This window comes from Vidua chalybeata, chromosome 21, assembly GCF_026979565.1.
Source record: "Vidua chalybeata isolate OUT-0048 chromosome 21, bVidCha1 merged haplotype, whole genome shotgun sequence".
NCBI classification, from domain to species: Eukaryota; Metazoa; Chordata; class Aves; order Passeriformes; family Viduidae; genus Vidua; species Vidua chalybeata.
Window position 1 is genome coordinate 2307696 of NC_071550.1, and position 244774 is coordinate 2552469.

Sequence of the window (244774 nt, forward strand, 5' to 3'; positions counted from 1 at the left end):
CTGTGCATTACAGCAAACCTGAGTTAGGGCCTGACACCACAATCATCTGCACTTAACACCACCACATTTACCAACGTGATCTGAACAAGCAGCATTTTGATGTCTCACACTCTAATCCTCCATCTCTCATGGGTCACAATGAAAATCACTCTGAACTCCTCACAGTTGCTGTAACTGCTAAATAAACAGGCTGCTGACAGGTTCCTTGCCCTGAACATGGAACAAAATGCCAATTAATTAAACAACCCAACCGCCAAAAAACCCCAAATGAACTCTACAGATTCTCTCTCCTTTACAGAAATAAATCCACACATTTACACCACCATCAGCTGCCTCCAAGGTAGCCACAGAGGGGGCCAAGGCTTGGAAGTGCTTCCCAATCTCCCACAGCAGCTCTGGCACCACGACAGCCAGATGGGAATTTTGGTTACGTCACGTGCAAGTTGCTGCATCCCACCAGCTGCTGCTTGCTGGAGCTGTTTTCCTTAATGAGGGTTCCCTTGTTGGGAAAGAAAAGACTTCAATTTGTCAGTCAACAACTGTCAAGATAAATCCATCCTCAGTGGCATCGCAACATCCCAGGGGATCACCAGATCGTGTTTAACAAAGCCCTTGCAATCAAATCTCCCCAAGTGCAACTTTTCTTGAAAAATAGAGAAATACCTTCCAGGTGCAGGAACAGCTGCTGAACCAGGATTTCCTGCACAAACTCTGTATGACCAGCTCTCATCCCCCACTTTCTGAGAAACCATTCCAGCAACCTGCAGGTACAGGGAACGCTGAACAACCTGGATCCACAAACCTTTGCTGCTCCTGCAAATGATGGTTCCGAACACTTTGTAATAAATCAAAAAACTTTATTTTGAAGATATATTATAAATGTACAGCACACACAACATCAGTGTCTGGGGTTATGTGTGAGCAGGTTTAAAGCCTCAGCATTCATTCCAGCCCCGGCCGTGGGTTCCACGTCTCCACACAAAACAATTCTGGGCTGAACAGGTCTGGCTTTGCCAACACCTCCCTGACTTCCAGGAATATATTTCAGAACAGCAACTGCTTAAAATGTTCACAATTTAGCAGCATTCCTTGCTTTTGGCCTGGAGGATTTCTGCAGGGAGCAAATCCTGCTGGTTTTCCTGCTCAGGGAGAGGTCAGCGACCCACGCGAGCCTGGCCAGAATGAATCCCGAATTCCACAGGCTCAGGGACGTCTGCCCTAGTTTAAGCTTCAGAAAAGTAATGTCACACCTTAGGAAGAGCTGTGCATGCCACACACCGGCATCAGAGCCAGATCAAAGTTATCCTATGCGGTACCTAATTGCTGTATACACAGGTGAAATGAGAAAATGTGAAGTCAGTACCTTGCAATGTAATTTTACTGGTGCTGCCTCGTGGGAAGTGCTGGGTAGCAAATCACATTCGTGTACAGTTCATTAAGCCATGATAAAAATATGCAAATTAAAAATCTCTACAGGCCTCTGTTACCTGCTGCAACAGAGACACTTGGGTTTGTGGGGCTTCGTTTAAAACGTGATCCAATTTCCTCCCTCTCCCCAGAGCACGATATAAAACTATACCCAAATTCAGTAAGAATTTAATGCATTTACATTTACTGAAGTTCACATGCTGCAAACAGGATCTGCATTGAAGATCTTCAAATCTAGGGCAAGAGGTGCTTAAAAAAACCCTTTTGCTACACTGGATGTGGGGAAGGAGGAGAGAACCACCGTGAGAACATTCACGTGGACCTAACACCCCGTGCAGGGAGGTGGGGATTGCCCCCACTGCCCTGCCACAGCCAGCACACATCCTTCCAAGGAGGAGCTGTCCCAGAGAGGGGGATCCAGGCAGGATCTCCAGCCCCAAAGCTCCAGGACTCTCAGTGGGATGGAAATACCAGTTGGAAGCGCCGCTGTTCTGTTGGTTAATAAAAATGGCATTTATTATTAAAAGTAGAAAACCAGGATGGTTCCTTTGGATGAAACATTGGCTATCCTGTGCACAAGCCTTTGGGAAAACTGCCACAGGAGCAGAGCTCACTGTAACCTGTGCCCCTTCCACAGGCAATGCTTGCTGACAGTGTCACTATACATTCGTTTGGTGCGATGCTTGTTTTGGTGTGAACGCCTAAAAAAAGTAATTGTAACAGTCCTAACTAAAAAGGATTTCAATAACCACTAAAGAGTTGCCTGGATATGAAAATCAACCTCTGAAATGCAAGTTTGGTTCCAGGAGAGGAGGAAAGGAAGGGGAAGAGGGGTCAAGCCTTGGGTCAGGTCTGTGACAGGAGCTGCCAAGAAGCAGCCAGGAGCTGGAGGCCTTGGAACTCGTGCAGGAGAGAACCTCACACCTTCCCAGAGGAGGAATGCCCTGATGGCTGCTTTGGGAACTGAGCAAGTCAATTTTGCAGCTGCATGGAGAACACAAACGTCCTTGAAATGGTGCCGAGCCCAGCGGGGCGATCCCGTGTGACCATTCCCGTGGAGGGATGCAGCAATCCTAAAGGAAGACTCATGGCCCTGCTCACCAGGAGAGGAGGAATGGCAGATTCTTTGGGCTGGAGCAGGGAGAGAGGTTCAGCAGGAGAGTTACACTAGCTCGGGCTCGCAGGTCAGGACAATCAAGGTCCAAGCTGTAAAGTGGCCTATTTTCCAAACACATCCCTTCAAATGCATCCCCCTAAAAAGAGAGTATAAATACGAAGCCCTGAGAACAAACTTCCATGTAGTACATTGCCATTAAAAATATCAGTGTTTTGATGACACAATTATAAGTTAGATATATTTCAATAAATAGCTGGCTACTTGCAAGAGGCCTGCAACATCAAAAGGTACAAGATTGTCTGGCTACCAGTGGGGCAAAGAGCAGGAACTGTAAGAATCACACTATTAGTCACCCACCACCCATCCCTTTCCTGCTCCATCTCACAGGCTTCCAAATATTCCCTTGACCATGTTAAGAGAAAATTAACTCTGACATGTCTGTGCTAGTTTGTACTTGAACACCCGAGGTGCAAGCACAGGACCTGAGCCTGTAAATCCTCACTGCTGGGAGCAGTTCCTCCTCACAAAACCTGCTGGTTTTATTTAATAAAAATCTTTCCTGTGTGTTCAGGGCTCTCTCACTGGCCCTCAGACACCCTGCACACAAGGACAGCACAGTTCCTCACCAGGCAAAGCCACACACATTCCTTGTGCCCCATGGCTGCACGTTCCAGCTCCAGAGTGGTGACACCTCAGCTTCTGCAGGTTTTCTAAAAACTGGGCCAATCTGTGCCTTTCCAAGCACAGTGGACTCAACTCCCCTCTGCATTTTCTGGGATGAAGCAGCAATCCCAGCCCCGGGGTGATGGGACACAGGCCCTGGTGTAATTCACACCCCAGCACCACTGATGTCTTGATCAATCCCTTCAGCCTCAGGGGAGTTTTTGCTGGGTTTGAATCAACTCCTGTGCCTTGCTGCAAACACCACACCTCCTAAATTCTGGTCTCCTTCAGCTTTTGGCCACTGCAAACTTCAGTTCTCACAAGCCAAGCAGGGCTCTGTTAAAGCCATCCCAAACAACACCTCAGCTGTGGAAGTGTTGAGCTCTGGAATAACAAAATCCAGAAATAACCACATCTTCTCAAGCCTCCCAGCACCCTAAAATGCAGAATTCCTTTATCCCTGCAGTCTCCCAGCTGCTGCTGCTGAACCTGGGCATTCTCACCTTCTATCCCATAGGATAATCTGTTTTACTGATGCTCTTCCCCACACTTTATAACCAGCTCAGTGGCACTGAGGGGTGCTGGCATTCCAAGGGAGGCAGCTCTGAGCACTTTTATCCCTCTGAGCTCCACAGTCCAACCATGGACTCCTGAAATCCAACCCAGCATTTCCCAAGCTGGGAATTTTACATTCTTCAAGGGCCACAACTGCACCAAAGGATCTGTTTGCTAAGTCTGAACCTCTCCTTATCCATTCAGAAGCCAAAAAACCTCTCACCAAACTACAGGGTAGTTTTTTCCAACTTTGCCTTCTAAAAACACTCATTGAAAGGAATATTAACCACAATCCTGACTGTAGAGAAGGACATTTCTCTCTAACATTAAGAGCTTCAAGTAAAGAGTCTTCTGGTATTGTTACAGGCAAAAAGCTTCAGGAGTAAGCAAAAAAAAAAAAAAAAACTGGATTAAATAATCAAAACCTTTCATAAGACCACAATATTCAGTCACAGCAACTCATGAGTAGCTGTGCTGAGCTCACTGGGGTGCAGGATCAGGCTCCAGGACAAGGTTATAATTTCATGTCATGTTGTCAGTCTATTCTTAGCAAGAGCCCACAAAAATGGTTTTACTGTCCAATTTGGACAGAAGAAACATCTCTATAAAGCTTGGAATTTCTAAATGTAGAAGTAAATATTTCAGCAGTCATCAACTGTAAAGCTTAATATGAAATCACAAAATTAAAAAAAAAATAAAAGAATCCTGGGATAGTAAGACAAGATAAAATCTTAGGCTGTTTTGATTTCCCCACCCTTCATATTAATTATGAGAAATTGGCAACTTCAGTGCCTCAGCTGCATAACAGCACAGAGCAGATGCCAAGTTCAGGCCAAAACTTGTTGTAGGGTTTCGGGTTGCATCTTGCTGCATTTTTCTTTAAAAAAAACCCCAACTGCACACAAACCCCTCCCACACCTCGGAGGTGACTTGCAGAGCTGCTCAGGATCTCCCTGTCTGACAGGACACTTTTGTGCTGTTCAAGCACAGGGTCTCCACCTGGTTCCTCTGTAAGATTTGCCTCTTCTGCCTTTCCTGCAGGGCTGTGAAGCACAAGGCATGGCAGGGATGATGACAGATGTCAATCATCTTTCACTAAGTTGAAAATAAACCCCTTTTTTTTTTAGCAGACTGCTAAAAAAGTAACACCTGCAGAGCCCAGTCATAAACACCAGCTGGATATTCACAGTGAGTTCTGTTCTTAATAGCTCAGAATTCCTCTCTGAAATCTCAAGTCAGTCTTCTGGCAAATTAGGAAAGACCCAGCCTGACATTCTTGGTATGACCATGGTAAAAATAAGTATAAAGAAAAACCCACTTCTAACTCAAAGATAGCAATTTCAAGCGTGCTTTAAATACCTTAAACAAGATAAAAACCTGTGTGGTTCTGCTGCTTTACAGACCACCAGCAACCCCCCCATGCAATTCAGCTGCTTTTTTTTTTTTTTTTTTTTTTCTTTTTTTTGTAAACAGAATAAAACCCCCACAAGCCCCTTGCCAAAACTGTGCACATAAAAATGGGAAAAAAAAAAAAACCCACTGTGTGAACATATCCCTCCTTGCAATGGGATATGGCATAGTGTGAGCTTAGGAATTGCAGCCACTTGGGAATCCAAGTGTTGATGTGGTGAATTCTGTGGTGAAAGAGATCCTGCACCTTTATGGCACCTGACAGAAACCTCCTGTAAGTACAACCCCAGTGGGACTGCAACAACACTAACGCAGCAAATAAATAGGAAAAAGTAATGCTATTTATTAGAATTCCATCTCTGAATGATTCTGCTTAAATTAGAATGCCAGATAAACAAGCTTGGATAGAAATGCGCTTGCTCTCCCAAGATTTGGGCTCTTAAAAAACATTTCCTAAGAATCAAATTTTTTTTTTTTTTTTTTGTAAAAAGCAGGTTTGCAATTTGATAAGAGCTATAAATTAATACTGTATGGAGATTATTAATATCCTATGCTAGTGGTCAGTGACCTTTTGTAAACACCAGCCAGATCCTAGCAAAACTGGCCAGAAAACTGCCACAGGCCTTTTGAACGAGCAGTATTTCTTTCCAACAATCAGATTCTTAAGTGTTTTCATAAAACCTTTTTCCTATTTTTTTTTTTTTTTAATATATATACTTTATTTTAAACCTAATACCTGAAAACATAAACAAATCCTCAAACCTCTTCCACTAACACTAAATCCACAAGGCAACTCACTCCTGTTGGCCGTAACTACGAAAGCTCTCGTGCGAGAGACCCCTCCAGCCAGGATCTCCCCCTTTCCCTCCCTTCCATCCACCCCTTCCCAGCCATCCAGGCAGCCTCCCGTGGAGGTGGAGGGGGAGTGAGGGGCAGGGGGAAGTGGCACAGTGCACTGGCAGCTCCCTCTACGTGCGATTCAGTGTCTGGAAGATCCGGGAGATCTGTAACATCACCGGCCCCGTTTCGGGATCGTTCATCCACTGAGTGCTGTTCAAGGGGTTTTCAAGCATATCCTCGAAGGCTGCCAAGAAACAGGGATTGCAACAGTTAGTCCTGCAATGTTTGGGAGGTTTCAACAGCAGGGCACTGAGAAACAGCCACAGCTCGGAGGCAGTGCCCAGAAATGGTGGGGATACACGTCGTGCATTCCCGAGGGTCCACAGCCTGGGATGATGCTGCAGGATTTGTGCTTTCCTCCCTTCTCAGCACTAAATTCACTGCAGACAGTGATTAAATACTCAGCCTGGATTACAGGCCAGCCCACAAAATCTCAAGGACACGAGGTTGAAAAGGTAAAGCCTTAACAAATGTGTCCAGTCTCGGTGTCCAGGATCATGCCATGAAATTTATCCCTTCCTGAACACTCTCCTGGAGCTCCACTCCTCTGACCAAAGCTTTTCCCACATCCCAGCCTGGATTTCTTGCACCAATATCCTTTTCCTCCCTGGTAGTTAAGCAAGATAGTTCATGGAAAGCACAGTCATCCCTTGCCTGTTCCCTGTGCTAAGTGATCCAAATATTTAACAAGTCTGTCTTTACAATAAGCTTTGCTGTTTGTTTGCCTTTCTGCTGTTTTCTTGTACTGTTTCTAGTTTTGACTCTTTTACTCATGCTGAAGGAACCAGACAGCCACTGCAAGAGCTGAGCTGCCAATCTGGCAGAGGAATGGGCCAGGCACAGATTTAAGCCCTTTGACAACCACTGAGCTGGGCTCCTGGACATGTGGAGCCAGTAATCACAGAATGGGACAAAAAAAAGCAGCTGCACAGTCACCAAAATGTCAGTGTTGTAAGAGCCTGGCCCAAGGTCAGGGTTAATTTTCCCAGGAGTGTCAGTGCACAAAGCTCAAGTGCCATTAGTGGGAGCTGGAAGTGCCCAGCACCTCTGAAAAGCTCCTCATTAATACCTTCCTCAAGGTCATGCAACTTGCCTCCAGGAAAGCCCAAAATAAAATCCAGATCTGGCCTTTCAGCACTTGAACTATTTTCTTTTACACAGACTCACAAGCTTAAAACTAAAGATTTATCGATATCCTGTAAGGAACTCATTAAATGCAAACCCTCCTTATTAAAACCTGTGACATAAGCAATTTGCAGATGTATCATCAGGAATACATTCTCTGATGTTCATCCAAGCTCCACGAGCTCCTATAATGGCATTTCATTTTCTATTTATATTCTGAGCTGCAGTGTGGAACCCCTGTTGGAAATGAAGAGACCATTTGTTCAGAAATCAAGAGTGGGAAGGTTCTGCTCTTGAATTATTTAAAGGCTTGCAAACTCTCCTGATTACATTTAAAGGAGTATTTTTAAAGGCTCTCTTGAATGAGCTGTGCACACAGCCTTTATTTAAAAGCATTGCTTCAAATAAGTTTTGAAGCTAAAGATTAAATGCAAAACTTTTTATATCTACATGGCAGAGCCAGTCATTGTTCTGTGCTGTCAAAAAGAGCAATTCCTCAGGGATTTGAGGCTCTGTCAGGCTCCTCAGCTGGGCACACACTGCCCACAGCCTGACCCTGAGCACACAGATTTTATCACAGAGCTCAAACTCAAGCAAGGGGAAGGATGTTTTCCCATTTTATCCCCATTTTGATAGGCAAAGCCTTAGCTCAACCTTCTTGTTTGGATATTTTTCCACAAGTTCCCTTCTGTCTCAGTGATCAGGGAGCTGCACAGCTAGAGACAGCCTTGTTTTTTCTGTGAAATAATCAGAGTTCTAGACAGACATTCCTGATTTTTCCCCTCGTGGCCAAAGGGAGCACACAAAAGGTCTCCTAAATCCACAAAAGCATTGCAGCCAGCAGCTATTAAAGTTCTGAGTGCAGCAAGTGTAATCCTGGGGAATTACAACCATTTCTGGGACAGCCCCAAGGCCTGCTCTGGGTTCAGGAGGAAGCAAACAAACAGCAGAGCTCATGCAAGTGAGGAACAGGCTCCAGAGCTGCCCCTGTCCCCCAGAGGGGGCTGTCATCATCATCTCTGCTTGGATTTCCTGGCAAAGGAGCCCACACAGGACTTACCTAGTAGAGTTTTAGGGTTGGTGAGCCCTAATTGTACCACTGGGTTTTCTAAGATGGCTTGGAAGAGAGGGCTGTTGGTGTCAATGCCCTTATCTAAGTCCTCTGGAGAAGGTTTTCTGTCTCCCAGCAGCCACTCACACTGAAAGAAATCAGCAGGCACATCAGATTTCATTAGAACCCAAGTGTCTCTACTCTAAAGTTTTGCTAATGTGGCATTTTAAAAATACTTTTCCCTCTCCCAGTTAAAGCCTGAGCTGTACATTTTTTTTCACACGTTCATTTGTACCATCCAACACAATATCCTCTCTCCAACAGTAGCCAGTACTGGATACTGAAGAGAGGCTTTCCTGGCTGTCAGCTGTGTCCACAAAATTTTCCTTAATATATAGCAGGGTACTAATCAATCTTGGAAAAACTTCCTGTTTTCTGATTCCAGAAACTGTGGAAGCATTGCTGCCAAATGGTAATTTACACACTGCATGGCTTGAATAATTTATCCCTGTCCTAAACCAGTTATTCTTGGGAATACCTTCTCCTTTCTCATGGCAGCACAATCTCTTTTGCAGACTGAGGTGAGGGAGTTTCTCAAAAGCTTTTTGAAAACCCAGCCCCACAGACCCTGAGCTCCTCTGAGGAGTCCAAAGCCTCTGCAGTCATTCCAGCTGTGCATCCAATTTCAAGGAGGCACAGAATCCGTGCTCCTCAATCTCCAGTAGGAGTTGACTTTCTGACAGATCAAAACACGATCCAGTTCAAGGATGAGAAGCATCAGTGGGACAGACCCTTGGAGCAGGAAGGAGCAGCAAGGATGTTGTACTCACAGCTGCATTTTGCTGGTTGTTGTTCACTCTGAGTGCATCCACCACTTCCTTTTCATCAAATCCCATCTCCATCAGGGCAATGACAGCCTAGAGCAGAACCCCACAGTTTAATAAATCTCACATTTAGATCAGAAATGAGAGCAATTGTATCCCTTCACCTTCTGTGCACAGCTTTATGTGAGGTAAAACCCCCTCATTATTTCCACATGCAGAGCATTAAGTAATTTTATTAACAAAGTTTTCAAATACTCTATATCAAAAGTGTCTTTATTATGGAAGAACAAAAAAACCTTAGGAGTGTAGGTAGTTCCTACCCTCAACACTGGAAGCTGAATGCAAGGCAAAGAGCAAGTATACCTGGGGTAGAAAAGAGAAGGAAAATGAGGAAAAATCCCTCATTTTGGAAATCCTCTTCTGTCACAAAGCTCTTGTTCACATCTCACTGACAGATCAGCCTTGATGTGCATTTGTGGTTCTATTCACCCCATTTAATTTCACTTCCCAGATTATCATGCTGGTGAGTGTGATGTGTTCAGACAAACATTCCCAGACAATGGTACCAGAATGTTTCATTGTTTAGAAATTGCACCCAGGCCATCAAACACATTTGCAGCTCTTAACCCAAATGTCAGAGCAGCCAGCTGTAAACCCAAGGTGCCAGATGTCACTGCCCCTCCTGGTATGTTCCCAGTGGGAGAACAACACATTCCCACTGTGGGTAATGCTGTGTTCTGAAGAAAGGGAAACTTCTGTCCTTGCTGCAAGACTTCAACCTGCTGGTGGTACTTTGCCTTGTTCCCTAAAACAATAATGTTCTTCTGTCCTTTCCACAGAATCATGGAATGGTTTGGGTTGGAAGGGACCTTAGAGATCATCCAGCCCCAGCTCCCTGCCAGGAGCAGGGACAATTTGCACTAGTCCAAGGTTTCCTGAGCTCCATCCAGCCTTTTCTACAGCCAAAGGATCTACTCCTGTCCTGCCACTCTTCCTTCCCAGGCTGCAGTGAAAACAGCAATGCCAGGGGTCTGAAGCTCATGTCAGTCCCCTCAGAGAGTTTCCAGGTGCAGAAGTAACAGTGCCTTTCATGTAGATCCTGCTATCCCAGACAGTAATGCATTCCTGAGGTAAAATCCCTGAATTTAAACATTCCCTGCACACCTCCACTGAAGTACTGCCAAGCCAGCACAACACCCATCTACCCAGAGGGCCCATTTCATTTATGAACTAAACATTGGGAGTTTATGGTGCCCATGAAATCCCTCCCAGTCCCACAAGTCCCACAGGGGATAAGCAGCACCCACCCGTGGGTCTGGACGAAACTCTCTTTTCCTCCGGATCTTCTTGAAGATTTCCGTCAGCTCATCCTTGGCCTCCTCCCCGCCCTCCTCCGAGCTGGGACCCGCAGCTGCCTCAGCAGAGGAGGCAGCACCTTCAGCTGGGGCTTCTGCAGGAGCAGAACCTGGCAGAGGAGCATCCACAGAAGGGTCATCAGCGTGTTCTATCAACCACTCCATGGCCTGGGTGACGGACATGCTGGAAAACACACGGGAACAGCGCTGAGGAACGCTCCGGATGTGACAGCCACGCTCCACGTGCATCCATTTACTCCCATGCTGGATGCACCTGCAGGTTAATTAGGACCTGAAAACTCATAAAGGAAGTTTTGGAGCAAATCTCAGAACACCTCAGTTCTCTGAGCATCCACAATTGTCTCCAAATTCAGGAAGAGAGAGGCTCCAAGTCCAGCTTGGACCTGCAACCCAAATTTTGAAAGGCATTTCTGAGGGAGTCACCTCACTCTCTGCAGCATCTGCTTTGTTTCCCAAAGAAGAACTGGCTGTATGCAGCTCTGGACAGAACTGCCAACAAAGCACATTCCAAATTTGCACTGGAGCCACATCTCAGGTGCCAAGGGCTCTGTTCCTCAGGGAGAGGGAGTAGAACACCATGGTGTGAGACCATCACTTGCTGTGCAGTGTAACTGCTCCAGCTAGGGGATCCTCAGAGCTCCCAAACACCTCTCCCCAACAGGTAGAAAGGAAAAAGCCAAGATAACAATAGTGCAAGGAATGTGACATTCCATTTGACACACAGGAATTATTGCACATTCATGGAAGGGAAAGTCTTTGTCTATTTGGCTTTTCTGTTACAACATGAAAGCTGCAGGACAGCAGGGGAGAAAGTCTTCCTGAGATACTGGAAAAATGTGATTGGAATATGTTGTGGACTCTATCACCAAAATTTTTCAAGAATGGCCTAACAAACCCCTCTGAGGAGTGAGCAGTACAGCTGGCTGATCTTGGGGCATGAGAAGAACTACATAACCTCCTATTTTACTGCAGCTGCTCTCTGGACTTCACAATATTCTTGGAATTTTTTAAAGATCAGCAGAAAGCATATTTCTACAGCTGAAAGGCCAGTGTGGACGGGCTAAGTTTGCCCTTTCCTCTGTACAATCTGACTTTGAAAGCTGAAGAAAATGTGAGTATGATACTTGGAAACAGTTCCAGCCTGGCAGCCCTGTGACCCACAGACCTTGCAGAGCACATCCAGCCCCGATCCCCCTTCCTGTGCCACCTGCGCTGTGCCTGAGGCAGCACTTCTTGGAGTTAAAGGCTTTCTCCAACCTCCACCGAGGTGACCCATATAAGGAGACAAAAAAGATGCAAATGTGTGTGAAAGTAGACCTGTGTTAAAGTGCCAGGCAGTGCTGCACACTCACTGGTTCAGGCGGAGGGCTTTGACAGCTCTGCTCTCCGGGAAGCCCATCTCGGTGAGCTGGCGCAGCGCGATCTCGTCCACCCTGTCCTCCTCGTCCTCATCCAGCATGGCTGCACACACACAAACAAAACAGAGCTCAGATTCATTCCAGCCTCACATAAACCCCTGTGTCAATGGAAAGGCATGTGTTAAGTTCAAGTCCCATTCTCTCTCCCATCCCTTCTTTTGTTTCGGCCTCCAGTTTGCTACCTCATCATGTAATTCGCTGCACTCAGCTCGCCCCGGCTCAGATTGATTCTTCCAGGACAAAGACTTTGTCCAGATGTGTTCAAGATATCAAACAAAAGGCCACTAACTCCCACATGACCATGGGATTTCCACACAATTAAATATATGAGACTCACTGAAGACCATTAAGCATTTCTCTAGAAATTAAGTTGGATCTGGCTGTAGCAGATCTCAAGGATGAGCATTTCCTGCCAACCCCATCAACATTTCTCCTCATTTCACTACATCCTTGTCAATTTTCAACTGTTCTTTACCATCCTAACTAACACTTTTTAAATGGAACTTCTCACCCATCCCAAAGGCACCTTTTATATCCATGATTTTTATCCGCAAGGTGAAACTTTTGCCACAAAGTTTTCAGCAGCTTTGCTGCCACATCAGTGTTTGAACTTCACTCTGAGCCCATTCCTATGCTCCAAAACCAAATTCCCAGTATTGAACCAACAACTCTAAAGATAAGTTCATACCATTTGCCTTCTTAAACAGTTCAACTGCATCAGGGTTCAGTGCTAGCAATTTCTGTGCGACTTCTATGAGAGACACTAAAATCTTCCGGAGCTCTGTCTGGAACTGCAAGAAAGGAAACTGTCAAAGCATTTAGACAGGAAGTTACCAGTGAATCTTAATGTATCTATTGTTAGTAACACAGCAGCAGCCTGGCCCTCTGTACACAAAGTTGCTTCATTAGGGCTTTATTTTCATTGTTCAGTCTCTCAGGAGGTCTGGGACCTTCCTGTGAAGTGTTACATGGAAGCAAAAGCTCCTGGGCAGAAAGGTCCTTTTATTTCTACCACACCCCATGGGCAGTGGTCAAGGAAGGGAAATAAACCACAGGAAACCCCTGAATTATTTAAGACTGAAGAAATAAAACCCCATAACTCCACATTTTCCAGATCTTGAATATTCTCTGAGGCTTTTCCCAAGCACAAACAGAACATTTTAAATCATAATTTAGGATGGCATTTTATTACCATGTGTCTAAACCTTAAGCTATTTAATACACATTACAGACATCCAAATTTCTCTTATAGAAAGAGGAGAACTATATTAAATAAAAAATTAATAAATAAATAGAAACCAGCCTGTTTGGCTGTGGGTGTGTGAGTTCAAACAGATGCAGTACTTACATCCCTCATGTTGTGGTGGCTCACGCTGCGGTCCACGCTGCGGGCGGGCAGGTTGGCAGTGGCTTTGAGGATGGCATCCTTGTCAGGAGCCTTCTGCTCCTGCTTCCTCTGCAGGGAAGGGAACAGGAGCAGGTTTCATAACCCATTAGGCACAGCACAGAGTTTCATGTTCCTCCCCAAGACACCAAGCAGTGCTGTGTCACTTGTAATGCCATGGACTAACAGTGCCAGTGTCATCCTGCAATTGCAGAGCTCAGCTGGGCCTGTTGGGCTGCCCCACTCTCAGTCCTTACACCTCAACATGCAGGGAAATTCCAGCACAAAGAGGGACAGTGATGTGTCCCAGAGAACTTGGAGGCCTCTGAGTTTATGTGATACATCAACGCCATCTTGACCCTCAGGAATAATTCCAATAAAACAAAATAAAACAGAGAAGGGCAACATTCCAGCTCCAGAGGCTGGTTAGAGGTGACAAGCCACACAGAGCTAAAGGAAGAAGACAACTTGACAGCAAGCCAACATATTTATTTGGGTTTTCTAACAAACTGAGGCACTTGTTGAACTGCATTTTAGCTATTAGACATTTGTTCAAAGATCAAATCTGTAACACTTTAACAGAGTGTATCTGTATGTCTGATTTTAAGGCAAATGTTCTCAGCATGACAGTTAAAAATGCAACATCAACTTCCTCTCAGTTTGGAAGAAATAAGAAGCAGTTCCTGTAGAATTTAACTGGCAGCATCTGCCTCTACAAGGAGAGTACATCACAGTAATCCCTCCACACATCATCAATAAAGCAGTTAATTTAAAGTGCTCCAGACTCACTTTCTCCTCTGCAACCACATCTGACATCTTGGGGAGCAGCGTCGGCGCGCGCTTCTTGACCAGCAGCAACACATCTGTGAGAGAGGGAAGGACACTGCCACGGGTTAGAGGGTCTGGGAGAGCAGCTCCTGCAAGATATCCCTCAAATTCAACTGCTCCTGGAGATGAATTTTGTATTAGTTCCATTTATTTAGCTCCCTATGCCAGAGCAGAGAGAAAACCTTAAAAACGTTTGGAATTTGCCATACGAAACCCAAGCTCCTCCTTCCAGACTGATAAAATTCAAACCCAGACAATCTCACCTCTGTCCTGAATGTTCTCCTCCAACACTGTTTTTGTGTCTGTCAGCACCTTCTCAGAAGTAGCGTGGATCAGCTTATGATGTGTCACAGTTTTGGGATCCTCCAAGCTCCCAGGAAGACACTGCAGGAGGCAATAAATACTGCAGATCAGAGGGCAGAAATGGGGCTCCTTGTGAACCATCTGGCACTCAGGATTCTCCACATACAAAACTCTGCATCATTTCCTGGCTTCTCAAGAGCTTAAGCCAGAGGTCAGTGCACATAAAGCATTTTATTAAAGAAAATGAGGTTTGATTTGTGCCTGTGTGGGTGGATTTGTGCTTTCTCAGGACATCTCTCTCATACTAAACTCTGGAAGTGCTGGAGATTTGGAGCAAAGCAAGGCTGCTCCAGGACCCACTGCTACGTTAATTCTGATCACTGAGGTCCCTCAGAAACTGGTTTCACAAAGTAAAAATGCAGATCTACCAAGAGCAGCAGTGTTTTACAGGAGGGAAGGCTGGAATGATGCATGTCCTCATTTGGAGTGTCCAAACAGGACAGACTGCCTGCTTCACCTCATAATTATTATTTACTCTCTGAGTAAACAGGGCACTGCCAGCAGTGATTTTGGTTTCTCTGACCTTAAGCTGGGCAGTTTCTGCACCCTGTTTCAAGCTGAAATCAAGAGATTTGGCTGCTAGAGCTCTAACCTGGGTTCCTGCTGAAAGGGCTGAACTGAAGTTCCATTCACAGCTCTTCCTCCCAACCATAAATAATCAGAATACAATGGAATTTTTTTTTTGTGCTCATTCCTTTATTGCAATTCTAAATGGCATGTCAATTAATTCACCAGGAAATCAGTTCAAATCCTTAGAAAAGAGTGCTCACACAGGCCTTGAGCTGCCTCCTCCTCACACCAGAGTGGCTCCAGATGCACAGTGAAAGATTTCAGGAACATTATTCCATCAGTGCATCTAGAGGCTTCCAATTTATTTGAGTGCAAAAAAAAGAAAGCAAAGTGCTTGCAATTCCAGAAAGGCAAAAATTAGAAATAACAACCTGAAATTGCTGCTGCTGTTCTCACCACAAAACAGGACACTTCACACTGACCTTGCCTGCTCTGCCCACAGCAAACAGCTTTTAATGACACTTCCAAACGTTTCTACCAAGCCACTTCCACCCTGTCTGCAGGAGAGAGTGTTCACCTTTTGTGCAGCACAGCCATTCCCAGAAATCCCACTGGAAATCCTAATTTTGGTGGAGCATTTAGTGCTGTTCATCACCAGCCTCCTGCAAAGGAGCCTTTGAACTCCATCACCACCTTTCCTGCTGCCTGCAACTGATGGAAAACTCAGCTCCCTGCTGCTTGTCCAACTCTTGTTCCCAACACAGATTCCACAGATTCTCACCTGAACCTGGCTTTGCTTCTGGTGCCTCAGTGAGACTGAGGTGAGAATATCTTCTCAGGGAGCCTCCAGCCCATGAAGTGCTGAACCAAGGCCAAAGAACACATTAGAGCTCCTCCTGTAATGGATCTGATAAGGTGCCCAAAATGCCTGGGGACATCAGTGGAACATCTCTGCAAACCAGCTCAGAATATTCCCCATACAGATCCTGAGGTAAGAGGAGCTGAAAAGGGCAGCTGGGAGGTGTTTTTGGGGTGGACACACAGACCTACTTCCATATCCCCCAGCACATATAAAAAAAATATGTGGGGAGAATCACATAGTAAACGTGGGCAGTAATTAATCATAAAAGTAATCAGGTAAAAGTTTAAGCAAAAAAAAAAAAATTAAAGTGCTGTGGCCACCAATTCTTATTTCCTGTTCTTCCAACCTCTTTAGTAACAGAGAATAACAGGGCAGATATGGGCACTAGAGACACCAAAGAGGCTGCTGAGTGAAACACTTGGCTTATCTTCACATTGTAAATGCCCTGGAAATAGATAAAAACACCTGGCCAGCAGTGCCTTTACTCATTCTCACCTTTGCTTTTTAATTTTGGAGTTCCCAGCAGGCTGCTCTGCCTGGCAGGGGACAAACATTTGTCACAGGTGCCCGAGCAACTGCTGAAATCCTAAGCCCTGGTGATGCCAAACACCTCTTGCAAAGCTTGGAATCCTGGTAAACCACAAGGCTTTGTTTGTTTTAAAATACAAAAAAGCTTTTTTTTTTTTTTTTTGGCTTGCTTTTAATAACAGAAACATTTGAAATTAGCCCTGACACTCCTTCCCATTAAACTTGGGTGGTTTAAACCATCTGTTTAATCAAATGTTACAGGTAAGGGGAAAAACCAGTGGGAGAGGTTTATTTCTTTGCCTAACTAAAGAGCCCAAAACATCAAATTTGGGGGGAGATAAAGACATCAAGAGTGGCACTTCAGAGATCAGCCAGCACTGGAAGGTTATGGAGGGAAAAGTGGCCACTTCTCCAGCTGCAATCTGTTACAAACATCTCCCTCTGGTTCCTGAAAGATTTCAAATTTCAGAGACATTCAGGAACACAATCATCAGTCTCCTGGAAGAGGTGGCTGCAGAAATTATCTCAAGGTCCATGTGCAGGAGCCATGATTTCTCCAGGTCTATCTTCCCCCTCCATAAAACTATTTATTATCCATTATGGTTATGGAAATCCACCCCAGGATGGATTTTTTGCACAGAGCAGCAGAGATTGAAATCAAATATCACCCTGAGTTATCAAATTGTGCCTAAACCTGCTCTGTGGCAGTGTGAGGCCATTCCTCCTGGTCCTGTAAAACTCCATCCCTCTCTCCCTGTTTCCTTCAGGTACTGGAAGGATTCCTGGGCACCAGGAAATAAAACTTTTAACCCTTCAAACAGGAGTTAAGTGGTTACAAATCACAGGATTTTCTCCTGTTGCACAGGTTTTATGTAAAAAAAAAAAAAATTCTTTGCAAGGCTCTAAATGCAAACCCCCCCAGCACTAAATGTGATTTAGTGAATCAGAGGGAAGGGCTGAGGCTCCAGCTCTTGCCAGCTCCACGTCCCTCAGGAAGAAAGGCAGCAGGGCAGGAGTGCAGCTGCCAGGCCAGGCTGTGCTGGCCCCGGGCTCACGCTGCTGCTGTCAGTCAGGAGAGCAAACCCACCGCGGCCGAGCTTCCAGGGGCTCCGAGAGCACCAGCCCTGCTGCTGCCTGTGCCCCCCGGCCCTGCTGCCACAGCCTGGCCCCTGCGGGCACCTCCTCCCTTCCTCGCCGTCACCCCCTGGCCACCTCCAGCGAGATCTCCTTGTTTAAAGCACGGGGAGAGCGTCAGAAGAGCTTGGATCTCCCCCCCCAAAAAAAAAAAACCACCTCAGCTGTCCCAGTGCCAGCACAGGGGGAGGCTGCGCTCGGATTTTAACAGAGCCGGCAATCTGTCCTCCTCACTTCCCACCCTCCTTCTTTGTCCAGAAACAAACCAGGCTGGAGTCCAGCTCACACAGCGCGGGCACCTCTGCCACCGCTGCAAAACACACCCCAAACTCTGGAGCCAGGCACTCCCAGGGGATCTCTGCCCAAATCCTCCTCTGCCAACGCACAGAACTCTCCAAAAGGCGGCTTTATTCCCACGTGGAACAGCTCCAGGCGATTCGTGGGGGAAGCCAGGACACAAAGCCACCTGCTCACCTGGGCTGATTTTCCCACCCTTTTTAAAGCCATTTACAGGGCGTTGGAAAAAAAAAAAAATCAGTTTTCCTCACGGCACAGTGTTCCTTTCCCCCGGACTGTTAAGCCCGGTCGTCCCCTGATGATTTGCAGCCCCGCAGAGCTCCGGGCGCTCCCGGTGCCTCAGCCCGCTCCCCGCTCCTTACGTGCTTCAGGCACCGCTCCTTGAGCTTCTCCACCGTGGTGTCCTCGGGCACCTCCTCCAGCCACTCGGCGCCCTCCATGGTGCACACGTGGAGCCTCAGCACCTTCCCCGCGAAGATCTTCTCCTCCTGCACGAACATCGCTGCCGCTCCCGCCGCTCCCGCCGCTCCGCCGCCGCCTCAGCAGGCCCCGGGCAGCGCCGCGCGCTCCCGCCCGCCCATGAAGGTGACCCCGCCCGGCCCGGGGGAGCGGCGGCCCGGCCCGGGCGGCGCGGGGAGCGCGGCGGTGGCTGAGCCCAGCCCGGCCCGGCCCTGCCCGGTGTCACCGCCGGTGTCACCGCCCGGGCCCCGCCGTCCCTCCGGGGACACGGCGGCGCTCCCGCCGCGGCCGGAAACGGAAATGCTGGGCGCCGCCGGGGTATGCTGGGAGATGTAGTTCTACCAGGGTGGGCTTCTCCGGAAGTGAAGGCGTAGAACCCCCCCTCCCCTTCACGCCCCTGAGGCTTTCAATCTCTAATTAACCTTTAATAAACCTTCAATAAGCGATTAATGACACTGAATGACGTTTAATGGCGTTTAAGGCCGTTCATCAACGGCTCCCCCGCGCCGCAGTTGACATGGAATTGCCCCGATGCATTGTGGGATCGCGGTTTCTCCCCGCGTCCCGGTACGCGCTGGGAACTGCGGCGCTGCCCGGTGCATGCCGGGAGTTGTAGTTCCGCCCTGTGGGGCTCGGGGGTCCCCGCGGCGGCCCGGGCAGGGCTGAGGGGTCGCGGGGACACCGGGAGGCACCGGGAGGCTCCGGGGCGATGCTGCTGGCCCGAGCGGGGCGGGACGGAGCGGCCGGGGGCAGCGGGCGTTCCCCGGCGGGCCGTTAGAGGGGGCCCGCGGGCCGCCGGTTCCCGGCCCGCTCCCGTCCTTCCCCGTGGGATCCGGCGCCCGGCCAGCGGGAGCGATTTCTTTTTATATTTTTATTATTAAAACCTCCGTGTGTTGTTAAATCCGTGTTGTTTCCTACGGCTCGTCCCCCGAGCTGCGCTGGGTTCGGGTTTAGCAGGAGTTGGAGAGCAAAGTTTTTTCACTTTGTTTAAAGTACCTTCCTATTTAAAATGAAAGCCACAAATTCGCTCCAGAAGTGGCTCTGCTGCTTTCCAGCTGCAGGAGTGGACAGGCTGGGCTTGTGGCCGAGGCATTTTGGGGCTTGGAGAGTCCCAAAACACATCTGTCCCCCTTGTGCCACATCTGTCCCCCTTGTGCCACATCTGTCCCAGCTGTGTTGGACGGGGAATTCTGCCAAGGATCCGTCTGTGCCTGGCCACAACCCCAAAAAAAACCCCTCAGAAAGGGGCTGGCCACGCTCTCTGTGCACACCACACATGCTCTGACTTGTTTTCCCACTCCTTCCTGCACCTGACGCGCCGTGGGGTTTTTTTTTGGTGTGAAATACACCATTAAAGGGGGCTCAAAATGAAAAAAAAAGGGCACTGGGGTTTCGTGGATTTATGGAGCTGTCCTTGTTCCGAAAATTAGAGGAATCTCTGGTAAATCCACCCCTGAGAGTGAGCCCTGCAACGTCCATGTGTGGAGCTGGTTAAACAGCAGCTGGAACAGAAATAAATCCCAGTGGAATTAGGCCCAGAGACAATAAAGAAAATAAAGTGCTGTGTGAGGAGGAGCTGAGAGCTTTGGAGAGCCAGAACTCGACCCCATGGAGAAGCAGAGTTCATCTGGGGCTGCCGGGGCCGCCTGTCCCGGGGGGTTTGCCCTTGTTCCGGGACATTTCCCATCCCGTTTTCCAACGTGCCAAGGAATCCCAGCCCTTCCTGCTGTGCTGAGCTCAGCCTCCAGCCCCAGAGCCCACGAGAGGGAGCAAATTCCTGCTCTGCAAACTCTCCTCCAGCAGCAGCAGCAGCTCCCGCTGGGAATAATCCCGCGAGTTTCCCCAAAAAACGCAGCCCTGGAAATCCTGGGAGCCCAGCACACCCCTCTGGCTGCCCTGGCTGGCTCCAGACCCTGGCAGGGGGCTCAGGGACCTTGGCACGAAGTCAAAAACACCTGTGGCTTCCATTTTAGCCCGTGGAAAAAAACTGCCAGCTCTGGATGAGGAATTACAAGCCACAAGGGTTTGAGTGGTGTGATAGGGGAATTGACACAGGGTGAAAAAGTAGAATTTTGGGGTTTTTAGAATGGGGTTCAGGGGTACAAGATGGAGGGATTTGGGCATGTCCTGACCTTCTTCTCCTTCTCCTTGCCCTCCATGTCTCGCTGTGCTGGTGACACTTTTCTGTTGGTTTCAGGCACAGACACACTGTCCAACATCAGTGACAGACATTGGCACGTTATTGTAACCACGGCACACGGAGTTTTTGGTATAAAATGTGAACACTGCCCTGAGGGCAGACAGAATGCCATGGCCGAGCTGCTGGGCAGAGCTCAGCAGGGCAGAGAGAGAATGTTCTAGAGAAGGGAAAATAAACACCCTTGAGAAGCCGACCCTGCACATTCAGACTCCTTCTCTGGCTGCATGGGCTGGGAAATGAGGAATTTTACACTCTCGGGGTCACCTCAACACCCGGACCCCGAGACTGGCTCCTTGTGATGGGCTGAGCACCATCTGCCCGACACCAAATCCACCCTGAAAACTTCTCTTTCCCGCTGACCCCCGGTGGTTTTGCTGCTTCCAACCTTTCCCTGCCCCAGGGAGGGAGCTGAAGTCTGGGAGTGGCTCGGGAGGTGCCACTCAGAGCCCCTGGAGCTGGGGACAGCCAGGGTGAGGCTCTGCTGGGAGTTCTTCTAGAGCAGCCAGGGAGCAGGGAGTGATCTCCCAGCAGGAGAAATCCAGAGGTGTGGAGCTCTCGGTGTGCACGGGACCTTCCACAGCCATAAAGGGGCTCTCAGCAGTCGCTGCTGCAAAGGAGAAGCAATATCTGGAGATGAATCTGGAGCAGAGGCAGGGGAAATAAAAAGAGATTTCTGCTTTCTGGCCATCTCTTTCATCGAAGCAGCTCTTGCCTAACAAAAGTGGAATACTTTATTTCCGTGCTTTGAATGCAGCTCCAGTGTGCTTGATAAAATGAACCCATAAAATTGCAAATATGAGGCAATTTGACTACTGATGGCTAATGCATCATAAGGGCCCAGGGAATGGGAGCATTTAAAAATACCCCATCGAAACACTGGGCACTGCCTCCTTGCCTTGCTCTACAGCAGAATAAATAAACAATATGTGTCTGTTACGCTGGTATTGTCCAAAGCCAAAAGAATGAGTGCACAGTGTGTTACTTGCTTCTTATGGCTGATCCATTATGCCCAGAGACCAACGTGGGGATGAGGAAGGGGGGGGATCAACAGCTCTTTCCCTTGGAGGAAAGGCTCCTCTTGTTTCACATCCCCAGGGGAATTATTTTCCCTGGCTGCATCCAGCAGCAGGATCCTCCCCTGTTCCCCAGCCTTGGCCCGGCTCTACTCCAGTTTTGGGGGGGACAGAGCCCACAGCTCTCCAACACCCCCTGAAGTGCAGGGGAATAGTGGGGGAGCAGCTCAATATTCGTGCGGATTCCTGCAGGAAACCAAAATACCAGGCAGCTGGCAAGGAACACAAAAAGAGGCTTTTCACAGGGGTGGAGAGCCAGGACAAGGGGGCATGGCTTCAGACTGACAGAGAGCAGGGTTAGATGGGATCTGAGGAGGGAATCCTTCCCTGTGAGGGTGGGGAGGCCCTGGCACAGGTTGCCCAATCCCTGGAAGTGTCCAAGGTCAGGTTGGACGGGGCTTGGAGCACCCTGGGACTGTGGGTGTGGAACGGGATGAGCTTTAAGGTCCCTCCCTTCCCAAGGAGCAGAGGTGTGGGAGCAGGACCTCAGTGCCCTCCCCAGTCCCATTCCTGGGCTCGTTTCTTCTCTTGCAAGGACTCCAAGGAGCTGATTCCAAACCCGGCAGTGCTGGCAGAGTGGGAACATCCAGCCCGGGGGAATCCACACCAGCAAACCCCGTAATCTCTTTTAAATTGTCTGAGAGTGGGAGGAATAAAAGAGACTGAAAATTACACACCTTCCCCCCCACCCCCCTCAGCTTTTCCTGGGCAATCTCAGAATTTATCGAGACAACTCCTGTGGGATGCTCCATCATGTCATCCAAGACTTGTGTATCCACTCTTCTCCTGCTGCTGCCGAGGGAAGAAATATGATAACGGGCGGGATAATGAAGCAGACATGTTTTCTCCAAATCAAGCCCCTTCTCTCTTCAGCCAGGAGAAAAGGGTGAAGAACTTCCCCTTCACGATATTTTTCTCAGTAATGTGTTTTGACAATTTAATTTAGAAGTCATAGAGTAGCGAAGACAAAGTCACCCGGTGGGTGGACATCGGCGAGTTCAGTTGCCTTTGTGATGAATTGGTGATAGTACAGAGATGACAAAACAACACAGGGGGACAAGAAGGAGGCTGGCAGCACTGTCGGCAGCATGCACGGGATAAATTGAATGCTACACTTCATCCAGGAGCTTCAACATTGCCAGGCATCCCGACGTAATTTATGAATTGCAATTAGCATTTTATTACGGCTCGTGCCCGAGCTGTGCCTATCGCTTGGGCTCAGGTTTTGCAAGAGTTGCAGAGCAAAGTTTTCCTAAGTTTAAAGCACCTATTTATTGAAATTAAAGTGATAAGTATGCTCATGAGTTGGCTTTGCTGCTCTCCAGCTGCAGGGGTGGACAGTGTGGGTTTCTCGTGGGGAGGGTTTGGGGCTCTGGCAGTTCTGCTGGTGTTGGAAAGGCAGTCCCAGGAATGCTGTGGGCTTGGTGGAGGATCATCAGCAAAGCAGCCCTGGGGAGCAGCAGGACCAGTCTGTGCCCCACAGCCCCAGTTTGGGCTCTGAGCTCTGCCCCTGCTCCCCACTGGGCTCTGAGTCTTCTCTGTGCAGCTCTTGCAGAGCCCCATCCTGCTCTTTTGGGTCTGATGGCTCCCAGATTTATTTATCTTTTTCCTGAGACCTGGAAACTTCCGTCTCTTGCCCTTTGGTCACTTCTCCAGTCGGCCAGCAGAGGAGCAGCCACTCCTCCTGCTCCCTTTTCCATCCCAGGTGGGAAGCAGAGCCCTTCTGCTTCCCTTGCCCTGCAAACAGAAAATCATCCCAAAAACCTTTCTGAAAAGGGTTTTTTTAAGCTGGAAACTGGAGGACTTTGTGGGCAGTAACCACCACATTGGCAGCCCTGCTTCAGGACCCCCAGCACCCCAGGAGGGTGCCTGGTCAGGGTCAGGGGTCCCTCTGCCCATCCAGCTTTGCCTGGAGCTGCTATCCCCGTGCAGGGACACAGATCTATTGTACAATTTAACTCCAGAGTCACTCTGAAAGGCCCCTGACTGTGTTCAAAACGACTCTGCAGGTTGTTATAAATATACAAAGCTTTTTGTGGGGATATTCATGAAATTCTATCACCACTTACCCTGGCTGGTAATGGCCTTGTTTATGTATGGGCTCTCTACCTGGCTTTGCAGCCTCTCCAAACACAATTCCATTACAGTGTTTAACTGCTCTATCAGTGTAGTACTTAGCTCTCTCTGCTTCCCAGCACAGCTCCTTAATGGCCAGGGAAGGTATTAGGCACTGCAGTTTGTGAGTATTCAAAAGAAAGTTCAAATCTCACGATTTCTTTATTTTAAAATTCATGGAATTTCTAAGTACCAACTTGTAAGCCATGACCAAACAGTCATTTCTTTCTTAAACAGCTTTTTTTTTTTTTCCCTTCCTCTTTCTCCTCCACCAGTTAATGTGATCTCACCACAGCTCTGCCAGTCCCTCCTTGTCCCACTGGAGTGTCCCCAGCACCCTCGGGGTCCCCACTGGCTCTTTCCTGCCCAAGAGCAGCCACAGCCCACCCCAAGCAGGGGGGGCATCACTCTGAGGGCACTGTGGGCTCACTTCGGGGGTTTGCAGGGGCTGTGGGGCAGGGAACCAGCTGTGCCCTCCCCGAGCAGTGCTGGGGGGAGCAGAGCGAGGGGGGGGAAGAGGATTAGAGCTCAGGAGAATGTTTAAAAGGATGTGCAGATCCTGTGTGAGAAGGGCGGCAGGATCAGGCCACTGGTGGTGCTGGGGACACAGCAGGGCTGGGAATTGTCCCTCAAGTCCTTCCTCAGCAGCAGCTGTGGTGGGGGGGCCCCAGCTGGGCTCCAGCTGCCACCAAAGCTGCTCCATCACTGCCACCCTCGTAACCCTCCACCCCCAAACCCCTGCCACACAAACCCAGTACATCAGCCTTCTCCTTTTTGGCACTGCATGGATCCAGTTCCCAAATTCCTCCCCTGGACCGGGAAGAAAAACCTTTCCCCTTCACCCAAAATCCCCCTTCCCACTGAGAAGGATGAATCCCCACCTCCACCAGCCACTGCCTCATCCATCAGCTGCTGCTTAACCTGTGACTGTCACCGTGGCACCTGGGTGCCAGGAGGCAGCTGGGAGGATTTGCCTTCTCTCCCCAGCTGATCATTTTCTCGTTTCCTTGTATGTTTGGCAGAATGTCACAATTTAATTGTTGGAAACAAGAGCAGGAAATATTAGCGGCACTGGCACAATAGGATTTTAATTTAGCTTCAGGACAGAAATGGGTCTCTAGCAGAGTGCCAGGCTCCAGGATTGCCTGCGAGGACGAGGAGCCTGGAGTTTGCCTAATAGTTTGCACAACTGGGGTAATTCTGTAGGGATGCGAGGGACTTAATTGGGCTCATGCTTAAACACCCTCGTAATGCGAGGCACACTGCGTGCTCCCAGCATCGTTATTAAACAGCCCATTTCCCTTTTTAATGATCATCTTGGATCACTCTAACAGTGATCAGCGAATAATCCCGGACAAATAAACAGCTGTCTTCAGTGCTCCCACAGCTGGGGCTGCTGCTGGCCTCCGAGGGAGGCTGGGACAGAGGGACAGCACTGCCCCCAGCCCCAAGGGACCCCAAATAATCCCTCTCTGCCCGGGTGGGGGGCTTAGAAGTTGGGGTGGGCTCTCAACACCACCCCTTGGGCCACCACTGTCTGCTCAGGCAGGAGGGGTCTCCCCGCCCGCCCTGACATTGAGGTAAAATATGGGGCACCACTAAATTATTCAGTTGGCGAGAGGGGCTCTCAGGATGGCGTGTTGCTCTTCTGCAGTGTAATTAATAGTCTTTAGATTAAATATGAAATCATTCCTGCTCATTAATAATTCAGAGGCAGCGTGGCGATCTTTGGAGAGCGGCAGCACTTCACATTCCTCTCAAGTCTGGTGCCTGGATCGCTTTGGGGGGAGGCAGCTGCCCTTTCATCCGTCTCAATTACAGCTGCTGGCTGCTCATTTCCTTCTCGGAGGGGGTTTTGCAAAGGTGTGAAACTTCCCAGCCTCTCCGGGCTCGGTGCCGAGCGGTGTCAGCGCGTCCTGGGAGGGGCCGGCGCTCTGCGCCCACTCAGGTGCCAGCTTCTGGTGCTTCCCAAGCTGTCCGTGGGCAGTGCCAGGAGTTTTTGGGTTGTATGGAGCTCAGACACACCTTCACCCTCCTCTCCGTGGGCCCTGAGTGGGCAGCCCACGTTCCAGAGGGAGGTGGAGGGACGGGAGAGAGCTCCCGGTGGCCGAGGCGCCGGCACTGCCACTGCTGCCATCGTGCTGGTGGCAAAATCACCAGCGCCAGTCCCGGCTCCAGAAACCCCTGCAATTCCCAGCTCCAGCTCCAGAAACCCCTGCAATTCCCAGCTCCAGCTCCAGAAATCCCTGTAATTCCCAGCTCCAGCTCCACAATCCCTGCAATTCCCAGTCCCGGCTCCACAAACCCCTGCAATTCCCAGCTCCAGCTCCACAAACCCCTGCAATTCCCAGTCCCAGCTCCACAAACCCCTGCAATTCCCAGCTCCAGCTCCACAAACCCCTGCAATTCCCAGCTCCAGCTCCACAAACCCCCGCAATTCCCAGAAAACAGGAGCTGCCCCACCTCTCCTCCATCTCTGCCGGCCCCAGGCCCCGCTGCTGTGCTTTGCAGGCAGGGTGGGGATGGCGGGTTTTGCTAATGCTGACAACGACCGTAATTTAGCTTTACACCAGCACTAAAACCGGAGGAAAAAAATTCATGTCCTGGGACATCTGTGCCACAGTTGCTGCTGAGGGCGGATTTATGGGCAGCCCCAGCAGCTCCCAGCAAGGAGAGGTGAAGCAGCCCGGATTGACTCCAGCCCGTTCCTGTGGGGACAAAGCCCTGCTCCACTTTATTCCAGCGCGGTCGGTGGGATGGGGGAGGGAGGGAAGGAAGGCAAATCCGTGTCCTGGCGCTGCTGGCGGGCTCATTCCCGAGAGCTGCGCCCGTCGGGCACCCACGGCCCTGCTGGAGCGCTCCAGGGCAGGCACAAGCAGCAGATGGATGGCTAAATCCCCCTGAAGATGGCAGGAATATTTTGGGATGCCAGGCTGCGCCAGCAGCAGCTCCGGAGGGTCCCTGCTTTTCGCCGAGCGCCGTAATTCCTGTTCCCAAACAGCAAACAAATGTTAGACAGCTGCTGCAGGAAAATCTGAAAGCAAAGCCGGAGCCCGGGGTGCAGCAGGAGGGAGGGGAGGAGGGCAGGGTGAGGCTGGTCCCAGCACAGGGCAGGGATCGCAGCCCTGGGCTCGGCCGGCTGAAGGCAGCAGCTCCGGGGGTCCCGGCGGGTCCCAAAGGCCGGCGCTGAATGTCGCCTCTCCCGGGGAGCCCCAAAACATCCACGTAACCTTTGTGGAGCCCTCCCGATTCCCCGCGAGCCGCTGCGAGAGGATGAGCTTGTTTGCACACCTGGCTGGGTTTTAAATTGGGTTTAATTCCTCGCCGCAGCTTCCCCCCCGGTGCCCGAACGAGGCGGCTCCGGGCTGCCCCCGCCGGGAGCAGCCCCGGCAGGGCTGGCAGCTGCCTGGGCACCTTTTGGGGGCAAAAAAGGGCGGTGCTGCAGCCAAATGCTGCGTTCTGTGGGGCGAGAGGATGTGGGGTCACGGGAGAGGAGGGGTAGCAGGAGGCCAGGGACGCCTGAGGGGGTCAAAAAGCCTCCGGAGGAGTCCCGTGGTATGAGGCGTCCTTGCAGGAGGGGCTGGTCCATAAATCCCCCTCTGGGGCATAATGGGATCCCCGCACCCTGTGGGAGAGTGGCTGGGGTGATGCGGGACAGTTCTGGCACTGGGTCCATCCCCAAATCACCCCAAAGGTGCTGATGTCCACAAACCGGGTGTGAGGGGAGCCAAAGCTGGAGACACCCCGAGCATCCTGAGGTACACAAGAGGTGATTCCTCACTAGGAAACCAGGCAGGGATCACAGAGCAGATTTCCAAGACCTGCTTCTTTTGGAGACCCTTCTGCGTGGCCCAGTGGGATGAAAAACCAGAACCATGAGGGAGCACGTTAATGAATATGGAAACCTTCTTTTCGGGTAGTGCACGCTCATAAATGAATCCACTTTATAGAGCCATAGCAGAGAGGAAATGACTATTCGGAGCCTGATTTATCTGCTCAAATGCTTTGTAGTACTTCAGATTAATAAAAATATTTAATAAAGAATCAAGTTGGTTTATGCAAAGAGAATCACATCCCCTGTATTTTTATTACTGAAAAATTGGAAGCGGGAAGGAATAATGATATAAGCTACTGTATAAATGACAAAAATACCCATTCTAGTTATATGCATTGCTGTACAATCTTTTTCTATCCTATAAACATAATATATTCTTATGCCTATTTCAACTGATTCAGTAGTCATATGCTGCATTGTGCAGTTTAATACCATCCCGTCCTCAACAGCTCTGGCAAGTGATTAAATAAGAAATAAATTTTGCTGTCATTGCATTTAAAATCAAATCAAGGATCATTTGTTACCCCAAACGAACCAGTTATCCTGCTCTGCTCATAAGGAGGCTGCTGTTTGCTGAAGCATTTAGAAATGTATATATAGTAAACTCTTTGCATAATGGCTTATACTGTAATATGATCTTTATGAGCCTCCCGCTCCGGAGACACTCGGCAGCGCCAATAAACAGCACATTGCTTTTTTAATTTAAAGTTATAGGTATGAGACACTCCATATTCTCCTTGTGCTCCTCCGAGCCTTGCTGGCTTTGCCCACGGAGCTGGGGGGAAAGCTCTGTGCCCCCCAGTGTCCCCCAGTGTCCCCCAGTGTCCCCCAGTGTCCCCCAGTGTCCCCCAGTGTCCCCCGTGTGGCACCTCAGTGACACCCCCCGGTGCTGGCGGCTCCTCCTCAGCCTCTCCAGCATCTCCCACGGAGAAATCCAGCAGTGCCAGGCCCCCAAACATCCAGGGAACACACCCAGGAGGGAGAGACAAACTGTCCCCCTCACCAAGTACATTAAATTTAATGTCACCGCCTCGTTAATGGCCCCTGGCGTTGTAATGTGTAATATAAACTCACAAATTAATTGCCAGACCTCCGAAAGCTTCTTTAACTGCTGCCGGAATGAAACCTGGCTAATAACCATCATTTCAAAGTCCATTCTTCTTAGAAGATTGTGTCTGACCAAGCTCCTTTTGTTGGCTCATTATTTTAATTCCTCTCCTCCCCAGGAATTGCCATTTTTTGGCCATCTCCACACCCTCACTGGGATTTACCTGAGAGCAGCTGCTCTTTCCTCTGGGATTTCATCCACAGGTGAGCCCTACACCTGCCTCGTGCTCCAGCTGTGAGCAAAAGTCCGTGGAGGGAACCTTTTTCCTTTGAAAGAAAAAAAAAAAAACCCAAAGAATTTTCATTAAAAAATGACCATTGGAAGGAAAAGGAGGCTCCCCGGGGTGCCCTGTGGGGGTTTGGGCATCACCAGTGGCTCCCAGCCCCTCACCAACAGCCACAGACCCACCACGGACCCCGCCAAACCCACCGGGCAAATTATTTGTTGCAAATTATTTGCTCAGCTTTAATTATCAAGTTTTGGCACCCATTAGTTAAACCGGTTAATTTTATTACGGAGAAAACAACAAATCACACGGCTGACAATAATGAGGATGAACAGGCATTTAATTATCCTTGTTCTAGACAGAACAATTATTAATTTTAAATTGCAGAAACTCATTTGAAAAGTTTGGAGTCTGGAGAATTCTGGTGGGGAGCGGGATATTGCTGTGGGAGATCTGCGGTCAGCGGCTTCATTAATACCAGGAACTCCAGGAAATCAATTCCTGCACCAGCCTCTCCCTCCCCCTTGGAAAGGGCAGGAGTAAAACCAATAAACTTGTGTGTGTGTGTAGGGGGTTGTTAAAAGAGATTTGGAGTCGCTCTGCTGGATCTGGAAGGGTTTGGGGTCCCTCTGCACTCAGCAGGACACAGCGAGGAGGATCCTCCTGAATTTGGGACAACACAGCTCCCTCCCCTCAGATCCTTCCTCGAGGCATCCTGGAGGCTGAAGGAGAAGCAAAACCACCCAATAATAAAATCTGGGGGAAATGAACCTGCAGAGGGGAGGGACCAGCTGGAATCTCATCATTTATCCCCAGTGGTCAGTGGCACAGATAACATTTTTCAAAGTGTAATTGCAGTCAATTGTACTTTCCCCCCAGTGCCCGTCAGCTCAGCTGGGGTGATAAATGTTGGCTTTTAAGCAAGAATGGATTGATTATTAATAGCTTAGATACCAGTTACAGGAACTGCAATAAAGCTAGATTTTAATTTCCCTCTCTATTAAGGGATCTCATGTTTCATTCAACGTAGAGAGAAAATAGGGGGTTTTGCAAAGATATTAGATTTACTGCCACTGTAAAAGATCATCGATGCACCCAACTCTGGGCTATATTTGACTGATTTTTCAACAAAAGGCAGCTCAGTGGGTCGCTGAGTCTCCCTGTGCCCAGCCCTGAACCTCCCTGGCAGGAGGGAGAAGAGGATTTCATGGAAACCCAGAATGGTTTGGGTAGAAGGGACCTTAAAGTCCATCCAGTGCCACCCCTGCCACGGGCAGGGAAACCTTCCACTGTCCCAGGCTGCTCCAAACCCTGTCCAACCCAACCTTAGACCCTCCCTGGGGCAGCCACAGCTTCTCTGGGCAACAATTCCACATCTCCAGAGTTCCTGATCTCCCAACCTCCCTCCTGTGCACTCCTGCTCCCCATTAAACCCCAAATCCCAGCAGAAAATCACTTAATCGGGGCAGGGATGTTTCGGCTGTGATTTGTGTCTAAGTCAGGAGCAAAAGCATAAAAGCTGCCTTGACTGAAGAACAGAGTTGTGCATTTTAATCTCTTATAACTTACTTTTATGATGTAATTCTGAATTATGTTATTGCATTTGTATTTAGAGAGCACACCAGATGGTGCATGCAGTAACACTTTAAATTAGGGTTTCCCAAATACACATTAAATTTAGATTTAATAAGACAGTTATCACATGGGAATTAAATACCAATTGATTATTTGGAAGGTACCACAGCTCGGCAAAGCGTGCAGCTCCTTGCACTGCAGCTGGCACAGGGAGAGGACGTGGAGGGGGCACCCAGGGGTCCTGCCAGGCACCCATGGCCTCCCTGGCTCTTTGTCACCTCAGTGGTGACACTGGCAGCGGAGGGTGACACGAAGGGAGGGACGTGGTGGGATCCCAGTGCCAGTGGTTTGTCCAGACCAGCGTCACCCCTGGGTAAATCAAATCCCCCCACTCTGAGGGCACCTCCAGCCACACAAACCCGTTTACAGCCCTTTGTGCCCGGCCATGCCCAGCTCCTGCTGCCCACCCTGTCACTCTGGGGCTCGTCCCCTCCAGAGGCTCCTGGTGGCACAGGGCCCCTGGGGACATGGGACAGCTCTGCCTGGCAGTGTCCCAGCACAAGGAGTGGGGGATCCAGCCCTATTTCCATGTGGGAAACAGCTGGATCACAGCTCACTCACTGCCAGGTCTGTAAAAATATTTAAGATCCTTTGCTGCCACTGATTTATTTTTTTATTATTTTTATTATTATTATTATTATTATTATTATTCTGAGCCACAATGTGCTGCTCATAGACTGTGGGTAATTTACTTTTCTAATCAAATTGATTTCCATTCAAATGAATTCTCTTGTCCATCTCCATTCCAGTAATGTTATTGTAAGCGTGAGCTCTGTCTTGGTACAAATGTCTAATCAAATGGGGGGATGCAGAGGGCAGCCTGCTGCGTCCTGGTGAATCACTCACAAGTGAAATTAGGGATGCTTTTAGGTGCAATAATTTATGGATTGTAACTTCTGGTGAGGCCCAGTGAGTGAGATTACATTGCCCTCCTGCATTTATCTGCCTTGGTTTGTGGCTTGGCATTTCTGCCTTTTTTTTTCCCCCCCTCTTTTTGCCCTGTCCCTGAACTGGACTGATCTAATTCCTCTCCCAGAGCCCCAGAGGGATCAGGTTTGGTCCCACAGGACCCTGCTCGGACCTGGCAAGGACCAGACCCACCGTGAGGGATTTGGGTACCAAAACACCAAACACCAACCCTGCCTCATCCCAGCCCCAGCACAGCCAGCCAGAAATCAAGTTCCTGCCTCACCTGAGCACCCCCTCATCACCCCCACGCCGGTGGCAGCTTTCCTGCCCGGGTGGCTGCATTGTCACCGCGCCACTGCTGTCCCCACCCCAAGGACGTGGCCGTCGCTCCAACCCCTCCCTTCACCACGGAATTATCATTCCTGTCGTTATTACCCTTAAGCTACCCTCCAATAACCCCCCCAAAGTTCTCCCTGCAGCCCTGCCCGCGGCTGATGAATGCGCTGCTGGCACCGTGAATCCTGCGGAGCGGCCCCGGAGCGCGGCGGGCACGGCAGGAATGATGCACTTCCCACTGCTCACCCTTTATTTGTATTTTGTGTCCTGCACGATCCATCTGAGCCGTCGCCGGCGCTGGAGTGCCGCTGCACAGTCGATTATAAAAGGCTCGGTGCAGAAGATGCATATCAATAAGAGCAGCCCTGGAGCGGGGCTGTGATTTATGGCAGCTGCTCCCGGGCCCGGCTGGCATCAATCTCCCACCTCCCTCACACGGACGGGGCAGGAGGGGAAGCGGCGGCACCCCCAGAGCCCCCGGGCTCACACCCTGCGGGGCAGCAGCCCTGGGAAGGGGGATGAGGGGGATGGAGCCGGCCCTGCACGGGGGCTCGGCTCTTGTTCCCTTTGCCGGGGCTGCAGGAGCAGGGACCAACAGCTCCTGCAGTGGCCAGTGGCAGCCACCAACCCCTGAAATGGCCATCATCTGCAATGGTCAGCTCCTGACATGGCCAACACCCGCAATAGCCAGCTCCTGAAAGGACCAACTCCTGAAATAGCCAGCTCCTGAAAGGACCAACTCCTGAAATGGCCAGCTCCTGAAAGGACCAACTCCTGAAATAGCCAGCTCCTGAAAGGACCAACCCTGAAATGGCCAGCTCCTGAAAGGACCAACCCTGAAAGAGCCAGCTCCTGAAAGGACCAACTCCTGAAAGAGCCAGCTCCTGAAAGGACCAACCCTGAAAGAGCCAGCTCCTGAAAGGACCAACCCTGAAATGACCAGAGCCCCCTGAAATGGCCAACTCGTGAAATAACCAACTCCTGAAATAACCAACTCCTGAAATAACCAACTCCTGAAATGGCCAGCTCCTGAAAGGACCAGAGCCCCCTGCAATGGCCAACTCCTGCAATGGCCAACTCCTGCAATGGCCAACTCCTGCAATGGCCAACTCCTGAAATGGCCAACTCCTGAAATGGCCAGCTCTTGAAATGGCCAACTCCTGAAATAACCAACTCCTGAAATAACCAACTCCTGAAATGACCAGAGCCCCCTGCAATGGCCAACTCCTGAAATGGCCAACTCCTGAAATGGCCAACTCCTGAAATGGCCAACTCCTGAAATGGCCAGCTCTTGAAATGGCCAATGTCTGCAATGCCCAGCCCCTGCAATGCCCAGCCCCTGCAATGCCCAGCCTCTTCTGTCCCTGGGCTGGTGACCCCTGATCCCAGGATCCCTCCGATTTTCTCACCGTGGGGACAATCTGCACCTGTAGCAGCCAGCTGTGGGGGTGTGAATAAAGAGCCAGACTCAAAGAGTCCGAGCAGGTGCAGTGCTCCAACATCTCTCCCTCTGGAGCAGATCCCAAGGCAATTAAGACAGGTTAAGTCCTAAGAACACACCAATAAAGAGCCGTTTTTAATGCCCTGGGGAGGAGCGCACCCATGGCTGCCCCATCGCCTCTCTCAGCCACCTCCCTCTCATTTTGGCACTGCCAAAATCACAGCCCCACCCCAGGCAGGGGGGGGAACACCTATTTTACAACAATAGCAATAAAAATAGTAACATTAATGCAAAGAAAGATCCCTTTCCATCCCCCCCACGCCTGCTCCAGCAGCTCCCCTCGCGTCGCTGCCGCAATCCCGGGGCCCAGCCGGCGTGAGCCAACCCCCCCCGCGCATTTTCCCTCAGCACATTTCTACAGCAACGTCGTTTACTTGGTTAAATAACTCATTTATCTTTTTATACTCTCTGCAGATCATAATACACCCACTCTGACAATACCGCACACCAAAGACCTAATTTTAGCGCTGGTGTTTAGAAGTAATCAGTTTGAAATATTGGAGCGGGCGTACGATGGGCTTGGGGTTGGGTTTTTTTATTTTTTTTTTTCCCCCCTGAAATACTGACGTTTGCAAGAAAGCTGCTCATAAGGAAAATTCTGATTATAACAACTCATTTAGAATAAATCAGTTTGAAATGGTTTATATAACGCGGCGGAATGCGCCGCACGCGAAGCATCCAAGTTTCTGTGTTTTCCCCTTTTCAGTGAGATGAGATTAAATGAAACCCCAAATGCAAGTGGTTTTGGGCACTTCTACTTTGCTAAGCTGAGGAAATGCAGCTTCTCAGCAATTTTATGGCCAGTTGGGTTGGGGGGGAAAAAATGGGCAGAAATTAGAGAGAGGAGAATTACCAACACCCCCAGCCCTCTGCGGGACCCTGCTCCAGCTCAGCCTCTCTGCTTTGAAACTTTTCCCCTGTCCTCATCCTAAAGACAACAACAACCCCATGACATCCCCATCCCAGGCAGAGTCGGGGGTCCTGGGGTGCTGCTTGGAGCTCCTGGTGCTCCATCTCCCCTGTTGGTGCCTGGCTCCCACCCCCTGGAGCAGGGGTGGCAGCACATCCCCTGGAACATCCCCTGGAACATCCCCAGGAGCATCCCCAGAACATCCCCAGGGCATCCCCTGGAACATCCCCTGGAACGTCCCCAGAGCATCCCCAGGGCATCCCCTGAACATCCCCAGAACATCCCCAGAACATCCCCTGGAACATCCCCAGAGCATCCCCTGGAGCATCCCCAGAACATCCCCAGAACATCCCCAGAGCATCCCCTGGAACATCCCCAGGAACATCCCCAGAACATCCCCTGGAACATCCCCAGAGCATCCCCAGAACATCCCCAGAGCATCCCCAGGGCATCCCCTGGAACATCCCCTGAAACATCCCCAGAACATCCCCAGAACATCCCCAGAGCATCCCCTGGAACATCCCCAGGAACATCCCCAGAACATCCCCTGGAACATCCCCGGAGCATCCCCAGAGCATCCCCAGAACATCCCCAGAGCATCCCCTGGAACATCCCCAGAACATCCCCAGGGCATCCCCAGAACATCCCCAGGGCATCCCCAGGGCATGCCCACTCTGCCCAGGGCCCTGAGATGCCCTCTGAGGCCTGGCAAACTCGTCACTCGTGTCCCTGGGTGGGTGGCAGGAGCCCTCCTGCCCGTTCTCGGAGCCTGGGTAAGGTTTTTCCCCGGTGGAGAGGTGGGGAGCTCCCAGCAGAGAGGGGACAGGGGGATTTCAGCTGCTGCTGCACCCTCCAGTCTCGGCCCCACTCTCTGGCAAAGCCCCAGATCAATCTGGGAGTGCTGCAAATTCAATTTAAAACAATGATAATAGTAACAACAAATATTAGTGTTTATAAGTGGAGGGAGGAAGGGAGGGTGTGATGTGTCCAGGTAAAAAAGCCAAAAGATGCCCAAACCACATCAGGTGAAGTGGGGGGAGAGCCCAGGGCAGTGCAGGGAACTCCAAAATCCCAAAATTTGGGCAAACCCCTTCAACTGGCCAAAGCTGGAGGTTGTTTCATACCTTGAAGTGGAGCCTGAGCCATCAAAGCCCCTTCAGCATCTATTAACAACCCCCTGCTTAACACTGCCCACCAGCCAGAAAGACAGAAGACAGAGCAAAGGAAACCTTTTAATTGTAATTTACTTTATTATTTTGTAAATGTGAATTTTACAAAGCGTTTTACAATTAATGATCACATTGGGTTGGTTTTTTTTTTTTTTTTTTTTTTTTTTAATGGATTTTTTTTCATCATATGAAAACAGCTATGAGCACAGTTCCAGCTTGGGGCAGGGTGGGGGCGGGGGGTTCTTCATGTTTTCTCTCTCTCTTTTTTTTTTTTTTTTGTTACTGATATATCGTGTCAGCCATGGCTACAAAATAACAGTCTGAACTATACAGAGTAAGAGCACATAAATACTAGTGAATAATGCACGATAAAAAATAAAATAAAATTAAAAAAAAGAAAAAAAAGAAGCTAGCATCGTTCGTGGCTGAGACAGTTGAGGAACATAATTCAGTGGTACTGTGAGATTTCCTTACAGCACAGAAAGTATTTTTAACAGTCATGAATTACAGTACTACTTAATACCCTATGAAGACGCTTTAAAAACAACCTTGTACTTTAAGTCCTTTTTTTTTTCCCCAAACATTCTGTCCAAAGGATTAATGTTCTATTTGAATCAAGTGCCATCCAAATGTTCAAGTCAAAAATATGTATACATTTATACTCAGTTGTTTTTTATTATCTATTAATTATTTTATTTACTTCTTTTTTTTTTTCTTTATTCTTGTCTGCTAAAAATAGTATTGCAAGTTTTGGCTTTTTATTTTTTTATTTTATTTTAATAACCTTGACATAAAAATCACGAGATTTTTTTTTTTTTAATTTTTTTTTTTTTTTTTTTTTTACTTTTGTGTGTGTGCAAAACGCTTTTAAACAGTGGAAGAAACTCGAGGAGGAGTGGAGGGGTTTCCAACGCGAGTGTGTCCCACTCGCCCCCTCGCTCGCTCCCAGCACGGTTTGGAGAGCAGGAACACTTGGAACAGCAGTTGAATCCCGGGATGGCTGCGGACTGGCCATGGGGGGCTGCGGGGACACCTGGGGACACTCTGGGGACACTCCGGGGCTCATCCCGGCTTCCCACGGCTCCTCCTCCATTCGCAGCGAGCGATTTCCAGGAAAAAACGAGGGATCAGAGCACGGCCCCGGGGGACAAGGGCTGGGGACACACAGAGGGGGCTCTGCTCCCCAAACACCGCGGGACAAGGGGGACAAGGGCTGGGGACACACAGAGGGGCTCTGCTCCCCAAACACCGCGGGACAAGGGCTGGGGACACACAGAGGGGCTCTGCTCCCCAAACACCGCGGGACAAGGGCTGGGGACACACAGAGGGGCTCTGCTCCCCAAACACCGCGGGACAAGGGCTGGGGACACACAGAGGGGGCTCTGCTCCCCAAACACCGCGGGACAAGGGCTGGGGACACCCAGAGGGGGCTCTGCTCCCCAAACACCGCGGGACAAGGGGGACAAGGGCTGGGGACACCCAGAGGGGCTCTGCTCCCCAAACACCGCGGGACAAGGGCTGGGGACACCCAGAGGGGTTCTGCTCCCCAAACACCGCGGGACAAGGGGTGGGGACACCCAGAGGGGGCTCTGCTCCCCGGACACCGCGGGCAGTTCCAGTTTTGGGGCGCTGCGGGGGCTCGGAGCCCTCGGTTCCCAGCCCGCATCCTCGGGGCAATCTGCAGAGGGAAATCACAGCTCCAAGGATCCAAGCACGAGGAGCCGCTCCCAGCTCCTGCCCTCACCGCCGGGAAAGGTCGGGAATGTCACCGTGTCACCGGCCCGGGGGACAGCGGGGGTGGCGGAGGGTCATGCAGCCCCTCGGCAAAGCGGTGTTTAATTAGCGCTAACGAGGAGGACAGGAGCTGGCCCTAGGCTACGGCAGCTGCGGGGAACTCGGGTGCTTTTACACTCTGCGCTCGTTAAAGGTGCTTGGTATAACTTTAGATATAGAATATACAGGTAATATTGCTAATAGTCAAGCATAAGAATAAAGGTGCAGACATACCATAAATACTGATGCTCTGATTTTACACTGTCAGACCTAGATGAATGCAGTTTCCTATTCACATTATAAAGCAGCCCCAAAATTCTAGAATTTAAAATAGTGTCGTAAACAAAGAGGAGGAAGGAGTCGGTTATGATCTGATCTTCTTAATCTGTTTTCCTTGGAAAAAAAATGATCAAAAAATTCTAAGGCACTCAGGAAAGCCGCATACAATCGATGGACTGCTCTGTTCTCACCTTACATTCAGTTTTAAGGGGTTATTTTTTTTTTTTTTGCTTTTTTTGTTGGTTTTTTTTTTCTCGGAAGAATACAATCATTACCATATAACATTTTCAAACATATCATTAATCCTCCACACACAGGAAACATTAGTGCAAAATGCTTGCCCTCATCTACCAGATAAGGAAAAACCCAACGCCCTTCACATTTTAGAAGTTTGCCTTCCTAATAATAATAATAATAATAATAATTAACAAAACAAACCCAAACCAGGAAAAAAAAAAAAAAAAAAGGAAATGAAAGAAAAAAAAAAAAAAAAAAGAAAAAAAACCCCAAAATATACAGGAAGTTGTGCTAGGTATAAAAATATATATTTTCACTGTGCAACTTGACTCTCTCCAGCCTCTCTGTCCTAAGCCATTCAAGTACTTCGCTGCTGCCCCCGCGGTGGCCCCGCCGGCTGTCTGGGAACAGGTTTGGTCCAGAATGAATCCCTCCAGCCAAGTGCAGCCCCCAGCCGGGGGGCTCAGCCTGCTCCCCACCCCCAGCAAGTGCCAAAAAGGAGGAGGAATCCTCTGCAATATCTTCTCTCTATATATTTATATTTATATATATGCACACAGACACACACACAACACAAGGGACGACTTTTGATCTCCGGCACCCGGAGCCGCTCCCGGCTTTGCCTCAAAGTTTTGGCAAACCCAAAGGTTTGGGGATCGGGAGGGTCCTCAGCCAAACCTGAGCCCCACCAAGCTGGCTGAGCTGCCCTCCAGCAGCTGTCCCCAGGGCACGGGGACACCCCAGGGCCAGGGAATTGCTCTGTGTCCCCAGGGATGGCAGGGGACAAAGCCCCCCCCCCCCCCCCCCCCGAGCTCAGCCCGTGGTCCCCGGGTTTGTTTAGTGACGTGGGTAAAGTGCAAATAGAGCCGTGCCCATTCCCACTTCTCCAAAGCATCCCACACCTCTGCACCTGCACCAGCCCCCAAAACCTGGTCTGGGGCGTCACAGTCCCCCCAAAAAAGCTGTGCCAAAACCCAACGTGGGGCAGGACCCCCCCCCCCCCCAATCACTGATCTGTTGTGCCAGGAGCAGCGGCACAGGCTGGGCAGCCTCGTTAGTTATGATGCAAAAAAACTGCTTCAAGTATCACAGAAAACAAAACAAATGGCCAGAAGTTGGGTTATCCTCTCCCCACTCCCCCTTTCCCAATGGAAATACAAAGAAGGAAGAAAACCCTGAGCAAAGCGCTGTCTGGATTAGGGAATCAAAGCAGGAAAGAAAAGAGGAGCACAGCCACAGCAGCCAAAAAGTGACTCTTTCTTTGTGCACCTTGTTCCTAGTCCCCAACGTGTTAGAGAACAAGCTGCAAGTGTCATTAAAGCAGGTCGTTAAGTCACAGTAAAAAACAACCATCATTAAAAAAGGAAAGGAAAATAAGGAAAAAGCCAAAGTTGGCTTTAATGTCACTGTCCCCATCCCCTGGGGGCACCCCTGCAGTGCCACCCCCCGTGGGACCCCCCAGCCCCCGGGGGAGGCTGCAGGGTCCCGCTGGAGCCGGCTCTGCGGGACAGACTCCACTCACTTTGGGGTTTGTAAAGGCCAGGGACAGAGCAGGTACCTGCTGCCCATCACGCTCCAGGGACACCCACAAGTCCCATCCCGAGGCCACCAAAGCCACCACAGCCCGGGGACATCAGCCTGCAACAACAAAAATAAAGACAAATAACTCCACATTGGGTTTTCCCCAGAAGGGGCTGCGGGAGGGTGAGCAGGAGGCAAAGCGCTTCCTCCTCCCCAAAACCTCTTCACAAAAGGGCTCAAAGCTCATTTTTTTTCTTTTAACTTTTGCATCCAGTACACTCCAAATGATTAAAATTTGGTTGGCCTGGAGAGGAGGGAGGGGGCAGAGGGTGAGCTCTGCATGCACTGAGCTCTGCCTCTGGATGTTACCAGGAGCCAACACCAAGAGCTCCTGACTCCACGCCCTTTGGAGCAAGAACAACGCGCTCTCCATGCTCAGATTCCTCCCTAAATCCCTTCCCGGGCTGAGGGGGGGCTCCTCCCCTCCCAGTGGGTGCCCCTGCACGCCCTGGGGTGCAGAGGGGTGACAGAGCCCGGCCCCACAGGAGTGGGGACGTGAAGGTGCAAACACGGAGAAGCAAAGGGAAAGGAGTGGCTGGGAGGGAGGAAGGGAGGGAGGGAGAGAGAAACCAAACCCAAACCCAGCTGTATTGGGCAAAAAGCAGACCACAACCACAAGGGCAGCCAGGCTCTCCACCTGCATCCCACGCAGTCCTCCCGACACGTGCCAGCCTGAACTCCCGCGGAACCATCCCTGCTCCAGGGAGCCGCAGGAACCTCCCCGGGACAACAGCACCCACGGCCAGGGCTCCCCCCCTGCCTCCAGAGGGGTCTGGCCACGATCACTGCCACGATTTCCCCCAGCCCACCCCACTTGGCTCGAGCCCTTCCCGAGACAAACGCGGCCAGTCACAGCACCTGCACCCGAACACACCTCGCTTTCCTGGTCACTGACAAAACTCTCCTTAGAGGACAAGGTTAACGATGGCTTTACTTCTGAGCTGAGTGATGGATGGGGTGATGACAGGGTGGTGGTGGGTGGGGGGTGGCTAGCTTTTCTCCTCCCCTTCTTAAAACAAACGAACAAAAAAAAAAAAAACAAAACACAAAAAAAAAAAAAAAAGAAAGGAAAGGAAAGGAAAAAAAAAAAAAAGAAAAAGCTACAATCTTATAGACTAACCTCAGGAATATCAAAAAAGGAGCCCAATATTTTTTTAAGTAGGTCGCCACAGACCTAGTCGTTTACAGTATAACGAATGCGATTATTTCCTTCATAAATTTTAAATACAAGCAGAATAAAAGTCACATTTTTTTCAGGCAACAGTAGCAGTTCAGTAGGTAAGTGGCTTGATCACATTTTTTTTGTTTTGTATTAGTAATGCATGCAAGCAGCTTTAGTATTACAGATCCCTTATAGGTCATGAAATGTTTGCTCTCTTTATAAAGTCCCTCCATAAGTACCATCTTGTCTTCTCACGGGGGTTTCGGGCCGGCTGGAGGAGCCCGAACCTTGTTCAAAAGGTTGCGGAGTGCTTTGGGTTTCCGATGCCATGGCATCTGTGGCAGCTGCCTCCTGGATCACGGAGCCGGCGCCTTCGGCATCCTCGCTCTGCTCGAAGGACTGGTTGGATCCATTGCTCAGCTCTACATTCACTGTGTTAGTTCTCAAGGCTACTATAGTCCCCGCCTCGCTCCTCCTCTCTGCATAGATGCGCTGCTCGAAGACCTGAGCAGCGTTGGGCTGGAAGTCGGGCTCCAGGGGGACAGTGTTTGTGGAGGAGCCCATGACGGTGCGGTACATCTCCATCCCCTCGGGCAGCATGGATTTGATCTTGGGCAGCCAGCGCTTGCGCACGCGCCGCGCGTTGGTGCACATGTCGGCCGCGATCACGTTCATCTCGCTCTCCTTAAAGCTCGGGGCAAAATTCTGACAATACACTGCAAAGACAGGGAGACACAGAGCTCAGGCTCCGGGGGGAGTGGCACAAAGGTGAGCCCGGACTCCCAGGTGGCAGCGGAGCTTCCCCCACGGACCTGAGCTCTCCACGCACACAGAGCTCCTCAGCTGGAGACAACCAGGAAGGGATAAGAGCTGAACACCCCGCGTGGCACAGGGAGGGGGGTGCAGAAGGGCCCCTCACTCCATGGGGAGCCCCACAGCCACAGCATGTGGGGATGGCCAGACCAGAGACGGACAAGAAAAGATCCCACAAACTCCCCAGCAGCAGCTCCGTTAATGGCTCCTAAAGCCACAGCGCTGCAGGAAATGTCAGAGGAAATGTCCTCTGCCTGTGCCTCTCCTTACGCCACCCCTTTGTGGCCCAGCAGCCTGGCTGCTCCAGCATCCCTCTGCTGGCACATCCACTGGGAGCCAGCAGGAGTGGGAGCTGCAGGAGCCCTGCAATCCCTCGTGTCCTGCTCCTCTGCGGGAGCCAAGCACCTGATGTTATGGAGCAGCATCCAAGGAACTGCCACGGTGAATAAGCGTCAGCTAAAGCTCATGCACAGGGACAAATCCAGGCAGTAGGAACCCATCCCATATCCTGGCACACAACAGCAATGCCCTTCCAGCCCCCCTCAGGATGGACCATGGCTGGAAAGTCCAGAGCTGGGACTCTCCAGGATAAAACTGCTAACAGGGAGCTGACTCCACCATGTTCAACCACGTTACTGAGCATCTGTCCTCTTATCCCTTTTCCCCAGATGCCACAGATCTCCCAGGGCAGCTGGAAGGCCCCTGGACTTTACAATTAGGGAGGGGAAAGATTTCTCTTCCAAATCTTAAAACCTAAATTTTAAAAATCGCTTAGAGTTTTGTTTTCCAGCACAGTAATATTTACATATAGATTTACTCCCCAGAATTCAGCCAAGGTGAGAGAACACAGTAATTTCCACTGCATATGGAGCCCATGGTGAAGAGATTTTTCTGCACCCCTCAGGGTTTCCTCCAGCCCTCAGCTCCTCCCTCTCCAGCACCTCCTGTCCCAAAACACTCCAGGTATCCACAGGTGACTGAGGGGGAAGTGGCTGATGGAGAGCAGATCCCACCCACAGCTTCTCTGGGCAATCAAAAAGCGATGCAAACTAAAAAATAAATTGATTTTCCTACAACTCAATTCCACCATTATCACACAACAGGGTGACCTTCCCTGCCCAGGCCCGGGCCATGCTGTCCCACCCCAGCAGCAGAACACCCCTCTCCTTACATTTGACTGCATTAAGGACCCTGCTGTCCAAGGGCTTCCTGCTGGGATCGCTCGTGGAGGACCTGATTCCAGTCCCGCAGCTGTTGGCAAGTGTGTTCCTGTGGGGAAGGCAAAGGGAGATCCTGGGAGAGGGGACCAGGGGACAGCCACTGCCCTGCCCTCCTCCCTTCAGCTCCTGCTGGGGGCATCACCCGGATTTTAAGGTGAGGAATGGGAAACGTGCATGGAAATGGAATAAAGTTCTCAAGCATCACGAAGAAAATGCACAGAGCTGAGTGCAGAGGATGGAGCACTCAGGGTTAAACCCCTGGGAGGTGAAGGCAAAGAATTCCCTGGGAGAGCACGAGGAGCAGCGGGACGGGACCTACCGATCGAAGAAGGTGGCCAGGAGACGTCTCAGCAGCACCTTGTGTTTGACACCAGCACATAAATGGCAATTCATCAGCTGCCCCCGGGTGATGTAAACGCCTGAGCCTGCAAGGGTGCAGAGGGACAGCCCAAAATGAACCCCTGACACAGCCACAGAGCCACCCCTGAGCCACCCACGGCTCCTCCTCGCTGGTGGGAACCTCTTCTTCACCTGCTGCAACAAGGACAGAGGGATTTCTGGAAAATCCTGGCAAATCCTTGGGGCCTTGGCAAGACCCAGGCAATAACGACCCCTAATTTTATCTGAACAGACAGGAAGTCTATGGGAATCCAATGAAAGGATTCTTATTTTCTCACCAATGCACACAGTGAAAAGCTTACACTGTGATTTGATATGTACAGATCACATTATTTATTCTTTCTGAAGTGAGAAAACCCCAATCCATTTGGCTTTTTTTTTTTTCTTTTTTTTTTTTTCCAGTGCAGGACTGTAGAACACAGAGCTGGAAAGGAAAGAAAAAGCCCATCTAGCACAGAAAGAGGTACTTGGTCACAGATCTAACTGCTTCCAAAACCCCAGCCCATCTTGATACCTCTGGAGAGCAGGGAATTTTCCTTCTAATGCACAGCAACTGCTGCCTTTGAACCTGCTGCCTTTAAGGATGTTTTCTGGAAGAAAAAGGAGCCCTGTGCAAAGCAGCTGGAAATGTCCAGAGGTCTGGCAGTACTTTACAGCAGGTTTTATATCAAACCTTTTTCACTCTGCTCACAGACCAACCTGCTCCTGCCTTGGCATTGCTTCCAGGGAGAGGTTATCCCATTTTTCAAGCATTCTGTTATATGAGAGGGTTTGGTATTTGCTTTTAATTAAGATTAAATAATGGGTCATTGCTGGATCCAGAACACACTCTGTTCTCGAGATACAAAAGCATCTGCTGGAGAAGTCATATCTCCTCCTGGATTTCCAGGGAAGATGATTGTCCCTGACCTTCTGGATGGAGCTGGAGCTCAGGGCAGCCCCTGAGCCTGACCCTCTGCACCTCCCCTGGCACCAGAGGCACCCCAGGACTCTCATCCTGCCCCAGGATCCAGCTTCTGGACCTCTGAGCCATGCCACGTCTCACCAGGAATTTTCCTTGTATTCTCTTCCATCTAATGAATTTTTTTGTATTTTTTTAAAGTAACAGCCTCAGTCCCTCCCTCAGCTGTGGTAACTGCAAGCCTTGTTAAAGACCCTTTTTCAGAGAGGGCTGCTCAAGTTTGCTGAATCAATTGTAGCATGAAAAACCAGAAACAAAAGGAAAACACTCCCACTTGGAGAGTTGAGGAAAACTTTCACAGCAGGATCAAGGCCCCCCTCCAGGTCTGAGACAGGAATTAGGGGAGTTTATTTTGTATTTTAAGAGATAAGGCATCAGAGTGAACACCAGCCACCAGCAAGGGGAACTTCACTTTAATAAATGAAAAATAACCAGGCAGCACTATCGGTTAGTGATATTAATCTACTTTTTTTCCAGATTGAAAAATGTAAATCAAGCAGAGTTGCCTCAAACCAATTTGCAGCTCTCACTGTGAAAATAACCTGCACCACTTGATGGTTTTAAGAAGTCTCACATTAAATGGAAATGGGTACAAAATGAATATTCCAGATACAAAATAAATTCTTGTGGCTGTACGCTGCGCTTTGCCCTCCATCAAAGTCCCGTCCTCCATCAGCTGCAAACCTTTGTGGGCATCCCCAGAAATCCTGACTCCTTCTCCAGAATGGAAATGAAATCATGCTACTCACCAAGGGAGAAGGGAAGAAGAACTGATTTGGATGGACTGTGCTGCCACGTGTCCTTTTTGGACCAAGGGCTTTGCAGGGATTAATTAAACCTCCCCACCTGGGGCAGGTCTGGCATGTCCTGCCCAGTCATCCCCACACAGCTACATCCAAGGGGAAAACCCACAGCCAGGCCACTGCAAAGAAAAGCTGGGGGGAACTTCTAAAAGCAGAACATGATTATTTCCACTGGAATTTAACCTGGTCACTCCAGTTAAACACTTTCTGTGCAGTGCTGGGTGTGCCTGGGCTGGCACAGCCACCTGGTTTCACTCCTCCTGCTCTACACTCTCTAAACAGCACCATCTTCCACCTCACACTGGCCAGAAATCTTTTATAGAGGAGTAAATTCTCCCAATATTGTAAATTTCCCCCAAAATGAAAATAAAGGCAGAAGAAAGGGCCAATTCTTCTCCTGCTGCAGCGTTTGACCACTTAGTAAATTTAAAAAGAAACTTCTACAGGTTTTTCAAAGCTTGTTCACTGACACACAAATTTTATCTCCTTTGCTTTGTAAATCTTATAATGTGGTAATTTTTGAGGGGGGTTTGTTGGGTTTTTAGATCTGTGATTCTAAATGGAAACATGCTCGCTGCAGCCACACCGAGCAGGAAGAACACAAGCTGCAGAATTCAATTAAAATGCTAAATTAATTCAATTGAATAAATCCTGTTAATGACACATTTCTCCGTCAGCAAATTAAAGGAAACTCGGAACTTTTCAAAAAGACAACTGGTGACGAATAATCCAGAAAGACACAGCAAGGGCACACAAGATGCAGCAAGATGGAGAGCACAAGTCCAGAAGGAGAACAGCAGCAATCCAAAGGTATTCTGCAGAAAAGCTACCTGCAACAAGCTCGAGTTTTTCTCCAGGGTCTCCCTCCGAGTAGAGCTTTGGGTGGCAGCGGTATCCGATCTGGCTGATGAGGCTGGCAGGGAGAGCCACCAGATCCCGTCGGATCAGGACACAGGAGCGGTTCTCCAGCGGGATCTGCTCCGGCTTCTCTTGGGCAACTTCGAAATGAAAAGGGAAAACAGTTAAAATAACTTCTCACAAGGCTGACAGAAGGTCAGACTTCGACTTCTTCACGCAGCAGTTGGAAATATTCCCCCCTCCAGATGTCCAACCATGGGGCAGATGTCACCTAAAAGCTTGGAAAAATCCCCTGGTCTCCCCCTCCATGGCAGCCTCAGGTTCTGCAAAAGGGATTCTTAGAATCTAATTATGCTTTAACTTCTCCTGAGTTGGTCATTTGTGAAAATGGACAGCTCTGCCCAGCTGGCATCGCTCTGCAAGCGCAGCACACGGAGCTGCTGCCCCAAACACCCCAGGAGGGTGGCAGGAATTCCACCAGGAGGTTCTAACAGGCAGTAAATTGCCCCAGTTTGATGAACACCTGCAGCAGTTCCATCTTGATGGTTTTTCCTGCTGAAGTTAAAATCCAGACCCTGCAGGTGCCTCTGCTCTGAGAAAGGTCAGCAGAGCCTCTCCTGAGATGCACCCACCAGCCACCTCCAGCCCACCTTCTCTTCCCCTGCCTTCTGCAGGCCAACTTTTCCTCTCAGTAACAAAAGAAGCCCCCATCAACAAGTCAAAAAATGTTATTAACATGTAGCTTGAAAACCAAAATACCAGATTTTCCCAGCTCGCTCTGATGCACCATCTCCAGATCCCACCACTGCCCAGGAGCAACCAGTAACATGGAAAAGCTGGAAACACTGGGCTGTCCTGCCAGCACCTCCAAATCTGGGTATTGTGGGCACACAGAGGATTGGTTTCTAAAGCACATTTACAGTCCAAGACCACCGGATTGTTTAAAATGACAATTTCTGACAGCAACGAGAGCTGACCATGCGCATCAACTTCAGCACATGGTGGGAACAGTTCCAGGGCTGAACTGCAGCCCAGCTCTGCCATGATCCACCTTTTTCCCCCAAAACTGTTTGATAACATGGCAAGTGCCACGTACAAACCCAAACCCAGCTCTGTGCTCGAATCTCTGTGAACACCCAGAGAAGCACAAACCCCAGCAACGAGCGTTTCTGAACTCAAAGCGTCCCCTGCTCCAGAGGTGTCTTTTCCTGCCATTATCCCCGAGTTCTGGGGGCCACTTTTCCTCTCTGCAGATAAAATAACAAGTTCTGCAGACTTGTTGCTGCAGTAACCGAGGGCGATGGCTTGGGGACAAAGGGAGCAGTGTTCTAAGTAGGACATGCCCGCGGTGCCGTGCTGGGTCGTGGCATCCTATCGCAGGCTCCGGGAGCATCCCCACCCTCAGGGCTCCCTCTGCCCCTGAGGAACTGCCAGGAGGGATTCTGGAATAGCAGGAGGATGGCTCGTGCTAAGGGAGACAGCGCCCAACAGCAGCAGAGCAAATCACAGGGTGTTTTTGAACCCTTTGTGCCATCACAGCCTCATCATCAGAGTGAAACCTGTGCCACTGACATTCCCAGCTGCAATATTCCCAGCATTCCAGTCCAAGATCCCGTTGGAGATGGGGGTCAGCTCCCACTGAGGGAGAATCTCAAAGACCAGCTCTATTTTGAGGCTTTTAAAGGGTGATAAGCAAACCATATCCCATTAAATACTGATATTTTTCAGCTTAAATAAACCAAAAGCAAAGGGACCGTGGGTATGGAGGAACCAGTCCTGCTCTGCTGTCCTTCCCTGGCAAGGCAGGGCCACCAGGGCAGCTTGAGGGGAGGAAGGGACACCTCAGTCATCTCCCAGAGGTAACATTTTACTCAGAGGTAAAATTAAAAATACAACCCCTAGGAGCTGTATATGTGACCTACACAATCCCACCCCAGCACAGGGCTCTGCCCAGGTTATTAAAACTGAATTTTTAATACTTCATTTTTACTTTAACCAATGAGTCAGGTCAAAAGCACCCACAACATCCATCAGCACCATACTCCAAAAACCAAACTAAAATTCAGCTAAAAGGACCAAGTGCAACTCAACCCACTGCTGGATTTTGGTCACATCTGTCCTGCTGGTTCACTGTAAATCTCTTATTAAACACGGCCATGAATCATTCTGGGGGAGTTTGTTTCCATTCAAGCATTAGCACAAAATCAACGACACCAAACCAAAAAGAGGTTTGGGGCTTTCAGTGGCACCTCAGTTGAGCAGATAGCAATCAGTTATGTAAAGGAGCAGGGCACAAGAGCCACTTTGGTCCCATGTTTCCACAGAAAGCCACTCTGTTTGGCCTTTCTGCTCTGCAGAACAGGAGAGTATTTGCTTCTAATTAATTTGTATCTTCAGAGGGCAGCGGCTCCTTCCCTTTGAATGAAAGGGCAAACAATGGGAAGTATTGTTAAATACAGTTTTGTTCCTGAACAAGAAAAGAGCTCCCAGTCAGCAGAGAGGGGCAGGAAATCATTACAGAGGAAGCCACGAGAGCTGCCAGCCAAACACTGGAATATTTTATTTATTTGGATATTTGCTTTTATCCCAAACTTAGCTGGATGCTGCAGCTTCAACAGGTGGTGCAGAGTGGAAAATATCCATTTTCCTGGATTTTTTTTTTTTTTGGCAGAAGAAACAGCCTCAAACTAACTCCATGCTCCATGGCTCCAGGCTCTGCACGATGCTGGGGCACGTGTCCTCCTCATCCCTAAAACACACTCCAGAGATCCCCCACAGCACCTCAGAGCTGAGCCCATGATGGTTTGGTGACACTGGGATTTCTGCATGTCCCACCTGAGGTGTTTTGGGGCTGCATTTGCTGAGGATGGGCTGCTCAGGTGAGTGCCTGGGAATTGCTGGACACACACCTGGCCCCAGCACTCACTTATCTCCTTCCTTCCTGACAATCCAAACAGCAGGGCTTCAAAATGAGTCATGAAGCCCCAGTTCCCACCAGTTTGGCTTCTCCAAACTGCACACAAACATCAAGGTGCTCCTGTGGGTAAGAAACAACCGTTTCTCATTTAGGAATGGGATTGGAGATACAGAAAGATCAGAGCGATGGAGCCTCACCCAAAAATTGATGTTTACAGAATCCCAACATATAACCACACTTCTCAAGCCCTGAAGAAAAGACTGGAGAACCCATCTCCACCTGCTCCAGCACAGATACAAGCACGTGGATGATCCTCCCCTGTTCCCTACATAGCCAGAAGTCTCTTTTCAAACAGCAATATTTTAACATTTCTCTCCCATCAGCCTATTTTCCACTGGCAGTGGGACCACCTCAAAAATATCTTCCCTCCATAGCCTCAGCATCACCAGCATCTGCTGCAGATGTAAACCTGTAGCAGAGGACACACGCAAGCACCACGGGATAGATCCATCACAGAGTCCCAACGGGGAGAGTTTACATTTCCCAAATAGTACATTTATACCAACGTGCTGAAATGCAGCCGTTTGATTTGTGACCTATTTATACAGGGAGGTAATCTGGAATTAGTATAGGAAAAATATTACTGGTTTATAAATACCCCTATCTTGCCTTCGCCTCAGATCTCAGCCAGGAGTGAAACATCTGCCAGCCTAAAATTAAACATCTGTGGTTCAGAGGGAGGAAAATGGGGCTGGAAGTTTAATGCCAAAAAAGGCCAGAGGCTGAGTGCCCCCGGCGTGGGGCTCAGCCTTCCCCTGCTCGGCTCCGACCGTGCCGGGGTCGGGATGGGGCAGTGCCACCACAGAGCCACTCAGGCTGGAAAAGACCTCCAAGGCCATCAAGTCCAACCTGTGACCAGTCCCCACCTTGTCACATGAAGACACACAGCCTGGCTTCCAGCAGTTTCCAGGTGTTTGAATCCCTCTGCTAAAAGCCAAAGCGCTCTGGTGGATAACCGGCGCAGCCCTCGACCGCTTCATTTCCTAAAAATCCACGAGCCCTTTGCTGCTGAGCGTCCTCCCTGTGCACAGCCTGGCCACCACAGGGACCAGTGGGACGTGGCAGGATCAGGTGCCTGTCCCTGCAGTGGCAGCCAGCTGCTCCATCCCGCTGCAATTCCCGGCGTGGCTGCCGTGATTTACGTCGCTGCGGCGCGTCGCGCCCGGCTCCGCTCGGGATGCTGCACGGGCTGCATCATTTGGGATTCTGGGCTGTTCCTTGCCCTCTTTCCTCACTGTCAGGAATCAGAGGCCAGGAGAGAAAACTATTCTCTCAGCTAATTACCACAACTATTCTATAATGGCTATTTTAGATGAATTTTTAATGAAGTGTGCTCTTGTCAGTTCAGGATTTCATAACTTTCAAGTCCAGCCTTTACATTCCAGCCATTTGCTGCATAAAGATTTTCCCTTTTCCCTGCAAACCGGTGCAGCAGGAGCAGGGGAGGAGGACGGACCCTCGCACAACTTCGCTGGTGCCTGTCAAAATTAAATTAACTGCATCTGCTCAGCAGAGAGCTGACTGACAAGAACGTGGCTCAGTGCAGAAAAGCGCCGAGCATCTGCAAGTCCTGCTGAAACCCACTTCAGCTCAGGCCCACGACGCTGTAATTAACAGGGATAAAAATACTTTGCTTTTGTTTAATATTTTCTGGAGTTGTGCGTTCCTCAGATCAGATGCTGGAAACCTCATTAAGTCTCGCTCGTGTCCTCGAGGCCCACATGTTCTCCACAACCAGACCTAGTTATGGAGTGAGGAGCCATTTTACCGCAGTGCTGCCAGCCTGGCGCGGCACCGGCGACGCCGCGGCCACCGAACGTGGGGGGAAACTGAGGCAGCTTTTCCTACACCCAGCTGCCACCCTGTCTGCCAACACCTAAGCCTGACCCTCCTGTGTTTAATCCTGGCCTCATCCTGCTGTTCCTTCTGCAGGTCCAACACTTGTCCTGGTCCCTCACACCAGTGCCACCACTGCAGGTGGCACCGGCCTCTTCTCCCAGAAGAGGAAAACAGCCTCAAGCTGAGCCAGAGAAGGCTCAAGTTGGACATCAGGAGGAATTTCTTAATGGAAAAGGTGTTCAGGCTGCCCAGGGAGGTGTTGAAGTCCCCATCCCTGGAGGTGCCCAAGGAATGACTGGACGTGGCACTCAGTGCTCTTGGTAGTGTTTGGTCAAAGTTTGATCTTGGAGGCCTTTTCCAACCTTAATGATCCTGTGATGTGGAGATGTGGATCTGATCCAGCTTTGGAAATTCAGAATGGCTCTGACTACAAAAAGGGGTGAAGAAAATAAATTAAAAACCCCCCAGCCTTGGGGCAAGAAGAGGATTGGTGACCCCTCCAAGGGTGGTGGGTGGTGCTGAAGGCAGGTGAGGAGCATCAGCCACTAGTGTCCCACCACACCCTCACCGGCACCAACGCTTCAGATGGGGAACAAAAATGCATAGAAAAAGAAGGGAAAAAAATCCAGCAACCCTCTCTGAAATTCAGAGCTTCGTCTGCTCTGCTCCTCTTTGGCTTTGTTTTTGTTTTCACAAGCAGGGCTCTTGGAAACCTTGGCAATCCCTATTTTAAAGGGCTCCCCCTCCCCCAGGCCTTTGTGAGGCTGTCGGGATCTCCATGCCAGGAGCAGGATTAGCTGCCTTCTCTCTTCCATCTTATGGTTTCATTATTCTGCACCTTTTGAGAGGGTACAGTTTATCCCGAGTAATTAAAACACAGTTAGCTCTACAAGTCCAAACCATAAAGGAACAGCTTAGGTTTTACTTTCTGTAATCTCTTTTTTTGTGTGCCCCCTTTTCCAGGAAGCCTGATACCTATAGCTGCCTTATTCCAAACAGGAAACTCCCCTGAAAGGTGCGGGTGTGGAAGAGGAATTTCAGCAGAAATGTGGGATATTTAGAGCCTTACAACCTGCCTCTTCCCTGCATGGCCCCGGCATCACCACCTGGTTCTCCCTACAGAAAACAAGCAGGAAAACTTGGCTGGGCACAGCATCTCCCAGTGACAAAGTGAGAAAGCTGCTGGGATTTTCAGTTTTCCAGCTGGGATGATTCCTGCCCGACATGGGTTAGGGACAGCCTCAGAGCTGCTGCCTGCACCATCCCCGGGCTGCTCCTGTCCTTGCCTTCTGAATTGGTTTTGTTCTGTTCCTGCAGGAACTGGCCCCGTGACAGGGATGGAAAACACAGCCCAAGGGCATAACCCCACTGCTCCAAGGAGGCAAACCCACATTACTCTCCACAGGCTCTACAGCGGGGAAAAAGCAAAATAAACTCAAAACAAGTGGGCAACAGCACAATTCCTGTTCAGCCTGGCTCCAACAACAGCCGTGGAGGAGACCCTGACCTTGTCCCACCCCTGATCCCACTCCTCTCCTGCCCCATCCCAACCACTGGGACCTGAAGCAGGACAGGGAGAGTACTCAGGCTTTTGAGGCTCATTTCCTACAACTGCTTGTCCACTTCTCCTGACAAATATTTCTAATATTAAAACAGTAAATTCGCTGTATTTTCCCCCTTTTTCACATGGCTTAATGAAAAAACACCTTGGAAAATACTGCTTGTCTGCTTGCTGTCTGGCAGGGGAATGTGGCAAGAGGATGCTGAGCCCCTGTTCCTGGGATGGGATGGGATGGGATGGGATGGGATGGGATGGGATGGGACAGTGTGTGGGGGTGAGACCATTCTCAGGAATGAGATCATTCTTTAAGGAATCCTACCTGTTTTATGTAACCAAAATTGTCCTACTTGCCAAATCTTGTTCCTTGGTGAAGACTAAAATCAAATGTCTTTGAGGCAAGCCCATCAATGAACCAGAGTTCAAATATTTGCAACATTAGTGCAGCAATTCCAGGAGCCAGAGCAGGGGAAGCAGCTCCAGGCCAGGGGATGCTGCGTGCAGCCGGAGCCGGTGGGAAGATGTCCCTCCCTGGGGAGCTCCTGAGGATCAAAGCTGCTGCCACAAACACCTGCAGCTCCCACGAGGAGGCCACTGCGGGGCTGAGCTTCCATGTGGGACACTGCCAGCTCCATCTGTGGGAGCTGCTTCCATGGGGGATGCACCCAGGAACTGAGCCCCTGCACCTGCACCCCACCTGTCCTGGCTCCTCAGGAGGGTCTGAGCCCTGCAAGGTGCCAGGGAAAGGGGCTGTGTGCCCAAGGAAGTGAGAGGGAAAGGACCCCTCGTGTCCCTGTGCCCACCTTGGGGCTGAGCAGCAGCTCCCAGACAAGCACTGCCAAAGTGAAGCTGCCTCCTCTGTCTGAGGCCCATCGAGGGATTCGCACTCGTCCCTTAATCCCAAATTCTGGAAGGGCAGCAGAGGGATTTTACTTAGGGCATTGGGCATTGTGTTTCTAATGGGGAAATAAAAGAACATCAAGCACCAAAAATGCTTTTCCCTTTCTGACAGTGATGTGTGGGACAAGGCTGGCAAAGGAGAGAGGGGCACTTCAGGCAGTGGGGAGAAAAGTCCATCTTTCCTTCCTGTTGCAGATATTCCTAGTTAACTTCAATAAAAATTATTTAGTTGATGTTCTCCCTTCCTCCAAATATCCCATCACTTTTTTGGGAACTCTTATTCTAAAAAGCCAGGACAGAAGACAGCTCCCAGAGTGAGCACCTCGCCCTGGGCCGAAAGGGCTGGTGCTTCCCTTGCCATAGATGACCCACGGCAGGTGAGCTCAGCCATCACCTTGGGATGGATGTCACCACCACAGGGCTCCTCGCTGGCAGCCTCAGCCGAAAAGCAAAGGCTCATCTGACCCTGGTGGATGATGCAGCCTCTCATCTAAAGAGTCTCCCAGCTGGGGAGCGATGGCACGGTGGGGAACCTGCCCATGCCACACCTGGACATCAGCACCAAGCCCCAAAAAAACCAACCAGTGAAACCCCCAAAGACAAAAGCCTGGTGAACAACCCAGATCTGCCCACGGTGGCTGGACGAGGACCACACAACCACTGCGAGGGGGCAGAAACCCCGAGGGGGGAGAGAGAGAGAGAGAGAGAGACACATCCATTACCAGAGTAACCTCCCGAGGACTTGATGTACATCTGCCCGTACTGCTCCTCCACCATGGTGTCGTAGGCCTCGTCGTCCTCCTCGTCCTCCTCGTTGTGGTAGGAGGTGGGGCTGTCGGTGGTGGGGATGCTGCTGGCGCCGGGGCTGGTGCGCTCCCCCTGCGAGTACTGCACCTGCTGCACGTTGGGGATCAGCGTGGCCAGGTTGGGCACGCCGTAGTAGGAGACGCGCGACAGCTTCAGGGGCCCCGCGTTGGCGCCGCCGGCGCCGCCGGGCCCGTCCCGGGCGCCGGGCTCGAGGGGCCGCTTGCCGGGCAGGCCGGGCAGGGCCTGCAGCTCCAGGTTCTCGTGTTTGACGCGCGTGAGGAGCGGGATGGGCATGGAGGGGGACATGACGTAGGGCGCCGAGGCCGACTGCAGCTGGTTGCAGGGGCTCTGCGGCTCCGAGCTGGGGTCTTCGATCATGGTGGTCTGAGAGTCACAGTGGGGAGAGCTGACCTTGAACATCAAGTCCGTCCCTTTCTCCACGATGTGCTGGATCTGCAGGAAGCCCGCCGTGTACATCACCACCAGCTGCTCGCTCGCCGCCATGGTCAGCTTGCCGGTGTAGCAGAAGGACAGGATCTGCTGGAAGCAAGCGGGGGGCACGGTCCCCGGCAGCTCAAAGGCGTTTTTGCTGTTCCCACTGAACAAGTCTCGGAAGTAGAGGCTGCTGGCGGCCAGCACCGCCCGGTGAGCCTTGAAGGCTTGGCCCTTCACCACGATGGAGACATCGCAGTACAGCCCCAGCAGCCGCTGCTCGTTCAGGCAGCCCAGAACGGTGTTCCCAAAGTTGGGAATCTCTATGTGCAACATCTGCGACATGGCTCAGGATCGGCCGGAGCTCCTCAGACATTCAATGCAGGAATATCCAAAGTAGGGCACATCTGAAAAACGGAGAAGGCAGGGAAGAGAGGAACAAGGTTTTTAGACAGTTCACCAAAGCAGGCAGGAGCACAGGAACCCACCTCACCCGACATCAAAGGCTCCAAGCCGAGCTCCGAGAGCCAACGCGGAAAAGCAATCGCTTACAAAAATTACTTATCGATGGTTTCGAGCGGCGTTGGGAATGCCATTGGTGGATGGCAAAGGATATTCCAAAAAAGCAAGTATTTCCTTCAAGTTGTGGTCTGTTTAAATAAGCACCACTGATTTATTCCCCCTGGGGGTTTTTACTTTATGCAGGAAAATCTGAACGATAATGGGAGAGAACAGTAAAGCACAGGAAAGGCAGTCAGACAGATCTCGGTAGCATTATATAAGAAACACAACAACCAGCAGCTATGTTGAAACTACAGAAAAGATATTTATAAAACAATGTGCCATTCTGCCCGAAATAAATACAGGATTCTGCCGGAGCGAGAGCTCCCAGGAAAAAGCACTTTGAAAAGCAATCTTGCATTTGCACCAGAAAGAGGGAGCATTTCAACAGTTAAACCCCTTCTCAACAGATTTATCCTCCAACAAAACGAGGCTTATCTCCAAATTAAGCCAGATATTTGAGCCCCAATAAAACAAACCAACGTGCCTGCCGCAGCGAGCCGCCTACCAAGTTGTCTTCTTATTTTCCTCCCCCAGATCCCGAGCGGGGCAGGGGGAGCCCCAGCCCAGCCCCTGGTGCAGGCAGAGCCCCCAGCCCCAGCCCGGTGCCCCCGGGTACCGGCAGCGAGGACCCTCCGAGCGACCCCGGGCCGGAGGCGGCGGCTCCGGCTCCGCATCCCGCCACGGCCGCTCTTCAGGGCCAGCTGTACCTTTTGGCCACGGGCAGAATTCCTGCTTCCCACCTCCCAGAAAAAGAGCCCGGCGTTGGAAGGGAGCCGGTGCGCAAAGCCGGAGCAGGTAGCGCTGGTGCAGCCTGGGCGCTGAAACTCCAGCGGAGCAAATCACTGCGGATGCACCGAGCCCAGACCCCCCCGTGCTCCCTCCCCAAAGAGTCCAGGAGATTTAAAATCCTGCCTGCCTGTGATACTACTGAAGAAAAACTTGCGTTTAACTAATAGTGAAAGCTCAGAAGAATGATTTTAAAAAAGAAAAAAAAAGGAAAAAAAAATTAGAAGTTTATCTGAGAAAGATTTAAAAAAAAAAAAATCTCTGGAAAGAAAATAATAACCCACAAAGAGCTGCTCTGTTCCCATTGCCGAGGGGAAAAAAAAAAAAAAAAAAAAGTCCTATCTGCAAGGCCACGGGGTAACAGGAAGAAAAGGGAACACACTCGGAGCCAATTTAATTGTATCTGCATGGTTAAAAAAAAAAAAAAAAAAAAAGAATTCTTCCAAGCGAGGAAGTTCGCGGTGCCTTCGCCTGGCCGGGAGCGAACGTACCTTGAGCAGCGTCCCCGGCGCGGCCGCTGCCGAGGGGCTCCCGTCCCCCGACCGCCGAGTGCTCGGGGGAGGGGGAAAATAAAATATAGTATCAAGCGCTAGGTTTGTATCTGCTGGAGCTCAAGCTTTTACCAAGTCAAATCTCCCCGGCAGCGCACAGCATCTAAATGAATAGGCCGGATGCAGATTAACATTCAGGCTGCTCTCTGCAATGAATAGAGCCCTTTGATTAGGGACCTGAAGTAAATGCCAGTTTCAAACCGAAGCTTTAAAAACAGAGAAATATCAGTGCCAGAGGAATGCTCTCAGTGTTGGTACAAGACAGACTTTTGATGAGTCACTGCAATGCAAACAAAGATGGCAGAAATACTGTACTGTATGCTGATGAAATGCTTAGTGGTGCCACGGCAACTGAGACAGGTTTTAAATTTATAGTGCAGTTTTGCATATGAATTACGCTGTAAACTGCCTCCCCTGCCATCTAGTACATCCAGAGTGTCAAAGCATTTAAACTATTCCAAACAGTCTGCAGAGCTGGCACTGCTGCTGGTTAACTCCTGCGGCCAGGGGAAGGCACGGAGCAGGGGTGGTGAGCATCCCCTGCATCCCCCCAGCATCCTCCTGTACCCCCAGCATCCCCCCAGCATCCTCCTGCATCCCTGAGCATCCCCTGCATCCCCCCAGCATCCTCCTGTACCCCCAGCATCCCCCCAGCATCCTCCTGTACTCCCTGCATCCCCCCAGCATCCTCCTGCATCCCTGAGCATCCCCTGCATCCCCCCAGCATCCTCCTGTACCCCCAGCATCCCCCCAGCATCCTCCTGTACTCCCTGCATCCCCCCAGCATCCCCTGCATCCCCCCAGCATCCTCCTGTACCCCCAGCATCCCCCCAGCATCTTCCTGCATCCCCGAGCATCCCCCTGCATCCTGAGCATCCTCCTGCATCCCTGAGCATCCCCCTGCATCCCTCCAGCATCCTCCTGTACCCCCTGCATCCCCCCAGCATCTTCCTGCATCCCCGAGCATCCCCCTGCATCCTGAGCATCCTCCTGCATCCCTGAGCATCCCCCTGCATCCCTCCAGCACCTTCCTGCATCACCCCTGCATGGCCTCAACATTCTCCTGCACTCCCCCCCCATGCCCCCAGCATCGTCCTGCATCCCTCCAGCATCCTCTGCGTCCCCTGAACAACCCCTGCACCCCCCCCAGCATCCTCCTGCCTGATCCAGCATCCTCCCCCCTGGCCCAGCATCCCACCCCAAGAGCTCCCCAAAAGCACAGCTTTGGGAACGCCCAAATCTGCCCAAAATAAAGGTGCTCCTTGGGCAGCCACAGTCCTGCTTCCTGCCCCCCCGGATCATCCCCCCCTCCCCAATACAAGAAAGCCTTTCAAATGCAGGAAAAATGTTTACCCCTTGGGGAAAGCTTCTTTCAGTCTGTGGCTGAATCCACTAAAAGCAAATCCATTTGCTTAAGTAATGAAATCCCAGTCACATTGTCTCCTGGATTCAGATTTTAAATTACCTTCGCATTTATTGAGCATGTTTGGTGCTTTTTTCTGGGAAAGAGGGTGGGGCCTCCCTTTGCTTATTTCTCCCTTGCCCAGAGCGTTTTCCCTTGTGCCACTGGCCTCGGGTTTGGTTCAATTGCTGCGCTCCGATGGTCACACAGAGTTAAAATTCCAGGGATGAGAGGTGAGGCCATCCCCAGAGCAGGATAACTGCAGGGAGCACAGGGCTGGTGATGCTCCAGCCTGACCCTTCCCTCCTGATCCCGCTCACAGCTCCACTTCCACATCCTAAGGGATGTTTGGTGCATTAAGTTCAAGCCCAGGGCAGGGAAGTGCTGTGCTCCCAGCAAACCCCCGTGACACGGCTGCCCCGAATCCCACAGGACCTGCAGAGCCACGGAGCTCCCTGCCTCGGGAATGCTCAACACACTCACCCAAACCCCTCAGGAGGTCACTGGGGTCCCTGCCTAGTGCTGCTGAGTTGAAGGTGCTGAGAGGGGACCAAGGTGACATCCCGTGAGGAGATCAGAGGTGACACCAAAACGAGCAAGGCTGAGAGCACAAAACCTCTCCCAGCCGTGACACCACCCACCTCTGCTGGAGAAAGGATGGAATCTGCCCTGGCAAACAAAGATCCACTCTGGATCTGTGAAAATTACTGAGAAAAAAACTGAGTTGCAGAAAAAACATCACTGCTCAGGCACCTAAGGAAGCCTCATCCATGGGTGGAGAAGGATTTCCTCCTCTTCTCTTCCAGGAAGGGCTTCCTCAGAGCTGGAGAAGACACCAGGGAGGCTTTGGATGGACCCAGCAGGGCAGGATGTGTGGGACCAGCCAAGGACAGCTCAGTAGCACAGAACAAGCCAAACTTAAAATAAATATCAATTATTAATATTACTTAGAATTTGCTCTATAAACAAACAGGCTTGTCAGGAGCAACCCCTGTCTCTCCCTAAAAACACCACATTGGGCTGGTTCAGGGTATGTTTAAGCCAGAGAGAAGCCACAAAGTGCCCCAGCATCCCAAATCTTTGGCAAACCTCAGATAAAACCTCCCAGGAGAGTTTGAACCAAGATGCTGCACACAACTGGTCCCTCCCAAAATGCAGCTCTCAGGGAAATGGGGGGGAAGTAACAGTGTTTGGTTTAGAAAGAGCATCAAGGAACACGAGCAAAGACACACAAGGAAGCTGCAAAAGCCCAAACCACCCCAATAAACCATCAGCCAGGATCTGCTGGAATTTTTCATTCCTCCTTTCCTTCCTCCTCCCTCTGCCCCTTCCTTTTTATGACCAGAATATATAAAAAAGCCTCCCAAAACCCCAACCCAAAACCACCAACAACCCCAAATCATGAAGAAATAAAATAAAACAAGTCTTGAAAGCCCAGGAGAACCTGCTCACCACCAAACCTCACATTCCCTAAAAACAACAGCAACAAAAAGCTACTGTGATTAGACAGCAAATGCAATAAAGCTTGGTAATTTCTAACTTTAACATTCTTCTATTAAATATGATAATTTTTCTTTTAAATAGAGCACCAAATGACTTTTGAAGGGTTTGAAATGGCTTCAGCCCATCTGACACAGGAAGAGCTGTGCTGCAGGAGAAATGACCTCTGCAATTACAGATGTAAACTGTATTTTTCCAGTCTCATCTCCCAAGCTGAGTGTGTCCCAAGGTGCAGGAGGAGCCCCCAGCATGACCCTCACCCCAAAAAATCCAGCCCCTTTTGGGCTGGAGCATCCTACAGGTGACAGACCATCAACAGGACATATCCAAATGGGAAAACTTGGATAAAACTGGATTAAAACCAGAGAAACATCCCCCACCTTGATCATTTTACGTATGTGACCATTCAAGCAAAACATCATTTTGTTTTCTGATGGCAGCCTCTTTCTCCAGCTCGTGGATCCAGGAGGATAATTTGTACATCTCTGCCTGATTTTTGTAAAGTCATAGCCTTTGTCACAAGATGTTCATAAAAAATGCAGCTGTTATTTGAGACAACTTCCAGGAGAGTTTGGGAATTCTCAGTTTCTGCATTCATCTGCTCTGGGGGAAAAGAAAAAAGCAGGTTTGCTCTTTTCCAAACTAATTCCCTGCTCCGAGGCCTGAAAGGTCAGGGCGAGGCAACAGCAACAAAGGAAAAAAGCAACGACCTAGAATAAGATGCTGCCATCAGAGCTCCCCCAGGAGTAATCAGAAATAATTAGATAATGTATTTAAATTGTCCTTTTTCTTAGCCAAACAACAGAGAGACTCGGTGGAGAATCATTCCCCCAAAACCCCCCAAATATCCCCCAAGTCCTGCAGCTCCCCAGGAAGGTGAGCTGGGCAGCAGCTGGGACAGGGACAAAGGGACAGGGACCCTCCGGGGGGTGGGACACAAAGCAGCCAAAGGCTTTCACCCCCCCAGCCAGAGCCCCGGGAAAGAAAAGAGCTGAAAAGTCCTGCCCTTGAAGGCCCCAAAGGGTCAAAGGAAACTTCCCTTTCTTCTGTAAATGAGGAGAGAGGGGGGAAAAAAATCCCACCCTTGGATTTGAGGCTGGCAGGGGGATGTCACCCAACTGGGCAGGGGGTGCCCAAAGCCACCCAATCCCCCCAGGCACAGGGGTGGCACCTGCCCTGCTCTCACTGCAGGGTTTGGGGGTTATTTCCCCATTTTTTAATGCAAAGGAAATGTTTGGGCAAAATATGCAACAGCTCACTGCAAACTCAGTGGCCAAGTGTCATTCCCTGAGCCCGGAGGTGCTGTAATGCCTCAAATAAAATAAAGAGTTAAATAAAACAGACTTCAGTAAACTAAAGAGTTAAATAAAATAAATAGCTAAATAAAGCCAAATGAAATGCACTTCAGGTCTAGGCTGAGCATATTGCCCCCACCCCTGCATCACAGGCTGTGCCAGGGAGCCCAGGAGCCAAAATGCAAAGTCTTTGCACCCCCACCCCAACAACTGAGCATCCCCTCTTCCAGGTGAGAAAATCCAGGAGGGGAAGGGAGAGGGATTGGGGCACAGGTTTGGATTCCTGCACAGTGCTTGGCAGGGGGGAGAAAACAAGGTTAAGTTCAGTAATCAAATGGCAATGAGCCTCCTCTCCTGCAGCACTGGTATCTGCAGCTCCAAAGTATTTATTTTTGAAATGCTGCAAGTGGCAAGCGGCGCGGACGGACCCTATTTTTAGTGTAGCAGCCAGTGGCAATGGGTGAAAGAAGATTATTTCTGCCTTATTAAGAGCAGAAAGTGAATTTGCAAATATTACTCAGTAACACACGGGCAGCCCACACGCAGCAGACATGCAGCACGGAGCCACCGCGGCTCCAGAGCCCTCCGAGCTCCTAAGGAAAGCACAGCCCCGGAGGCTGGGCAGGGAATGGGGGGAAAAGATGGAAAAGTGAATTAAAATCATGCTGATGGTGCAGCTCAGGAGGTGTGGGCAGCCCCACGGCCAGGGGATGGGTACTGGGTGCTCAGTTTGGGACCCTGGCACTGCCCTGGGGGCTCTCCCTGGGGACCAAGCTCCAAACATCTCTTCTGTGCCAGGTTCTGGGGACCTGGCACAGACCCGAGGGGTCTCTCTGAAGAGCCTGGCACAGCCACAGGGATGCCAGGACAGCCCTGAGGGGTCTCTGCCCAGGGACCCTGGCACAGGACTGGCGCCACTTTTTGGGGACCCTGGCACAGCCCTGGGGTCTCTGCCCAGGGACCCTTGCACAGCCCCAAGCATCTCTCCTTGGGGACCCTGGCACAGCCCTTAGGGGTCTCTCCTTGGGGACCCTGGGACAGTCCTGGGGACTCTTTCTGGAGACCCCAGAACAGCCCCAGGGTCCCTCCCTGGTGCCTGGCACAGCCCCGAGGGTCTCTCCTGGTCGTTCTGCACAGCTCCAAGGGGTCTCTTTATGGGGATCCCAGCACAGTTCCCAGGGACCCCAGCACAGCTTTGAGGGTCTCTCCCCAATCCCCTGGCACAGCCCTGAGGGTCTCACCCCAATCCCTGGCACAGCCACGAGGGATTTCACCCCAATCCCTGGCACAGCCACGAGGGTCTCACCCTGATCCCTGGCACAGCCCTGAGGGTCTCACCCCAATCCCTGGCACAGTCCCCAGGGGTTTCACCACAATCCCTGGCATAGCCCGGAGGGATTTCACCCCAATCCCTGGCACAGTCCCGAGGGTCTCTCCCCAATCCCTGGCACAGCCCCGAGGGATTTCACCCCAATCCCTGGCACAGTCCCAAGGGTCTCACCCTGATCCCTGGCACAGCCCCGAGGGTCTCTTTGTGGAGACCCCTGCACAGTCCCAGGGACCCTGGCACAGCCCGGAGGGATTTCACCCCAATCCCTGGCACAGCCCCAAGGGGTTTCACCCCAATCCCTGGCACAGTCCCGAGGGTCTCACCCCAATCCCTGGCACAGCCCCGAGGGTCTCACCACAATCCCTGGCACAGCCACGAGGGTCCCTCCCCACTCCCTGGCACAGTCCCGAGGGTCTCACCCCAATCCCTGGCACAGTCCCGAGGGTCTCTTTGTGGGGACCCCTGCACAGTCCCAGGGACCCTGGCACAGCCCCGAGGGTCTCACCCCAATCCCTGGCACAGTCCCGAGGGATTTCACCCCAATCCCTGGCACAGCCCCGAGGGTCTCTCCCCAATCCCTGGCACAGCCCCAAGGGTCTCTTTGTGGGGACCCCTGCACAGTCCCAGGGACCCTGGCACAGTCCCGAGGGTCTCACCCCAGTCCCTGGCACAGTCCCGAGGGTCTCTCCCCAATCCCTGGCACAGCCCTGAGGGTCTCTCCCCAATCCCTGGCACAGCCCCGAGGGTCTCTCCCCAATCCCTGGCACAGTCCCGAGGGTCTCTTTGTGGGGACCCCTGCACAGTCCCAGGGACCCTGGCACAGTCCCGAGGGTCTCACTCCAATCCCTGGCACAGTCCCGAGGGTCTCACCCCAGTCCCTGGCACAGCCCTGAGGGTCTCACCCCAATCCCTGGCACAGCCCTGAGGGTCTCTCCCCAATCCCTGGCACAGCCCTGAGGGTCTCTCCCCAATCCCTGGCACAGCCCTGAGGGTCTCACCCCAATCCCTGGCACAGCCCTGAGGGTCTCTCCCCAATCCCTGGCACAGCCCTGAGGGTCTCTCCCCAATCCCTGGCACAGTCCCGAGGGTCTCTCCCCAATCCCTGGCACAGCCCTGAGGGTCTCACCCCAGTCCCTGGCACAGTCCCGAGGGTCTCTCCCCAATCCCTGGCACAGCCCTGAGGGTCTCTCCCCAATCCCTGGCACAGTCCCGAGGGTCTCACCCCAATCCCTGGCACAGCCCCGAGGGTCTCTTTGCAGGGACCCCAGCCCAGCCCCGTGTGCCCCCCGGTGCCAGCCCAGCCCCGGGCTCTGTGCTGCTGCAAGGTGAGTCACTGTCACCGGCAGCCCGGGTGCACCGCGGCTCCTCGAGGTCACAGCTCCAAAAAGTGCCGTCATTCAGCCAAGGCAAAGCGTGGTTTTGCCATTATTATTTAATTAGGCTTTGGTTTTTTTTCTTTCTTTCTTTCTTTCTTCCCCCCTTCCCTAACACTGATCTTAAGAGCTCTCAAAGCACAGAGAAGCAAAAATAGAAAATGCAACATTTTAATTTTTTTTTTTTTTCCCCCTCTCAGATTGCTGCAAGGGGAAGGGAGAGACATGGCTAGAAAATACAATTATTCTGCAGAACGGAGTATTTTGCCATCTAATAAAAAGTCAAGACCCCGAGTAAGTTACGGCCACAGGAAAGCACAGAGCACCCCATCACCCTGCCTGCAGCATCCCATCACAAGCACTAATTCCCATCCGTAACACATCAAAAAAGACAAGTGCCATGCTGAATCCTATTCTCCTCACTCCTAGTGCACAACAGCAGAGCTAGCAATATATAACATGCATGACTCAGTCCTAGCACCGTGCCACTACGGAACAGAAAGCTTTAAAATAAAGTAAATATCTTAAAAGGTCAATTAAAAAAAGCTTACAAAACATCAGACGCTGCTTCTCGCTAGAGCTCATTACCTAGTATGGTGGAGCTGCCTGTGTGTTTTTTTTTCTTGTGCAAGTTAGTCTGTGAGTCAGCATTAACACACATGAGAACATCAGGAATACTGCCTAGTTCTGATGCAATGGAGGTTGTAAAAAAAAAAAAAAAAAGAAGAAGAAGAAGAAATCGCACTCGGTTTGGACAGGAGCCTGTAATTCAATTGCCTTTACTTTTCAATTACTGCATAGCCTACCCTGACCAACCTGCAGAGGGGAAGGAAACTTTGCTTACATCTCTGTCTTAAAATTAATGACTTTTACTTTTGGCTACAGCTTATTCTCCCTGCTTAAAAAAAAAAAAAAGACATAGCATAATTAACCCTTCAAGGGCAGCTGAGCCCGTGCAGCAATTGGGATCTTTGTGGTTTTTGTAGGAATTTCAGGGCTGCCAAAAAGTTCTGGTGAAGGGAGACATTTATACATTAAACTTTTAATACTCAATAAAGCAAAGCTACAATTGCATCTGAGCTTGATCCTTAATGGAAATAGAAGCTCGCAGACAAGGGAAGTTAGAGACTGCAGAAATTTAACTCTGCACTTCTGGGTTCAGACAGGCAAATACGAGACTGCACAGGAGCTCCTTCAAAAATGAGGGGCTTGGTCATCCAGCAAAAACCCTGAGAAATCCAAAATTGGGGACATGAGGCGGCCACCCCAGCCTGACACCCACTTAGCCCAGGCAGATGGAGGCAAAGCTGAAAACCTCGTTTTTTTATATATTGCATTTACAGCTTGTACTCCAGCAAAGAATTCCCTGTCTCCCCTTTCCCTGGGGGGGAAACCCCTCCAGACTGATCCCTGCTCCCAGGAGCATCGAGTACAGGAGCCTCAACACTGACTTTTCATTTCTGCCTCCTCTCCTCCTGCAACAAAACCCCTCACAGGGGGCAACAAATTGTGCCCAAAGCTTCAGAATGTGACTATTTCTGTATCACACCCTAAAACACCCCCAGACAACACTGCAGCCCAGAAGATTTTATTATATATACACTGCTGATGATTATCTATATGAAATATAATAATACAGATGATGTATGATCAATATATTGGGTTTTTATATATATATTATATGCTAAACTACGTCCACCAACATCTGACAAGTTCTGAGCTGCTGGGAGAGCCCCCTAAAATCTGGGTTTTTTTTTAATCTCTGCAGCAGAGAGAGGTCAGAGTTTGGAGTGAGAAAATCTCCCCAGTGCTCACGACCTGAGCTGGTCCCACACCAGCAAACACTGACCAACCCCCCCAAAAACATAAATAGGTCTATCTAATTCATATGGACTCATGATGCAGTGGATCACAAGAAATGCCAAACCCCAGTTTAATTTGCTGGTTGTTTGCATGAGGAGACACAAACACTGCGAAACTCTTTCTTCTTTCCAAGTATAAATACTTATTAATGCTGATTAACCAACACAGAACCCTCTAATATTAGAGATCAATCACTTCTGCAGCCTCTCCTGCAGGCAAGGGTCTGTCTCAAACCAGTATGAGCCTGGTGGGGTTATTCTTTCTTAAGCATGTGGGATACTTGAATACAGATGAATTGAGTTTTAGAGGAAAAAAACCCAAGCAGCAACTTCTGGGCCAAGTTCTTGTGTGCCAAACTTTTCAACTGCCACAGCACAGCTCGACAGTGTTTCAAAAGAATTTAAGCACTGTTTTGAATACTGCTGACAATCTTCCTCATCAAAATTTGTAATTTAAATACCTCAAATCTAAAAAGCACGCTCCCTGGGGCATGCTTCATTCTCCCTCCCCACCACCCACCCTCCCCAAGCCCCATTTGGAATAAAATCCGTTGTTTTCTGTATCTGGCAGGGTTTTCCCCCGTTCCTGCAGCCCCCCAGCATCTGCTGCATCCCACAGGGATCCCAGCAGAGCTGGGTCTGCAGGGCAGCCCTGGATGGAGCCTCTGTGTGCACCCCAAAACACAGCCCCCTTCCTCTTTCACAGCTCTTGAGGCTGGTTTAGAGATGAAACCAGTCACTGGTTTAAAGATAAGATCAGTCACTGGTTTGGAGATAAAATCACTGATTTAGAGCGAAGTCCAATTGGTGATTTAGGGCTAAAACCAGTTAGTGATTTAGAGTTAAAACCAGTTAGTGATTTAGAGTTAAAACCAGTAACTGACTGAAAGCTAAAACCAGTGACTGATTTAGGGCTAAAACCAGTGACTGATTTAGGGCTAAAACCAGTTAGTGGTTTAGAGTTAAAACCAGTGACCAATTTAAAGCTAAAACCAGTGACTGATTTAGGGCTAAAACCAGTTGCTGATTTAGAATTAAAGCCAGTTACTGATTTAAAGCTAAAACCAGGCAGTGATTCAGAGCTAAAACCAGGCTGTCCTGACTCCTACCCCGAGAAGGGGTTAATCCAAGGAGCCCCATTCCCACCTCTCTGCTCTCCAGTGGATAGGATGTTCCTTCAGACGTGTCAGTGACCCCCCAAACAATTCCCTGCCACCGAGCCTAATCCTCGAGGAGCAGCTGGAAGAATTTCTTGGGGTGGCTGTGCCGGGGGAGCAGCAGCTCCATTTTGGCAGGAGCGTGTTTAAGATTCCCTCCCAGCGCTGCAAAGCACCTTGAAAGGTCGGCGAGCGCTTTCATATTCTCAGATCCATCTCCGACGCTGCCGCAGACGAAGCGGATTGACCTAGACAAGAACTGCACCAGCCTCCGTGAAATAATCCATCAGCAGCCCTGAGCTGCAGCCGCCTTTGTCATGGGAACGCTGGGGAATCTCACCTACCCACTGCAGCCCGGCAGGGGCTGGAGAGGCTTTAAATCCCAGCCCTGCTCTCCTGGGATGCAACCAGAGCCGGAGCTGCGGAGCGCCGAGCCGGCACACAACAGCCAACACCTCCATATTCCAAAGGCTGTGCCCATTACCCAACTCATTAAAGACAGTGATACTTTGTAACACGCTCTAATCTTTAATATTCATAGCTTGCTTCATTTGCATATCATGCCATAAATAGTTGGAGCAGAGGTAAAACACAAAGCGCTCCACTTGCATTTCTAATTACGCCTAAAATCAAATGTAAATCACAACACAGCCAAGACACAAAAAATAATAAATTTGCTGGCTCTCAGTTAAAAATCTTTTAAACCCCCCCCCCCCCAAATCGTGCTTACAAACCCAATTATTTTTAAAAAGAAAAATCAAAGGGGCTCACGCTGTCTGTTTTTAAAGAGGAGCTGACACATCCCAGCCCCAGCCCTGGTGAGGGAACCAGCAGCATTCCCAGCTGTGACCCCCCAGTGCCAGCCCATCTCCCCAAAGCCATCCCTAAAAACCTGCCCTTCCCACGGGGCTGGGCTGCAGCTGCCCATTTAACCTTGGTCTTTGGAGGAACATCAGGAGCCTTTTGCTCCGGGGTGCCTGGGAAAGCTGATCTCAGGCAAAGGAGGTAAATTTGAAACATCAGCTCAAATCTGAACTTGTGCTAATTGGGCTGGCTGGAGGTCGGGGCTTTGGATTTGGGAGAGGGAAGGAGAAAAGCCCTGGGGCTGGGAGCTGCTCAGTCCCAAGGTTTAATGAGGAAGTTTTGGGGTGCTGGCACTCAGCAGCTCCGTGTCCAGAAGGAAACAAACAATTCCTGCTCACAATGTACCAAAAGCATGCAGAGGCAGCACAGGGTGCTCTTCTCTGCTGTGCCTTCTCCTGGAACATGGAAGAGCCTTCAGAGGCAGGAGCTGCCCCTCAGTGGGGCACCAGTCCTGTGGAAAAGGCTCAAGACCCCATTCCACCCCTGCTGATGCTCTGCCATGGAAAGGTTTGGCACCAGTGAGCCCCGAGCTCTCTCCAGACACATCCCAAATATCAGCCCTTTTTATGGGAGCTGCAGCAAATTCACCTGCCTCCCTCAGAAAGGATCCTGGGGAAATAAATGTCTGGTGCTGGCAGATCTCAGTCCCCAGCCACCACAATCCTGGAGGATTGCTCCACAACAACACTCAATTTATCAGCTTGTAGTGGAAAGCCTGGCATCAGCCGAGGCTGCACCCTTGGGGCAAACAAACACCTTGAGGTGTTTTTACCTGCACAGATGAACTGACCCCACCTCCCCCAGCTCACAGAGGCACCAGAAGACTTTATATCTGCAAATCACCTCGATATCCTTGGATAAAAAGTGTTATTAGTACATTCCTGACGGTGGCTCAAATAATTTCCCTGATGCTTCTGCATCAGGCACCGTAAAATTCTCTTCATTTTATGGAAAGTGGTAATGGAAATTCTCTTGATTTTACAGAAGTCCATCACCACCATCATGTGAAAATGCACATTTTTAGTTCAAGAGCACTGCAACCTCAACCCAATCCTGCTCCTTGCCCACCACACTGATCCCCACACTGTTCCTGATCTTCATCCATCTCCCCACTCCTCCTCTTCACCTCCAAAGAAACTACTCACAACAGAGAGACACAGCATCCACAAGACTCAGAGCTTTACAGACTTATGCCCAAAGACTGAATTAAAATAAAATGAACTGAATTTTACAAAAGCAGGACAAAAATCTCACTCTTTGGGAAGGCACGAGGTGCCCTGGCCTGGCAGAGGACCTTGGAGTGAGGAAGGCTGGATGCCACAGGGATCTTTTTCCCCACTTCCCTTTCCCACTGGGGCTCCAGCTGCATAAACCCACCACACCTGAATGGAAGGCTGTCCCCAGGGGAAAAAGCATTTTTAAGTCACTTGAACACAGATTCATTTTGAAGGAATCAGTTAAATACCACCACAGTGAGCTGGGCACCTCTCCCTCCTGAGATTTCTCCCACTTAACAAAAGGCTGAAAGAGACTTCTGAGAATGAAAAGTGGAAAGAAGGAAAAGAACTCCCATATTATCACTGCCATATTCTGCTCCTACTTGTACACTGGTTTTCCAGGGTCCCTAAATCCCATCAGTGAATGGGTCCAGAGGTCCCCAATTCTTGCCCTACTCTGGTGCTGCAGCCCATCCTGCCCCTTTCCAGACTCGACTCCAGCTCAGCAACTACACTGCATCAGTTCTAAGAAAGAGTTAAAAGGTTTTTTTCCCCGCCATTATCGACTTCCAAAGAATTCCAGAGACATCATTAAATTTAACCCCAAAAGGTGAGCAACCGCCCCGTGCCCCAGCCCGCACCCAGGGAGAAGTGAAAGCTCACAGCTCACAGCCTGCAAAGCTTTTCTGCTCTCCTTATGTACCCTGGCATCTTGCCCAGACCTATTTTTAAGCCCATTTACTAGAAATCCCACAAATTAAAGGAAATACGGATAATGTTGTAAGAATCCTTTGGGCCAAATAAAAGCTACACATAATTTTCCTTGTGCATCAAGAGTAAGATCCTTAACCACAAAAACCAGATTTCCCCAAAGCTCTTTTGCAACAGTGAGAGAGAATCTTGTTTTGTAAAAAAGTTGCTTTGATTCACTCCTGGATTACAGGGAGCGCGGCAGCTCCGCTGCCTCCCGGCCAAACCCAGGAGTGATTCCTGTTATGAAACAGAGAGGTGTCAGGAGAACACAAATAAAATTCAACATCTCCAGCTCTGGAACGGGCACTGCAATGACAGCAAGGCACAGAGTGCAGCGGGGAGAAGCTGCAGGATGGTTATTGGGGTTTTTCCCTCCGCAGAGGAGATTTGGGTGGGTTTATCTCCCAGCTTCTACCCACTGTGTGCTCATGGTCAGTGTGCTGGAAAATCTCCAGCCTGGCCTGCTGCAGGCAGGACAGTCAGCACAGACTCCCTCCTCCATCCCCAGTCCCCATTCCAGCGCCACCTGCAGCCCCAGGATGGGGACAGGGTGGTGCCAATGTGAGCTGTGCATCACCCCAGCCCCAGGGAAGGGTCTCCTCAGCATCTCCTCTGAGATTTTCTGAGAAACAGGGATTTTGCACAAAAATAAATCTACCTCTGCATCTCTGTTTGAATAATTACAGTGGGGTCTCTCATGGGGTGAGCAGGAAATAAAGGAGCATCCACCTGCTGCAGGGCTTTGGGAAGGAGGGAAGAGCTGAGTTTTATGCAGCATCCACGATCTTAACTTTAAATAAACTCCACTAACAGCTCTTGTACTGGGGTAGGATTAAAAAGAAACCAACAACCAGATCCACGTTTCACTAAAACTCATCAGACAAGCAGAAACAGCCCCAAAACACAGCAAGCAGCATTTGTGGTTAGTCCTGGCAGGGAGGGAATGAGGGGAAGGTGCTTCCTTTCCTCATCCAACCTCGCTCTCCCCTGACTCTCCTTCATCCCCACTACTGGCTTAAAATGCCTTCCTCACAAACATTCCAGCTTCCTTTTAAAGAAGGAAAATAATTATGCTGGGGAATAACCACTTCTCTCCTACAAGCACACAGATATGAACAGTTAAACACACAACTTTGGGAACTTTTCCAAGATTTATATGTTTTGCATGGAAAGCAAATGTTGGTGTTTTTTTTTTTTTTTTTCACCCTGCCTGGGAAAATATTTAAGTGCTAAGTTTATGGAGCCAAGTCCATTTATTCCTGATTTAGGCTGCTGCTCAGACAGAACTGGATCAGTGATTTAAGCAGCATTGGGGGATGCAGTGCTGGCCCATGCCCCAGCCCCCAGCCTGGAGCTGTGCTGGCACGTGGCTCTGGGAATTCAGACAGAGGTTTTATCCATGGCACAGGATGGCAGGAGTGGCCACCCTTCCCTGGAGCATCCCAAAGCTCCCAGGAGAGCCCCCCAGGTCCCTCCCAGCCCCACCAGTTTACCACCCTGGTGCTTTTTGATGCAGTAAAAGTCTTTTCGTGGTGATACCCTTAAAAACAGCAACACTTGATTTGCATCTTCCTGGCCCAATTTACCAAATCCCTGCCTTCAGACGGAAACTCCTCCCTGTGATCCCAGCTCAGAGCAGCTCCCAGCTCCATCAGTGTGCTGGGACCAGTCCCATGAGCCAAGGCAGCAGCCCTGTGTCCCATCCCTGGAAGTGTTCAAGGCCAGGTTGGACAGGGCTTGGAGCAACCTGGAGCAGTGGAAAGTGTCCCTGCCATGGCAGGGGATGGAATGGGATGAGCTTTAAGGTCCCTTCCAATAAAAATCATTCTGGGATTCTATTAAACCCTGAGATCCACTCAGTCCCAAGCTTCAGCCACTTGCTCACACCTGGAGACCTCTTCACAAGGCCCTCCAGCTTTTTGCAGCAAGCCAGCCAGTGATTCTTGCCTCTATATTTCGATTTATTTGTGTATTTTTGCAAATCTTTCTGGCCAGTTAAACCAGAGCCGTGGCGATTGCGAAATCCAGGAAATTTGCTGCAACACTCTGTAACTCTTGCCAGGCAATTAGCCAAAACCTCACACAAATAAGCTTTTTTGCCACACGGTTCTAACCACCAAGCATTAACCCATTTTCTTAGGAAACAACATCTGCTGAAACAACTTCCTAATCTAGCAGCAGGCATGGAAAAAACCCACTGCAGTATCTCTAGTGCATGGTAAAGAGAATTAGCAGGCAGGTCTGTCCTGCTCAGAGGGTGCTGGCCAGGCCCAGTCTCCTCTCACAGACCCTCTCCCTGGAATATTTATTCCCTGGGGCAGGAAAAGTGTTAAGGTCAAAGGTTTTCCTGCAGCATTTCCATGTTTTAAAGACAGAGATGATGGAGCAGCCTGGGGGCTTTGGAGCAGGATTTGCATCCCTGAACCTGACTGTTGTGGGGTCTGAAATCCTTGGAGCTGTAGGAGCTGCACCCTACAGCTGCAGGGATAAATCAAAGCACAGCAGGATGGCACAGGTGTCATTTGTAAGAATAACCAAACTACTGGGCAATAAAGCAACGATTTCCATTTCCTACCCTGGCCTTTACACAGCTTTTTTTTCCTGGGAAAATGGGAATGTAGAGCCAAAATCAGGCTCCATGATTTGCCCTAGGAAAGACAGAAACCACACTGCATCCTTCTCCTTAGTCCAGACTGAAACAGCAGCTACCCTTCTGTGCCATTTGTTAGAACTCATTTCCTCCCTGACTCTCTGCCCTTGCTTTCTCCACCAACCCGAAAAACCAATAAAATAAAATAAAATAAAAAGCTTCCTTTTGGGAACACAGTGGTAATAATATTACCCCCATCTGTTGATAAGTCCGAGGACCTGCACAGGGAGCAAAGAGGCTGGAAAGCTGAAAGGGAGTCAAGTGTTTGCATGGTTTTACTAAGAAATGAAATCCAGCTTTAAACACCGTAAATCGGAGACTATTCTGAATCACCTCTTGAATTTTTTAATGCTACTCCTGGGAGCACTGAAGGTAAATATGTTAATTTGACTTCAATCATGGTGCAGGGAAAAAAAAAAACAGCACACTGTATTAGTTTAGGGTACCAAGTCTTAAAACTATTCATGCATTTCTGCATATTTTATACTCAGCAAATAAAGTTCCAAGGTTCTATAAGGAGGCTGCAAAATTATTCTGAGTAAGCAATAATGAGCTGTGCATTATATAAGGCTGATACTAATGGTAATCTATTATTAAAATTTGAGAGTTATAGCAGAGTCTGAGAGCAGGTTTTCCTCCCTAGGAAGGGAGAGCAGCATCTGGAGCAGGGAGGTTGGCCAGCCAGGTTTTAGGGGACCCAAGCTGCACCCCAGGTCTTTGGGAAAAATCTGTGCCATGTCTAATGACCTCTTCCACAGGTTCATTTCATCATTCCCTGTCCCACTGCACCACCCCGAGTCCCAGCACCTTCACAGGCTCGCTCTCTGCCTGAGCGTAACACGTCTCCCAAAAAGCATTAAAGAATTAAGAGGGTGCCAGGTTTGTGTGTCTCAGCTATCCCCAGAGCCAGCCTGACCCTTGGTCCCTGCTGAGATGCCCCACCAGGGCCTCCAAAGAGCACCAGACATCCAGGGTGGGAGCATGGACTCAAATCTCAATGGAAGAGGGCACAGCCCAGCACCCCGGTCCAGTGGAAGGTTCCCTGTCCTTGGAACAGGGTTGGAAAAAGACAGGCTTTAAGGTCTCTTCCAAACCAAACCATTCCATGGTTTTATAATGCTCAGCAAGTTCAAGCCAAGCTTTGCTTGGTGCTGGTTTCAGCTGGACTGGTTCTGCCCCTCTCCCAGCCCCATTCCTCCCTGGAGATGGATGCTTTCCTGGGGACTGCTGCTTCAGGATCCATCCCAGCCAGCGCTGTGCATTTTAAGGACAAATCATCATCTCTTGGAACAGCACCTCTCTGCATTGCTGTGAGAGAAACAAACAGCAAAAAGCCCAGAATTTGGCTCATTTTCCTCCTTCCTACATCTTCTGGTGAGAATCGAAGCAGTCTCTGGAGGCTGTGAATCTGGATCTGGAGAGCTCACACAGAAATAGGCCCACCAGTGAGGGACCAGGACATCTCCATGCTTAGCCTGCACACCTCCATCCCACAGGCTCGTGGATCCTGAACACACCTGGGAACGTGGTGGTCTCACCTCATCACCTGCCCCTCGGAGGAAATTCCTCCCTTGGTTTTGCATGAAATGCAAAATCACATTTTCCCTGCATTTCAGAGCGTGTTGCAGTGAGCAGCCAAGCTCCTTTTCCCCCAGTGAAATTCTGCAGTAAGTGCAGATCCCAAAGGCAAGGTTCTGCCCAAACCAGAGGACAATGAAGCATAATAATTCCAGGGGAAACAAACTTAGTCTGAGACCCTTCTGCACAGAGAAGGATCTTAAAAAGCGACGAGCTCTTTGCTCTCTCCACGCTGCAAAAGGCACTGGGGAAGAAACCAAACAGAGCAGGTCAGATTTGCTGGGTGTTTATGGCATCCACCTGCTCTGTGCCCGTTGCCTGCTGTACTCCCTACCTGGGCTGAAGGAGTTAACAGCTCCTCTGGGATGTAACAGGAGCTGGAGTTAGTCACCCAGGCATGTCCGGATGGCACCAACCCCGAGCTGCCTGTGAATGAAGTTGCCTTGGAGATGCAGCCAAAACCAATGACCAGATATTAACTTTTCACCAGGGGCTGCCAAGGCAGGCAGAACTTGTGAAACCAGCAGGACACAGCTTCCAGCCAAGCTGGAACATTTGGATGCAACGTGAGGGACCCCTGATTCCCCCCGGAGGAGTAAAACTTTGTGTCTTTGCTCAAGGAACAGGAGAAATTTCCCCTTGCAAAGCCAAGCAGGCCAAGGACTGGCAATAAAACCCAGCTCTGGGACCTTCTGGAGTGGGCAATTAATGTCCATAAGCAAGATGATGCCTTCCCTTGGTTTAATTTTAAAGTTGATATTAAAGATAGCAGCTCATTGCTATTAAAGATAGCAAGCTCCTTAATTCTTTCTGTAATCAGCTTCATAAGCAGAAAAAGCAGCATGGGCACCTTACCCAATGCAGCTGAAATGAGACATCATGAAACAAAACCATTAAGAAAGAGTTCAGGGGCTGGGCTGGTGCAGGATCACACATCTGCCTAAGCCAGCACTTCCTCTCCCCTTCCAAGGGCAGGTTTGGAAGTGGGTGAGCAGGAAGGTGAGGCTGCTGAGCCTCCCAGGGCAGCCACGCAGAAAGAAACTCAACTTCAGGCAGAGCTTTCTCAAATCTCAGCTCAGAGCTTCCTTTTGTGCCGCCCTGGAGGTGCTCAGCCACTCCACTGTGCGAGGAGGACAGCGGGTGCCCAAAAAGGTGGCAGCAGGTAGCACCAGGAGGAAGAGCATCCACTCAATTCCAGGCATGAAACCAACCTCACCTGCACCTCTCCTCCTTCCAATCTCACTGACCCAAGGAAATAAAGAGCTTTCAACCACAACAAGGCTCGTTCTGCACGAGATAAATCAGAGCAGCACACGCCACGCCTGCCCTGGGGAGCATGCAGCGCCACTGGACACACCTCAAGCCCTGATTTCCAACCCAAAATCCTGCCCCTGCAGGGGATGATGCTCTCCAGGCCCTGCAGTGAGCTCCAGTGCAGCTCACACAGGGGATGACTTGCAGGGCTGTGCCCCACCAGCAGCACCAGCAGAGATGAGCGGGCGGTGAAGCCACACTTGGGGCTGTCAGGGACATCACAGACCCATGAAGATGAAATGAAATGGACATCTTCCCATCAGAGCAAACCCTTCCTTCCCATCTGCACGCCAGCCCCTTGATATTTTTTCCCTGAAGGAAAAACAGAAGATGCTTTCCATAAGCAGACGATTTCAGCAGCTAATTTTACCATCACTTATGGTCGACTTTATGACTAAGATTTCATGCTGACTATATTAATCCTGTCAAATTTCAGAGTGAGAGAGAAATGATACTGTATATTTTATGGCTGCAATAACTTCTAAGCCATTAGACATGCATGCTGACATGAAAGTAATCAAATTGATTTTTTCCTATTACAATGAAGAACTTTGTATGAGCAAATAGTCTTTCTGGCACAGGAATGAAACGCCAAGAAGCCTGTGCTCACTCAGGAAATTAGGAAATTGCCACGAGCCATCGTTCAGAAATTTGAGTTTTCTGCTTACTCACATTTTATTGTCACCAAAGCTGAAAGGGACATGTTAGTCAACCAAAGGATCGACAAAAGCCAACGCCAGGGATAATCAGAGGGGTTTGAAGCCCTGTTAAATACTGCAGAAGCTGCAGTTAATTGTTTTCCCAGCATTAAAGGCTCCCCTGTGCCTTTTTTAACCTCATCAGACACGTTTTTCCCCCTCACAGCTCACTGGCCACTCCTCCAGGTGCTGGGTGGGCAAGGCAGAGTGGACCAGAGTAAGTTGCTCAGAGGGTTTTTGGCAAGTCCTGGAGCCCTGGAAGTGTTAATGGATATCCCACAGCCAATGAGAAAGCCTGTGGGCCAGAAGGTCAACTGAAATGATTTTTAAATGCAAATAGGTCGTTAATTGTAAATTCCACCTGCTTAGTGCTCTGCTGAGCGTTTCAACACCAACTCATCTCTACAGTTCAGCTCTGCCACCCCAAAATTCCAATTTAAAACCCCTTAATCCAACCCGTGTGCCAAGCTCTAGAGCAAGTCAGGCGGAAACAGCCCCACGGTGGGCAGACAAGTGGCAGGGCAGAGGTGCCAGCCCGGGGTGTCCTGTGGGGACAGGGGCACACCCGGGCAGGGCAGGGGCTCTGCAAGCCAGGCCTTGCAGGGATGGGCCAACAGGGCACACCTGCCAGGTGAAAAACCCTGTGGAAACCTGTTTGCTTCCCCTGCTGCGTGAGAACACGTTGGGTGTGAGAGGACAAGATCAGAGAGGCTCAACATCTCCAAACACTCAGCAACTAGAAGCAATTAAGAGCAGATAACACAAATAATGCAAGAGGCTCACCTGACACCCTGCGGGCACAGCCAGGGCTCCTCTACAGCCAGTAAAGTGCAAGGTTTTCTTCTCATTTTCAGTGGTTTTGTACAATATAGGTATCAATCATTAAATAATGTCAGATCTTTCAGACTAAGCGAGCTGCACGAAAAAAAAACTGGCACAGGGACGTGCTAAAGCTGTCTGAAGGCTCAAAGAGATAGGGGTGTGTATGTACATATTTATTTATATACATATATGTATCTATGTCTTGGGTTAGCAAAATAATTAGAGTTTTAACATGGATTTAGTTGCAAATTAAAATGCTTTGATGTCTGTCTATCAAAACCACTTATTTTTGGTTATGTTTTCTTTTGGGTTTTTTTTTTTTCAAACAAAAAGAATTTAGAAATACAAAACCATAAAACCACAACTACATGGATCGCCTCAACCAAGACTTGCAAAAGACCAATTTTAGTGAATTCCAATTTCAGTGAATTCCAATTTCAGTGATTTCCTTTGTCCTTCCACACCAGAAATTTGTAAAATCATCCGAGCTGCCGTGCACAGGGAATCTTCCACTAGACCAGGTTGCTCCACCCAACATGGTCTTAAACAAAATCAAAGTTGGGTATTTTGTCGTTGTTCTGGGGCTTGTTATTATTTGGGGTTTGTTTGGTTTGTTTTTTTTTTTTTAAAGTCGCAAAGCTCTCCCAACAAAACCCAAGCCAAAGCCCATCCCAGCACACTGAGCCCCATTAACCAGCACCAACCCCAGGCCCCTTCCGCTGCCCCTGGGATTCAGGAGGATCCCACACTCCAGAACATTCCAGAACAAGCCTGGTCCTGTCCTGACTTGGGATGCGGTGCCCAGAGGAGGACGAGCAGCGAGCCTCGAGCCCCCCACCACCCTGCCCTGAACCCCCAGCAGGAAACATCAAATCCTGCCAACCAAACCCCGGCAAGGTCGCGCTTCAAAGTTATTCCCCAAACCCAGAGTCTTGCAAAGGTAGGAGAAGGCTCCCAGGAGAGGAAGTGAACAATATCCATGAGTTTCTCATGACCTTACGGAGATTGCCATGACAACACCGCCTCGATCCTCCAAACATGGATATATTCATTTGCACTGGTGTGATTGAGAATAATTAGAGTGAGATTCCCTGAGCCGGGGAGTCACAGCCGTGCACGGCTCCGGCAGCAGAGCCCAAGTTTCAAGGGAAGCAGCCTCAAATTTAAATGTAAAAAAGAAAACCGACAACACTCTTCGGAGCCGCGTGACCTAATTCATTACAAAGAATGTCAGTTAGCAAACCTTTTAAATAAAACATTAAGCTAGAGGTAATTTGAAGCCTTGTGGATTTTGTTTTACTCAATTATTTTCTAATGCTTCAACTTCAAGAATAAATATGCAGGAATCAAAAAAAAAAAAAAAAAAAAGGAATACTAAGGGTTTCATTTAATTCTTTTTTCAAAAGAAATGAAGACATTCATACTAAACCAAAATACCCTCTCAACCAAGCTGGATTTTTAATTAAAACTTTTATGTCCTACAAGATTCTTCAAGGTTATAATATCTGCTCCCACATCGTGAGGCAGCATCACGCTCGCACAAGGGCGAGCCCGACATCCACGTTAGAACAACCTGTGCTGTGCATTGCTATACCTTATTTCCAGGACATCCACTCACAAATTAAACCAGGCTGGAATGCTATTTCTTCCCTGCCCCATAATTTCCACAACCACTGGCAATTTTCACTCTGTTGGGAAGAGTTTCCCTGCAGCAGACTGAGGCGGGGGATGATCACGCTGGCCTCTGCTTGGGTTTTATTAAAGCCTGGTGGTAAGAGCACGGCTGGAGGGAGGCAGGTGGGGATGTGACACCTCTGCAGAAGGGCAGCAGAGGGTAAAAGCCACTGCTGATGCTCACAGCCTAGAATTAATTGGGAAAATGGGGAAAAGAAAGGGAGAAACAGAATCCCGGAGTAGTTTGGGTTGGAAGGGACATCAAAGCTCACCCAGTCCCACCCCTGCCATGGGCAGGGACACCTTCCACTGGCCCAGGCTGCTCCAAGCCCTGTCCAGCCTGGCCTTGGGCATTTCCAGGGATGGGGCAGCCGCAGCTTCTCTGGAAGGAGCTCGGTGAACACTGCAAATGCTCTTCTAAGAAATACAACAAAACTAAGAAAAAAAAAAATAGTCATAAAGAGGCATCCTCTGAAGCAAAAAAAAAAAAAAGAAAAAAAGAGTTTAGAGCTAAATATTTGATTTGATTTTGGCAGCATCGCCCTTTTCCAGAGGCTACCAGAAAGAGATTTGCAGGAATGTGCTTAACACCGCTCTGCTACAAGTCCGTGCTACAAAACATTCCGGAAACAAAGAAACCCAGAAGATAAAAAGATTCCTTTCCGCCACACTGTTCAGAATAAAACACCTCCCCTGCTTTGATTCGGCCTTCCTTGCAATGTTTAAAAAATAAAAAAAGTCAGCCTTTCCCTGTAACCGACCCAGTGGGGTCCAGCAGGGATCCCCAGCACTCCCATCCCGACCCCGGGAGATGCCAGGGAAGCAGAGCCAACTCATGCAACCCCTCACTGCTCCCATTTTCACCTCACAACCGCACCCTGGGGCCACTTTCGGGGTGTTAAAAGTTCCCTGTGTCACCCAAAGGAAGGATTTGGCGTTGGTGGAAGGTGTGAAGGGTGGAACTCTTCAACTCTTCAACCCAACCCCGCTGCACCCAGGGCTCCTTTTCAGGGCAGAAAACTCCGGATAAAGCCACTTCTCTGCAGCAGGGAATAAACAAGGATTAGAATTCACCCGTTCATAACAGGGAAACCCTGCAGCTAGAGGTGGAGTCAGGCAGTGCCGGAACATCCAGCCTAAGTTGCTTGACGAATGCTAACTATGACTTCCAGCTTATTTATCTAATTTGGGTTGATTTTTAAATATTGAGTTATCTAACCAGACACGAAAAGAGAGCCTGAAAATTTCCCGTGTTAGTGAGAACTCTCCCTGCCACCGTAATTCAATCTACATGTCTGAATATTACTGACTTTTCTCAATCACATTTGTATTGAGAAATCAGGACCTCGTTTTCTCAAATGGTGTTAAGTGCCTGGAAAACGGGGTTCTACAGCAAACGAGCCTCTCCAAAGCTGCAAGTGATGCACAGCTTGCAAGTATTTTAGTAATTTACAATATTTATCAGGCTCTATTTTTGCCAATCAATCCATAAGAAGAGCAGAACAGGCAATACCTGTAAAACAATCCGCTCGATTTCAGCGCGGCCGCCTTTCCGTGTGAGAAAGGGGCAGCCCTGAACTGACACAACCAGTTTGCAACACGCACCAAAAAAATACACGCAGGAGGGATGAAGTCAGTGGCAAAATCCTCAATGGCTTCAGCCGGGCCAGGATCGCCTCCAGGAACGTGCTGATGCTTGGAGAAACATCAGGGAGATGCCAAGGCTGGAGAAAAGGAGGCTCTTATGGCTCTCCACAACTGCTGACAGGAGGGAGCAGCCAGGGCTGGGCAGGCTCTGCTCCCAGGGAACAGGGACAGGAGGAGAGGGAACAGCCTCCAGCTGGGCCAGGGGAGGGGCAGCTTGGACACCAGCAGGAATTTCTCCATGGACAGGGTGGCCAGGCACTGCCCATCCCTGGAGGTGTCCAAGGAAGGCCTGGACGTGGCACTCGGTGCTCTGGGCTGGGGACAAGGTTGGCGTGGGTCACAGGTTGGACTCGATGATCCCAGAGGATTTTTCCAGCCTCGGTGATCCTGTGAAGGCTGCATGGGGCAGGACCCATCCCACTTCCAGTGTCCAACCTCCCAGCACCCCCGCAGTGCCCCCATCCAGGTAGTCTGACTGGTCCCAGTGATCCAGAGGCTGAAACTGGTGGCCCTGGACGCCCGGGGAGTCTGTCCCTGTGGAATCTATCCCAGTCCTGCTCCTTGGAAGTGCTGCTCGTGCCGAGGGTGGTGCTGAGCATCCCCACCCCACGGAACACGAGGCACCAGCAGGTAATTTCAGGGAGCACCAAACAGCTGAGAATATCAGAGGCTGTAATCACCATCAGGGCGGATTTGAAACAACAATCCAAGCACAAAAACCCTCCCTGACCATCCCTGAACCCATGAGGTACCACGCACTCCCCCCAGCCCCAGCCCTGCTTTTAAAATTCAGCCTTTATCAGCTTGAGTTGAGCAAATCCAGTCAAAAGGCAGAAACGGATTGTGCTAGTAAGCAGAAAAACTGTTACATCTTCTGAATGTAATTTTGCCAAAAGCCTCTGCACAATTTTTTTTGTCACGCTTTGCATTATGAAGGAAATTTCTTTTTAGAAGAACAGGAGAATGATTTGCATAATATTCTTTGCAAGTTAATATCAGCCTCTGATAATGATCTCTGCATAATGCAAAAACGTTTGAGAAGACTGTTACAACACTAAGTAATCATATTTTAAATTATGTTTCCCTTTATAGAAAGGTGTTGCAAAAACACACAGACATGAAATCTGTCTGTTGAAGTCCCAAGAACCACCTGACCATCTTCCCACTATTCTACTGTTACAGATTGCAACACTGCCTTTCAAAATCTTACAAAACAAATTACGCTGCAACAGTCTGGCTTCACAGAAGGCAGAGCTTTTTCCTGTGCTGCTGCTCCAGCACATTACATTTCACAAGAGCCTCTGATGTGCTGCACGGGTTAAGCAAGGGCCCAGAAATGAAGCTGTAACAGCACCAGACGTGGCCATTCAGGCAGATTCTCCCATCTCACACTGCCAGCAGGCGCAGGTGGCAGCACCAGGGCATGCCCTGCCTGCCACCAGCTGCAGGGGACACTGGTTTAGCTGGGTGATTCCTGCTTTGGCCCAGCTGCCTCACAGATGGAGCAGTGGCAATTCAGCCTGTGACAACCCCACGGGGCCGGGTGTCCCTCCCAGCAGGCAGGGGTGCCCCCGAAATCCCCGCGAGGGACGAGGCGCTGGGCGCAGCCACGAGATCGCCGCTCACGCCGTCGCTCGTGGCTAATCGGGGCAGGAACTAAAGAGAAAAGCAGAGGTCCAGGAGGAAGCCATTTGTACAGCTCTGCTCTTATACATCCTGCCAGATGTGGGCGATTTCCCTCAGCCCATCTCCAAAGGGGGATGTGGGTGGGAAGCTAATGCACTTGGATGTTAAATACTTCATATGTCACTACGACTTAACGGCCACAGGCAAGTGGTTTAAACCTGAGCTAACCTTCCCTGAGCTACAAGGAACAGAGGGAGGTTCCCGGGACAGGAGCCAGGAGTGGGACAAGGAGCAAAGAGACACTTTGGGACCAGTCGTAGCTCAGATTTGGGGTGAAGCACGGAGCAGGATCCACGGGGTGGGCTGTGCTCCCAAGGGCAGTGCCAACAGCAGAGTGTGTCCCAGAGAGCCACCGTGCCCATGGCAGCCTCAGGAGCACAGTGGGCAGCACGCACAGCACAGTGCCACCCACGCCTGTGACACACACAACAGGGCATCATTCAGCCTGCACGGTGGGTGGTTCCTGTCCCACCTACAAAGCGAAGACTAAAATTCAAATACCAGATCTGAGCAGCCAAGGCAAGGAGAAAAGAGCCTCTGGGATGTCAGTCTGAGCTCGCCGGGGCAGCTCAAGCGCTGCCCTGGGTATGAAACCATCCCAGGCTCATGAGGTCATTCCTTGGTAACTTGGAGGGTTTGTCCAACTACATCCAGTGGTGGGCAGGAGAACAACCCTTCACCCCATCCCATCTCCCCTTTTCATACCTTCTGAAACAAGTTCCAAGCAGCTCCTTGCTACACCTCATCCCAGGCTTCCTCAAATGGCTTTGCAAGCACTGCGAGGTTGGGTTTTTCCTTCAAAAACTGCCAGCAAATCTCTCCCTTTTTTCCCCAAACTGGCATATCCATCCATACAGGTGGGTGGTACCACCAAGACACAACTCCTAAGCTCCCAACCCACCTCCTGTCACCTGGACAGCCATCACCTGGACAGCAGGAGGGAAAACTTCTCCCAGCAAACACCGCAGCCGCCGGCACGTGCGCCGGGGCGGGCACCAGGGTGTGGCAACCGCCTGCACCAAATATTTCCATTGCTAATGCTGCACCCTGGGTCTTGGACAACATTCCTGAGGCACACAGGAGAGGTCAGGAGCAGGCTGCAGGGCGGGGAGTGGACACCAAAGCACCCAAACAGCACAAATCCCTCAGGCACAGCCAGGGGAGGCTGCAGGAGCACGGCTCCCCTGGGGCTGCCACTTGTGATGCTTCATGAATGCCTTGCAACTGAACTGCACCTACAGTGCTTCCAGGATTTTGGGGGGAAAAACCACTTGGGAGGTGTGAAAAAGAACCAAGGAATCATGACTGTCACTCTATAGAACCTTACAGAAGAGTGGTAAAAGCCACTGGAATGTTTTTGTTTAAAATCACTGGCAACACTTTGCACACTGTGGACATCACCAAGGTGCCACCAGAGTTCTCTGTGTTTTGATGATGGCCAAGAGAAAAAATTAAGCTCAATGCTCTGCCCAGCTGTGCTGGGGTGACAGCCTGGACCAGACACACACAGGCTGCAGGTTCTCTTGGTTCCTCCACCCCCTCCAAGTTGTGCTGCCCTCCTGTCCCCCTGCAAAAGAGTTAAGTCCTCCCTCCTGCATAATTTCTCCTGCCAAATGCAGATTAGTCAGCAACTACTGCAGGATACACCTCTCCTAAGGCACTCATGAACAAAGCAACAGCCAGTTTGGGATCTTAAAGGGAAGGTAAATGAGGAAACTTCCTAAACTTGATTGCAAAAATATTCATGAAGGTACCCCGTGGCTCAGGTACCTCCAGCTGCTCTGCTGAAGCTCCCACTGGCTCCCAAGGGAATGCAGAGGTGTGATGGGCACTAAATCAGTGCTGCAAGCTGGAATTAGAATCCACCAGTGGATCTGAACACCACCAAACCAAACCCCCAGTCTGGTGACACAGTCCCAGCCCTCACTGCCTGAGCCCAGAGCAAACCTTGGGATGGAGGCTCCCACTGCCCAACCAGAGCACTGCAAGCACCCTGGGCTCCCTCTACATGTTTACAGTCGCACAAAGAAACCAAACACCCAGCAGTCATCTCAAAGGCCAGTTATTAGATCACTTGAAATGAGCTGAAATGAAATTCCCACAGGTTTTATTGGACTACTGAGATATTGATTCTGGTGTGCCTCTCACTCAGCCTGCAGCACAGAAATTCACCCTGCTGGAAATCCCACCCGTGTGCCAGGCCAGAAAATTCACTGGCAATGTCCAGGGCTGCTTTTCCTTGCTCCCTCTTCCTGGGCCTAGAACTTTCCCTTCCCCTAAGGGGGGGATGGGAAAGCTTGACTGGCACAAATGCTGCTGGTTTCACCCAAAGGCACAAACCACCCCCTGTGCCAGAACACACCTCCAGTTCACCTGGCCAGCTGAGCTGGGGCAAGGATGGGTCCCACTCTGGCAAGGCCTCCCCCACCCCTGCCACTATTTCACAATTTTGGATCCCCATCCCCGATTCTCTCAGGTTATAAATTCACGCGATGCCTCGACAACAAAACAACACCACTATAAATTATTCTATTTTTTTTTTTTTTTTAACCCACATAAAAAGGGAGCAAAACAATTAAACCCCAGGCTCTGCTGCGTGTGCAGAGGCACTCCAGAGCTCCAAGGAAGCACTTCCCCAGCCCGGGCTGCCCTGTGATGCGGTGCCAGCGGCACGCTCTGTGCTTCATGCCTCACTGCCCACGGCATGAACCCAGCCCCGGGCACTGCCAGCCCAGTGTTCCCTGCTCTCCCCAGCCCTGCAGATGTTTCAGCTCCACTGGGTTCCCTGGCCAGCCCACCAGCAGCCATCCCTCCTCTCCTGCCCGCCTCGGAAGGCCGTGAGCGGCTGGGAGGCGGCAGCTCTGCGGCTTGCACGGGTCTGTTCAGATTTTTGCTTTTGGAAGAAAATATCTAAATGAAAATTCATGCTTGCAGCATAAACACAAGCTGGGCTGGTACTCCACTCCTCCCTCGGCGGGATGTGCTCATCCCTGGACTTGCAGCTCAGCCAGTCCTGAGGTGCATCACTGCCTGGACAGCAGCACACCCACCCTCCCAAAAACCCCAAACCCCGTCCCCATGCTGGCAAGGACAATGCTCATCCCTAAAGGACCTGCCCTTCCCAACTCATCCAACATCCCACAGGAGGTGCAAGGCTCTTGGGCAGCGCAGGCAAAGCTCTGGAGGTGCCCAGGAGCGTGTAAGGCTGGGACTGAGCAGCACAGAGTGTTCTGGATGGGCTGGAGCCTTGGCGAGGCTGGAGTGGCTGAGCACAGCCCACAGCCCTGATGCAGCCATGGCACGGCTCCTGGGAGCTCTGTGGTGAGTCAAGAAGCCCTGATGTTGGATTCACTACACAGCCTGTGAATTAGTCAATCCTCCTCTTTCCCCTGGGGAGGGGGGCTGGTCCCAATTCAAATATTGTGTAAGCTGAAAAAGAGCCTCTTAAAAAAAAAAAAAGAAACAACAACAAACCCAAACAGATAAAATGCAGAAATACTATTTCAGAGGAACTGGGGAAAGCTGAAGCAATAATGACAAACGATTCCTTGCTGTTCTCCCATTCCCTTCCTCCCAGGGCCTTAAAAAGGCTTCTCACCATCCCACTCCGGCCCTGCTCACGTTACACTGGGATCAACCAAAGCAGAGTGTGGTGCTCGTGTCCTGCCCAAGGTCACCGTGACAGCCAGAGCCCAGGAGGAGCCCAGCCTGGAGCTTCTGGAGCTTCCCAGGGCTCTGGCCCAGCCCCTGACCCCGGCATTCCCACATTCCCAGGCATGGCCTGGGGGGAACACGCGACCTGGGGAGTGATGGAGCAACGGGGCTGGGTTTTGTTGGGTTCATTTCCGTGGACACCACGCAGAAAGCCAAGGCAACCTTCCCAACTTGCCCTTTTCTCCAAGGCTTTTCTCTCTCCCTCCTTTTCTTCCCCCCAGTTCTTAAAATCCAATTATAGCACAACTCTCTCAGCAGGGGTCAGTGTGGAATAAGAATCGCCCGAGTTAATGGACATGAGACCAAGAAAGATTAATGCCTAAATGGTTTCAAAAGTTGTATGATGCCGATTTCATTAACATTTTAATTGTAATGTATCTTTTTAATCTTCTTTCACACTAATGGTTTTTATATGCTTCAAAAAAGAGAGAAAAAAAAAAAACTGCTGACAACAAAAATATCAACATACCAAAATTAACAGACGGAACTGAGCGCTGTAATGGGAACTGAATGAAATGCAGAAAACCATGTTAATGATGCATTAAGAGTAGAAACTGTGCTCAGACAAGAGTCAAAAATTCAGCCCTACACTTGCATGCCCTGACTTTGAACAGGGGCACCTTTCCCCAGGTGCTCAGCACAACCCCACGTTGTGTCTTTCAGGGAAAAAAAAAAAAAAAACAACAACCTGTCAAGTTACTTATGCTTAAATGTACATTTCATAATCAATTAGAAGTTGTATGGAAAAAAAAAACCATAAAGCAACAACCCCAGCAGCTTCACCAAACGCACAGGTTTATAAAAAAAAAAAAAAAGCTGGTAATTAATCTAATTTAACCAGGGTGAGAAAGGAGCAGCAGGTTCAGGGGAGGAGGCTGCTGCTGTTGTCCATCCCCTTCTCCATGGAATGGCACTGCTGTGGTTGTCACCACTCCCTGGGCTCAGGCACCTCAAGCACAGCAGAATTCCCAGACAGGAAAGCTGCTGTTGCAACCGCCGTGCAAAATTTTATTTTACTTAATTAGAAGACAATTAAATTTAAGCAATAATGTTTCATTAAGCATGGGCATGTATTGATGATGTTAGCATGGATAAATGGAGGCACAGAAGGAGCAGATAATTGGGGAGCAGACAGATGAAGTTTTAAACAACTTTGGTTTGTAAAATGAGTGAGAGATACGATTCTGCCACCTGCCCTGAGGCCAAGCTGCAGCTGCAAGGGTGATGCAAAAACCACAAAGTTTTCCTTCCCAGACCATGAGAACTTCTTAGAAGGCAGAAGATCCGGTCAGAGGGATTCAAAGCCTCCTTATGCCCATTAGGAAATCATAATCCCTAAGTTTGCCATGAGGATGTGATTCCAGCCACAAGAGAATAACCAAAATGCACATTATCCTACTCAGGTTTGGGCCTTGAAGGTTGCTGCAGCTGGTGAGGTGCTGAGGGAGGTTTCCAGTGAAGGGGCACCTATGGAGAGAGGTTATTCCTGCCAGTGGGAATTTCATCCCACAGGATCTCAGCCATGCCTCTGCCAGGAGGGGTCTGTACTCCCCCAGGGCAGCCAGGCTCAGGCATCCCTCTGGAAGTCTCCCAGCAAGCCCCATCTGCCTCTCCCCTTGGAAATCAAATCCTTTTATCCACCTTCAAATGGATAAATCCCCACTCCCCATCTCCTTTGGGCACCTTGCCATCGCCTTCTGCAGGGCACACCACGAAACACCAACCCCTCCACTGCTGTCTCACGTGAAGCCTCTGTGCAGCACAACCCCATAAAGCTCAGGAGGGCCAAAACATTATCAGCCCTTTGCCCTGCCACCACTGCCCAGCCTGTCCTGCAGCCTCCCTGCAAGCACTGATGTTCTCTCCCGTTTCCATAACGCTTCCTATAATCCAAGTGTAAATGTTTGTCCTATGACAGGGAGAACTGGCATGTAAAACATGTCCCCCCACACAAAATGTATATATATATATTATATATATATATATATCCCAGGCTGCCATATGCTTCCCAGTGGATACCACGGCAGGAATGCTCTGTGGAGAGCAGCCAGGACCCTTCTCCACCTCCACCTCAGCCCCACTGAACCCCCAGCTCCTGGCACAGGCTGTGCTGCTGAAATCCTGCCCCTAAACACCCCACACCTGGCTGCTGTCCCCCAATCCATACACCCCTGATCATCCAGAGGAGCCCTGATCGCTACCCAGAGATGCTGCAGGGGGGAAAAGAGGGATTCTCTCCTGCTGTTTTCATGAATGATGAACAGATCCTGACCGTGGCTTCGTGGGGATGACACCGGGGAGGTGAAGGGTTTAATCTCATCCCAGTGACTATATATGGTCACCCTGATGGAGCCACCTCCCTCTGCTCACGCTCTGCTGCCCTTGGCTCCTGGCACTGGGCTCCGCAGCAAACTGGCAGGGCCTGGGCACGGCGCCGGCGCGCCAGAAGTCAGCAGACTCCCCACGTTCCTGTGCTCTCTCTCCCCCTTTCCCAATTTTTTTCTGGCTTGTAAAAATCTTTTATCAGTTAAAAACCACAGAGAATGCGCAAATGCTCAAGTAAAAAAAAAAAACAAAAAACCCTAAAACATTTTAAGAGAGCTTTATAGAGAATTGTTGCACGGGGGGGAAAAAAAAAAAACCCAAGCTGTCAAGTTACTTATGCTTAAATGTACATTTCATAATCACTTAGATGTTTTATGAAAAAAAAATAAAATCAATCTTTTGGTGAAAAGTGTATCAATTCATTCAGCCCACACGGGCTGGTTTGTTAGTGGAGGGTAGTTTGTGGCTGCAATTCCTGCCCCACCCCCATCCACCCACCTAGGGGGAAAAAACGCACCGAAATACTTGTCTTCATAGGAAATGCAACACCAAAAAATGTACTTGACACGCAAAATTCTGTGAAAACTCTGACGTGAGGACCTCTGAAAAGCCTGAGGCCAAACTGCACCGGCTGCGAGCAGCCCCGGGAACACACACAGCACAAAACCTGTGCCAAGGGCTATTTATCTTCATTTTATCCCATTGAGCCAGGAGCTTTCAGGGGGTCTTGGTCCAGAGACCATAGCAGAGAAGTGCTCTCATCACCACTGTCCCAACAGCATCCCCCATCCCGCCTGCCCAGCCCAGCCTGGATCCGTGGGATCCCTCACAGGGCTGAACCCCCCAGCAGGGAGAAGGAGGAAGCTCCACACGCTGCTTCCATCCTCTGTCCCAGCAGTCTGATTTTTATTACCTCCGTCCCCATTTAGGAGTAACCACATGACAAACCCGAGCGCAATCCTGCCCGGGGAGCTCGCCTGGGATTGCCTCTCCCTCCCCGGGAACACGGCGTTTTAGCAAGTTTTCCCCTCACAGCAGAATTTGTGGCTACAAAGAATGTAAGATTTAATTTTTTTTTTTTTTTTCAGATCCCTGTTCTGCCTCCAAACATTTGCTTAAAAACAAGTTGAACTTAAAAAAAAGAAAAAAAAACCCCAAAAACCCCAACAAAAAATAAACCACTAATGAATCACAGTTCCTAGCAAATGAGCAATTGCAGTTGACACAATGAATTATGCCTGAAGCAAGCTGGGAAACATATTTTGCAAATGATCTCATCCACAGGCAAACCTGGCATGACACTTGATTTGCTAAAAAAGACACAAAGCCTGTCAAAATTCCTGTCACTCCGCAAATAAAGTCAGGTAGAGAAAACCAACAGCCTCACCCTCTTTTAAGCACGCTTCACCTATTTCTCAACTGCTCTACAGGCTTGATTTAATAAAATAAAAAAAAAACCCACACGCCCTCCTGTAGGTGTGCCCATCCCAGCGGGTGCTGAGGGCTATCGGATCCGCTGCCACTTCCCTGGATGAGGAGTAAATGGGCTGGGAAGCTGCTCTTTGGATGCCAAACACAGGCTCAGCTCGATTTGAAGCCTAATTGCAGCAAGATACGATGCTCGATGCTCGCTCTGGCCATTAGGTATGGCAGGGAACTCACAATTCCCTTTAATTTCCTCCAGCTGCACGCCTGGGTTTTATTTCTTTCATTACATTCAAGAAAACTCAAAGGTTAGAAAAGAAGGGGGGGAAAAGCCACTCAAGTGCAGCCCCCCCCTGCTCCTCAGCATCCCCGGAGCTGTCTCAGAGCAGTTCTCTTTGGCCCAGCACATCCCACCCTATTTCCCCACCTGAAAACTGCTGGCTCAGAAAACCTGGAAAAACTCAAAAAGCCATGGCTGAACCCTCCTTCTAACCCCATTTTGTCGAGTATTTTTAAACACGGAGCAAAGCAGGAGGCGAGTCCCAGCACTCCTTCCCGGGCTGTTCCATGGTGTTTGTCCCCAATCCACGCCACCCCCAGCGCTGCTGTGCCAGCAGAGCCAGCTCTGGTCCCATCCCTGCCCACCCCACAGCCCTCCAGGAGGCCGGGCAGGGACCACGGGCCGTGCAACAAAACAGCCTGAAATAAATATTTCCACTCCAAGGTGAGCTGGGCTGTGTCCCCAGCCAGGGAAGCGCAGTCTGGAGGTTTCTCCCAGGCCAGCCCAGAGCTCTCCGGGTGGATCAGGCTCTGGCAGGAGCTCTGTTGGTGTTCCTTCCCTGGCCAGCAATGCTGCAAAGTGGCCTCGCTCCTCCCTGACACCTCCAGCTGGGATCTGAGCCAAAGCCCAGTCCAGAGGGACTCACCTGGATGCTCCAGCCAGGCTCAAGTTCAAGGAGAAGGGATTTTTCTTTTCTGGACTTACAAGCAGAGAGGATGCTCCGTGTCCCCCCCCCCCCCCCCCCGAGCATGGGGATGCTGCCCTGTCACTGGCACCAGCCAGGAGGAGCCAAAATCTGCCTCCAGTTCCAGCAGGCTCCCTCAGGAAAGCACAGTCATGGCTGGGGGAGCTAAAAGGCTTTTATATTGCCAGAGGGCTCCAAAAATATCACTTCCAAAGTGATCCAGCATCAAGGCACGCATCCCGGCTAATGGCACCCATCTCTCAGAACAAAGGGGGGGCTCTGGGGAAAGCTTGGGGAGCCCTGGACAAGGTTTTGGGAACACAGGAACAGCCACAGGCCAACCAACACACAAACCACATCTCTGGCCCCAGTGGGTTCCCTTGCTCCTGCCCTGATGCCTGGCTTTACTCTGCTCTCTGTAATTCCAGCCGCCTTGGGAGGGTTTTTTTTTTTTTTTTTTGACGAATTTTAAGTTTCAGAAATCCATCCCCACCCTACTCTGTCCCAATACGACAGCTTTTACCCAGTGAAGCCTTAATTAAAAGGCCTCTGCAGGAGGAAAAAACCCAAAACACAGCAGTTACAGCCACAGAAGGACATTTACTCTCAGGAGGGAGAAGATGAGACCCCTAATTTTTATTATACTTGCCACTTACTTCAAATCCAAGCATTATCACCTCCATCATCCTCACCTTACTGTCCTCACAGCCTTACTGTCCTCATCCGGGCAAGCCACAGCAAGTCAGCTCCTAAGGAGCAGCTCAGCTTTGCTCTTTTTCTCTAAAAGCTTTCAGAATTTCAGAGCAGGCTGTGCATCCGGCAGGAAATTTGGGGGGAGGCGTGCTGGGATGCTGCACTTTGGAGCAGCCCCGCTTCTCCCAAGGACCCCAGTGGCAGTGTCCCCACGGAGCAGCAGCAGCAGCAGCAGCAATCATCCCGGCTTGTTTACCGATCCCAGCTTCTCCTGCTGTTTAATATTTCAGCTGGAGAAGGTGAGCCGGCACGCCAGCCCCTCAATTACGCAGGGCGAGAGGCAAACACTTGGCAGGCAGCGAGCACATCAAGCTGCCCACAAGCCTCGCAAATGCCTCCGGAAAGGAGGAGGGGGGAGAGAGGAGACAAAAAAAAAAAAAAAAAAAAAAAAAAGGGAATATTCAAATTAATGAGCCGGCGGGTAATGGAGACTTGGCTGGAAGTGATCCTGCACTTCGGGCCGGCGGAGCAGCACGCGATGTACCGCTGGCACTGGGTTTTCCTAGGGCAGGGAAGATGTTTGGAGAAGTCCTTGAGCGCTGGAACCACAGCAGGCTGCGGCGGGCAGGGCAGCGCTCCCCCAGCCCAGCCCAACTCCCGTCCCCACTTTCTGCACCAGCGGAGCGGCTCCAGCCCCCCGCCACAGAGGGGTCCCCGCTGGGATGGGGGCACACCCCGCCCGTCCCCCGTGAGCCCCCCGCCGCCCCACGGCCCGCAGGTCCATCCCCAAACCCCAGTTTCAGGGTTCGGCCGGGTTTTGGATTTCAGTCTCTCCCGTTTCGCAGCGTTTCCCTCCCCGCGGAGCGAAAAGTCCGAGCCCGCGCCCGCATTTATCCCGCGCCCGCGGCCCCCGGCCCGCAGCCCCCCGAGGCGGGGCTCCCACACACCCCAATCCCCGCACTGCCGCAGGACCGCCAGGAACCCCCCCCGAGCCCCCAAACGCCGCTTCCCACGGGGGTACCGGGGCGAGGCTCCGGTCCGCCCCTGCCCTTCCCCTCCCCGCACCCCCGCCCCGCCCGGGACCCCCGGCACCCCCGGGGCTGCGGGTGAAGGGCGCGATGTGCGTGTGCCCCCAGCCCAGCCCGGCCCGGCCCGGCCCGGCCCGGGGGCCATGAGGGCTCGGCGCTGCCCCGGGCGCTGCCGGGGCCGGTCCCGGGGCCGGGCCGGGGGTCGGGGCCGGGCCGGGGTCCCGGGGCTGCGCTCACCTGCGGGGCGCCGGCCCCCGAGGCTGCCCTGGGCCTGACGCGGCGGGGCCGGGCGGCGGCAGGAAGTGATTCCAGCCGCTCCTCACATGGACTTTCCCTGACCTCGCCCAGCAGCGCCGGCAGCCGCCGCACAGACCGGCCCGGCGGGACCGGCACCGGCAGCGGCTCCGCGCCAGGGCCGCCCGCGGGGCGGGGGCGGGCGGGGGGCGGCACCGGCCCGGGGGGACCCGCGGGAGGAGCCGCGGGGGGCGGGACCCGCCGCGGACACCCCGAACCCCCCCGGGCCCGCTCCCCACAGCCCCGGGCCGCGGGAGGGGCGGGCACGGCCCGGAGCGGGGCGGGAACCGCGGGGCTCGGGCTGCTGCCTTCGGCTCGGAATGTGCTCTGAAATCTGCTGTTTTGTTTTATTTTATTTTATTTTATTTTATTTTATTTTATTTTATTTTATTTTATTTTATTTTATTTTATTTTATTTTATTTTATTTTATTTTATTATCATCTTTTAATTTAATTTAATTTAATTTAATTTAATTTCATTTCATTTCATTTCATTTCATTTTAATATAATCTTTTAATTTAATTTAATTTTATTTTATTTTATTTTATTTTATTTTATTTCAATATTATTTTAATATTATTTTATTTATTATTTTATTTATTTTTTATTTTATTTTTTATTTTATTCTATTCTTTTTTAATATTATTTTATTCTATTCTCTTTTAATATTATTTTTAAACTTTATTATTATTTTTATTTTATTATTTTATTATTCTATTTTATTTATTACATTATTTTATTTTTTATTTTATTCTGCTCTATTTTAATATTATTTTCTTCAATTCTGTTCTCTTTTAATATTATTTTTTATTTTATTAATTTTTTATTTTATTATTTTATATTATTCTATTCTACTTTAATATTATTTTATTCTATTCTCTTTTATTTTTTTAAATGTTCTGGTTTATTTTTATTTTATTTTTTGCCTATTTTATTCTATTTTTATTTTAGTCTATTTTATTTTTATTTTATTTTATTGTCGCTTAATATTTCATCTCATTTTAGTCTTTCTTTTATTTAATATTATTACTTTTTTTGCTGTTTGTATTTTTAATTTCCTTTTGCTCCCTCAGTTTTTTAATTCCATTTATTTTGTCTGTTTATATTTTATCTAACTTTACTTTTCTTTTTAATTCATTTCATTATTTCCTCCCTAATTTCCTTTTCATTTCTTTTGTTACATGAATTTTTTTTAATTTTTATTTTTCACTTCATTTAATATATTTTTCATTTAATCTCATGCCTGTTATTTATTTACTTGTGTTTACCTTTATTTCCTTCATTATTTCATTATATAATGAGCTTCCATTCCCAGGAAAACCCAGTGGAGTTTTGGTATTTATCCCAGCCCAGACTGGATGTCACAGGGAGATGCCCCTTCCCAAACCCTCCTCCTGCAGAAAAAGCCTTTAAAGCATCACAAAAAGCAGAGTAATGTGAGGTGGGACTGCTCGAGCCTTGTGGGCACATTTCCATTCCAAATTTCATCCTACAGCCTAAAAAAATTTTAAAAGTCCTTTTGCTTTGTTGCCTCCCTAAGCCCAAAATATGAAAATCAGCAAATTTGCATGATGAAAGGGTGCAGCGTTGGCCCTACGTCTGCTAAAGGAATTTCAAAGGAGTAACAAAAAACCTCTTTAAAGCAGGAGCCTCTTGCTGTCTGCTTTGCATGCGAGATTATGTCAGAACTTCTTTGGATCTGGAAGTTTCTCTCCTCTCACACTCACCAACATTCATCATTTCGAGGCTGCTTTAAAATCTGCTGCAGAATATCCCCATCTTTTAAAAATCAGCATTGAATGCCTAGAACTGCTCAAGGCTGAGGAATTTCATTAGCACTTGACACTTTAAAAAACAGTGTCAGGTCAGGACAAACACATTTGCTTTTCTGCTCAAGATAAATTCGGGGGCTTTTTTTAGAAATGATGCATGAGAAATATGTCCCCAGCCGCTTTCTGAGGCAGAGCAGTCGTAGAACTCTTCCAGGGTGAGATCCCAGCTCCTCTTCCTGGGTTTTCATCGAAGCATCCCCACATCAGTTCACCTGGAAGGAGAGATAGGAAAAGGGGGGGTGGCTTCCAGCTGAGAGAGGGCAGGGTTAGGTGGGATTTTGGGGAGAAATCCTTCCCTGTGAGGGTGGGGATGCCCAGAGAAGCTGTGGCTGCCCCTGGATCCCTGGAAGTGTCCCAGGCCAGGCTGGACAGAGCTTGGAGCCACCTGGCATAGGGAGATGTGAAATGTGAGAAATATCTCCTGCAAGAACTTCCCTGGCCCAGGAGATGCCCCAAGCCATCTCCCGGGGCTACAGCACTGCTCCAGGGGGGCAAAGACCCCTGTGGGGTGACCAGCACTGTCCCCCTGTCCCTCCCTGAGCACCACGGCCACGTCAGCATGTCCCTGTGTCACAGAGGACGTGGGGACACGGCTCAGGGAACTCGTGTGGCCCCAAGGTGCTGCACTGAGCAGTTCCTCCTCCCCGGCTCAGCACAGGGATTTGGGGCTTGGAAGCCCCCAGCAGCTCCCTGAAAACCCAGCCACGTTCCAGCTGCAGAGCTGGAAAACTCCTGCTCCTCCTCCAGTGCTCCGACAGGAGAGGAAATCCGAGCGCTGCGACTCGCCCAGGGCCTCCCCAGCTTTGAGAGACAGCAGAGCCTGCTAATGCTCCAGTCCAGGAGCATCCTCCCTCCCTTCAGCCATGGACATTTTAAAAATGTTCTGTGATGGAGAAAGAAACATTTCTTAAGTACCATTTGATGTCTTGGAATGGCTCCGGGGCTAGAGAAAACATGTTTATTTACTACTCTGCTGATTTTAATGCGAAAGATTGGTTCAGTGAGTAGAGGAAACAAACCAGGCAACATTTTCCATAATGTCTGCAAAGTGTTCTTGGGCTGCGGAAATATTTTCTTTCTCTCTCTCTCGCCTGCGTTTTTTTCAATCTAGCATTTCAAATTGAAGAATGGCTTGAGGGCTGAAGAAATCACTTGATAAAATACCCAACATTTACATTCTTGCAGGAGAACAGCTAACTTTTTTTTTTTTTTTTTCCATCTGAACAGTGGTTTAGTGAAGCAGAAGAAACAATCCTGCAGCATCCCACGTCCCCTTAACCCTTTCTGGCTGCAGCTCTTCAGCTGAACTTTCACTGTTCACTGCAAAGCTTTAGGGATTTTGTTCCTTCTCCAAATTCTGGGCTCTGAGGCCACTGAAGGTGGCGAAAATAGACTTTGCAGCTTGATTTCCAGGTGTTATTTTGGATGCCTGGCTGGGGACCAGCCCATGGCAAAGCATCAATCTCTGCACCAATCTCTGATTTATTTTGTGCAGGGACGTGACTTTCCAGCAAACTTTGGAAAGCAAAAAGATCTTTCTAATCTTCCTGCCCCCAGAGATGCTGGGGTGGGAATGCCCCTGGACCGATTCCCAGCACTTTGTGGTGGTGGGGATCACCCTGAGCACCCACAGGGCTGGAAGGGGTGCTGGAAGACCTGCAAAAATTCAGGAGTCTGCCAGGAGACCCCCTTATCCCGCAGCAATCCTTCAGAGGGCTTTGCAAAGCACCTCAACTGTCGCATTAGGAGGAATTTTTGTCGTTTGCTTTGTAGGTAGAATACATTTTATCTCCCCAGCCCAAGGTGTGACCAATATTTGTGCTGGGCTGTGAACTACAAGGCCTTGTGGAAGGTGGAGAGAATCTCCAGAACCTTCCCTGTGGTGGCCCACTCAGCCACCACTGCAGCACAATTGATATTCACGGAGCAAAATGTATCAGAACCCCTCGTTTCTGTGCCTTATTCATGCCAGAGGGATCTGCCTTTTCCTCACCCGGTGAACTTTGCCAGGTGATGAGTTCTGCTTGTCCTCCTGCAGGAATAGAGACAATCCTCAAAACCAAACGACGGCACCGGAGGTGAGGGGAGAGCACCGTGGGGATTTGTGGCAACCAGCAGGGCAGAGGCTCTGGCCATGGAGAGCAGTGACTCTCCAGGTGCACCCCTGTCAGCCACAAAGCTCAAATCAGGGATTCAGGCGGCTCTTGCACCACCTTTCCTCCTGGAAATTTGAGACTGAGAGGTTTGATGGCACCGTGTGGCCGTGCTGGGACTTCTTCTGCAGCTGGCCCTGCCTCCTGTGTCGTGGTGTCTCCATCTCCTCCCGCTCCAGGATTCCTCTCTGCTCCCATCAGGGAGCCTGGCTGGGGTGCATTTCACTGGGAAAGCTCTCACCCTGCTGCAGTGAATCTCTCCTGGGTCACGGAGGGTCTCATTCCAGCCCAGCAATGTTTTCATGTCAGCCCCCAGAGCTCCCCTGGGAGGCCCTGGGCTCAGAATTGGCATTTTGATGGTGTTTGAGCTCTCTGAACCCGGCCGTGACCCTGCGAGGTCTCTGCCACGCAGCCCTCTGGTGACAAGAGCCATTGCCACTGCAGCTGGGACAGTGGACATCCCCCACAGCCTCCAGTGCCATCCACGAGAGGAGGGATGAGGTGCTAACACCACATTTTGGGACAAGCCCCTGAAATCTTTGCTCAGCCAAAGCCACAGCACCCGGGGGGATGATTCCTTCCCCAAGAAAGCCTTTTGTTTGTTGTCTTTGGTGGCTGTTCAGCTCTGTCATTTTTTTCTCAGTGGGGTTTTCTCCTTCCCGGCTCTGAAAGGGGTGTGATGGCTCCAGCCCTGCCAGCCTTCCATCCACTCCAGCTCCCGAGATGTCAGCCAGGAGAGGGAAGCTCTGCTGCCAGGCTCTGCCACCTCACTGCTCTGGGCAGGGCTTTCCCACATCAGCACGGTGGGGTCACTCGTGGGGCGATGGGATGGAATCAGATGTTCATGGAATCCCAGAAAAAACCATCCCAATCCAAGGCAGTGACACCTTCCACCATCCCAGGCTGCTCCAAGCCCTTTCCAGCCTGGCGTTGGACACTTCCAGGGATGGGGTGAAGTTAAAGTTGTTGTTTTTTGATGAATAATTTAAATAAATCTCTGAGTTTTCTTCACATGAAGCCTCTACACGGGGCTCGAGCACCGCCCTGTGCCACGCAGCTGACACGGTGCAGATGTGGATTACCGTGACTCCAGCCGGGCTTATTTGATTTACATTAAAATGATTAGGAATAAGTTAAAACAAACAGAAATGAGATGTCTCCAAGGCAGCTGCTTTGTCCTGGCTAAACTGGCACAAGGCTGTGTGCAAAAAGGCTTTACTTGTTAGTAAATAGAGAAATCCTTCAGATCCTGCCGGGAGAATTGCTCCAGAAGCGCAAGGCACCGCTTGTTTCCAGCTGGGTCCCCCGAGGTGAGAGCAGGACAACAACAGAAAATCATGTATCACTGGCCTGTTTCAGTAATTATTTATTATATAATGGTGTGGTGCCTGTGCAAACGGGAGAAGAGAAAGCCCAGCCCTGGGAGGCATTTTCTGGCTGTGTTAATTCGTGGCAGGTACTCACAGCCTGGCTCAGCTGAGGCTGCTGGCCTGGGAGCCTCTGACCTCCCTGGACACAGCCTGCAGACTGTTTTCCCAGGAGCAGCATTAAAATAAATTTCCATAAAAGTATCTGCTTTCATCCTAAAGACTCAACGTGCTGGTGGATGGAACCTCGTCTGGTAAATGGTGTTGATATTTAATTGCCTCTAAAGCTCAGAAATAGTATTTAAGTCGAGCTGGTGCAATTCACAGGACACCACCAGCCTTGCTCTGGCTGCCTGCTCTCTCTCTGGGCTCTGCCCATGATTTCTGCTCCCCAGATGAACCATCTGACACTTGGCTGTGGGAGCAGACATCCCATTACTGCCTGATCCCTGGGAGACTCTCTCTCTCCAAGGGACTCGCTCCTGCTGCAGCTCTGCATTGGAGTCAGGGTTTGCTTCAAAGAGTTTGGAGAATTGGGAAGGAGCTTCTCTTTTGGGTCTGGCAGAGGAGGTAAAGCTGCTCCCTGGGCACCCCTGTAATGTGGAGGGGGCCAGCCTGGGGGATTTGGGGACATGGAGCAACACCTCATGACGTATCTCAGCCCAAACTCCCTGCAGACTCTCTCAGGCCTCTCACAGAGTGTGGCTCGTTTCCCTGATCACCTCTTTGATCAAAGTGATCAACCATCACTTTTTCCAAGTCTTTCTTGGTTCATGATTTTAATTCATTTAAAGCTGACCACTCAGTTGACTGCTGAGCCAATAAATGGGGCTCAGGCTCTCCCTACAGATCCTGTCACACCCCTCACTGCTTCTGATGCAGGTGCTCAGGAACACAAGCAAGATGCCTTTAAATCAAGATGCTCAGGTCACCCTTGCAGGGCAAGTAACTCTGGCCGGGTGGAAAGGGGAGGAGGTGGCCACGTGTCTGCTCTGCAGGAGATGATGATAGCCTCGATGAGAGCGTGAAACTGCCAGAGACGGAGTCAGGCGTTTGATTTTTCTAAGCTAAGCATGTAAATGAGACTGGCATAATCGGTCTGTGTTTCCCCTTGCTTTCTGTAGAGGAATATTTTGGGTTGAAGTGTCTGTGATGTGACTGATGCAGCAAGTCAGCGCTGTCAGAGCCTGATTCACGAGTCGGTGCTGCAGTGCTGGGGGTGGGAGCGGGTAACCTTGGCTCCTGCTCCTCCTCCTCCTCCTGCTGCTGCTGCTCTGCTGGGAGCCTGGGATCCGGTGTCACCAGCAGGCGCGGCTCTGTCCCCGCTGGAAAGGGGCAGGCACGCACAGGGAGGGCTCTCCTCACTCACGGCACTGCGTGGACAGCAAAACCAGCAAAGGCTGGGATCCTGTCTCAGTCACTGCCAGTGGACCAGGCAGGGGCATGGAGCAGCCCAGATGTCTCCTGGAGAATTGCTGCTGGACACCAGAGGCTCTGGGTTTTTAGTGCGAGCGACTCTCGGTGCTGAAGTTGAGCCAAATCTCTTCATATTTCCCACAGAACTCGAGCGTGATCTTATCACAGGAGCTGCAGCAGGGCCCGTGCATTGGCACAGCTCCTTTGCTATTGTTGAGAAAGTCTTGGTCTGAGAAAATTTAGAGTAATAATGATCCCCCCTGAAGCATATTGTTCCTCTTTATTCTGTGTTCGCCCTGGTAGCTGCACCTTTAAAGCAGAGAGGGCACCCCAAGAAAAGCCACTGCTTCAGCCCACCCAGGACAACACTCCAAGAGAGGGAGAGAGCTTTGCCAGCCAAAGATCTACTGGAAAGAAGCCTTCAGCTGATTAATTTTCCAGGTTTCCCACAACTATTTTGGGAGCTTTTGTCTCCCATTGTTATAAGACAAATTTCTGAGCCACTCTTCAGGAGGAGCTGGGCAGGGATGTGATGTCCTGCCCAGCCCCCAGCCCCATCCACCCCTGTGGGATGTCTCCCACCTGTTCCAAGGTGCTCCTGCTCCTGCTGGGGCTGGGCTGGGCTCCTGGCACCAGGCAGGAGGAGGAACTGGAGCACCAGTGACTGCACACAAAAGCATGGGAAAAAACCTGCTGTGATTTACCCACATGGGGTTCAATAAACACTAGATCTGATGGCATTCATCGTTTTTTCATAGCATGCTCGATTACTGCTTCAGTTATTGCTCAAATGACATCATTCCTGGCAAAGGAATTGATTGATTTTTTAATGAATATTCATATGGCATTTCAGCCAGGAGTAGGCATTAATATTCTAAGAAAGAAGAATGAAACGTACATCCTAATTTAATGAATGATTGTAAATATGTATCTGATGGATAATGTGACGATGAGCATTTAAAAAGGCATCCATAGTCACCTCGGGGGCTTTTTTTGGGAACAAAGGGGCAGCCAGGGCGCAGGCAAGGCAAAGGGGTGAGGGATGGACTGGGCCACCTGGTCAGATGTCACCACAGATCTCCTGTCACTCGCGCTGGGATTCTGCAATGCTCTGAGATAAATCACATATTGATAACACTCGCTGATCCCAGGCAATGCTGGGGCTGTGACGTGGAAAACAGCGATGAGAGCGAGATGTGACGCTGGACAAAGAGACAGAGGGACAGCAGAGAGCCCCCATTTCCCCCTCTGCCCCTCTGTCCCACCCCAGAGATGCCGGGGGCTGGCTGGAGGCAGGTAAAGCATCGGCTCAATCCCCCCGTGGAGCTCTGTCATGTTCAATTCCCTTCATCAGATTACGGCTGCGAGGCTCGTGGTCCCCGAATGTACATATATTTGTCAGACATTCTTAAGATGTCTCCCCGTTCTGAGAGCTGATCCTTTGCGAAGGCAACAGTTGTAGTGCTTAAACAGCGACAGCAGCCTCGGTTCTCCCCCTCGTGCCATCCCGGCTCTGGAAAACGCTAAAACGCCGGGCTTGGAGTGTCAGTGCTTAGAGCCTCTTAAACAGGCGTTTGATTTAAATGCGCCTTCGGTCCCGGGGGGAAGAGCACGCACCTGGAGCATCCTCTGGACGCAGGGATAAATCAGGGCACCGCCGTTAGAGCCACCGAGGTGACAGGCACCAAAGGCTATTTATACCCAGCGGCGATCCATTGTGCAAGGGAGAGAACGGGCCCTTCTGCTGACAAAGCACAAACCGCCTCGGCCCCGCGTGAGATGCAAAAAAAGCAATCCCCGAAATTCCCTGCCAGCCTGCGGAGCCGCAGCCGGGACCTGCCCTGAGAGCGAGGAATGGGGACCTTGATAGGAACAGAGCTGCTTTTTCTCCCCTTTCCCAAGCAGCCCAGCCGCTGTTGCTCCTGGAGCTGGCAGGGAAGAGGGATAACCTCCGCAGGGCATCTCCGGGCTGCGGGCGGGGCCGGGCTGTGCCCGGTGGTGCCCCGGGAGCAGCCCCGGGAGCAGCCTCGGCTCCCGTTTGCTCATCCCCGCGCGTGGGACCGAGTTTGCCGATAAAAATACAGCCGGAGTTATGCTTGGTATGGAACAAGCAGGCAGTAGCTGCCGAAGACTTCACAACATCCCGCTCCTGGCTCGCCTCCAAAGCACCAAAACAAAACAAAAATTCCGTTGGCATCTCTGCGGATTGAAGCAAGTTTTTCTTTTCGCAGCAATTGCTGAACAAACGTTTCGATACTTGCGCCGCCGCCCCCGTCCCTGCTTTCTCCCCCGAATCATGTGCTGGAAGGAGGGAAAAGATGTTCAAGGTCATGGGCATGCTGTGAACAGAATGCAGAATCCCAGGAAGCACTGAGGCTGGGAAAGCCCTCCCAGACCACCGAGTCCATCCTGTGACCGATCCTCAACTTGTCACCCAGCCCAGAGCACTGAGTGCCACCTCCAGCCCCTCCCTGGACACCTCCAGCCCCTCCCTGGACACCTCCAGCCCTTCCTTGGACACATTCAGCCTTTCCCTGGACACATCCAGCCCCTCCCTGGACACCTCCAGCCCCTCCCTGGACACCTCCAGCCCTTCCTTGGACACCTCCAGCCCTTCCCTGGACACATCCAGCCCTTCCCTGGACACCTCCAGCCTTTCCTTGGACACCTCCAGCCCTTCCCTGGACACCTCCAGCCCTTCCTTGGACACCTCCAGCCTTCCACACCTCCAGCCTGGACACCTCCAGCCCTTGGACACCTCCAGCCCCTTGGACACCTCCAGCCCTTCCCTGGACACCTCCAGCCCTTCCTTGGACACCTCCAGCCTTCCCTGGACACCACCAGCCTTCCCTGGACACCTCCAGCCCCTCCCTGGACACATTCAGCCCTTCCCTGGACACCTCCAGCCCTTCCTTGGACACCTCCAGCCCTTCCCTGGACACCACCAGCCCTTCCCTGGACACCTCCAGCCCTTCCCTGGACACCTCCAGCCCTTCCTTGGACACCTCCAGCCCTTCCCTGGACACCACCAGCCCTTCCCTGGACACCTCCAGCCCTTCCCTGGACACCTCCAGCCCCTCCCTGGACACATTCAGCCCTTCCCTGGACACCTCCAGCCCTTCCCTGGACACCTCCAGCCCTTCCCTGGACACCTCCAGCCCTTCCCTGGACACCTCCAGCCCCTCCCTGGACACCTCCAGCCCTTCCCTGGACACCTGCAGGGGTGGGGACACCTCCACCCCCCTGGGCAGCCTTTTCCAACCCTTTCTGTGAAGAAATTCTTCCTGAATAGACCTGCTCATTGCCCACCTCTGTCCTCAGTGGCCTCGCTGCACTCTGTCACCAGTGTGGAGCTCAAGCCACGGGTGTTGGGGGCCTTGGCCCAGCAGGGCCTGCAGGAGTGGGGTGGTTTCTCCAAACCACTCCCTTATCATGCTGGGGGCTTTTGGACCCCCAGGGAGGTGCAGCTTTTACACCTGGGCTGAATTCAACCCCTCAAATTCACCTTCCTCCCATCCAGGGGCTGCTCCCTTGCACCAGCCAGGAAGGAGCACAACCAGGAATTACAGCAGAGTCAGCCTGGGGAAAATCCCACAGCAGGGGCCTGAAATGAGGGAATCCAGGGTCTGGCCTCATATTTCTTGTGTGACACAGGACACAAACAACGTACATCTTCTGTAGGTTTGAGTGTTGCAACTTGACCTTCCAGGCTTTGCTTTCAACTGGTTTATTTATTTCCCCAAGAAAAAGCAGGTTTGTTTGAGAGGAAACAAGGTGAAACCCTGACCTTGCTGAAAGCACCGAGAGTTTGCCATTGATTGCAGCAGAATTAGACATTTACACAGAGTTATAACCAGAGGTTCAGCTCTTGGTTCTTGTTTCTTTGGTGCTTGATGCTTTAAAGGAAGAGACCAAAAATCCTCCAGCCCTTCCCTGCATGCCCACCATCCATTCTCCCTCCTGCCAGCCCCCTCCTGCCCTCTCTGGAAGCAGCCACAGTCCTTGAAGCATGAAATTCTCCTGTCCTTATTGTAGCACATCGCTATCATGTCGTTACTGATCAGAAAAATGATCCTGTGTTTTCTCTGCATCCAGCCCTTTCCGAGGGCGTTCACAACGTGCGAGCACGGGCACAACTCGAGCAATCAATCTCTGTGGAAACCACCCCCTGCTCTTGCAGAGAGCACTCCCCTGGCTCTGGGCAGCCAGAGTGCAGAAATGCATCAATCTGAGTGATTTTTGACCCGACAGCAGCCCCCCCAAAACGCTGCGATAGCGACTTTGCAACCCAGACTCCCCACGTACCCAGAGGAGCTCTTTGTACAGTGTCTTAATCAGTACATAAAATGCTTTCAGTGAAATGCTGCCTTCTTCTGTCTATTTGTCACAACTGATGCTCTGGTGAACAGTAAATAGGAAATTTGTTGGCAAACCAGCACGACCAGCTCGGTTTGCAAGGAAAAGCTGGAGCACAGAACTCTGGGCAGGTCCCTGTCGTGCCTCGTGCTGGACCCTCAGTCCTTGAGGCTCAGCGAGTCCTGAAGGCACATAAATCTCTCCTCAACAACCCAGCAAAACCCAGACAGCGCGTGGTTATGTAATTGCCAGCACTTCTGATGTTATTAAAAGGGCTGATTAAAGCAATGTATGCACAAGAATCCCCCGTCAGTTTTGCTGGGAAAGCTCCACATTGAAAATTCCGGCCCTTTTCACCGCCTGTGCTGCTCCCCGCCTCCCTCCCCTCCATCCCCATCCCCGTTGCACAACGCCGGTTTCATGTTTGCCACCAGACAGTTTGCAGTCAGCCTCACATGGAAAAGAAGGAAGTAACAGTGCCTACATTGCACAGAACTGCAAAGCAAACGCCTTTCCAAGAAACTATTAAGCAGTGCTCATTTGAAGTTTAAACGAGAGAAAAAAAAAAAAAAAAAAAAAAAAGAAGACAAACTTGGAAGGATTTTTCTTGGCTCGGAGCTTTTTATGAAATTCAGATTTGAACTGAAACGTGGCCAGGCAACACCAGTGGGGCAGCAGAGGCAGAGTGAAGGCAGGGATGCTGTGACAGAGCCGAGCCCTCCCTCGGGGAGTCCCTTCCCTGCACCTTGTCCCCTTCCAGAGGGGCTGCAGTGACCCGCAGCCCCTGGGGCACAGCCTGGCACCCCACACGCTCCCCTCTGCTGACCCTGCCTGGCCTCAGCGCCCAGCTGCCCCCTGCTCCATCACCCCAGCGCTGCCCAGCCCCTGGCACTGCCCGGGCTTTGCCCACAGAGCCCGCGGGGCTGGCCGGGGGCCCGGGGCTGCGTGGGTCCCTGTGCCCAGGGATGCTGGCAGGGCAGCCAGCGGGACACGGCGCTGTGAAACGGCCCCTTTGTGCCGCACACAGCGGCAATTGTTCCTCGGGAGCTTTGCATGGACGAGGCCGCTGTCCCCCCGGCAGCTTCAGACACCCTTGATGTCAGAACAAACGAACAGGCAGCGTTAAAGTAACCGCGTTGGGCTTTTCAAATATGCACCGCTGGGATTTATTTTTTTAAACCGTGGCTCATTTTTCGAGGCAGGGAGATAAGACTCCTTTGGGAAAAAAAAAAAAAAAAAAAAAAAAAAAACTCTTTGCCCATCTAAATTCTCCCCATTACTGAGCAAATGGTTTGCAACAACAAATTTATTCCGCAGCATCTCCTGTGCTCTTTTTTGTTTGAAAAAGGCACAAACAGATTGTGATTTTCTCTAACAGATTCACCATCTGGGAAATTTTTCATGCAACTCCTTTCCTCACTGGGAGCAAGTTACTCAGAGGGGAATTCCCAGCAGAGAGCAGACTCTGAAGGGATGGGTCGTTCATTTAATTAGCATGCATAATCTGGATGTCCTTACTCAGGCAAAACTCTCACCAGGGCCAATGGGAGATTTATTTCTCTTTTTCAAGAACCAGCTAAGGACTTTGGTATTTGTCTCTTGGTGTTACATACAGTGTTTTCCTTGCAGGGAGAAGTTGGCTTTTGGCTGCATTCGAGGCTCTGATTTACTACAGTCTTGTGCATCCAAGGTCGGGATGTGGCCCTTGCAGGCCGTGTCACAAGGCTGAGCCCTGGCAGGAGCAGCTCCCTTTCACACACTTCCCCAGCCCAGGACACGTCCCACGTTTTGGGGTGGAGGTCAGCGGGGGAAGAGGCTCTGCAGAGCCCCACAGGCATCAGCACAGAGAAGTGTCCAGTTCCTACAGCCCTTGTGCAAGGGATGGGGTGTTTTTTTTGTTTTTTCTTCCCCTCAGCAGATGGATTTATCACTTGGGAAGATGCAGGAAGCGCAGGGATGCTCCTTTCATCTGTTACCTTAAAGCTGCTCCTGTGGAACGCCAGCCCTGATTGCACCCCCCGAGAGCAGAGAGCTCAGAGCAGACCCCAGTGCCCGGCTCTGCTCCCACCTCAGCACAGCTCTGAGAGCTGCACAAGGAGATCTCACACTGAACAATTTTCACTGGCTCATTACTGGACAAAACTTTGCTTTGAACTGACGTTTTCTGGGCACGACGAGTGCTTTGAAGCAGGGAGACAAAATTAGTGCAGAGAGTTGGCAGGTGAAGAAATGACAGGGTGGTTTTTTTTTTTTCTTTTCCCCAGCAGCAGGGCTGTCCAGGAGCTATGGAAACCTTGTTTGGCTAAATAAAAACGCAGAAAGATAACAAGGCTTCATATTTTCCAGCAATGTGTTTGCTGGAACAGCGTTCTATCTGTGTGTGCTGGAGGCTCCAGAACAGCCAAAGCTGTTCCTGAAGGGAAATGTGCTGTGCTGTTCTCCACAACTGGAAGTAAAAACTGTCTCCTACCTCCCCAGGAGGGAGGGAAATCAAGCCAATGATGTAGGAGAACCCTGGGAAAAATTGCAGTGAGCCTTTAGGCAGGTGAGGGACTGGTTTCTTCTCCAATCTGTTCCTGGTGACTTTTTGAGACTTGCAGCTATAATCTGGAACAAAACTTGGCCCCAAAGCTCCCTCTAGGAACTGGGCAAACAAGTTCTTCCCCAGGAGATGGCAAAGACTCGATATTCACATATTACTGAAAGTGAAAATACGTCCACCCTTGTCCCAGTTGTCCTCTCAGAAACCCTTCAAGCTCTCCCCTGTGATTCTTCAGCTCTTGGCATAACAGAAAGGAGCATCTCCTACACACCTGGGGATGGGGGGCTGCTCTAGCCACACAGATGTGTCTCCAGTTTGGTCTGTAATGGTCCTGTCCACACCATTGTGGTTCTCCAAAACCTCCAACTTTGCCAGTCACTGGAGCAAAGTCCTGTCCAGCATCTGTTTCAGGGCTCCACTGCAGCACTTTCCACACAAGGACAATAGGAATGTCAGTGTCCACCACAGCAGGAATATTCCTCTGTCCCCATAGGAAGCATCACAACTGTGTCCTGAAACTACAGCTCTGCACAGCAAGCTCAGCTCCACCAGGGAGAGGAGGAAAGGAGGAAAGGCAGCACCTCCCAGGAATTAACTGCTGTGCCCTCATGGGAAGTGGCAGCTCCTTCCATCCCCTCTACCCTGCACTGCCCTGTTTTGGAGAATCACAGTGTCATTCATTTTGGAAAAGACCTCCAAGATCAAGTCCAAGCTTCAGCCTAAATTGTGCTCCCCTCCTGCCATCCCACCACCAGGACATCCCCACATCACAGCCATACCAAACACGAGAGGAGGAAATTCTTCCTTTTTCTTTCCAACCCATCCACCAACATGTTAACAACCCAAGTTTAATGTAGGTGGCATGTTTCATACAGAATCTTACAGGCACCCAAAACACCAGCTGGTGCCATGTTCTGAAGAGTTAACGAGGTGAAACTCCAACACTTCAGTCTCCTTCCAACGTTCCCAGGCTGAACAACGGGCCCAAGGCGGCTTCGCCACCGCACGGCTCCTCAGAGATCCCCAAACATTCCAAAGCTCTGCAGCCAGCAGGGCTCATTCTCCAAAGGGTTTGGAATAGCTCTGCAATGGACACACTCTCCCAAATCAGTATTTCTAATATTTTTTTCCTAATTAGTCTTCAGGGTGTTTTTAACCCACGATGGAGAATAGCGATGTTTAAAGACCAGACATGGAAAGAAAGGAACAATCCAAACAAACCATCTGCTCTCGCTGTTCAAGATGGGATCTGCATGAAGGAATGATGAAATGGAAATTGCAGTAATTTTAAAGTTAAAGCCATTTATATCTTTAATAGACTTAATATATTTTGGAGCCTGATCCATTCCTCCCAACACTGAATTTGGAAAGAGTGAAATATCCAAAAGAACATGAAATTCCCCAACGAGGCACAGTTTGCAAGAACCTGCTCAACATGAAATATTTCTGGCAAATATCATTATAAACCACTCTTGAAAAGCAGAAAGTTCAACTTACCCTGTTTCCTTACTTGTATTCTACAACATTTTGTGTGTCCCTTTATTAACAATGCCAGGTTTTTCAATTAAATTAAAGGCGGGGAAAGCTCAACTTATTCTTTGCATAAACTTCATACAACATTTAGTCTGCCTCTTTCTCCCTCCCTCAGTTGTGGCTTGGCTCCCTTTCAGCTTCTAAGAAAATTTTGGAATCTCAATTCTGCAAGAAAGAAATACTTTGGCAAAATAATCCTGAAAGCTTTTTTTAAAAAAATTAAAACCAATGAATTTACATTCTGAACCATTCCCAAGATCTAACTTACTCTGCAACCTCCTGGGGATGTTGGGAGGTTTAATTAGCTCCAGTTGGAAAAGGCTTTGAAAAGGAAAAGTGCCAAATATTGCTCCACTCAGGTAGAGCTAAAATGTCTAAATTATTGCATCATAAAACAAATAATTTGAAAATTAATTTCTCTTCCTTGCCAGAGTGACTTCACAGGGACTTCACTTCCCCAACGTGCTGGTAGGATCACACCACCAAGGTGTCCAAGTGCTGGTAACGACCAAAAATCAGAGATTTTTGAACATCTTGGTGCATTTGAGGCCACCTCAATCACTTAATTTCGGGGTAGTCTAACTCTGTTTCCCACAGGAGACCTGACCCTCAGGGCATTCTCAGTGCAGGCCACCTTTGGAGAAGATGCTGAGGGAGTCCCTGAGCTAAAGCAGCTCAGCCCCAGGGCCTCTCTGGAGGAACATCTGGGCATTTGGCACGGGTTATTTTTTGTGATCTAACAAGGACACGTCCTTCTTCCTCAGAACACAGGGCCAGTGGAAATCTGAGCGGCCGACGTGGGTTTACTGAAGGAAGGTGTAAAAGCGAGGCACAATCTCCTGCTCACCAAGGACGTGATAATGACCCGAGGCTCCCAAGACGAGATTTTAATGCTCTGTGAACACGAGGTTTTGCTCAGCATCACTCACTTACCCACAGCTGCACTTGGCAAGGGTCTCTCAGCCCCCAGGAGTGACCTTGTGAGGCTCCAGCTCCAGGGCAGATCCCCCCATCCCGGCAGCTGCTCAGCAGGGACAGCTCAAAAACGGCTCACTCAGGCTGTCATATTTATGGAATAAAGCAGTTGGCTCGCAGTCAAATTACAAGTGATGAAAAAGGTTGTGAGACTCCTTGTACCCACGAGCTCCTTTGTTCCTTGACCAAATTAGCGCTGGAAGAACCACCTGCTATTCATGTGTTAATCGCATGATCGCTGCTCCGCTTTACAGGCTCACACACATCAAAGCCGGCCGTGTCACCCTGTTCCTGTGGGGGTTTTCAAAGAACACCGTGAAACCGGAGGAGTTCACGACCTGCCGACAGCGCAGGCCTTTATCTCCTCAAACCACCCCAGGTTTGGCCAAGCACTTGAGTGTGTCCATCACAGAGGACCAGGCAGGCACGGGACCATAAATCACCACAAATCTCCACAAATCACCCTCGTACCCAAGGAGCGCTGAAGTTCAGCCACTCCCAGGTGAAACCAGGTCCCACCACCCAAGGAGGATGCCAGCTGCTCTGCCAGCCCACTCCAGGGCTGTTTGCTGGGGGCTGTGACAGGTTTTCTGCAGGAATTCTGGAGCACAGCCGCCCCGAGAGCCTCCCCAGCCTGCAGTGCTCCGGGCTGGCAGCTGTGCTGGGCAGGGAGGCACCGGGCTGGGGAGCTCTGGGAGCTCTCTCTGCACACAGAGCGAGCTGGAGCTCACACCTACAGGACACTCAGCACCTGGGGTCCACAGAACAATCCCAGAAAAGGCTCTGGGGAGCTCTCTGTTGGGAGGAAAGTTCCAGACACCAGTTTGTGACAGATGCTGATGCTCCATCTTTGCTGCAGAAAGAGCCTTTGGCTCTCTTGGGGCTAATCTAAAGTTCACACCACCGTGGCCATTATTTATTCAGCTCTGCTGTTCAGCTGCATTATCTGTAACACTCCATAATGACAGAATTTCGGGGAGTGCTTCAGCTTTGGGCTCCACACAGAAGCTTCTCTATTTTCTATCCACAAGCCTCCAAACCAAAGTATGTCAGCAGACTGCACCACTCACAAGCTGAAATGGGAAGGATCTTTCCCTGTGTGCAACTGGAACTCACAGCTCTGACCAAGGAGCTGATAAAAAACCAGTTACATAATTTCACTCTTGCTTATTTCCCTATGATTGACCCCAAAGATTTCGTGGAGGGAGGGAAAAAGGTTCTGCATAATTTTTACCAACTTGTTTCCAAACAGTTCCTTAAAGAATGCAGGGGAAAAGGCAATATTCCATCATAAGGCAAAACAAACAAACAAAAGCAGAATAAAAATAAACTTTAGGCCAGCTTCTGGGCTCCATAAATAGAGTTACTTAACTGACTGCACAGTGACATCTTCGATCAAGACCAATAGAACTGAGCTTAAAATTCAACTGCCTTTTTGAGCTGTTGGTAACACTCTGCAGTGACCCTCCCTCTCCTGCTGCAGAGGTAGAACAATTTGTGTCATTTCAGGGAAGAGCTATTGCCAGCTCAGACTGTGCTCTGCTTCCAATCTCTCCTAGGTAAGACAGCCTCACCTCGTTGTGCTCCGTGAGACAGAAAAATCTCTGTGAGAAAGCTGGAACGAATCAATTCAGGGAAAGGTAGAACCAAATGCCAGGATCTCAACACTGAGGATCATTGCAATGGGTCCCCCATAATCACTGCAAAATGAGAACATATTTGCCGTGACTGGGAATTTCAGGAGCACATGATAGCAAGCCCTGCTCCCATCCCTCCCGTGGGTCTGTGCTATCAGGGAAAGACTCAGTTACTCAGCACTAAATGCCTGAAAAGGACAAAGCCACTCAAATCACCTTAAAGTGGATGAAACAGGAGAGTGGGGCAGATGTATGTCTTGCATAAATCTAAAAATAAAAGAGGAAAAAAAACATCCCAAAGCCCTACAGTCTGTTGATTTTTGGGCCCAGATTCTTATTGGGAATATGCCAAAGGAAAACCTACAAGAAAGATACTTATTACATGCCTGAGACATTAAGGAACATTTTTAGGAAAATGGTGAAGATGGATTAAGAGTGTGGAGTGCAAAATTATCTGGCTTCTGTCCTCCAGATAAATCACTGCCTTTTTCATGGCCACATGAATACAGGAACAGCAGAAAAATAAGCTCTTAATTAAAAGAACTAACCTGCACTGTGCAAAGAATAAAACACCCAGTCAAGTGTTGCACTTTGATAATCAAAATGGCACCTCGACCTTCAAATAGATACAAATTCCAGAGACAAGCACGTTAATTTATGTACAAAAATTACCACTGAGAAATAAATTAATTTATATTAGGAAAAAAAAAAAAAGAAAAAAAGAAGAAGAAGAGGATGTTGACACATTTCGGGGCTAGAAGAAAAGTCACCTGCTGATCCCACATGCGCTTGGTTTTATTTACATATCCACAAAGACCATGAAACACCAGCCCAGCCCCCCCACCAGCAGCATGGTCACATGGATCCCGTAGATGAGCAGTTCATTCATGAGGCTGAAGTCCACCCGCCTCCGCCCCAGCAAGAGCAGGATGATGGAGAGTTTGTACTGGAAGCGCAGGAAGATGCGGATGCCGAGGTACTGAAGGCAAAACAAGATCGAGAGAGCCACCCAGAGGATGGAGGTGAAGAGGCTGCAGCTGAAGTAGAGCAGGAAGCGGATGAAGCCGTACATCCATCGCGACTTGAGATAGATGTCGAAGTTGTTGTACTTGGTGCGCACCAGGTGCGCGCTGCGCACGGGGCCGCAGGCGGAGTGCAGGCAGGTGGTGTGCGGGCCGTGGAACGAGCGCACCCGCCGGGGAATGGGGATCACCGGCATCGGGCCCGGCCCCGCGCAGCCCGCCCCAGGCCACCGGCCGCGGGGCACACATCAGATGGCAGCGCCACACAGCCGGCGGCCCGGCACGGCTAAGCCTGCGCTGGATGGCCGCGGAGGGACACACCTGCGGGGAGGCACAGTGAGCAGATTGGTTTGGTGCTGGTAAATAACACAGACAAGAGAAACTTTCTCTAAATATCACAGACAACAGAAAGTTTCGGTTCTCCTGAAGCTGAATAGAGCAACTCATCCCAGCTGATTTCAGTATCAGCGCTCACAACTGCTTCACAAACCTCAACTTCCCTTAAAACATCTTTGTTTTGCTTCTTATTCCCCACATAAATGCACTTAATTTCCATGCCAGGTTCCAAATAAATTCCCCAGCCAGCAGCAGTCTGTTATAAACTTTATCCAGTGTAAATGCAGCAAAGAGGTTTGGTCTGAAATGATCCTGGCTAATTCATAGATCTTTCCTAATCTAACAGCCACCCTCAGAGCCCACCCACCTGAGCAACAATATTCATGTGAGAGCAGTAATATTAATGTATGTGTTTGCATGGGGTCACATTTCCTTTAAAAGCAAAGAAAAAAAAAAAAAAGAGAGTTCTCTGAGTACTTTCGCAAGTGGATTCCAGATTTGTGCTCATTTCCAAACTTGGCAAAGCTTCACCAAATAAACAAACTGAAAATAATGGCAGGTCTTGGAAGAACAATGAGGCAATCATGTTTTTCACACTCCACAGGATGTACCTCCCCTGGCTCAGGCCAGCCTTGTGCTCTCACTGTCACTGCAAGGCAAGGCCAGGCAGCCTTTCAAAGGCACCCAGCAGTTTATTTCTCCCCTTGGGGACCTGCAGAGATAAGTGGAATTATCTTGATCTTCTGCAGTGTTTAGGATTTATAATCTTAACATCCTGCCACACACCCATTGTTGTTGTGTGAGTGATGAGCAGGAGCCTCTGAGCTGCTCTCTGCTTCACCCCAGGCTTCTGATGTGCCAAATTCCGGGAATTATGAAATGACAATGCACTCATCAGATAATGCTGGAAAACAACAGGGACTTCCCCAGACCCCTCACACACCCATGTGTTCAGATCCAGGCAGATCTTTCCTTTGTTGAACCAAAAATCTGACTGTCCTGAAAATTAAAACTAATTCAAGAGTTACTTCAAGAATTCTTTAGTTTCATTACTAACAGAACTAACCACAGAGCAAATGATAAAGCTGCAGGAAATTGTATTTTTGATATCAAAATCCTTCTCTGATTCAATGTGTATCAGTGGGGAAGTCTCTGCCCTGTTTCCTGCTTCAAAATCAATGGAAATGGAAATTCCAGTTCTGATCTCTCTTGCTCAGCTCCATGTTCCAAATCCTTTTTGCCCTTACAGAAATTTTGAGGCAGTGTTGGATCTGCACGGATCAGGGACTACCAAAAAGGAGTGAGGGCTAAATTATGATTTAAGGAATTTAGGAAACCAAGGGTTCTCCTCAAGCACCACAGACACCCTCATAATTTTAGGTGTCTGGAGCCAGGAAATGCCAGTCAGAAACGTGGCTTTTGCAAGGCACAGGAACTGCTCAGACACCAAACCAACACTGCCTAAACCCAACCCAGCTCTGGAGCAGGTGACCCCACACGCTTCATCCATGGCTACGAACTGCTCACAGTTTGCTCTCAGAGATATTTTTGGAGGACTAAAGCAAGACAGGTCAAAAATCCCATGCTGGGGACTCAGGGCATTCCACTCCTGGCGATGCAGCCTCTCCCTGCAACTTTCCTTCACAAAGTTTTCCAGCAAACCCTTGAACAGTTGCTGCGCCCACCACGGGAACAAACAGCCTTTGGTGGGTTCATGCTCTTTGGGTGAACTCAAATATCAGCACTGCAGCACTGGGAGGACAAAATAAACTTGGAATTATTACATTTTAGGGGCGCTGCCATCCAACTCAGCAGGTCGCTGCCGTTCTGGGGTGCCACTGAATTCTTGGAACAAAAGAGTGAGGTTTTCCTGTGACACCTTCTAGGAAGAGTGACAGAAACTGCTGAGGTGCTTCATAAACTCACAACTCTCTGCACAGGAGCTGATCTAAAAGACAAAACGACACAATCATTTTCAATTTCCTCATTTTGTGCATTAAAACGCTCACATTTACCAGGCCTCTCCTCAAGCACGGATTTTTAAGGCCGTGAAGACTCTAAAAAGAGCCCAGCACTCAGCAATATATGGATTCCACCTTCCTGATCCATGCTGGGAACAATCAGGGAGCTGCTACTCAATGCCAGGACAGAAAATCCCAACCCAGCCGTGCTGGTCACCTTCTCCTGCCACAGAGTGTTACATGGAACACGAAGCAGGGAGCACAGACTTTCCAAACTGAATCTGGAATAGCAGATCCTCCCCTGGCAGGGTGGGCAGGCCCTGGCACAGGGTGGGTGCCCCTGGATCCCTGGAAGTGCCCAAAGCCAGGCTGGACAGGGCTTGGAGCAGCCTGGCGCCCCTGCCCATGGAAGGGGTGGGATGGGGTGACTCTTTAAGTCCCTTCCAACGCAAAACTTTCTGTGATTCTGTGATTCTCCCCCATTTTTGGGTCGCATTCTGCGGGTGACGCCCACGGTTTGGACACCCACTCCGTAATTCTGGGTCTTTTGGGGGGCATCATCCCACAGCCGCGAGGATTCCAGCGGGAGGCACCTCCGTGTCCCGCAGGCACGCCCAGCACCAGGGCGTTAAAATCGCCGGTAGCTCTCCGTTTTCACTCGCTCTCCGTTAAAGCGGGGCCGCTCGGCGAGCGAGGAGCGCAAACCCCCGCGCACACCGGGCACCGCGGGCCGGACCGGCCGCGGCTCGGGGCGCTGGCCGCGCCCGGAGGAGCAGCGCCGGCACCTCCGGCCCGCCCGCAGCTGCCGGGACCCTCCGGCGGGCCCCGAGTGCTCCGGGAGGAGCCGCGCCCCGTTGGGGACAATGACAAAGGAAGGGGAGAGCCGAGGGGCGAGCGCCGGGAGGGGCGGAATCGCCAACTCCTCCCACAGCGCACCGGCCCCGAACGGGCCGCGGCCGCTCGGGGAAGGAGCTGCGGGAGGGAGCTCGGCCCGGCCCTCCCCGGCAGCCCCGCACGGCCGCGACTCGCCCCGGGGACGGGGGTGGGGCGGCAGTGACCGAGCGCTGCCGCGCCGCCGGGCCCCGGGGAGGAGCGGCCGCCGCCGCAGGGCGAGGCCCGGGCCCCGCCGCCCGCCGGGCCGCGCCCCGCACTCACCGTGGTGCCCATGGCCGCGCCGGGCCCGGGCGGAGCGAGGCCCGGGCCGCCGGGCGCCCGCTCTGCGCATGTGCGGGGGCGGCTCCGGTTCCTCCGGTTCCGGCGGCGGCGGCGGGCGGGGAGCGGCGGCGCGCGCTGATGGCGTCATCGCGCCGCGCCGGCCCGGCCGGAAGTGGCGGGGACGCGTTGCCCTGGCAACGGCGGGTGGCAGGGCCTGGTCACACCGGGGGTCACACGGAGGAGGTTATACCGGGGGTTACACCGGGGGTTACACAGAGCAGGTTATACCGGGGGTCACACGGAGCAGGTCACACCGGGGGTTACACGGAGGAGGTTATACCGGGGGTTACACCGGGGGTTACACGGAGCAGGTCACACCGGGAGTCACACCGGGGGTCACACGGAGGAGCTTATACCGGGGATTACACGGAGCAGGTCACACCGGGGGTTACACAGAGCAGGTTATACCGGGGATTACACGGAGCAGGTCACACCGGGGGTTACACGGAGGAGGTTATACCGGGGATTACACGGAGCAGGTCACACCGAGGGTCACACCGGGGGTTACAGTGGGGGGGATCACTCTGGGGGTCACACCAGCGGTCACACCGGGGGTTACACCGGGGATTACACAGAGGAGGTCACACCGAGGGTCACACCGGGGGGGGGGGGTCACTCTGTCACTCTGGGGGTCACACCGAGGGTCACACCGGGGGTCACACCGGGGCTGAGGTGCCGTGTCCAGCGTAACCGGAACGGCGGCTAAGAGTTGTCCAGAGAATCCCCCAAAGACCCAAAAAGTTCTTAAAAAACGAACAGGTAGAGAAAAGTTCAAAGGAACATAAAGGGAAGGAAAACAGCTTCCTCCCTGCTGTTTGCCCTTAGATTTAATTAGGAATTCTTCTCCATAATGGAAAGGAGACACAACTTTGGCATTGGCTCCCTGCCCTGCTTTCTGTCTGGGCAGTGCCACGGTGGAAAAAACATTAAATAATAATAACTCAGGCCATCTGTCACCCCTCAGAGCTGCTGCTCCGCACAGACCAAACCTCTCCCGGTGTCCTGCAGCTCCTGCCGGGCCCTTCCCCTGCCCTGCAGAGCAGTTTGATCCTGAAACACCCGAGGGAATTCTGGATCAGGGAATTCTGGGGCGTTCTCCTGGGAAATTGGCATCTCCACGTCCCCCACGCCCCTCCTGTGGGAGGGAGGGAGAAGGGGGCGTGCGGAGCCCCCTCGTGCAGCAGCTCCCTGACTGTTCCCAGCATGGATCAGGAAGGTGGAATCCATATATTGCTGAGTGCTGGGTTCTTTTTGGAGTCTTCACGGGCTTAAAAATCCATGCTTGGGGAGAGGCCTGGTAAATGTGAGCGTTTTAATGCACAAAATGAGGAAATTGAAAATGATTGTGTCGTTTTGTCTTTTAGATCAGCTCCTGTGCAGAGAGTTGTGAGTTTATGAAGCACCTCAGCAGTTTCTGTCACTCTTCCTAGAAGGTGTCACAGGAAAACCTCACTCTTTTGTTCCAAGAATTCAGTGGCACCCCAGAACGGCAGCGACCTGCTGAGTTGGATGGCAGCGCCCCTAAAATGTAATAATTCCAAGTTTATTTTGTCCTCCCAGTGCTGCAGTGCTGATATTTGAGTTCTCCCAAATTTCCCCAGTAGCTTGGAACTGGGAACGGCTGTTTGGTGACTTGGATCAGCAGGAGAGCCTCCCACATTCCACTCCTTTCCCTCTGCCTTTCTTTGGGACTGGAGCCATAACCCAGAGGTGGGAATTTCAGCCCGAGCAACAAAAGGATGAAGGCACTTTGTGTTTCCACTTGCCTCGGGGGGATCACGAGGGTGCTGCTGGATGGAAGTGTGGCACTGGGGGGGTTCCTGGTGTCCTGCAGGAATCCCCTGGCTGGCAAAGGTCTTTCCTCTCAGTGGAACTCCCTGGGGTTTTCTGGAGGGTGGGAAAGACAGATTTGTCACTTTGGCAACAGAACAAAAAAATCTGGAAGATACTGCCTTTAGAAATAAATCATAAATATATGCCTCTTAAAAGGGTTTATTTTGGTCGTTAATAGTTGATGCTCCCTCCCCCACCCGGTGCAGGATTTCAAGTTAAATTATGCAAAATCAAAAACAAACCTTTCCCACCCTCCAGAAAACCCCAGGGAGTTCCACTGAGTGACCCCACAACCCAAACACAGTGTGTGCACCACTGCTACGACCTTGTTAGGTCAGGGTGACCTCCAGCTCAAGGTCTCGTGGGAGGTGTCCCTGCCCCTGGCAAGGGGTGGAAGGAGATGAGGTTTTAATTCCCTTCCAACCCAAACCATTCCCTGATTCTGTGACAAAAATCAGCACAGCCCCGTTCCATTTTCTGCCTGGCACATTTGGACCTCTCTGCTGCTCAAAGGCTCCGTCAGGAAGGAACTGCCCTGGGGTCAGGCAGTGTGAAAAGTGCACATTTTATTATTGGCTCTTCCCAAATATTAAATTGAATCCTGTATGTGTTATGGAGGGTTATTTTGGAATACTGCATTAATCCTTTTTAAGTGGTGTGCAAAATACAGTTTTAGGTGACAACACAATGTTAAAATAGAAATGTAAGATACTTTTTTACTAGCTCAAGGGATAAGATAAACAAGAAACTCTTAGCACAGAGATAACAGCTACAGGAAACCTGAAGAGTTACAGCCTCCTTATCAGAAAAGACAAACGTCCTTCCACCTTCTCTCCAACTTTATAGAACCATCAGGATTAAGGGGAAGAAGTTGACAAAAACCAGAAAAATTCTTAATTTGCAAGGAATTTATGCATCTTGTATGAGATGTATGAATATGCAACAGGCTGTTGCTTTTCAGGGTTATTCCTTTGTTCACAGGGCATGGTTTTGGCAGCTCAGTGCCCAAAAACACCTGGACGTCCCAAATTCTTTGCTTTTTATTGTCTCGTAGTGTCCTGATCCTCATTGTCCAAATTTTTTAATACTCTAATTTTATTACTATTTTTTTTTATAACCATTTTATTACTAATAAACTTTTAAGATGTTAAAAACCCAAGTGATTGGTGTTTTTCACAGGCAGGGAGGGAAGCTTTGACATTCAGAGAGATCAGATCCTGAGGGAGGGCTGCAAGCAGAGCCCGCAGGGAACCCGCCCACAACCCTCGGGGCTGTATTTCTTCCCCGTGCTAATTTTACTAAAGACACAACTCATATTCCTGTTGATTGAACAGTTTTGTGCTGACAGCGTTGAAGATTTGTGATGAAACTCATCATCAGCCCCGGGAGCGGGCCATTAGTCCCCGTCAGCGCGGCCGGCGGGGCCTCGGATGTTTGATGGCCTGCTCTGAAGACAAACATACACATTTATATGTCACTTGTTGCAATATAAATGCTAACTTGTACTTCTTTCAAAACTTTTAATGAATTGTGCACATTTCGCAAGATTTATAGCGAGAAGCGGTCGGCTCAAAATATTGCCTCAAACGTATTTGTCACTTTGGCAACAGAACAAAAAAATCTGGAAGATACTGCCTTTAGAAATAAATCATAAATATATGCCTCTTAAAAGGGTTTATTTTGGTCATTAATAGTTGATGCTCCCTCCCCCACCCGGTGCAGGATTTAAAGTTAAATTATGCAAAATCAAAAACAAACCTTATAATACTTAATCAAACATGCATAAAACTGTCAGGGCCAAATAAATTCTCTCAATTAACTTGCTTCAGATTGTGATTGCATTTACTAATTTAATCAACACTAGAATAATTTGGAGACTGGGTAATGATGAATTGCTGTGGTGCTGCACGTGAAGGGCCGCTAAGGTGGTGTGCTGAGGCAGGAATGCAAGAGATGACTTCGAAGCTGAGGGCAAAAAACTGCAGCTGAGTTGTCACAACCATTTCATAATGGAAACATCTTTTTCTTCCCATTTGGAGGGGAATTTTTGCCAGCAAACGCCCGACTTGTGTGGATGAATGCCCCAGTGTTAGTCCACGGAGTCACTCTCATTTCAGCCCGAGATGAGCAGAGGAATCAAACCTGCAGAGCTGTCCCCTCCCCATTTTTGAGTCATTTTGTGAGTGTGATCTTTCCCTGGGGGCGGTGACCTCCAGCCCTGCTGCCTTCAGCCTGCTCAGGCCGTTTAGGCTGGAGCTGGAGTAACAGCCCTGTAATATCGAGATGTCCTTTAGCTCAGTCCTTTTGCACTTTGAATGGATCTGCACTTACAATAAAATGGGCCTGACCCCTGCCTAGGAAAGCTTTCAATACTATTACTTGTGGAGAGCTAAACATTACACTTCTGCAGGCGTAAGCAAGGTTTTATGGAAGGGTTCTCATTTACAGGTTCGTGTGAAGGAGGCTTTAAGGTGTATTCAACCCTATAAAATACCTGAACCTCAGGAAAATCACACCCAAATTTGGTCTTTAACCTTTCCACACCTGTTTTACAAAAAATAACAATGTCCACCTAGCTGCTGGGGGAATGAACTCATTGCAAGACTCTCCTCTCTCTTTCTCTCTATCTCTGAAAAATATGCTTTCCACAGCCTAACTGACCATTTTGGCCACTTTTTATTTGAAATAGAGATTGTGCTTTATAAATGTCTGGCACTCAGCACCATTTGGTCCCCGGCAGAAATCACTAAATAAAAATCCATATGCTCAAGAAAATATTCAGAAAAACAGTTAACAAGTTTCCTTGGGTGACCCAGAAACAATTACTTCCCCAGCAATTCCATAGCCATGTAGGCATCCATAATTCTTCAGGTTTTAAAGATAATAAAGTGTTAACATGGTGTTTTTCAAGCATTCACTGCTGCCTTCCAGTCATATCCAAAAGCACCATTCAAAACCAGCGGCATCTTAAACTCCCTTGGGTTTTGCTGAGCAAGAAATAAAACAAATGAGGGAATTAACTCTTTCCTTTTCCTTAAAGGAGATTTAGGGTTGAGTCTGGCCCTTAAATTTTAAATTTAATTGATCCTCCCTGTAAATCTAAAGTGCAAAACCTTGTGAAATATTTTTTTCCCTTATTACTTCTTTCCAGATCTCATCTCGTGGCTGGGAATGTCAGCTTTAATCAGTTTGAGGAGATTCGCATGTGGTAAATAATAACGCAGCCTATCAGACTAACCAAATAAAAAGACATTTTTAGCAGAAAGTGGAACTAATTCCCAGTTCTGCAGCCCTGCAAGCCCCGGGTGCAGCCCTGCAGCAGCGCTCTGAGCCCCCGGCTCTCCCAGCTCCCCAGGGCTGCAGAGTTTTGGGGTGTCATTTGGGGTTTGACAGCTTTGCATCCCGAGGGAGTGAGGGATGTGCAGAGCAGCAAGCCCTGCACTGAGCACCCTGCAGGCTGGGGAGCAGCAGTGCCAGCGCAGATGGTCGGGTTGTGGAGCTCAGCCAGGCCAGGCTGCCGTGTCCCTGTGGGAATCCTCCTCCTGGAAGAGTTTTATGGATATATATTTTACAGGTGACTTGCGAAATATAAAACTAGAGCAGTCTGCAGTTTCTAAAGAAATAAATGATTGGTGTGAGGCTCGGTGAGACAGTAATGTTTGATGTATTCCATCTACGTGACACCTCAGGCTGCCTTTGGGCAGAATAATCTGCTGCTGCCAGCCTCTGCTGCTCTAAAAACAAACCAGGGGATGCTCGTGGGGCTGGGGGCTGCCTGCATCCCCTCTGCCCCAGAAAACTGCTCCCTCCCTGCTGCAGGAATCAGGACAGGGAGGGAAAGTCCGGTGTCAGCGTGGGTGGGATCCCAGTGAACCCAAAAAAAGGTTGATGCACGTAAAAAATGTGTGCTGTCCTATAGCAGGGACACTTGACTACCCCAAAAGACAGAGCCTCACTGGGTTGGCTGTTCACCTCTGGAAGATGGGAAGGTGGTTATTTTCAAGATGCTGGAGTCATGGAAAGATTCCTGCTGACCTGCGGGGGCTGGAGCAGGAGCCAGCTGCACACATATGGTGAGTGAGTAACTGTCTCTAAAACAAATGAAAATAGAATCAGATGCTTTGCCAGGGACAGAATTCCTGCCAAAGCTTGTTGCTGCATCATGTTGGCGAGTCCTGATCTGACTGATGTCAGAAACTGCTTATTATGCACAAAACTCTCGAGGAGAAGTGTCATTATTGCCTTCTGTTCCTTTGTAGGCTGGGTCTAATTTAAGCAGGAGGCAGTTAAACCCAATCCACCCCTGCCTTGTGGAGCTGAGCTTTGGTGGGATGGCTGAGAAAGCCTCGCAAACCCTCTGGCTCTGCTAAGTGCTTCTCCAAGGGTGATATTTCAGGTCAAAGAACAGCTTTTCTCTGGGAATCTCAGTTCCCGATTTTCCATTCATCAATACTATATCTCAATCATATCATGTGCAGATGGGTCCTGTTAAACTCATTGCATGATCCCTTCAGGATCCTCCAGTGTGGATGAAATTTGTCTGCTCTGGGGTAATTTTAGCCACAGCAACCTCCTCTTGTGTCACCCACAGTGCTGGGTGACAGGAGAGAGCAGAGACAAACCTTGGCTTGGCAAAGGGGTTTGTGGCCAAGCTCTGAATCAATGAACTCACCTAGCCTGGGCATTGGCCAAGTGTCAGATTTAGGGACAGCATTCAGCTCGATGGGATCAATGGGAAGCCGAGTTTGCCCATGTTTCTTAGGCTTCATTCCAGAGCATCAGTTGGTGTCAAGTCCTCACTGCCTGGGATTAACCATGATTGCTGTCAGCACGAGAGGGTCCTCTGGGCCAGGAACCCAAAACACCCCGTGCTTTTTGATGGGGCGCTCTAAATACATCTCTAATCATCTAATTTTAATGTGCATTACTGTAAGAGCTCTTCTGTAAATTATTATTTTTTTTTCAAAACCAATAGGGAAGAGCAGGTGAGCATCCCTGAACCCCAAACTCCCCGGGCAGCATCTCCCGTGTGGGGCGAGGGTCAGCCCCGATGGCTGGGGCGTGGGCAGCCCCCGAGGGTCCCCGCAGCCCCCGAGGGTCCCCGCAGCCCCCGAGGGTCCCCGCGGCGGGGGCGAGCCGGGGCTGTGCCTGCGGCCGCATCCCACGTGGCGGTGCTCCTGCCCCAGGGATGCTGCGGCTGCCGCGCCGCAGCCGACAGGGAGCGGCGGGGATGGGGGGGGGGGAAAACCAACTCCGAAACCTCGAATTCAGGGCGAAACCTCTCCCGCGAGGCTCTCTCGGTGTGAAGCAGGCATGTCCCCCTCGTCTCGTGCCCTGGCCCCTTTCGCCCTGATACATCAAAGCTGCGGGATGGAGCGGTGCCTGCGGGAAGGACCATCAGAGGGAACCCCCCTGCATCCTCTGGGATGGATCCTCCATCCTCCACTGCGGCCCCTGAGCCTTCTCCACCTCTGTTTTTGGGGGGATAAACCAAACTCTCACGTTTCTGTGGGGCAAACCGCACCCTTTGTCTCTCTTGCTAAGTGGAATGTTGTCCCTGTGTTCCCAGGGCAATGGGCACTGGCAATCCAAGAGGTCTGAGGAGGGGTTTGGCTGCAACCTGGAAAAATGCTTTGCTGACAGTTTGAGAGAAACTTCTGGTGCTCAAAAGCTTTTCAGAGTCTTTTTGGCATTGGTTATGCATAGACTGTGTAGTACAGAGGAGAAAATGGCTTTCCAGCATCAAACAGTAGCAAAATCCATATCAACAAAAATTATCAAGAAAAAGGAACAAAGTGTTTATAAGAGAAAACTGTCTTCAAATTTATCAAGAACGATTTTCAAACTGGGGGAAATCATTGCAAGGCTATAAAACTGATTTTAGTGTAGATCACAGCACTGCCCCTCTCCTTATGTAGCTCTCCATGGCAAAATTGCCCCTCCACCAATAATATGATATAAATATATTATAACCACAGGAAGCACAGGGAGAAGAGCTGAGATAATTTCTTCCAAAAATGCCACACAGAGGGTCACCCAAGGGATGTATTTTGCTGGAGTGTCTCTGCCAGGATGAATCCTGCTCCTTGCTCCCTAACTTTCTGTAATTCACTTCCAGCCTGTAACTTACTGGTGCAACATTTTGCCCGGAAGAACGTGAAGGAGACAAAAAACCCAAAGCCCTCATCAATCACAGCCTGGCTCCTGGTACAATTAGCAAGTCCTATTATCTTAAGAATGACACTTGTAGCACGGAGCAAAGCCAGGCGCACCCAATATTCTAATTCTGCATGGAAAAAAGGGAAGGCTTGAATTGCATTAGCATTGCATTAGATTCCCATGACTTTTTATATCAGCACTTGTGAGTTATTTATGAATTCATTTATTTACAAGGACAGCCCTTTCTGCATTCAGTTGCCATGGTTGCTTTAACTCCTGTATCCTATTAATTCTGGATGTTGTGAAATAGATATAGATCAGACAATCATTGTGTGGTGGTGAGGTTTTTTTTTATTATTCTTATTTTCCTGTTTGATTCCCTGTGTCCTGACCAGAAAGGCTTTGACACCCATCATGTCTCCAGAGTATCCACTGCCAGCTGGCTGGGGAGGAGGTGTTGGGGCAATTCCCAGAGCTCTTCCCCCTGCCAATCCTTCCTGGCACAGAGATGCAGCCTGGGCTGGGGGAAATGTGGCAGCTGATTCCTAGCACAGAGCCACCCGCTTTGGTCTGAGGCAGCAAGTGAAGAGCAGAGCTGGGAGCAAAAAGGGAATTCAGGCAGGCCAATGCCAGCCTGTCTGGGTGGCACAGGGTGGCACGGGGCACCCTCACCTTTGGGAATTGCTGCAAAACCTCTTGTGATGGGGATTAGGTTTTCCTGCCTTCCCCCTGTTTGCAAAAACCACGGTGAATACCAGGGTGCCAAAGCAGGCTCAGCCCTAGGAGAAGCCAGAGGGTTTTCTATCACCTCAGAGAGATCAGACTGTGTTTGAGAGCACAAATCTCACATGCAGTTACTCCTCAACTCCTTCTGGAAGGAGAGATCAGTTTGGCTGCTCTGCCAGCTGAGGGACAGAGAGAAACTCCCCTGACAAGGGAGAGCTTTGAGGTGCTGCCTGTTCCAGCCAGGACCTCACTCCCACACTGAGCAGGAATGTCCCAGGGAACTCTGGGATCTGCTGGGCTAAGGAGCTTGGGATTTGTCCCTTGGAGAGGTGCTGCTCAGGGAGGAGGATGGTACTGGAGATCCCAAAGCCAATGTGCTGGAAGTGTTTTGTAATAGAATTCCACAAGAAAATTAAATCAATTACTGAGTCTAATAAAGCTCTCAAGGTTTTTAATTAAATGAAGTTTTAATTAAGGCAGCATGAGCCCATGCTCTTTTGATATTCTGCTTCAGACCCTGGAGGATTGTGACTCCTTTTTGTAATTTACAGGGGCTGGATCAATCACCAGAGTCACAAAAATGTGAGAACTGTGTCAATTTTATGGGATGGAATACTGTACACGAGCCTGCAAACTCCAACAGCTCCGGCTGGGAGAGGTTTTTAGCTTGGGATCACCTTTCCTGCCCTGGGCAGAGCATCAGCCTGAGCTGGTGTCCTGGGAAAAGTCCTCTCCCAAGCAAAACTCCTGCCATCTAATCCAGGAGGCTGCTGTTAGTGGGAAGTTACATGAACTCAGTAATTCCCTGTTCCACACCGAGCTGGCACTTTTGCCTCCCACAGATTCATCTCATCCCAGAGGGATCCCAGAGCCCATCCCAGGCTGTAACTCTGGTTCAGGAGCCAGGCAGGAAAACTGCAGGCAAACCAGACCCACATCTCCCAACCTGGACATCTGGTAAGTGGCCCCAGAATGTTCTGTCTCTATTTTAGTCTTGTTTTGAACACAATATGCCCAAAACATGCTTTATTTCTTAAGGAGATAAGGATCTTTATGTAACCCATTTTTCCTTAACGCTAAGTCCTTTGTCAGGATTAAAGAATCCTAAAACATCTGTACAGGCTTGGGTGGCAGATGTATAGAACAAACAACCTAAAATAACATGGAATATTAACCTACTAAATGAGGTATTAAAAAAAAATAAAATAAAAGGACCCTCTTGCATCCTTAGCTACAGCCAATTCTCAACCCCGGCTACCATGGTGCAGGTGGATAACAAATGGGAAATGGGGATTTTCATCTGAGGAAGAGAGGGGACAGGGGGGACATTTGCTCACTGTGTGTTTGCAGAGGGGGCAAAGGGAAACCTGACTCCAGTTCTGCCCTGGGAGCCAGGATCCTGGTGCTGTCCCTGGACAATTGTGCACAGCTGGACTCGGAGCCTGGGGCTGAGGGGCTGGCAGGGAGCCCCTCTCCAGTGCTGCTGGTCCTGGAGTCCCAGGGGCAGTGTCTGAGAAAGGCTGGGAGCTGTGGAGAGCACAGGAACTGCCCTCTGCCAGCTCCGTGAGTGCTCCTTAGCTCTGGCAGCTCAGCGTGGATGGATGGACAGGGGTGTGGATGGATGGATGGCTCAGAGCACTCAGTGACCACCCTGTCAATAGCCAAGATCAAACCTGCTGCAGTTCAAAGTCTCCAGAGCAGGTCAGAAATCCCCTGCAGTGCCTTGGCCAGTTAGAGCCCAGTGTTAACAGCCTCTGCCATCCTCATCTCCCATTTCCAACGATCCATACAGGTCCCATCAGTCCTGGCCACAGCCAGCTCCCTCCCAGCCAGCCAGCTAAGGCCATTAGTGTGATTACTGGAGGTCATGAAGTTCAAACCAAAATGTCAATTTTCATTTGGAAGAATGGTCCCATTTTAGGAGCAAAGGGAATTTTTTTCCTCTCTCAAAGAGACCCTGACTGTGGAATCATTGCTCCCCAAAGACTTGCAAATTTCTGGCCAGCGAAAGGTGCCAATAGTTGCTGGAGCCAGTGAAAAGATTAACAAGGGTCACCAGTGCTTTCCTCTTTGCCTGCACTCAAAGGCTCTGGGGCCTATTTGGAAGATATTAACCATTGCCTTTACCTTCTGCACGTTCATCACCGGCTTTGGGGTCTTTATGGATTTATTGACAAGACAGTGCCCATTAATCTTCCCTGCAGCATGCCAGCCTGGGAGTCACTCAGGTTACATCACCCTGCAGACAGGAGCCTGTAGGCAGAGTTTTAAAAGGAAGATGGAAATGAGGTGATGTAGGTGGTGAGTGAAGCCAAGCGCTGCTCTGAGAGGCCCTGGGGTAGGGAGAGCACCCACCCAGCAGCCTCTGCCAGTGTGTGAAGGCCAAACCTGGCCTTGGGGAGGCTGCTGGGCTCTGCTCATCGATTCAGCAGGGTCAGGATGACCCCTCTGTGGTCTGGAATTAATGATCCATGTTTGGGGATGACTCAGGAGAGCCGAGAGATGGCGAGAAGATGGGTGCTGACCCCACTCAGAGTGGTCCTGGGCAGGGCTGGTGGTGTCATTGGAAGTTTTAGATGTCTCCTTTCTGGAGAAACTCAAAACAGCTCTAAAAGGCCTTTGTCACACCAGGCTGCTGCTGGGAACACTGCCTGGGCCATTGGCACTGCGGGGTGGCACATGGCAGGGCAGGGTGGGCTCCTGCCCACCTAGGAGATGTCACACTTTTAAAGTGAGTTTTTTCTTCTATGTCATTGTGCTAAATAATTAAGTCTGTTCCATCTTTACCTAGTGACAATGTGGCACTTAATTAAGTAGTTTAATTAGAAGCTGGCAGCTTTAATTAAGTTTAGGACTGTAGAGGTGATTGGGAGCCTCCAGCCGAGTCGCAGAGCCTTTCCCTGGGGATGAGACGTGGTGGGGGAGAAACCTTTGCTCCCTTGTCCATCGTCCTTAGACAGGCCAGGGAGGGAACCAACACCTGCTGCAGCCCCCCAGCATCTCCCAGCCAGTGAGGGAGGGGTGGTTTGAGCACCCTTTGGGAGAGCTGAGGTCACTGGGCCCATGGAGCAGGAGGGGTTGGCCAGGAGGAGGGAACAGGTGGGACAGCAGGAGGGGCTGGCTCTGCCCAGAGGGTGCCCAAGCCTCCTCACCCTGGCTGAACCTGCTGAACACCTGGGAAAGGTGACTCTGAGCAGGACAGGGTGAAGGCTGTGGTGGGCTCAGAACAGCATCTGCAATTCTACACCATGCCCAGGGCTGTCTAAAAGATGTATTGCTTTTTAATAATGTAAATATGTAAATATTACCGAGGTGCCATTAATCCTCATTGCCTCAACATGATACCACTCTTAAGAACAAATGTAATAAGAGATTATTAATATGCAAAGTAATAGGACATTAACCTGACTAACACCAATAAATTCCCAGCTTAGCACAAAGCCAGGGGCTGTTCACGGAACAGCCTGAACCCCACTTGCCGTGAGCCACCCCCAGCAGCACTCCAGGCTCTGCACCACAGAGGAATCCCAGTTATCCCTGTAGGATCCCTTGCCTGGGGATCCCAAACAGCTGGGGAGGAGCAAGGAGGCCCTGGGAGAGGAGGAGGGTAGGAGCAGGCTGGGCTAGGCAGACCCTGCTCCTTGCTTTGGAGCACCAAATACTGAGGGTCCTTTTCCAAAGCCTCACATTTTCCCTGAGGGATTTCTTCACCCCTTCTGGCAGCAGATTCATTTTAAATTCTAAACACATATTAGGAAGGAGAGTCTTGTTGGTTCCAGAAGCACGGGAGTGAACCCAGGCTTTGTGCCAGAATTCCTGGCTGGACTTGCTCAGACGTGGCCAAGCCTCCATCTCCTTGGTGGCTGGAATTTTCTCCCAAGAAGCTGCACCTCTACTCACAGCCCCAAACCCCAGCTCTGTTAAAGGTTTCCAGCCTCCAAGCTGGGTCCAGTGCAGCTCCTTTCTCACTGCCTGCCTTTGCTGGCATGTTTCCTCTTGGAATACAAGCACATCCAGGGATTACACATGGAAACAAGTGCCCCCATCTGCAGGTTCCTGGCAGGGCAGCCTCTGCCTTGAGCTGTGTGAACGACAAGTGGGATCAGAGCAACACACAGCAGACCAAAAGGAGCAGGGGAAGCCATAAAGTCTGAATTTAGGGCTTGAAAAGGAAATTATTCTGTGCAAATGGCTGCTTCAGTTCAAATCAGCCCTGCCTTGTAAATCCTGCTCATCCCTCTCAGGAGGGAGACCCGGTGAAACAGCCAATATTTCAGGAGCACAGACGCCCAGAGACCTTCACCTCGGAGTGTCCCTGAGCCCCACACCCAGGCACGGACCTGGAGAGCAATTCAGGCACGAACACGGTCATGGTTTATGCAAAAATTAACCTGTTGCCCTTACTTGGGTCAAAGCAATTCCATTTAATTTGGTAATCTGGGCCCTTTATCATTAATGAGTCCTTGGGGGGGTGGGGGTCAGAGCATCTCTTTTTTGGCTGAAGAGAGCAGCAGAGATTACTGTTAATATTCAGGCTGTTCAATAGAGCAGAAAGACCTTTTGCTATTGACAGTACTACTGGTTTTCACCTCATCGGTGAAGGGAAATTGCCAAATTAATCTCTCATTGGATCCGAAATTAATCCTCTATTTTGTGGTTAATGAACCTCAGAACCACAGATTTACCTGGGTAGAGTATATTAAGAAATTGTACACAGTAGTTGTCTGTAAATAATCAAGATAATATTCAAGGAAAAGAATAAAACATAGTTTCCTTTCTGTGGAAGAATTAAGTGGAACACAGTAAAGTCATCAGGCTGAATATTTTTCCCCCCAGAGCATTACAGGACAATGGAACTCACTGCTGGAGGATCTGTATAAGTTTACCCTATGAAGAACCTATGCAAATTTATGCATTATATGTGCATCTACTGCTTTTAACCCAGGAGTCTCTCATCAGCAGTTTGCTGAAGGCTGCAATATCAATTAAACCACTCCAAGCTCACATAGATAAGGGTTGAGGCCAACCAGGAGAGCTCCAGTTTATCTGCCTGAGCTGTTTTTGTCTCTGTCCCTCACCAATGCCCTCCTTGCTTGCTCTGCCAGAGCCCCTGGTGCTCCTTTCTGCCCTTGCTCAGCTCACTGGAGCTGCTGGTTGGAGTTCACTGTGCTCAACTGCACTTCCCTCTCCAGAACGTGAACCTTCCCTTTCCTTCCAGGGTTTCTTTCATGCATCATCATTTTAGCAGGCCCTTTTGTACTGGAAATCTGTTTGCCACATGTTAGCTGGAGCTCATCTGCTAAGATCCCCAGTTAAATATTCATGGGGAGTGAGCAGTTGAACTCAGGTTACACAGCAGAGATGAGAAGGGTGCTCTGGCAGAGGAGACCGACTCCATATCAAGTTAAAAACCCTGTGGAAATGGTTTACCCCACATAAGGCCTGGAGAGGCAGGAAAACATCCCAGGGCCTGGAGAGGTAGGAAAACATCCCAGTCACACTGTGCTGCTGAGGTGTCACCCATAAAGTGGCAGTCTGGAGCCCTAAAGCACAGCTCTGGTGTCAGGTGAAACACTGCCCGAGCTTGTGGCTGTTAGAGAAGCCAGAAGGAACTTCCAAACAGGTCGAGCTTTTAATGGGATAAGGAAAATGAAGTGTCCTTGCATTGCACGTGTCCATGGCCAAACACACATGGAAATAAGGTGGATTGGATGGGGAATAGTGTCAAACCTGCTGTGCCAGTCTGAAAGAGTGATTCACCAACAGGTGATGCTTGAGCAGGGCAAGGTGGAGAGCAGCACTGCCTGTGACAAGGCACTGTGCCTTTGGAGAAGTTTGGGGACAGAAGAGTGGCCTCAGCCTTTGGAAGAATGGCTGGGGACAGGACAGGGCCCTGTGCCTTCAGAAGAGGAGGCTGGGGACAGACCACCCAGCCAGCTCCTCTCCACTGGCTCTTAACTCCCACAACGCGGCGACAGGAACAATAAGGGCAAAAGGACAAGAGAGCAGAAGTCAGTCTGGGGTGTCGGGTGACCGGTTACCTGAGCTCTGCCTAAAGGTAACTTCCTCATGAATAGCCCAGGAGCGCTCATCCGAACGCTCAGCCCAACAGCGACATGCGAGGCTGGTGAATTATGCAGGGCGGGGTGCTGAGCAGATGGCATCGCTGCCGTAACCTGAGCAGGCACACGACACAACACGCAAAGCCCGGCAATTAACCTTTCCCAAGGTTTCCTCTTGTCTCGGGGATTAAACCTCCTTCAACCCCCTGCGCTCCACTCCTGCCCGAGAGAAACGAGTAATCCCCCAAATAAATAAGGGAAATAGATTTCGATCCCTCCGGCAGCCCTGTGAGATTGTCACACGGCTCCCAGCCCTCCACATGAATACCGGCGGGTCTGGAGAGGGAGAGCTCCGGGCTGCCCCTGGCGCTCGCCCTTCCCAGCCCCGGAACAGTCCCACCCCGGTGGGCTAAAGACGGGAAAAAAGTGAATTCTGTTCCTGTCACTCCACCTTGGCAGCAGCTTGGTGACCACACCGTGTGGTGAGGAAGGGAAACACGAATGTGGGCAATGATTTACTACTTAGATGAAAAAAATATTTGCCAAATGTGAGGCGTTCACCTTGGTGCATGACAAAAGCTATTATTTTAACTATGATACTTGATCCTCTTTGTAATTAAACTGATTAATTCACAACAATAGAGTCTATATTGCCTAATACTTTTAATTAACAAAGTGTTGTACATATACTGGCAGAGCATTACTGGCATGCTTCCTAGGCAATACACTTAATTCTGTAATAAATTATTAGGACAAATGACTAAGATACATTGCACCCTGGAAGAGACTGTCAAGGGAGAAGGACTTGAGACTCTTGGGCACTGGTTGGACCATCATGGAGCAGAACAGAGCCTGGGGAAAGTAAATGTGTGCAAGTACAACACTGACAGCTACATCACCTCCAGAACGAGCTGACTGCAGGGCCAGTCCTGCTCCTGCCAGCCCCGGTGACTCAAGACTGGGGTCACTAGCCACTGTAGGGATGCTCTAGGAAGGAAAAGAGTGGAGGTACCAGGGGAAGAAAGCACCAGAATGGAACTAACCAGCAGGACTTGACCCTTGGCACGTGCGGGACTTCAGATCTTAGAGGTGACCAAAGTTTTTAAGATCGGTCATCAGGTGTGAGAAGGAAACCATGTCTTGTAAAGAATATGGAGGTTAGGGGAAGGACCCTATGTTTTTCCAGGTTTATTATGAATCAGTTAAGAGACAACACCGTGGGGATACATGCAAAGCAAAATTCATTCCTGCAACTTTTATTGGATCACAGTTGAAGAAGCTCACGGTCACAGGTCATGTGTGTTACTTTAAGACAGAATCCCTGGGGTCAAGCTAATTAGCACCAGGGATCACATCACATCACATCACATCACAGGCTTTTCCCTTTCCTCTTTGTTTCCGAGTCCTCTCTGACCCCTGGCCAGAACCTCCCAGTCACCATTTGCCTCCAGTTTTCTGGCTGACAGACCTGTGGCTTGGCTCAGACACTCAGCTGAAGAAACATCCAGGTTTCTTCCTCTTTCAGTCCAGTTTGGAAGAACCAGTCAAGAGACAATTAATGGCAAACACACCTTTATCCCTCTATCCAAATTATGGGAGAGACCTACCCATAACTGATACTGATTGTAAGAGCCACACAGCAACCACAGCTGAAGGGTTTTTAGCAGCATCCAGCTGGGGCTGAGCTCATTCCCTCCTGTCCCTGGGTAATGTGGGCCAGCACCACTTCTCTGACTGGCAGCTCCCAGCCCCTTGTGCTTGGTCAGCACATCACAAAGATGAGTTTCATGCAAAAGCTGAGCCTAGCCTCTATCTCATAAATTTGTTATGCATTACATCCAATTAATGTAAATTATTACAGTGACTAAATAATGGTGCTGCATCAGATAAGGGAATAATCATAAGTGAGCCTGAAAAGTCCCAAGGTCCAACTGTGTTAACCCTTTCTCCTTACTCCACTGGACCTGGTGTGAGGATTGGGAACCAGCCCAACTCCTTTGCCTTTGGAAAAGGGGACATGGACACGTAGTCCTGTCTCTGAGGCAGATTTAGTGTGGGCTTGGGGGGGTCTGTGGTCAGAGTGCCCCCGGCAGTGAGTTTATGTTCATCAGAAATGCCTCCAAATGTCTGTGCTGCTGAGACCTGGAGGGACCCTGGTGTGTTTTTCAAGGTAGAAGTGGTCATCAATGTTTGCAATAATTCCTGGGCTCAGATTAAATGGAATAAAGGCATGAGTTCTGAGCAATAAATAAATAGTTCTCTCCCTGCCTCAACGTGCTTCTCATGGATTCATTCTCAAGCTTTCCTGCCTCTTCCTCCTTGCCTTGCTTGTGCCCAGCTCCTCGTGGTACCTGTTTTACCTTGGCAGAGCAGCCCACAAATCATAGTGACACACCAATCAAGAGATCTGGAAATTTTTACACCACTCTGCCTCTTGAAAGATGAGTCACCTTCTGCACCACGTTCCTGGGCATCCGGATAAATCTGTCACAAACTTCTCCTTCCCTCAAGGTGCAAAATTCTCTCCTTTTTTTCAGCAGAGCTGTATTTCCTCCTTTTAAGCTCCTCTTTCTTGTCCCAACACACATTCCCACCCCTCAGCCATCTCAGTATATTTCTCCCTTTGTTCCTGTTTCACTGACAACTTCATCCTAATAGTCTCCTCAAAGGAATGATGAATGCATAAGCTGCATATTGATCACTGCAGTGATTGATTACTGGATCTCTTTGACAGATGAGCCTACTAAGGTAGTTGCCAATATGGAGGTATGGATGGCAGGGCCCCCTTGTACAACAGTCTAATGGTATCTGACCTGATAGGGCAGAAAGGCAACTCCCTCATTTCAGCAGGAAAAAAGGCCTCTTTATACTCTTTATAAAATAATTCATAGGAAACTTAAAACACTCAGACACAGAGAGATTGCAAATGGGGAAATATGATGGATTATGGGTTGAAAGGAGCCGACTTCTGGAAGCTAAATTGATCCCCAGGAAAATGTTTTTGTCTGCTGTGAAAAATGGGCAATATCTCAGCAGCTCTGGAGGGCTATAATCTGGAAAATAATTTGCTTTTGATTTCCTTTAGTTTCATGCAGGTTTTTTTTTTTTTAAGTTGGTTCCTTGCAGGTTTTGTTGCTCAGCTGGGAGAATCAGTGATGAAACAGTCGAGGGATTAGCCATGGACAAATACGAGCTGATCCTTACTTATGGTTATAAAGCCCTCACCCCACCCAGTGTCACTTATTCCACGGGAGATGTTACACCCCCTGCAAACAGCACTCTGCCTAGGAAAAAAAGCAAAGCCAAGCACAGAGCTGGGCATGAGTGTATCTGAAATAAGTCAGAGAATCTGTGTCCGTGATCCTGCAGAGTCCTGCAACCAAATGTGACGAACACACTCCTTTTCTAAATGTCTCCAGATTGCCTCACTAACAAAGAGGAGTAGATTGCACAAGGCTTGCTCAGCCTCCTTACTCAGTCCTTGCTCAGTGAGAAAGCCTCTGCCTGTGATCCTGTGAAATGGGAGGCAGAGTTTTGGGAGCACTGCTGGCACCAGGCAGGCAGGGAGAGAATTCCATGAGCTTATTTACTCCTTCTGCCCCTCACCAGGATGTCCTGCCTCCCTAATTTAGGGGCTGGAAAGAGAGAGAACATAGGGGTGGTCAGTAAAGCACATTTAGAAGCTTCTCTTCAGCAGAGGAGTTTCCTTTGCTCCCATTTTTTATTCAGCTTCCCGCTTCTACTGCTAATAACGAGAAATGTTTTGGCAGCAACTAGAAGAGTTTTGTCCGAGTTCAAAGTGCTAAGAATAAAATTTATAGGAATAGTTACAGCCTCTCAGTGCCTGGAAATTCCTTGGCAGTAGGCTTTTGCTCCAGAGAAATATTGAATCAATGGTGTGCTAACAGCTCAGGAGCCTATTACAATAACACGCATACCTTGAGTCCAGACAATCAATAACTCAGCGGGATGCAGCTACCAGAAAACAACAACAAATTAGTTAGATTTCCATAGACTATACATTTGGTGAGTAATAATCTGTAAGTGGAAATGAACCCAGCCTGGAGAGACCACTGAGCCAAATGGAGATCTTTTATTCATGGCTTCAACTATTCACCGAGCAGGATGTTTGGGGAGGGCTTCAACCTTCTAAATATACATGTGCATGTTTGGCTTTGCACATATTCCTACTGAGCCCAGCCACTTTATTGCTACACTGGAGTTCTGTTTGCAAAGGTTTTCCAGTATAAGTCAGGATAAAGGCCCAGTAGTGAAAGACTGGCAGGCTTAAATTTAATGTATCTTATTATTTGCACGTTCCTATTTTGAGGTATGGCTGAAAATCCCTAAATACAGTCCAGAGGTCAAATCTTTCTCAGGTTACATATTATTGCTGCTGACTTATGGTCTTCTAAGTCAGCCAGGATTGACCTCTGGCTGCATAAAGCACTTGAAGTATAAGAGCTTTCAGAACAGCAGAACCACAAATCACCAGGTCTAAGTACTACAAACAGTTTCAAAGCTATTTCCATGGTTTCTCTACAGGCAAACTCCTGTTTCCTCCGAGATATCCAAGTTCATTTTTCTCCCTCTGGAATAATGAACATTTGAATTAATTTTTAATCATAGGTGCCTATCAAAAGTTGATTAGCCTTTTATTGCTAGAGCTCCTGTTAAGTAAAGTTAAATGATAAAGAAAAGTGTGAAAAAGCACAGATGACATCCACACCTCCCCTACTGATTTGTTCAGGCCACAGCCGTGCCTGTCCTGTTCCTCACAGATCTGGGTCCCAGCTTTTACCCAACACCTGTACAGAAGAAAAGGGGCCACAAAAAATGATTTAAATTACTTGGCTAAATTCAAAGCAGCTCAACTTGCTCATCTAAGCATAAAATTAGATCAGAAAGTAGCCATGGAACATCAAAACACTAAATGTTTCTCACGCTCACCTGGCAGGCAGTTTCTGAGGAGGCAGATCTCACAGGCTGGGAGCTGATTTTATCTGCTCAGGCATTAAACTCTCCTATTCTTGATAGATTTTAAGGAGCCTTTTTCTGAACACCATGTTTTATTTTGCCAGCTGAAACACAAGTACCAAAGAGGATGAGTTACAGAGATATGTTTGCTTATTGCTTTTAGTGAAGTCTAAATGTCTGCTGCAAGCTCTCTGGGGAAAGCACATCTGCATTGAAAGTGGCCTTTCCAACAGGAGAGACCCTTCAAAGCTACTGTTATTAGTCATAAAAGCTTTTAATCACATAGTTCTGACTGGACCTAGTGAGTGGCTACATCTACAGTTAACACCAACCACTTGTCTCTGTATTTCTTTTTGTTTTATTATCATTGTGTAATTATCTTTCAGTTATAAGATACACATTTTTTCAAAGAAAATAAGAATACCTATAATAACCCCAAACTTCTGGATATTTCCAACGCTGCACCACACTCCAATCCAAGCTGAGAAAAGGCAGGAAAGAGTCTCTTAAATGAATATATAAAGATAAGGCTGTGCCTATCACAAGAACACACATTAAGTCGCTCCAGGAACATATGTACCTGTGGGGGTGTCGAGGAGGGTCCAAAATTGTGAATTCCATTTCAGGGAGACATTTTCATATGGATGTGGGGAAGAATTCAGCAGTGTCATGGAGTGATCTATGGCTATTGCCGACACAGGCCAGGCACAAGCACTGCAGTGAACTTCCACACTCATGCACGTGGAACTATTTTTCATGGATCTGATGAATTCTGCAGCGACGTTCATCGCAGTAGGACACATTATTGCTGCAATATACGACTATCAGTAACACCTACAAGCCTTTAATATTCTGCAGCTGAACTGTGGAAACAGAAGAAAGTCACTTGTAAATGCCTAATTCACAGTGTAAGTGGGTTGTCTGTCAAAATAATGCTCAGATGTGAAACTTCAAGTAGGAAGCCTAAAAATCAGAAAAATGCAAGGAACCTCTTGATGAATGTTAAAAGCAGTTTAGAGAAGGAGAAAATGACCGGAATACTTTTCTGCTTTCATCCTCATCACAGAGTTGCAATTAGCTCAGTCTGTACAGGTATCTAATCACAGAAATTCTGCAGTCTTAGCAACCATCATCTGAAGGGTAAAGAGGGTTGTTTCAAGCAACAGGGCTTTGAATATGGCAAAATGGATTCTGCCCTTCATTTTCCCACTACAGGAAACGTCTCCTGCTTATTTCTGTCTCCCAGTTCATTTGTTTCAGTAGAAGTGCTGGTTAAGTGTGCTGTGCTCCAGGATTTGCAGCTGCCCTCCCTGTTCCTCTACAGTTGGAGTCTGTCTCCTTCAGAGCACCCAGTCACTCATGAGAAGAGGTCCTCAACTCTACCCCTCCAAGGACATGAAAGTTAGGTGGTGGCAGGGGAATTCAGACTTGGAGAAAGAATGGACTGAACAGAAGGATTGCAACACAAAAAAACCCTACATTTTAAAAAATGGGCATTTTGTGTTACGTGACAGGGATTGTCCACTCCTACTGCGGGATTTGCAGCCTGTGAGTCCATCAGGCTCTACCTGTTGGTGCTGCACCTACACGGGGCTGGCACGGGGCAAACAACGAGCAATAGCTGCGGAAGCTGCAGCGCAGACAGAGGGCAGCGCCCCTCTCCTGAGCCGCGGCCATCCAGCGGGACAATCCTAGTTGGCATTCCCGTCATTGGAACCCGCCCGACGGCTCTTTGCATGAAACATCGTCCCAGGCTTTGGCAGGAAGTTGTGCTTACCGACAGACTCTCATAGGAGCCACTTGATTATATTAGACAGATAATTATTGATCCAGCTATAGTTTATCCTTGCTGCCTAATTTCAATAAACAACAGCTTGGGGGAATTAGCAAGGGATTCTGTTCCCCCTCCCCCTGCTTCTTCAGGATTTGTCAGAAACAAGATGATTTATGTGTATTCCAGTAAGATTCTCGTTTGTTGGCAGGCTGCAGGGATTGTTTGGGGCTGGAAGTACTAAGCTTTTATATTTAAATGCTTCCATGCAAGTATTCATGGGTCTCACTGCCTTGCATTGTAATATCTGAATAATAACTGTGACTTATGCAAACCAGTTTTCAGCTGTTCATCGGGATCAATTTTTCATTTTAAGCAACTCCCTGCCATCCCAGGAAAAAAAAAATAATCTGATAGGCAAGAAGAGTGAGACCCAAGGAAAGCAGCAATACTTTTCCCTTTTTAAATAATGTACGACTCATTTCTGGAGCACTTTCAAATGTGTTGCTTTCTATTAAATATAGATAATATTTTGAGGATGTTCCCCCCTCCTTTCAGGTGAGGTTTTTGGAAGAGCAAAGGTCCACAAAGCACAGGCAGGATGGCCAAATAACTTCAGTTCCTTCAGGGAACACCTCATTGTCATTTCTCTTTTTTAATAAAAATCTCCCATTTGGACAGTGAAAGAAAATTCTTACTGCTAATAGTTAGATCTCTGCAGGTAAATAAGTTTTTTTTAAAAACCATCTGGTTTTATTTCTATTTCCTGGCTCATTTGGGAGTCCCAGTTGCTAGAATACTGCTCGGGATTTAGTTGTCTCTTACTGGCACAATTTGGAAGCTTGCTGTTCAATAAACACTTCATTAAGCACCAGACTGATGAGTTACAACACGATTTACAGATGAGCACTTGGGAATGATCTGCTCACTTCCAGGCCTGGGCTTCCCAACGGGAACCAGATCCCAGCTGGTGGCTTTCTCAAGGCCAGTTAGATTGGTGCTCAGGTATTTCAGCTCTGTCCAAGAGTCAGAATAGCCAAAATTCTTTCATTAGCTACCAGATACAAAGGTCACACAGGAAATGGCTTATCCATGAAAAATCCCTGATTTGGCAATATCCATGTGCTCACAGTCTGTGCAGTCAGGAGGAGCCTGGGGTTCTTGCAGGCGTCAGCAAGGAATCCTTTTGTCCAGGAAAATAGAAGGTAAACAGATTCTATACAGGGCACACAGTATTTCATACTGTCACTTGATTATTTACTTTACTTTCAAGAAAGGTTTCAGGATAACCTTTAAAAACTGAAAACTAACAAAAAACCCTAAAAAAACCTCAAAAAACTCAACCCAACCTTCTTCATACCTTAGTTCCAAGACCTCCTTACTCCTGAGTCACAGTCCCTATTATAAATTGTAAATTTTGCCCAGAAAAAGGTGAGATAAGGACCTGTTGTATCTGGGAATCCCAAAATAAACTGTAAATCTGGGATGGCACAGCCTGCCCATTTCCTTTGGCCTCCCACAAGAGGAATAAAACCTTTTTCCAGAAGCTTTTGCAGTAGTGGGGCAAGAGAACAACCTTCCAACAGACACCTGGCCTGGTTTTAAAGACTTAGTGGGGAACATCCCCACAGCCCATGGGAAGAGACCCCAGCAGTGAATCACTAGCACAGCTGAGAAAATGTAACAGGTTCAGTCAAGAATTATTGGAGTGGGACAGTTTTCCCAAAATATTGAGGCTTTTTCAGAAGAGACCCTGTGTTATTTTTCACTCTCTTGCAGCACAAGCATCCAGGATCTCCTTTGCTGCATATTTAGTGAACAGCATCTGCAGCATCTTAATTACAGTAGCTGTTCTCATCTTAATCTCTTGCTTCAGAATAAGGTTAAGTGTAATCTGTCCTAGATTCTTATACAGATGGTTCGTTTTCTTAAGTGCTTGAGAAGAGTTTAGTCGATCTTTAATTCCTTAATCTGGGAACCAAGACCAACCAACCTGATTCTGACTGATATTTTAGCAGATTTTACAAGAAAAATATAACACACACAAACATGGGTTGATTCCTTTTCAATATTTTTTTTTTTTTTTGTTCTAATGAAAATCACTGGGAGTGAGAAGATCCACATGACTCTGCCTTCCTCCCATTTAACTCAAAGAACTACACAGCATTATGGACAAAGAGCACCTGAATGTCAGAAGAAGCCAGCAAATATTTTTTTCTTTAGCTGAAATATAGGAGTTTCTAAACAGTTAAATAATATAATCAGTAGATTTTTTTCTTTAATCTATGACCAGATCGTGGGCATTGCCAAAAAATACAAATCCTGATTGGACATAGATTTCCTTTCTGCAAGAAAGCTGTGCTTACCCAATTATGGTCCTGGCAGGGAACAAACTGAGACACACAATGACAGTTTTCAGTCTGGTTTATATTGAAAAACAGCAGTGAAAACTGATGTAAAATTTTAAACCAGAGTTTTTGTTTTTAGTTATTGATCTGAGTCTTGAATCAAACTTCTTGACCTTCACACAACCATGAAGAAAATAAAAGGGTAGATTTTTCACTCAGACTAAAGGAATGAAAACCTCAAGGGTTCACTACACTTTTTCTTGTCTGCTTCAATGTCCCTTTACAAGCTGAGTTGCTCTTTTATTCCCAGTATTGCACCAAGGGAACCCAGCACAGTTTCATCTCTCCACACTTCCAGTGAGAAGCAATGACAGCTCCCAAAAGCAGCCAGAGGAAGTTATGAAATGAGCAATCACCACCCCAAATCCCTGTGGCAGTGGCAGCACAGGATGCTGCATCCCTGGAGTTACAGGCTGTTATCCAGCACAGCCCTTCTTTTCCAGAGGAAATAAGTGTTCACCTCTTTAAGCTAATAGTCACTTCACCGTTTTAATTCCCCAGCTCTTGGCTTGCGCTTATGATTTCAAGCTTTGCATTTAGTAAGACCCTAAAGAAAGCTCAAGAAATGAGCTCCCCAATAGTCACTTCTCTTGGTGGGCTCTTCCAGGTCAGCCCACGCTGACCTCTGGCAAAGCTCCAGGGAAGGCATTTTGATGCCCTTTCCAGCAATTCTGGGAGATCCATGTAAGATAATGGAGATGCTTTATTTCCCCTCAAATGTGGAGTGAGGAATTTTCTGGGAGCATTTTAAAAAATAGCCGCGATGGGTAAAGAATCGTGGAATTGTTAAGGTTGGAAAATACCTCTAAGACCATCCAGTCCAAATGTACATGAAGAAAGCCTACAAGGAAGATGGAGAGGGACTTTTCATAAGAGCATGTAGTGACAGGACAAGAAGGAATGGCTTCAAACTGAAAGAGAACAGGTTTAGATGAGATATTAGAAAGAAATTCTTCCCCGTGAGGGTGGTGAGGCCCTGCACAGGTTGCCCAGAGAAGCTCAGGCTGCCCCATCCCTGGAAGTGACCAGGAACGGTGACTCCACTGCTTCCCTGGGCACCCTGTGCCAACACTTTCCACAGGGAGCTTTTTCCTAATATCCAGCCTAAACCTGCCCTGGTACGACCTGAGGCTGCTCCCCTCACTTGTTACTTGGCAGAAGAGATTTTGTTGCTCCCCTTTGAGACTCCCAGGACTGGAGCCAAACACTGGAGGATATCTGCACCCACCCTGCAGGGCGAATGAACCATCGTATTAAGGCATTGATCCGAGTTAACAATAATCTTTATTTATGTCCTTGATAAATCAGCAGCTCCTCAGGCCCGAGTCTCCCGGCAGGACCCCTCGACAGCCGGGTCTCCTCACACAACCTCTTTGTCACAGCCCCTTCCCCCTGCCCGCACTCAACTTCCCCAAGTTCCTAATGTGCCTCTTGGCGAGCCGCAATTTTTCTCCGGGATTATAAATTTCCGCGGTTGCCCTGAGCCGGCAGCTGCCGGGCTGCCAGCGCGCCGCGATTGCTCCCCGGTGACACGAGCAGATCGATTTCTCGCCTCGCAGCGCGCGGGCGGATTAACACAGTGATAAATGGCCGGGGATTGATTTGCACTTAATTGACAATTTGGTGAACCTGCTCTAAAACCCCGAGGTTTGGCCCCGGGTAATGGAGCGGGATCGATCCGTGAGGGGAGCGCGGCGCGGGCCGACAGGGGGCGCCAGAGGCTGCGGCACCGTTGGCGCGCGGCCCTGAGGGCTGAGGGGAGCTGAGGGGAGTGGGGGGGGGCGGCGGCGCCTTCCCGCCGCTCGCTGCTCCCGCCCGTGGAGTCACATCCCTGACAGGTTAAAAAAAAACATGGATATGGCCCCTGGGGACACGGGATGGTGGTGATCATGGTGGTGGTGCTGGCGTGATCGTAGAGTCACGGAACGGTTTGGGTTGGAAGGACTTTAAAGCTCATCCTCTGCCGTTGGCAGGGACGCCTTCCAGCCTGGTCTAAGGCAGCCACAAATTCTCTGGGAAATCTGTGCCAGGGCCTCACCACATTTTTTTTCTTTGTAATAGCCAATCTAAGTCTACTCTCAGTTTGAAGCCATTCCCCCTCGTCCCATCACTCCAGACAAAAATAAAAGAATCTCTCCATGTTTCGTGTAGGCTCCTTTCACGTACTAGAAAGTCACAATTAGCTCACTCCAAGCCTTCTCTTCTCCAGGCTGAACAACCCCAATTTTCTCAGTCTTCCCTTACCCAGCTGTTCTGGGAGTGGTTCCAAACTCATTACCTCTGGCTTTACCTGTGGCATTATGTTTATCTTAAATGTAACATAAACTCCCCCCAGGATCAGTCACCTGTGACTACAGGGCTTTATGGATAAAGCAGGAATGGGCTTGCTGGCAGGAGTGAAAGTAAAGGGAGGAAGTTAATTAACAAAAACTGTAACCTTCCTTTGCCTTTTCTGTCATCTTTTGTTCTTTCCTTCTGTTGTGCCAAATCCCACAGCTTTTACCCAATAGCCCCACAACACAGTCTGCATTATATGATAAAAGCTCTGTGCAATTCACAAGAGCAGAGCAACATTATCCTCCAGTATTTATCTATTATTTATCACAAAGAACTTTAGAGTTGACAAGAGAAGCACTATGGATTCAACCTGTTGAACAGCACGTTTCATCCCCACCTTGTGTTTGGGTTTTCTGAAGGGCTGTTGTGACTGCACGGCTGTGTCCCCATAGTGAGCACAACTCAGGCACCTCCTGAACATAAAGGATGTCTGAACTGGGAGTTTTTCCAGTGACTTTTAATAAAAAATTCCAACTAACCTGAGCTTCAGTTCCAACAACAGCATCCACAACCACCTCTGCATTTCAGTCTCTAGGTCACAATTGCTACGTCTGGTAAAAAAAAAAAATTGCAAACAAAGATAAATCCTTCCTATTGGAGAATTGCTTTAGGCTTCACACCTCTTCCTGCTCACCCCAGTGCCACCTTCTCCCAGGAAGCTGGCACAACCTGATAATGAGTTTCAGTTTGTGAAACAAACACAGGATTCCAGAAAGGATGAGTCAATGGTTTGACAGAGCACAGCAAATCCTGCATTCCCATGGCCATGTGTGCACATGTGTAGAATCCCTCTCCCTGGAACTGCAGAGCTCCTCCTGAAAACAATCACACAAACTGCAGCACACACTGCCCTCGCAATGGGCTCTGACCCTGCAAGGCAGCCCTTCCTTGAGGAAAATCAGAGTTTTTCCCAACTCCAGGACTTGTCTCCAGCTCTGCTTCAAGCAAGGATGACAGTACTACCAAAAAACTCAATCCACCTTGCCTACAGGGCAGCCTTCTAGACTATTTTGTTATGCTGGTTATATAATGGAAAGGAGATAGAGAAGCAAATTAATTGCATGGGATAAAGAAAAGATCTTTTTAATGTTACCTGTAGCTTTGTGGCATCTTCATACTGATTACAGCAAAGGGAAAATAGATTAGAAGCCAAGTCAGAATGCACCATCAATATGTTATATTGGAAATGAAAGAACAGGTTTACTAGTTAATTAAGAGCCATATCAAAAGGCAGCTAAAATTACATGGAAAGAAAAACTTGAAATTTCTCTGGCCCCATAATGACCTCCACTCCTGCCTGCAGCTCCCTTTGTATGCTGTTTGCCCAAATGTCTGTGTGCTCCTTACCTGGGGATACAGGAAAGTGGCTGAGGGTGCCAGGAAGCAAAATAACAGTGGCTGGCATAATAAATAAATGCAGAGTTATAACTCCTGCCATGAAGAGGGTTTAAATAATTGTATGTTCAATGATTTTATCTCCTCGTGCAAGAATCAGGAGGTAAAATAAAACCTGATACTGCTAGAATGAAATAGCACCTTCTGACAATTCCAGTGTGGTAAAAGCTGGTGACTGCTGAGCATTCGTGTTTTAATTATTGGACACACATAAATCATTTATTACACATTGATTTGTTTTTTTAAGAATGTTTTGGTAGTGTGAAAACAGCTGGTAATTAACTTGTGATCAGATAGATTTAGCCCCTTAGCAAAGCAGGGGGAACATCTGAAGGCTTATGTTTATCAACCATTTCATTTTTAATTCTAAAAACAAGTCCAAAGCTCAGAGGTTCTTGCTGAAGACATTGAAATGATTTTGTGGAAAGTCATTAAAAGTTGTAAGAATTCTTCCTGTCCGGAAGAACCAAAAGTAAAGATTTCAGATTCCCAAGAATTCGGATTGTGCCTGTGTTTTTTATTTGATTCCTAAGCTGTATCCAGAGGAATAGCTAATGGGACCTAGGAGTTTATTAGTTGTTCAGAAAAGCAATATTGGTAGAAATAGCTGAATCCTTGGTACAGCAGAAGTCTGGCCCTTGTCCTCAGTGTCCTTCTGCTGGCTCCAGTGGGTCAGGGTTTCACCCAAAGGCTTGAAAGCTTTTCAGTAGAGAAATTGTTTTATTTTCTGCACTGTTACAATGAAACTCTTAAAAAAAAGAGACTTTCCTCTAAAAGCAAGCAAGGAGGAACGGAAATGAGCTACTTTGTAATCAGCCAAGTCAAAGCAGCAAATGAACCTGGCTGGTTTAGGTTTCTCATTCGGATGCTATTCAATGCCACTGTTATTTCTGAGCACGATGGTGCAGCCAAGTCTGGAAATGGAGGGATTTGGAAAACAACAGGAAGACATTCCATATCCCCTACCTGTCCTGTGAAATGCTACAGGAGAGCCGTGGGTAATTATTGCCCACAGCAATCTGGGTCTGCACCAGGGGACAGAGGGTTAAGCCCAAGTTATTTTGAACAATAGATTTCACTTTATTTTCCCGTTTCCTACTTTGCAGACTTACATTCTGAGGCTTTACTACTTAATCCCCACTGTAGTAATAAAAATTTTTAATCCTGTGTTTAAAATATGAGATTTACTTGTCAAAATCTGGATATACAGCATGGAATTATAATCGCTGTTCAGCAAAAGCAATTCCCCTCAAGTTCAGGCTGCAGTTTGGGACAGCCTGTCAGGTGCTTTGTGTCAGCACTGGAGGAATGTGCAGACTGCAGGGTCACAGCAGCTTTCCCTGCACACTGGGGACACAAGTTTGCACACATTTCATAGGTACCTGCTCAGATTTCCCATTTTTCTCTGATTTTGTGTTTTAATCCCCCTGTTCTTGCTGGGGTGTTAATAGCAAGTTTGGATCCCTCAGCCAACACCTGCCAGGCAATTACTACCTGGCAATTAATGGGTAAAGCATTCATCCAGCACAAAATGAAGAGCAGGTTTTTCACAGCCAACATCACAACCACAGCTGGGCACTGCTCAGCTCCGCACAGACTTGAGTCAGGGAATTTTTGGCACCAGGAAAGCCTTGGAAGCCTCAGCAGGGATCACTGCCCTGCACTGGGCACTCTTAGCAGGCCCAGGATGCCCAGAGCAGCCAGACACTGCCCCAAAGGCTCGAGGTTAAACTCAATTAAAGTTGAGATGCTGACAAGGAGCACGTGTGGGATCTAACACAGATTAACATCCAATTGCCAGCTCTGCCTCTCTGGGAGAGGGAATTCCAGGCTGACCTCACCACTTTATTAATAAACTTGAAATAGATTCCTCACTGGAACAACATTTAGTTTCCTCACACAATATTTATTCAGAGCAGATTTGGAATGTGCCACACCTACCCATCTTGTGTTTCAATAATATTACAAAAAATATTAAACTCCTTATGTCTTAGTGTGGTAAAATTAATGCCAATATCCCTGAGCTGTTTACTGGATTCTTAAAGAGCTCTAAGCTCTCACACAGGTATACAGATATTGGAATAATTCTGTTTCCACAGAAGCATCTCCAGGAAAAAGTTAGATGCCAATTTATCAAAAGTTATTCTGGATTTTCTTTCATTTGATTGGTTTTGAGACAATAAGCTGGGAGCGTTGTATTTATCCCAGTGCCACCTCTCCCAGTGTTAATCTTCTCCCAGCTGGAGAAAAAGAGAAGTTACTGCTTGGACTATTTTTTTTTTTTCCCCTTTAAATTGCACCATTCCCTTTTGCAGCTCATCTTCCTTACTAATTACAAAATTTGGTGCTGGGAAAGGAACATACAATGAGCCAACTTGTGGTAGGCAAGGGTCATTGCTCTGGGATATTTTCAGAGTACTTGGTTATTTCTAACCAACAGCTCTTTATCTCGTTCAATGGCAAGAACACTTTCCCTTCCTGGCTAAAAGAAGGTTTAAATCTCGGTGAGGAACAGGAAACCTAGGAATAGTGATTATTTTTTCTTAATGGAAAATTATAACTATCAACTAAATCATCCTTCATGCTGGATATGACAGACTTAAGCACTTTGAAGTGATTGATTTTTAAATGATATTATGATTTCATGGTTGAAGCAGTAATACTCTTTGCTTTTTCAGACCCTGTGTATCATCCTATTCCTTAGCCAGAGGAGACGCCATTAAGTAGCAATTTGGGGTATTTATTACTCGAGAAGGAGATAAAATTACGTTATTTTACTTGTACAATGGCCACGTGTTTCTGCCATACCAGGTCACGTGCACACCCAGGACATGGTGCTGCCCTGCTTTTCGCCGTTTTCCTGAGAACTGCTCCAGTGCCCTCTTTCTGGCCAGGAAATGAGGACACAGCTGCTGGATGGGCCACCCAAATCCCACCTGCAGCCAGCCCTGCCTTTCACCCCCTTGGTTAAACCACTGCTTCATTCAGGGAAAGAAAATCTTCAAGGAACATGTCAAAAGCACTTAAAATGCAATCAGCCCTCAGCCAAATATCTCACTTGGTTATCCTGACTTGAAAACTTGTGCTGCAGAATCAGAGCTGGGTTCCAGCTCCAGTAGCTGGACAAAATAAAGATATTCTCTCTGCCTTGTTGGACCCAGCACAGACTCCCTTCCCAGCACATCTTTGTCCAAACACTGTGACCTAAACCGCCACAAATGGAGCCAACCTTTCCATCAAGAAAGCCTTAATTTATGGTGAGCAAGGAACAACAAATCACAGCCCCTCAGATTTATGGCCCCCAGGATCTGAATTGACCATACAGCACAGCAGCCTTTCCAGCACTCTAGTCATTTCTTTAATAAAGTTGAAAATATCAAATCTGCATGCATGCAGAGCCACCCCATCTGAATTTTATGTAAAGTGCACAATAAGTTTATGGATGGTAGTAACGTATTACTCCTTGTAATTTCATTATGTAAAAAGACACAGTTGGGATCTCTTAGGCCCCTATTTCAACCTTTATGAATTAAATAACAGAATGTATGCAAGGCTGGAATTGGAGAACAACATTTTCCAACACGCAGAATTGATGAGGAAGGGTTCTCAGTATTTTATGAGGCTGTAACAAACTCTTTGCTGCCTAATTAGAGAGACTCTGACAGAGAAAAAGGAAAAAAAAAAAACTACGAAGGAAAGCAGAAATCTGTCAAGATGAGGATAAAGCAAAATTTTGTGCAAATTTAGAACCTTGAACAAACCCACCCTGAGCTGCAGATCGTTCTAGTATCAGACCTGGGTGCAAACTTTAGGACTTTTGTCTGTCAGCAGGAGAACTGGGAACCCCTTGGTCAATCCAGAAGCCCTAATGGTTACTCCAGCAGCTGTGTGGATAAACCTTTGCTGTATCTTGTCAAACTATAAAAATGTGGCCGTGCCCTGGGTCTATTATTCCTCTCACTCCCAAAAATCTTGACTTTAATTTCCTTAAAAATTCAACAGTTTGGTCACAATGGCTGCACGACCAAGGAAGGAAAAGCCTGGAGTAGATTCTGGGTTTATGGTGTGATGCATGGGGCATCTCATGCCCTGAGTTAAGTAAACTCTAACCTGTTTGGGCAATGCCTTTTGGTCCATAGAAATGCCATTATTTAGACTATCACAATCAATAAATTGGATTTTGCTTTTGCAAGTGAAAGGGCTGTTATTTTTCATACAGTTTGTCAATAGGCTCCAGGTTAGGAGATATATGAAAGATATTCTACACAGACCAGAGAGTTATGAGCTCTCAGGCAGATGAATTATTTAAGTTCTTTTCACTTCTATAAAAAAATAAATACAGAGATGGCCAAAACACATGCCATAAATTGTGGGTTTGATGTAGGATTTCCATCTTTCCTTGTCTGTTCTAAAAAGCCTGGGTTCTTTGTGCTGAAAATCCTTTTACCATTTGCATCTGTGCAGTGAAAGACATTATTATACACTGAAATAGTGTGCTGTGAACTGGACTTAGAGGTGAAGACTTACTACACTCACAGCTGTTGGGTCACCCAGGGAACTGAAGCAGCCAGGGACATTTCATTCCCTCCTGACCATTCCCTCCCTGGTCTGGACCCCAGGAAAAGCCAGGAGGGCACAGTACCTTCCATTTTTTCTGACATCCCTGTAATTCCTGCCTTTCTGCCAGTCTAGCAATTACCTGCCCCTGTGAGCTACTGTAAAGAAATCTCAAAAGAAACTAATTCATTGTAAGAATTATTTGAAAATACAGCAAACTTTGTGTGATCTGCACAGAGGGTTCCTATGTTCCAGTGGTTTGAAATCTATCTTCCAACCTGCCCCTTCTCTTTGCCCCAGTCTCTCTCTAACCCTCACACCCCAACTCAGCAGAATTTCTGCCCTGCCATTCCACTCTGCCATGATCCATTATTTAATCCTAATGTGCTCTATATACCTCATCAGCATGTTCAATGCATATATTTTCATTTACAAGTCTGCTCTCAAGAGCCAGGACAGAGAACAGGGCCTCTTTGCTGCCAGATGCTGCAGGGATGTTAAAGCAGAAGGGGAATTCTTACATCCAATCTCATGTATTAGGATATTGGTTCCTTTTCCCCACCAGCACATACTTGCAGCACTCTAAGCCAGCCAGCTCTGCCCTTGCTGCTTCCTTACCCAATCCACTCTAGTTAAATACCTTTTTCATAAGGAGTTTTAAATTATAAGTCTAAATGAGGCCAATAAATTATACTTCATAAAATCCTGTGCACATCATTTCCTCACAGAAGAGGCTCCAAAGAAATATTTTCCATGCCACCACCTATGTTCCTATCCCTTTGCAATATAACATTTATTCTAATATTAAAATGGCAGCTGCTCTATAAATTGTGAATCATTAGCACTCTTCATTGATTTTTCCCTCGCAGCCTGCAACCCTGGGCAGCGACTGCGTGTGAATATCAGTCTATTGGATTGAGATTCATATCCTATTTGAGGGTCAAAGACCAAGACCTCGTGAGCTTGAACTTCTATCAGCCTAAAGCTGATCAATACCTGGAGATGTATTTGATCCTGGCTGCTAGCACAGATTAAGTGGCCATAAATACAATCAAAAACGTGAGGCTGCTGGGGGAGCAGGAGCCCAGCCGCAGAGATGCCAGCTCCAGTGGGATTTCTGGGAGCAGGGACAAAGCTGCAGGACTGGGTCCTGTAATTTTGGGGAGGCTCAGCCCAGCATGCAGCTGCTGGAGGAAGAAAGGAGGATTTGCAGCAGAGACAGGACCCAGCGGTGTTTTCAATGATGTTCCTGTTGGACATGGGACCTCTTCAAGTTCCCAGACCCCAGGTATCCCAGGATGTGAGGGGACTGCTCCTGACACAGATCAGAGCCAGCTGCACAAGCACTGCTCAGCTTGGCATGGACACCACGGGTGGAAATACCAGGAGGATTAATTGAAAAAACATTAAACAGATCAAATAAGTCCCTTTTTTCCCTGTGTCCCCTCTCCCCCTCTATCTCCAAGTGAAACTTTAAATATATGATTAAAATGACCTATTAAAGAGAAGAGACTCATTCCATTTGAGTATATTAATGGTGATTCTCTGCTGGCTGAGGAAGAAAAAAATCCATAATCATAAGCCTTATTAAAGAACAATATCCTTCGAGAGCTTATTGTTTTCCCCTTTAGAGAGTGAGAAGCCTTGAAAAATAGACCTGGAAACAGAGAGAAATAAAGACACTCTGTTGCACTCCAGACACCACAGCACTCAGGGAAATTACCTCCCTATTTTTAGGCATGTTTACAACAGGCCTATTTGCACTATTACCTTTGATCCTAAACTCTAATTTAAATTATTCTTTTAAACGCTTGGGAGATCAAGAGGGGAAATAATTAGAAGTGGCAGGAAGTCTGAAAAAGCAAGAGGCGCTTCTCTGCAGAAGGTGGCTGTGAGATGGGGTGGAGGATGTGGCTCTGGGCAAGCAGCAAAGGGCACAAACCATCCTTGCTGTGTGTGGGGGCACCAGTGGCACCATCAGGGCACCTGCAGGATGCAGCTCCCTCAGTGCTGATCTTAGGAGAGAAGCCTCTGTCTGGCCATAATCAAATACAAGCTGGTGTTTATATTTACATGGTTTCATGTCCTTGCAGTGTCCTTGGGGGGAAGAGACTTCATTATCATAAAGAATATGTTTTTATTCCACTACATAAGTACTACTTATTATAGTCTCATATATTTTCTGACACTACCAAGGGGTCTTTATTGTTGTACATCAAGGTCACTGACAAGTAATATATTCAATCTATTAAGTTATTAGGGAGATAAATAATTTGGATGCAAGCTGAACTCTGAACTTTTACCTTTTCCCCTGACAGCCGGGTAGTTTCTTGGCATTCATACTAATCTCAGCTCTGCTTGAATAGTAATTCCATTAGGGTTATGGCTGCAGCTATACATATGCAATGACCTCAAGCACAATTTCTTTATGGACATGGGCAATAGGAATATTAAAATTTTAAGCCAAAGAGGATGTAATGTAACTTTGCATTATTTATTGTAGACACAAATCCTTTATAATATTAAAGGATAAAGAATTAATAAAAGAAAGATCCCATAAACAATCCATAAAGTCAAATGTAGTTCTTGATTTAATGCAATTGCTTTTTAGTGTCTTGTGGTTACAGACTTACACTTCATTAAAAAAAATCTAGTCAAGAACCAGGAGCATCCTGGTAACTCAGTGGTCCCTGGGTGCTTTGGAAAGCAGCTTTAACCCTCTGGTTCTGCTTGTGACAATCTACCCAGGGATGGTCATAAGCCAAGGAGGGGGTAAGCTTAATCCAGAGTTATTACAGTTATTTTAGTCCCTCAAACCAGGACTAACTGATTATTTCAGTCCCTGAAACTGGGATCTCTGCACCTGCTAAACAAAGTTTCACTCTCTGTGAGACCACACAAGCCAGGTCTTCTTGCTGCCAGGACACCTTGGGATTGGCAGGGCCCCAGGGCAAGTCTCTAAATTGGGAATTGCTGTTTCTCCCCTCCCAAATACTCCACCAAGTAGTTTTCACTCCTGACAAACCCAGCTGCAGGGACTGTGTGCCTCTGAAGCTGCAGTATGGGAACGTCATGTGCCAGATTATGGGAAAGGAAATCATCCCTGAACACTGGAGCAAGGACCTTGCTTCCTCCAGGCTGATGTCGTGTGGTCCTGGTATCCAGAACTTTAACACATCATATTTGATAGGTGTTGACAACCAATGTGTTAAAGCTGCTTTCATGTAAATTCTCTCTTATTTAGGCCTCTAATGTCAAGAGAATGTAAACCTTGCTGAAAACACCAGTAACCTAAAAAATTAGCTAAACTTTGGAGGGAGCTTTTCTCTAATGAGAACAGAATGAAAGTGGAGGAAATAAACCAATGAGACTTTCCTGCTAAATTTTATATTGCAAATACCTGCTGCTGTAACATTTTGCAAGAGAAAACCTATGATTATTACTCTTTTCCTGTGTTTATTTGGGATTGAAGCTTGGGATACATTACCTCCTGGGCATTCTAGAACTATCCCTGTTAACTAACCTGGATTGTTTTTCCAGAGAGGAATAGCTGTGTGATCCTGCCTCTAACTGTCCAGGGAGATGTTTTATTTTTTTATTCCTGCTGCCGAAGACAGAAGTCAAACCCATCTGGGGTGTAACACTGCCACAGTCAGAGTTCAAGAATTTCTTTTCACATTCTCCATTCTCACTTCTTTTTTTTTTTTTCCTCCCTCATCCATCATCCCCTGCCCACACCCTTTCAGTGTCTTCTTCCGACTGGGAAATCTCTCAGGGGCTCAGAGCAAGTGGTTCCCCAGGCACCTGCAGCCCCCACCCCACTTTCCCTGGGGATCTGCACACAAAACACCCCCCAGCTCCCCAGCCCATACAGATCTGCCCAAATCCTTCCCTCAGCCCCAGGGCAGCAGGAGCTTTGCCCACGGGGAATGTTTGTGTATGATGTTTTCAAATTACAATGTACCAATGAATGGGCTTGATCCAGATTTGATGGTTTTTTTCAGTTTTCAATTTTTTTTTTTGGCTGTACTTGCTGGGAATTTGGGCTGCTCCAGCTCTGCCCCAAGCTTTTGCATTGCAATAAGGAAAATTCACTTTACAGCACCACTTTCAAACCAAATCTCTCATGTGTGCTAGTAATTCAGATTTAATAGAACTATTGCTGATTAAATAATTACCCATTGATTGTAGTAGTGAATTGGGGGTTACTGAACTTGAGAAAAGAGCCTTTAAGCACTTAGATTGCAATAGTGAAGCTGTTCTGCCCAGCAGGGCTGGTGACCTGTCCATGAGTGGGCACAAAGCCAAGCAGAGCGAGGAGCTTTGGAACTCCCCCCCAGCAGCTGGTCCCTTCCCCGAGTCTGCTGTTCAATAAATCAGTGATGGATGGGTCTGTCAGGTGGGCACAGCCCTAAAGAACACCCCTGAGTTCTGCAGAATGGCTCTTGGGATGCTCCCAGGAAGAGAGTTTGGCCCTTCCAAATGAGCATTCCAGCCTGAGGAGGGGTCCCCTGCAGCCAGGGTGGGCTGGGATATTCCTGCAGCGTGCTGGGGAGCACAACCCCCCTCTGCTCGGGGAGGGACACACGAGGGTTTAGCTCTGCTGCTGCAAATCAAACGAATGACATGGATTTGTGGCCTATCATCTTGACAGCCTCCTTTAAACTGCTTATTTTAAAACAGGATAAACAGAGGATTAATAACCTTGCAGAACACAGAGAGCCTGGTTCCTCCCAGGGAAGCCTCTGTAACATCCCTCCCCAGCAGCTGGGCGAGGATCTCCCCCCCTCCTGCCTTGCACCCTGGAAATTGTGTCCCCACGAGTGAGCTGTGTCCCCCTCAGCCTGCAAAAATAATTCAGGATATGCCCCTGACTCAGTCATAGGAATAAGGGGATGCTGAAAGGTGATTTTCCTCTGCACTGCTTGATTTAGGAGGGAAGAGGTCTGTGTAGTAAATCTGAATATTTTCTTAATCATCAAATAAAATTATTTCAAGGCCAACTCATGTTCCCACACTGAGGAACAGTCTGCTCCCCCCACCTCTCACTCAAGTTGGATAGAAATGCCCTTCCAAAACGTTCTTGCAAGTTAAAGCTGTTGAAAAATTCACAGATTCCTTCCAAAGGAATCCTCTATTTACAAGTACACTTGTATTTACAAGTGAGTAACTCCACTGAGCAGCACAGGGGGGATTTTACCCAAGTCCTCCTGTCACTCAGTCATTTCAGGGCAGATTTTCCATCCGTTGCTGCTGGACAGCCCCACAGAGCCTGTGGGTGAGCAGGGAACACCAGCAAGGTCCCTTTCACACTTCTGCCAGACCTTGCTGACTTGAAAATGCCACATTTGCAGCAAAGCAGCAGCACATCTAATAAATCACATCTGTACACTGCTTTATTCACAGGCACTGACAGTTTAGGATTGACGACACCCAGGGCAACCTAATGTCAAGCACTCCTAATGAAAACTATCCCATTTTGCTCCAGTAGCAGCAGCTGCCAACAGACATAATCTACTGGCATATGGAGAAGGCCATGCTAATCCCTGCAAGGTCATTAACAAGAGGGTGAAAATTACATGCAAAGCACCAGCTGTGGCATCCCCGCTGCCTCACACTTGCTGTAGCAGGGGCAACAGAGGTGAAAAATGTGGTTAGGTCTGAGCAGGCCAAGAGTTGTGGTAGAGCAGAGCTATTTCCACCCCTTCCTTCCCCAGAGCAGGGGTCAGTGCTGCTGGGAACTTGTGTTGATCTATTGGAAGGGAGGAGGGCTCTGCAGAGAGACTTAGATCGGTTGGATGGATGGGCAGCGTCTAACAGTATGAAGTTTAATAAGTCTAAGTGTCGAGTTCTACATTTTGACCACAAAAATCCCCTACAGCGTTCCAGGCTGGGGACAGTGTGGCTGGACAGTGCCCAGGCAGAAAGAGACCTGGGGGTGCTGGTCCACAGCTGGTTGGATATGAGCCAGCAGTGTGCCTTGGTGGCCAAGAAGGCCAATGGCATCCTGGCCTGCATTAGGAATTGTGTGACCAGCAGGAGCAGGGAGGTCATTCTCCCCCTGTACTTGGTGCTGGTGAGGGCACATCTTGAGTGCTGTGTCCAGTTCTGGCCCCTCAGTTTAGGAAGGACATTGAGATGCTTGAGCGTGTCCAGAGGAGGGCAACGAGGCTGGTGAGGGGCTTGGAACACAAGCCCTGTGAGGAACGTTTGAAGGAGCTGGGGTTGTTTAGCCTGGAGAAGAGGAGGCTCAGGGGTGACCTCATTGCTCTCTACAACTTCCTGAAGGGAGGTGCAGACAGGTGGGGTCGGTCTCTTCCACCGGGCAGCAAGGACAGAACAAGAGGACACAGCCTCAAGCTACGTCAGGGAAGGTACAGGTTGGATATTAGGAAAAAAAATTTCACTGAAAGAATAATAAAGCACTGGAATTGTCTTCCCTGGGAGGTGGGGGAGTCACCATCTCTGGATGTGTTTAAAAAAAGACTGGACATGGCACTTGGTGCTATAGTCTAGTTGAGGTGTTAAGGCATAGGTTGGACTCGATGATCTTAGAGGTCTCTTCCAACCTCATTATTCTGTGATTCTGTGATTCTGTGAAATTCTTCCTGGAAAAGGAGCCGGGCGACTTTCAGGTGTCACAATCTGCCGTGGCTCAAGGAGAGAAGAGCTGCAGGATGGCTGGAGCTCACAGGAGAACAAGGAGGTCTTGGCTCCCCTCGGCACATGGGCAGGAGCTGCATCCCACCTTCCCGACAGCCTGACGCTGCTGCCCTCAGTGGAACAGTTCCAAAGAGCATCTTCACACCCATCTTTCCAAGCAAATCCATGGAGATATGGTGCCTGGGGAGTGGTTTAGTGGTGAGCCTTGGCTTGATGGTCCTAAAGGGCTTTTTTTTCCCCCCATAAAGCATAGAATTACAAATGTCTTCCCAGCAGTGAGGAGCAGCATTTCACATGGAAGGGAAGCAAAGCCTCCAACCTCTCTTTCCTCCAACCCCTAGTCCACAAATAAGGCCCCTGTCACTCCAGGCTCACCTCAGGTTTGTACATTTTAACATTTATGTGCACATGAGACAGCTTCCATAATCCCAAACTCACTCCCAGAGAATATCCTACCCCCATATTTACATAGGAATTCAGGATCTCAGTTTATCTTTCCATTAAATTGCACAAACATTTTTATAAGGTATAAATCAAAAAGTCTGTTAAAACCCCTCAGCAACGACTACCTAAAACAAATCTTTTCCAATTTAAATCCCAACCTGCATAATGATCAATCCCATAAACCCTCTAATTGTTAGCATTACTTTGGGTAATGTTTAAAAACATTAATTTCAAAAAATGTAATAGGAAAAAAGCTCTTTAAATCGGCAAAAAGATAAATGGTCTCTAGCAGCATGACCTTTCCCCATACCACAGTGACATTGAATCATTTTAAAGTTATTTACATTTTCATTCTTCCCTGGAAAAACGTTGACAAGGCTTTCACCGACCATAATGGATTCACAGTAACATCTGTGGGAAGTGTGACTGCATCAAGAGCCCTTCCTCAATTCCTCGTCACACCAACCAGCTTTAATTAATAGTGGAGAGGTGATTCCAGAGTGAGTTGGGCTGGCTGAGCTGTGGGAGGTGCCACAAGAGGGGTTGAACCAGCAGTGTGTCCCTGCCTGGAGCCCACGTGCCTCCAACTCTGCTTTTGCAAGGTGAATTTGGCTCATCATCCCCATCAGGCTGCAGGATGGGCTGTGACAGCACAAAAATACCTGAGATAAGTCTTGGCTTTTCTGTCCAGTCTGTAGTGGAACATCCCCCTGGCAGCTCCCCGGGCAGAGGCTGTGTCGTGGTGTGCACACACTGTCCCCAACACACCAACAAGTGCTGCTGCAGAGACCTGTGACCTCAGCAGGCAGGATAAAGTTTGGCACCATCCCTGCACAAATTCCCAGCAGGAGCAGGGGATAGGCTTAAGAAAAAATGAAGAGAATTCTGGTTTTCCCTTCCTCCATCCTCTGCTGAGCATTTGGGGCTTTAGAAAGTAAAACATCCATGTGGCAAGCACATTTCTCTGTCTCTCAGGATTTTTTCATAGAGGAGCACAGAAGAAAGAAAGAGAAAGCAATTTCTATTTCTGCTCCTTGTTTGTCCCATGTGGGATGTGTTTGGAGAATTGTTTACCTGGGGTGATTGCTTGGTTGGATTCTGGTGAGGATTGTTTGAGCCTGGTGGCCAATCCAACCCACCTGTGGCTGCACTCTCAGAGAGAGCCACGAGTTGTGAGTTAGTTAGAGATGGGAGTTAGAAAAGGTAGGTTTGTAGTTTTAGTATCTTCCTTTATATAGTATATTAATGTATTATAGCATAGTTATAATAAAGAAATCATTCAGCCTTCTGGACAGGAGTTGGACATCATCATTCCTTCCCATTGGGTTCGCCTGCATTTTACAGTACATCTCCCCTGGTGGAAGCAGGGGGCGTCTCCTGAGTGACTCCTGTCCCCAAAGACACAGCAAGCCAGACTCAGCCCTGACTCATGAGCCTTCAACAGCTTTCCCAGATATTCCAGCAGCCTTCCCTGACATTCCTGCTGCCCATTCCAGCCCTGTCCCTGCAGCCCGCTGGGCACAGCTGTACCAAGGCTCCCCCCCACTGCAACTCGAGCCCTGCTTGGCTCCTTCTAATATTCATGACAAGTAATGTGTCAACCCCCAGAGGCACCAAGGGATCCTATTTCAGCAGTGCTGTGCCCAAAGGGGTGACACAGGCTCACCTGGGCTCCAGGGTCACGCAAGGGACCAGGACAGGTGCCAGGGCTCAGGGACACGTCCTGTGGCTGCACATCATGGACAGACTGCAAATGTCTGAGCTGCTGCTTCGGTGTTGTTTTGGTGACAGCTCCTGCCAACGCTGGCACTGAGGGGTGGCTCAGGACTCGCTGCATCCCTGAGTTTGGTCCAAACACTTCAACTCGCACACAGGACACAACTCTCATGTTGAAGTGGGACAGAAATATCCCACCTGATCAAAGCATGGCAATTAGCGTTCATCTAAGTTGATGAGATGCTTCAACTAACACAAGGGAATTTATTTCAGAACATAATGATTTTTCTGTTGGCAAATGTAGTGATAGAAACCTGCACAAATGTGTATTTCGATGGAGCTGGCTCGGGGTGGTTGTGCTGCCCTGGTGCTGTGGCATGGTAAATATCAACATCCCACAATTAGCGTGCAGCTTATTAATCCCTGCAAATAAATGAGCCTGGTCCTCCAGTCCAGAAAAACACTTGGGGGACCAATTCTTTATTTCTGAGTGTATGATTAGTACAAATTAAAACCAGAATAAGTTTTAATTTTGCCACATCAAGCAGGTTCATCAAAACACCCTTAACCCCCAGAGTCAGATCCCAATAAAGGCATAACAAGGGGATGTTTCAACTAGAATGATTAGGATAGTCCAGGAAAATTAATTTTGAAGTTCATGGCAGCCTCCTGTCAGAAACAGACCACAGTGAGGAGGGGATGTTCAGGAAATGAAAATGAAAAGGCTGTGCTAAGCACTGCTGGTGGCAAGGACCTGGCTCTGCTCCTTCTCAAACACTCTCATAAAAGAATCACATCCTATGAAGCCAATTCAACGTGATACACTCAACAACTGGAGCCCAATTCCCAAATACAGAGCCCTGCTGTCCAAATCCTCCCTCCTTTACTAAGGGCTCCCTGTGGCTCTGGTTTGGGCTGCTCAGAGCCACTGGAGCAGGTGCTGCTGCAGAGGGGCCCGAGGGGCTGCACATTGACCAACAAACCCAGGGCACCGAGGAGAGCACGGGGTGTTCACCTTCACTCTCCAAAAAGCACACTTCAAACCAGTTTCCCTTCAGCACTGCTGCCTTCTGCCACCCTGGCTCTGCCCAGCACACACAGCCTTGCTTTGCTCTGTCAAACCCACAAGGCACCACCTGGGTTGGGGGATTTTTCATCCCAGTGCAGCCAGGGATGGTTCTGGTGCAGGGATCCACAGTGCTCAGCCCTCCCTCAGCCCCAAGGAGAACACCAGTCCTCCTCTTCTGCACACACAGACACAGCTGGGCTTGTGCCTCTGTGTGTCAGGACCCCCCTGTCCCCAGCACAGGGGTCCCCAGAGATGAGGCAGCAGCAGCCCCAGAGCAGGGTTCCCCCCAGGAACAGCAAAGCAGCAATTTCAGCATCTACTCTCCAGACAATAACTCCTTTCAAATTATAATTCACGTTTGAGAAAACAAAACAGAGCCCAACAAATCCTAGTACAGCTTGTAGCATACAGAAAGAAAAGCAGCCACAGCTCACGTGTGGCCTCAGAAAATGGAAACAGCAAACAAGTTCAGCCTCTCAAATCAGGCTGTGATAAAGTGAAGGCTCATTATACAGCAAACTGAGATCATCTAAGCTTTGAGGGTTTTTGTTGGGTTTTTTGGGGTTTGTTCTTTTTTTTTTTTCCATTTGAGAAAGGAATCAGAGGTCCCCCCTTATCTGCCTCATTTATGGTCCACACAAACACCAGGACAAATCCTGGGGAAACACCAAGCACCACATCCTGAGATTAAATCAACCCCACACCTCATGATTTTGCAACCATCTCTCCCAAACACAACCAGCACAACTGATCACTGATCAGCACAATAATCCAGAGGGAAGACTCAATCCCAGATCCTATATGGTCAGAGAGTGACCCCGTGATTGTTGAGGGAAATTAGGAATCAGCAAGGACACAACCCTGGCTAAGGGGAGCCATTAAATAATTCCTCTCTGGCCTCACCTGCGGAGCCCGGGCGGGCCTTGGTGAGGCCCATCCCTTTTTCCAGGCAGATTTGGGGAAATCAGCTGTTTCATGTGGAAATCAGCCTTCCACCCCAAACCCTGCCAGCCCTGTGTGGGTGTCTGTGGGAGGGAGGCCCTGTCCCTGCACTTCCTTTCCCTCCTGTGCTTTGCACTTCTGTTCCCTGCCCTGATTTACCCCAACACGGGCGAGGGGAGCCCAGCCTTGCACCCCATCCCTGCTGGTAATGAGTATTCCAATGGGCTGCTTCCATGGATTGAGAACAACATCCTCCCTGGGCAAAACAGAAGTGATTCCTGAATTAATTTAGATTTCCCGCTGCCTTGTTAGACCAGCTGGATATGGCACGCTTCATCTTCCCTGCAAACAGTGCCGCCGTCCCTGGGGGACACTCAGCACTTTATAAACCTGTCAAGCCCTTAAAGCCGGTGACCGTGAGGCTTCACAACAAAACGTGGGGAGGTTTATGGCCACACACACACACACCAGCCAGCCCCAGAGAGGAGCTGCAGCACGGATGGGTTGGGACTGAGGGGATGTTGTTTTGTGCTGCGCTTTCATTTAAAAGCAAGCAAGCAAAAAAAAAAAAAAAAAAAAAAAAAAAAAAAAAAAAAGCACCGCATGATTTATTTTAAAGCATCCAAGCTGCTGCAGCCTGCGGTGCTTTGAGAGCGTGTGTGTATACATGGGAAATGGGAGATTGTCTCCAAAGTCATTTGCATTCATTCCCCTCTCCCCCTCCTCCATGCAGGGAGTGTTTTTAAAAGGGCCTTTCCTGCACACGGCTGAACACCTCCAACTTCGGGGTGCAGAGCACCTGATCGAGCTGGTTTTTATTTAGGAAACATATTGTTCTGCCAGTTCCCCCTTCAAGTGCTAATTTAGTCCTCTACTCTTAGACAAGCTTCACAAAATATTTTTTTTTTCACACAAACAACATTTTTCAGCACCTCTGTGACCCGGCTCAGGCCGAGCACTCTGGGCGGAGCTGGGTGGGCAATGCCGGGTGATCGCCGGGGATGCTCCCGCTGTCCAGAGCCCAGCCCAGCCCTGCAGCACAGCGGGTTTGGGCTCCAGGCTCGGCTCGGTCCCCGGGGCCGTGCTCAGCTGCCGGACGCTGGCTGTCCCCCAGCTGGAGGGGCCGCCAGCTCCCGGCCGCTCCGCTGTCCCTCGCTGTCCCCTCCCGGCCGCTTGCTCAGCCTGACAAGTCGGCATCTGATGGAGCCGCTGCCGTTTGGGTCCCTCAGGGATTATAAGATGACTGCAGCAGGTCCCAGCTATTCTCTGCAGCCCAGCATGTTGTTGCTTCATTAAACGCCAAATTGTTACATTAATTCTAACTGCCCTGTAGAGATGTAGCTGTCAGGAATGATTTACTCGCCTCCAGCTGACTCGGAGCCTTTTTCCAGGCTCTGCAGAGGCACTGGAAGAGGCCAGGGCCTGGGTGGGAGTGGGGTGCAGGACTTGTGTCCAGCCTGACACTGTCTCTGCCCTCCCTGGAGAGACACGGACACCCTTCAGACCTCAGTGGAAGAAGAAGCAGGGAGCTAAAAAACGTGTGGAATTTGCTTTTGCTGAACTGTGGGTGGCTGGTGAGACAAGTTTCCTGTTGACAGGCAGCATCTTTGCTGGACTCTTTACTGAGACCAAATCTCTGGGACTATCCCTCGTGCTACCCAGCAGCTCTGCCTGTGCTGCAGGAGGAGGACTTGGAGGTTTTCCTGCCTTCTTCCCGAGGAGGGTGATTTGGGCAGGGGGAGGCCAGGTGGGGCATGAGGGCTGTGGGAACACCTCTGGTCAGATGCTCTGATACATCTGGGAGAAGCCACCAGAGGGACCTGAGGATGAGCTGGCTGTGCCCACCTTCCCTGCTCCCTGTGGATGAGGGGTTTCACCTGGCCCACACCCCAAAAGGGGCACTGAGGTCCCCAAGCTCTGTGCCCAAGCTCTTGGTCCCCTTTTGCCACCTCCTCCCCTGGATCAGACTGGGCTGGAGAGGAGGTGTCTGTCCCCTGGGCACGAGGGATTTGGTTTCATTGGCCTCACACAGGAAATCCAAATAAGAAAAAAATAAGCTGCTTCTACTATTTGGCATAAAATCTAAACATTTCTGTAAGGAACACAAGTTTAGGCACAAAGGCGAAAAAAAAATTGATACAGTAGATTTTCCTCATTGAGAAGACAAAAAATTTCCTGCCTCCCATGTCATGCACTGATGGAAATCAGTGGAGGTTGTAAAGCCACCTGCAAATTGAGCAGTGCAAACCTCCTCTTCCTAACTCTGCCTGGGTTTTACAAGCTGTCAGTCAGTCGGACAGTGTTAGTTTTATTTGCCTCTTTCAAATTGGTTTTCTTTTTAATGGGAAGAAAGCATTTATATTAATGGAATCCTTGAGCCTCGGCCCTGAAAGGAGAGGCTGAAATGCAATCCCTGAATTTGAGCTCAGGACACTCGGGGAGCTTTTTCCCCGTTCAGAGCAGCACAAGCGCCGGCAACTTCCAGCCCCGTTCTGCCCTTTCCGAGCAAAGCACAAAGGCAGGGGGACATTTGCATTTCTTCCTTTCTTAAATTCAGCCATCCCCTGGGAATTCCCGAGGGCAGAGGAACAACAGCACCCGTTATTTACTGAGAGGGAAACGATGAGAAAAATATCTGTAAAACACAGGTTCAATTACTACAGTTATTAGACTTTTTTTATAACAGCAGAATTATCCTAAAACCAACTGCATTTCTGTCTTTCTGTTGTTATTTCTTAATTTTTAGGAAATAAGAGTGGTTTTTTTGGTCTTTTATATGAAAATATTATGAATACTTGAACTGCCAAAATATTTTGATGCAAAACACCTTCCCAGATTTGGAGAGGGCATTTCTAGACACAGAATTCTTGAAAATACAAGCTCTTCTTTTCTCTTTCAGTGAAGTTCTGCGATCTGCTTGTTTTAAATCCCACAGTTTTCTATTTACTCCATAAATTTCCATAAGAAGTGTTCCTGTGATGTAACTACAGGCTGGCAGCAACAGTTGTCTCTTTATTATTCACTTCTGGAGAAGGAAGGAGAAGCTGCCGAGCCCAGCTCTGGACTCAGGAGCTCAGAACTGAAGGAAACAAATTTTTGCCTGGGATTTCTCCAGCCCCTGCCATGGCTCTCGGAGTGGATCTCCTGGAGAGAAAAGTGGGAGTGTCTCTGCTGGGTGAGCAATTCTTCCCTAAAGCCGTGACCATGGAGCTGCTCTGCTTTGGGCAGGCTCCTTGTGCTCCCTGAGAGCAGAACCTGGGGTGCCAGGAGGGAAAGGAAGGAGGGGGCGATGAGCATCGTGAGCAGCACAGCCCTCGGACTGCCCAGCAGTGGCCACGTGTCCTTTAGAAAAGGCGAGGAATAAAAGCCGGGATGTTCCAGGTGTCCCCCGGGGCACGGGGGCTGTGCCAGGCGCTAGCAGCCCGCAGGGCACCCGCGGGTACCGGGGCATCGCCCCGGGCCGTGCTGCTGCTCTCATGGGCATGGAAAACCTTTGGGCAAATATTCCCTGACTTCCCAGGGGAGTGGGAAACTCAGAGCCCCACGTGTGTTAAAAAGTGTCTGTCCTCAGATCCTCGAACCGGAGAGCTCAGCACGGAGCTCCCAGCAGTGTGACCACGGACACGTGGATGTGTGTGCTTATCTGGATATGTATTCCTGTGTAAATGCCTGTATATGTTCGGTCAGACTGACTCCCTTAGGAGTTTTTTCCCTTTCTTTCTGATTGAAATATTTCCATATCTGTGTTTCATGTTCGCAGCTTTCTGCAGACAGACAACATCAGACTTTATTTCCTGTTGCTGTATCAGCCACCACCTTTGCCACAAATGCTGAAAAATAATAATGTCCCATCAAAAATATGATCAAAGCCAGAGCAGTCCTGTTCAGATCTCCCAAGGACTGCCAGCCTCCCATGTCCTCATTTTTTTTTTGTTCCAAAGCATTTCCATATCAGTGGGTTTGCTTCTCTATTGAAAGGGAATATTTCAACACTTTGTTCAATCATGGCATCAAGTTTTAAGAGCTTTTAGTTTCAGGTTTTTTATTTACTGATATTGATGCGAATTTAGCAAAAGACTATGTAAAGTTTAGCTGACAAATTTATTTGTAATCTTGAAGTATTTGATCATCAGAGAGAAAGCGAGAATATAAATAAAAGACACTGGACATCCACATAATCTACAGTTAATTCCATAATTTGTACAGATAACAATATACATATTGTCTTGCCTTTCCTCACAATCAGCTTGCACGATATCCGTGGAAATACACAAATGCCTGGAACAGAGACGTGGCCCCAGGGAAGGGGGGGCTCACTCCAGCAGTGCCTGGGGAAGGGCTCATCTTAAACCAGCCCGACCCCCCGAGAAGGTTTTTGGCAACAAGACATCAGGGTGATTTTTGAGACACTTTGCAGTAAAACTGATGGAAAGAAATTTGAAGGAAAAGCATAAGATCCACAACCCAGATCCACCACCGGTGTCCCTGGGTGAAGAAAATTCACCTCTTGACTTCGTGATAAACGTGGAATTACTTGGTAATAAATACATCTATTCACGGTTTAATGCTCATATGGAAGAGTCAACCTAGCAATCTACAAATTAAAGAGGGGAGAAGCAGAATTAACATATTATTTTCATTTTACAAAGGAAAAGGGCTGTTGATAAATGATTGGCATATTAAAGAGCATTTCGTTTTAGAAAAGTTAATGTTAATTCAAAGTAAAACAAAACATACCGCATTGGTGCACTTTTAAAAAATCTGTTGGAAGAACAGAGAAGTTTCCTACCATGGATTTCTGTAGTGATTCACTATGAACATTTCTCCTATAGAAATATAGACATTGTCACACCTTTCACCGTGGATGAGGATTTTATTTGCCCTTAAAAATGTTTCGGTGTGGATGGGCGACGGAGCACGTCCTTGCTTTGGAGAATGCACTGACAGCAAAACGCAAAATACCTCATATCAAATCTGTAAAGCACAAGTCTTGGTGTTTGGTAAAGACACGAGAATCAGTTTGGTTGGGACGCTCCGGGTGCCAATGGTTGCAGTGCCAGGGCCTTTGTCCACCATCATCATCACCACCATCATGCCAGGGTCCTCTCCGAAATCCCCTCTGCTCCCTCCGTGTCACATTCCTGCCCCGCTCGGCACTCACGGCTCGTCCCTCTGTCCTTTCCAAGAGCAGGTGACATTTAACAGCACCGAGTCCTTTCCCTTCCCACTGCCTGGGGGTGGCCCCGGTATCAAAACTGAGCGTGGTCCACCTCATCCAGCCAGGAGGCCGGGCTGGCCGGGAAATCCGGGTACCCCCCGCTGCTGCCGGTGGAGAGGTCGGAGCTTGGTCCATTCCCGGCCAGGACCCTCATGGGCTGGGGCACCCCTGGTCCGCTCTGTCCCATGATGGCCAAGCCGTTGTCTGGGTAAACCAAGCTGGAGATTAAGGGCTGGTGGCCTGGCAGAGCCTGCAGGGACGCCGGGGACGGGGGGATGCCGTAGGGGCTGTTGGAGCGCAGGTCGTGGTACTGGTCCTGAGCCGGGATCCCGCCGTGCTCCAGGGCGAAGCTCCCGTTGGTGCCAGCCTGCCGCCCCAGCGCAGGGGAGGCTTCGCTGAGGTTGCTGTAAATCCCATTGGAATGGCTCATTTCGGACATGGAGGGCTCATCTGAAAGGGAAAAGGACTGGTTTTACTGGAGGAGCAATGGTCAGTGCTGGAGTGCAAGAGCAGCAGTCACCCAGGAACTCCAGCAAACTCCGGGTATAAACAGATTAAAAGGATGGGAGCCGAGCAGTCACGCTCTTCCACTTGTAATTCCTTATTATTCCCATCCTTGTCAATAAATCTTCATAGGCAGCCATGGGATTATTTTTTTTCTGAGTACAAACATCTAATACGTCTTGGATTTTAAAAATATGCATGAAAAGTACATATTAAAATATAAGGCTGTGATTTTAAAATAACTCTTTAAAGGGAAAGTGAATTCGATGTCTTTCCACTTTTTTTTTCTATTTGGTTTTGAGGTTTATCTTGAATTTTGATATCACTTTTAGGAGCTACCTGAACCAATGCAAGATAAATTCCCCATTGCTCAGGAAAGGAGACATTAAATTAAGATATTTGTCTGCTCAGGAACAGGCTAATGAAACCACAGAAACACAAACTGTTTCTGTTTCTGTGTTTTTAAGCCATTTGTATGGCTTAAAAACACTCCTGAAAAATGAGCAATATTTTTTAAGTTCCCAGCAAAAATTGTTTGTATTCGTTAGGGGCTTTATGGACAGTGAGAGCTGCTCTGTTGCCGGGGATACAAACCTGTTTGTGGCATCGAGCTCTCAGTAATTGTTCGACATTTTTTAGTTATTATTTATAGACTATTCATATTTAATGAGCTGATACACAGTGTGTATAAACAGACTCGAAAATCAAGTAGTTTTTAGGAGCACGGGAGAGGAGCTGAGATGAAAAAGTGTTTATAAATACACAGTCTGTGTAAATATATACAGCGGTTTGCATTTCAGTTTCTCTCCCATTCCTGAAAATGATAGAAAAATTTGGGATGGAGCGTTGGGCTGGAGTTGGGACTGTGTCGAACGTGTTTCTGCAAGTGTAACCCAGCCCGGGGCCCTGTCCCTGCCCCTGCGGGTCTGGAGAGTGCGGGGTGAGCTGCTCTTGCTCTGTCCTGGGTTTGTCACCAGAAAGCTCGGCCCCAAAAGGGGACACTCTGCTGCAGAAGCCGCCTAACACGCAACAATTTCCTTTTTGCAGCACCGGAACAGCTCCCGCAGAACTGAAGAGTCCTAGTCTGGGTTTCCCGGTTTTTGTATTTCCAAGAATCCCTTGAAAAGGCCGTGTCTGTGCAGCGGCTCTGACACTGCAGCGCTGCCCGGGGAGCTCTCCCTGCTCTTCCCGCAGCTTTCGGGCCCGGCCGGAGGCAGAGCGGAGCTTCCCCCGCCGTTCCTCGGGCCCGCCTGTCCCTCGCTGCCGCGGCTCCGGTTCCGCCCGCGGTGAATCCCGCGGCTCCTCCCTTCTCCCGCCTCGGCCGCTCGGTTTCACCCGCTGTTTTACTGCCGCAAATTCCGACCGCGGCCCCGAGGGGGTGAAAGCAGCCGGGGCACGGCAGCAGCTTTTGGGGGAGGACACAGCCCGCGCTCGCAAAGCCCGGCTGGGGCTGCGGGGACCGACCTGTGAAGGAAACCTCGGCGTCGCTGTCGGGCCCCTCCTCCTGGATGCTGTCCTTGTCGGACTTGGATGTCCCCCGGGATCGCTTCATGTTCCTGAAGTACTGCCCCCACCGCTGCCTCCCCGCGTCCTTCTTCAGCCTTTTCTCCTTGGCCCTGCGGTTCTGGAACCAGACCTGCGAGCGGGGCACGCCGGGGAGCTCCGTGCCTGCGGGGCCGCTCCCCGCCCGCCGCCCCCGGCCCGGCCCGCCCGGACCCCGCTCTCACCTGCACCACCCGCATGTCCAGCCCCGTCTCCGACGAAAGCTGCTCCCGGACGTGCCGCGCGGGTTTGGGCGAGTTGTTATAAGCGTTTTTGAGGGTCTCCAGCTGCTTGGCCGTGATGGTCGTGCGGGGCCTCTTGGCCGTAGACTCAGCCTCTGCCGACACGGGGCGAGTTAGGGGTGAAGTTACTACGGGGGACGCGGGACCCCCGACCCTCCCCGGTCTCTCCCTCCGCCCTCCCGCCCGGTGTGTGAGCCTGTCCCGGAGGGCAGGAGCGCCCCGGGCCTCCTCCCTGCTGCCCTCGGGGGTGGAAGGGACAGGGCAAGGGGTACCTCTCTGCTTGGCCGTCTCGTAGTCCGCCTTGCAGACCAGCCTGCTGTCCTCCATGAGGTAGAACTCGTCGCCGGTGGCCAGCTGCCGCTTGCAGACGATGCAGGCGAAGCAGTGCAGGTGGTAAACGAAGTCCTGGGCCCGGCGCACCACCTGGGTCGGGGGGATGCCCTGCTGGCAGGCGGCACACTTCGTCCCGAAGCGCCTGAGCATGGGGGACAAGCGGCGGCCGCTGAGCTGGGGGAGGCCGGGCACGGTCCCCGCCGGGCCCGGCGCTGTCCGCGGTGCTGCCCCGGTGCCGCTGTCCCGGTGCTGAACCCCAAACGCGCCCGTGCTGCCCGCGCTGTGACACCCGCCCGTCGCCGGCCGCCCCCCGTCCCTTCCCGGGCCGTCCCCACGCACTTGAAGAAGTCTTCCTTGCAGTAGACGCCGTCCCCGCGGCTGAAGCACTTCTCGGCCAGCTGCGTCTGGCAGTCGGAGCATTTCAGGCACTTGCTGTGCCAGTGCCGGTCCAGGACCTTGAGGATGAACCTGTCCACGATGTGCTGGTTGCAGCCGGCGCACAGCGGGATCTCTGCGGGGAGGCAGCCCCCGTCAGCCCCGATGGCCCCTCCGCCTTCCCGACCGGCCCGGCCCGCCCCGCCGCCCCGGGGCTGCTGGTGACCGACGGTGGACCCGGGGGTGGCCCGAGGAACAGCACGAAAAAAAGCATTATTCGCTCAAATTCGTTGTTGCGGCGTCGTGGAGAGCAGCGAACGCCCGGGCCGAGCACACTCCGGGAGAAGTGCCCGGGAGAACCGGGATAAACAAGAAGGAAAGTGATGGAAACGGAACTAACCCCCCGAGCGAGCCGCCGGCAAATCTATAATTATCCCAGGCTCTTTTTCCTTTTCCTAAACCTCCAAAATTCACCTGCGAACAACGGCGGGGTAGCCCGAACTGGGTGGGGAAAGAAACTACCAAAAATTACGAGAATTGCACTGAAAATGAAAACGCGGCAGTCTTGTCCCGTCCCCCTCTAGATACCGACAGAGATTATACAGAAAGAGATAAGGATACAGTTATGGAGAAACAGAGATATAAAAATAAACAGATACAGCAGATAAGTGTGCAGATATATATAAACATAAATATATAGATTTCAGTATATAGGTATAGATAGAGATAAGTAGGTGAAAATACGAATATGAGGTACATAAATACAGATATATCGGTATAGATAAAGGCGGAGAGATGTATGACACGGCTGTACAGAAACAGATGGGTACGGACACGAGAGCATTTCTATGTAAAGATAATTCTATGTAGATATAGGAGCTGGATCGCCGTGCACAGGGGTAAGAGGTGGAGGTGATAATCGTTATCCTTAACAATTCACCGCGTCCAAACAAACAACCCCAACAGCGGCAGCGCTAAAGGCAGCGGCCCCGGCCAGGACGGAGCTCCGGCACCGGCAGCGGGCACGGTAGCACGGCACAGCCCGGTAAATGTCCCGGTCCAGCCCGGTCCGCGGCTCTTACGCTGCATGGCGATCCGCGGGCCGCGGCGGCTCCGCTCCCTCAGGCGGGCCGCGGGCTCTGGCGCATCTTCCGCGGGGCGAGGGCGCAGCCGCCGCCGGCCCCAGCCCCGCCGGACCGGGCGCGGAGTCGCCGCTCTCCCCCCGCCGGGCCCCCCCAAATCAGCGGCTGCTGTCCCCCGCTCCGAGCGCTGCCACCCCCGCGCCGCCGGGGATTTAATTCGCTAAAGCGGGTTATTTTTAGACGCCGGCCCTCGCCGCCGGTGCCGGTCTGAAGCGCCGGGCAGGGCACCGCGGCGCGCTGTATTTAATCCCCCCCGCCCCCGGGGCCGGCGGCACATCCCCTCCCGCCGCCCCTTCCCGGCTGCGCTCGGCGGGAGGGACGCGGCTCCGGGGAAACGAACCCCGACGGGGCCGGCGGCGGGCGGGGGTCGCGCCGGGGGAGGCAGAGCCGGCCGCTGCCCCGAGCTCGTTGTGAGCCGCAAACCCCGGGATTTGCCCCCGGCCCGGGAAAAGCACCTCACGGTTCGGCCCCCCGGCGGCGCCAACCCCCCCGGGACCGGCCCTCGGCCACGGTAAGCGCCGCCGAGCCCCGCCGAGCCCTTCCCGCTGCCTTCCCGGGCCCCGACGGAGCCCAGGACCGCGAGGCCATGAACGAACGTGGCGTCCTGCGGGAAAAAGGAGTTTGCGCGTCCTTCGTTCTACCGGGGGCTCGATTGCGGCGGTGTCGCCTCCGCCCCCGGAGAGCACAAGCAGCTCCCGGTTGCCGGGTCAAACGCGCAGCTGTCGCGGCCGCGATGTGCGCACCGTGAAGAGCCCACGGGGACAGCCACGGAAAAGAGAACCGGGGGACGACCGGGGGCACCGGCCCGTTCACGGCGGCTGCGGGGCCGCGCGGTCGGGCCCGCTCACGGTGGCACCTCTGTCCCCGCACACCGGCGGGGCCCCCGCCCCGCCTCGTCGTTGATATTTCTTTTTTTTTTAAAAGCCCAATCGAAAGCTTTCGATGTTGGCGAGAACCGGGACGGCCCCGCTCCGGGACCGGACCCGCTGCCCCAAACCCGGCTCAGCCTCCCGCGTGGAGCCCCGGCCACGCTGGGGGAGCGCAGCCCGGTTCTCCCCGCCCCGCCGGGGCTGACCCCGTTCGTTCAACGGGACGAAAGAAGGTTTAAGAGAAGAATTAACGGAGTTTTTCTAAAGTGGGGAAAAAGCCGCGTGGGAGGCGGGCAGGAGGGCGCGGGTGGTCCCCGCAGTCGGAGGGAACCGTCGGGCAGCGGGAAGTCCCCGATTCGTCCCTGTTCTCGTTGAGCGGGGAGCGGGGGGACCCCGGGGCAGGAGCCGCCGTTCCGCCGGGCCGGGCAGAGCTCCCGCGAGCGCGGGGCAGCCGCCGCTTTTCCCCGGGATCGACGGACACCTGGAGCAGCGCACGGGGGGCAGCGAGGGGGGCTCTGGTATCGGGGACGAGGCAGAGGAGAGCGAGAGAGAGCGCGGGACGGGCGGGACGGACCCGCCGATGCCGTCGGGCCGCCCTTCCCCGCAGCCAGCCCCGACCGCGGCCCCGACGGTGCCCCCGGGACACAGACGGAGCACGGCCGGTCCCGCGGCTCCCAGAGCAGCCGCCGCTGCCTCCGCGGGGGGACGCGGAGATCTGCGCGCCTCCGCCTCACCTGGGCTCCGCGGGAAGGGGCAGAGCTCCGCTGCCTTCTCCGAACCGGCGCGGACCCGCTCCAGCAGCATCGCGGCCTCCGTGGGCGCCGTCCGAAGTGCGCGGGTGGCTGCGGAGGAGTGGCGGAGCGGCGCGGAGGGGCGCGCAGGGAGCGGCGCGGGGCTGGGCGGAGCGGGGGGGCGCGGGGGGCGGGCCGGGGGCGGCACCGGGCCGCAGCTGGGCCGCGGTTCAGCGCCGGGCTCTTTAGCATCACAAAAGCGGCCGAGGGAGCGCTGTCCCCGCCGTCCCACGCGTGGCCGCGCCCGACGCGTGGGCTCGGGCTGCAGCCGCCGCCCTCGGGTGCAAAGCGGCCCCGGGGCCCCCGCGAACCCCCCCGGCGGCCGCACGAAGGGGGTCGGGGGAGCCGCCGTCGGGGGGAGCCTCCGCCCGGGCCCGGCTGCCCGCCAGCCGCCCCCGAGCCCGGATTTCGTTTGTCCCCGCAGTGCGGGGCTCCCCTGAAGGCGCTCGTGGGCAGCGGGGGGGTTCTTTCCCCGCCGCTAATTAATTAACGAACGCGGAGAGGTAGCGGGTGCCTGACCCGCCGCCAGCGGCGTGCGGCGGCTGCAGGAGGTTAATTGCGCTAATTGAGGACGGTGCGGAGCCGGACGGAGCGTGTGTGTGCGGAACACGCGGGGCTGTGCGGGGTTTTTGTGAGCGCGGCGGCCCCGGGGCTGTGCGGGAGCGCGGGGGGGGGGGGGGGGTCTGGCCGGGCACACAGGTGTGGGGGCACACAGGTGTGCCCGTGCCCGGAGCCCGTGCCTGTGTTCTGTTCCACGGCACCTCGCGTTCCCGCGTGTGCGGAGCTCTCGGTGCGCTCCCAGGGGCGCGGGGGCCGCGTTTGTCTGCGGAGAGCCCCGTGCGTGTGTGCACCGCTTGCCGCAGGCAGCCGGAGCTGATAATTGTGGTTGTTACTGTGAGCCCGTTAATCCCCCCGAATCCCTTTACCTCCTGCTCGCGGGGGATTACAAATTAATAAAAGCAGCTTAGGGGCGGGAGCCTCCAAACTCACATATGCTCCTGCCGACGGCAGCACCGCGACTTTCGCCCGCCGTGGAGCCCCCAGCGAGCCCCGGACCCCAAGGCACCCAGCCCAGACCACCCAGCCCAGACCACCCTCCCCTCCTCCGCGTCCTGCGGGGCCGAGGGCCGGGTCGGGGCTGTCCCCTGGGATGTTTCATCTGGCAGGGAGCAGGATCCAGTCTGCGGGACTGTGCTCAGCCCTGTGAGGCTGGGAAATGCAGGGATTCACTTTGGGGACCAGGATTGGGGTCCCCAAATAAAACACCCGGGAGCGCCAGGCGGGAGTTGGGGTCCGGGTGTGGCCAGTACCGTGCTGCAGTGACACCGGGTGCCACCAGCACCTGCCCCTCCCCAGGGCCATGAACATCTTCTGGGGGCAGCTGATGACCCACACGGTCCCTCCTAAGCTCGGTTTTTAAGTGGATTTTTAGTCTGAGCCTCTAAGGAAGCACTTTAAGCAAACCCGGGTGTGGTGGTGCCGGTTCCCCCGGGCACGGGACAGGGGTGGGGCAGCTGTGGCCGGGCAGGAGCGAGGGCAGGGGCTGTGTCCCACTCAGGAGTGAGGGCAGGGGCTGTGTCCCACTCAGGACAGAGGGCAGGGGCTGTGTCCCACTCAGGACAGAGGGCAGGGGCTGTGTCCCACTCAGGAGCGAGGGCAGGGGCTGTGTCCCACTCAGGAGTGAGGGCAGGGGCTGTGTCCCACTCAGGACAGAGGGCAGGGGCTGTGTCCCACTCAGGACAGAGGGCAGGGGCTGTGTCCCACTCAGGACAGAGGGCAGGGGCTGTGTCCCACTCAGGACAGAGGGCAGGGGCTGTGTCCCACTCAGGACAGAGGGCAGGGGCTGTGTCCCACTCAGGACAGAGGGCAGGGGCTGTGTCCCACTCAGGACAGGGGGCAGGGGCTGTGTCCCACTCAGGAGCGAGGGCAGGGGCTGTGTCCCACTCAGGACAGAGGGCAGGGGCTGTGTCCCACTCAGGACAGAGGGCAGGGGCTGTGTCCCACTCAGGACAGGGGGCAGGGGCTGTGTCCCACTCAGGAGCGAGGGCAGGGGCTGTGTCCCACTCAGGACAGAGGGCAGGGGCTGTGTCCCACTCAGGACAGAGGGCAGGGGCTGTGTCCCACTCAGGACAGAGGGCAGGGGCTGTGTCCCACTCAGGACAGGGGGCAGGGGCTGTGTCCCACTCAGGACAGAGGGCAGGGGCTGTGTCCCACTCAGGACAGAGAACAGGGGCTGTGTCCCACTCAGGACAGAGGGCAGGGGCTGTGTCCCACTCAGGACCAGCAGTGGCACCCGCCAGCCCCGTGGTCTCTCATGCTGTGATGCCCAGGACCCCACAAAAGGCCTTGTGCTGATCTCTCCCTGCACACCCCCTCCTGTGCCCAGACCTGCCCATGGTCTTCCTCACTTGGGCTTCTGCAATTAATAAAAAACAACCATTAATAAAAACCAACCCACTCAAACGTTTATTTATTCCTGGTTTATTTTTTTTCTTCCCTCATTCAGATTCCTCAGCAGCTCCTGAGAAGTCTGGGCTTAAAAATGCACCTCCCCAAGATGATGGATCTGGTTTGTCATGGACATGTTCATGAGCTGTCCTGGCAATAAAGCTCAGCTCAAAACAATTTGCAAACACAGGTAAAGAGCCAAAACGCATCCACTTTGCCCAAACGTTTGCAGTTTATTTTAAACAAGCACATTAGTTTACAATTTAGTACAAAACAGTCACTTTTCCTTCCAAGAGGGGAATGAGACAGTAAAAACCCAACCCAACCAGAACAGACTTGGAAATGTCAAGTTATTAACGTCAAATAAATAGAACATTTAAATTACTGAAATGGTATTGTCACTATTTTCAACGCCTCATGTGCAACACCACACCTGGGACTTTTGTTCCCATCCAGCTCTGTGCAGGAACAGCAGGGTGGATGCACTGCTTGATACAGAAAATTAGGAGTTCTCACTAATAACTTCATGGGGTTTCTTTAGCACTTGCAGCCTTAGTCTCTCCTGGCACAATCTATTCTTTTTATTTTAATATTTCCTATTTGAAAACATCCTGAGAGCAAAGAAAGCTCCATGAATTACAAAGGGCCAAGTGACTGCCCCCAGCACAGCACGATTCCCACAGGGAAGTGGCATTGCAGGAACCTCTGTGGACAACACACCACACAAATAAACCCTCCAAGGTTCAGGATGTGGGGCTTGGAGACAATTTTCTGAACCAGAAACACTTTCCTGGCAGCATCCCCCATGCCCCAGCACAGACTATTGTTACAGAGACATAAAATGGTACAATTTGTCATTAGAAAGACAAAAATAAACCCAAGCAAACCAAGATTTGCTCAAGTGAATTCAAAGTCAAGAAAACCTTCCCAGATGAGGACATTGAAGTGAAAGCCTTGGCTGGCTCACTGGCAAGAGCTGGAGCACCAACATGGACAAGCAACATCCTAATTTCATTAATTTCATACTTTTATAGTCTGAAGAGACAAAAAAAAAAGCCACTGAAGTTTGAGTATTGATTCATTTTGTTGTGTTTGCAGCAGGGTTGCAGCAATGTGGAAGCTAAATGTGTGTAGCAAAACCCCCAAACTTTATTCCAAACCCACATTTGCTGTTTTTTCATGGCAAAACCATCCCTACAAACCCCCAAGGCCTTTTGCTTTCATGTGCAGATGAAAATGAGCAGAATGAATCAAAGCTTATGAAACCAGGTCTATTCTTGTTAGAATTCTAAACAACTAATGACTGAATTTCAACTTGAGAATGTGCAATACTGACAGCAGGGATGAACTAGCTCAACATTGCTGTGCTGGGTTAGGTTTTCCTGGTGTTTGGATTTTCTTTTAAAGCTAAGTGTCCTTGCTGGAGGGCTGAGAACACCCCAAAGTTACCGGATTTTCAAAAGTCAGTGTGGAATCTCCAGGTTTTCCTCTGAATGAGCCCTGGGATCTCTCACTGGATTCCAGCCCAAACCAAAGGGCCCTGATGAGCCTGGACCCCCTTCCCCACAGCTCACCATCACCCTTGTGCTTGCAGGGGGTTTGAAATCCAAGCCCAGCAGCTCTAAGGATGGGAGTCACAAATTCCTAAAGAGGAAAGACCCAGGATGGTTCCTTCTGCCAGAACTCTGGAATTCTGAGGGTCCTTCAAGGGCACAGACCCAGCCCCTCTGCAGGAATCTTGGACTGACAGGGTCCTGAGAACTGAGATTTCTTCCTCTGACACGTTCACAGCAGCCCCTGAAAGTTGTTCCTCTCTGTGGGTGTTACTGTGATAAATTTCAGCTACAAGGGACAGTGAATCTTTGCAGCTCAGTTCTGTCTTTCCAACTGGATGCTGCACTGACCCGTCAGAAACACTCCATTTTGTGAACAGCCAATATTTGATTATAAAAAAAATAACCCTGTGGAGTTTCTGTGCTTTTTTGTTGCCAGGCTTCAAACTTTCTCTGCTGGGGCTTCTGAGGGAAATTAGAGGAGGACACACCAATGGTATAAATCCAGGGAATTGGGCAGGGACTCCTTATTCCTTCTCATGTAACAGAGGAGCCAGCAAACCTTCAATTAAATTAAAAGTTGCAAATGTAGAATTGAAAGGAAAAGCCTTTTTATATAACATAATTAATCTGGAGAACTCACTGCCACGAGAAAACATTGAGGCCAAAACCTATTAGGATTAACTAAAGATTAGGTAATGGATAACTAGAACATGCTCAATTACATTGGATAGGATTATAAACTTCACTATCCAGGACGTGAATTATCCCCCCCAGCCAGGATCACAGCACCTCCTACTCCCAAGGATGATTTTGTAATGTTTTCAGGATTTCTTCTCACTGCTGCTCCAAGGACCCCACACTGAGCTGTAGAGGGAACTGGACATCCCAGAATGGGGCAGCTCTGTGTGGAAATACCAAGGGAAGTGTTAATTACTCTCTTGTGATGGGGAAATTCAACAGAAGAAACTCAGTATTTCTAGATTTTCCAATCTGTTCTGCCACAATAACACAAATCTTGCTGTCCTTCACTAAAAACATTGTTTTCCTTTCCTAGAGTTCATCAGGATTGGTTTCCACCTGGATAACACCATAATTACTTAGCAATCAGATTCAGGCTGCTAATTGTGCCCCAAAACTCTCATCCTAGTGATGACACACACATATCCTCGTCTGGAACGCACCAGAGAATGGATGAATGATTTGAACATGAAATGCTTCCTACTTTAAATATGTAAATAATATTTCAGAAAGTCACAGAGGTTTAGAATTGATTTAATCAGAAGAGAACTCATGTTTCCTGAAAAGAAACATCAGAATTCCTGCTTCTCCCAGTGAAGCAGCCAAGGTACCATTCAGCACTTGGGAAGGTGAAATCAACTCTGGATGAATTAAAAAAAAAAATAACACCTGACTTGAAAATACACAAAACAATATCCAATTTCCTTCTCCAGCAGGCACAGCAGATTGCATAATGCAATGTTTGCTCTGGAAATGAGTAAAGGATGTTGGTGGGAAGTCATGGAAAAATCTTAACTGCCAAATGCAACGCTCCCGTGCGAGGACATTGACGTGGCCTTGGGCAAAGCCTGGGGATCTCAAGGCCAGCTCCACCTGTTCAGCTGAACACCTGGGAAATGCCTCGGGAAGAAAGGGGCCTGACCCAAGGAATACTGCATATAAAATCCCTGATCATAAATATTAAAGCTGTGTCTGGGACCCAACAGCCACGTGCAGCGAGAACTCCTACACCGAGGAACGGTGAGCCTTCACTTTCCAGCGCTTGGACCTCACCCGGAAAAAAAAGTACATGATCATTAAAAACAAGGATGATGCCACATAGAGGATGACACACAGACTCATGTCTAGGTTGGAAAATCCAATCCCCAGGAAGGACACAGCCTGCCTGGTCCCTTTGAGGTTGACGGATGCAGCTGCGCTTTTGCCGCTACCTTGGACAGCTCCAGGATTTCCCATTGGCTTCTGGAACACCTTGGAGCCCTGATCTCCTGTGTTCTCCTTATCCTGGAGCTTGTTTTCTCCATTTCCCACCGAGTTCTTCAGCAGGTTTTTGTCTTTCACCTCCCTCGTGTCTCCCTGCTCGTTGTCACCGGGGTCAGTCTGGCTCTCGGTGTATTTATAGAGAATATTTTCACTGCTGTAGTGGGACTTCAGGAATTGCAGCACTTGGGCTTCATTCCAGCTGTGCAGCCCTTTGATTTCTTCATGACATGCAGGACAAATGTCTGGAGTTGGCCACTGAACTTTGGGGAATTTTGGATCTTCAGTCAAATCACCTAATTGGGAGGAGAAAAATATAAATGGGAAAAAGTCAGGAAGAAAGAACTGGGAAAGCTGCACCATCAGACACTGCCCAGGGAGTGTTTTCCACTTTCAGTGAGGTTGGCATAAAAAGCCACAGCACAATAATGGAATTAAACAAAGACAATCACAAATTTTGAAACTTTTCTCATCAATCCCGACTCCAAACATGTCAAAATACAAACACTAACTCACAAGTATTTCCCTTTTCTCACAGTAAAAGCTGCAGCATTTCAATCCCAACCCCAAATCCTGCAATTGCTGCTTCCAGAAGGCAGGAACACCCAACAGTCTGGGCCCTGCAGGGTTAACCTGAATTATGGTGCAAAACAAACTGCTCTTTTCACTCCTTAATCCCTGTTTTCTGCCTGGTTTGCAAGAGCAGCTCCAAGGCCAGACACACAGATATTTTCATGTTTCTGGGTTGTGAATCATTCCATCCCAAGCTTGCTTTTCCACAGCTCTGCACCATTACCAGAACAAACATTGGCAGTATTTTAAAAGCCACGTTCAGGTTTAAGACGTATTTTTCAGCTAAAAAATAAGTCTTTAAATACATAACACTGTCTTGGATTAGATCTGATTTCAACATTTCAGATGCTCACAGCTCTGGCCACGTTTCTGAGTTGAACGCTGCAGCTGGTCTCACACTTTGCTCTAAAAACCAATATTTCAAAATGTGAATGGAGATAATTTTTAGAAAAAAATCTTCACCTGGTAAAACCCCTAATTTATTAACCTGATTAGTACACTAGCACTTAAAATACTCTAGAAACAATCATTTTGCATTTTATTCTCATTTTATTATTTTTATTCTTTTTAAAAGCAGGAAACTTCCCCATGATTTTGGGTAAAATAGGGATTCAAAAGTCATTTAAAAATATTTGTCTCCTTGATATTTATGAGCAAAAGAGCAAATTGGCTTTTTTATCCTAAAGATCACCCAGCAATCAATTTGTTTCAATAAAAAATGCAGAAACAAAATGTGTTACAGCAAGGTTACAAAGAGAAAACTCCCTGTACTTTATGTTTTCCTGCCAAAGAGGGAAATGCTGTAAATCCTGTGCATTCCAAAAGAACAGGGAATAATTCAATAGGGCAGAGCCACATCCAGGCACCTCCTGACCCCCACCCCAAGGTGTTTTCATTGACCAAACACCATTTCTCACATAGCACCACAAATACAGACACAGCTTTTAAGGATGAAAATATATCACTGTCCCACAGAGAAATTTTAGCAAACTGAAAAAGCATAATTTAACATTATTATTTATTCCAGTGTGTTTATACTTCTTACTAAAAGGCTATTTTAGCTGGCTGCTGCATCACCTAAATCAATATCCATGTGAGTTTTCCAATACCTTAATGTTCTAAATAAGTGCATTGCTCCACCACTTGGCAACTCCAAGTCCACAGGAGTTGCCTGTTAGAGGAACCAAAATTAGAGAATGTTTTTATTTAATCTCTTATTATTTACTTTTTTTTTTTCTCCTCAGAGAAAGGAGGCAAACTGTTTGTACTCACAACAGTATTTAATTCTTCATAAATCTTGGGAATGCAGCAGGAGCATAATATGAACACAATGTAGCATATTGAAATTGTAACTAATGCTGCATTACCCAGATCCATAACAGCAGACAGGGATTTAGTGCAAAGAGAAACCAATTTTCTTTAGTGCTTTAGTTACTTGATACCTCCATAACAGAATGGATTAAACACAACCAGTATTTTAACAGCACTTTCAACTGAAAACACAGGGATCTGGAGGGGGCACAGATTTCCTTTATACAGTAATTTTATTTTTATTCAGATGCTGATCAGCCAAGAGTTGAGGCTCTTTTATCCTGAGGAAGCCTCTTGCTCAATTGCCATCATTTTCCAAAACAAAACAAAGGCAGGTTTTAACACTAAACTGCTACAGAAAGAAATGTAATTATTTTTTATCCACTGCTAAGCAGCTGAATTGCTCCTTTGATTTGTGCTCCAGGAAGAGCCTCACCAAGCAACAGGTGAAATCTCAGAAGAAACCAGCTGTGAGAATGATGTTTCTCACTCTCTACCAGCTCTGGCTCAGGAGTTTCTCTCCCCTACCTGCCAGCCTGTTGTTCACCACGTTGTGCTTCTCCCAGAGCCACAGAACAGCCTGGTCCAAGCTTTTCACAGAATCCATGGATTCTTTGGCCATCTCCTCAAAGTGCTGAGCACAAGCCTTGCATCCAAAGAAGTGCTGGATGTATCTCCTCATGACCTGCAGCACAATTTGGGGGTTGTCCTCAAGACCTACAAGACAAAGGACAGACACAGCTCCAATAGCAGGAAATTGAAAGGGGGGAGAAGGAAAGGAAAAGTTGCTCCATTCTTGTTCCACAGAATTGACACCTGATCTGAAATGAATCACTTTTGCAATTTACACTGGCTGTTTGTACCAACACACACAACATATTTAGTCTGTACAGCTGTGCCCAAAGCTACCCTGAACACCACAATCAAACAAAAGTCAAGTGGTCTCTACAGCAAAATTTCTCCTTTCAGAGTATCTTAAAAATTGAGGGGAACACCAAACTTAGTTAATGAAAACCAGACATGATTTTTATCAGAGGACATTGTGAAATTGTTAAAATATGCTAAATACACACTTTCTGTATGTCACAACTCCTGGGGAATTAGGGACTTTCTCCAAGCTCTTGCCCACTAACTAAATGAATGTTTATATTATGCATTCACCTCCATATTCATGCCCAGGCACTGAAGTTATGGTGATTTTACTACTGAAAAATCAAGAGTCAAACCCCCTCTGGTGAGTCCTGCACAGGGTGCCTGTGAGGGCTGTTTGTTACTCCACAATTCTGAGGAATTAGAGAGCACCACAATCTCATTAAGAGTTATTAATTCCATGGCTTTTTTGGCAGGCTCTGAATGCACAGAGCAACTGCTGAGCAACACTTTGGAGAATAAATCAGGAATTCCTCCTAAAATAAACACAAACACGTGATTCTTTTTATAACATTCACACTAAATGCAAAAGAATAATGAATTCAGCAGGAAGATGAGGCCTGCACAGGCTGAGAACTTTGTGGCCTTTCTTGTGTCAGCAGGTAGCTCCTTACATCTCTAAGTGCCTTGAAAACCTGATATAATTTGTTGAAATCCTAATGGTTTCATCTCTGTCGCACAGAATTTCTGATTCATGCTTAATTGACCCAGTAAATTATGTCAAAATGTATTTTAAAATGTCCTGTGTGTTACCACGAGCACACACTTGTCAAATTAAACACATTTTATGGTGCAGATTGATCAAATTACAGACTCCTGCTGCTGAACACCATGAGTAATTTACTATTGCTTTGTTTTCTTGGAAAAAAAAAAAAAACAAAACAACAAAACCTGCTCAAACTATCAGAGCAGTCATCTGTTACAGATATGGGAAATACATAAAGATTGTCATCAACACCTTTATTTAGGACAACAACAGGATATTCTTAAACACAGCAGCAAAAAGAAGTCTTTAAAGCCCAAAAGAAATCCTAAAAAACCCCTGATTTCTCCTCAGCCATTCAATATCTGTGATTGAACAGACATGTATAAATAAAAGCTATGAGATTAAAGCAGATTAAATTACTGCATTAAAAGAAAGGCTGGAAAATTATTTTGGAAGTTAAAACGAATTTCAGGCAGAACAGTTTTACCATTTATACTGAAATATGTATTTAGGAAAAACAACAATAACAAACACAACCAGCAAATTATCTCTTTGTGGAGAAACAAGAGATTCACACACAAATTTAATTTTATCTGTTCTCCTGTGCAATGGTACACCCCTGAAAATTCATTTTGTGGGGAAATCTGTCAAATTCAGCAATAGATTTAAAAAATGCCAGATAATTTATTATAAAACCCACAAGCCTGTCTTATTCACACCAGCACATCCTGTTACCTAAAACCACATTTCTTGTCATGACATGTGCTCAGGAAATGATTTCTACGATGATTTTTACACATCCTTGGCTGTGAGCAGCTCTGTCCTGAGTTCCTTTGGATCCCTCCTGCTACTCCCACTGCAGGTTCAGATTTCCCCATTCAGCATGAAAATGCATCAAACATAACCCAATAAAATAATTTTATCAAGAAAGCCACAGGGAGTTCACCCAGAGTGCCAGGCCCTCGAGCAGAGGGGACGAGCAAGAAAAATACATCTGCTTCAGAAAGAACACAATTGCAAAATGGCTCATTTTGTTTGTTTTTCTTTTATCAGCCCCGAGATGAATCTTCTATTAACATCTGCCATGTATCATTGTGTAATCCTCCTTTTCTCTTTCCTCCCAAACTACTGCAATTCAGGGTAACCCTAATCTTTAAAGTGGACAAGAACCATAAAACCCTACCTGTGGTGGGAAGGATTAGGGAGTGCATCATGCTTTTTAGTAGATGGGATTTAAACAAGCAATAAGGAGAGGAAAACCTCCCAAGACATAATCCCACAGTCTCAGACTGACCCAATTCTTTCACCATAAGAAGTGATCATCACATATCTGGCCCGATTTACAGCCAGGGTTAACTGTGCCAAAGAGTTCTCAGGTTCTAAAATGTATTTTTTAACTTCAGGCTCATGCCTGAAATACACAGTTTGAGGGGCAATTTTGTGTAGTTAAATATTAAGAATTTTTTTTTAGATTTAATCAGAACATTTTGGAACTAAGAGGGGAAATTTAAGTTATGCAGGATCGTGCTGAACAGCTCAAAATCATCCAGCACAAACCCCTCAAACTCACTGGGCAGGGAATGCACTAAATTGAAGAAATTCAATCTACTGCCCCATGAACAACAAACAAAACAGAGAAACAAAAGCCAACAACAGAATGACTTGCTATCAAAAAATGCCTGTTCTGCAGGAGAATTGTTCAGATTTGAAGGATTTTCACTCTGACTGCAAATAATGCTTGACAAATGCATGGATGTAATGTGAAATAATAAAATCCTTTTAAACATACAGTCAACAACTGGTAAATTGAAAATTTCTGGGTTTTATGATGTCCATGTAGAATTCCCATATTCCTTGGAAAAGACATTTAAAAGGTTTTAAATGAAAACTAAATAGAACTGTAACCAAACAAAGCACTGTCCTGGCAAGAATAAAAACCCAACTTTTAGCATCAGTGATTCTATTTTCATTGGGGGAGGAGAATAGATTTTATAACCAGCATGTTTCTTAAACAGGAATCACCACTAGAATATTAACACTCAGCTTCACAAGATGCTGCAAGTCTAAAAATGAGCAATTTTACAGAGTGCTGGCAAAGTTGTAAATCACTGCAGGGATTAATGACAGGTACATTCAGCTGAAAAAAAATAAACCAGAAATCGTAACATTCAGTATTTAAGAAATAACATTACAGAAGGATCAGCTAATGGCTCTACATCTTTTACAGCTACTGAGCTGTATGGTAAAACCTCATTTTCCTCAAATTTAATTCCCAGTGCAACCTCAGGTAACCTGAATAATTTTCATCCCTTTTCAGGGAGCTCAAAATTTCTTTGTTTGAAATTCTCTTTTTATTTTTTCCCTTTTTTTTCTGCTTTATTACTTGCAGCTTTAGGGCCACACACTTCATTTAGCACATTTCCAAACCTTCCTGCTGCAGCCAAGCTCTGACCCCTGCTGGTGCAGCCTTGCAGCCACTCTCCTCCACAAAACTGATTCCCTGAGGATTTATACACCAAAAAATATTTGCTGCTCACCTGTGTTTACCAAAGCTTTTGGGCTCAGTGCAGCCTGAACAGTGAGGGTATGGAACAGCTTCCAGAGGGAGCAGCTGTAGCCCCTCAGCTCTGGTCTGCTGCCCTGGCAGCCAACCCACTGGACTTTCCTGGGGAGAAATATCCCAGAAATCTGCAAAAAGAAGAGATGTATTTAAGGTATGTGCTGCTCTGGGGCCTAAATATCCCACTGAGTGTGGCAGCACTGCTGATCCCACATGGAATTGAGGTGATCCAGGGTAAAGAACATTAAATGACTTTCTGCACTTGTTAATCAGTTCATGCTTCAGGCAAACAAAAATCCTCATGTCTCAGATACTCTGAAGCATCATCATAAAACTCATCCCTGTTGGACAAGATACAGATTGTTCAGTCATTGACATCAAACCTACGAAAATCAGTCTGACAGAGCACACAAAGTGTTTAACCTGTGAAGTTTTTTTTTTTTTTTTTTTTTTTTTTGAGAACACAACACACAAAAATATTCCTGTACACTGCCAGAGCTCCAGCTTCTCTGGGCAGATCCAAATTTCCCTACTACTCCACAAGGTTTACATGATTTACAGTGTAAAGCCTTAACTGGCTGTAAAATTCCATATTATTTCTTCTTGGAACAAACCCACTCCTTATTCATTGCACCTGAAATGCAGTGCAAGATTTTAGTTTCTGAGATTTCTCTCTCCTCTTCCTAAAACACACAGGAGGCTTTCAAATTTCAGACAGAAATAGGGAAGAAATTGTGAAGTTCTGAGCAAAGACAACCCTATGACAGGGCTTTGCCAAAGTGGGATAGGATTCCAGCAGGGAAATTAGAGAGTAATTTGGGGAAACTCTTCAGGAATAATGCACATTTCAGTGGGTAAATTTCCCATCACTTAAACTCTAACCTTCAAGAGAATCCTGCTGACAGCAGGCACAGCAAAATCAGAAATATCCTCTGGGCATCTTGCATCCCTGGGGATGACATTAGGGAACAAATATTGCTTGCTCATTATAAAACCCAGCCAGGATTGCGTGTTTCAATTCTCTCATTTCAATTTCTTTGTGGGGATGTGGGTTGTTTTTTCCTGCTAATGATTTCACTTTATTTTCATGTTAACCTTCTTATAACTCCATTATGACTGGGGGAGCAGCAGTAAGTGATGTCTTAGATTGATAGAGAATCTTATCCTTTCCTAATGCCCTGTTTTATGCTGGAACTGGGAACAGCTTACCCGCATTTTGTTGTTGACCAGATCCAGGATAGCATCATAAGGGATTTTGTCTAATGGAAGGCTCACCAGCCACTCCTGCAAGGTCTCTAACAACTTCACCACGGGCTGACGGCCAGGAAAAAGCTGAGAAAAATAAAAAAAAAAAACAAGGAAGAAAACATTTTCAAGCACAGATCTCATTAGCAACAAGACGCTTTTGGTTTTATCCAAACGTCTTTGCCATCTGTAAAATGCTTCATTTTGTTTTTCTGAGGAGCAAATTAATTACTTGTTCTGCTTTCAGTAAAAAGCCACCTCACACCAGCTTTTGCTTACAAAATTCAACAAGTTTTTTTGTGCAAAATGTTAAAAATTAAGCAGGCAGGAATGCTACAGAACAACTTGACATTATCCAGGATTTCACATTAGATAATTCAGTTCAGAATGTTGCTCAAAACAGAGTAAAACACCTCAGTGAAACAGAGAGGCTGAAATCCTTCTCATTTTTGGAAGATCAATCACAAAAATTAGTTCTTTTTATTCAGATTTCTGTAAGTTTAGGAGTTGTTATCCAGAATAACATCTTTATTTCATGTCTAACAGTGATTTCCAAAGTGATCTGGAATCAGGGACTTCCTTAACCCAGAACTTACAGGAGCCACAGCCTGGCAGATGAGTGTGAGGAACTGTAAATCAGTGGTAAGGCCATTATTTTACAGCAGAAATGCTGTTCTGTTTAATAAGGGTTGGAATTATTACAGAATTAAGTCAAGTATCTGCCATTCTTTAGGACCCTTCCAGAGGGAGCAGGATTTCAGTCATGAAAATTCCCCAAGGAATCAGAGATCTCTGTGCCTTTGGATTGACCATCACTATAAACAGGAGAAGAATACAAAAAATTTCCTAACAGAAACACCTGAAAATATGAATGAGAGAAACGAGGAAATTGTTACATGACCAAAAAAAAAAAAAAAAAAAAGCAAATAAAGAATAGCAACCCCTGGTAGCACAGGGGAGGTGGAGATGAGCAGGCACCTAAAAGAGAACATTCCTCATTTATCATCAACAGCCAGGGAATCAAATGACATCAGGAACCATAGGGAAGGACAGAGGATGCTTTAGGGATAATATGATGGAAAGATTACCACCACACTTTCTTAAAGAAATGAGGCCAGCTGGAGATTTCTGACCTCTGATGGCTGCAGGGGGGAGCTGGCTGGGTAAGGAACTGTCTGTCTGATTTTCAGATAAACCCAGATATTTGGGAATGGTTCATATAGGCCTTATTATTCCCTTAAGAGTTATTAATTCACTTGTTAAAAATAAATCATAGTGTTAGCTACACACTGAGTAAAAATAAAAATATATTGGTCATTTCAGGAAGCTGGCATTATAAAGCAAAATAATTTAAAATTTTTTCAAGTCATATCACATTACATGACATGTATTTTCTTTTCATGCAAATGTAACACATAAGCATTTTTAATTTTAAATATTCAATTATATTCAATAGCTCAGTTATTTTGAATACCTATTTAATCAAAATCAGTACCACAATTATATTCAAAATTCAGACAGAAGCTACTAACATCTCTAAAAAGAACAGCATTTGCCAAGTATGCATTAATGAAATCCAAAAGTCAAGAATGAAAAACAAAGGTTGGTTTAATCCCACTGAGTAACAATAGCTACTTATCCTGAAAATCTGATAAATGGACTATATTTACAGTGTTTGTTCAATATGTTGCAGACTACTTAAGCTTTATTTAATTTTGAGCCCCCTAAGGTGAAATTAAATTGCATTTTAACCCTGTAAGTATGTCAGAACAGCAAACAATACCTCAAAAATAGCCTTTAAATAAACCCAGCAAACTCTTTTTTAAGCTACTGAGGATGCACACACTCAAACACTGTGCAAGTCATTTTGAGAGACTTACATCCCACGATAAATTTTCTGGTGGAGTCACTTTATCTTCACAAATAATCACAGCCCAGAAGTGCCTACCTTGGCAGAGATGGTGACAAAGTCCTTGAAGGTTTTTAGCTCAGCTCCCTCGAGTGCCTTGTGCGTGGCCAGCTCCACCCGGAGCAGGAAATGCAATCCTGACTCAAGGTCAGCCATGTAGAGCCGGGACCTGGAACACACATCAATCCTGGGGGGCTCTGGCAGCCTCCTGCCTCTCCTTTCCCCACCACTCTCAGAGGTAAAATTGATGAGAGGAGGTGTCATTAAAGCCCCCTCCCCCAGCACTGGCCACCCCACAGTGATTGCAGAGTCCTGCCCAGCCTGAGTGGCACAGGCAGAGTTTGGACAACTGAGGCACAACCACACACGAGAAAGTTTTTTTTTTTTTTTATATTTGACTGAAATTTTGCCTCCCAGCCAGCTTTACCTTGTAATGAAATTACAGCCCTGGTGTAAGGAAATTACAGCTTCTCTGCTGGGCTGACCACAAACAGAAACAGGACATGCTCTGAACAACAGGAGATTCTGCACAGGGCAGGGGTGCAAACAAGACTGAAAATGTCAGTGTTGGAAAGGACTCAATTAGAAATCCTCTCCCAACTGCAGCAGTTTTGCTGCAGGTCCTTTACCTCCCCAGTTAAAACACAGCAGCTCTTAAGAGTTCTGACACGTACAAGTAAACCATATAAACCAAATAAAACATTCTCCAAGTCCCTTCTCACAACCAAATATCTTCATAACTAAACTTGCTTTACAAAGTACAAATGCATCAGGCACACAGCCCCAGCTTTCAATGCTTTTCAGGCAGTGTGAGACAGAGCAATGGAACTGAACACACACAGGTTCACAGAGTTCATACTTCTTGTAAGAATTCAGCAGCACTATTGTTATTAAAAAACAGAATTAAAAAACAATCATTGAAAAAACTGGCTGCTCCCACCTCATAAATAACATGCAGGAAAGAACATATTAAAAGACAGAATCATCTATAATCATACATACTATATCTATAATTTAATTTAAGCCACAGACTTATTCTGAATTTATCTCCTTAATTAATGAAGTACTCACTTAAGTTATAAAAACCAGCAAAATTCTGCTTCAAGTTTCTTAAATAAAGAGACATCCACATGAATGCAGGAGGTTCTCCAAAAGGATCCTATTTAGAAGATACTTGGAGTGGAGATTCATGTCAACAAGATTTTGCCTTTCTGGAAAGCAGCTCAATTTAACTAAGTTGTTTTGCTAACTGAATGTTCCATATAAAGTATTTTATAATAGTCACTGAAAGAAGATGACACTAATAGTGTCCATGAAAGGAAAATAAGTATTATATTAAAGCACTCAGTCCCACATCTTTTCCATCTAAAGATGCTGAGGGATTATCTCTCTGCAAAGGCTTTGCATCCTTCTCTCAAAGAGGGAAAGAGGGTGAAGATAAACCTCAGAGGATTTGGGGTGATAAACATCTTTTACACTGACTTTATTATTTTCTATTATACTTGCATTTGACAAGCCCTTTTCAGTGGGCACTGTTTCACTGTTGCACAGAGAGAATTTCTTACAGAAATGTTACAGCTTGGTATTTCACCATGTATTTTTTCAGGGACACTGATCACTTCTTTCAGGTAGTGGTTGATAAGTCCTTGATATTTTCAAGGCAATTGAATGTTTCACAACACTTCTGGTAAAACCATTCCTTCCAGAGCAGTGCAGACATTTGCTGCTAAAACCAAAATACCTCAGTAATTTCACCTGTGAATTGTTTGAAAAGCTGCTCACAACTGAACTGAACGGAGTGAAATGAAGTAAAATATGGAACTGCACTAGGATTTTATAATAAATTACAGCACAGCTTCCCACGCAGCAGGAAAAGGCTGCAGGTAATTCTTAATAACTAAATTTATAAAAATCAAGGGCATCACTTACTTATCAAACTCTTTCCACACCTTGATTTCTGTGCTCTCCTCTTTGTTTTCTGGAGCAGGCAGCTGCAGTGGCAAAAGGAGTTTTTTCCTTACACCTGGCAGTGACTTTAAATATGAAGAAAAGAAAGACCGTAGAGGCTTCAAACTGCAAAGGGACAAAGATCACTTTTAATCTCAGACTAAGTGAATGGCCAAAGCAAATAACTGTATTTATAAAATAAGCTATTCACTTTGGTTTATGTTTTACTTCCTAGTGCAGCATGGCCTGTTTTGATAAAAAGTGAAAAGAAATAATGTTCAATTTATGAAAAACAAATCACTTGGATTAGGGGTGTGAAATTCCATTCAAAATAAGAACAAATAATGATTATCCAAATGTCAGTTCATGTTACACAAGAAATGGGTTTTTTTAAGAACTTTGATGCTTTATTTATTTTTTCCACTTTTATTCCAAAGTTTTATTCCTTTCAGAAGTATCATAGTAATAAACTGAAGCTATAAATAGGCAACAGTGATAAGTAAAAGCAGTATTAGGTCTTTTATTGATAATACAGGGAACACACAAGTTCAGGCAGTACAATGTATTGGTGAGGTGTCAGGACATCAAAGACATTTTTATAAGTTAAGTGAACCTCCCCATAACCCTCTGACAGATAATTACTTACTTGTTAATTAATCCATGGCTGCCATTGGGCTGTATCAGGTAGCATGAGGGGACTGAGGTGACCCCCAGTTTCTCCAGGAAAGGTTTATCAAAATTCAACGCTCTCCTCACCACAATGTTTTCATACTGGACCAAGTCTAAGATAACCTGGGTAATGAGAGGATGCCATGAATTATACATTGTTCAAGGAACATCCAATCTTGCAGGACAAGACACATAAACAGGTGAAGTGCATCATTCTTTAAGGGCATCATTAAGCTGTTTGCAGGAAGTGCAGCCATGGCTGCTCTGTGCACACGAACAATTTCACTTAAAGAAGATTTACTCTTCTCCAGAAATTATTACTCCTATCTTCCTTTTTTTAATTTTATTTTTTCTTGGTCTATTCTGGTCTTTTCCTCCTTTTGTTCAGCAGTATGGGAAGGTTTGTCCATTTTGTCATGTGTTGTAAACATGAAAACAATGCTATTTTCTCTTTCACTAAACTATTCTATAAAGCTCAAATACTACATAACACTAACAAACATTTTTTATCCTGAAAGCAGACTCCACTTTGTGTTAATCAAATGTCTTCCCCTCTAACTGTAGATAATAAACAGTGTGATAAAAAGCTGAGGAACTTTATAACCTTCATATTTCTTCAGTAATGCTCACCTGCATCACCACAGCAGCTCCCAGAGAACAAATGCCTGGAAGCATCCTGATCCCAAAGTGATTCCCACTCTTGGCAGCACAACCTCCTCCACTCATGACACTGGGCCACCTCAGCATCAAATCTAATTAGAAACATTTTGCAGACACTGGATGCTTCCACACAGATTATGCTTGGATAATTATGCATTTTTTTTTCTTCACTTATCCTAGATCTTAGCAGGAGAAGTAACAGTTGTCTGAGCTAACAACAGTCTAATTGGGTGGGGAAATGATGCCCAATCAAATATTTTATTGGGAAGCAAAACCTAAAGACTTCCACTTCCTCTGTGTTTCTGAACTGGGTAAATAATTTGATGCTACCATCTTAATTTCCCAAAATTTATATGTGAAGAAAGGGAACTGGAGAATTTAGATTATTACAAACTATTGTCCAGAAGAATGAGTGCTAAAAACGGTTCTCTAATAGTAACAAAACAATAATGTAATCTGGCAATATTTTTGTTGTGATCTTTCAAATTCTTGAAAGAAAATTGTGCTGAGAATTAAATTGATAAATTAACCTTCTACTAAAATAAGAATGGAAGAAGTTAATATGACATTACTTTCTGTTGTAAGCAAGTTCCTCTGCGTGAGTGAACACCACAGCCCTGTCAAATCCCTGGGTTTTATGATCCCCCAAACATGTGTGACCTGCTCTAGTGCTGCATTCAGGGAGCTGTTGCTTGGCTAAATAAGCTCAAACCCAGCTGGTTTATGGTGGCATCCATTCACAGCCCCTCTGTCCCTCACAAGTCCCACGTTACCTCTCGGCCCACGTAGGAGCTGTTGCTCTCAAACACAATGGCTGTGTAGTGGTGGCTGTTCTTGTCAAAAAGAGATGGGAGATCACTGGACCTTTGAGGAAAAGAAAAGCAATTTAGCACAGAATGCAATATTCCACTGTTACTCGTGGAATTTCCTTTTACAATCTCATAGCAGAACCAGTATTAAAAAATCCCCAAACTTTTACAGTATTTTTAATCTTCTGCAGTTTATTTAATTAACTGAGTAAACAGAGAGCAGCTACATTTGAAAACAAGGAACTTACAACACTGGATCCAGTGGTGGGCAAGCAGGAGGTCTCAGCTCCTGGGAATGGTTCTGGAGGAAGTCAATCATCATCTGACGAAGTGTTTGCAGCTCTCGATCTGCTCCTGCTGGGAACAGGTTCCAAAAAGACACAACCTTCAGAAAACTGGGAAAAAATGACTCACATAAAGGTTTGCTGTGCATGCTTTTCTGGGTCAGGTTTTTGCTTTAAGTTCAGACTTAAAACTCAGCATACTATTTGGCTGAAGAAAAGGAACTAAGGATTTTGTTGTAGGATTTCATTTCAATGTTGCTGTGAGATCATATTTAAAAGCTGTCATCCCACCCTAAAATTAATAAAACCTCAAGACTTTTCCAAATGTATCCATCTGCCTGCCTTGCTGATTTTCTCTTCAAACAATGATTGATTCTCAGTGTGAACATTTTCACAGAAGTTGCTGTGGGCAACTTCAGCAGGATAATAACCACAAATTAAAGTCAGCCACGGTATGTAATTCCTACCAAATAGGCCACACAGCCATGGAACAAGAGGAGAAAATAACTGAAGTGTGAGAATATTTTATTTGCTTTAAAAGAACCACATTAAAAAGCAAAAAATACTTGAAATGCCCAAGAGGTAAAACTAAGGTTCTCTTGTACAGGAAGGGTTAATGGTGCAGGTGGTCTCTCCTCTGACCTCTGGCCTTTTAAATGTTCATCCATGGAAAGGGACAACATTACTTTTGTCCCAGACAAACCACCTCAAGCTGTGATCCTGACAAACCCTGGGATAAGCCTATTTTCAGGGAGTCACCATCTGAATAGGGGCTCTCCCAGTGCACCTCAGGATGCCTGGAAAGTGGCTGAGGGATCAAAAGTCAGGGTTGAGCAAATTGGATCTCGTGCTGATGAGGAGTGTGGTGGGGAAAAAGAGGGATTAAAAAATTAACAAGCCATTGTTAATTGCTAAAAATTAACAATTTGTGACAATTAAGAGCTACATTAAAAAAAAAAAAAAAAAGAAATGTTTCTTGGAGAAATGTTTTGCCTGCTTAAAATTCTGATTAACACTTTGTAGAGTACTTGAAATATTCTGTCTTAAAGAGCTATTTAGTGTCCACCCCATCCCTGCCCAAAGGAATTGACAGGCAAGGGGATTTTGCTTGTTGTGTGACACAGCCCTGGCTGACAGGAGAACTGCTCTGGGAATTTCTCACAGTAAAATGTTCTTACCTTGGTAATTCTCTCCAGTTGTGAACTGCTTTGTAAATGCTTTGAAGTACTGTGTGGGAGAAAAGAAAAGTCACTGTATCAGACAAAAAAGCCCAGTTTAAGAACAAAAACTGCTTTCAAGAGTTTTTTACTTTCACAGCTCTAACTACAAAACATTTTTATTTATCTGCTCAGGAGATTGTTTTCCCTCTTAGCTTAAGAGTTCAAAAAACCTGTTTTTTACCTACCTGAGGGCAAGAGGAAAAATACCTTAATGCATAATTCAATGGTGTGTATTGATCCTGCACTGCAAACATTAACCCAAACACAAATGAACTGATCACCAAATCAGTGCTACCAACTGTGTGTGTACTTGGAACACTGTTCACATTTTCCCAACTCCCTCCAGTGGTTAAACAGGAGATCTAAGGGAGCTTGGCTGCCTTCTGCTACCAAAAAAAAAAAAGAAATGGAACAGATTCTGTGTTTAATAAAGAGGATTTACACCTAAAACTTTGGAGAGCAGAAGAAAATAAAAATATTTGTTTTACTATCAGGGTAAAAGATCACAAATCCTACACTGAAATGTTTCCTGTTCCCTCTCCTGCCATCACAAACAGTTTATTCAACGCTCTCCATCCACCACATTCTGCTCACACTTAAAAATGTGATTAATTCAGACTGACTGAGAAGGTAAAAACTGCATTTACACTTAAAAATGAACAATGGCAGATACTTTTGGCTAACACAGCATTCTCTTCAAAAGGCAGTTTAAGCATTCTATTATGAAAAATATGAAATTAACCACAAAAATAGTGAAGGATCTATCAAGGGTAAATTTTTAATTGGTCATGCAATAAGCTGTTTTCATGAGGCAATTTCAATGTGTTCCCTTTACTTTCACACACCAAAAGTAAAATCATTATCCTGTAACATCTAAATTTGAAAAATATTTATACAAATGGTTATTATCTAATAAATCTATTGAAACTAGGGGTTATATACATGTGATAACATGGTACTTTACAGAATATCTTCTTTCAGTAAGAATTTTTCAGATTCAGAACTGAATTACTGCTCAAAACAGCTGCATCAGCTCTTGCATTCAGCAAAACCCCCTCAAATGAATCTTTTATCAACTCTGCAGTTTTCTCAGCAAAGCAAAACTCCAGCTACAGAACAATGAGTTATTGTTAGTTTAGTTACTAGAAAACATGCATCATTTGCCTAAGGCAGGATGTTCTGCACTTACCCTAAGAGTTGGGTAGTAGTGAATCCCATATTCTTTGCACGTCTCATAGTTCCCTTCTTCCCCACAGTCCAGCACTCCAACTCTAATTGCAGATTCCCAGTCTGCAAACAAAGATAGCTTTCAATTTTCAGCAGGAGTGACCACGGATCCCAGCTGATGAATTACCTTGCTTCCCATGGAAAGCAGCAACAGGACTCTGAGATTCCAGTGGCATAAAAATCCAGCCCTGGGTCGATTCTCATTTGCCATTCATTTCCATCCCCCAGTGTAATACAATCTACTGATTTTTAAAATAACTAAAACCTCCCTGTTTTTCTTGGCTGCAGCAGTGTTTTCCATGCACCTGAACAAGAGGAATCTCAGCACACAATGCAGCAGCTCCAGTGGTGAATCCAGCAAGATGAAATCAGGGCCAATCCAACACTTGCAAGGAACTGAATTGAATTCCTCAGCTTTTTCTATTAGCTGTGCTCATAAAATAGAGCATGCAGAATGTATATAACTGCAGAAAATTCATCCAACAATTAGTCATCCACATGGCTGTCAATTACAAACTCATAAATTTATTGTATCTTGTATTACAGCTTTTTTAACAAGCTGCTTTTTCTCCAACTTACAGTTTTCTGAGAGGCCTCAGAATTACACACAACACTAGCTCATGTAGTGTCTGCTGAAAGCTGTGTTTATCTGACAGTATTGTTCAGAAATACATTATTTATACCCCCAAAAATACCTGAGGTTTAAGCAGAGTGTTTAATAGCTGACTTTGACCATCACTCTTTCCTTTATATCAATAATCACGAGAGTTCAAGGATTTCCATAATATGCCTATATAACTTCAATAAAAGCTTTCAACTAACTTACAGCTTTTTCCTTCTTTTTTTTTGCTGGGAATTTATCTTTTTGAGCCAGGCTCTGCTGCAGCAATCACTTTAAGGAAGAACCACTCCAAGACAATCCTTAGACAGTTCCTTTTTAAAGCAAAGTTAAATCAAACCAGCCGTGGGCAGAATTTGAAGGTCCCCCACAATTCCCAATAAAATTTAAAAAGCACTAAAATTAAACCTGCTTTTACAGCAAAGAGCATGAAAGCTTCATCAAGTTCAAGAGCTGGTGGAGAGTTCTGGTCTGTGAAATTTAGCTTGACCTTTACTCGTGTTTGGAGGAGGCCAGGGCAGCTGATGGAGAGGTTTGTGCTGAACATGCCAAGAGCTGAGCGGGCACCAGGAGAGCCCTCAAACACACTGGAGCAGATGGGCACCCATTCACAGCAGCACAAAGGACACAACAGCCCATTTCATCAAATAAAATGCAAAATACAAAAGAAAAGTTTGGCTTCTGGTTATCTCCTTCATTCAACTTTCACCACTCCTCCTCCTTTTTCCACCTGTCTGGATCCTCCTCCACGCCATGAATGGGAGCTCTCTGAACACAATGCAAATAACCCCGCACAACAAAGCAGTCCCAGCCCAGTTAAACACTCGGGTTAAAGAGCACCAGCTGGGATGTGCTGCTTAGCATTCCTGCTGCTGGAAACGGAGCTTTCCCTTTCCAAGGGATGCCAGAGTTGCTGGAGTGCACAGCCGACACTCTGGAGTTACTGCAGCACTGCAGCCTGGGCTGGCTTTTTTTAAAATGCTGATTAATTTTAAATTAGCATAAGTGGTTTTGAAATACTGACTCACAAGCGATGGGAAAGAGGCAGACGAGGGATGCATTAACCAACACAATCTCTGTTTATGCTAAACAAGCTGCAGTGAATGACAGGGCTGTGTTGGACAAACTGGAATCCTGCAGGTGGGTCAAACCTCCCACGTGAGAAATGCCACCAAGCATCGAGCAGTGAATTTCAAGGAATTCACTTCCTTTCCATAAACCTGGGTGTTTTCCATCAGGAAGTTTCAGTCAGGGAGGTAAAAGGCTCATCACAGGCACCTCTCTCTCACAGCTACTTGAGAGTTGTCTGTTTTGACACTTGGCTGTTTCCTGAACAAGGTGACTGCAGTTCCCCACCAAATGTGTTCAAAGAACAGTTTCTAGCAGGAAGTCATTACTGCTGGATTTGAAACAAAACCTGCTAAATCTGGACAGTTACTCCAAATCCTGAGGAGTGAATTGATTCTGTGTATAATTCACAGGTTGTCCTATGTGGGATTTCCAAAGGTTTGTTACTACATGTAATTCCAGCCTGTGGATATTTTGTTGGATGGACTTAATCATCTTTTAGACAGAAAAATGATAATTAACTCTAATGGCCACTTTGGCCACTGCTGTAATAAAATAAAATGTGTGATCAGGAAAGCAGCAGCACTGATTGAGCTCAAAGACTGTTCTGAGAGGGAGTAGCAAAATAAAAACATAAATTACACAAAAGCAAGCACTGATCCTATTTTTCAGGAGGATTATGTTCTGCTGTGAAGTCTGCAATGGTAGTATTGCCAAGATTTAACAAATTAGAAACTAAATTAAAATTAGGTCTATTAGCACGGGCCTTTTTGGACACAGCTGGTGCACCAATTTAACTGGATTTTGTTTGGACACCAAATCAGCAAACATAATCCCAGTGATCTAGGAGTTCCCTAATGTACAATCTGCATCCTCAAGGATGTTCTTTAATATCCAACAGATGAGTATTTTTGGAAAAGAAATGTTGAGACAGATTAAGTGGGCAAAATATTTTGGGTTTGGTTTCTTTGATGAAATTACCAATGAAAAGTGTGACTGTTCTCAGTCTCCTAAAATCCATTCATCCAACTTGAAAATGGAAGCATTTGGCTGACAACACCAAAAGCCAATAGCATTTGCTGGTTGTGCCAATGTCCACAAACATTCAAAATCCACTTTCTAAATGAAAGTTTTCATGAAAACTCAATGGATTAAAGGAGAGAGACCTTTAACTGATTGCAGTGATACAAGTGCATAACAGCATCTGCAGGTGAGAAAGAAAATATGTAATTGAAGAAGTCTTTACAAGTTACAAAGGTATCACTCTGCTGTAATCCTATCTAAATCCTTGTCTTATTTTGACCAAAGCTCTGGCCAGTTTGGGCTCTTCATGCTCTCCACTGCTGTGCTCAAAGACCTCCTTGTTACTTCAAAGAAGGAGAAGATCTAATATTATTTTGGCCACAAGCAGATTAAAGCAGGAGAGAAAATGTTACATAAACTTATGCAAATGAAACAGAAGAAAGTTACTGGTTTATAAACAAACCCTTCATGCAAGTAAGGAGCATTTGAAGTGCTCTGAAAACCATGACAGTTCTGTGTTTCTCTGCTTTTGAGTTTTTGCTCACCAATCACAATTCCTCAGCGTGTGATGGACCTATTTTAGGGTGGGTTTCCATGTCCATAGATCTAAATGTACACCTAATACTTCACCTACATTTCATGTGAGCTGTTAACGCTTCTCAGAGCTCGTCAGTTCCTCTCAAAGTGAAACCATGAGTGCATTAAAACTGCTGTATCCATCCTGGAAACATCTCCTGGGTGAAATGGGAATTAAGAGTAGTTTAAAAGCCTTTTCACTGCTATATTAGGCATAACATTTCCTACAAATCTGATCTCAGATTTCCTCCCCAGCAGAAGTACTGAACTTTAATTGATACCTCAGGGGCCTGTTTGTTTCCTTACATAGCCTCTGCAAATAGTGTAAAACTCTTCAGCACCTGCCAAAAAAACTGAGCAGGCTAAGAGACAGCAAGGCAGGTCCCTCAGCATAAGCTGTAGATGCCAGCATTACTTTTAAAGTCACCAATTGATAAATCTGAAAACCTGGTTCTCACTTTGCTTAATTTTTGTATTTCTGGTGGTCCTTTTCCCCCTTTGAGCCCACCCACGCTACACTGAATTTGCAAGATATACATCAAGTGTTTGCACAGCCTCTCCAGTACCACAGTATTTTTTGTTCATCCTCTGAAACAAGCTGCTCTCTTTATAAAACATTTCGAAGATAAACATCGTGCCTTCAAGAGTTCACAGGGCCACTTACATGCAAACCACACTGCTGTGTGCGTGCAAGGTAATGCTTTACGCCTGGATTCCTTCAAAACCTTTAATTTGGAGATGTGCTTCCACCATCCAACCCTTGCTCTGTCCCATGTGCTATTTTGGCTGTGTGGCAGCACCTGAGCAGGGGATGAGGGTGATGCTCACACTCCAGAGCAGGGGATGAGGGTGATGTGGGTGATGCTCACACACTAAAGCAGGGGATGAGGATGATGTGGGTGATGCTCACACACTAAAGCAGGGGATGAGGGTGATGTGGGTGACGCTCACACACTAAAGCAGGGGATGAGGATGATGTGGGTGATGCTCACACACTAAAGCAGGGGATGTGGGTGATGCTCACACACCAGAGCAGGGGATGAGGATGATGCTCACACACCAGAGCAGGGGATGAGGATGATGCTCACACACCAGAGCAGGTGATGAGGATGATGCTCACACACCAGAGCAGGGGATGAGGATGATGCTCACACACCAGAGCAGGGGATGAGGGTGATGCTCACACACCAAAACACCTCCAGAGCAGGGGATGAGGGTGATGCTCACACACCAAAACACCTCCAGAGCAGGGGATGAGGGTGATGCTCCCACGCCAAGGCACCACGGCTCACACAACCCCCGGGCACACGTGGCATGGCCCACAGGGACACAGTGACCGAGGCCCCGCGGTCCCCCAGCCCAGCGCCCCTCGGGGCACCGCCGCGGCCCTGCACCGGCTCCGGGCACGGCGGGAGGCCGCAAAGGGCCGCGGTACAGCGGCCGGGCCGGCGGGGCCGTGTGCCCTGACCCGCTCCGAGCCTCACCTTTGACGTCCCCCGCCAGCGCTCGCCAGGTGGGCGCGAAGGCGATGCAGTGGCCGCAGGACGAGCTGTAGAACTGCACCACCCAGGCGACCGAGGAGTTGAGCAGCGCCGGCCGCACGGAGCCGGCCGTCAGCACGGTCAGCGGGTCGTGCCCGGGCCGGTACAGCCGCGCCGTGGCGGTGGCCGCCAGCAGCAGCAGGAGCGGCACCGGGAGCGGCACCGGGAGCGGCACCGGGAGCGGGAGCAGCGCCCGCCGGCCCCCGCCCGCCGCCGCCATGTTGGGACGCGCGGAGAGGGGCGGGGCGGGGCCGCGCCATAGCAACGCGCCGGCCATGGCGGCACGGCCTGAGGGCAGTGGGGTCCGGCCCGCGTCCCTGAGCGGAGCGGCGAGCGTCCCGCGTTCCTTGGAGGAGCCGGGATTGTCCGTGCTCCTGAGGGGACCGTCCCGTGTCCTCTGAGGGGATCCGGAACCGTCCCGTGTCCCCTGAGGGGAGCGGGGAATGTCCGTGTCCCTGACGGGACTGTCCGTGTCCCTCAGGGAAGCAGGGACCGTCCGGTGTCCCTGAGGGGAGCAAGGAGTCCCCGTGTGCCCTGAGCGTTGCAAAATACGGAATATATAAAATTTTTATTAAAGAAGAATGTTCTTTGGTGTTTGATTCGATCCGTGAAACAGAGAGCGACAAACGAGCTCCAAGTGTTAGAAAAGCGCTCAAGTGGCCACGCACAGGAACAGGTTGCCCAGGAAGGGTTTGGAGTCTCCCTCACCGGAGATATTCCAGAGCCATCGGGACACGATCCTGTGCCCTGGGATAACCCTGCTGGACCAGGAGTTTGCACTCCCGGACCCACTGTGGTCCCTTCCTGTCTTACCCATTCTGGCCTTCTGTGAGATCACTCGGTGGCCAAATCGATGTGATAATTTATACAGAAGGAGAAGTTTTAGCTTCACGAGTCTTCTCGCTGAGCAGAGATGAAAGCAGGGCAGCCTTTGGGTGGAGAGCTCTTTCATCCCTAAGTACCTCTCAGCAGGGACGAGGCTCTCTCAAACTGAAGCTCTGATAAAAGACTGCGTGTAGGTGGTTTGAGAGAAGCTCCGTCCTTTCCATAAATTCAGGATGAGCACTAGTAATGGATCTTAGCACCTTTTCACTCTGGCCCAGTATGGAAGTCTCCTTTCATTTCTAAATACAGGCTCAAGAATTTTCATTACCTTAATGAGAAGCAGAAACCCAACAACGTCCCCAGAGAAAGGTTTCAGAGGATTTTAAAATTCAGATAATGAAAGACTAAGGTCTCTGAAAAGATAATTCTTGGTTCTGTCGCTCACAAACACTTCTTTTAATCCTTGAGAACAAGTAGGGTTTAAATTCTTACTTCAGGCCCATCGGGGGAGTTCAGGGTTAGAACTTAATTCATCATTGCTTGTGGCCAACAACCCACAAAGAGAACGAGAGTAAAATTCTGCTGCTTTTGCCTTTTCCTGACCCTTTCTTTTATTTGACCATTAAATCTAAAATTGTTCAGACACATATCTTTCGATCCATATCCACAGCTACAACCTAAACGGTTTCTCATATCACATCCCAGTTTTGGGGTTTTCTCTATTTTTTCGGGGTACAGCAAGCACAAAAGAGATGGTTACAATAGCAAAGCCCAACAGCTTCCAAGAATTGAAAAAACTTGTAGCAGCTGCTAATTAGGATTTTAAAAATCTGCAGTGCCTAAGATATTTTAGAGCACATTTTATTTGGAAGAATTGTTAAATGTGTGAAGATGAAAGAGATGGATTACAAGAGAATTAAATGTAGGGTTTAACTGAGAAATAATCATTTTCTATGAAAGATAATGACTCCTCTTGAGGCTAGTATCAAGATTTATTGACCCAGGAGGTTAATATTGATCAAACCCAAGGCAAACAAAATATTAGACCTTGAAGGAGAGTAATCTTGATATTGAAGCCTTGCCACTGAGTGAACAGGTCAATATATCTGGGTGCCAGAATCTCAGCTTTTGAACACAGAATGGTGGGGGATATTAAACATGTCTGACATGTTCTGTGTACACACTTTTTATTCTCATCAGCAGGAGATACTTTATAGCTGTGTCCTTCCCTGAGAGCACCCTGAGAGGGTTCAGGCTTCACTCACAACCCTCACTGCAAATCTGATGGGTCTCTGCCTCAGGTGTAACGTAAGGCTAAAATCAAACAATTCCTTCAGCTATTTATTCATATCTAAGTGATATTTGTAATAGATTTCATTCCAAACACAGGGATCCTGCTGCTGCAAAACCAGAGTGAGAATAAACTGAAAAACCAGAGTGCTGCAATTTATAGATTTGTCATTGTATCCAACACTAAGTCCAGGAAAAAAAAATTGAGTTAAATTCTGCTATAAACTGACAACAAGAAAACAAGTAACTTATGTGGATTAACTAATCAATGAGGATAAAGTCAGAGACAAGGAAATGAACCACTAGAGACATGAAAGTAGTTTATAGGATAAGATCACCAGTTAAGGTGCTGGGGGCAGAAGTTGCCTTTTTATTTCTGTTCATATGGCAACAAGCAGGGGAGGGTTTAATGTGCCCAGTAAAACAAAACAAAAATGCACCCATTCACTGCTGAGAAGAGCAGTGTGTGCAAGACAATCTGTAATTCTAATTGGTTTCAGTGAAAAATAAATAAACAAAATAAACAATGTGTATCATTTTATTCAGAAAACAAGTACAAGAAACTATAAGGCAACAGCATTTAAAATCACAAACAAAATGTCTTTCTATTCCCCCAAGCAGATTTTAAGTACTGTATTTTTAAATCTTAAGTTTTATACATAATTTATCTTTATTGATCCTGATTCTAATTTTATTTGAAAGAATCTCTGAATAGGATTGGAAAAATCTGATCTCTTTACAATCAATTATTCAATAATGAACAGTTTCTGAATTCCAGTAAGAAATATTTGCACAGTATTTATTTTAAAAAGAACAAAAATTTGATTTTCTCAATACAAAATAGGTGGGACTACAGCAATTAGCACAGTGAACAATTACCATGCTGAGGAAATGCTTCTATTTCCTTGTCAAAATCTTGATTTTTCCAGTTTTGCCAATACAAAAGCAGTATTGATTTCCTCTCTTTTGTCTATTAAAGCACTCTCAGCACCCCACATTCAGATATCATAAAAATTCAATGGGCTCCTGTGAATTGCATGATAAATAACCCAATTACAGGCACACATCTAATTGTTAGGAATTGAAGGTGCTGATAGAAAAAATCTCCAATTTGAAGTGCATCACATCGGCATTTGCCTCATTTGCATAAAATTATAGACATTTAACCTGATTGTCTGGCTCCAGGTCCTGCCATTCCCTGTGCCACCTCTCTGAAGCCATCTCCAGGCTCCTTTTAAGCAGTTCCACAGCATACTAAAAGAAAAAAGATGGTGCACAGTCACCTTTCAAACAGGCTTTTTTCAGATAAATCTTGCTAAGAACTCTGATTGTGTCAAGGATCAAGCTATCAAATATGGCTTCAGCCATCCTCATCTTCACTGTTAATTCATCATCACCATAGGAATTCCACTGAGATTCTTCTTTGCGGAGCTCCTGGATCTAAAATATAACATGGAAACTAATTTTTACTTCAAAAAGAAGAGGAGCTTCACAGAAGTACTGAGACACTGCACCTAATCCAACAACTTTACATCTGCATCGTTAATTTATTTAATTCAAACCACTCACAAGAACTGGAAATACTGGATTATTAATTCAATTTTTTAATAAAGGCAGTTATTTGAAGTTCTGAAGTTAATTTAAGTAAATGTGATTCTCACAAAAGGATGAGAATTTCTAGTTTAAATCTAGAGGAAATAAACAAGTCCCCATTGGAAATTCTGCTTACCAGAATAAGGTCCACTCTGTCTCTCTTACAGTTTCCATACTTGGTCATATTTAGGAATTTTCTTTTCATTTCTAAGTCATTCTTTTCCAGGTTCATTATTTTAATAATTTCACCCTGAACAAACGTCTACAAAATAAAGAAGGCTGAAAAGAACTCTCCTCATAAGAATTCTGGTGCTGTGAAGGTTCCAGATGAGTGACAGGTGCCAGTGTGAAGATCCAGCTTTACGTCCAGAAACATCCCAAAGTTTAGGGGACTGATCTAGAGGTAGCTGATCAATACTGGCCAACCAGCAATTTTAATCATAATATTACTTTAGAGGTTACATACAAAATAGGAGAGTTTAAAGGGCCATTCCCATTCTTATCTCCATACATGTGGAACATTTTGACTAATCAGCTCGGTTATTTATGCTGACATTTCAGGGTAATGCTGTTTCTTCTCCCATCACCTCAGTTACACTGCCATAATCCTCCCAAATTTCACATTTCTTTTTGCCATTGCAATCTCTGCTCTTTCCACTCCTGTTCCTGTACTTTACATTGCCAGAACATACCTTGGCATCTCTGATGTCTGTCCTTCTGCAGAGATGCCTGGAACAGGGAGATCCCACTTCTTTTTTCATCCATGGGAACGTATTTGGCTTTGCAGTCACTTGATACTCTTCACGCAGCAACTCATGGCTCAAATCAAATATAACCTGTAACAAACTCAGCATGACACTGAAGTCAGGAAAATGGGATTCCAGTCCCCAGCTTTCCATGGAACTTGGCTTTTCCTGAACAGACCCAACCAGACACTGGGTCAGGTGTACGAGGTCTTATGGTGGAACTCTGGCAAAGGTCTGGACTGTCTGCAAGGACATTTATTCTACTGGAATTATTCTGCAGCAAATTGCAAAATACTCCTGGTAGTACCTTTCAGTGTCCCTTTAGTTATATTTAGTGTTAGCAACTGGAATAACATTAAATATTAGCTAATATGATTCAGCCTCCAGAACACTACAAAAGTTAATTAACAGTTAGTGCTTTAAAAATACCTGATTATACATCCTCTTGCTTTCTGCTTCCAAATCATTCCCCGAGAGATCACTATATTCCAAGTACTTTGGCACGTTGATGTTCCTGAAATTTGATTTTATGTTCTCTGGGGTCCATAATTCTTCTACAGCATATGCAGACAAATTTTTAACATAAGAACTGTTATGTGGTATCACAAGAGGGACTTCCACAGTTTTCTTCCAAGGAGCTGAGTGCCACTGGTCTGATTTGTACAAGTGTTGCTTTTGTGTCTGTCTCACCAGCATGTTTTGGTCAGAATTAGGCTGATCAAAATCTTTAGAGCTTCCAAAAACACCAGCATCAAGGATTTTTAAAAGGAGCTTCAAGAGAGAAAAAGAAAAGACAGATGATATATTCTATATTTTCAGAGGTATTGAGATTATTAGCAACTGATGAAGGTTACGCTTAAAGCCATTTTATTCATGGGCTCAAAGAAAGGCTTACTGATGTATTATTAAAAATTCCAATAAAGAAGTCCTATTTTCTTTGTTTGGACCATACCTGTACTATCCAATGGATACAGAATAACTCCTTAAATAAGGAATGGGTCACATGAAGTGAGCAACCTGGTTCCTAACATTGATATAATTTCTATGGATGATAAACTGGGCCACACAAATTATTGCCTCTATAGACCCAGCTTCAGGGCCAGCACTTGAAATAAAAACTTTCTCACTGTACTTACAGGCAAAGTGGTTGGAGAAGTCTCTGGAGATAAATGAAGTATCTTGTCTGCTTTTGATCTGTGTTTTCTTTTAATCTTCTTATATTCTTTAACTGCATCATCTATAAATTTAGTTACAATTCTGTCTGTTACTGTGTGACAACCATGAATGCAAAGCGTATCAAAATCACCCAGTAAAACATCAGAAACCTTTGCTGATGGTTCAGATAAGGCAGCAACTGAATTTTCTTTGAGGGGAAACGGTTTCTGATTGTCTTCTTGCCTCAGGCCGTTGCCATAATTCATCATGTCTTTTTCAAAGGCATTTTTATATTTGTGTTGAGCTGTTTCAGAAAATGCAATTAAAATGTCAAACAGAAGTTTTTTACTGAGTTCACTTGCAATATCATCAGCAAGTTTAATTCTTTTCTGATCCTCTACCAAGCAACAAATATTTTTGCTTGTGTTTACCTCATCTGTCTTGCTTTTCTCTGGAAGAACATCTGCAAATACAGTTTGTTTTATTTGTGCCTGTTCTGTTTTTTCTTTATCTGATCCTAAGTACATTAAGTTTTTTTGACAGAGGAATTCATTATTGTTACTCTGGTTGGAATAAGGAAACTTTTGCCCTTTTCCAGACAGCAAGGCACTGTGTAACCCAGACTGGTTTTCTTTCACTTCTGAACCTCCTGCACTGTTTGTCTCTTCTGCTTTCTCCTCTGCAAACCCCACTCTCTGCTCATCATCTTCAGAATAGTTGCAGTCTCCTTTGAGGGAGTCATCATCATCATGGAAGGAGTCAGAGTCTTCATTCCCCATGGAACTGGAACTATTTTTGTTAACCCCAAACAGGTGTGAAATCTCATCAGGTCTGACAAAGACCCCACAGTGCTGAGCACACTCAAAATACTTCACCCCTTCGTAAGTTCCAGCATTGTCATCTTCAGCTTTGTCCAGTGCAACATCAGCCCAGTGGCCACTGCCAAAATGAGTCTGGCCTTTGAACATCAGAGTTCCAGGCTGGCTCTGCTTTACCAACACTCTGTCCCCAGTTTCAAATGATGATAATGGGTCATCACTGTCATCCTCAGTGCTGAGCAGCTTTTCATACATTTTGCATTGTTTCATTGGGAATTGAGGACTTTTACTTTCACCAGAAGAATCTGTCTTTGACACAGGCAGAAACTCCAAATGCTGCAAAGGCATATCCTGTTCTCCATGCTGGTTTTCTGATAAACAGCTGGAAAGAGCTGTAAATATAGATTGTTCTGAGAGACAACCATCCTGAGTTGAAAAAGCACCACTTGTCTCTGTACTGAGCAGAGGAAATTCTTCAGGCACAGTGTTATCAGGTAATGGGGGTAATGCATCCATTTCCAGTGATATATCTTCATCCATGCCCTGACTAGGCTCTGAGCCTGTCATTTGTTCTGGTGGAGATGGGAAATCATCCGTGCTGGAGGCAGGATCACCATTTTTCATTGCATCTGTACCTAAAGGGGGAGGAGGAAGATCTTCACTTGGAAATGACAAATCCTTTTTGTTAGAGGATGGCAAGTCAGCACTTCCAGAGGACAATACTTCATCCACAGGACACAGCATTCCCGACAAAGTATCCTCATCAGTTGGAGGGACACCCTTATCACTACTGGAGGTTGCATCAGTGCATGAAGGGCTGGCAGCTGCATCATTCCCCAGTGTTGGGATCTCCTGAGAAGAGGGCTTGTTTCTGCTGCAGCTTTGTGAGGCACCCAGGTGTGCCTCATCCACTCCCTCAGAAGGGTTTTCAGACTGGGAACAATGTGCTGACTCGGTTCTGGAGGCATTTGCTTTGTCTGCTGGCATGAAGGAAAGCAGATGATCAGTGCAGCCATGATCCAACACATCTCCAGGGTATTTCTGGGAGAGAGATGAAGTCTCAGCTCTGTCATCTTCAGGCAGCTCACATTCATTGTGTTTGTCACTAGGTGATGTTTCCTTTCCATTGCTTATTGCTATTGGCATCTCTTTTGAGAGATTAGCAAACACATCACCACTGTCACAGACAAACTCTTCTGGGACACTGACATCTGTGTCCTCTCCATGCTTCAGCTCTAATTCTGGCTCTGAAATGGAACTTTCTGAGAAGCTGATCCAAACTGCAGACACTTTCTGAAATTCTGAGTAAGAAGAGTCTGATTTGGCACTTTCACATTTCAAAAAGAAGTTATTTGACTTGGACAGTGATTCAGTGGAAGTTAATCCCTCAGAAAATGCTTTTAAATTTAGTTCATGAGAAGCTTCATGAGAAATATGGTCCAAATGCTTCAAACACTGACTGGCATCCACCTGATGGATCTCTTCCACTTCTTTAACTGGAACATTTAAAAGAATTTTTTAAAAAATCAGCATTTAAAAGAAAAATATTTTATAGAAGAACTTGCTGATAGATAACTTATAACACTCAAATGTATCATGCTCCTCACTATGATATCTAGGAGTAAATTAGGAGTTGGATTTTATGATCCTTGTGGGTCTCTTCCAAATCAGGATATTCTGTGATTCTATGGAATGCAGAAAGATGGTTCATTAGAAAAATGACAGAAATAGGAAATAGTGCCACAATATGTAAATATTTATATTACAGAAATTATGCATACCCAGAACTATGTAAATTATATAACTGACTCATATATAAACAGACAGTTTTATTTTTCACCTGTCTAAGAAATATGAGCTATGGATAAAACCTGGAAACAAAAATAACTCCAGCATGTCCTGTCCAAGTCTATCTTCAACTGATCTATGTTCTTTTAAAAAGAACAGTCTTAAATTCTTGAAAAACTGTATCAAAAGAGAGCAAATTGTTAATGACACATTCAGAGTAAGTTATGATTTTGTTCTGGGGAAGCAGTATAATCATCTCTCTTAATAAACCTCTGAGAGATCCCCACCATCTTGCCCAGCAGTGATTTATACATTGGTTATAGTGAGCAAGACACTTTGGTAATAAATGAGAAGATTGTCTCTCTTTCTGTCTGGATTAAAATTTGATTGAAGTAGTTGAAACAGATTAGACATAATAGCATTAAATATGATTGACCTGCTCCTTCAAGAGTATTTTTTGCCTGAACCAGGCATAAGTTACTCCAAGTAGGAAGCATCCCCAAGCCTTTCACTGGGTACTTTCTGCCACATGGATTATCTTCATTATCTTTAGGATCAGGGTTTGAAATAAGTGACTTTTCCTCCAGCACAGATTCCTAGAATGTAAATATTTAGGAGACAGAGTTAATATTTTAAGGAAAAAGTGCATGTAATCGATACACTTATTTTTGACTACACGTTCCTAAGTGCCAAATGAGTCTTGTGTTGGCCCTATTTAAAGGCAAATGTAATCTGGGACACCCTTTCTTTAAGCATTAATGGAATTGCAGAGGTGGTCCTTACCAGAAATACACACTTTTGGCCTTTTCTTGTAACAAGTGTGGCTACAGATTCCATTCCAGCTGAATTCTCCTGAGCATTAAGGGACTGCTCCAAACCTGGGAACTCCTCCACCTGTTTCTGGTGTTGTACCAGTGATTCCTTGTTCTTAGTAGAACAGCTGTAAAGAGTTAGACAGGGAATGCTTTGTTCCTGATCAGTATAAAATATGAACAGACCCGTGCAGGTGGATTAATAGCATAATCACCACTCTGCACTCCTGCACAGGACAGAGATCTATGGACAATCAGCCAGAATTTGGGTGCATTTGAGTTCCACCAGCCCTTTGCTGCTCCAGACTGACACCAATATTCACTGTTCTCCTACGAGCAGCCTTGTCAGTAATAAGAAGTGAAAGCACAGCCAAGAAACCTTTTAAAGATTTCTCTGACTTGTAATCAATAACACCATGAATAATAGATCAGTTCCATGCAGGGATTTATTTGAAAGCCTTCCCCTGTGGGGACTTAAGTAAATGCACAAACCTGACTCACCACCCTGCTAAAGCTCTGGGTAACACTGAATGAAAGGGAGGTTTAATTCATATTGATAAATATATGTCTAACTGCTTTTTTTCCCTCTTCCTGAAGCAAACTAGATTTTTGTTCTGAGCAGTGTGGATGCTGTGGGGTTCTCATTCACACTGCTCAGCTCCTCCAGCCCAGCAGGAAGCAGACAGGGATGCTCCTGGGGAACAGCAGGACAGGGATTTCTCAGTCTGACTAAACTCCTGAATTATATCTCACTGTAGGATTTTACATGACACCTCTGTGCTTCAGTTTAAGCCTAAAATTTAGCCCTGTGTATTACAAAATCCTTCTCTGGTTAAATCCTCAGTGAAGCACAGAGCAACTCTGAGGGGCTGAGTGATACAGAGGCTCAGAGCAGAGGGTGACAAAGGAGTGAATTTCCCCAATTAAATCAATACATTTCTACTCATTCCATATTGGTATTGTGAAGGCCCATTAATATATAGTTGCAAAGTGTTTGGGTTTGTAGTTAAAAGCCACCATGAAAGCATAAACTGTCATTAGCAGTTGTGTGGCATCATTAAAGGTGCCCTGAGGAACTCACCATTTGGGACAGAATGATAAGCAGTGATCTTGATTTATCAACTGCTTGAACACAGAAGTTTTAAAAATTTATCATCATACACTTCCTGTTTAGAGTATCTAAAGCTCACACAATTATCTAGGACATACCTGTCTCCATCTTCTCCACTGGATCTGGTCCTACCTACAGCAATCACTGAGAAAGGTTTTACTTACCCCTCACATTTCTTGCTCCTTCTATGCTTTAGCTGGACACAATTGTCTGTACTCCCTGACTTCATAACCTCCTGCTTTCCAGCCAAACTGGGCAGCTTTTCCTCCAGTTGTGCTGTTGAATGCTGCATCATTAAGATTTCTCTCTGCTGCTTTAATAAAAGCTTCCTTTCTTGATGGGCTGCCCTGTAGATGTTTTTCAGGTGCTGGATTTCTGCCTGAACAAAGCAGAGAAAAAAGAGCATAACAGAGTGAAGATAATAAAGAGCTATACTTAAAAATATGTATAATGTTTCTTCACATAGGGCACTATTAATCCCAAAATACCCTGAAAATTCAATACTTTCCTTTTTTATAAAAAAATTGCAGTTTTATTTTTCAACCTGTGAAAACTGATGACAGGTAAAGGGATGTTTTGGTGGCCTGCCAAGTGGTGAGACCTTTAAAAATTGTCTTCAGATCATTCAAAACTACAGGATGCTTGTGGTTTGCACTAGGAATTCCTTTACTTAAATGAGAGGCTCGCACTACGTAAGGAGCAGGACAAATTTTCTGACTACCAAGTGTAATTATGAACCTAGCATAGTGGAATAACCAAGACTATAAAATTAGCTGTCAGATTAATTTAATATGTTTCAACAACACAAGCATAAATCAGTGGAGCCCTACATTATATGACCAGTTTGTTATGGCATAAATAGAAAAATCCACAATAACAGTAAAGTAGAAGAAGAGGAAAAAAAGATGTTTTCTTTTATCCAAGATTTGCAGACTGCTGACTTTGGCACAAAAGCCACCTCACTGTGGGTATGTAGGAAACACGCAGAATAATGGATGCAAAGTGATGATTTTTTTTTTTTTATTTAACACAAACCCCACTTGCTCCAGCAACTCTAGACACCTCTCTGTGCTGCAACCTCCCTGTGGATATGAGATGAATGCCAGCTCCTCTCACTGCAGCATTACCTGCTCCCATTTCAGCTCCATCAGGATTTTGTGCTGCTTTGCTGCCATGGCAGAGGCTCCAGTACTATCCTGCAGATTTTCCAGAACACTGGAAATCACAAGGATGAGAATCAGAGTCAGATCATTAAATGTTGAGGGATGTCCCTCACTGTCCATCCCTGAGGGCTCCTCATCCGTGCTGAGGGATGTCCCTCACCATCCGTCCCTGAGGGCTCCTCATCCATGCTGAAGAACACTTCTCACTGTCCCTGAGAGCTCCTCATACTCATCAGTGCTGAGGGACGCCCCTCACCATCCGTCCCTGAGGGCTCCTCATACTCATCAGTGCTGAGGGACGCCCCTCACCATCCGTCCCTGAGGGCTCCTCATACTCATCAGTGCTGAAGAACACCCCTCACTGTCCCTGAGAGCTCCTCATCCATGTTGAGGGATGTCCCGCACCATCCATCCCTGAGGGCTCCTCATCCTCATCCGTGCTGAGGGATGTCCCTCACCATCCGTCCCTGAGGGCTCCTCATACTCATCAGTGCTGAAGAACACCCCTCATCATCCATCCCTGAGAGCTCCTCATCCGTGCTGAGGGACACCACTCACCATCCATCCCTGAGGGCTCCTCATCAGTCCCTCACTGTCCCTGAGAGCTCCTCATCCTCATCCGTGCTGGGGGACACCACTCACCATCCATCCCTGAGGGCTCCTCATCCTCATCAGTGCTGAAGAACACCCCTCACTGTCCCTGAGAGCTCCTCATCCTCATCAGTGCTGAAGAACACCCCTCACTGTCCCTGAGAGCTCCTCATCCTCATCAGTGCTGAGGGACGCCCCTCACCATCCATCCCTGAGGGCTCCTCAGCACGGTTGGTGCCTCACACCACCACAGAAGAGGCTGCAATAGAACTCCACTCTGGAAACACTGAAACCATGCAGGTTCCTTTCCTCTCCTCATGCTTTACTTGCTACTTGCTTTCTAAGAAGATTTTACATTTATCGTGTTCCCTTGAAAGGAAGAAGAGCAGTCCTGGCCTAACAGGCCTCCCCCGGTGGTGCCCCCGTGCCCCTCACCGTCTCCGGTGGCCCAGCCAGGCCAGCTCGGCCCTGGCCCTCTCCCTCAGAGCCTTTCTCCGGAGCTGCAGGAGCACTGCCTGGTGCCGAGCCCGCAGCTCCTCTGCCCTCAGGCACTGCTCCACCACGGCCAGGCTGGAACCATGGAAGGTGCTGGAGCCTCCGAAGCGTGGAATGGCTGCACTCTGCTGGGGACAGAGCAGAGTATCGGCATCATCAGGTGAACAGTTTGAGAGAGGCACTAAAACCAAAAAACCAACCAACCCAGAGAAAGAAGCACCCCTCAGACTGTTTCGAGAGCTGGTGTTACCTGGCTGTCAGAACTGGCCTGGTCACTGCTCTCCCCAGAGCTCTCCCCGTGGGGCAGATTCACCCAAGGTGACAACAGATTCGAGGTGTGATGGCTGTGCTGTGACTGCCTGGGATCTGCTGGCAGAGATTCCCAAGGCGAAGAGTTAATGTCACCAAAAATAAAAAATCTGAAAGGAAAAGACCCCAAAAAACCAACTCCCCCAGTACAAGTTAACATCCATATCTGAACTCAAGGTGCCTTTGGCAAATACTTGTTGGCCAAGCCCGTGCACTGCCCTCAGCAGGAGCTGGAGGAGTCATCCCTCAGCTGTTCACTTCCAGGAGCAAGGCATGGACATCAACCTCCCTTACAAGTGAAACCATGGCAAACAGGTAAAGATTTTAAAAGGGGCCCATCAATAGGGTAAATAACTCTCAGCTCCCAACATGTTTGTCTTAGCAGGGCCAGGAGTGTAAAGGAAGATGGCCATAGCTTAAATATGCATAATGAACATAAATATTTAGGTCAAAATTTTCAAAAATTAGTTAGAAAATCATGTTCCAGACCAGGTTGAATGGAGCATTTTCCTAATACCACTAAATCCTTTAACACCTTGTTCACCTCCTTGAAGCACTGAGCAATATGAACCTCCTCCTCCTAAAGGTTTTCTTTCTCCCAGTATTTTGGGATCCACTGGACTGGGATCTCTTTCTATCTTCAGTGTAGAGTGCCTCGGTGAACCCATCTCTTGATTACTGAAGGTAAGAAAAAAGAAATATTTTCTTATTGCAGTCAGAGATATTATTTGGATTCCTTGCTTTCACAGCCAGGTCCTCCATGGAGATTGAATCTTTTCAAACCAGAATGCTGCTCATTTTTATGTGATACTGAAAGTTTTACCTGTGCAAAGGTGCCTTTCTTGTAATTGCATCCATAAGACCCTGGAAGCAATTCTCAAGTCTTTATGCCATTTTAAATGAACTTAAAAAATGCACATGCAATGTTCTAATTTACATCAAGGGTATGATAGTAAAGCAAAATGAAGAAAATTATACTTTTCACACAAGTTTCAGAGGGGTTTCTACTTTTTTAAAAGTACAAGATCTCCCACAACGTTGGAAAGGTGTTAATACTGTAGTTTGGGCATAAATCAGAGTGAAAAACGCTATATAACAATACATTAGTGCCCCAAAATAGTAATATAATCAAACCACAGGCCAAATCCTTGGAGTGCCTCGCTGTATCCTACCTCCTGTAGCTGCCAGCAGCAAGGTCACCTTCCAGCCAGTGTCCTCTCTGTGTCTGCCCTGCATGGTAAGGTCTTGTCACAAGAGGATCACTGCCTTTGGAATTCCTGCTGTCCTGCACACACAGAAATTGTCACACGCCTCAATGATCTATTTGAAAAGCAAAACATTTAAGCCTTTTTTCCTCATCCTCTTTGGAAAGCCCCTGGTTGTAGAGAATCCTTTTCCTACACTAACAATTCCTAAAGAGTTGATTAATTAATGGAGTGGGAGAAAACTCTGTGGGCATGTGAGGGTAAGGTACTACAGCAGCTCACAAATTGCTGTGTGTCGGAACTGCTCTCATGAGAGTTGGGGCCTAGAGGTGTTAACCCAGGATCTGAAATCATAACTTACCTCTGAACTGAGCTGCAGCAGGTCCCTCAAAAACCTGTGGCTTTCCTCAACCTCTTGTTTTGCCTTCTCCCTCAGCACCAGGAGCCGATGTTTCTGCTGCTGCTGCTGGAGCTGTGTTAGCAAGTGACACATTTTAAATGCTATCTCTGACCAGGTGACACAACCCCTGAGAGCTGGGGGGCAAAGGGCAGGACAGGAGCTGCACAGCCAGCTCCTGCCACATCCTGCTGCCCCAGGCAAGCAGCACAAAAGCTGCTTTGGCTGCAGTACAGCAACATCCCCTTACCCACAAGAGCTACACTGAGGTCTCCAAAGAGCAAATGAGGGCTGGCACCTCACCTTTATAGTCCATGGGGTTTAAAAACCTGACTCAGGTCAGCTGATGCCAACTGATTATGGCCTAAGCACACCTCAATGTGGGGATAGGGAGCACCTTCTCCCTGGGACAGCAGAACTGGAATTCCCTTTTCTCATTACACAGGTTTCCCACTGACCTTCAGTTTGTGAGCCAGTAGTAAGGAGGTTTGCCTCAAAATGTCCAGGTGACGCCTGTGTTTGTCCTCCAGCTCTGTGCTGCCAAAATCTCCCTCACCTGCAGAAGTTTAGGGGATCATCACAAGGGGAATGTGTACATTGTTCTGACTGCATTTCCCTTTTGAATCCTCCCTGGTCCTATTTTTGGAAGCCTCCCAAATCTGACATCTGCCTTTATTACTGAAATAACTTCTCTGCATACATTTACCTCTTCCACCATAACTGTAGAAGGAAAATGTCAGTACCTACATCCTGTCAAGAAATGTGTGAGCATAAAGTCCTGCAAGTATTGGGAACTGTCAGGACTTAAGGAAAGAGGAATGAGGAACAATTCCTGTTCTAGGCCTGAATTTCAGAGTGTGGGTTATTGTCACTCTTGGTCCCGCTGCTCCTTTGCTGCACCAACAGGATCAGAGCCACTGGGTACAAAAAGAGAAACTTCCCAACCTTGTGACAAGGTTTCCCAAGAGAAAAAAATCCCTTTTTTGGGAACTTGAGCAGCATCCTGCATGTCCCCTTCATCTGTATTGGGATGCAGGCTGCTTCCTCTCTCTTTTGTCACAGAGGGACACAAACCCCTGGAAAAAAGCTTTCATTTTAAGGTGGGGAAGTTCTCCCTCTTGTTCCAGGTGAACCTTTTTCACTGCTACTTCCTTACTGCACCTCCCCTGCCTGTGTGTGACAGTGCAGCTGATATTATGTTTACCAGCAAAATGTTCTTGGCTGCTTGAGCTTCTCAGATGAATTGCTCAGCTTATGCAAACAGGTTATGTGTTTATTCTGTGCTGTGCCACTGTCACAGCACCACAGTCATAAATGATTGGAAGTGTGGGTCATAAATAGAAATAGGTTTGATTGGAAACTTGAGATAAAATCTCTGTCTCTGGCCAGGTCACCTGAATCTAAATTACCCCATGGTGCAGGATAAGCCCATGACATGCAGAGTTTGTTTTTGCTTTACAGATTGAAGGGTCTGTAACACAGAAGGAGCAGAGATGTGGGCTTCTTTGCATGCCAGGATGGGTTTTGTGTTTATGTGGGTGTGAGTGAAATAAAATATTAAATCTTTGAGCCTGGTGCAGATTTTCTATTGGAATGCTGCTCTGTTTTTATAAACAGCTTGATTGCAGATTTCACTTTCCTCCTACAGTGGTACTATACAAGGCTTCTCTTAACTCTCTCCTTTTCAGAGTCAACAGACTGGATGGAAATCTCATCCTTTCTTTTGGTAATGGGCCTTTCCTGGTTTTGGAGGGTGGTTTGGAAAGGCAAAATCATACTAAATTATGTAGACATGCCAAATTAAGAGTTCATCTTTTTAGAAAGAATTTTCGTTTTAGCCAGTCTTTCTAATTTTGAGGACTGAGTCAGACTCTTTAATGCTGATAGTTAACTAGAGATGATTTTGTGCAATGACCTATTTAGGAAAACGGAGTGGATGAAAAAGCTGGGTTTTGTTCAGGGAAGTTTTATTAGTGGTTTTAAGCAATGCAATGGAAAAAAAAGACAAGTGAACAATTCTTCAGTGGGTCCACAGACAGCACTTCCAAAAGCTCCTTCAATATTAATAAATAAGGTCATTCTATATAAAAAAGTTACAAGCTATATTTATTGATGCTAAGTTGTCTGAGTAGCTTTTAATACTAATATCTGGCCAGTCAGAAATATGATCATTTATTAGAATATAATTTAAAACCTGACAAATATTTTCAATTTGTGCCTCAAACTGAACAATGCTTTTGTTATTCTGACCAAAGCCCAACCAGTGGTATTGACCTCAAAGTGATTAAAAAGTTTGCTCTGATCTCTTTTCCCTCCTTTTGAATGTAATTTTCCTAATTGTGGCTATTTCCAGATGCATTTCTTGTGTTGCAACATCCTGCATTAAAGAAAATACCATCTGGTGAAACTTCACGTCCTTTTAGGTGATGATGAATGGCGTTTACTGCCTACCCAGATAGCTTCAATGTGCATACACTCAGCCTTGTGAAAAAAATGCTATTTATTAAATCACTTTCCGCTGCACCTGCAGAATCTCAGCAAAGCCCTGTAGAATCTCCCTGACATATAATTAAAAAAGCCAGGCTAAAAGTCTCATTTTTCTAATCACTTGAAGCAAGGCAGAAGCATTTACTGCTGCTTTACTCAAGGACAGCTTTTTCTCTTTCTGCCCATGTCAGCAATCAGACCAACCCAGTTATTATAAAAAGACATAGTTGCAACTTTAACTGTAAGCACGACTTTGCATTATTGCCTGGAGGTGTAGGAATATGGGGTGTAAAGTGTCCTGAAATGCTGCTGTGGAGTGGAGCAGCAGCTCCAGAAGGAATTTCCCCATTAGCCCCCATTCAGGCAGTCCTTCCTCTCTCCAAAATTACCATGATAGCTCAATTGCTTTATTATTTCAGGGTGCTCTCCAGGTAAGGGGAAATACCACCCAGACTTCAGCACTCTCTGTGCAGGAAAGGAGCTGCAGTGATGACAGGTAAAAGGGGAGGAAGAAAAGAGGTTTGGTAACTCCTGATCACAGCTGAGAAATGCAGCACAGGCAGTTTGGCCCTTTAGCAAGACCTGTGAGCCACGAGCAATCCCCAAGCAAGAGACTCTCAGCGTGACAGCTCTGCCTGTTCCCTCAGGAAATCCATGGGCTGAGCTGTACTCTGGAGTACCTTGGAGAATCTGTATTTCCACAGCTGCTGGATCAGGGCCTTCTCTCCTCTCTAAACACGTCTGGTATCCTGCTTGGCACTGAGGAGTGGCTGCTTAACAAACAAGGGGATTAATGTGGCCTGTGCTGCTCCTGTGCTCTGCATATTTTGTATTTATGTCTAAATCCTCTGGTGTGGAGGGCTGGCCTGAGTTCAGCTCCCAGCCAGATGTTGCAGCACATGGCAGTGGCTCACCCTGCTGCTGCCCCTTGTCACATGGAGCTGCAGGGCAGCTCTTGGCTCAGGATAGCAACAGAGCTGGGCCTGAAGCTGGACCTAACCAGAGTCCTGAATTTCCATGGAATGGTCCTTCTGTTCCTCATCAGTTATTCTAAACTCTCTCAGTCAATGACAACATCATTGCAGACAACTCCAGAGGTGCTGAAGGCAGGACTGGAGCTCACTGGAGCTGTGGGAAATACAAAACACTGCCAGGATTTGGGAGGGAACACAAAGAGCTGCCTCAGCTCAACACTCTCTATCAGAGCACAATTAGCTGAAGCCATGCTGATACATTTCTGTGCTTATTCCACTAATTTAATAATCTCTCCCTCTTCTAGAAGCAAGAAGGCAGCTCCCTCTAGTGATACAAGAAAGTATGTCAATCAGCAATTTAGGGGAAAGATGATACATATAAATACATTTTCCTTATGTTCAGGTTAAAATTCTGCATTTCAAGAACAATGGAAAACATTCCATTTGCTTTCCTAATGCAAATTATTTTAAAGCATTAGCCATGATTAAGTGTCAACATTTAGAAAATACTTTTAAAACAATTCGTTTCAGCTTGAATATTGATATCTCTCAAATACAAAAAAAAAAAAAAAAAAAGGAAAAAACCAGTCTGGTCTGATGAAATGAGATTTCTGGCTCATTCAGTCCAATCTGGCTCAAAGGCCATTCCCTAGACTGTAGGAAGGGGCACAGCTAAAATGTTGGGGTTTTTAAAAATCATATAGTTCTCTTATTTAATAGAGATACAGAAATTTGGATACTGTGGGCTGTATTCAGAGGACATGCTGGAGTAGCAAGGAAAGTATAGCTCATCTCCTCAGCTCCCTATGGGAGAGCCCTGGTGGTCTGGCAGGAATTACAGGAAGATTTTATATAGTAGTGCAATATGCAAAGCCCTTCCTTATCAGCTCATTGCTTATACCAAGTTTTGTGCCTAAACTGATGAGAAATTCATGTAAGTGCAATGTGAAATACTTCCCAGCACTACCTGTGGAGACAATTTTTGCTCACCACAGCATGAGCTTATAGGATTTGAAATTCTGGGTTTTATACTGGCTGTGTTTAAAAAGAAAATTCAACAATCTGGGACAAGTTCACTGTCTTACCCCAGGTAGTAAACAAATATTTTGTGAATATCTTCTTCTCTCTGCTTTAAGATGTTCAAAATGAAATTTATTTTGCCAAATGTGTTTACTACAGAAAATCTTTCTTTGGCTCAGCAGCGGTTGCTCAGGTGACGTGAGTCCCTCTGAAAGGTAAATAAGTGCATTTGGCAGCAGCTGTAGAATTACACCTCATTATGTTGCGTGTGCACGGTGACTTCTGTGTCCCGTGAAAGGACAGAGCCAACTGCTGGGCGATGCCTTGAGCAGACAATGCAGCCTCGAGTCTGAATGCCCCATCCCTGCTCTGGGTGGTGACAGAGCCACTTGTGACCCATATTTCAAACCCACTTTGTGCTGAGCGTACACTTCTGTGCCTCCTGTGCAGCAGCGTGGCCATGGTGGGAGTGCTGCTTCCCCAGTCCAGCCTTGGGCTGGCAGCTCCTGCAAATGCTCAGGGAAGGGGAAGGTTTCTCCTGGCACAGACACGAAGCAGCAGCTCCTATTGTTCCTGTAGTGAATAGTGGATGGCTGGGTCTTGCAGAATTGGGGCCCTCGGTTATTAATAGTAAATAAATAGGTTGTCTTTCGCTTAGGGTAAAACACTTCAGACAACGGCCTTGCTGCCCAATCGTCTCAGATGCCCTCCTGGTCCCTGGGGGGGAGGGAGAAGCACAGTAAACAATGCTGGCTTCTCCACCACCCCAAAATCCAATATGATGTATAAAATGTTGTGAGGAAAACAATGAACAATCCTTAATAAGAGCAAAGGCTTTTTGTAAGTACCGTCTTTGAGGAAAGGTTATCTGATCTTGTTCTTTTGTCTCGGAAAAGCCCTTAAAACAATGCACCATCTGCTCCTGTTTGGTGGGAGCAGGCAGGGATCTCTTCAGACAGAGCGGTCTGCACGCTACTGGTCGGCTTTTAACCCTTTCGGCCACAAACCTTCCCTTGTTTCCGTGTAAACCTCTGCTCCCGGCAGAAGTGGCCGTGCCCCGCACCCCTGGCCAGCCCCGAGCACCCTGCAGCACATCCCTCCATTCCCCCTGCACCCTGCCCATGTCCTGGGCCTTGATGTCTCCTGCTGTCCAAGCAGGACAATATCCCACACTGCTGGGATGGAGTAATTATGAAGAGTTAATTGTGAGGCTCCCAGAGACCTTCAGATGAAGCTAGGAGGTGCTGGAAATGTCTCTGAGCTAAATGGGGTTTGTTCCACCCGTAGCTGTCACTGTGAGCTGAATTCACACCTGTGACAGCACAGCATGGAAAAGGCAAAGAACTTCTGTTGCATTTTATGCAATTTTCATAATAATTCCATATAATCTCTTAGATTGTGCATGAATGTTGAGAGGACAATTTTTCATGCACCTCTTTTTCACCTTTGAAATCTGGAAGACAATCATCAATTTGAAATTCCCCCTCAGCCCAGAAGATTTTTCAGCCCTAGCCAGAACCATCAGCAAGGATTCTGTTGCAATGAGGGACTGTTCATTCTATTGCCACAGCACAAGAAATACTTTGGGAGGGCACCGAGTGACCCTCTGGGAGATGCCACCTTACCCAAGTCCTGCTCAAAGCCACCAGTGCTCAGAGTGGCAGAGGGCTGGAAGCTCAGGCTGTCCCAGATCCTCAGGCTCTCTCCAGGAGATGGGTTGGCCATTTCCTCTTGGTTGTGAACTTTCACAACTGTCTCACATCCACAGTGATCCCTCCGTGCCGTGAGTTCTCCCTGTAGGCTGTGTCAAGGTAACAACAACAATTACTAAGTTTTTGAGATGTGTATAAAGCAATCTTTTGAACTTTAAAAAAAAAAAAAAAGGTTATTTCATTTGAACAGAACTATTACATTTTGTCAAATGGAAACAAAAGGCTCCCTGAGAAGTCATACCTGGCAACGAACAAAAACTCCTGTCTTACCTCCACGCTGTCAGGAAAGCTAACAACACTCAATTTTTACCTACTGAAAGAGCTGGGTATTTTTCAACCTGGTGGCAAATACAAACAACAACACACTTGCAGTGTGGAAGCTTAATTTATGAGGGCTGCATTGTACAATCCATGCCATTGTTGGGATTTGGTTGCACAATCCAGCTCTGAGCCTTGGCAAAAAATCTGTTTAGAAACACAAAGTCCTGAACTCTGAACTAGTGTTCCTGGGACTTGTGCTGAGCATGGCTGTGGCCCAACCAAGATCTGGGAGTGATACATATACTTTAATATTTCAAAACAATGTCAGCACCAAGTCCTGTAGATGAAGACCTCAGCTAACTGGTTTTACTTTGTTTTGGTCTGTAACCATCTGAGCTTAACTAAAAAGATTAAGAAAGAAGGTGTGAAAATGGGCATTTATTGATCAAGCCTCAGCTGAACCACACGCAGGGACACAGACACTGAAATGGTGACAGATGTTTTCTTTTTTATACAGAAAAATGAACGTGGAATTTTTTTTTTTATTGGCAATCAGCTTAGGGAAATCTTATTTCATTTTTCTCATTAATAAGCTTTTTCTTTGTTTTTCATGACCCAGAAACTGCTAAAACGATTAGCACAGCTTCCACTAACGCGTCCTGGATGTAGTCTTCAGAAAGTGGGAGCAAAGGTGGATAAGAGAGGAAGAACAGAGGAAACAGGGATTTCTTACAAAGCAGTTCTAATATTCATTGGTTAAATGTGCTGAGTTTTGTCTCTGCAATTGTGTTGTGATGGTTTTTTAGGCACTGTTTTCTTTGGCTCAAGAGAAATGCCTACTCTGTTTTTGGGGAGGCTGATGCCAAGGTTTGTGTCCTGGGAAGGGCATCAGTGGAAATCAATGCAGATTCTACAGAAAATACTGGGTTTTCACAGGAGTGGCCAGCAACGCCTGTCCTCCAGACACAGCCAGCTCTGCATGAACCACCACAGCTCCCAGATGAGGCTCTTCAGGTTTGTTCTGAAGAGAAAGCATTGCTGAGTCCACAGGAGGAGGCAGAGCTGTGATCTAGCAGGTGACTCTCCAGACACCACCCTCTGTCCCAGCCTCTGAAGCCACCCAGAGCACTTTCAAATCTGAACTTACAGCAAAAACTGGATTATTTTTTTGACTCTCAAGAGTGTAGCCACTTATAGAGGCATCTGAAACAAAATAAGATGGAATTGCCCACACACTTTCTGGCAGTTTGGAGAATTCCCATCAGTGAGTCATTTGCATCAGCAACAAACCTCCTCCAGCCGCCCCTGCGGACGGGGGAGCAGCCGGGCATGAAATGGGAACATTTCTTATGGAAACAGGCACCTGCAGGATTTTGTGCATGAACACGAGCTGCTGTTTTCAGAGCTATAATTAAACATGTAAACAGCAAACTGTGCTGTTGAAACTGGCTGTGGAGAAGGTCATGCTCAAGAGCGCTGGGTTTGGAGTGCTGCATGTTTTGTATTTGTGAATGAGGCCAGCACAGAGTCAGTTTTAACAGGTGGCTTTGTTCAGATGAGCTATTGGAGAGAGGGAAGAACTATTGTCTGTTGTAGCCAAATGTGGACTCCTAACTCCTTAGCAGTGGAAGTCAGAGCACAGACCCAACTCAGCTGCTTTTACCATCACATTTTCTAACCCAGCTCTAGCTACGTCAATGAGAGCTCTATAGAAACAGGTTTACAAAGGCCAAGAACACAGCACAGACCCCTCCTGCTAGCACAGCCTGTGAAGTTTGTGTGCAAGTTAAGAGACAGGCTCCCTTCACTGCCTGCTGACATTCCTCACAGAGAGTTCATGCACTCAGAGTGCAAATGTCCCTGGAGCAGGAGAAATTATGGCCCTGCAAAGTTCCTCAGTCACCTCCTTAGAGCACACTGGTGCTCTTTATCTGGTGGCTTTCTGTCTGGTTTGATCTGTAGTGAATCAGTTGATACCAGATCAGCTTCAGGAATAACTTGATCATGGGAGCCTCACTCTGTGTGCCAAAGGACTCATCCATTTTTGCTTCCCGTGAATGTGCAGACTTGAGGAGAGGTGCAAAATCAGACTCTAGATTATATACAAATAAAAGCTGAGGACAAAAGACAGGCTTGTACTCTGAGCCTTTGTATTAATTATGTACTTTACCAGTAGCTAAGGGTTAGGCATGGGGTGCTCTTTCCTTTATATTGTCCCCTCACTGTCACTGCTGCTGCATCACAGGGAGCCCTCAGCCCACCAGGAGATGAGTCTGGAGTCATTCACAATACAGCCACACTTTCCACTTCTAATCTCTAAATACAGTGCTATTTTATCTGCAAGTAGCTCTCCTCATCTTCTGAAGCAGCACTTGCAAGAGAGTTGTGATTTATTGTTTGAGAGGTTTTAGTGGTGGTTTTTTTTCGGTGATGCTCTGAGGACTTTTTGACTCTGGCTGCTTTGCTTTCTCAGTAATTACATTGTTCAGCAGATTGGTGCAATCTGTCTTATTTCTCCTTGGTTTGATGCTTGTCCCTTACAGCTGGAGTCTGTTCCTGTTGGGCCCAGGGAGTCCTGCACCTACCACCATTCCTGTGAGTTTGGGTGGTGTCAGGACAAGAGTGATGGAGCCCACAGCTGCTGGCTGTGCTCCCCAAGGTGCAGTGCAGACACAGCTCTGACTCTCTCCACTGCACACTCGGAATGCCCACTGCTCGTGTTTTATACATTTGCCATCTTCTGTGACAGAACAGCTCCATAATCCTTGCAACCAAACTCTCAGAGCAGAGATCGGCCCAACCTTTGTGAGTGTGGCGGTTGTGCACAAAGAACAGGGGTTTAACTCTTGGTAATTCCAGCAATTACTCCTCATAACTTTGCTAAGCTCATCTGTCTGGACTTACCTCTCCAATTTTCATTTTCCTCCTGGTTACTTTGCACTGTTAAGCTGTAAACAATCTTCTTGAAAAGAATGCTGGGCCTAATATCCCACCTTCCATTAAAAAGAGAAAAAACACTTTTTCCCACTAGAGAAGTTTAGCTGCAGGTAATTTGGCCCAGCCAGCTCGTTCCCAGGCACCATCAGAGAGCCCATGGAGCAGGTGCAGGCCAATCCTGCCTGGGCAGGATCCCACAGCACCAAGTCCTTGTCCTTGTCTCTGAACGGGACACTGGGGACACACTGGCCAGTTTGCTGCACATATGTCCTTTCTTTGGTAATGCATGTCCAGGTCATATTTAATCTTCCAGGGCTCAGGGGATTTATTCTCTTCTCTGCAGTGCCGTGTGGCCTCTGTGGGAACTCTGGCTTTGTCCCTCTCTGTGGCTGGGCAGGGACACGCTCTGACCTGCAGTTAATAATTGTCCCTTCATGGTGTCCCCTGTCACCAGAGAGGACCCAGTGGGGCAGTTTGCTCTCTAAGACAGGCCAAATTCAAAGGGGTTTCTCTCATCTGCTGTCTACATGAAATGTTTAATTAACGTAGGCTGACAACAACCTACATTAATGTAATCCTTTTTTCTACACTTCCTGCTACCAAACCAATTTTCCACAATAATCACAGGTGTGCTGTCCAAGGAAAGGTGCTGTGTGTGAGCAGGTGTTGCTCCGCACGCACACAACCTACAGAGCTGCACTGCTGGGAATCTTTCACTCACTTTTGCAGCAAAGCGAGTGAAAACAATCACTAGAAATTAATTTTTTAATCAATCCCCGCCCGAAGGAGCCGGGGCAGCTTTACCCAGGGGCTCGCTCCGTCCCGCTCCGCGCCCGCGGCTGCGGCGCCCTCCGGTGGCGAGAGAGCGTCATGGCAGCGCGGCGGGGAACCGGGCGCGGCACCACCGGAGCCACCCGGGATCCACCGACCGAATCCACCCGGGATCCACCGACCGGAGCCACCCGGGATCCACCGACCGAATCCACCCGGGATCCACCGACCGGAGCCACCCGGGATCCACTGACCGAATCCACTCGTGATCTACCGACCGGAGCCACCCGGGATCCACCGACCGAATCCACCCGGGATCCACCGACCGGAGCCACCCGGGATCCACCGACCGAATCCACCCGGGATCCACCGACCGGAGCCACCCGGGATCCACTGACCGAATCCACTCGTGATCTACCGACCGGAGCCACCCGGGATCCACCGACCGGAGCCACCCGGGATCCACCGACCGAATCCACCCGGGATCCACTGACCGGAGCCACCCGGGATCCACCGACCTAATCCACCCGGGATCCACCGACCGAATCCACCCGGGATCCACCGACCGGAGCCACCCGGGATCCACTGACCGAATCCACTCGGGATCCACCGACCGAATCCACCCGGGATCCACTGACCGAATCCACTCGGGATCCACCGACCGGAGCCACCCGGGATCCACTGACCGAATCCACTCGGGATCCACCGACCGGAGCCACCCGGGATCCACCGACCGAATCCACCCGGGATCCACCGACCGGAGCCACCCGGGATCCACTGACCGAATCCACCCGGGATCCACCGACCGGAGCCACCAGGGATCCACTGACCGAATCCACCCGGGATTCCCCGACCAAATCCACTCGGGATCCACCGACTGAATCCACTCAGGATCCACCGACCGGAGCCACCCGGGATCCACCGACCGGAGCCACCCGGGATCCACTGACCAAATCCACTCGGGATCCACCGACCGAATCCACTCGGGATCCACTGACTGGAGCCACTCGGGATCTACGACCGGAGCCACCAGGGATCCACTGACCGAATCCACTCGGGATCCACCGACCAGAGCCACTCTGGATCCACCGACTGGAGCCACCAGGGATCCACTGACCAAATCCACATGGGATCCACCGACCGGAGCCACCCGGGATCCACCGACCGAATCCACTCGGGATCCACCGACCGGATACACCCAGGATCCACCGACCGAATCCACTCGGGATCCACCGACCGGATACACCCGGGATCCACTGACCGGAGCCACCCGGGATCCACCGACCGGATACACCCGGGATCCACCGACCGGAGCCGGGATTCACTGATTCCAGGATCCATTGCTCCTGCAAAAACCACTGGACCCGGATTCACCAACTGCTCCTGGGGATCCACCAGCCCCGCTATTTATTTTAAGTCTGTGTGGCCCATTCAGCAGCGGATAATACATCCAGCTTTGTTATCCCCCAATTTCCAACTACATGAGGCCGGGTTTATATTTCCTTTCTTACTTCTGGGAAAGCCTAGGCAGCAGAAGGGGAAGTGATGTGTCCAAAATCAGTGCTGAAGCCACAGATAAAATGATGAAATGTCATTTCACAGATGCAATGAGAGGAAAGTGAAGTCTGGAAGACCCACTGCCCCGAGTCTGGCTCCATGCTGAATTGGTGCTCCTTATTTTAGATACATGCAAGGCACATTAAGCAGAGAATAAAATATCCAGCTTTGTTTACCTTCTAGTGAGGAATCTATGAGCTGGAGAGACTGGGCTGGTTATTGGCTTTTCATGCAATAGACTTATGTCCACCTTGGAGCTCTTATTCACAGGGAAACCTTTTAAAAAGACAAATGAAGACATTTAATAAATATGCTCTTCATAGAAATGAAATGGCCTAAGCTTTGGCGTCTATTCACTGCCTACTTATGTGTGAGCACTTCATTTCAATACAGCTCTTCTTATCCACAGGTTTTTTAACTACATGGGCTTAGGTTTATAATTCTTTTACTTCTGGGAAAGCCTAGGCACTAGAAAGTGACATGTCCAAAACGGGTGGCAAAGCTACAGATAAAATGATGAGATGCAGTTTCACAGGTGCATGGAGAAGGGGGGAAAGTAAAACCTAGGAGAGCCACTGCTCAGGGATTTTCCAAGGCACAACATTTCCAGTAAATAGCCAAGGGGAGATGAAGCTTAACCCTTGCCTGTAGCTTTGAAAGCCCTGGGCAGTGGCACCTGAGCATCCCTGCTGTGTCATATCGAAAGGATTTACCTTGCAGGGTGTTTCTCAGGTCTCCTGCAGAGCTGAGGTGACTCTGTCCTGCACTGCGAGTGATCCAGGGCAATCCTTCCCTCTCAGCATTCCCACCAGGCAAAGGAGTTGGCATTTCCCTCTGTCTGTCCAGGGCTGTTGCTCCCTCAGTGCTGCCCAGCAGGCCAGTCCTGCCCAGTCCATGACATTCCCTATCGGATGTCACACGAAGCACTTCAGGGTCTGTGGTGTCCAGAAGCATTTCTGCAGTCATTGTCCTCTCTTGCCTGTCCCTGGAAGTCTCAGGTTCTGGGGCAGAAGGAGGATCTCTGTACAGGTCCAGAGCTGTCTCTGTTGATTGTTTGTCAGCTTTAGCCCAGCTGGCTGCACTCAGCCTCTTCCTTGCCACGTCAATCTTTTCTGCAAGTTCCCTGGACAGACTGTGAATGGCTCTCACTTGATCCTGTTTGCTTCTCTGTGGAGAAAGTCCAAAAGATGAGTCCTTGGAGGAAGGTTTTGCATCTTTCTGAGGAACAGAAAAGCTCAGAGGAGGTGAATGCAGAGCTGGGGGAGAGCAGTCCCCCAAGTCTCCACATTTCAGAGGACTGAGAAACCAGCGTTTGGATCCCAGTGATTCTGGAGGACCTGATGCTTCTCCTTTTTTAAGTGACTGAGCTGCTTCCAGGAGTTGATTCCTGTAAAAAAAAAAAAAAACAATAAGAGAGAGATGTCTGCAGTGTGAGCTGAGAAAGTGGCTTTCTAGGATGCCTTTTATGTCTGAGTACCTGCCTCTGTGATCTTCAGGTGATAGAGGAGAGGATGTTTCCTCCACCCAGGCCATGAAACTCCTCTCCAGTACTCCCCCACTGGTTTGCTCCTGAAAGAGAGCCCAGCAGTGTAAGCACTCAACAGCTGGCAACAGAAGGGTAATGTCTGGCTTTTATTCCACCTAATAATTTGCTCATGTAACTAGAAAAATGGCTCACACCACACAGCAAACCTTCTTTTAGGTCAGGCAGTGGAGATTTCCAGGTTTTTGGCCTGAAGTCGAGGATTCCAGCCCTACCAATGAGCCTAGCAGTTTGTGCCATAATTATAAGCTAATTGCTCTGCTTTTCTAGATAAAACTTTTTCTCCCTGGCACATCAAAGCATTTGTATGAAGTGTTTCATGTCCTACACGGTGCTGTGCTGATCAAGATTGGAGGGGTTTCAATCTGCCACTCCTTAGGACTTACTTGCTCCAATTCACACTGAGGATTTCCTTTGGCAGAACCCGTTCTCCCAACGGGTTTGTGCATCTCATCAGGACACAATTTCTTCCCAATAGCTTCTTTTTGTTTCCTGTACACTTCTTGCAACCTCTTCTTCCTCATCTCCGCAGCCTGTGCCAAAGACTTTTTCTCTTTGAGGAGTTTTTTCTTTCTTTCTGCCTTTTTTTGATACATAAATTCCCGAATGCTTTCAGGGCTGTAGGGGTGAGTTTTTTTAAGGTTTGCCCTCCTCTTTGAAGGTTGCTTAAGGTTTTCTTTCTCAGACCCTTTCTGTCTCTGAGGAGATGCACTTCTTCCTCTGCTGCAGCTTCCTGAGGTGCTGGGCTTGGCTCCATCTTTTGTTAATGAAAGTCCAGGGGAAGGAGAATGGATCCCTTGGCACTGGTGTTTCACAGCATCTCTGGGGAGCCTGATATGTCTGTGTTCCTCACAGGACTGCCTCTGCAAGGGAAGGTTCCTGAGTGCTTGGTTTGTATCCTCTGTGGGTGCCTTGCTGCCCCTTTCAGCCTTGCTGGGAGCGACCACAGCGCTTTGGGCTCCAGGGCTCCTCCCCACACGTTCATTTCCCTTCACTCTGGAGCTGTTTTCCATCACTGGCATTGCCCCAAATCCTCGACCTCCTTCCAAAGGTTCTGTGGGAAAGATTTGGAAACAACAGTGATGTAATTATTTCAGAGAGTAACAATTCCTGTATCTATAGTGTGCATCTCCCAGCCTGCTTCCAACTGCAGCTCTGAGGACTATTTGCACTGTCTGCTGTAAAATCTGTGGTATTCAAGGGAGAAGATAAATCTGTAAAGGTGGATTTTGAAGTTGCAGTGGCCAATTTTTATTGCAAGAGCCATTAAAGAAAGGTGCTCAGAAGGATCTGGAAACCTTTTGTTTAAATTAGGTTTAATAAGCCTTTTTTTTTTCTTTTTGGGTGTGCCAAAACAACCAGTGCTGTAGAAGGACAGCTGTACCAAAGGTCTTTGCTGTGCTCTGCTCTCCAGTTCTGCTCCTCAAATGTGGAAGTGGAGGGGGTGGACCCAGCAGCCTTCTAGCCAACTTCTGCCCTTCTCTCCATGCTGAAACACCAGGTAGATTCACACCTGAAACAGAGAGTTTGTATTTAATTATGAAAGCCCCACATGTTCTTTGAAAGACTATTTTAACTCTCTTATTCAAGACTATTTAATGGTGATTTCTGGGAATCATACTCAAGGTGTGGGGAGATCTAAAAGGTTTCAGTCAGAGCAGGTTTAAAATAAATTTTTTTAAAAAATTGGTGTGACTTTGATAACAAAAACTTTTTAAAGCACTCAGACTTCGGAGGCTGCCAGGGTCATGGATCAGATGAATTCAGGAGTATAAAATGTGAAAGTTCAGTGCTTTCCTAAGGCTTTACCATCAGCAATTATATCATTTAACACTTAAAGTGTGTTCTCACAGTCTTACAAGTTTTACTCAGAAATCACTGACTCTCAGAGGTCTCAAGAACACTGAGAAAAGTTCAGGACTTCCTGGGTACCAGCACATTTGAGAACTGAAGGGAAGGGGATAACAAAATTATTGTTTTCCTTCCTTTGAAGTGATTACTTCAAACTCACCAAAGGAAACAAATTCATTTTTAAACTGGTGAGAATCAGCAGGATATGGTGTGGAAGAATCAATGGAGGCTACAGGATGAGGGACAATGTCTAATGCAGAAATAAACTGTGCAGAATGCAGCACAAACAAATTACTCTTGCTTAATAGGTGGTGTCACATAATAGACAACATTTATCACTGTTTTACTTCATAATTTCAGATTGCATTCACCAGCATGCCAATACTGGCACAATTATGTATTTATTGCAAACACTTCTCCAGCACAAGGTACTTAGTTGGGTTTTGCATGGAATTCTACGCCCCAAAATCTCCCCCAGTTAAAATACTCGAGGTTTTTTCAATAGGAAAGATTTTGCTCTGAAATCAGCCTCGGCTCGTGTGGCTCAGTGCTCAGTCAATGGTGCAGCACCTCGGGGTCAGGGGAGCTGCTGGACACAAAGGACTTTCCAAAGCCTCACTGGCCAGTGGGACTGCCCTGACATTCCCCTGTGCTTTGGGAACAGCGTAGGGCAACAGTTTCTCCTCTGTACCACAGCCTCTGACTGAAGGAGTCACAGCCAACAGCTTTTATTCTTCATTTGCAGCAGCCTCTGAGATGCTCTGCAGGCCCCTGTGAACCGTGTCACAGGGAGAATGATGTTTTTCAGACAAGGAGGAGCTGCACTCCCTGTGGGGCTGAAGTCACTTCCTATAATCCCATGGACTTCCTTTGGAAGGAATTATCACCAGATCTGTGCATGGTGTTCACAGCAGGAGCTCAGAGGGAATTGCCAGAATCTCCTGGGCTCAGGAGGGCTGGCATCCATCCATGTCTTTAAGGAAACACCTTGCTGTGTCACTTTGTTTTGTTTTTAGCAGTTTTAAAAATGCATTTATTTTGTACCCTGTCTTAGCTCCTCTGAATGCACCAGACAGATTATTTTGTGGATCTAACAATCTTTGCCTCACCATGTTGTTTATTTAAATTAAATCTTCTTTTTATCTGTATCTTGTTCATTAACTGCAGCAACTATGATGTTAAAGTTCATGAGCAGTCTGCATTCCTGATGAGAACAGTTGATAGAAGAAACTCTTTTGATTTAAATATTCTCCAGGGTTTTTTCCCTACCTACGAACAGATGAATATTTTATAGCTGTGGTGACTTAATTTTTTGTTAACTACAGCAAATTTATAATTCATCAAATTCCTGAGTACTCTGGCTCTGACCCCTGCCCCTCATTCATCTCTTTGTAGCCCTGCCTTGGCTCTTTCAGTGACAGAAACTAATAGCCAATAAAGACACCATGACACTGGCAGTTACAATGATGAATGCTTCACGTGGCATGGTCTTATTATGACCCACTCTCAGAGGAAGAGCAAGCCATTTTTCAAACAATCCATTAAAACAAAAAAAAAAAAAAAAAAGGAGGGAGAAGGAAATTATTACATATTTCATGCATTTTAAATCATACTTAGGGACTACAGCACACTACACTGATAATTCTATCTGGATCAGAGAGCTTGGATTCTTTTATTTCTGCTTCACACAAGTGACTTGGGAACTTGGCAGGTGTAAAGCACAACCCACAGCACTTCCACTTCTTCCCCACATTTGAATGCAACCATTTCTATGCAAAGCCATAGCATTAAATGGGTAAAATGACACCAGGAATTCCAACCTGCCCTTAGAAACACCTGTCAAATAAAACTGAGAACCAGCAATTGAGACCTGGATAATTTATCTGACTTTTCACTGCCTGGATTCAGTCCCTGCTTGGCAGGCCAGGAAATCCCTGCCTGTGGTGGCACCCTTAATTCATTAGGGAAAGATAACTGAATAGGTGACAGACGGCTCTCCCCACTGAGGATGTATGACTTATTTTTCATTTCTGATGAATTTTAATCCTGGCAGGTCTGGAATTCAACTGCTGCAGGCAGTTCTGTTCATCAGTCCTTGTAATTTCTCATGGTTTTCAGCCTTACCTTCCCCTGCCACTGCTCTCTCCAGAACACAGGACTTCGATGAAAGCTGACTCTGGTGTTCTGTTTGAATTCTCCATGCTGAACTTCTCTCTCTTTGATCTTGAATCAGGAGGTGAAAATAAAACACAGAAAATAATTAGTGTATCTAAAATCAAACTTGTTGAACCCAACAATCCAATCCCAGCCCCATTCCCTTGAAATGCAGTTGAAAGGAGTCTTTTAATTGAAACTGGTCACCAAACATGCAGAACTCTTATTTTATTTTTGTTGTATAGATGTCCCAGCAAAGGAAGCAATGGCCAGGATTCATCCCTGAGGTTCTATCCATGACCCTGTCTATCCATACAACACAATAAACAGCCCTGCCCTGACTGCAGCATCCTGTGGGTGCAGTGGGACACCCCCCCTTGGTGTCTCTGGAGATCCAGGCCAACCTTTCCATGCAGAGCAAACACTGAATACTTGGGGAAGTTCCCAATTAGGATACCTCATTGCTAACCTGGGATCTTTTGGCTTTTTTATAATCCCTTCCTTGTCCACGGATGGGAAATCCTTCTCTGCCTGGTATTCTGTGCTCTTCATCAGGCAAGGAGAGAACAGAGTTGGGTTCAGAGCACTAAAACCCAGAAGAAGAAATGTCTGAGAGCCATTAGGCTACAGGGAGCTGTGCAGATGCTGGTATTCAACAGCTGAGCTCCTGCATGTGTGGAAAGCAGCACTGGGCTCCCAGGGCCGGGCTGCAGGTGTCTGCAGGGGGAACACTTGGCAAAGCAGCTGTGGCACACTCCTTTCAGTAGTAGGGTACAGGCAGACAAAGTGAACAAGATGCAGCTGAACTGAGTGTCTGGAGCTGTGGATCCCCAGCCTCAGTCTGGGGTGGAACTGTTTGGAACAGTTTGGAAACTGTGGAACAGTTTGTCTGGCAGTTCCCTCACCCAGTTATGTAAAATGGTCTGGGTTAAAAACAAACTGAACAAGCCTTCCCTTGGGAGTGTCCCAAGGAGGCTCAGCCTGGACTGTGGCTCTGGCTTCTGGCTTTAGGAGGGGTAACATCAGGCACTGGTGACAGAAAGTGCTGCCTGATGCAGCTGGGAAGGGACACGTGGCTGCCACAGACCTGAGGGCAGCACCACAACATCCCTGCAAGCGGTGGCAGGGAGCAAATCCAAGGGAAACGCCCCTGGAAGCTGGCAGGGCGTGCCAGGGATGCCCGTGCCCAGTGAATTAACACTAATGCTATTAGAGCAATGAGATTTATTTCGTGCAGCTTTTCAGCTCCTCCAGTCCCGTATTCCCTCAGTAATCCCCCTTGGCTGAGGCTGCCGGGCTGGCCCCGGGCAGTCCCGACCCCACGCCTTGCTCCCAGCAATCCCAGATCTTGAACCACATTAAACTAAAGTGACAGCTGTACATGGATGGTTCTTCAGCCCCAAATTTAGCAGCAAAGCAGGATAAGAAGGTCTAATAATATTTGCTTTCAGATCCACACCAGTTCCACTGAATGAACTGTTAAATCCCCTGTAATGCCTCTGAACTACACAATTCCTGCATTAAATACCTGTGGTGCCTCTCCTCACTACTGTTCTGCTGGCTCCTGTACCATGTTTTCTATGTGGCAAAAGGAAGGATGTGCGATGAAAGGGAAGAAAAAATAGATTTGCAGCAAATTCTTTACTATTTGAGGAAATTTATGAATTTGCGTGTGCTGGGGAGTAAATCCAGTGGGTGGGATGTACAGCACGGGGAGGTTTGGACCTGCAGAAATAAATGGGTTTATCACAAGAACATGGGTGATGTCCCCCAGATACCACAGGGAGGGGTGGAATCTGTGCTAAGTTATTCAGCACTGCTAGGGAATACCCAGTTCCAGCCTTTCTCCAGAGATTCCAGACCACCACTGACCTCTGTGAGCTGGAGCAGGAGGAGCAGAGGCCACTCTGCAAACCTTTCTTTTCAGGACTCTCTTTGGCAGGGGGTCTTTAGCAAAAATCAGGCGCTCCTGCTCCCAAGGTGCTGCTTGCTGCTTTCTCTTCTGCTCCTGGATCCTCTTCTTAAGTTGCTCTAACTTATTTTGGGGTGATTTTCCCCGCAGCTCTTCCAGCCTCTGATCTCTGGCCTTGCTGGCTGCTGAAAGGGGAAGCAGGAGAGCCGTGGGCACGGGAGTGCTGCTGCCACACGGGACAGAGAAGGAGCTGCTCCCTGCAGGGCAGCGAGGTGGGCCATGCAGGCAGCAGGGAGATTTTTCCTTCTGTGCTGGGAATCCTCTTGAATGCCCCAGCTCCCTGAAATTGTCCCTTCTCGGGCTGTCCAAGCTCTTTGCAGGTGCCCATGTCCCAGCTGAGCCTTTTCCATGCACAGCCCAGTTCTTGGCAGGGCTGCAGCGCCCTGAGGCTGCCCTGGGGGACAGAGGGGACATTCTGGATGGACCAGAGATCACAGCAGGGCTCCCAGGCAAACAGGTCTGTGAGCGAGCAGGGGAGAGAACAGCAGAGCTTCTCTCTCTTCAGAAAAAGAGAAACAAGGGTCAGTATGTAGGATTAAAAATTATTAAAGTGGTCAATACACTGACATGAGTGACTGCTGAGTTTGTTCATGTTCTGATGTGCCCCCAGCATCTCCACAGAATCAGCACTTTGGCAGTCACCGGCAGCCTGGCAAATGAAGATCATTTTAGGGAAGTACAGTGCAACTTGTGATCTGATCTGAGAAATTATGAGCATGGGCAGAGAACTGATATCAGGCACTGCTTTCCTCCACGGCCTTGTTGGTCACAGCTGGTGGAGAAATTGTTTGGTGACTCTTTTGTTCCTTTTTCCCCCTAATAAACAGTAAGGTGCTACACTTTTTCTGAAGTCCTGCATCCCAAATTTTAAATCCCTTTATGTGTGCCTTCACCAGCTCACACCCCAAGTGCTGCACACTCAGGTTATTATTTACCTTTGGGCTAGAGCAATCTCATTGCTCTTTTCCTCACTCAGAGCTGTTTCATCTTTGTTCCTCTCGCCATCTACAGCGCATCAAAACTATGTCAATGTCAAAATGTCAAAAATATTCCTTAACCATTAAATTCAAAGAGCAACTTTGACTGGGGACTATCCCCCCAATAAACCTAGCCCATAAATATTAAATAAATATTAAAGGCTAGCAGCTGAAACTGTTCCCAGCCAAAAAAAACACCTCAGAAACAAAATTTAACAGATGCAAAAATAATAAGTGAAGTCTGTTCTTGTCATTAACTTTTAAGAACATTCTGGAATTGGGTTAAATTTCCTGCTTTTCCTTTCTCCCACTTCATCTTTTAGAAACGATTTTAAACACATTATGTATTTCCTGCCAAAGTTAGCAAACAAAATGCTGCATTTACATCAGTTTATCTCTAGGGAAGGAACCCTCAGAGGAGAAACACAGAGAGCTGTGACTGTGCTGTAGCTGGTGGGTGTTGATGCTGCAGCTTTTGCTTGAGCTCTCCCCAGCAAGATGTGACTTCCTGTGCATTGTGATACTTTGCTGGGAACACACAGAAAGCTGATGAAAATACACACTTGCCTCAAAAAAGAGGGTTTTTCACTATCTCCTGTCATCTTCCCTTCCCTCCAGCACCAAAGCCTTCCCATCTCAGCAGTTTCCCAGTAACTCAGAACTCACCAAAGCTCTTTTTGTGCCAAAGCTTTCTTCTGGCTGCCTGTGATTTGGCACAGCTCCACGTTTGATGACAAAATTTGTTTTCAATCCTTTGTAGCTGTGAAAAAGCAGATTTTTCTTTTGAAGGGAGACATATGTTTTGGGTTTTTTTCTGGAGACGCTTTTTGCTGGCATCCCCTGCTTCTCTGATTAAGTTTTGCAGCTCCTAGTTACTGTGTAAATACTGGCTTGTCTGAGCATGTTCCCAGTGGTATTTCCTACAGTTGGAAAGAATGCAGTTGACTGGGAAGACAAGAGGTGAAATCACCTCTCTCCTTTATTTACTCTTTGCATGTGTGTGTGCCTCAGATTTTTACTGATGTTTTTAAAAACAGCTTAAGCTGGAGGTGACCCCAGCCAAGAGCAACTTCAGCAGTGGGATGCTGCTGTCAGGCTTTGCTGTGCAAGCAACACCCCGTGGATTTGGATAATATTCTGCATTTATCCAAGGAATGTCAGTTATGATGGTAGCTGCTGTGCTCACAACTCCATCATGTTCCCTATTAAGAGGATGATAAGACAGGGAGAATCCAGAGGATGTCCCAGCTGTTGTTCTGCTCAGGGCTTCAAACACGAGCAAGGCAAAGCTTTGTCTGTTCCTGTAATTCACTTTGTGAGTGCTGTGAAATTGGGTAAAATTCCTTGTTTTTCCTCTTATCCTCTCTTTGTTATTTAGCAAATAAGGAGGTGATGTGTTCACTGGGAAAAAACAAACTGAGTGGAAGGTTTACATCGCTGTCAGTTACAACATTTCCATGGAATTCAGCTGTGGAGCTGATGCACAGGCAGCTGACAGAAAGAGATAAAGGTGTGTGACAGCAAGTGCTCCCTGAACTGCACATACCACTGCTTTGGCTTCCTGGAGACTCTTCCAAGCCAAGGCCACAGCTGTGGAATCAAGAGATGAAAGATACTTTAGCATCTCTTCACTATTGACAGTTTTCCCTCATGCCCAAGCCAGAACAGATCACTGAGCTGGTGGCTGAAGCACAGAACTGCTCCTGAAAAACTGTGTCTGGGCTGCTTTTGTACCTCAGTGTGTGCTGAGTTCCATCAGCTCTCTGGGCTATGTTAGTGCTTATTCAGCAAAGTCCTTGCTGATATTAGCACACATTGAAAAAAGACTGAGCTGAATTTCCCAATTCAGTCCTATTTGTAGTAGTTGCTTAAAAAAACCCCCAAAACCATACAGGATTCATCATGAAAGAATGGCTCATGTCTTTTTTATGGAAAAAAAAAAATAAGTGACACATCAGATAGAGAGAAGCTCCTGCTGTGAACTCATTGAACACACTCGACAGAAACTGAGCTGTGATGCTTTCAGGCTGAGGAGGTTCCCAGAGCAGGTTTCTTTAGAAAGCAGCATGAAATGAAGGGTTGGTGTTGCTGTAAGGGCTATGAACAGTTACAAAACTCCCCAGAGCTCTCCAAACTTCAAAATATTTGCTCCATTGTGCCTGAAGTCACACAATCCAGATTAAACTAAGCACTGAAGTCTTTCCACAAGTGATAAATGCCAGGTTTAAAATAAAGTTACCCAAGTCTCTGCTACAACTGTGCAGAGGAAAGTGGAAACTCATCACCCACACACCAGTTAGAGGATCCAGCTCTCCAGAGGCAAAGCTGTTCTCCATCTTTCAGCCCTGCTCCAGCTCTGCTTACTTGGTCTCCATGTCTGAAACAACCATGTAAAAGGACAGGTCACTGCTGCCCTCTGAGACAGCCCAGGGCGTTTAAATGCTGATATAAATATGAATTTACTCATCTTTTATTGCTGACTGCCCATAAAGAGCCTCAGCATTTACATTTTTGTGGTGTTTGCAAATGTTCCATGCTATTATAAATTTGTGAAGGAGTCTTAGGAGAGGTGGGGATATGACAGAGCTGGTAAATGTCCTGCTGTGGGTCAGTGCACTTTGCAGAGCTGCCTGGGAGCTCAGGAATGGTCAGAGAGTTGGGAAAATCAGCTCCATCCATCCATCCATCCATCCATCCATCCATCCATCCATCCATCCATCCATCCATCCATCCATCCATCCATCCCCCTGTTCCTGCCAACTCAACACTTACCTTTTGAAGGCTCAGGCATGCATGGAACAAAATCTCCACTCAGGAGCTGTGCAAAAGCCCTTTGGAGATGATCTGCAGTCCTTCAAGAGTGGCTGATCCCAAAGGCTGCTCCAAAGAGAGGCGTGAGAGCAATCCCAGCACTGAACTTCCCACGTGCTGCTCCATCCACAAGCTCCAGCTCCTGCTACCAGCTGGGAACGCAGGAGAGACACATCCCAGGTCAGTCCCTGCCCTGCCCATGAGTCCCAGGAGGAGTGAGAGGACTGGAGGAGTCCCACCAACCCCTCCAGGGCTCAGCCATCGCCACACATTTGTTTGTGCCCCTCCGTGCAGGGCGACAGCAGGCACAGAGCAGGGAGGGGCTGTTGGGAGCAGAGGAGAAAACAAACAGCAACAAGAGGAGCTGAATGCTGATCTCAGCTTGCAAACACGTGGCAAGGTGCCAGCAGATTTTGTGACAAGCCCTTGTGTCCTTTCCAGGGCATTTGGCATCCTGGTGGTGACCACTGGCAGGGCTGGGTGGCTGCAGAGGGCAGGGCAGGGTGACCAGCCTGGGGCCCAGGTGGGAACAGCTCTGCACTTCTGGGATGCCAGAGCAGGGAGAGGGACCAGATCTCCCCGAGTCCTCATCCCAGGGCATCTTTCCTCATTGCAGAGTGGCTCTTCTCATTCCAGAGCATCTCTCTTCATACCTTCCCCTGTGGGCTCACCCAGTGTTTGATCCTGCTCTCAGTCACACCTGAATCCCTGCTTTCAAGGGAGCAAGGGGCTTCATTTTTGGGTTCTATTTAGGGGAAAAAATTTGTTTTAAGTTTCTGGTCTTTATGATTATAAGCAAAAACTTGATAATATAAAATAAATATATACTAAAGTCTCAGGTGAATCTTTACCCCATTTGTGGGTATCACTTATTTTAAGCATCACAATTTTTTAAGTGTAAGCATTTGAAATCTGAGCTGTAACCATTCAGGCTCTCCAGGTTTTTGGTTATCTGGAGGAAACAGTCTGATAAGCCAACAGCAGAGGGCAAACGCAGCCTGCACACTGGAGCTGCAGCACTCGGTGTTTGGAGCCTCCCGGCCCCACTTTCTGCCAGGACAACCCAGGGGAGGGGCAGGTGCCACCTTGGACAAAGACAGCCTGGACTGGGAAGCAGCAGCAAAACTCTTACAACAGCAACAATTCACTTTCCTTTTCGTTTTCATTATTTTTATGGAGCATCTGATGGACTTCAGTGGGCTGTGATGTCCTGGACTGAGGCCTGACAGTGCATTTCTTACAACTCCTCAAAATTACCTCTGCAAAGCCATAAAACACATTTCTTCTTAATACACTTACTGCTGTTGTGGGTTGAATTTCAGTGAGTACCCCAAGAAAAAGCTCTGTATCCTCTTCTCCCAATCCACTGCAGAGCAGAGCCAACTGCGTGTTCTTCCATCAGCATTTTGCTTTATTTTGAATCTGACTCCTTTTTCTGGTTTATATCTTCAATCATTCTTTATAACTCTACAAGATTTGCTTTTAGCAGCAATGTCAGGATTGTGAGTGGTGTTTTTTTCTGGAAAGCACTCAGAGGTGGGACACTGGCACCACATCCTTCCATGCCCACGGATCCCTGTGGTCTCTGAGAATTCCTCCTGAAGAAACAGACTCAGCCTAATCTAATAAATGTCCCTGCTCAGAGCCTGTGCTCAGACATCCCCAGAATTTCAGCTTTTCAAGCCTAACCAAACAAGGAATTCCAGACTGGAGTTGCAAAGTTCCCTTTTCAAGCTGTTCCAAGCCAACGTTCTGGCCTGATGAGAGGTTTCAGTGCTGGGAATGCAGAGCCTGCCCAGGAGGGAGCCACAGCTATTCCGGGTGCACGAGCGATAAGAGCCCTAATTGCAGTCTCAGGGCTCAGGGGTGGAACCTCAAAGAGGGGAGAGAACACAACGTGCAGCCTCAGCAGTGGGAGGACAACGCTCAGGGAAGATTTGGGAAGCTGTGAGAGCTGCCAGGAAAGCCCAGGGCTGGTCCCAGCCTGCTGGGATGGTGGGAGAGCCACGTGGAGCAGGGATGTCTGTGCTGTGACAGGCAGAGCTCACGGCAGGCGACGCTTCTGGGTCCCTCAGGTCGAACTGGTGCCTATTTTGGCTCAATATTTTCTCAGCAAGCTGTTGGAGCTGACAAGAGCCAGGAGAGTGACAGATTGCCACTGTGTTATGCTGCACATCTTGGAGTGTTAGACCACAAATCTGCTGAGAGATGAAGTGAAACTTATCACTGGACCAAATCCCACTTCTGCAGAGTGTGAAACTCCCAAGTGAGGGAGCCGAGGGTGAGCTGAGGCAAAGAGGAGCAAATGCATTAGGATTTGTATTTTAGATCTGTAGGAGCAACATGAGCCAGTCATGTACAGTTCTGTCCTGCTGACTCCACAGCTCCTGTCTCACGAACCAAAGCAGGAAGAGGCCCTGGGTTTTCACTCCTATGACATTTTAGAGGCACCAGCTCCCAAAACACTGAATTTCCCCTACTGACATATTCCAACTACCACCTACTCATTTTAGCAAATCAGACAACAGGCTACAGCCTATTCAGAGCAGGTTTTACAAAGGAATTTTAGGGTTTTTTCTGGCAAGGATATTGCAGAGTTTCTCTTCTAAGAACCTGCCAAGGGAGGTGCAGCTGACCCCCCACATGGGGTTATCCCATGAGGAGCACATGGTCTGGGTTTGAGTCTTCTTTTTCCCAACCAGCACTTCCCCCTTGCACACACAGTGCTGAATGGGGCAAGAAGTGCCCAGCTCTGCCACACCGTGGCATTCAGAGCTCCAGTGTGGATTTATGGTGATTTTGCAAGGCAAAAGCAAGTGGCTTTGGTACTTACTCAACCATGTATGAGGCTGGAGTCTGAAGGTTTGTTTGATATGGACTCATCTCCCAGAGGCTTCAGTTTCTGCTGCTGTGCACTGTCACTGTTTAGGAAATATTTCACCCAGTAACCCACAAGGTCTAGCAAAATTCAGGAAGTGCAGATGCATGTGAACCAAAACCAGAAATTCCTCCTAAGTCTCGGTGTTTTGAAATTTTTGCACCCTCCAGACGTGCTCCAAGAATCTTACAAACAACCCACAGCTCTGGCAGCCACACTCATTTATTCTCTTGCTGGTTTGCTCCCCATGCCAGGCTTTGTGGGAGTGTTGTAAGTTCCCTCACTTCTGGAAAACACGTCCAGCTAAAAGGAAAGAAAATAGTATTTATTTGTTGATTTTTTTACAGTGCCTGACTAAGCAATTTTCATGGAAAACCATCTTCACAGCAATTCTCAGTTAGCAAACAATCGAAGCCCAAATGTAGACTTCGATTGCAAGCTGGATGTGACACCAGTTTTGGAGTGAGCATATGGAGGGAAGAGGCAGCTGATAAAAAACCAAGTGCACTGCTCTGAAATCTGACAGCCAAGGCCCCAGTCCTGCACCCCCTGGAATCTGTGACAAAACACTCCCTGAAGTTAAAAGGGACAAAGATAAAGACACTTAATAAATTGGGATTTGATTTGAACCTGCAAGGAGCTTATGGGACCACTAAGCTTTGAAGTCATTCTTAGCAGTACTTATCATCTCTCAAATAAGCTGCATAATAAGACTGAGACAAATGGGCTGCCCCATTAATGGTGCCATGTCACAGTTGCTGAGATAAAATACAATTTTTTTTCCTCCACAGGTAATGTTGTGAGATATCAGTGTTCATGTAAAACACCCAGAGACAGGGGAGGAGTCTGATTTTTGTTGGCACCACTGATAACATTTCCTCTTTTTTTGTTTCCAGTCCTAGCAGACGAAATTCCTAATTCCTTCCCACGTTGCTGGGAAGCAGCAGATCCTTTTCCCATGGGCTGTGCCATCCCCTCAGTGGCTGAGTTGCACCGAGTGCTGAGAACAGCTTGGATGCAGGTGGGAGGCTACCACGAGGCTGCCCAAGCTCAGGGAAGGATTTGCTGCAACAGAGACACGCTGCCTTTGCTTGGCTGGCAGCCAGAAACATAAGGGAATATCAAGCTTGTGTTTTCTTATGATGTCCTAAAATAACAGGAGTAATGTGTGTCAGGATAGAACTAGACCTTCAGAATATCTGGATTTTATGCTGCCTGCCAAGTGGTGTCTGGCAAAGGGCAAGTGTTCTCTTGATGTGCTAAAATACAGATCCATCACCCAGTTATTGGGGGAAAGTGTGTTAAGATAGCAAACAGCTATCCATGGCCCATTTGGGTTTTTTTCCTATCAATAGGAGACTGTGTGAATGGAATCTGAAGTGAAAAGGGGGGAGCTGCTTGCACGGTGCAGTGGAATGTGAGAGAGCACAGGATTGCCATGGAAACCTGCTGTAGTAAACGGGGCTCTCCAGCTGCAGGAGAGGATTTATAGTGCCAGGCCGGGAGTGGGCAATTTAAATCACCAATCTACAGGTAAAATGGCACATTTCCTTCCACCTTGTCTCCCCACACTGCCAAGTGAGAAAGGAAGGGTACGTGGGTGGTGAGAATTACTGTACAGAGTGATGAGGTGTCTTAAAGCCTGACCTAAAACACTCAGGATCTAATGCAAATATTCTTGTGGATCTTGATGGGAGCAGGAGCAGCCTCGTGTTCCCTGTGCCCCAAACCAGAGCAGCACAATCCCTGTGTCCAACAGCCTCAGAGGGACGAGAAGCAGGGTCCATTCCCTGCTTGCATAACCCACAGATTGGAGACTCCACAGCTCAGGGATGCTCCCAATTTGTTCTTTTAGTTTGGAGCTGGGGAAGAGTCCATCTGCTAAAGCTCCCAAACCAGCCTGTTACACCTAAAAGTGAGACAAAATTTGCTGTGAGCCTCAAGCACTGCTCTATAACAAGGGATCAGATAAATGGGGAATGATTTACTGTGTTCAGATGCCCCCATTTATTGACACTCAAGCACAGTGATCTATGGAGTGCTGTGAGACAGCAACAACATTATTTTTGCCCTGCTGCCTTCATCACCATGTATTGCCAGGTCCTGAGTGCCTGAGCCCATAATTTCCTGGATCAGACACCACACATCTGTGTGTTCCCATTCCCAGCTAAGGGCAGTGGTTAAATCTGGCTTTTGTGAAACCACTGTGGGGCCTGGGTGGGCTTTAGCTCCTCTGAGTTTAACCAATTTGCCTTTTCGTCCTCTCCTGTAAACCTCAAAAACTCCTGATTAACCATGGCTTACTGTGCAGGCTGCTGCACACCTGGGTATATTTGTGTCACTAAATACAAGAAGAAAAATTCCTTCTGAGCTGGAAAATGCGGAGTGGCAAAGTCTCAAAGCTCTGTGCACTCTGTGAGGGTGTTTTATTGTGCTCCACAGCTTTTTCTTCACATGTTACTTTGTTCTGCTTCAACCTTTCAACAAGGCATCAAACAGCTACCAAGAATGGCAAGGTTTAGCCTGTTCCTTCAACAAGAATGATGTGTTCAAAATCCAAACAGTCCAATCAAAATCTGGGAATTGGGTCCTCCTGAGTCCTGCCCACACAGCAGATGCTGCCAGCCAGAGTTCCACTTCCCTGCTGCATTTATTCCTCTCTGGAGTGCTCTCCTTGGGCCTTCAGCCTTCAAAATCCCTCCTTCCACCTTTCAGCTCTTTCTATCTACTCAGCAATTTGCAGGCCATTAATCTCAGCCCTGGCATCAGAGCTGCTCTGCCCAGTCCCAGCTGGGACACCAGCACGACTAGCAGAGGTTATGAGAGCAGAGGAGCTCTATAAATCCCACTTGCTAAGAACAGCCCCTGGGGTCGCTGACCCTCTGCTCATAAATTCACCTGATTCCCCTTGATTATATTTGTTTCACCACTAAATGCCAATCCAAAGCAGTGTCAGTGGAGAAGCAGCAGGCTAAGCCAACACAACAGGCCATCTCCTGCCTTGTCATGCTCTGTCAAGTCAGGTTGCCCTCAGATTTGCTGGAGTTTCATTCCTGCTATCCCCTGGGATGCCAGGCAGCACAGTCATTTAACCCAAGATCATTTCTGACTGACTGGAATTTGTTTGTCTGGCCTTCTTTTTATTTTTTTTTCTCTCTGTCTCTTCAGATAATCATGCAAACCAACAAAAACATTGCCTTAATATTGACAAAACGAATCTATATGGAGAGAAGTGCAAAGGAAAACAGATACGAGTGCCTGCCATCTCCAATGGAAAATAAACCCTGCTTATGTTGAAGGCTTGATTCCCTGCTGATGTAAAGTGGTGCAGCAACCAGAGCTCTCCCAGTTTATGTAAGCAGGGAAGCTGACCCCGAGGAGTTTCTGTTTGCTTGCAGCTGAGGGTGGGCGTGTTAGAGAAACAGCAGATCCTGGGCACCTGGAAATGATGGTTATTTAGGGGGCAAGGAGTGCCAGCACTATGCAAGAATTTGGTAGGAAAATGTGAGCTTGATTAATTTTTCTGCTAGGAAGGTGTTGAGTTTGTAGAGACCAAGATGAGGCGAGGGAAATGTGCTGTCCTGTCACAGCCTGGACTGGAAGGGCTCCCACATGTCCCTTTTTGGTTTCTATGACAACATCACTTCTGGAGTGAAAGTCAGCAGCAGCAGCCAGGAAGGAGGGACACTGCTCTGAGGATCACTGCTTTTGTTTTTCCAAGGAAAAGAGAAGGGATGGAGATAGACCAACGCTGCTTTGCCAGTCCAAACCTCTCCCTCAGAACAAGGGCTGTTCCTTCCCTGCAAACAGCACAGGACACCTGTGACATTCACATTCTCTGGACAGAGAGACATAATTCCATCTCTCAGGATTTCTTGGAGAAGCACAGAGAGAAGAAGAGAAAACAATCTTTCTCTCTGCTCCTTTGTTTTCCCCATGTGGAATGTGGTGTGGAGATTGTTCACCTGCAGTGATTGCTGGGCTGGATTCTGGTGAAGGTTGTTTGGGGTCAGTGACCAATGGGATCCAGCTGTGGCTCGGGCTCTCAGCAAAGAGTCACAAGTTTGTTAGTTGATAAGTAAGTAAGAAGTAAGTATGTAGACTAGTATATATATTTTTTTTATACATTAATACTTTATACATTAATACTGTATATAGTATTAATGTATAATGTATAGTTATACATACATAGTTATTATCGTTAATGTATAATTCTAGTATTAATACTACATTAATGCTTTATACATTAACACGATATATATTTTATACATTATACTTTATACATTAACATACTTTAAATACTCTATTAATGTAATATAGTACAGTTTGAATAAAGCTATCCTTCAGGTAAACAATCTCCACACCACATTCCACATGGGGAAAACAAAAGAGCAGAGAGAAAGATTGTTTTCTCTTCTTCTCTCTGTGCTTCTCCAAGAAATCCTGAGAGACAGAATTGTGTCTCTCTGTCCAGAGAACGTGAATGCCACAGACAGCCATGTTTGATGGCAGTGGGCACTTGGAGCAAACGTTTCCGTTCATTTCTCCCCTGGGCCGTGCTGTTAATCGCCCACGGGATCGATACACCACAAACACGGTGCTGCGCTTTGCCAAGCCAGGGAGAATCTCAAATATCGGTGGATAACCCTGATCAATGGGTAAAACGAGAAGAGTGTTTTCACAGCTAACAGGGCAGATTGTCTAATTAAAGATCTGGCTTAACACAAACACTGGGTGAACGCTGCATCAGCCCCAGAATTGTGTTTGAACTGCAGCATTTTTAGGCACCGTTCTTCTAGACACCACCTAATGCAGGCTGCACTCTACTCCTGTAAAAAAAAAAAGTTAATTGTGCCACTGTTTAGTTACCCACATTTAAAAATCACCTCTTATTTCCAGGCTGAATTTGCCTCGCTACAAGTTCTGGGTGTGCCACTTTCTCCTGGACTAAAACACTTTCTATTCCTAGAAAATTTCTTGTCGATACAGTTAACTCTCACCTAAGATTAAGTCAGAGTTTAAAAGTCACTTAATCAAAAATAACCAATTCACTTGCAAATTTTGCATCACTCCTGTAGGTGATATTTACAGTCTTGGCTGCAATGGTGCTTTGATAAAAGGTTGGATTGATAAAAGTGTTGGATAACACTGTAGCAAGAGTAAATCCTTTTGGACACACTAGAAATTCCTTTATCAGATAATTACTTTTTGATGCATGTTACTAATTTTTCCATCCATTTAAAATAAGCTATGTTGATTTTTTTTTCTTTTTTGGGGTACTATTTTTAACAGAATGTCATGCAAGATTAAGTCAATTGCTTTGCAGAAGTCTAAATATATTATGTCAGCAGAATTATCTTTATTAACTGAAATGATATGAAAGATTGCTTCTTTGAAGAACAGTTTTCTGGAGCAAGGGATTGACATTCCTCAGCCCTCTTGACTGCCTCCCATGTTAGCATTGCACAGTATTGGATTAATGAGGTACGTGGTAATCCCACTTACTTTTATTCACATATATTTAATAAAATCCCAGAATCACAGATGGGTTTGGGTTGGAAGGGACCTTAAAGCCCATCCAGGGACACCTTCCACTGTCCCAGGTTGCTCCAAGCCCTGTCCAGCCTGGCCTTGGACACTTCCAGGAATGGGGCAGCCACAGCTTCTCTGGGCATCCTGTGCCAGGACCTCCCCACCCTCACAGGGAATAATTTTTCTGGGCCTTTGAAACTTTCCTTGTGTTCTGTTATTTGCTCAAAAATCAGCATTAATGGTGCCTGCCAGGTACCAGTCCTAAAATGAGAATTATTACTTTTACAACTGATAAATATGAATGAGAATTATTACTTTTATGCTGCTCAATGTTGCTAAAATATTATCCTAATATTCGACTAGAATGCTAAGAACAGCCTTACCTTCAAATGCAAGAAATGTAGAAAAATGTGGATAAACTGAGCAGAGCTGAGCTGTAAATGGTGGTATTTTTGCCTTTCATTGCTGATTAGAGAAACCCGATGGGTTCAGACCTGAGCCTGTGGTTTGATGCAGTTTTGGTGATAACCAGAATGTGCTTCCTGCCACCATGTGCTGGTTTGGGGGCTGGAGGGGCTCTGCTGCAGGAGCCTCAGTGACCTTGTGGTTGGTGACAGAGTCACTTGAGCAGCAACTTCTGCTCCGCCTGCCTCTGATTCACAGAATTGTTGGGAGCCACACAGAAACAAGTTCCACCCTGAGTGTTTGGAAAGCACTTGCAGAAGCTTGACTAAATAATGCAATTATACTGCAAATATTGGCAGTCTGTTTAAAAACAAATCCAAACATGCTTGTAATTAATGTCACTACCAACAGTTACAACTTAAAAGGAAATAAAGCCCCCTTCAAAGGTGAAAATGTTTATTTCCCCCTCTGGGCTTTCAATTCTTAACACAATATTACTCTTCATTTCAGTCAATGCCAACACAAGGTTTTCCCAGACTTCCAGCAGAAGAAATCGGGGTTTTGTCTGTTGACTCTTGGAAATTGAAGTTGGTTAAACAAATCCACTGCCAACATTGTAAATAGAAGCTGATCATGACTGAGCTCTGGGATATTTGTCTGAGCAATAGAGCTTTGATAAGGTGCCTCCAAGAAGAGCTCCCTGGTACTGCCATCAAGGCTTCCAAGGCCAGAAAAATCCAGCATATTTCTGGTGAGCCCCAGGAGAGCCTCCCACCACCCCGCTGGGTTCTTGGTTGAAGCTCTCTTGGAACAGGCACCACCAGGCTGTTGAATTCTGCTGCAGGAACAGAAGAGCTGCTCCCAGGCAGTGAGAAGGGATGGGAGAAAGAAGCAGAAGTGCTCCACGAGCAGGTCCAGCTTGCTGCAGGCATCACTGGGTGCCAGGGTGAGCTGCTGCAGTGCCCCTCAGGAAACTGCACCAGAGAGGACGTGCCGGGGCACAGAGGGGGTTGGCACGAGGCAGAACTCTGCCACATCATCAGCTCCTGTGCTTGAACCTTGCCGAGTTCAAAAGCCTTCCCAGGCACTCTGCAGAGTCATTCTGCTCCCAGGCAAAGAGCAGGATTTCAGTGGAAGAGGAGCTGCCAGGTCGTGGATACAAGGGATACATGACATTAGCACAAAGGCATCAGGACAGTCCCTTCTGGCCCTGCCTAAAACATGCCCATCTCCCCAGCAGGCCAGTGCCAGCCCACAGGGTTCCATTTCATCAAACTCTCTATGAGGTTGGGAGCAAGGGCATTTTAAGGGTCTCTTGCTATTTATTTAATGAAGCATTTGCAGCCAAGCTTGAAGGCTGAAGGAAGCGGATGAGCTCTGTCGCTTTGTTTGTCTCCTCTGAGGCCCAGAGGAGCATTAATGAAAAGGAAATTCAGGGACATCAGAGACACAGGATGCATAAATATGCACAAAGCAAAGGCCAGATCCTCAGGTGCACCCAAACACGAGGGGATGGAACTTGTGAGAATCACTGAGGTCTTGATGAGTCTTTTCAATGCTGGACCAGCAGAGAGGGGTGGGCAGGAGGGTGGGGAAAGAAAGGTAAGAGCCCACTGGCTGTGTCCCTGCCCAGGTTCTGGGAAGGGCTTGCATCCAGCTCACCCATCCCCTAACTGGGCACCCGAGCTCTCCTGAGCCCCTCTGTGCTCAGCAGTTGGGGCTGGCTCAGGAGTGCCTGCACACAGCTGAATTATTCAGAGGGGCTCTTTACTCAGAGCTTATTCTGAATGTCTGTGCTCCAAGAGGTTTTTAAAAGAGACAATCACAGTCAGCAAAACAACTCTTCACTCTCAGATGATCCTCTTTATTTCAGGTATGAATAATATTCCTGGCTGTGAGTCTCTATTACAGGTTATCTGCAGATTGTAATAACCTTTTGTGCTTCTACTTTGGAGATAAAATAATGGTTCCTCATTGAATCCTTCCCTCTGATCAGAGGAGTTTTGTTGCTTTAGGATCAGACTCAGTGGAAGGAAGGATTGTAAAAGCCCTTGAAAACTGTAATTTCTTTCCAGCTCCTGAAAAAACAGCTGTGTGGCACAGCAGTTTTATTTAGACCTGTTCAATCTTTCAGCAGCATGGAGGCTTCTGCTCCCTAAGCACAGACATTGAACCTTGTTGTTAATTTGTTGTTTTAACTAAAGGAATAGCTAAGCACTCCTGCTGAAACCCATCCCTGCTCCCTCCTCACTTTCCCGTGTGGCTCTGGGCTGTTCTGAGCAGGATGTTGTTGCAACTCATGTAATTATGTTTTATAAAAACCCCAAAGCCAAGGCAAATGTTCCTGGTTCAGACAGGCCGTGTGTGGCCCCGATTTGCACACCGGCCCTCAGACCCTCCAGGGGCATTTTTATTATTCCTTTTTTCTTTCCCAAAGCCAGCTCCTCTCTTACCCATCTTCACACCGCTGTCAGGCTCATTCAAACTCCTGTGCTCACTGCTCAGTGACACGTGAGAGATCTCCAGCCATTGTTCCTTCCCCAGGAGGGATGGGTAAAAGTTATTTTGTTATCTCCACTTTACAAACTGGCATGAGGCAGCACCGACAGGGATGTTCCACAGGAAAGCAGCCCTGCACATCATCCCCTCCCCTCCAGCTCCGTGTGCTGGATCCCGCTGAAATATCCACTATTGAAATATCCAATATTGAAAAATATCCACTGTGAGCTCTCATCTCCTGCACACAAAGGAAGCTACATCCACTGGGGTATTTTGTTTTTTAAAAGTTGCAAACTTCCTCCAAGATAAGTTTATCTCCATATAAATTCACAGCTGTGAAACTGATATAAGCCAAGACAAAGTTTCTTCAGTTTTGCTGTGTGGTTCTTTTTTAGGCTGGTTTAAACCCAGAACTTTCTTGCAGGCTGTGTTTAGAGGGATTTAGAAAATGGAATGCAGGACAATAGCGAGGTGCTTTTGGAACCTGCCAGCTTGAAAAAAAAAAAAAAAACCAGACACTGCAAAGTCTGGTGATTAATCACAGCTGTTGCCAGAAAGAGAAGACAATTACAGTGCCAGCTCTGTAGTGATTTCAGCTGGGGTCTGTCAGCTTCGGAGCTGAATTGCAGAGCTCTTTTTGCACACAAACCCCAGCAGAGGCCCCCAGCAATCCGTTCCATGAGCTGCAGGAGAGCTGCCGTGCTAATTAAGATAAATCTTTGTGTTCTGGAGGGAGTGCCTGGCTCTGGTGTGTCTGGATGATGAAGACATGGAGGCAGTGGAGGGATGTTCCTATGTCCTGGCAATTCTTAACTAATGGCTAAAATTTACTGTTGACTTCTGCCTCTCTGTCTTCCCTTGAGCTTTCTGTGCCTTCCTGCTCTCAAGGCTGTCTCTTCCAAGTGGAAGGAAATATGGCAATACTTGGAGCTCTTTCATCTTGTGGTAGCTTTGGGTATCAATTTATAAAAGAAATGTTAAAAATTGCCCAAGAAGTCTAAGGATCCTGCAATTCTATTGCTTAGAGCTAGGATTCTGCCTGTTTGTGAGTGAAGATGTAGAGACGCTCAAGAACTGGGAGGAACAAGATTTTGAGCTTTAAGGTTGCAGAAACAAAAGATGTTGGAGGTGCAGGGGTGTGTGAGGTCAAAGGAAAATGAACCCTGCATTGCCTTTGCTGGATTCTGGCCCGGCTGTGTTGTACCCTGCCCTGTTCTTCAGGATCCACTCCTCCTTTTTTTCTGTTCTGCAGCAGCGCTTTTAACGTCTAAAGATTCCAGCTCCACTTCTTGATCTTATCTGCATTGAACAAATCAATTCTCATACCTTTCTCTGGTAGGTCACACTTGTCACATTCATCTGGAGCCTCTCTAATTGCTCTGGGTCCTTCCCAACACATGTGCACACAGTTCACCAGAGGAATTAGTGGCATTTCTGAAGTACTGAGGTTTCTTTCTCTCTGTACTCTTATAATTTTCCTGTTTCATTGCAGCTGAGCAATGGATCTGAGTTGTGGCTGAGGTCCAAGTGCTTGCAGGGAGCTTCTTGGCATGAAGGTGTAGGGTTAACCAAACCCAACCCACAGCAAAGTAATTGAATTATTTCATCTAATGAATTCAAATCTATTGTGACCTATTTGCCACTTGTACGGGAAGAAAGAGAAGCTGAGTTTGTCAGATGATAAATTATCCATTGCAAATTCATGAGTTTGAAGGCCAGAGGGGACCATTAGACTCATCTCAGCCTGACCTCCTGCACAACCCAGGCCCTGGAATGTGACCGGGCGATTCCTGTGTCATTAACGTGGGGGTGACCCGCTT

At 48.0% G+C, this 244774-nt stretch overlaps 6 protein-coding genes and 2 long non-coding RNA genes across 25 annotated transcripts; 1 reads left to right on the forward strand and 7 right to left on the reverse strand.

Annotated features, from left to right (window-relative positions):
- Positions 1-836: 836 nt before the first annotated feature.
- On the reverse strand, positions 837-18385 carry UBAC1 (UBA domain containing 1). Of its 5 annotated transcripts, XM_053962103.1 has the most exons (12): positions 18136-18385; positions 14343-14463; positions 14041-14114; positions 13216-13323; positions 12556-12673; positions 11802-11910; positions 10381-10612; positions 9080-9166; positions 8259-8397; positions 5300-6257; positions 4682-4806; positions 837-2681 (listed from the first exon to the last, which is right to left on the reverse strand). In XM_053962103.1, the coding sequence occupies exons 1-10, from the start codon at positions 18271-18273 to the stop codon at positions 6142-6144; spliced, it is 1242 nt and encodes a 413-aa protein (XP_053818078.1). In that variant the 5' UTR covers positions 18274-18385; the 3' UTR covers positions 837-2681; positions 4682-4806; positions 5300-6141. The 5 variants fall into 5 exon arrangements, with proteins under 5 accessions (XP_053818078.1, XP_053818079.1, XP_053818077.1 ...); XM_053962104.1 differs by lacking the exon at positions 4682-4806 and having other exon boundaries at positions 5304-6257; XM_053962102.1 differs by having other exon boundaries at positions 837-4806; positions 5304-6257.
- An 8047-nt stretch (positions 18386-26432) lies between these two features.
- On the reverse strand, positions 26433-31951 carry LOC128798363 (uncharacterized). Its single transcript, XR_008434408.1, has 3 exons — positions 31916-31951; positions 28727-28829; positions 26433-26607 (listed from the first exon to the last, which is right to left on the reverse strand). It is a non-coding gene; the product is annotated as an uncharacterized LOC128798363 (long non-coding RNA).
- A 6385-nt stretch (positions 31952-38336) lies between these two features.
- NACC2 (NACC family member 2) lies at positions 38337-91117 on the reverse strand. 4 transcript variants are annotated; one of them, XM_053962360.1, is made up of 6 exons: positions 90959-91117; positions 53332-54255; positions 45308-45475; positions 42634-42739; positions 42266-42363; positions 38337-40997 (listed from the first exon to the last, which is right to left on the reverse strand). In XM_053962360.1, the coding sequence occupies exons 2-6, from the start codon at positions 54191-54193 to the stop codon at positions 40498-40500; spliced, it is 1734 nt and encodes a 577-aa protein (XP_053818335.1). In that variant the 5' UTR covers positions 54194-54255; positions 90959-91117; the 3' UTR covers positions 38337-40497. The 4 variants fall into 4 exon arrangements, with proteins under 4 accessions (XP_053818335.1, XP_053818338.1, XP_053818337.1 ...); XM_053962363.1 differs by lacking the exon at positions 90959-91117 and adding an exon at positions 89693-89742; XM_053962362.1 differs by lacking the exon at positions 90959-91117 and adding an exon at positions 55690-55897.
- An 18484-nt stretch (positions 91118-109601) lies between these two features.
- On the reverse strand, positions 109602-113437 carry TMEM250 (transmembrane protein 250). 2 transcript variants are annotated; one of them, XM_053962397.1, is made up of 3 exons: positions 113302-113437; positions 111970-112133; positions 109602-110170 (listed from the first exon to the last, which is right to left on the reverse strand). In XM_053962397.1, the coding sequence occupies exon 3, from the start codon at positions 110044-110046 to the stop codon at positions 109627-109629; it is 420 nt and encodes a 139-aa protein (XP_053818372.1). In that variant the 5' UTR covers positions 110047-110170; positions 111970-112133; positions 113302-113437; the 3' UTR covers positions 109602-109626. The 2 variants fall into 2 exon arrangements, with proteins under 2 accessions (XP_053818372.1, XP_053818374.1); XM_053962399.1 differs by lacking the exon at positions 113302-113437 and adding an exon at positions 112676-112796.
- Positions 113438-113563: 126 nt separating this feature from the next.
- LOC128798665 (uncharacterized) lies at positions 113564-114907 on the forward strand. Of its 4 annotated transcripts, none has more exons than XR_008434505.1 (3): positions 113564-113608; positions 113673-113762; positions 114726-114907. It is a non-coding gene; the product is annotated as an uncharacterized LOC128798665 (long non-coding RNA). The 4 variants fall into 4 exon arrangements; XR_008434503.1 differs by having other exon boundaries at positions 113673-113736; XR_008434504.1 differs by lacking the exon at positions 113564-113608 and having other exon boundaries at positions 113629-113736.
- Positions 114908-161669: 46762 nt separating this feature from the next.
- Positions 161670-167449, reverse strand: LHX3 (LIM homeobox 3). Its single transcript, XM_053962334.1, has 6 exons — positions 167380-167449; positions 164599-164770; positions 164199-164401; positions 163870-164021; positions 163607-163778; positions 161670-162088 (listed from the first exon to the last, which is right to left on the reverse strand). Exons 1-6 carry the CDS (start codon positions 167447-167449, stop codon positions 161670-161672), a joined length of 1188 nt encoding a protein of 395 aa, XP_053818309.1.
- Positions 167450-170092: 2643 nt separating this feature from the next.
- Positions 170093-194879, reverse strand: QSOX2 (quiescin sulfhydryl oxidase 2). Of its 4 annotated transcripts, XM_053962395.1 has the most exons (13): positions 194259-194879; positions 189451-189551; positions 188220-188268; positions 187006-187114; positions 186722-186812; positions 185266-185411; positions 184602-184745; positions 182712-182841; positions 180728-180850; positions 179496-179646; positions 175851-176039; positions 173390-173734; positions 170093-172341 (listed from the first exon to the last, which is right to left on the reverse strand). In XM_053962395.1, the coding sequence occupies exons 1-13, from the start codon at positions 194590-194592 to the stop codon at positions 172262-172264; spliced, it is 1992 nt and encodes a 663-aa protein (XP_053818370.1). In that variant the 5' UTR covers positions 194593-194879; the 3' UTR covers positions 170093-172261. The 4 variants fall into 4 exon arrangements, with proteins under 4 accessions (XP_053818370.1, XP_053818369.1, XP_053818368.1 ...); XM_053962394.1 differs by having other exon boundaries at positions 170093-173734; positions 187006-187111; positions 194259-194878; XM_053962393.1 differs by having other exon boundaries at positions 170093-173734; positions 194259-194878.
- A 2071-nt stretch (positions 194880-196950) lies between these two features.
- LOC128798593 (centrosome-associated protein 350-like) lies at positions 196951-201105 on the reverse strand. 4 transcript variants are annotated; one of them, XM_053962278.1, is made up of 5 exons: positions 199906-201105; positions 199199-199540; positions 198716-198859; positions 198160-198285; positions 196951-197684 (listed from the first exon to the last, which is right to left on the reverse strand). In XM_053962278.1, the coding sequence occupies exons 1-5, from the start codon at positions 201088-201090 to the stop codon at positions 197583-197585; spliced, it is 1899 nt and encodes a 632-aa protein (XP_053818253.1). In that variant the 5' UTR covers positions 201091-201105; the 3' UTR covers positions 196951-197582. The 4 variants fall into 4 exon arrangements, with proteins under 4 accessions (XP_053818253.1, XP_053818252.1, XP_053818255.1 ...); XM_053962277.1 differs by having other exon boundaries at positions 196951-197870; XM_053962280.1 differs by lacking the exon at positions 198160-198285.
- Positions 201106-244774: the final 43669 nt, after the last annotated feature.

Bases quoted from the DNA above. Each gene is read 5' to 3' on its own strand.
- NACC2 (XM_053962360.1), bottom strand. From the start codon at position 54,193: ATGTCGCAGATGTTGCACATAGAGATTCCCAACTTTGGGAACACCGTT. The intron at 42,740-45,307 runs GTAGCTTTTCTG...GCACCCTTGCAG, and splicing joins AAAACTCGAGCTTGTTGCAG to GCTCAGGCGTTTACATCACC. The intron at 42,364-42,633 runs GTAGGTCCCGTC...CCTTCCCCACAG, and splicing joins CTGGCCACCTTCTTCGATCG to GAACACACTTGCCAACAGCT.
- TMEM250 (XM_053962397.1), bottom strand. From the start codon at position 110,046: ATGCCGGTGATCCCCATTCCCCGGCGGGTGCGCTCGTTCCACGGCCCG.
- LHX3 (XM_053962334.1), bottom strand. From the start codon at position 167,449: ATGCTGCTGGAGCGGGTCCGCGCCGGTTCGGAGAAGGCAGCGGAGCTC. The intron at 164,771-167,379 runs GTGAGGCGGAGG...GCCTCCCCGCAG, and splicing joins CCCCTTCCCGCGGAGCCCAG to AGATCCCGCTGTGCGCCGGC. The intron at 163,779-163,869 runs GTGAGAGCGGGG...CCCCGCTCGCAG, and splicing joins TGGACATGCGGGTGGTGCAG to GTCTGGTTCCAGAACCGCAG.
- UBAC1 (XM_053962104.1), bottom strand. From the start codon at position 18,273: ATGTTCGTGCAGGAGGAGAAGATCTTCGCGGGGAAGGTGCTGAGGCTC. The intron at 14,464-18,135 runs GTAAGGAGCGGG...TGCCTCCTGCAG, and splicing joins AGGAGCGGTGCCTGAAGCAC to TGTCTTCCTGGGAGCTTGGA. The intron at 8,398-9,079 runs GTGAGTACAACA...GATTTCTTTCAG, and splicing joins ACAACCAGCAAAATGCAGCT to TGTGAGTGGCTGCTGGGAGA.
- LOC128798593 (XM_053962277.1), bottom strand. From the start codon at position 201,090: ATGCCTTTGCAGCATTTGGAGTTTCTGCCTGTGTCAAAGACAGATTCT. The intron at 198,860-199,198 runs GTATTTTTAAAG...AGTTTGTTACAG, and splicing joins GCAAGAGGATGTATAATCAG to GTTATATTTGATTTGAGCCA. The intron at 198,286-198,715 runs GTATGTTCTGGC...TTTATTTTGTAG, and splicing joins CAGACATCAGAGATGCCAAG to ACGTTTGTTCAGGGTGAAAT.
- QSOX2 (XM_053962393.1), bottom strand. From the start codon at position 194,592: ATGGCCGGCGCGTTGCTATGGCGCGGCCCCGCCCCGCCCCTCTCCGCG. The intron at 187,115-188,219 runs GTAAGAACATTT...ACCTGTTCCCAG, and splicing joins AACTGGAGAGAATTACCAAG to CAGGAGCAGATCGAGAGCTG. The intron at 173,735-175,850 runs GTAGGGGAGAGA...CCTCCCAATTAG, and splicing joins GGTGAACAACAGGCTGGCAG to GTGATTTGACTGAAGATCCA.